A 247,854-nucleotide genomic window follows, 5' to 3' on the forward strand; every position below is an offset into this window, starting at 1 on the left:
GGCTCCCAGACCCTATCTGTGTCCCAAGAGCAGGGACCCGGCTAGAGAGCAGCATGCACCCCAACGCGCTGGATACCCCAAGCTGGGCAGTGGGTTCACCGAAAGTGGGCGGTGGGTTCATGGTTGGCATCCCCATCAGACATCAGCACTAACAGCATGCATCCAGCACCCAGCTCTGCTCAGCGAGCTGCACCCCAGGATACCAGCAGCATCCCCCCCCCTACCGCACAGCACAGGCACCCTGGGGGGCAAGGAGAGAATCCTGGATCAGACACCCCCAGCCAGCCCCACGGCACCCAGGTGGGGCTGGGGGATGCGGATGGGTGCTGGAGGACCAGGAGGGTGATGGGGAGATGCTCCCTGCGGGCTGCTGCACCGGCTGCAGAGGGGCCTGGACCCTGCCGGGCCCCGGCGCTCGCAGCACAGGGTGCCCCGCACGGGGGGTGCAGGCAGGGCAGGGCACGGCAGCACGGGGGTCCTGGCGGGGCAGGGCCCCCTCGTCCCCAGCCCACAGCACATCACCGCGGCCCCGCGGGGATGGAGCATCCCGGGAGCTTGGGGGGCCGCGGAAAGCGGGACCGGGAGGGGGTTGCCTGGTGCCCTGGCGGCAGAAGGCCTCGCTCCGCAGGGCAGAGGGAACCGCGATCTCCCCCTTCCAAGGGAGCCCCTGCCCGCGGCTCCGGCTCCAGACAATGGCGAGGGACCTGGGGCCGGGCCCAGCACCGGGGGCACCGCCGGGCCCTGCCCGCCGTGCGCGGATGCCCCGCTCCCCGCTCTCGGGCAGTGCCGGGGGCTCCCGGAGGCGGAAGGTCCCGGAGCTCGCACGTGCCGGCCGGCGCAGACAAAGCGGGGGCCGCGCCCCGGGCCGGTGCGGCGGCAGCGGAGGGCAGGTGCGGGAATCGGGGGCCGCGGGCCGGGCACACCGCCCCCCCCCCCGCCGCCCCGCTCGCCTTTGTGTGCCGGGGCTGCTGGCACCGCGGGCCCGGGGCGGCGGGAGGCGCAGCGCGGGGCGCGGCCGGTGATACCGGGCGGCTCCGTGCACAAAGGGCGGTGGCGACGGCGGGGACAAAGGGGCGGCGGCGGCGGCGGGCGCGCTCACCAGTCGGTGGGGCTGTCCTCGCCGATCACGTCCTGGTAGGAGGCGAGCAGCTCCAGGCGGTGCGCCGCGAAGCCGACGCCAGCCATGGCGGGGCCGGGATGCTGCCGGGGGGACCGGAGGGACCGGCCGCCTGCCCGCCTCCGAGACACTGCCGCAGCGGCCGGGCGGAGGGGCGAGCGGCGGGGAGGCTCCGCCCGCCGCCGCGCCCGGTCCTAGCGCCGCGAACGGCGGCCCCCCCATCTCCGCCCCCCCACCCCGGCCCCCGCCCCGGCCCCGCCGCGCCCCCGGGGCACCTCCGGGGCACACCGCGGGCCGCGCCGCCGGGCTCCGCACCTCGCCCCCGTGGGTGCGGGCAGCACCCACCCGCTCCGCGCTGCCCCCGCACACGGCTCGGCCCCGGGATCCTGCACCCCAAGCACCCGCAGCATGCGCTCTGCTCTGACCCCGCCGCCAGCGACTCTGAACCCGGGAGCTGCAGCGCGGCTCAGCTCCCCGCTGGACCCTGCAGCCCCGGTGCTTCTGCACCCTGGGCTCTCCTTCACCCTGGGGACTGGTGCCTTGTGCTACCCCTCCTGAGGACCCTTCAACCTGGGGGCCTCCTGCTCCTCTGCACCCCAGCCCCTCCTCTGCCCCATGTCCCCCCACCCGAGGGGCACCGGGAATTCTGTGCCCTCAGTTACCCTCTGCCCTTGTGCCCTGAGGTTTCCTCTCCAAGGATGTGGCACTGTGGGCTCTGTCCCATGGACCCGGCTATGCCCTCGCTCTGCACAGGGTATCAGTGGGCACAGCCATTGTGGGGGCCCTTTTGACACCCGCCTGCCAACCCCCCCCCCCCCCCCCCCCCCCCCCATCCCTGAGTACGATGGTGCCTTTTCCAGGAGGTTTTGCCTCCACATGAACCCACAAAGCTGCTTTTGCACGGACCTGGCAGGGCTCTGTGAGGGCTCCCAGGGAGTCTGCATGCTCCTGCCAGGGCAGGCAGCATTGTTCTTACCCCGCCGACCCCTGGCACTGCCCACATCCCAGCCCAGAGCTGTGCTGAAGGGGTCTCTGTGTTGGAGTGGCAGAGGGGAGTGTACAGGGACTGATCCCCACAATCTGGGGCCGATGCTGGTGTGGCACTTCCTGAACCAAGCCCTTTAGAGCTGCCTGTGGATGAGCCCCTCAAACTCGGTGGAATATGGGACAGGGTGCTACGGGCCCTGCCTGCACTGCCTGCTCCCCCCACACCCCGCTCGCACCAGCATCTCGGAGCCAGGCCGGGGCTGGAGCACGCCCTCGGAGGCTGCGGGAGTGTGTGAGCAGCTGTGGAGCAGCTGCCGGGGCCAGCGCAGGGGCCGGGGCTGCAGCAGGCACCCTGCAAGCAGCTCCGCTGCCATTGGGGTGGATGTGGTGGGACCCCAGCTTGGGACATGGTGGGAGCCCTGAGGCTGCTGCTGCCAGGCTTTGTTCTCAGAGCAGTGGCCGCAGCCCCTCCTCAGGCTCCACCTCCGTATCCCACCCGAGACCCTCCTTCCGCTGCCTGAGCACAAGCCTCTCGCATGGCGCACGGAGTTGGGGGGAAGAGCTGCTCTCGGCAATGCACAGAAGCACGTTGGGTGGTAGAGGTGTCATCAGTAGGGGCCAGCGGCAACAGGGCACCAAGAAGGGGCTGAGCCCCCAGTGAACGTGTGCCTTGCAGTAGCACAAAGGAGACCCAGGCTGTGGCCATGCTCTGCTCCAAGGTCAGGTACCCGGGGCTGAGCTGGCACAACCAGTTCCAGGGCCGTGCCACCCCAGAGGGCTCCGTCCCGCACGGCTGCTTCCCCTGCCCCTGCACTGCCCTCCGCTGTCCCGGCTGAGCCAACGTTGGCTCGCTGGCTGCTCACGTGAGGCCACCATCGCCTCACCTTCCCCTGCGCTTCCCCTGACCTTGGCTGCAGCCGGGACTCACGCTGGGGCCCTTACACAGCCCTGCTTGACCCGGCCCTGCCAGGCAGGCACCGGTTGTTTCTATTCCCTTTGCCAGCCACGTCCTGTTGCTCTTCGGTGTGACCGTTCCACTGCCCTACAGACCTCAGTGCAAGCACCCAGCTCAACCACCGCCTACCTCCATCCCTCCTGCTTCCCCCTCCCCACCTTGGATGAGGTTTTGCAGTCCTGCAGCTGGCACCGCAGCCACAGGCCAGCTCCGGGTGATGGGAGGGAGGCATTTGGCTTCCCACAGCCAGCTCCTGCCCTCAGCAGAACCTTCCAGTAGATTAGCCATTTTCCTTGCAATTGCTCATCACGGTAAGAGCTGCAGTCATTAATGACCGTTCCATCTGCCAAAGCGGAGCAGGAGGAGCAGCTCTTCCCCACACCCGCTGCCCTGAGCCCGTTCCAGCCGGAGGTGCCGGCTTGGCCTCGCACCCATCCTGTGGGACAGCAGCTGCATCCATGAGCAAGCGCTTGGCTGATCTATGCTGGAGCGCGCCAAGAGACGATGCACGTGGCCCACGCGTGCCCCCGCTTCCTGGTCCCTGAGCAGGACCCAAGGCCAGAGCACAGCAGGGACCAGGGGACACAACTGGGTAAAGCAGGGACCACCCTGCAGGGTCCAAACCCTGTCTCATCCTCCCTTGCTGCAGCTTTGCCCCCCAGTAATTACTGCCTCCATCAGCAGTCCTGTTTGCTATGAAGACCCAGGGACAAGCCCAGTGACGAGGAGTTCAGCCCACGCTGACCCAGGCAGAGGAGGTGGAATGCGAGGCCAGGATTTTCCCTGGAAAGCTGGAAGGAGCTGAGTCAGGCCCTGGGAGTGAGCAGGGCAAGGGCTGAACACAACCTTCCCAGCCGGCTGCGCCTCGCTCGGTGAAACCACAGGCCTTGACACAGGCGGCACTTGCACAGAAGTGTTTATTAAGGCACTAAAAGCACCGTGGCTACATCAGCAACAACCCGACTGGAGAGCGTGGGGTTGGGAGAGGCATTCACAGGCCCAGGACGGCAGTGGCAGAGCACTCTTTGGTAGGAAGCCATGCCCTGCGCCCCGGCACAGCCATAGTGGGGGTGCTGCCACACGCCAGCCGCAGCAGAGCCGTGGGCCTAGGTTGGGGGGACATAAGGCAGAGACCCCTGGCACAGAGCTGGGTTAGGCAGGAAGCCACCGCAGCAGTGTGTGGGGTGGGCAGGAGGTTGCTGCAGGCAGGAGCCCATAGGGGAGCGGGGCCAGGGCTCCAGCCCCACACACTGAGCACACAGCAGGGAAGATGGGAGAGAGTGTGGCAGGGGGCTGGTCCTCACCCAGTCAGGGATGTGCTTGGAGCATCCCTGCCCCAGTGCTGAGCTGCGAGGCAGCAGGGCCCCAGCCGAGCAAGGGAACAGCTCTGCTGTGCCAGACCCTCCCCCAGCTGCAGCCTCAGCAGGACCACAGCCACCACACTGCATGGCCGGGGGGCAGGAGATCCATGCAGCATCCCTGTCCCAGGGCTCCTAGGGCCAGTCAGGAGACACAGCTATAAGGGGCTCTGGACCCAGCACTGCCTTGGGCTGGAGCCGGGCCAGGAGCTGCCAGGAAAGAGGCAGGAGCAAGGGGAAAGGGTGAGGGCCCAGCCTGGCTCCCTGGGGACAGCAGGGGTAGGGTGAGAGGAGCATGCAGGGCCAGGGGCACATGTGGGCACAGCTGAACTCCCACCCCTCACACGTGGGAGAAAGCGTGGCTCTTGCAGAGCGGCTTGTCCTTCTTGGAGTAGAATGTCTTCCCTTCCAGGTTGGTCTGGCAGATCTGGGGAGAAGAGAACACAGGAGGTCAGGTCTGGGGGGCTGAAACAGCCCCTGGCTTCCCCCCATAGCCCAGAGCTCAGCACTGGTGTGGTGCAGATGGCAGAGGGCAGGGTTCTGAGCCACCAGCACAGGGCCAAATGGCGAAAGCCTTGCTGCATCAGGGACCCCCTGCTGCTGGTGTATCCCATGCATGGCACGACTACCAGGGAGAGCCACAGCCCCGCCAGCAGCCCAGGAAGGAGGCACATGGCTCACCGCACAGACGAAGCAAGTGTCATGCCAGCTGAACCCCAGCGCCTCCAGGAACCGGTCCCCAGCATCGATCTTGAAGTCGCAGCCGCGGCACTTAGTGCCAAACATCTTCTCATAGTCTGTGAGCAGAGGCAGAGCCCAGGTCAGTGTTCCCCAGCACTGCAGCCCCTCAGCCAGGGGAGCAGGGCTGCTGCACAGCCAGGATCCCACAGTCACAGCCTGGGGACAACCTGCTGCCAGCCCCAGGGGCATGATGACTGAGACACCCGGGAGAGATGCCTGTGCTGTGCAGGGTGCCCCAGGCGCACGGAGGAGGCAAACCTCATCTCCCAGGATGCAGCACTCGCCTTTGATGTACATCCTGCGTCATCACCATGGCAACACAGGAGCAATGGCACTACCCCCAGGAGCATCCCGGGAGGACTGGGATGGAGGGCTCAGGGCTGCGTGAGTGGGGTCCCTGTGTTCCCTGTGGCCTAGGGGAGCCCCGCAGTGCAGGACAGTTTGCCGTCACCACTGTGGGCAGCTGCTGAGCCCTGATGATGCCCCAGTGCCATGTAGGATGACACATGGGGTCCCCAGGTCCTACCTCTCTCGCAGTAGGGCTGTCCCTCCTCCATGTAGAAGGCACGGTTGCGGATGGGAGTTTTGCAGGCAGCGCACGTGAAGCACTGGACGTGCCAGGTCATCTTCAGTGCATGCATGACCTCCTGGAGAGGAGCCACCATCAGCCAGGGGCAGGACCACCCTGTGCCATGGGGAGTCCCATCCAAGGCAGAAAGGGACAAGGGATCCCATGGGATGGGATCAGGATGGGAAGAGAAGGAGCCCATAGGTGAGCAGGAATTAAAGATGGGAGGTGTGGGGCAGACTGAGGGATACTCACCCCTGTGATCTTCTTCTTGCACTTGGCGCAGGTGGGTGCGTAGCGCGTATCATAGCACTTGGGGCAGAAGATGGAGCCTTTCTCCTCAAAGAAGCCGCCTTCATCCAGCACCTTCCTGCACTGGCAGCAGGTGAACTCCTCGGGATGGTAATAATGTCCCAGCGCCACCAGGTAGCGTCCCCTGCAGCAGGACAGAGCCACATCAGCCATGCCGGGCTCAGGATGCTGCTGTGGTGGTGGTGGTGACCAGGGCTCACCTGATGACCTTGTTGCACTTATAGCAGAGCGGTGTGCGGCCAGGCCCTTCGGGGGCCTGCTGTGCTGCCTGCACGATGGAGCTGCGGTTCTGCATGGGGGTCGGGGTGGCCGGCTGGCTGTGCTTGCTCACCACCGTGCTGGTCTTGTCTGGGGCGTAGCGCTCCGCAAATGAGGGGTCCACAGCCCAGGGAGGGCGGCTGGCAGGGCCAGGGGTGGCGGTGGGGGTCCTGGGGGCTGCACACACACAGGGCTCCAGGACAGGGCTTCTGATCCCTCAGCAGCCCATTCCCAGCATCCATAGATGGGCAAGCAGCTTCCCCCGGCACCCACATCCCGCTCATCCCGAGACCACCGGAAAAGTTTTGCTCACCCAGTCCTGGCTCAGTCTTCATCCCTGCTCCCGGGGATGGGTCCGGCACGGAGACCTGGCTACAGAACAAGCAGTTAATCCAGCCTGCCCCACTCAACCCCACTGCTCAATGGGCCTGTGTGGGTACAAGCAGGACTCCCCCACCGGAACAAGCAGGTGGGAGCTGGCCAAGCCCATGTGCCCAGCCAGCAGCTGGTTTGGTGATGATGGGTACCAAGCCAAGCACTTTCAGCCCTGCGAAGACACAGTGTGCCCGGGGTCTCTGGCACCCATTGTGGTGCTCTGGGGAGCAATGGGAGGGTGCACAGGCCTGCTGGGGTCTCACATCAGCTCTGGGCTGCTCCAGAGTGACCAAGAACCCCAGGGACCACAGAGACCCTGGGTTCTCACTCACACATGATAGTCACCCCCAGCTCCACCAGGGTGCAGGGGGACTTGGACCTGACATGGAGTGGGGAGCACCAAGGCCCAGCTCTGGCACAGCTGGGGACAGGCAGGGCTCTGCCATCCCTGCCAGCTATGCAGGGCCAGGCTGGTCCTAGGAGGAACAAGGCCTGTGTCCCCCCAGGCTGCCAGCACTGGGCTGGGGAGCAGGCAGGGGAAGGCAGGGCCAGACAAGCACAACCCAGCCAAGAGGGGGGACAGGGACAGAGGCAGAGCCAGGGGCTCTGTGCCTCTCCAGAGCAAAGACAAGGAGACAGCTCCAAAACCAGGAGCATTCATTTGCAGCAGAGCAAACCAGACACAGCTGGGACACAGTGGTCACAGTGCCAGGGCAGGAAGCATCATAGAGGGGAAGAGAGAACAGGGGCATTGTGCAACACCCCTGCCCGGCACCCCGTAACACAGCCCCAGCTCCCTTCTCTGTCCTCACACAGGGAGAAGCAGGTGAAACTCATCCAGCTCTGCCCAACCACCCCACAGCCCATGCCAAGCTCACAGGATGTTACACCCCATGTGAAGGTGGTGCCCAAACATCACAACCACCCCAGTGAGGTTTTAACAGTGCCACAAGCTGCATTGGACCCTCTGTGTCTGGGGCATCATGGCACAGTTTGGCATCCCCAGCTTGGTGCCAGCAGCGCCCAGCAGGTCCTGTCTGGGACACACAGCCCCACAGCCGCCCTGTGCACTCCCCTTACCTGGGTTTTTTAACAAATACATCCTCATGATCCTCCACTGAGCACAGCAGGAGAGAAAGGAGGAAACAGAGTCAGTCTGCGGCCACCGAGGACCAGGCACAGCAGGAAGGAATAGGAAAGGCAGGAAAACTGCCCTCTGTTCCCACCATCCTCCTGCCCCAACACCCAGCCCTGCCCGGGCACGGGGCAGAGCACGGCCCCAGCCCAGCGGCACCACCACGAGCACACACAGAGCCCTGGGCAGCTCCCACTGGCTCACAGTGGCCACAACCAAAGCCCTGGTGCCACATCACCACACAGCCTGTCCCAGGCACTCTCTGTCCCGGCAAAGCCCAGCACCCCCAGGCAGCCCAACACTGCTGGGCCCTGAGGGAACTTACATCCATCAGTGCCCGTCAGCTGGGCCAGTTTGCGGAAGGAGCGGGACTGGGAGGTCCCGGTGCGGGGCTGCCAGTCCTCAGCATCCTCCATCAGCCGCAACTTCCCAGGGTCACACACGGGGCTCCTGGGGGGGTCCAGCGGCTCTGGGGGCTGCCTGCGAGTGACAGAGGCAGGCACTCAGCTGGCACTGTGCACGGACCCTGCCCGGCACTGCAGCACATGGCAGTGATACCAAAAGTGCCTTCAGAGACACCAAGTCCTTTGCCAGACCTTGGCACTTACCACCACATCTCCCCCGTGCCCCAGCCACCCCTATGGGTTTCCCTGCAGCATTAAAAACAACGGCGGTACAACAGTCAGTGTTTGACACATGGCTCAGTGCATCCCTCCCATATGCAGCCCCAGCCCCACAGAGGCACAAGCCCCACAGATGCCATCAGCATTCACTCATGACCCCTGCAGCTCCGCACAGGACGCTGTGCCCTAGGCACGTGTCTAGCACCTCCCAACACCAAGATGTTGCCAGTGCCACCAGCTGCCCCTACCCATTATGTCCAGGACACCTTGGTGCAGCTCAGCCTCCCCAGCTCAGTGCCAGCAGTGCCCAAGGGTCCTGCCCAGCACAGGGAGAACACACTCCAAGGACATCCCCATTGGAGAAGCCAGACTGGCCGGCGGGTGCCTGGGCAGGACCCCCCCCCGCAGGAAAGGTCGGATCAGTGGCTGCGTGCTGGAGGGGCCATCGTGTGGCGAGTGCAGGGCGGGCTCTGCAGCTCCATCAACAGCTCAGCTTTGGGAGAGTGAGAGGACAGACCGAATGTGAGGATGGAGTGGGAGGAGAGAACAAACAACAACAGGGCAAAGAGCTTCTGCAGTCACTGCAAGCAGTGAGTGGCTTACAGGAGTGAATGGCTCCTGCTGCTACCCTGGTGCACACTCCCCTTACCTGGGCTCTTTAACAAGCTCATCCTCATGATCCTCCACTGAGCACAGCAGGAAACAAAGTCAGTCTGCGGCCACCGAGGACCAGGCACAGCAGGAAGGAAAAGGAAAGGCAGGAAAACCGCCCTCTCCTCCCACCACCCTCCTGCCCCAAACCAGCCCTGCCTGGGCACGGGGCAGAGCACGGCCCCAGCCCAACCACTGTGAGCCAGCCCTGGGCAGTTCCCACCCAGCCCAGAGGGACAACGCGTGGCCTAAACCAACACCCGGGTGCCAGCCCTCACAACAGCCTGTGTCAGGCTCCAGCTGCCCCAGCACCCCCAGGCAGCCAGCACCAGGTCCTGTGTGAACTCACTGCTGTCAGCACCCGTCAGCTGGGCCAGTCTGCGGAAGGAGCGGGACTGGGAGGTCCCAGAGCTGGGCTGCCAGCTCTCAGCGTTCTCTACCTGCCGCAGCTTCCCAGGGTCACACACAGGGCTCTTGGGAGGCTCCAGCAGCTGCGGGGGCTGCCTGTGAGTGACAGAGGCAGGCACTCAGCCAGCACCACGGACCCTGCTTGGGCACAGGGCAGGGATGCCAAAATAGCCTTCGCAGATGCCAACCCCCCTGCTGCACCCTGGCACTTACCGCTGCTGCCCTGTGCCCCAGCCAGGCCCGTGGGCATCCCTGTGGCATCAGAAAAACGGCGGCACTATAGTCAGGGGTTGACCTACAGCTCAGTGCATCCCTCCCTATGCATCTGCAGCCCCACAAAGGTGCCATCAGCACTCACTCATGACCAGCCTTACAGCCACCTGCAGCCCTACAGGACACTGTGCCCCAGGCATGTGTCTAGCACCTCCCAGTGCCCCCAGCAAAGTGTTGCCAGTGCCACCAGCTGCCCCTACCCATTACATCCTCCTTGGTGCAGCTCAGCCTCCCCAGCTCAGTGCCAGCAGTGCCCAAGGTCCCTGCCCAGCACATCCAGCACAGGGAAGGTCTGGCTGGGGACAGCCTGGCAGGACCCTCCTAAGGTGATGGTCAGAGCAATAAGTGAATGCTGGCAACGCCTGCCACGTGGCTCTGCCAACAGTGCAGTTCTGGGGGAGGCAGAGAACAGAGGAGGATGAAAGAGAAAACCAGCAACAGGACAAAGAGCTTCCCCAGAGTCACTGCAAGCAGTGAGTGCAAACCAGCCGGGTGGGCTCAGCCCCAAGAGGGCACCATGGGGGTTCCTGCTGCTGTGCTGACACACACTCCCCTTACCTGGGCTCTTTAACAAGCTCATCCTCACGATCCTCCACTGGGCACAGCAGGAGAGAAAGGAGGAGACAGAGTTAGGCTCTGGCCACCGAGGACCAGACACAGCAGGACGGAAAACAAAAGGCAGGAAAACTGAGACCTCCTCCCACCACCCTCCTGCCCAGGCACAGGGCAGAGCACCCCCCAGCCCAGCGGCACCATCAGGAGCCCTCACACAGCCCCAGGCAACCCCCATGACTCAGGGGGACGTGGGGACACAGCCAACACAATGATGCCACGATGCAGCCTCTGCCAGGCTCCAGCTGCCCCAGCAAAGCCCAGCACCCCCAGGCAGCCAGCACCAGGTCCTGTGTGAACTCACTGCTGTCAGTGCCCGTCAGCCGGGCCAGTTTGCGGAAGGAGCGGGACTGGGAGGTCCCGGTGCGGGGCTGCCAGCTCTCAGAGTCCTCTACAAGCCGCAGCTTCCCAGGGTCACACACAGGGATACTGGGGGACTCCAGCGGCTGTGGGGGCTGCCTGCGAGTGACAGAGGCAGGTGCTCAGCCGGCACCGTGCATGGCCCTGCTTGGGCACAGGGCAGGGATCCCAAAACTGCCCTCACACACACTAACACCCACTCCAGACCCTCAGCACCAGCACATGCCACAGCCCCCTTTTGTCCCAGCCAGACTCACAGGCATCCCTGTGGCATCAGAAAAACGGCGGCAGAGCACTCAGTGACTGACCCATAGCTCAGTGCGTCCCTCCCATACACACCCCCAGCCCAACAGAGAAGCCAGCAGCTTTCATTCCTGACCAGCTCCACAGGAACGCTGGTGATATGCTCATCCCCATCTGTCCGTCTGCCTCACAACCCCACAGGATATTGTGCCCCAGGTCCAGGTACTTCCCAGCACCTCCCAATGCCTCCCCCCAGCAAGGTGTTGCCAGTGCCACCAGCCTCCTCCAGGTCTCATTTGCTCCAGAAGCAACGGTGCAGCTCAGCCTCCCCAGCTCAGTGCCAGCAGTGCCCATGGGTCCTGCCTGGCACACTGTGCTTGAGGACAGCCAGCCCTGCAGGTGGGTGCCCAGGCAGGACCCTGCTGAGGTGATGGTCAGATCGGTGGCTGAGCACTGGTGGTGCCCATCGTGCCATCGTGTGGCGAGTGCAGGGCAGGCTCTGCAGCTCCATCAAGAGCTCAGCTTAGGAAAAGCTAGAGAACAGAGATGGAACATGAGGATGGAGCCACAGGACAGGAGAGAAGAAACAAGGGGACAAAGAGCTTCCTCAGAGTCACTGCAAGCAGTGAGCGCAAACCAGCTGGTGGGCTCAGCCCTGAGTGGCACCATCAAGGCTCCTGCTGCTACCCTGGTGCACACTCCCCTTACCTGGGCTCTTTAACAAGCTCATCCTCATGGTCCTCCACTGAGCACAGCAGGAGAGAAAGGAGGAGAGAGTCACTCTGCAGCCACCGAGGACCAGGCACAGCAGGAAGGAAAAGGAAAGGCAGGAAAACTGCCCTCTCCTCCTGCTGCCCTCCTGCCCAACACCCAGCCCTGCCTGGGCATGGGGCACAGCATGGTCCCAGCCCAGTAGCACCACCACGAGCACACACAGAGCCCTGGGCAGCTCCCAGCGGCTCAGAGAGACCACACAGGGCCTAAGCCAACACTCGGTACCACAATACACCAGGTCATCTGGCTGCAGTGGCCCTGGCAAAGCTGGGCACCCCCAGGCTGCCAGCGCCAGCCCCTGAGGGAACTTACATCCATCAGTGCCCGTCAGCCGGGCCAGTTTGAGGAAGGAGCGGGACTGGGAGGTCCCAGAGCGGGGCTGACAGCTCTCAGCATCCTCTATCAGCCGCAACTTCATGGGGTCATATACAGGGGTGCTGGGGGGCTCCGGGGGCTGCCTGCGAGTGACAAAGTGGTCTGTCAAATCTGACAGATCCCCACAGCATCACCTCCCTGGGGCTGCCCCACACCTTCCCCAGGCCAGAACTGCAGCACATTAGTACCTGAGACCCCAGACATTGCCTGCTCCCCACATCCCCTACTCCTCCTCCATGTCAGGAGGGAACTGACCACCGTTCCTGGCATTGTAAGACTGGTCCCATGGGCCAGCAGTGGAAAGGACAGGGCAAGAATAAGCCAAGGTAAATAAATCACTGGCAGGGCAGCTGCATGAGAGCCCAATGAACACATATGGTGTCCATGGCAGTGATGCCTGCTTGGCTCTGGGCATGATACCCAGCACAGCTGACAGCCTTTGCCCAACTAAGACATGTCTTGGGGAGGAGGAAAGGGACCATGCATGAGAACACTCCAGGGCCCCAGCAGACAGGCAGTGCTTGCCATTCAGGCTAGGGGCAGCATGCTGCCAGGAGTGACACACGCCATGGGAAGAGCAGCACACACTGCCTGTCCCTGGCCTGCCAATAGCAGGGAAGAGGCATGCAGGGAGGACAGAAAGAGCAGGCAAAAGGCTTACTGACTTGTCAAGGCTCAGCACCTGTAGGGGAGAGGGAAACAGAAAGGGAGGAGAGAAAGAAAGAAAAAGGAAAGAGAAATTAGACCCGCAGCACCTGAGAAGTTCGCAGAGCTCACCTATGGCCTGCACCAGTTCCCCTACCCCAAGACTCATGCCCAGCTTGCCCAGGGCTGGGAGCACACTGGGGCACAGGGGCAGACACCAGCAGACCACAACATGCCTCCCTCAGTCCCCCCCAAACATGCCTGGGTGCCCAGGGCAGCCAGGGCTGCACCCCCCGCATTGCCCTGTCTCAGGGCACCACAGCAGCTCCTGGCAGGAGGGGCTGGGACCGGCAGCTGCCAGACACATGGCTGGGGAGCCTGGAAAGCCAGGAGCTTCTTCCCTGCAAGCAGGGCGAGGACAGCGCTGCGTGGGGTGTGAGGGCTTCACTGTGCCCAGCCTGTCCTGGCAGCCATGGGAGCCCATGGGAGCAGCAGGACATCCCGGGGCAGGCACTGGCTGGTGGCCACAGCGCAGCTGCCGCTTCTGTGCTGCCACAGATGCCAGTGAACGTCCTGCTGCAGCCACCATGCCGTGCCCTGCAGGACTCCCCACAGGCTTGACACGTCCCTGAGCGAGGGACCGGCACGTGCATGGCTGTGCGTGACAGTCCTGTTGTGCCACCTCAGCACCGGCCACCGGGGACCCCCAGCATGGGCACCGTTACCCGCTACCACCCTGGGGCCTGGCATGCAAGGCACAGCAGGGCCGGGCAGTGAGGTCCCCCCGATCCTTGGGGAGCAGGACAGACGGCAACGTACCCGTTGTGCTGGGGGGTGCAGGCGGGCGCCAGGGGCGCGTACGTCACGGGTTTCGTCACCAGCCCAGGCCGTGGGTTCGGAGGCGAGCCTGCCCCGAAGGGCCGGGCTGTTTTGTTGAGGGCGGTGCTGGGAGCGAAGTTATATTTCAGGGGTTCAGAGCAGGGGAGTGAGTCCTGAGCGAGACAAAACACACAGACACGGGCTCACACGTCAAGCAGCATGCAAGGGGCCAGGCAGCGCAGCAGGCAGGGAAGCCGGACAGCATGTGCACCGCAGGGTACTGGGCTCTGCCAGGCTGGCTCCTCGCTCTGCAGGTCACAAGCCTGACAGCTGTTGCAAAATTAGTAAGTGCCCAGACACTGGCTGCTGCAGGCAGCAGGGCAGAGCATGCACACACCCATCCAAACTGCCCCGCAGCACAAAGCTGAACGCATGCAGGTGGCTTCCATCCAGGAATCACCGGTCACCGGCCCCAGCCCTGCTCCCCGTGCCAGGGCACTGCCCAGCACTGGCAAACATGGGGCCCTTAGGCCATGAGCAACTGCCTGTCCTCCTCCCCTGCCCACACCCAGCACTGGCAGGGGCACAGGCAGGCAGCAGCCATGGCCTGGGTGCCCGCTGGACAGACCCTGCTCCCTCCGATCCCCTGCAGTGAAGCAGCTGGGGCTGCTCCTCCAGAGGGGAGTTTTCCAGCCCTTCAAACACACCCCGGTCCCCACAAACGCCTGCAGGCCCCAGGAGCAAAGTCCATTTGTCCATCTACACTCCGAAAGGATTCCCCTCCCCTGAAACCAGGCTGAGGTACCTCTGCAGCACCAGGAGCGACACGTACCTTCTGCGGCTTCCCCATGTGGTTCTGAGCTCTGCAAGAGAGAAGATGGAGAGACAGGTACTGGAACCAGCCCGGGCAGCACCAGGACACCGGTACCCCGAGGATGCAGCCCCCACCCAAGAGGAGCCATGGACTGCTGACATTGCCCCATGGCTCACAGGAGAGGGCTGGTGGCCAGGACAAGGCTCATCCAGCCAAGCAGAGCCCTTGGACTCATCCAGGGGCTGCCAGGCTCCGAGCAAGGAGCAGTGATGCCAGGAGACGGCACTGGGCACAGCGACTTTGCTCCATCCACACGAGGACCCACAAATCCCACCTGCTCAGTGTGAGGCTGAGCCTGTCCCCACAGGCGCGGATCCTGTTCTGGGCCTCGATGTGTGTCATGGAGCTGGTGCTCTCCCCGTCGATGTACAGCACCCAGTCGCCCACTCCCACACCAGCCTGCGCCGCCTTCCCACCCGGCGTCAGCTGAAAGACAGATGGAATTAAGGAGAGCCAGCATGGCTGATGTGGGCACACAGGGACACCCCATCCTCATGACAGTAGGGATCAGCTGGGTCCCAGCTAAGGACACCCATACAAGCCTGATGAGAGGGAAGTAGGGACCCACACATCACCCCCATTTCCCGGGGCACTGGCCCCTCCAGTCAGCACTGCCCCCCTGCCCTCTGGCACAGCTGGGGCCATGCCAGCACCCAGAGCCCAGTCCCCATGACACCGAACAGCAGAGCGGTGCTGGCTCAGCCCCGGCAGGAGGCCTGGCCGCCCCTCGGAGCCATCCGGCTGCGGGAAGCGAGCGCAGTGAGTCAGGACCCGCCGGACAGCCCACGCCTGGCTGCAAACCACAGGCACGTCCAGCTCACTGCCCGGGGCGAGCAGTGGGATGGGGGAGGCAGCCCCAGGCACCCGTCCCATTGCCTCCTGGTGCAGACGTTACCTCATTCCCACAGCGGGAGCACTCCCCAGGGCAGGGAGACACCGACCCGGACCCACACAGCTCCCTGAGGCCTCACCCCGCCGGGGCAGGCGGGAGCACGGCCATGGGATCCCCCGCACCGGGGATGTGCCTTGTCCCCAGCATGGCTCTGTGGCTCGGAGCTGCGCTGGGCCTGTGATGGGAAGCAGAGGCTGCCCTCCCCTCCCGTCGGGGATGCACAGCGGAAGGTGAGCAGGGCCCTGAGCACCGCACACAGCTCGCAGGCACTGACTGACAGACAGACAGACGTGGGTAGGCTGCAGCCATTCCTGCTCCTCCAGCACAGAAGAACTTGAGGCACTTGGACCCAGACCAAGTATTTCCTCAAGTCCTGTTCAACATGAACATAAAAGGAGCGAGCCAGATTCCCAGCGCTGTCAGAGGGCTGAGAAAACCCTGCGACGAGCCCCAGCCCCTCCTTGCCCATGCGTGGGGCCCGGTTCATCCCAGAGCTGTGCTCCCCTTCCACACGTCAGCACTGGTCCTCCACGTGAGCCCAAACCCCACAGCCAGGCTGGCTGCGGCCCGGCACTACCTGCATCCCACTGCCACCCCAGCGGTACATGGATACCTCCTCCTGTGTCCCTGTACCACCCAGCACCGCTCCTCCTGCCCAGCACCACAGGGTGCCCTGGGCATCAAGTGGCGCCGGCCGGCTCCCGGCCGCACCGCTGCAAGCCCCAGCTTGCTGCCCTGGAGGGCTGGGGAAGGCACGAGGTGACTGCGTAGGTTTGGAAGCAGGAGCGGGATCTGGGAGAGGTTTTCAGAGCTGTATGGGAAGGGGAGAGCTCACAGCTGCGTCACACACCGCGCCCAGCCTGGCTGGCATCGCCACGCTGCCCTTCCCGCTCCACGCGCCAGGAAACCCCTTCGGCAGGTGCCAGCTCAGGCAGGAGCCGTGGCAGTGCCAGCCCTCCTGCTTCCAGGGCTTCCTTCCTCCCCCTCCACCCAGCCAGCCCTTTGTTTCCCAGTGCCTCCATCACTGCACCCAGTGAGGTGCCCTTGGCTTGGGCACCCAGACAGAGCCTCACACAGCACTGAGGGGAATGAGGCACCTGCACTGGGACCAAGGAAGCATCCTCCAGCCTGTCCTGCTAGCAGCACCAAGGGTCTCTCCTCCACACAATATCCAGGCCACCAGACACAAGCCCTTACCCTGGCTCCACTACAGCAGCTCAAGACCTTGCAGGCTCTTGCAGCCTGCCTAGCCAAGGTGTCAGGGCCCCAGCAGAGCCCCTTACCATGCAAGAAATATGCAGAGGACCAGGGTGCCACCTCCTTTATGTGGCCACAGAGCTGAAGAAGCCTCGCAGCTCACCCAGCAGTGTCATGGTGATGGACACAGCCAAGAGCCAAAGCACACACCAGTGCTGCCTTCCCCGTGTGTTCCCCTGCCCCACAGAGCAGGGCCTCACTGCAGCCCTCAAAGCCAGGGCAGGACACTTCCTTCCAGCCTGCTCTAGCAGCCCTAGGCCTGGCAGTGCAGCCAGACCCTGCTCAAGGGAAGCAGTGACCAAGGACAGCAGCATGCTCTGGGCATGAGCTTTAGGGCTGGGGATGCCTCTGGGGTGCAGGGTCACCCCTTCCCATAAGGCAGAACCCACAACCCTCCCCACAGCACAGCCAAAGCTGGCTACATCCCCTGGGAACACGCTCCCTGCTCCTGCCTGCCCTGCCCAAGCCCCGAGGGCAGCACTGGACTGCTTGAACAGCAGGGATGTTGCTTCAGAGGCCCCTGCCCTGGGAGGCTCCTCCATCCAACCAGACCCTTTGTTAAGCCCTGGCTCGCAGCCAAGGGAAACATTTTTTAGTGCATAAACCCGCTGAAGCCGTCTCTGTGCTCAGCATCGTCCCTGTGCTCAGCATCGTCCCTGTGCTCAGCATCGTCTCTGTGCTCAGCATCGTCTCTGTGCTCAGCATCGTCCCTGTGCTCAGCATCGTCTCCGTGCTCAGCATCGTCTCTGTGCTCAGCATCGTCTCTGTGCTCAGCATCGTCCCTGTGCTCAGCATTGTCTCTGTGCTCAGCATCGTCCCTGTGCTCAGCATCGTCCCTGTGCTCAGCATCGTCTCTGTGCTCAGCATCGTCTCTGTGCTCAGCATCGTCTCTGTGCTCAGCATCGTCCCTGTGCTCAGCATCGTCTCTGTGCTCAGCATTGCTTTGCAGGCCCCGGGGCAGCGGCGCTGGCAGCTCCAGCCTCGCACAGAGCACTCGGGGTCTGTGTGGGTGCTGCAGAGACCCGTGTTCCTTGGGACAGGCACACGGTGCCAGGCTCGTGCCAGGGGCAGGCCCCGTGCAGCTCTCAGTGCCACGAGCGACGCGATCCTTGCAAAAGCATCATCGTGCCAGCAGCCTCAACGGCACGGGCAAGGCAGTCACATTCCAATGCTTATAAGGCAATTGTGTGGCCAGAGCCCCGGCCAGCACCCACCCTAGGGACCAGGCTGCTCAGGGACAAGGACACACACACAGCCAGGAGCCAGACATGGCCTGGGTGAGCACCACAGCGGGAGCAGTTCACATCAGGTACCTCAGCCACAACCAGCAGCACAGCGGCTCTTGCTCACGCTGCCAGAATTGGCTGGTTTTGTGAAGGCAGCCGTATCTCAGTGCAGGCACCAGCACAGGCTTCCTTCCCCCCATCCATTTCAGGGGCCAGCTCAGGTGCAGAGCTGGGAAGCACACAACAGAGTGGCAAAAGGGCACAGGCTGAGTCCTGGGACGCTGAGCCCAGCACTGGAGTGCAGACCGGAACGCTGGCCCCACAGTTCAGAGACATGAGAGCAGCTCCCCTCCCCCCTGCGGTGGGCAAGCTCAGGAAGGGGCCTCCTCGGTCCCCCCAAGCAGCAGAATGACTCTGCAGAGGCCGTGCAGCATTTCACATCTCTGCCCGGAACACCCCCGAGCCGGACTGCAGCTGATAAGGCACCAAGGAGGCTACATGGAGCCAAGCAGGGCAGGATGCAGCATTCCCAGGGCCCCAGCTCATCTACATCCCCCACATATCTCTGCCTCAGCCACCTGGATGCAGTCACCATGGCTTCCCAGCCCTGAGGCAGGAGGAAGGGTTGGTATCACTGGTCTTGGCTTCTCTTACCCTGGAGATGGAGAGTGGCATGCTAAAATCCTTCCCTCCCTGCAGCCTGAAGCCCCAGGGCGCTGGCCCATTCAGCATCACCTTGTAGGACTCCATGTCATCCATCTCTGCAAGGGAAGAGGGTGTGATCCTGGCATTAGAATACACAGGAAAAACGCAAGGAAAGCAAGCAAGAAAGGGGCCCGGTGCCTGACAAAACAGGACAGGAGACAGGTCATGTTTCCACCCTGACCATCCTACACTGTGGTTAGAGACGCACCCCAAATCTATCAGCATCTTCTCCAGCAGTGTCAGAGCCAAGACTAATGCTGACTAGTGCAAAGAGTGAGGCATAGCCCCGCTGGCACTCACAGTGGAGCACCCGCTGGCTTTGCCCTCCCTCACCCAAACCTGGCATGTGTTATCCCTTGCAGCATCCCAGAAACTCACGCTGCTGAAAGCCAAGACCGTTTCAGACCACGGAGAAGTGGGAGTGGGTAGGGAAGGATGGGAACCAGAAGTGTTTTTGCCGGGTGGCTGAGCAGCGGCAGCCCAGGAGCTGCGGGACAGCACCCGAGGCGCCTGGCAGAGCAGCGCTCCGGCAGCTGGCCCAGCACATGGTACCTGGGAGCGAGCCCATCTGTGCGCTCAGAGCCGGGGCTCGGCGGGCGGCAATCCCGGCGCTGCACTGCCTGCCAGGGCCACACTGACAGCTGTCAGCCGGCCAGGGCCCGGGCAGCCGCGGCCTCCGGACACCCCTCACCTGAACGGGCCCCCCGGCACCCTTCTCCTGCCGCTGCCAGCCGGGCTCAGGGGGGCCCACGCCCGGCCCGCCCCTCGCACCGGACGGCCGGGTGGCGGCGGAGGCCGCAGGGCTGGGGGCCAGCGTGCCCCGCTCCGCCGGCCCGGTGCGGGCTATATAAGGCGTGTAAGACGACACCAGCCCGCTCCCCGCTCGGGAGGGCCGGGAGAAGCTGCGTGTCAGGCATTCCCGGCGCCCGGCACCGAGAAAGCCCCGCCGAGGCGCCGGGACCGGGCAGGCAGCCCCTATCTCCCCTCGGGGCTGGGCCGGGGTCCCCAGCAGCCCCGGGATGGGCAATCCCTCCAGCTCCGGAGGAACCGCCGGGCTGGGCCTCCAGCCCTGCCCCCCGAGCCCCGCTCTGCAGCCCGCCCCACCGGGAACCCCTCCCCATCCCGGCCCACAGAGCCCCCTTCCCGAGGTCGGGGCCCCCGACCCTGCCCCACATGGGCCCGACCCCAACCAAACGCCTGCTCTCAGACCCAGGCCTTACCCCCGCACCCCTCCTGACCCCACTCCCCCCGCAGAGCACACGGACCCCAGCCCTGCCGCACGCACTCACCCGCGGCCGGGCGGGCCCCGGCGGGGCGGGGGCTCCGCAGCGGGGAGCGGAGGACACCGGCGGCCGCGGGACTCAAACTCGGGCACCGCCCCCGCTCCGCCCGGCCCCGCACTATATAGCGGCGAGGGGGGGGCGGAGCCTGCGATCGGCTTGACCAATCACCACGCGCGCCTGCCTGCCGGGGTGGGCACAGCGGCGCCCCCTGGCGGGGAGCTGCGGGCTGCCCCCCCCCCCCCCCGTTCCCGCAGCACCGACCCCGCCGCACCGATCCCGGCTCTGGCTGTTTATTGACCGCTCCGCGCCACCGAACCTCATCCAGGCCGGGATCAGGCCCAGTCCCGCGGGCCCGGGGTCTCCCGGCTCAGCAGCCGCACCAGCCGGGCCCGGAGGGTGCCCTGGGGCTTGTGCCCGGCGCGCCCCGACAGCGCCTCCTGCCCCCTCCGGGCCCAGCGCTGCTCAGGTTGCTGGGGGCTGCCCCGCGGGAGCTGGGTCAGGGCGGCCCGGTTGTCATAGAGGGGGGTGGCCTCGCTGCTGTGGCCCTCGGGGGCCTGCCGGCACTCCAGCTCCCACCGCCCTTCCTCCTCTTCCTCGGCCCTGGCTGGAGCCGGCTCCGCAGTGAAGATGTTCTCATAGAGATGCTCAGGGGGCGGCTTCCCCGCAGCCCAGGCCTCACTGCAGCCCGGCTGCCCTGCTGCAAAGTGGGGCTGCTGCTGGCCCCGTGCGATGGAGGCATAGACGATGGGGCCTGTGCCCTCTGGCTCAGCAGGAGAGAAGTGAAGAAGGCTGGCAGGGGCCTGGGATGGGGTCTGTGCCCCCCCAAGGGTGGGGCTGGGCTGCGGCTCCTCAGCCCCAGGGCTCCAGGACTTTGGCTCGAGGCCCTGTGTAGAGAGCTGGGGGTCTGTGGCACAGAAGAGCCGCGGGTCGGAGGTGTCCTTGCCCTGCTGCTGGCAGGCGATGGCAGCGGCAACAGCGTGGCAGAGCTCTGGGGCCCGAGGGGTGCTGAAGGTGAAGGTACCTTCACCAGAGTCACTGCGGCGGCCAGCCTCGAAGGAGAAGACAGTCTGTGGGATCAGAGGACAGGGTGAGGAGCTAGCATCTACCCTGAGAAGCCAGCAGCCCCAGGGAGGAAGGGGGGGACACCCACCTGATCCTGGCCAAACTTGCGGAGGAAGGGGTAGGGCCAGGTGAGCAGGGGCTGGCGGGACTGCAGGTCTTTCAGTGTCAGGCTCTGAGGAAGAACTGAGAGCAGGTAGTTCCCATGCAGGCCACAGCGGGCAGCCGCATCCGTCCAGACCACCAGCACCAGGAATTCAGTCACTACAGGAGCAGAGCAAGGCAGGGGTCAGCACCACAGCACTGAGCTGGAACCCACCCCAGCCCGATCCATCACTCCTGTACATACAGTCCTGCCAGGAGGAATAGAGGACATTCTCTTCCATGGGAACAGCGGGGCTGGGCTGGGTCCTGGCATTCCTCTGTGTCATCTCCTTTGTCCCCTGAAACAGAAGGATGTGAGCATGGCCCCTGGATTGCAGGAGCACAAGCACCCCTTGCTTGCCCATACAACCCAGAACCCCCATGTCACTAGAGCCAGGAGCAGCACAAGAGGTCCCAGCTATACTGGACCCCATGGTGGTACCTGGAAGGCCAGCTGGCAGAGCTGGGAGATCCACTCATCCCGCTGCTCAGCCGCCAGCACGTAGCTCTTCTCCGTGGTGGTGAGGCAGAAGGCAGCGGTGGCTTTGGGGCAGCTCTCTGTGCCCACTGGGCCCACGGAGACACAGTCAGAGAGGCGGATTACACGGCGGGCGCACTGCCGCAGCGAGGGCTTCTCCAGCGTCGTACCATCATCCCGCACATCGAACTTCTCCATGCGGGCAACACCGGAGGCGCTGGCAGCAAAGAGCTGGGCTCGCATCTTCCTCCAGGACCTCTGGGGCACGGGAAGGGCACGGGCAGGGAAAAACCAGTCAGCAATGAGCTGCCTGTTGTGTTCTCACAGTGCTCCATTCCATGTGGGGGCAGCAGTGGTTGGGAAGGGTGGAAAGGGCCAGGAGGGGGCACATGGGGGTCCTCAGCAAGCCAGGGCCAGTGCGGACCCCAGCGCTGCGGGGCAGGGCAGTCCCCAGGCTGGGGTGAGGGGAGCCTGGCTCGCTGCATGAGTCATGCTCACTCCTGAGCACCAGGTCCTGCTCTTTGTTCCCCGCTGCAAGTGCCGGCCTGCCACTGCTGCAGCTGAGCTCGGAGCTGTGCTCAGGACAGACCCTGATGCAAATTAAAGCCATTTTGAGCTGCTGAGGCTCCTGCTGGCAGCTTCACATCTGTGGAGCAGGGACAGGCCCTGCAGCCCACTTCCTCCCAGGGGAGGCTCTGCAGCACCAGCACCTTCCCAGCCTGTCATGGGATGGAGGGGGCGACTGCCCCCACATCACCTGAACAGCACCATGAGAGCCATCAGAGCCTCCACCCTGCACAAACCAGAGCAGCCAAGCATCCAAATTACCCACCACTGCCAGCCCCTGCCTCCTACATAGCAGGGCACCAGCCCCATGTGCACAGGGCCTGCCCGCTTCACTTCCAGGGTGAGCTATTGCTCAGCAGGGGGGTTCCAGCCCAGCACATCCACTGACACCCCAAGGGGCATGGCTGCCCTGCCATGGAAGAGAGGATGCTACCGATGGGCCTGCTTCACTAACACCCATCTCACACCTCTCTAGAGCTGGCTTGACCCTGCAGGGTCTCCCATCACATCACCCATCCCAAATCAAGAGGGCTGCAGCACTCAGGGCCCACCCCAAAGGCAGAGAGCAGCAGGCCCAGCCACAAAGGGTGCCCCATGAATGGCAGTGTCCCACCAGGACCAGGCTGATGGAGCGCTGCGCACAGAGCCACATCCCACACGCTGCCCTGGTGCCCTGTTCCCACACACACACTGCTTGCGCCTCGGTGACACACGTTTATTGTTTCATTGCCAATCACACGGTGACCAAGTGAGAAGAGGGACCCTGCATGCAGCATGAGCCCCTCGGCCACAGGACGAGCCCTGCTCTTGGAACTGCAGAGCCCTGGGACCCCCCCCCCAGGCAGCTCTGAGGGGTCTGGTTCCAGTCCCACTTCCCAGGCTACCGAGGGCCCAGCTCCAGGCCTGGCATCAAGACAGAGCAGGGCAAACCCTGTACCCAACCCCCAATCCACCTTTTACCTTTCCAAATTTGTAGTGCTGCACATAAAGGATCCCATCCTTCACAGGTCTCTCCATAGGCCCAGCACCGCCCTGGTACCCTGCACAAGGACTGGTGACTTGGGCTGGCAGCAGTGGAGAAAATGTGACTGCTGCAGCTGAAACTACTGCATGGGGCAGACTTCCTTCTCTCAGCAACTTCCCCTTTTTGGTGTGTGGGATGAGGGGCAGAGGCTGGGCCACAGGAGGTGTCTGTCTGTCCGCCCTCCCCTTTGCAGAAGGGCAGTAGCGCAGAACATGTGCAGGCAGAGCACAGGAAACACCACAGGGACCACCCAGCAGGATCAGGGCAATCTCTGCCTTACCCCAGGTACATCAGAGCATGTTTGAGGGGCACGGAAGAGCCACAGGCTGAAAATGGCCAAAAAATGGGAATGTTCCTGGAGAAATCGAGGGCCTTTGGGGAAGAGCGAGGTAAGACCCTGGCCATGGCACTGCAGGAGCTTGCAGAGGCAGCAGGCAGCCAGCCACAGACCAGTTACCCCTCCTGGGGCTTCTTCCTCCCCTCAGGCACCGCTACCTGCTTGCCCAACATTGCTGAGGTAAGGCTGACTTAACCCAACCATGATGTCATGGGCTGTTGCAGCACAGCTCCACAGCTCCTCCAGGGGCAGGAGCATTGTCAGGCTGAGCTGGCCAGCTACCTGGAAAAGGGGCATGGCAGAGCAGGACAGGCTCCTGGGCTTGCGAAAGGCAAGGGGGCAGCTGAGGCACCAAGGCTGAGTGAAAGCCAAAGCCCACGCAGTGGGGCACTGGGCAGAGGGCTCCCCAGGCTAGAAGTCCATAGAGCTGTGAGCCAGGTAGTCCTTGCGGCCGATGTTGCTGACTTGCTTGGTCTGCATCGCCTCCAGCTTGGGGCAGCCAGTGATGCGATGGCCCAGGCCACCACAGAAGGCGCAACCCCGCTCACCTGCAAGAGGAGTGACAAGGTCAGGGGGAGGTGTGCCGTGCCAGCAGAGTGGCCCTCCCTCCCAGAACATAGCAGAGGGGCTACAGCAGCAGCTCCCCTCCATGCCACAGCAGGGCAGGCAATGACAGCCCCAAGGCAGCAGGAATGGCCTAGGAGCTGGGGCCTGCCTGCAGCACAGGTCCCTCAGCCAGCCTGGAGTCTCTCACCTCTGATGTCCAGCATGGTCTCATCCCCGCAGTGCAGCACCTGGAGCACAGGTGGCACCTTCTGCTTCGCCTCCAGCAGCAGGGCCTTCAGGTCCATCAGCACCGACTCGTCTGGGGGCAGAGGCACAGATCAGACATAGCCCAGGCAGGGGAGGGCCCATTGTCTCACATCACCATCTCCCCTCCACAGGCCATCATGCCTTGTCCCTGCCTGCTCAGAACACCCCCTGCCGAGGCACTGGCAGCTCCAGCACCCAGCTGCTCCTCACAACCACAGCTCCCCCACTCCCCCATTTCTCACCACAGGCCTTGTTGATGAAGGTGGTGGCAATGCCTGTGTTGCCCGAACGGCCTGTACGCCCAATGCGGTGAACTGTGGAGAAAGAGACAGGATTGGGCCTGGGTGAATGTAATGTGACAGATTACCCCTGCCCGCAGCTGCTGCAGAGACAAGCACAGAGCCTTGCTGGCCTCTGTGCCCACCCCACTGCACCCTCCATGGTCCCAGGCCCCACCATAGTTCTCTATCTCCTCCGGCATGTCGTAGTTGATGACGTGCTGGATGGCCGGAAAATCCAAGCCCTTGGAAGCGACATCAGTGGCAACCAGGACATCCTTCTTCCCATCGCGGAAGGCCTCGATAGCTTTTGTTCGTTCTTCTTGATCTGCAAAGGCCCAGCAGAGAACATCAGCAAGGGCAGAGCTCCCAGGACTACCTATCACAGCAACCACTAACCTCAAAGCCCTTCCTCAGATCATCACAAACTGCTTCACACTGGTACCTCCCACGGCCACACACAACCCCAAGCAGGGCACACCACAACCTGGGCTTGCCCAACACCCTCACCAACCTTTTCCTCCATGGATGGCCACAGCTTCCACACCCTTGAGCAGCAGGTACTCATGGATTGCATCAACATCCGCCTTCTTCTCTGCAAAGATCAGCACCTGCAGCAGCACAGACATTATGGAAAAGCCACCTGGCACCAGCACAACCCCCCAGAAATCCATTGCCTTTCGCTGAGGGGAATACACAACAGTTCTGGGCCCAGGACCTGCTCCCATGTGGAGCACAGCTCACTCACATGCCAGCCCCCACATGGCAAAGTCCTGCAACATCATGCCCATGGCATGCCCCTACATCCCCACCGCCAGTTCCACTGCTGCTGTGGCAGCTGTGCTCATGCTGTCAGAGCAGCCAGAGTGCACTACTCACTGGTGGTGGGGTCTTCTGCAGGCACTCGAGGAGGTACACCATCTTGGCCTCCTCTTTCACATACTCCACCTCCTAAGAACAAGCACAGAGGTGAGTCAGTCAGCAAAGGAACTGCTATTGCTTGGTACCCCTTAACCTGTTGGGAAGGAGGGCTCTTTTTATAAGAGCATTTGATGATAGGACAAGGGGGGGATGGCTTTAAACTGAAAGGGTGGATTTAGATTAAATATTAGGAAGAAGTTCTTCACTATGAGGGTGGTGAGGCACTGGCACAGGTTGCTCAGAGAAGCTGTGGCTGCCCCATCCCTGGCAGTGTTCAAGGCCAGGCTGGATGGGGCTTGGAGCAACGTGTCTAGCGGAAGGTGTCCCTGCCTGTGGCAGGGGCTTGGAACTGGATGATCTTAAGGTCCCTGCCAACCCAAAGCAGTCTGTGATTCTGTGAACCCTGACTCCCTGGCAGGGAGAGGCATCAAGTGCCCTCACAGATATTGTTGGCCTCCCACACAGTCTGGAGGAGCACCCAACTACCTCACCTGCACAACATCCAGACTGGCAGCACCCGCTCGGCCCACATTAATGGTGATGGGCTTCACCAGGGCACTCTTGGCAAAGTTCTGGATCTTCTTGGGCATCGTGGCACTGAAGAGGAGGGTCTGCCGCTGGCCCTGCATGGGGAACACAGCGCGGTCAAGGATTTAGCATCTCCCAACCAAATGGGTTTGGGAATTCAGCTTCAGGGTGCTGGTATCATGCCAGCTCAGTACCTTGAAGTAGGAGAAGATGGTACGGATGTCCCCCTCAAAGCCCATATCAATCATCCTGTCAGCCTCATCCAAGGCCAAGTAACGGCAGATGTCCAGGCTCACCATCTTCTTCTGCAGCAGGTCCATCAGGCGGCCAGGGGTTGCCACCATCATGTGTACACCACTGTGAGACAAGAGAAGGCCATGGTCAGGCACTTGGGGATTCCTGCCCCATGCAGGACACATAGGGAATGTGGCACCTGCTGGGCACCTCACCTTTGCCCCCACACTTCCCTGAAGCCATCTACCTTGAGTGCCACCCCACAGTCCCCTACCAGGAAACAGAGCACAGCTCCAACGCCACAAACCCCTCTAGGTCTTACTGTTTGATCGTCTCCATCTGCTCCTTGACAGACATGCCCCCGATGCAGAGGGCGCAGCGCAGCGGGGGCAGCCCGTCCTCCTGCAGCAGGCGACAGTAGTACTCGATGATGCCATGGGTTTGCCGGGCCAGCTCCCGCTGCAGAGACACAACTCACTCATTCCTGCACCTCTGTGCAGGAAGGATCAGAGATGGCCACTGAATGTCAATCAAAGCTTCCTCCTGCTTGTCACCGCACCGCTGACACTCACCGAGGGACAGATGATGAGTCCGTAGGGTCCCTCTCGCTTGGAGAAGGGCAGCCTCTTCTCCTGCTCCAGGCAGAACATGATCACTGGCAAGGTGAACACCAAGGTCTTCCCAGAGCCAGTGAAGGCAATGCCAATCATATCCCTTCCTGAGAGGCTGGCAGAGAAATAGGGCCAATGGTGAGAAGCAGCATCACAGAACACCTTAAGCCTCTGGGGCTCAAGCAAGGTGACAGGGTGCATCTGCCAGGGAAGAGCTCCCTGTTCACACTGCTCCCCACTCTGAGACAGGCAGAGCACTCACATGGTGGGGATGCCTTGGATCTGTATGGGTGTTGGCTGCTGAATTCCCTTTTTCTTCAGGCCCCTCAGTATAGCTGTAACAGAACAAGGAAATGCACATTTGTTACAAGAAGTCTTCCCCTTCTTTCCTGCCTCATGTCCCAGTAGCAGCTCTTGCACCAGCAACTAAAACCCCTTGGAGAAAAGCCAAGTGACACAGCCACTCCTGGGAATTCAAGCTGTGACCCCACTAACACCAAGCATTAATCATAGAATAACAGACTGGTCTGGATAGGAAGGGACGTTAAGATCATCCAGTTCCAACCACTTGCCATGGGCAGAGACACCTCACACCAGACCATGTCGCCCAAGGCTCTGTCCAACTTTGAACACCACCAGGGACAGAGTATTTTACCACTTCTTGGGGTAACCTGTTCCAGCGCCTCACCACCCTCACAGTAAAGAACTTCTTCCCTCTATCTAACCTGAACTTCCTCTGTTTCAGTTCAAACCCATTATCCCTTGTCCTATTGCTGCAGTCCCTGATGAAGAGGCCCTCTCCATTCAACAGCTTCTCTCACTGATGTGCATTTCCCAGCACAAAGCTTCCCCTTGCCCTGTCTGAAGCTTCTCCCAGCCTACCTGCTGGGAACTTCATCTCCTTAAAGCTCTTGAGGGGGGGCGGGATCCCTTCCCCCTCCACCAGGATGTGGTACTTCTTGCGCACGCGGTCATGCCGGGCCTCCGACATGGCCAGGATGTAACGAGGTGCTCTCCAGCTGTGAGTGCAACAGAGGAAAGTCACGGTGTAGAATGAGCCTGACGCTCCTGAGCCTGTGGCCCAGGACCTGGGTTACAACATCCCACCAAGGAAAACAAGTAACCCCAAGGAGCACAGGAGCAGATCCAAGGCAGTTCCACCCATGAAGTATTTCCCCAAAGTCTCAGTAGAAAGTGCCAAGCTAACAGCTGAGAACAGCCTATGGATGGAACATGCCAAAATCTTTTGGATACATCTTGGTGACACTGCCTCAAGCAGCACTGGCTTTGTAGACTCCCCCAGTCTCTTCCTGTAGCTTAGTCACCTCCAAGATCAGAATATCCACCTCAAGTCTTCAAGTTTAACATAACTGTGCTTTAGCAAACCTTACTGTCTATAGAACAACATCCAAAGTGACTCAACAGCCTTTGATCTTACACTCAGCAGTAAGAAAAGCCAGTGGTTGCAAACCAGTGCTCTGCCTGTGAGGCTCTATGGCTGCTGGTTCTCTTCAGCTGCCAGGAGGCAGTGCTTTCAGAAAGACACATTCTGTACTCTGAAACACACCTGGTTTTAATTGGATCGTCATAGGTGATGCCCTTGGCCATCTCCTTCACTGACATCAAAGCTGCAAGAACAAAGCGGATGGGGTCAGTGCATCTCCAGATGCACTTAACCTCAGCACTGAGCTATCCAGGCAAAGACCACATCTGGATACAGAGGAGGGTAAGCAGCATCCCTGAAAGGCTCTTGGGCAGTGGAACAACAAGTGCTGCAGCCTGCCCTGTCCAAGGGCCTGCCAGGGCAAAGCTAAGCCAGGCAGCTGGATGCTGACTGAGGGGTTCTGTTGTGATTTCCTGTCCCACCCCTGGGTATAAACATCCCTGAGTGTTGCAAGGCAGGTAATGTCCCTACTGCTGCCTTGACAGCTCTGAGAGCTCCCACCGCTCACCTCGGCCCTCTGCCACACTCTCCAGGATCTTCTCTTCCTCCTTCAGCTGCTTTTCCTTGGCTGACTCCTTCCGAGCTGGGGAAGGGAGAGAGTCAGGGCAATGGTGAGGAGGTTTCACTCCCCTCTGGAAGCCACCCAGCCCAACTAGCAGCTGCTCCCCTACCTTCTGCCTTCTCCTTGAGGTGCTGGTGCTGGTCCAGCAGGCTGATGTTGGACTGCGGCCCCAGCGGGATGTCATCCTCGTCACCCCGCTGCTCGCTCCCGCTGTCCCGCTGCTCTTCCTCCGACACCACCTTCCTCCGCATCTGCAGCAGCTTCTGCAGCTGGAAGGAACCGGGCCGAGGCCGAGTGAGAACCCCGCGCTGGGCTGAGGGGGGACGCTCAGAGCCCTCCCCCACCAGCGCAGGGCCCCGTTACCATCTGCTGCTTCCGCTGCTTGACGGGCACGTAGGGCACGTAGTCGTCATCCTCCTCCCCGGACAGGTCGGACGTGTCCTCCGCCTCCTCCCGCTGTCTCTGTGGGGCAGACACGGGGTGAGGACGGCCCGGGAGGGTGCGGGTCCCCCCGGGGCCTCCCGCGCGGTCGGTCCCGGTCCCACCTTCCTGTCCACCGCCTCCATGGCGCCGCCTCCACGCAACAGCGGCGCTGCCCCGGATGTAAACACGCACACACACCCCCCAGCCGGAAGTAAGGAACCAGGCGCCGTTGCCTAGCAACCCCGGAGCGGACGGGTCGCCTCCGCGGCCACACCTCCAAGGAAGGCGCTGCCCGTCCCGTCCGTGCCCGTCCCGTCCGTGCCCGTCCCGTCCGTGCCCGTTCCCCCCCCGGCAGAAATCAGCAGACAGCGGGGTTTAAATAAAATAAAAAATTAAAAAGTTCTTTATTGGGGCCAGCACGGGTCCGTCCCGCAGCACAGGCACCGGGGGGACCCCGCGGGGGACAGCGGGTTGCAGGAGGAGGACAGGGATAGCCCCGGGGATCCCCGCGGGGCAGGAGAGCACCGGCAGCCTCCCCGCAGAGGAGGGGGCCCCGCCGCAGCGAGGCGGAGGGCACAGTGAGGAGAGGCAGCACCTCACTGGGCTGCACTGGAAGTGGTTTTCTTCAGGGTGAAGTTGGTCCAGTTCACCGCCACCTTCTGCCGTGTTTGCTTGGCCGAGTCCAGGCAGAACCTGGCAGGGACAGGAAGGACAGCCCTGGTCAGCCCCCAGCCCCTCTGCCCCACACCCCGAGCCGGGTTTGACCCCTCAGGGCTGCCCCTCACCTCTTGAAATACTCCACTTCTCTGTCGGTCTCATCCATCTCGGCCCCATCCAGGTCCTTGGGCAGGAACACGTCATCTGACAAGGCAGAGCGGCAGAGGGTCAGTGCAGGGGGCAGGGAAGGTGCCATCGGGAAGATGGCAGCAGAGAGCGGCATTCCCGGCACTCACCGATCGAGGTATTGGATTTCTCCACCTTGTTGCGGCTTTTCCTGCTCTTGCCCTTGGGCTGGGGGGAGCCCCCTAAGATGGGAGGCACTGGGAGTTGCCGGTCCCCAGTGCTCAATGCAGGCAGCTGCTGCTGCACTGGCTCTGGCAGCTCCACTTTGCCCTCTGCCCTCCGGTTTTTCCACTCGCTGTTTCTCTCCTTCTCCATCCTGCTGCCGCCCCAGGACTGCCCCTTGCCACTCTCGCTCTGCTCGGCACAGCTGCCCACCCGCTGCGGCTCTGAGGCACTGGCCTTGGAAGGGTGCTTGGTTCCCAGCACCTGCCCCTTCACACCAGGGCTCTCCAGCCGGGGCACTGCAGCCAGGCCCTCCCCTTTCTTTGCTGTCCCGTTCTGCCGCTTGTTCTTGCGCTGCCGGCTCGGTACCGGTTCTGGCGGCTCCAGCCCCTTGGGCTGTGATCCCTCCTTGGGTTCCGGGCTCAGGCCACTACCATCCACAGCAGAGTCCGCAGCCTTGGACTGCACCCAGATCATGCGGGAGAGGCTGGGCACAGCGCTGAGGCGCTTCACCACACCGTTCTCAGCTGCCGGGACTGGTGGCGGCTCCCCAGGCCCCTCGCCCCATCGGGGGCCCAGCTCACTCCGCAGCAGTGTGTGGCTCTTGGCAGGGCCCAGGCTGAGCGGGGCCAGGGCCAGGTCTATGTCCTGCAGGTCAGAGGAGCCATTGAGGTTGGAGAGCAGGTTCTTCTGCTCCAGAACAGCTGCCTTCTTGGGGAAGTCGTTGACATCCAGGTTGAGGTCATAGACGCTGAAGCTGGCTCGGATGGAGTCCTTGATGGTGTTCTTGATCTCCTGCAGCCGGCTGCTGAGGAAGCTGTTCACCCGCTCCAGCTCTAGCTCTGGCCACTCCAGCAGCTTCTCCTCAGCTGGCTCCCTCGCCTGGCTGGCTGCAGGGGTGCGCTCTGCCCGCTTCTGGGCCTCCGCCTCCAGCTGGGCTTTCTCCTTCTCCTGCAACATGGGTGCCATGAGCACTGGGTGGCCCAGACCCCAGGGCTAGCCGTTGTTAGAAAGCACACCTAAGGGCCAGTGCTCAGCATGGCCAGCCCCCATCTTCCAAAGCCCTCAAACTGCCATGTGCCCTTTGCAGTGCAACACCTGCCACACTGCACACAACACTGCTCGGGGCATGAGCGACCACAGCACAGGTGCCTCTCCCCACCACAGATCCACATTATTTGTCAGAGATGTGGCATACAGCAAGGTAGAAGAGCACAATCCAAAGCACACAGAAGGGCTGAGTCACCCTCTGCAGGATCAGAGGCAAGGGAAGGGGAAACCCTGCACAGAACCAAACACCACTGTCACACAGAACCAAACACCACTGTCACCTCAGGGGAGACAGCAGCAAAGGAGATGGAGATTGACAAAACAACGAATGTAAGGGAGAGACACGGGCACAGCCTTACTCTGACCTCCTTCCTGCAGCCTGCCCCAGGAAACGCTTCCCTCTTCCCATCCTCACCTTCTTCTTCTGCTTGTGCCGTGCTCGCTTGGCTGCCTTGGCACTGTTCAAGGGCTTGGGCTCTGTGCTGTTGATGTAGTCCAGTAGCTCGTCCACATTGCGGTGGTCCACAGCGGGCTCTCCCGAGCTGTTGTGCCCCAGTTTCTGTGGCAGCTCCTCTTTCCTCTTGGTGAGGCGTGAGCGCAGCTTCTCCCGGATCTCAGCATAGTTGCGGCTGGTGGGAGCAGCTGGGGGCTGCAGCAGGTGAGAGCCATCAGCTGGGCAGGCACACCAAGACAATCCCAGTTTCCCACAAGCCCCACACCAACCTCCCCAACCATCCCTGCCTCACAGGTCCCAGCAAGACAAGTCAGCACAGCCCCCATGGAACGTTCTTCCACCGTGAAGCCACAGGGTTTGGCTGGAGAAACCAAGATCCAGGGCTGAGCAGATGGCTGCAAGCTGGGACTGAGGGGACCATCACACTGATGATGATGATGATGGAAGCAAAGGGGGCATGCACACGCTGGCAGGAAGCAGCTGTGGCCAGACCTGCCCATCCCCGTGCTCACGGCACACAGGCTGTGTAACACCTCACTGCAGAGCAGAGCCCAAAGACTGGGGGTGGCTGCGGTCAGCCCCTCACTCACCGCGTTGTGGCCGAAGAACTCACAGTAGCAGCAGTCGCAGAACTTCCCATCTTTCTGGTTGGTGGAGGAGGAGGTGCAGGAACTGCGCTCGGAGCTGCTGTCCTCATCCTCCCCAAGTCCCTCATCTGCCTCACAGGGCTGCGGTGGGTGGCAGCTGGTACCATTTGGGAATTTGTGCCCTTTGCAAGAGGGGTCCCTGTGGAGGAGGGGAGAAGGGCAAGACATGAGCAGGAGCCAGGGGGTAACAAAAACTGGCCCACACGCTACTTGTGTAGGAACACCCCTCTCAGGGCAGCCCGTGCCAGAGCAGAAGGATTTGCAGGGCAAACCCCCTCCCCTGAATCCTCCTCTAGGGGGAGATGCCAGAGGAGCCCACGGCAAAAGACATCTGTAGCTCCTCGACCCCAGGGCCTCTGGCAGGCAGGAGGCTGGTGCACCAGAGCTCCAGAAATCAGTGTCCCTCTGCCAGGCCACAAGCTGTTTCCAGGGCAGGGAGCGGTACTCACTGGGGGCAGCAGGTAGCACAGGTGAGAAACGCTGGAACTGCATGCAGCTGCCAGACATCCCCACGGGCAGGCAGGCCCGGCTCCCACAGCCACAGACCACCCAGCTCAGACAGGGAGGCCAGGGCAAGGCCCACAGCACAACTCCTCCAGCTCCAGCTCGGGACCTGGCTGGCCCTCCACAGGGAGCACTTAATCAGCGGAGATAAACCAGCACCCGCTCTCTTCCAGGGCACAGGCAGCCCAAAGAGGGCCAGGGGAGCAGGCGAGCAGAACAAGACCACAGGCTTCATCTTCTTGAGGACTTTTGCTCAGTGCCACAGCTGCCCGACGGGTCTCACTGACAAAGGTCCTGTTGGCCAACAGCAGGTTGACCGGGCGGTTCCTTTTGGTCTTTTAGCTGGAGGAGGAGCAAGCACAGTCTCTTCTGCACCACAGTACTAAAGGACAACCGCAGGGAGAAGACAACGTGGGGAGAGAAAGAGCTGAACCCTCAATAGACCAGGGGTCTGCAGCAGCGGAACTGCCCTGCAAAGACAGTGGCTCTCCGCACCACCACACCAGAGCAGCCAGCCCCTCCGCAGGGAAAAGCACATCCATGGGCAGGGAGAAAAGGAGAGGCTGGAAGCAGACAGGGCTCCTCTACTCACCTGTTCGTGCTGGGCAGCTGGTGAGAGGCAGGAGGAGCGATGAGCGAAGTGCTACAGTGCCCATTGCAGGGATGAGTGCAGCCTGACAGCGGAGGCGGCATCTTCAGCAGCGGCACGTTGGCAGGGGGCAGGTGAGGGCTCTTGCACGACCCTGGGCTGTGCGAGACCGTGCCGGTGGGAGGGGACTCAGACACCAGCTTTGGGGCTGCTGCCTGCACGCTGGGTGCAGGGAAGAGCGCAGCCTGCTGGGAGGTGCCCAGCGGGACGTGGGGCGGGGAGCCAAAGGGCCCCGCATGGGCAGGTGTCTGCTTGGAGGGGATCAGCGCTGGTGGCTGGGAGGGGAGGCCCGTGGGACTGTTGGGAGGAGCAGTGAGGTCGGAGTGCTGATGGTGCTCTGAGGAGTGGAAGGCCTCACCTGCAGAGGGGCAGGAGGAGAGGCAGTCAGACACCAGCTATCCTGCACAGGCCACAGCCACATTCAGAGCCACCCACACTCTCCACAGGCTGCTTCTCCATGGGACAAACCGCTCCTCCCCCCAGGCAGCAGGATGCTTGGGCTAGAAGCCATCCCAGCTCACAAAGGGCCTCAGCAGCACCTTATTCCTCCCACATGAGTCAGCCCTGCCCCACGGACAGCATATCATGGGAAAGGTGCTGGGGCAGCGAGGGCTGTGTTGAGCAGTGGCACAGGAGGCCAAGGCAGGCTCTGCCCTGAGCATGTACCTGGCGGGGTGGCCCTCCGGCACATGCTTTTGAACTGCTTCGGCAGTGTCTTGCAGAAGTCAAGTGAGGTAGGCAGAGGCGAGCCTGGGGCAGCGCTGCTGGAGGTGGGGGAGGCTGCGTGGCTGTAGGGACAGGCCTTGAGCCCTGGTGCCACGGCCGGCGCCTGGCTGGTGCACTCCGGAGACACAGCAAGGCCGGGGTGCTTCTCGCCTGGAAGGAAAGTGGAGTTAGGGCTGGCTCCCAGCATCCTCTGTAAAGGCACCTGAGCATCCTGCTGGCACTGGCATCCAGAGGCCCAGCCTGCCTGCCCCTGCCCACAAGGAACCACCTAAGTTAAGGACTAGGCAGAAAGCTCTGCTCAACCCCACGGCTGGCTTCAACTCACCTAGTGCAGCAGGGGGGACCCCGAGGGGGCTGCCCTGCATGGCCCCGTTGGTGTGCTGTGAGTTCCAGAGGCCCGAGAGCTTGTGAGCAGACAAGAAAGAGCTGGGGTCCCAGTCCCCTGAGTTCCCGTGGCACGAGGAGGAAGAAGAGGAGGAGGAGGAGGAAGAGGAGTGGGAGCCACCCCCACAAGACTGCGACTTGCAGGATGTGTGGGATAACGAGACCTGGCAAGGAAAACAAAGAGTGAAGCAGCAGTGGACTGGGAGGGAAAGCCCTTGGCCCAGGGCACTGGCACCAAGACCCCCCCTACTGCCTGAAGACAGGGGCTCAACACGCAAGAGATGCTTCTGTCACTGTTTTGGGGGTGGCAAACTGCCCATCTGCCCAACAGCAACACAGCCTGGCTCCCAGGGCCCACACCAGCACAGTCATGCTATGCCAAGGGCCACACACCTGCTCTGTCCCCCCCTCAAACCATGCCAGAGTTAAACAAAACCGAGCAGGAGGGAGCTTCTCTTCCCCTGAGCTCCATGCATGAACAGGCAGGCATTTGCTCTGGCACATGCTGCCACTCCAGGGAGATAGCTTAGGGAACACGGGCACACGGCACAAAACACATTGGAGCACGGCTGGCAGAGAAGCACCTCTCCAGGCAGATAGCTCCAACCCAACACATGCTGCCAGACAAGCCTCCATGGCAGACTTTCCCCAAGGAGCCAGCAGCAGGAGCCCCAGGGAGTGCAGCATAGTACAGGGATGTCTGAGGTGCTCAGTTCTGAGTGAGGAGGGGACCTGCACACCCAGCCAGCTCCACAGGGTGGTCAGCACCACAGCCCCCCCTTCCCAACCCTGCTCACCGCCAGGGCCTGCTCCTGCACCGCCCGCCGTTCCTCCTCCTCCACGCTCTTCCGGCAGCTCTGGCAGATCCACAGTGGCATTTCTCCCAGGAGGTTCTGCACAAGCGTTGGCACAAAGTCCGGTGGCAGCCTCTCGCCAGGGGAAACCAGCCCATTGTGGGATGGCCCTCCCCAGTCCTTGCGCTCCCGGTGACAGAGCAAGCAGCACGTCTGCACTGACTGGTTAGTGGTGGGCAGCACCTGCAGAAGGATACACAGACCGTGAGTCACCCCAGGTATGATGCACCGCGTGGCAGGGCAGCAGGTCGGCGCAAGTGCAGGACAGATGAGGCAGCAAATGAGACCTTGATGCTGACACCAAACCAGAGAATTTCTTGTAGGCTACATGTGGAACTGCACCTTCTCCCACTGGAGGAGAGCAGCCTCAGGCTGCCCAGCTGCTGCCAGCCTGCCATGTGCCAGCCTGCAGCATTCTGGACCCTTGGGAAGATCACACTATGCTAAAGTACCAGCCTCACCACTAGGCAAGGCTGGGAAGCCCCTAGCAACTCCCACCATCACATCTGGTACAGTGGGACCGAGGGGACTCTCAGAGCAAAGCAAGACACACAGAAATTGCCACACAGGGATACAAGAGGGGCCTGCCAACCACAACCCCCCCTCCTTACCCATCACAGACCCCCTGCTGTGTTACCCAAGAGCCACAGGCCCTCCCTCCTGCCTCTTTGTTCTGTGCAGCCGGCAGCAGATGCACCGCGGTGGGTGCAGCCCCCGGTGCTCTCCCCGCTCTGGGCAGCAGCAGGAGCCGGGACACAGCCCTCGGGCTCGCCGGAGGCCTGACAGCCGTGACGAGCCCGGCGTGGCACGGGCGAGGGGCCCCCATTGTCTGCCTCCGCGGCGGGGCCCCACGACAATGAGCTGCACATTGAACTGCTGCTGCCAAACAGATGGCGTCTCCCAGGCTCAAGGTGAAGCAAAGGTCAGAGGCCAAGCAGAGCAGAGGGGGGGCACAGCTCCCTCTGCCCACCCGCAGGGTGGGGGGGCTCCCGGGGCCGCCCCGTGTCTCAGCGGGAGCGGACACAGCGCACGGCGGCAGAGAGCTCCGCGGGCCCCAGCCCGTCCAGCGCAGCCGGGCCCGGCCCCCGGCTCCCAGCCACGGCCCGGAGCAGGCAGCTGCAGCCGGGCAGTGAGAGGCGCCGGGAGCCCGCAGCCTGCGCCGCAGATGCTCAGCCACCTGCCGTGGGCAGGGCTGGACACTCCCGCAGGAAGGAGCGCTGGGAACACCCCCTGAAGCACGGCCACGCCACCCGAGCACAGGGCTCTGCCCTCCCCGGCGCACATGGGGCTCCTGAGCAAACCTGCTCACAGGGACGGAGTAAGGGGCACACAGCAGAGCCCTTTGCTCTCATGCTGCAGATCACTGCTGTCATGTCAGCAGAAGCACCATGCAATGGTGGGGCACAGGTTTCCTGGCTGATCCACCCTCCCCAGGAAAGTCTGAGCTCAGCTATCACTAACTGGTGGGAGAGATGAGCATCAGTGGGAGCCCCCAGCACCCCAGCATCTGCCAGAGGCACCCCAAGCTCCCACTGCAGCTCAACACATCCATAACCCATGGCCACGACCCAGCCCCACCGCCCAGCCCAATCCAGCCAAGGTCAGGCCCTGCCCACACAGCCAGTCCAGCCCCACACGTGCCCCAGGATGCTGTACAAAGTGGGTCCCGCATCTCAAGGCAGCCAATCCCCCCGGAGAAGGGCTCGGGCTTCACCTCCCACCTTCCCCACCCACATCAGCCCCCCCCCAGAGGTGCACCCCGGCTCCGCAGGGGCACCCCCACCCCCGAGGGTGCCGAGGACCCTCCAAAGCCGGGAGGCAGCAGTGCCCAAGGGTGGCGGTGCCTCAGCGATGCTCGGAGGCCGGGGTCGTGCAGGGATGGGGCAGGGCTCGGGGAGGGGGAGTGGAGAGGGCTCGGCTCTGGCCCAACCCCCGGATCCTGCCCCATTCCCCGTTCCCCACTGAACCCCGTTCCAAGACAGCCCCGCAGGACCTATCCCGGTACCTGAGCGGTGGCTCTGCCCGGCTCCCCGCTGCTGCCCGCCGCCACCACCACCTCAGGCAGGGCGGGCGGTTCCGGTGGAGGCGGCGGTGGCGGAGGAGGGGGAGGGGGACCGGCGTCGGAACCCCCCAGCCTCTCACGGCGCGGCCCGGAGCCGACACCCGCCGCCGCTGCCGCCGCCTTGTTCCGCCTGCGAGTCATGGCGAGCGTGGCCCGCCGCCCGCCGCAGCCAGGACAACAGCCAATATGGCGGCGCGGCCCGTCCGGCCCCTGCCCGGGGGAAAGGAGGGAGGGGGAGGCTCGGCGAGGTGAAGCCGCGGCCGCCATCTTGCGAGAGGGCAGCGGCGGCGGCGGCAGCGCGCCCCCTAGCGGGAGTGCGGGGGTAGTGGCGGCTCCGCGTCCCCCGTACCGCTCCCACGGGTCCTAAAGGGCGCCGGTGCCTTCGGGGGTACCCCAGCCACACACCCCTCTGGCTGTACCCCACTGAGCACCCCTGTCCCGGCCTTCCCCGTGCTGCAGTATCCCACAGTGCACGTGTGGGTTCCAGCCTCTCTGCTCCGTGTCCCCCTGTAACAGAGCTCTCTGTGCCCACCCGAGCACTGCAGCATCCTCAGCCCCACATACTGATGTGTGTTTGCAGCTCTCACGCACCCCAGTTCTGTCACACTGGTGCCCCTGGTGCAGTGTGGATGAGTAGCACACTGCACACTACCCCAGCTTTCCCACTGAAGGAAAACCCTATGACATATATGTGGGTTTCCTCTGCACCCCACCCCATGTAACGATGCTCTCCAGCTACCCTGTGTGCTCCTGGCTGTGTTCAGTGTCACGGCATCCATGGAATTGCGTGACTCCATCCAGGCAGGGCAAGCCCTTCACAGTGCACATCTCCTGGTCTCAGCACAGGGCTCCCCCTATGCAGTGCCATACAACCATGCAGTGCCATACAACCATGGAATGCCATGCAGCACCATGCCCGCTGTCCCCATTTCCATCTGCTACCTGATCACAGGCTACCTGGGGTCTGGTCCGCAGGGTGGACCCTAAAAAGAGTTGGGAACCAGCTCAACCCCTCACCTCCCTGACAGCTTTGGGACCACTCATCACCCCAAAACTCCCCATCGTGGCATGAGTCTGTATGAGGCCTTGCTCCATACTGCACCTCCTGTGACTGGAGCTGCCTTCCGATGGTGAGGCAGAGCACAGTGCTGGAGACACCGGGACATGTGGAGCACTTGGCTGCTGAAGAAAGCCCACTGTGCCCCCGGAACTGCCATGGCAGCACTGCCCACAGCAGAGGGACAGGCAGGGCTCCAGGTGCACTGTGCACCCACAACCGGCTCAGCCTGGGTGCCTCAGGGCCGCTGTGACTCAGGGACTTCCTCAAGCCAAGGTGGTGCCGCCGTGTTTATTCAATTGTCCTCGGCGGATATTTTACCCGTGAATCCACCCCATTAGGCTTTCAGCCATCTGAGTTATCAGCACCCACATCCTGTGGGCAGCAGTGTCAGGACTGTTGCGGCACAGGAGCAGCCTCCTCTGGCACAACCAGTGCATTTTCCTTTGCGCAGCATCCTGAGCATCTCTTGCGACCCCTCCATGGCCACTCGGCCCTTTCTGCTCCCACCTAGGGGCTGCTTTGCCCCCCTCCCACTGAAGCACCCTGCTTGGCACCCCCTCCCTACATAGACAAGCAGCAGAGAGGAGGCGGATACCTGCGGGTGACCCCAGCAGCCTGGGGATGCTCGGGGCTGCGGGGCCGCATCTCTGGGGTGTCCCGGTCTCTGAGAGGTTGGGCTCGGGGGCCCAGGGAACAGGGGAACCGGGAGGAAACTGAGGAGACCCTGGAGCGCGAGGGTAGCACTTGGGAATCGGAGCCAGCAACCGAGCCGGGAGCAGCCGGCAGGAGAACCCTGCCCGCCGCACTGGGGAACCGGCCCGTCGAGCGCCGGGAAAGCCCCGGGGTCCGCAGCGGACAGGACGGGGAGCGGTGGGGGCCGCTCCGCCGGCGCGTCCCGGTGCCGGGCGGACACCTCCGCGGTCCGCCCCCGGGCGGTGCCAGGTGCCGGCCCGCCCCGTCGGCGAGCGGCGGGCGCGGGGAGCCGGGCGGCGGCAGGAGCTGCGGAGCGCGCCATGCTGCCCGCCGCCCTCCGCCGCTGGCTCCGCCGGCCCAAGGTGAGCACGGGGGGGTCGTGCCCGGCCCGACCGCCGCCAGTCGGGGCTGCCCGGGGGGCTCCGCCGGCACCGGGCGCTGGGAAGGGGGGCGGGAGGGGAGAGGCGGCTGCTGGGACCCCCCTGAAGCGCAGCGGGAGGACCCAGCGGTGCCCAGCCCGGGGCTGGAGGTACGGCGGGAGGTGCGGGCGGCAGCGGGCAGGACCGGGAAGCTCAGCGCCCGTCCCGGCACCGCCCGTTCCCAGGGCAAGGAGATTTCCCCCTGTCCCGTCCATCCCTGCGGTCCCTCGGGGGTCTGTGGGAGCGATGGGGCGAGGAGCGCCCCTCCGGCCTGCCCGGTCTCCAGCGGGCTCCCCGCGGACCTTTCACCCGAGCCGGTGTTTACAGCCGCGCTCGGATCCGTGCCCACGCTGCCGGGATGCGGCCGAGCTTGTTCATCCTGCTCTGCCCTGGGGAAACTGAGGTACAGGTGGGTGGGGACCGCGGCGCTCCCCGAGAGGGCTGGGCCAGGGCCCCGGTCCAGATCGGCGCAGCCGGAGCTGCTGTCGGGGCCCCGTGTACCTGCCCGAGTGATCCTGAGGCTGCCCCACGGGGACAACCCCCCCCCAGTGTGGGAGCATGGGTGCTGGCTCAGCACCCGCAGCTGCGGGATGCTCCCACTATCACCTTTCTGCTCCCCCTTTAGCGCTCCGACCCCCGCCTGCTCTCCCAGTTCTTCTTTGCCGATGAGAGGGTAACACGGGTGGTGGCTGAGATCAACGGGCTGGATGCGGAGCTGGACCCGCAGCAATACCTGGTGCTCCTCAATCAGCTCCACCTCAGCCAGGTATGGGGCAGCCCATGCCGCGCTGTGACCCTGGGCCCTATGGTTGGCTGCAGGTGACATCCCTGCTCTCCCCAGGCTCACCTGCTGTCCGTGCTGGAGCAGATCATGGAGGAGTGCATCCCCACGCAGCGGCACAGCCGTGACTACCTGGTCAAGTTCCCTGAGGAGCTCTTGGTGGACAACTTGGGGAACCACATGCTCTTTGCTGCTGAGGTGAGTGCGGAGATGCTGTCCTGGGGCAGGTGATGGGGTCCAGCTCCCCCAGGCTGAACGGGGCACCCCACCAGGGGCAGACCCTGGGTGCAGGGACTGTGCTGCCCCAGGCACTGGCTTCTGACAGCCCCTGGTCCCAGCAGTGTCTCCTGGCTGGGACCTTTCTGGAGGTGGAGGAGGCAGATGGAGCTCACCTGCGGCCCCAGGCCAGGAACCTGCTGTGCAGCCTGGAGCTGGTGCGGACTGTGCTGCGGGAGCAGAGCCTGAGCCAGCCAGGCTCCTACCCGGAGCCCGTCCGCGCTGTGCTCGTGCAGTTCGACCGGCTCTTCGCAGAGTTTGAGTTGAGGTGGGGGCCAGGGTTGGGATGCTGAGGAGGGGGGGGCTGTGCTGGGGCTGGAGGAGCCTCACGGTCCCCCCATCTCTCCAGTTATGTGTCCTCACTGGTGGTGGTGAAGTCTCCCGACGAAATCTACAGGCAGCAAGAGATCATTGTGCTCTTCTGTGAGACAGTGGAGAGGTGAGGGGCACCCGGAGCCAGGCAGGCGTGGTAGGGACCCCAGCCCTGGGAATGGGTCTGTATCCTTGGGCTCAGCCCCACTGTAAGTGTGTAACCCCCCCCCAGAGCCCTACACCTGGGTTATCTGACCCAGGAGATGATTGATGGCTACGAACCACTGCTGATGTTCACCATCCCTCGCCTGGCCATTATCAGGTGGGTACAGCGCCCTGGAGAAGGAGGTATTAGGTGCTCCCTGCCCTATACTGGTCCCTTCTTTCCCATGGAAGTTGGGATCCTGGGCAAACCCTTGATGTGAGCTGGGCTCTGTCCCCTTGCAGTGGCCTCCTCATCTACCCTGATGGTCCCCTCAGCTTGGAGCGGAGCCCTGAACAGATGTCTCGGGTCTTCAGCCCCTTCTATAACCTCCTGAAGAAGATCAGGTACATGGTGGGGTGTGATGAGGGGCAGCAGTGGGGCAGTGACATGGGGCTAATGCCATCCCCTCACCACAGGGACCTGCTGCGGGTGTTGTCGGTGGAGGAGCTCTGCCTGCTGGAGAGGAGCCTTTGCACAGCTGAGCAGGAAGATCCCTGCAGTCCGGCCACCCCCCCAGCTTGGGGGGCAGCTGTGCCCCACGCAGACCCCCCTGCTCCCTGGGGTCTCCTGGATGTCCCAAGTGCCACCCCATCACCCCCTGCCTGCACAACACGGCTGGAACCCCCTGGTGCAGTGGACAACCCGGGCACTGACTGGTGGTGGGGGTGCGTTGTGGGAGGGAGCAGGGCCAAGGTGGCCGATCCCTGCCCTCTGAGACAGGGACTTTTCATGCCACCCCTTGGGTATTCATAACCGCCCTCCTGTGCAGCCCCCAGCCCCTAGGGACGGGGCTCAGTGCCAGCCCCGGTGCCCACTGCTCAGAGCTGCGCTCCCGCTACAGCAGCACCAAGGACATGCTGCACACCCTCTTCGTCTGCATCTCAGGTGAGTGACCTCCAAGCCAAGCCCCTCACCCAGAGCCCACTCCCAGCACCCTGACCCCCTCTCCTGGTGCAGGGGTGGCCGATCAGCTCCAGACCAACTTTGCCAGTGACCTGCGGAGCATCTTGAAAACAGTCTTCAAGATTGTGGCCTCGCAGGCAGAGCCCTCGGAAGAGCCAAGTGCCAGCCGTGAGTAACCCCAGGGACAGGAGGGACAGTGGCGGCTCCTCTCTGCCCTGCCCATAGCCCATCCCTGGTTAAGACCAGGCTGCAGCCCTGGGCATGGGGATGCTGCAGCCACAGTGACCAGCCCTGTTTTGGCTGGACCACCATAACCCTTTTCCCTGCAGAGAAAGAGGACAATGACCTGTGTGCAGCAGATGTGCCTCACGTGGCTGACTGTCCCCTGTGCTCCAGCCCCATGGAAGCTGCTGGGCTCCAGAGGGCAGGTGAGGGCTGCACGGAGTTCATGGCTGTGGGGCAGGGTCTGAGGCTAGGCTTGATCCTGCCCCATCCTGCATGGCGGGGGGTGCAGCTGCCCTGGGCAGTCTGGGCACACAGGGACAGTTGCTGTGTCCTGCTGGGGGCCAGCTTCAGAACGCTTGGGAGTGTGGGTCCAACAAAGGGAGCTGGGAGTGATCCTGGGGCAGTGACAGGGGCTGGGATCGGGGGTTTCACAGGTGTGTTTTCCCCGCAGGCACCCACCGCCGGCCTGAGTGGGTACCGGACAGCATGTGCAGCCAGTGCTCTGCCTGCCGCTCGCCCTTCACCCTGCTGCGCCGCCGGCACCACTGCCGCAGCTGCGGGAAGGTGGGAGGGAGCGGGGCTGGGGCACAGGGTCCCACGGGTGCCCAGCTCTGCTCAGCCTCACTCTGGCTCTCTCCCTGCAGATCTTCTGTGCCCGCTGCTCACCGCACACTGCTGCACTGCCACACTATGGCCAGCCCAAACCCGTGCGCGTGTGCATGCACTGCTACACTGTGCACCTCGTGCCTGCGGCCCGGAGCCGGTGAGACCCCCCGACCAGATCTGCATCCGCAGGACGACGCAGACGGGAGAAAGAGCTGCTCTGGGGCTGCTGGGCAGCAGCGTGACCCCACAGCTGCCTGGAGGGCATGGCGGCAGGACCCCCGTGCACGGCAGTGACACCCAGCCAGGGGTGGGCGCAGGCCCGCCTCACCTCGTGCTCCGTGGCCGCCGCCAGGCGCCTGCCCCAGCTGGAAACGTGCTTCGTGGTGGTGGTTTTTTTCTTGCAGGTGAACTTTGGCTGCCTCTGGGCTCGGGGCAGAGCCTCCCCCCTCCCCGGGGCCAGGCCTGAGACGGTGCAAACAGCCCTCACATGACAGCGGGTGCCCCGGGTCCGGGCCGGAGGCCGGCCCTCGCCCACGGGTGCGGCCGCTCCCATCCCCTCCCCACCGCCTCTGCCTGATGGGTTTAATAAAGAGATAAACCGCCGGATGGGTGCTGGAACGCGGCCGTTCCCGATGGGGTGGGGGGGGTGCAGCCGGCCTGGGGACACCTGTAGGTGCCGGGGGGGGTGGCAGGGAGCCGGGTGTGCCCCGAGTGGGCTGGGAGGGTCAGGGGGGCGCACACGGGGGCGCGCGCTCCCCGCCTGGCCCATGTGAACAATAACGCGTGACCGCGCACCGGCAACCCGCGCCCCCGGACCCGGGCGGGAGCGGACGCACCCTCGGAGGCGTGGCCTGGCGGTAGGGGGCGTGGTCTGGTGATAGGGGCGTGGCCTCCCCTCAGGGGGCGTGGTCTCGCACCGCCCCTCCCGCCGATTCAAATTTGAAGGACCCGCTTTCCCGCCCGAATTTGTTTCCCCGCCGGGCTGACGTCAGCTCCGCGGGGCGGCCAGCAGCCAATGAGCGCTCGTCTCGTGGCGCCGCGCCCGCTCCCCCCCCGCCATGGAGCCGGCGGCCACGAGCATCCAGGTGCTGCTGCAGGCAGCCGAGTTCCTGGAGCGGCGGGAGCGCGCCGCGGCCGGAGCGCGCTCCCCGCCGGGGCCGGCCGAGGCCGAGCACGGGTACGCCTCGCTCTGCCCCGCGCGGTCCCGCCGCGCCGTGGGCAGCGCCAGGTGAGCGCCGGGGACGGGAGGGACGAGGGGAGGTTGGCGGCCGGTGGAGCCGGGACTGACCCCGCGGGTTGTCCTGCAGGGCGGTGCACAACGCGCTGGAGAAGCACAGGTACCGCGGCGTGGGGGCGCGGTGGCGGGGCACTGGGCGGACGTGTCCGTGCTTCCCTTGCTGGGGGTGACCAGCGCATCATCGTCCACCCCGGCCGCAGGCGAGCACAGCTCCGGTGCTGCCTGGAGCGGCTGAAGCAGCAGGTGCCAGCGGGAGCAGGGCCGACCCGTCCCACCACACTGAGCCTCCTCCACCGAGCCCGGCTTCACATTCAGGTGAGCGGGATGGCCATGGTGCTGCTCAGGGCCCTGTACCTGGGCCCCGGCTGGAGGACCCTGAGTGGTGACAGGGCTGCCCAGCTCTGAACAGTGCTCACGGCTCACTGACTCCTGCAGAGGCTGGAGGAGCAGGAGCTCAGGGCACGGAAGGCCAAAGACCGGCTGCGGAACCGGCAGCGGAACCTGCAGCAGCGGCTGGAATGGTTGCTCTCACCCACTGGTGGGGAACGGGCACGGGCTGACAGTCTGGACTCGTCACAGCTCTCTGAGGCATCCGAGGAAGGTGAGTGAGAGAAGTGAGCGTGGGTAAGGAAGGGAAGGCCATTGGGAGCCTGACCTGGCCTCCCCTGGTACCCAGAGGATGTTGAGATAGAGGTGGAAGGCATGGCGTTCAGCGGGGACCTGCTGCCCAGCTTTGGCTCTGGGAGGGACCACAGCTACTCCAGCCCCTGCATCCCTGCATCCTGACGGCACCTGCTGCCTTCCCTGTGCTGCCTGCCTGCCTCCCCCCTGCCTGCTGCCACCGGACATGCAGGCTTCTCATGGCTGCCCGGGTAAGGGGCACCCAGTCTCGCCCCCACAGGTGGCTGCTAAGTGGCACTGGCCATGGTGCTGGGCACACAGGGCTGGTGCAGCACTGTGACACCCACTGTGCAGCGCAGTGCGCTCTAAGAGCAGCTGGAAGAGGTCCTGGCTGTGCCAGGGACACCCTCCTACTCCCCCACCATGAGGGCTGGGGGCTTCCTGGCAGGGGTGTGAAGCAGCCCTGCCCCCAGCAGACACTGCTATGGGAGGGCTCTGCCATCCCTGGAGAGCCAGGATGGGGAAACAAATGCATTAAGCAACCTGCCTTCACACCCCCCAACCACCCTCTCTTGTACATACCCCACACTATTCTAGTAAAGGCACTTGGTGAAACCACTGCCTGTGTCTTGCCTGTAAGCCCAGCAGCTGGACCCCCAGAGTGGAGGCAGCACTAGGCTCTGCTCTAACTAGGCCAGCCCCAGCCAAATCAGAGATGGGAGTTGATTCTTTAATGATAATTACATCTCAGAAAGGTTCTAACAGCAGCTGATTGTCAGACTGGTACAGTTTGTTTGAAAGTACAAAACCTAAGGAGGCTCCTATCTGTTCTGGTGCAGCCCGTGCCTGGCCCCTCACACGTACTGTTTCTTCTTGGTGGCTGCCTTGCTTGCCAGGTCCTTGGCTTTCTCTGTAGCAGCCAGAGCCGTCTCCTTGGCTTTCTCGGTCGCTTCCTTGGCTGTCTCCACCAGCGTTTTATTGGCTGGAGCTTCTCCTGTAATAGGGGAAGTTTTTAACCCAGCCCCAGCAGCTCCCGCCCTGCCCCGACTGATGCAAGCTAGACCGGCCCTGGCACGGCGACTTCCCCATGCGGGAGGGAAGATGAGCCCAGGGCTCCTGACCTGCGTGCGTCAGGGCACGTCTCAAAGGGGAACTGCAGCCACGTGACTGCTGCCACAGTTATGTCCCTTCCTGCCTGCACCCCAGCCCTGCAAGCACTGCTCTGCTCAGAGCAGGCTGTGCCAAGACATGGGGGCAAACACAAGGGACGGGGATTTCACTGTCAGATTAGTTCAAGTCATAACCTGCCCTTAGAATGGAGTGTTCCCAGTGTGATCTGTAACACCCAGAGACCCGTTCTGGTCAGCACCAACCTGCCTGTGAGTGCTCACCTTGCATTCTTGCTAGCACATATTCAAATCCCTTAGTGCTCTTGGTCACGTTGCTTTTGAACCTGGCCAGACCAAACTCCTGCAAGAACAATGTCAGTGAATTGCAGGCCTAGCTCCCTGGTCACACATAGCCCTGGGGCTTTTCTCCAGATCGATCAGTCCTAAACATCTGGTGGGTTCATGCCCACCTGCAGTAATAGTTCTGAGTGCCCCCAGAATTTATAAGGATGGGGGAAAAGAGGGGAATGGGTGGAGAAAACAGCACAAGGAAGGGGTAGAGTGGGGGAACAGCAGCTTTAAGGCCTCTCCAAAGAGGGTGTACCCAGCACTGCTCAAGCAGCTGGCAGCACTCACCTGGATGGCCCGCGAGACACCAAAAAGGCTGGAAGAGACCCAGGCTTCTCGCTTGACCTCGGTCCAGTTGCTGTTCTCAGGGTTCACCCGGTACACACAGCGCTCCTCCACCACCTGCATGAGACACAAGCGGCTGAGGGCACTGCCCAGCGCCTGCCACCAGGCTGCACCCCACCGGTGGTCACCTACCATGAGACGCGCATGGTTGATGTTCCAGGTGAACGTGGTCATGGTTCGGTTCTTGGGGTCCACGATAGAGTCCTCCAGGATGTAGACAGAGTGGGCGACGTTGGCTGGGAAGAAGCGCTCTGCCCAGCGCGGCATCCGGTTGGTCTTGGTGAGGAGCCGCCGGGAGAGCAGCTTGTGGTCCGGCGTCACCTCCCGGTGCACGATGTCTTCGGTCAGGACATGTTTGCTAATATGAGGAAGAAAACATCAGCCCATGCTCCCAGCCAGGAATGCCGCTGCCTGGGAGCCACCAGGCGCTGCAGGGTGCGGAGAAGAGCTGCGGTGTTAAGGGTGGACCAACTGCGCCTGGTGTAGGCCATGCATCCCACAGGAAAACGGGGTGTGCAGGCAGCAGCCCTGCTCCGTAGGGGGAAAGAAAGCTTTGGGAAGAGGGGACGCAGCACGGGGGACCCCGCGAAGGGGCCGAGGGGCAGCCCCGGGGGGCGGTGGAGGTCCGTCCCCGGCGCACCTGTAGGGGTTGGGGTATCGCTGCCAGAAGGCGGCGAACACCTGGTCCCAGGGCCCCTTGAGGACGCTCAGGCTGCCGCAGTACTTCCCCATGGGCCGCCGCTCAGGGCCGCGCCGCCGCGCCCGCTCCGCACCGCGCCTGCTGGGCGGCCGCCATGCGGCCCTGCGCCCGCCCCACCGCCGCCGCCGCCGTCGCGCACTTCCGGCCCCTCCGCCGCGCACTTCCTGCTCCCCCCACTTCCAGCTCGGCCCCGCCGCTTCCGCCGTGCCCCGGTGCCGGCCCCGCCCCGAGGATGAGCGGGCGGCGGGTGGACGCCAAGGTGGTGCTGCTGGGGCAGGAGGGCGTGGGCAAGAGCAGCCTGGTGGAGCGGTGCGCGCACCGCCGCTTCCGGACCGGGCCCTACCAGAACGTGAGGCACCGGCACGCGAGCGCGTCCCCGCGGGTCCCCACCGCGCGTCCCCGGGGTGGCGGCTGCCGCGGCCGCGCGTGGGTCCTGCCGCGCTCCCCGGGACACTTCCCCTGTGCGCCCGGGCCGCTGTCCCCGGTCCGATCCCCACCGCTCCTGTTTCTCTTGCAGACCATCGGGGCTGCCTTCGTGGCCAAGGTGATGTCTGTGGGGGACCAGACAGTGACCCTGGGGATCTGGGTAAGCGCGGGCAGTGCCGGCACCGGGAGCAGCTCCCGGGGCCACCGCTAGTGCCGCTCCGCTGGCACTGGGACCCGTAGCACCCCCCCCCCCCCCCCCCCCCCCCCCCCCCCCCCGCTGATCGCTCCCCTGTCACCCCTAGGACACGGCCGGCTCGGAGCGGTACGAGGCCATGAGCCGCATCTACTACCGCGGGGCGCGGGCTGCCATCGTCTGCTACGGTAAGGGCACGGTGCTGAGGGACGAGAGGAGCTGGTGGCTGCCGGGGTCCGGGCTGGGGGTCTCGGCAGGGGATGGCAGCTCCTGACGCTCTCCCCAGATCTCACCGACAGCGGCAGTTTCCAGCGCGCCAAGTTCTGGGTGAACGAGCTGCAGAACTGCGAGGAGGTAACGGCCGGGGCCGATCCCCGAGGGGCCGGGAGCCGGTGGCGTTGCCGCTGCCGCGTCCCTCCCGTCCGCCTGCCTGCCGCAGGGCTGCCGGATCTACCTGTGCGGTACCAAGAGCGACCTGCTGGAGGAGGACAGGAGGAAGCGCGGCGTCGACTTCCACGACGTGCAGGACTATGCTGACGGTACGGGCGGCTCTGCGCGGGGCAGCAGTGCCTGTGGCTGGGCAGTGGGTGAGCAATGGTGCTGCTGCCTCCGGCTGTGGGGTGCGAGGGACTCTGCCCTTGCCCTGGATCCGCAGCAGATCCGGGGGCTCCTGGCGCCAGGGCTCCCTGCGTGATGAGGCCCAGGGAGCTCCCTGGGCATGGCATGTCCTGACACGGGCAGGCATGCAGCCAGCTGGGATGAGGGCACAAGGGGACAGGAGCATGGAGCCCTGCCCTGGGTTCCTGCCAGCCCGACAGCAGCCGCTGTGCCCAAGGGGTGACTCTGGGGGGGAACCGAGCCTGCGGGGCCATGTTCTGCTCCTACAGCAGGGGCTAACCTGGGCCCTCGCTGCAGAGATCAAGGCCGAGCTTTTTGAGACCTCCAGCAAGACAGGACAGAGTGTGGGTGAGTTGCCTCTTGCTGCCAGCTGTAACCCCAGGCTCTGCCTGGCCAGGGGCTGCCCGCACCCATCCTGCTGGCACCCACCCTGCCCACTCTGCCCACAGATGAGCTGTTCCAGAAGGTGGCTGAGGACTACGTCCAGTTCACCGCCTTCCAGGTGATGACAGGTGAGCAGGCAGGACCCAGCCCTCACCGGGCACCCTCTCCCATGTGAGGGGGTGCACATGCCCCTGGGGAAGGGGCAAAGGACTAGTGCTGTGGGTCTGGCAGGGGCTTTCCTTGCCCTCCTCCTCCCTGTCACCACTGTGGCTCCATGCTGGGGGTTGTCCCATGGAGCTTGGGTGCCATTGTGGTGTCCAGATCCCTGCTCAGGCCAGGTTCGGCCTGTCCACCTAACAGCTGTGAGTGGCCTTTGGTGAACAGGCAGTCAGCATTGCTGGGCTGTGGGAGCAGCTCTCAGCTCTGCACCAGGCCTGTCCAGGCGTGCTCAGCACAGTGACGCCTCCATCCCCGCATTGTGCCATGGCCATGAGCCCTGCCAGGGCACCAAACCCCTCCCTTTGAGACCTGCCAGCTCCCTGATCAGGTCTGGCAGCTTTCAGGCTCCCGCATGGTGTGGACGTGCCTGCAGCCTGTGCCCCTGCTCTCTTCCAGAGGACAAGGGTGTCGACCTGGGCCACAGGAGCAGTTCCTACTTCTACAGCTGCTGCCACCACTGACACCTCCTGCCAGAAGGGAACCACTGCTGCCGCCTGGTGTGCGCTGGGCTCCGGTTTTTTACCTGCTGTATTTTAGCTGTACGGGTCTGTCTGCAATGTGGCAGCAGCCACACGGACTGCTCTGAGCAGCAGAGGCTGTGCTGTGGTGCTGGGACCTGCAGCCGGCATCACCGGGGGACCCTCTTCCTGCCACCTGGAACTGCAGGAGCCGCTTCCTCAAGTCACTGCTGGGGCCCGGCCGTGGCTGTTAACTTATTCTCTTGGAGATGCTGCCTGATTCTTTGCAGATTTATTTAAGCGTCTTCTCTTGAGATGTACGATGTAAATAAATGCATTGTGGTCTGAGGCAGTGCCAGGGCTCTCCCATCCCTGCTGGGCTCCCCCCACATCCCCCCATTCACCAAGACAAACCACAAGAAGACATCGAGAGTAAAGTTAAACTTTACTTTACAGTAATTTTTCTTCTATATACAAAGAATTACAGTACATGTTCTGGGAGCACCTGGGCAGGGCAACCCTCTTTTCATTTTAAGTTTCACATACACAGCCACCAGTCTAAGGGGAGCAAAATGAAAGTAATCAATGGTCCAAGACTCTCCCCTCTTCCCAAAATAAGATACATGCTGGAAATACGTAGGTCTCACCCGCTCTGGCATCCTTGCTTAGAACCGACCAACAAGTCCCAGCCACGGCTGGCTCCTGCCTCAAGCTGGGCACCTCAGTGCCCACTGCCCGTCCCTCCAAATGGAACCCTGCACGTGAAATCCCTCCCGCCGCCACCCCACGGGCAGCACACCTCAGAGGGGAGGAACGCACTGTGGGGCTGTTCACACCATGGCTCCCCACTCCTCCAAGCAAACCTGCTCACGGCTTCAGCACAACTTGTGCTGCTGCTACAGGTGACCCCTCCCCACATCCCTCTTCCCTGGAAGCCCCCAGCGTAGCCGGCTGCCAGGAGCCCAGTGAGCACCCGTGGCACTGGAGCTCAGATGGGGACATGAAGCCAGGCGCAGTATCCGACACAATCGGTGTCTGGAGGGGAGCAGGCTGGGGGGTGGTGAACCTGGCACCACGGTTAAAGAGGGCCAGGAGAGCTGCTGCTGAAAAGCTTCTGCCCATCACAGGGAGAGCTGCTCCCTGCCAACACATCTGACCTCCTCCCAGCCTCAGCACCAGCCGTGCTCCACCTTGAGCCTCCCGGTGCTGCTGCTTTGCTTTATAGCAAGTTCCCAGTGTCTAAAGAAAATCCACAAACCCCAGTTCTTTGAAGTCAACAACTTGGAAACATCAGAAAGAAAAAAAGAAACAAAACCCAATAAAAACCTGAAACCAGCTCAGTACCAAACAGACACAAAGAACATGCAGTTAGCGGATGCCTGCCTTGCTTCACGTGGCTCCACTGGCTCCCTCTGCCCACGGGGTCCACTGGCACACTGGTTTGAGTCTCAAAACCATCCTGAATTGAAGGAACCAAGTCACAACTCATCCTGTTTCTATCACATACACTGAAGCCCAGCCCCAGCTATTGGGATGGGATTCGATTGGTAAAGAAACCTCCACACTGTGGGCCTGAAGCCGAGTTCAGCCCTACTGCGCTGAGCTGCCCATGGTTTACAATAGCACCACAATAGCCCAAGTGCTTCGCCAAGGGCAAACTGATTAAAACTTTACCTTGAAATAGGACATAGCAACACCCATTTCTCAGATTTCCCTAGGAGGTAGATTCAGTGCCATTGGGGCTTCCACCCTGGAATTTCCACTTGGAAAATCCCACCCAGGGATTTCCACCTGGAGTAGGAATCTTGCCTTTTTCCCAGCTCCTGCTATGCGAGGACACTGCCACCCCCAGGCGAGACTCCTGCTGAAGCCAGACAAGCGGTGGCGTGGTCCCCAAGCTCCAGCATCCCACATCCTGAGCTCCAAGCACCCATCAGCCCGGCCGTGCTGCTGCAGGAGGCACGGCCTTGGCTGCACATGCTGCCACCAGCGTTACCACTATCGCAGGGGAGGGGTTAGCACAAAGCCCAGGCCCCCTCTGTACTCTCAGAGCAGCTGCAGGGTTTGCCACTTTGCTTTAACACTCACTGGCTGGCAAAGGCTGAAAAGCCTCATCAGTAATTTAGGGCAAAGCACATTACAAGCAGGTTACAATTATGGTTATTCCCAACACCAAGCAAAATCAGAAGTTAAGGCTGAAATGAAAAATAAATGGAAAGCATTGAAGGTCTGAGGTTTCTCACACAAACTCCCCCTGCCTTATCCCAACACTGGCTATGGTGTCAGGGAGGAGCAGTGCACATCCACAGCACGTTCACGTTAAACCTCTGCCGAGAAGCATCAGCATTAGAGCTGCTTTTTCTTCCTTTTATTCTGTGAAACTGAGCTGAAGCTCCTCTAGCACCCTCAGTCCACACCATTTCACCTCAGTCAGTTACTGTCCTTCAGATCCAACTATCCCAGCTCCGGAATTTCAACCACAGCCACTTTGAAAGCAAAGCCTCTGCCTGCAGGGGGTTTGACCCTGAATTAGTGCCTGCTCCCGCAGTACCACCCAGATACCTTGTGCATTGAAGTGAATCTGGTTCTTGTGAGGTTTATTTTGTTGAATACAAGGAGTTTTAACTTGAGAACAGCAATAAAGCAAGCTACCACGAACTAGGTGGTATCTGAAGATGTGCACGAGGGGACTATCCCTTACAGTGGTCTCTTTTCTGCTAGATTCACTTTACCTCTGGCTGGCAAGAGGCCCTCCTCCATCTCCAATGTTAGCTGGGACTCTCCTGCCCAGTGTGGAAATCCACTACTGTGGGTCCTGCTGTGTGATGGAGGCCACAGCCAGGGACCCCAGCCCTCTGCTCGGAGCAGGGGCAGTCAAGCTATATCCTGACAGCAGGGATGTTGACCAGCAGAGCAAACCCTTCATCTCCTTCAGAACCGGTAAAGTGGAGCCAGTCCTAAAGCAGGGATGAGCTCAAGAGCCTGTGAAGTTCCCTTGAGCCTTCCTGGGACAGCAGGGAAGAGGACAGAGCTCTGAGCAGAAATAATGACACCCTTGATTCTGCTTCCATAACTCTCCACAACCATGAATCAACACAAGAGTGACCTCACACACTTCGGGTGCAATTACCGCTGATAGTGGCCAAGTGATCAATCAGATCCCTCCAACACAGCAGAAAACCACCATGGCCTTGGTCATGAAGCTGTAGCAAAGCTGGCCTAGCCCAGGGCAAGGGCTCAGGGAAGCTGGAGCAGAGCTGCAGCAGTTCCTCTCCTGCAGGAGCAGTCTGCAGAGCACGTGTTAATCTGCTGTGTTCTTCTGCCTTAAAACCCCGTGATTCAAACTGGCTCAACTCTGAAGGCAGCGAAGTGCACAAATGAACCCAACTACTTCAAGTACAGACATCGCCCTCTCCTCCTCCAAGGAGCCACCAACAGCATGAATCACCTCAAGTGCTGCAGAAGCCCACATCTCCTTTGTGGGGGTTTTCTTGCCTAGAACTGTAGCTTGGCTCCTGCTCCCTGCTGCTGAAGGCAGGCAGGGCAGGGCTGGGCTGCTGGGACCCATCTCCATGTCTGGTCAGGCCCTGCTGAGGTGGCCCAGCACAGCCAGCCATTCCTAACAGCACCACTACTCTTGCAAGCCCTGGGTGCACCTGAAAAGCCCTCCTGATCTGACAGAGCATTGCCCAGAGGCCCAAGGAGGGTGAGGAGGTAAAGCAGCTCACTGGCTTCCCCCTGCAATGATGTTTCCAAATGCCAATTTTACTGAGCAACCTCCCAGCTACGCTGAAATCAACTTCCCGACAGTAGCCGAGAAGCAGTAAAAGCCCAAAACCTGGATGCACATGGAAAATGCAAGAAAGGAGACAAGAAGAGAGGTGGGGTACAGTGGGATGTGAGCAATAAGGCTGTGGGTTTGAAATGCCATGCAACGGTTCAATCCACATTCACTGTTCAGAACAAGCTTTTGGGGAAGAGCCTGCTGCGTGAAAGGCTGCTGCTGCCACGAACCTCACCCCAGGGCGAGCACACCACGGACAGAAGGGAGTTTTTCAAACCTGCACTGAAGAGAACGTCTCCATTTTACAGATTTAAAAAAGCCTGCACCAAAAATATTCACAGTTTATTATTTTTCATGGAACAAGGAACTGGTGAACACGTGACAATGCGAAGCGGAGGTGGACAGAGCAGTGCAGACACCCTTCTGGTTACAGCTACAGCTGGCTGGGCGGCTGGCATGGAGGTAACCCTACTGACACCATCTACATGACTAAGTCCAGCTCACGGGAAGGGCTATAAAGGAAAAGTCGAGGTTTATTTTCCTTCTCACACATGATAAATACTGAAGAGACCAAACATCAGCGCCTTTTTTTTTTTCTTTTTAAATTTTGTTTAAAAAAAATGAATGAATGCCCTTAGATTTCTCTTCTCTCTCTGAGGAGTCGTCCTGATTCCCTTTGTGCAGGAGTCACACAGGAACGCAAGCTGCTTGCGTTTCCCCAGTTTCAGCAGCAAGCAGGAACTGACCTGCCAGTCTTCCTGGAAAAAAACCCAACATCAAACAGGAAGTTTCCATAAGCCATAAAGCTGTTTGAAGTCACCAGCTATTCTACAAAGGATCTGAAATGATTTGGACTGGAGAAGAGATGCACCACAGCACTGGTAATGTCCTTTCATGCCCAGCACACCCGGGCTTTAACAGCAGGACATTCGTCTTGGGGTGCGTACATCAGGAAAGGAGAATGGATCTGGGTTTGTCTCGGCACAAGTGCCTGCCTCCCTTCATAGTAAACCACAAAGCTCGTGACCATCTGCTCTGGGAGCAGCAGGCACTTGCTAGCCAGGTGGGAACAAAGATCTGCTCCCATGTCAGAGGGAGAGGGTCAGCCTGGAGCTAGTGCTCCTCCTTCCACAGAGGGACCCGCAGATCAGCCTGGAAGGACAAGGATACACTGGAGCTGCACAAGGGTCTGGTGGTGGGCACGGAGATCCGCAGCTGCGGTGCCTGGATTGGCGGAGCTCAGGCAAGCCACAGAGGTAACGCATTGTGAGAGTGTGCTGGTCAGCAGCGCTTCCTTGGCCCAACACCAGCCCCATCCAGCCCGAGCAGCGCCACCAGGGAGGCCAAGTCCGTCCTCCTCCTGCCTGTGTGGGTGCTGGAAGTCGCAAGGTGCCGCTCTGCAGGTCCCTGGGACTCTACTGCTTGTCCCACGAGTACCACGGCCAAGTGAACTTCTGCTTCAATGCTTGAATGAATGAACAGCTTTCAGCAGGACTAGTCTGGACACCAGCCTGATGACCACCAGGTACTAAGCATCTTAACTGGAAAAGGGAGAAGAGGAAAGAAGAAAGCCAGCCAGCTGCTGGAGCCCACCGTGTTCCAGTGTGAGAACTATTCAGTTGGAAGGACACACACACGCACACACACACACGCACAAACACAGTCCAGTTAATTCAAGTCTCCTTTGGTTGTAGAAGAGTTAAACCAGAAGCTACCCAAGGGATGGTGTCGAGATGGGTCTTGATACAGCTACAGCACCCTTGCCTCCACACTGCGTAGCGAACAGTACAGGCTTCATTTGCAGCTCAGCAGCATGTCCTGCTGCTGCGAAGACCAGGTACGATGGGAACACGTCCTGAAAGCGTCTGGGGTAAGGGGAGAAAAGACTGCTCAGTCTGCTGGCTCATGGCGACAACACAAGTCAAGAAGAGACTGGATGGGAATCTGAAAGGGAGCACCACCACCCTGCCGTGGTGGTGCTTAGCACCTTGGGGAAACCCACTCTGCCCTGCTCTGCTATTGCTGCTTTACAGGTCACAATGTTTTCAAGTGCAGGAAACACTCCGTGTGTCCTGTGTTTAAGGATTAAGACACAGGGATGAAGAAACTGCCAGATGTCTTCTTCCAAGGTCTCTCTTTTCCCTGACCTCCTTAAAATTCTCTGTTGCTCAGGCGTGGCCATGTGCAGCTGTGTACAAAGGCGCCTGAATGGATACTGTCTATTGCTGGAGTAAACTGCACTGAGTGCAGCGAGCTCCTCTCCCGGCTCCACTGGAGATGACAACTGTCCATCAGTGAACCATGCACACAACACGTCCCGGTGAACACACGGACAAACCTCACAAAGCAACACCCTGCAGGGACAGAAACCTGGGCAGACGATGGATAAACCCCTTCTCTGTTGCTACAGAATCTAGCACGAGCATACACCCGACTGCTCACTGCCTGATCCTGAAACAGCTCCGCTCTCAGGGCAGCCTGACTCTCAATACAGGAAGAAGAGCAAGGCCCCTGGCTGTACCTGGGAACCTGCCTGTGAATCAGACTTGGAGCTTGAATACACTGCATCAGTAATGTGACCATTTCAATGGAACTGGAGATTTTTACCCAGAGTGGACTCTTTATTTCAGCTTTACCATTTGTAAAAGGAAGAGGAAAAGGTCACAGATGCTCTCTTCCTTTGGCTGGGCCACACTCAGACTTAAGAGAATGTCCTTGCTCGTGTCACGAGAGAATATGGATGGGATGTGCACGGGTTAGGGGCTGGGCTCAGGGAAGTGAATAAAAACAGAAGACCAAAATAATGATTCCCCCTCCCTAAACACTGAAAGACTGAAACCTGCCTCCCATATTCACCAACCTCACTTTGGCTCTGAGTTGGCCAACTCACGACAGACAGAATCCTGGTTACGGGCTAGCGCTGTGTTTTGTTCAGGCAAAGGGTCCTGCCCCCGAGGAGTCTGTGATTTTCCACTAAGCCAAGTAATCTGGTCAATAGTCTGAACGTTCGTGACAATCCACTGCATCTGCTCCTGGGGCACTGGTGCTTCCCTGGCTGGCCGAGGGGTCTGCTCAAACACACATAATCTCTCTGATGTCCAAGGGTTTTGCTCTGCTGGGGCTGAGGCCACTTCCCAGCTGGGTTGAAGGGTTGGCTCTGGTAGCTTCTCTGCTGTCCTGGGAGGCTGCTCTGCAGGCGTCAGGGCTTTTGCAGTGGGCCAGTGGGTTTGCTCATGCATCTGGAGTTTCTCTGTAGGCCAAGGTACCTGTCCAACATGCAGCACTGCCTTCCCAGCGGACCAAGAGATCTGCTCACCAGCTAACATAGTCCTCTCCTTCTGCTGGGGACTCAGCTCTACTGCTGGGGCTCCTCTCTCCTTCAGCTGAGCATTCTGGTCAACGGGCCGCAGAGCCTTCTCTGACAGCAGCAGCCTTGGAGCTGACACAGCCAGAGGCTTGTCCAAGACTTGAGGTCGAGGGGCCACGGCAGCAGCCAGCTTGTCCGACACCTGGGGCCACGGGGCTGTAAGAGTGAGAGACCTCTCCAAGGGCTGAGGCCGAGCCACCCCCGAGCCAAGAGCCTTCTCTGGAGGCAGGACCCGCAGGGCCCCGGTCTCGGCAGCCTTGTCTGCAGGCAGCGGCCGCAGCACCCCAGGGGTGAGTGCCTTCTGTGTGAGTGGGATGCGCAGGGCCCCTAAGCCAAGAGCCTTCTCCATGGGCAGGACGTGAGGTGACCGGGAGCCAGTGGCCTTCTCTGGAGGCAGGGGCCATGGTGCCACTAAGCTGGGAGCCTTCTCTGTGGGTAGGGTCCGTGACACACCCAAGGCAGGAGCCTTCTCTGGAGGCAGGGGACAGGATGCCTCAGAACTCGGAGCCTTCTCTGTGACTGGGACCCGCACTACCCCAGAGAAGGAAGCCTCTGTAGGCAGGAGCCGTGGAACAACCAATGCAGAAGCCTTCTCCATGGGCAGGATCCGTGAGACCACAGAGCCAGGGACTTTTTCAATGGGCAGAGGCCACAGCACTCCAGGAGCTGGAGCCATCTCCAATGCTGGCACCTGTGACACCACAGAGCTGGGAGCCTTTTCCACAGACTGAGTCTGCAGACCCTGGGCAGAAGCTTCGTCCAACAGCTGAATCTGCTCAGCCACAGGAGGCTCATCCACCGGCTGGCACTGCAGGGTCCCTGCTGTGGCAAGATGTCTGTCCGACAGTTGAGGATGCAGGCATTCAGCAGGGAACTCCTCCAGCAGCTCTGGCTGCTGGCTCCTGGTGTCAAGGAGAGACTTGTCTGGTAATGTCAAAACTCCAGGGGTGGCAGGAGGCTCATCTGACAGCTGGAGCTGCAGGGCACCAGCAGTAACCAGCGCCTCATCTGATGACTGAGGAGATCCTGGAGATGTGCTGGACAGATGAGGCTGTGAGGCATCACTGGAGGACTCATCCAGAGGCCAGAGCACCGCATTGGTGGGAGGTTTGTCAGGCTGCTGAGGCTTCAGTGCTAAGATGATGGGCTGCTTCTCTGACTGCAGCCTTAGGGACAGGGCAGCCTGGGGCTTGTCAGCTGGCTGCAAGCGGAGTGACAGGGTGGTGGGAGGTTTGTCTGAAGGCTGCAGCCGGAGTGACAGGGTGGTGGGGGGTTTGTTGGATGGCTTCAGCCTCAGTGACAAGGTGGTGGGGGGTTTATTTGATGGTGGCAGTCTCAGGGCCAGGGCAGCGGGTGGTTTGTCAGGTGGAGGCAGCTTGAGGGCCAGGGTGGTAGGGGGCTTGTTTGACGGCTGCAGCCTCAGGGCGAGGGTGGTGGGGGGTTTGTCTGATGATGGCAGCCTTAGCGCTAAGGTAGCAGGGGGCTTTTCTGGTGACTGCAGTCTGAGGGCCACAGACTGAGGGAGGCTGTCCAGCGGCTGAATGCTCAGGTCTGTGTCTGCAGGTGGCTGCTCCGGTGGCTGGGTTTCCTCATCATTAGTCAGGTCTTCTATGGGAGGCACAAACTCACGAATTTCTCCTGGCTCTAAAGGGTTAGGACCACAGGGATCATGCTCTGTGCAGCTTAAACGTCCATCCAGCTTGGAGATAAAGAGCATGCCTTCCCGGTGCTGCTTGCAGAAGGACCTGGGGCACATCTCGCAAAAGGAAGCTGCTTCCTTACTACACACATCACACTGATGCCACGGGCACTCCCATTTTCCTGCAGCACAGAAGAAAGAAAAAGATACCTTAGGACTGGCACAATGGGAAGAGACAAGACCATAGGCAAAGGCAGTTAAGGGAGAGTGGAAACACCCCTGTAATACTCCCATACATATCTACATGTCCTCCTCAGTTTCTGCCATAGCTCCCAGGTTTGATGGGCAGTTAATGGGAACCTGCATCTTCAGCAGCAACAAGCAACAAGATACTCCTGACAAACACAAGCCATGCCATTGAAGACCAAAAGCCCATCTGGCTCCAGCATGACACTAACCAATTCAGGTGCCTAAAGAAGAGTAGACACTGCCCAGCTTGCCTGGTTCTGTGTCTCTGATTTCCACAGCCAGCAACAGTGGTATCTGTACAGTACACCCAATGGACTTTTTAAAATAGATGTGTCAGGTTCATCTAAGTCTTTGTTATTCTGTGTCAATGACCTCCCTTCCTGTTTATCAGAAAGAAGTAGTGAGGGCAGTGATCTCAAGGGAATAAGTTTCTGTTGTACCCAAGGCATCTTCCTTAATCTCTGTGTATAGCCAGACTAAACTTGCTTCTTAATACAAAGCCGAGCTTTTCTCTAAGGATCTCCATGTTCACACTGAATCCCTTCACTACCATTATCAACACCATCACAGAGGTAAAAAACAACATTACACTTCAGAGACTGCTGCTTTTTAAACTTGTAGATGACCTCACTGCTTCAGCCCTTGCTTTCCCAGCCAAGGCTGCTGCTGTCTCTACCAAATGCTTCTCACCAGTTCACAGACACAAGGAACAGTGAAACCATTTGCACCCAGGGTACAGGATGCCGAGTTCCTGACCTCTCCCCATAGGACCAGTGTAGCTGCCTCTCTAAATACACCTCCTGCCCCCATGCTCCTCCATGCCCACCCACCTCCCTGCCCTGCAGTGAAGCACAGCTCCTAGGGAGCAGCCCTCACATAGGCAAATGCTCAGAGCACAAGTGATGGAGGGCTGCTGTAGCACCAGCCTGGCCAGAGCACTTCCCAGCCTCCCTTGAACCAAGCCCATTCATCTGTGGCTTTGGCTACCAGCATTTTCCAGGGGGGCTGGAAGGGAGCAGGACTGCAGCATGGCACTGAGCAGCTGTGTGCATCTCTCAATGCACTTGTGCAACACCAGCTTTCCACTCCCCTCTTATGCTGATTTTCCCCCAGGGCTGAAGACAACATGCAGCATGTTCTTCCTCTCCTTTGAAGCCTGTCCAAGGCTTCTGTTTCAGTCCCAAAATAGGTACATCGCTTTTCTATGCCTCTTCCAATTTTTCAGCACTTTTCAGAGCAGGGATGTTTAACACTACAGATGGTTTACCCCTTCCAGGCTCATGGTGCTGGAGCACAGACTGTTACTGCTCCCTCCACACACCATCAACATCCCACAGAGCCACTCTCAACACTCACTTTGGCCACTGGAGAGACTCTGGGACTATTATTATAGAGGTCATTTGTAAGGATGGAAAAGTAAAATCAAAAGCTGCCAGTATACTGCAGGAAAGATAAATCCTATCAAACCACTTTAATGGTCTTTGACAGGATAAAAGGCCTAATGAATAATCGGCCTCTCCAGAGACAGCCAGGAGCTCTTGGAAGTAAGATCACACAATTAGTAACATGCAAACAAGCAGGAAATTCCAATTACTCCACAGCAATGCCCCTGGCAGAGGAAACATTTGCAAGAAAAAGTGCTGAACCTTTCATGTCCTGCACAATACTCTAAGGAGCAGGCTATGAAAGTCACAGCCCAGGAGTAAAATGCTTACATCTGACTGAAAAGTTACTCTCAAAAACCCAGGTATTAATGATCTCCTGGCAAACTGAGGAGGCATTTCCAGTGACAGCCTGCAGGAATCTATTTTAGTCTGTATTTGAATTTACATTTCTGGAAGCAGAACAGCAAAGACTCTTGCAGAAATAGGTAGGTAACAACAGGACTGTGAAGGACTGCAGATACATGGCTAGATAGGATCAGGATTTAAACTGGACAGATGCTCTTGCACCAGGAAAAGAGCAATCAAATAAAGACTAATGCAAAGCAGCACTGCAGGAGGAAGAAATGAAGTATGTGAAAAGCAATCAGCATAAGGACTCGAGGATGAAAGGGCAAATCACAGATGTCACAAACATTAAGTTATTTTTGCAAAACAAATCTCATTTCCTGAGAATTCTTCTGTAAAACACAAACCATGTTACTCTCTTCTGCTGGGCTTAGCAAAGCCTTGGCTGCGATGCTGCTAAAAACCAAGTCACCAGCTCTAAAAATGTGTAGGCAAGTGGGACACAGTCCAGAGCAGACCAAGAACAGTAAAACAGGAGCTGCAAGGAGAGGCTGTGTTTGTTTAAGCTGGAAAATGACTAAGGAGATCACAGTCTTCCAGTATGTAAAAAACTGGATACTGGAGAGCTGGCAAACATTTCTTTGTTCAAATGAGGCTATTAGGAGAAACTTTTCAAATGGAAAGCAAGAGAAAGGATGGATTCTCCTCTACTGGGGACTTTTAAGCATGGCAAAACCTGCCAGGATGTTACAGAGCCCTGTTTTAGCACACAAAAATAAACAGGAAGGTGATACTCAGGGCTCCCTCACCTGGACTGTTGACACTCCATAGGAATAACCTGCACTCCCATTGGGTTTCACAGCGTTTGCTCAATGAACAACCCAAGCTCTTCCATAGAAATGCCTTATTCTCCCCCAGACTTAACACACAACATAATTTCTGTCAGCTACAAAATACTCTACTAGCCCTTCTACACCTCATGCCAAGTTACAGCTAGAGATGCTGAACACCCAGTTCTCGCTCCCTGTTTTGCAGTGACTCTCCTGGCAGTTACTTCCAGAGCTCGCTCAGCTCCATGTTTCTCAGCCTGCCTCCAATGTGTTCAGAAACACTGCACAGAGCTGCACATGGAGCTTCTAATTAATGACAGTGCTTTCAGTACTGAATCAGATTTACAGCCCCCTAAACAAATTATTTTAACCCAGTTGCTTGTATTAACCGAATTTATTATCTTAGCAAAAGCTCCTAAATTAGGGTTGATGAGTTACTGTACCTAAAAACTTGTCATCTAGTATTGTTTATATTCTTATCATTTAATTCTTTAGGAACTTGATGCTCTATCAGCTTTCGCATCCTCCTGGCCTGGCAGGCATCAGGCTAACTGGCCTACCAAGACTCAGGTCAGACTTTGTCACTTTTTGAGCACTGCTAAACCTGAACACTCATTAAAGGTCACGAACTCCTTTAGTAACCTATCAGTGAACTCAAAGCTGGTTTATCACTCATACACAGAGCCCATTTCTTTGTCTGTACCCAACCAGAAGTACTTTTGGAATATTTTTTTTCTTTTTATTTCAAATTTCTGCCCCCATTTCACCACAAACTAGGATATGCTTTGATACTGTTTCTTTGCTATGAACTCATGGCTCTTCAGACATCTAGCACATTCTTCTGTGACTCCTAGTTTCCACCAGTGCTTTTCCTTACACCATTCAACTCACTCAATTGCTTCAACTTTGGGAAAATAGCCAATTTAAGGAACCAGGATCTCAACTATCATTGGGACTGTGCTTTGCCAGGCCCCAAGGATGGGGTCTGCTCACAGGTATAATTTTTTCAGGCAAGAACCAGCTGCCCCTTGAGCAACTAATTCACATTTTTGCAGTCACACTGGCGTGAAAACCAGGGCTGTATCATATGGACCACGTAAGAAAGATTTCTCTAAACTTTTGAGATGCTGTGAAGTGAGTGCAAGGTGATGAGCAGGGCCAGGGACACTGAATCAATGCCACGACCCAAGCAAAGCCTAGCCATGAGGAGCACTGACCTGCAGGTCTCTTGGTCAGGTTGAGGCAGTCTGCATGGTACACCTTGGGGCAGCCTGGCTTCTTACAAGAAACCAGTTGCCCTCCGTCCCCACAGCTGAAACACTCGTCCTCTCGCTCCTTCATCACCTCTGCCTGCGACCTGCGCTTCATCTGTGGCCGTCTCTTTAGCTTCTTGGACTTTTCCTCATTGAGGTTGGGCTGGCTCTGTGGGTGAGACAATGTCAGTTAATGCAGGTTTCTGCCCCTTCCATCTGCTCCCTTCCTGCTATGGTGGAGGAAACTGCAAACCCTGCAAATAAAAATCCCACTGCTTGCTGTACCTGAAACGTATATAGTATCTCTATGTGCTTCTTAGTATTTGGCAACCAATCTACTACAGCAAATCATTCTCTTTAAGAGCCTGGAAACCCTGCACCAAAGCCTGGTTAAACATGGTATATATACAATTAGCAACAGCAGAACGAGGAGCCAGGGGCTGCCTGATGTCACTGAGCTTGTGTCACCTTTCACATGCTTTGTGCTCTAAAAGCAGTCATGCCTCCTTGCATCCGTGACTTAAAGAGTTTCTCCGAGGTCTTCCTGCACTTCTTGACATTCCTCATTCCTCTTCCCATTTTCAGTCTGCATTTATCTTTGATCAGTTTAGACCTGTATTTTTCTCATGTCAGTGCTGCTCTTTTCCAGCCAGTTTTTCCTCTCTCCCTGAAGTAACCACAGGGATGTACTCTCCTCATAAACCAAAGTTACAGTCTGCACCCTCAGTCTTCCTAATGGCTTTTCTCTACCCCAGTGAATTTATTTCTCCCCAACACACTACTTCAGATGATGCCTCACATGTCGTGTCCAATGACATCAACACTTCTCCAAAACAGGAATTCTCTCCCAAAGCACTGCCACCATTTGCCTTTTTCACAACTACATCATAACAGCAGCTCAGTCCTGCAGCAGCTGAACTGCTTCAACAGCTTCTTCTCCACTACTGCTCGTGACCATGGCAGATTTGCTTCTATTACCCTCCAGCTGTGCACTCTGTACTCCGGTGTGCCGAACCTCTGAACTCCAGCCCATTCCCAGTTATACTCAGTTACTCCTTTGTAACTGCCCCATCCTCTCCAACACCCTTGTATTACAGTTGTATTGCCATGGTTCCAAAAACTGTTACAGGTAGTAATGAAATAACCACAACTGGTCCCCAGATTGGCATATAAATAGTTTAAGTGCTCTCTTCTCTGGCCTAAGCCTTCCTCAAAGGCTGCCTTTCCCTTCAGACCAGCTCCTCAGACCACTCCTAACCTCCTTAACAGAGATTCTCTCCAGGCTAAGTCTCTCACTGTACCAAGCACTCTGCAAAGATGATGCTAATTGTCCCCAATCAGTGACCTTATCAAAGCACTATCCATTCAGTTTATCTAAACAGATATGAACTATATTTTATGTCATTTTCCACATATCTATGTCCAAATAATGGGTTCTTGGCACAAAACATCTGTGTGCTGACACCTACAAGGCGATTTTTGCATCCTTTGTTTTGCATAAACATTGGATACTATTTTCATTGCTCTCATATGAAGACTAAACCCCAAACCAACAAAACATTTAAAAGCCTTTGCCTGCAGACATACTATTTCATAATTGGGCAACAGTGGTTACCCAGCTGTCCTGCCACTAGGGAGTTACAGCTCTGGATTGTTTCCTTCCCCTCTACCTGTGGATATTTCTCCTTCCAAACCACCATTCACACTGACAATGGGGACCAGTAAAGCCTTTCTTATCACTGAAAATGCAGCCAGTGAAATCACTCCACCTATTATCAGCATCTAGTACCGCGGCTACTTAACTACAAAGAGAACAAGAAAAACCTTTCACAGCTAATTTGAATGTCTAAGGCAAGGTCTAACAGCTGGACCAAGCGATTCACACTTCAATACAATAGACTTCCAAGCATTCTTCCCCAGTCCTAGTTAGCAAGGTCACTTTGAAGACTGAGCTACACCATAATCTTGTCTTGCTGTATCTTCAGGAAGCTTAAAAATGCATCTATTGTAGGAGGAATTTGAAAAAAGAAAAGAACCAACACCCACCACCCCCAGGGTACTGTTTTCTTGGGCATTGTTTCTTAGCCCATCTCATCAAGGCAGAGTGAGTCGCCTCAGGCATCACAATGGAACATTAATGCCAGCTAAAGGGCACCTTTCTCTGATTTCCATCCTGCAACCTGCAATTTCAGGGTAAAAATGACAATCAAACCATGTATAACACAGGAGCAGCACAAAATCAATTGAACTTGAAATCTCAACCCCCAAAAAAGGAACCAAGTCCATCAGCTGTGCAATTCAGCGCATCCAGCAACTTCTTAACACATCAATTATTTATATTTTTTTATCATAAGTTAATTTTTCTGCAGAACAAAGTTCTCTGGAGAATTCACAAAACCTTCTGTATATATTAACAGGGCTTTTAACCCTTAACTGTGGGTAAGCCACCAGTATCCACATACCAGAGCAGAGGGATTACAGACTGATTTGGTGAAGCTCTTAAAACAATCCAACAGCTGAGACACGGATTTTGCTGGTGACAGCTGGAAACTCGGCCAACTGCTCCTGTAATTTCCTTTTCCCAGTGAGAAGCAGCTCACACAAGGAGGTAACTGAAATCAATTCCTGTCACTGCAACACTGCAGTTACAAAATTAAGCTCTCAAAAGCCAGTGGGTTCTAAAAACTAGTGATTTTTCTACTACATATATGGCAAATTTCTTATGCCTGTCTGATGTGTAAATTTCGGCTGCTTAATTAATAGAAGGAAGAAAACCGAAGTTTCTTATTGCAGCAAAGATGGTGATGTAGAATAAAGCACCTCCAGTCTGAAGGAATGCAAGTTTGCTGGCCTTTCATGCATGCTCACAATTTACTCAGGCCTTTACTTTGGGAAATGGGCTGAGTTGTGGTTTCCTGGTTATCCGAAGGAAGTCCTTCCCATGCCTGTCCTTTGCTCCTCTAGTGCCACGGAAATTGCCATGATAATAAGCAGAAAATTCTGAAAAAAAATCTTTTATTTACTCTTTTGGTGTCAAATACAATTTCCTTTCATTATTTCTAGCAATTCTAATAACTGAGGTCTAAGATCTGTTCTCTCATGGAAACTTGAATATTCAGCTCATTTCAAGCACTGTCCTCATGGCCACATTGTTACCCTTCCTAAGATCTCTGCAACAAATGATGCACATCTATGAGAAAAGGTGATGAGAAAGAACAAAAGCTGAAAGGAGACATCATACCTTTGGCCGTACTCCTAGGAAGCCACTGCAATTTGGGGCACCACATTTACAAACGGTTTTTCCGTTTCCCAAACACTCCAGATTGTAGTTGAAAGTCAGCTCAGTCCCTGGCACAAAAGCAGATCAAAACCAAGTAAATTGTAATGAGCTATGGGACAGAATGGCTCACTGCTGAAATAAAAGCACTTTTGAAATACAATGCCACAAATGACTGTCACAAATACACAAGGATACCAACTATTCATCTCCCATAGATCTGTGTGGATTGAAAGTTCAGTGCAACCCCATGCTCCTACCATGTGCTACAACTAAAACAGGCATTCCACCCCACCCTGTAGCATGCTTGGTTCCAGTTCTCAGCCCTGTAAATCAGAACTAGGAACCTATACTTATACCACGGATGTGTTTCACTATGTCAGCACTGGTATTAAGACTCATGAACGCTGATATGAAAACAAAAATTAACCATGTTCCCAGGGAGCTACAAACCCTCCCCTTCCAGAAACACTCCCACGCTTTAACTGCAGGTACTGCCAGAACAAGGTTTCTTACCAGCTTTGATATTTACAATTGCGAAGAGCCCGACCCTCGTGTCGCCATTCACACACCACTTCTGAGTCTCACAGTTTGGCTGGCAGCAATGGTTCATGAACCGAGCGTAATTGCCCTTTGGCCCAGCATCAATGATTCGATCCTGGAATGGGAAGAAAGAAAATTCAGAAACACACAGTTAATAAACTGCTATTTGTTGCTCAGACCATTGCAGCCCAGTTTATATATCAAAAATGGATTAACTAGTACTGAAACACGTGACATCAGAGGCATCTGATGATGCTCATGAAGCATCCGAGTTCATGCATGTGTTTTAACCGAGTGTAAGTGACAGGTGTCGCTGTGCTGCCTGGAAAAAACAACAGACATCCAACCGGTTTCCACACACACTGGCAGATCACAGAGCGAAACAGTCTCCTGCACAGCTTCATCTTCCTTTTCCAAGATACAAGAGCTCCTGATCAGCCAGGGAAGTCCTGCTGCTGCTTTGTGGGAAGCTAACTCTCCCTGCGGCGACAGTACTGGATAATCACTAAGCTTCTAAGGCAGCACTTGTGGTTCCAGACCCCAACTTCTGCTTCAAATGAAATAGCAGTTCCTATTTCTTGTAGGTCAATGTATAAAATAGGAACAGTACGCAATGTGTGAGGTACACTTCTCTACAGCATACTACCACTTTGTTAGTCTGTATTGGAGAGGAGAGGGCAGCTGCAATTAAGATTTGCTTTTGATACAATAAGACAGATATTATTACTTGGTTTTGCCACTACTCCCACCCATCAGACAAACAAGAACAAGATATGGTCTGTGAATTTCCAGCAAGAAGAGGGAAGAGCCAGAAAGCAGTCACACTGTTATCCTGTCCCACACCTGACAGTTTCTTCCTGTGCTTGCTTTCATGGTCTTCCTCTGATCTTCACAAGGTTGAGTGACAAAACCATGGAAAGCATCTGACAAGTACTTACCTCTGAAAGCCAGGAGCTCACACCAACAACCTGGCTTCCAGGACCCACTGAGGCGTCTGTGGGTGTAACAAACTCCACAGCTTTACTTAAGTCAGCAAGACCTGGGATCTGAACTTGAAGGTTTCACTGTGCCTGGTACTTCGTGTATCTGAAGGCTGATGCCTTTTCTAGCACACACCAGCCCAGGTCTGGACTCTACAGAGTTCAGCTGCTGGGAAGCATCTTGAAGATACCAAATTCTTAACACCAATTTTACTTGCTGGAGAAGACCACTCTTGTGCCTTTCTTGCTATCATTTTACTTCTATAAATTATCCTGGCAAAAACAAACAAAAAATCCCTTTACATACCTTATCCAGTGTCAACATGTAGAAATTGGTGATGTCATGCTCCTGAGCATAGCGGATTCGAGCTCGGCACTCCTCCTCATCAATCAGCTCCCCAACATACTCATTAACAAATTCACCCTGCCAGAGAGGAAACAACAAGCTGGTAAGACGAGACAAATTCCCTCCAGGATGAAGGGACATTCACCTTTGTTCTAAAACTTAGTTCCTGTTTCCTTTGTGGAAACCTTCTCATAAAAATATCTCCATGTGCTCTGCAGCCAGTTTGACCTATAATCTTCACTAAGAGCCCTGAATCATACATCCCTTTCATATACTCAAGAAGTAACTTGAAATAATTTAAACAACAGCCATCTTTGTGCTGTGGAAAGAATTACTGTTCAGGGACAGTGCAGAAGTAAACCACAAAACCAGCTCTTTGCTGCAAAGCTCAAAGCACTGCAAAACCACATTCCAGCATGAAACAATACCCCTTTGGGGACCAACCATACCAAGCAGCATGATGCATTGAGAACAACTGCTCCTGCAGTGGATCCATGGAGTTCCCTGCACTGAAGTACTACAGAGACCATACTCCAGCCATCGAAGGGAATGTCAGTTCTGCTGCAGTGGGGCTAATAGGTGTCTCTATTAAATGAGTTTTGCTGTTTCCAGATTGTTTGCTGAAAGCAAAACATAACTTCCAGGCACATGGAACAGCAGAGACCCTTTAACCTATATCACATTGGGCAGCAAAGCCTTAACAGGACAGACTCACATTTCTCCTGCGATCAACCTCTCCCCCATAGCACACTGTCCTACTCCTTTTTCAGACATTCTTCTCCTACTACGCTATTTGTCCTGTTTCACATCACCCCTTTCTAGCTTTGGGGTTCTCTTTTGCTTTAACATTTTTCCTTTTCATTCAGCACAGATGTGTGTCCACAGAACTACTATTCTTCGGATTTTAAAATTAAATGCAAATGTTGTAGCTGGAGGTATCAGTTTCAGCAATAACAACAGCCATCTCCAAGACATTACCCTTTTTTAAGAGCCAAGCCCCGATTTTGGTTTCTGATACAAGATTCTTATGCTGGAAAAGCCTGGCTATTCAAGAATAGGAGAGGCATAATCAGTGTTCCCCATTTGGAAACCCTGAGCACAGTCTTAGGCCAGTGTTTTGGTGTACTCAAAGCCCGTTGTCCATACAAGCAGACAGATCGAGCAATCGTCTTTCTTACCATATGGGATAACAACATGCAAACCATTTTCTTGGTTATCTGAGCCAAAACATTCTTGTCAAGACTGGGAAAGTTAAACTCGTCCATTACTTAAATAGCATTCTATGGCAAGAAGTCATCTTCGAATTATGGAAGTCATAAATTTTTCCAATCTATTGAAACCAGTGCTGAATAAGAGAGAAGGAGCAAGAGAAAACTACATGCAGAAACAGATAAGGTACCTTTCTGATGTCTGTTTTGGCTTGTAAGCCCCAGCCTCGTGCCAGTGTGCGGAAAATCTGTACCTCAGGATACTGTCGCTTGGAGAAGCACTGGTTCTGGCAGCGCTCCCCAGCAGGGCACACCAGGGGGTGGCATTCATAGAGCAACATGCGGTTGATACACTCAGAGTCCAGGCCACATGGGTTTTCATCTGTCGGTTTGCAGTTGCAACGTGGTATCTCAGACAGGTCTGCAGTGAAGATCTGCACCTTACCCACCGGCCGGTTCACCTTGAACACACATGAAGGATGTCAGCTCGCAAGAACAACAGTAACCCTGCTAGTCACTTCTACACCCAACCTTTGTCCACAAGCTGACAAGCTGCAGTGTGAGTTAGTTACAGCAAGGGGCAACAAGACACAAGTACAGATGTGCTTCTGGGCACACTATTTCAAGAGGTATGGGGTTAGAAGGAAGAGCTAAGGAGGCTGCAGGTCCCCCATGAGCACCACTGCAGTGTGTGTTCTGTGACCCCGGAGGGGATGGAGGCTGCCAAGCGTCCCCCTCACATCATCTCTGTGTCTACATCCAACTCAAGTGGCCCAGCACTCTTGCTGGCTGCGTATCATACCTGTGATCAACACCAAAAACATTTTCCATGTGAAACAGCACCTTTCCTGGCTGACATGCACTGAGCCCTTTTCCTCAGCCTTGCCTTACAGCCCTGTTTAACCCATTACCTTCAAGCTGGTTTGTGCTCTCAGCTACCACTATCAGAACCAGGCTGTTATGCCCACGACAGAGTTCAGGGTGCCTACCTATGCACCAGGCCACAAGCAGTCAGCTTCCTGGCCCACTGTCTTGCACACAGAAATAAAGAGAAACCAGCCAAGGCTGGGGTTGGAAGGCACAGAGAGGAGCTCAGAGTTAAGGCAAGGAGCTCTCTAAAAACTGTTCCAGAAGAAAGCAGAGTGCAGCACCAGCTGGAGAAGTGACTGGCATGTCTGTGGCATGAGCAGGGTCCTTTGGTTTTGGTTAAAGGCAGCAAACACTGAAAAGTGGGTAAGAGTCTGTACTTTGCAGAGACACTGAAGAAAAGCTCCTCGCAATCCCACTGGCTTCCTCTCCTCTCTCAGAACACAAAAGGAGGGGATCACTTAGCACAACTATTCCAGCCCCCACATTATTTACCTAATTCTACCCACAGAGCAAGGTTTCTATGCTGGCAGCCTGCCTGAGGCTGGCCTGCCCTGGATCCTCCTTCTCTGTTTAAAAGCAAACCCTGCAGAAACCCCTAGTTAACCTCTTCAGCATAGTCTCCACTTCCTCCTAGTACTGCCTCCCACCTTCCTTGTCACTCTTGTGTTCTCCTCTGGTGCTTTCCATCTCTTACTCAGTGACAACACTCACAGGTGCTTTCCATCTCTTAGTGATGACACTCGGACGACTGGGTCAGTCCAGACAGCAGTGTCCTTGCTGGCTCTGGCACTGCCACTCCAAGTAACCACACAAGTGGTCAGCACACACAGGTGTCCAGCAGGCCTGCCTTACTCCTCCTCTGAGGCCCTGCTAGTTCCAAACCAGCTCCAAAACAGGGCAATGCTTGGACTAGCCACAACGCTGATGTGATGAAGGATCCCAAGTGTATTTTGCAGCAGACTCTCATGTCTCTTTGGAATGAACTCCCAGGTGCTGATCTCCTTAGAAGGCCAGGACAGGAGCAGTCACAGCTAGCTCTGGCTATTCCACCCTGAAACCCTCCCCAGTCCACCGTATGCTTCTGCAAACTGCTTTGTTTTCACAGAGACAAAGAGCTTGCACTCACGAGAGCTGCCATGGCTAATAACCATGACAGTTATTATTTATATTGAAAGGGTATTTCAAAGGCTCAAAACTGCTTCCAAAGCTCCTTTGTGCTTTGGCCACAGACAAGCTTAAAAATACCTTTAATGAGAAACTGTATTTCCTCCACTGAAGCTGCTTGGCCAATATTGCTGCCACAGCATTACTGTTCTTTACACTGTACAGTAACTCATGCAGGATACATCTGCCTGCCTAGAAGTCCTAGCTAGACATAAAAAACACCAGCAGTCAGTAAAGCTTTCATAGTTTGCACATAAAAAAAGGGAAGGAGCTGACAGAGGCAATGGAAAAAAAGAACACAGTCCTGAGCCACCAGGTGTCTGATCAGTTTGGACTCACACCTCAAGCACATACACCTGCCTGGCCCCAGTCTTCCTCTCAAATCATCTCCATCCTACAGAACTTCAATTGCTGCTCTAGATCTACCATAAAATACTGCCCGAACATGCAGAGTTCCCCCAAAACTCAGCAAAATGGTTGATATGATATTCCAGAAGGTACATTAGCCTTAGTATTACTGTCCAGTCACCAACTCATACAGAAAGGGACACAGAACAGTAGCAGGGATGAAACAAGATACTGTGAGCTACCATCTTCCACACAGCTCTGCTCTACTGCACCCTGACCATCGCTTGTCCTGGGATGCTCACCTTGCCATCAGCAGCACACAGCACTTAAACATACTGTGTGTTACTAGCACTCTCCCCTAAGTTTTCAAGGTAGAGACATTTCTTCAGACCACACCACTGACAAGGGACAGCACAGAGATGTCCACATCTGTTCCAGTAAATCAGAGTACCTCTCTTACTAGCCTCCAGCTTCTATACAGCACTGCGTATACACGAATCCTTTCTGTGAAGGATGACTGAAGATGCCAAGAGGATCACACTGATTTTTAAATGCAGCCAAATGCCCTAACAGTAGCAACATTTCTGTATGCCTGTAAATCACCTGCACCAACAGCTCAAGACTTCTCTTCCACACCTGCCCCCCCTACCCACCCTCACCTTGATGTGTTTGTACGGAGGCGGTTTCTTGTCGTTCTTTTTGTCTTCCTGAAGCTGTCTCAGTTCTTTCTGTGCCTTCAACTCTTCAAATCTTACTGCAGCTTCCTGAAGAGCTATGTGAGAGAGCAGGCTGTGTTATGAAAAAACTCTCCCTGTTCACAGGGAGCTGGGCCAGTGTCCACCCAGTGCTTCCAGCTCCACAAGCAAACCTCCCTGGCTGTGTACTTCAGAGGTAGAGGTTCACCAGCCAGTGCAGTCACAAGAGTTACAGTAAGGGACCTGCCCATGGATGATGAAGCATCCAAACTGTCAGGCAGGTGCATTCACAACTCCCAAGTGCATTTTTATATACAGATAATGATTGTATGTGACACAGGGAAGCTGACAAAGCAGCAGCTCACTCAGATTTAGAGTGGCTATGTCAGAGCTGGAGAAGTATTCAAGATCTGCACACCTTTCTCCCTCTCTGGGAGTCAGACCAATGAACATCCTGAGTGCACTGGATGACAGATAAACAGCAGCTCATTCTACAAATTTAACTTTACTTTAGCTCTAAGAAAATTTCTCTGTTCCAAGAAAACCACTTCTGCAAATGGGAATGAAGAGAAAAAGAGCATGCACCTCCCTGGACAAAGACAAGTTACCTTTCTTGTATATGCCATCCACGCCCTTTCCCATCTTGTCTTTGCTGCTCACATCACCTTCCATGTAAGGGAACACACGGGCCTGGTGAGTCCACAGGTAATCCTTGGAGCCGAAGAACAGCACAGGGAATTCACCGATGTCATGTTTCATCTTCTGGATGTTGACAGGAATTGTCCTAGGATGGCAGATCTCAGCTGGCCACCACCTGCAACACAGGGAAGGGCTGATGAAATAGCTGACTCCCAGCTTCCAACCAGCTCTGAAGTACACTAGTTCAGGGACACATGGGGAAAAAGTGTGTGAGGGCTACCAGTGTGACTAGTGGGAGACAAGAGGCTGCTGGAGGAGAAGAGTACGCATTTTACCAGCCACTACTTGAATGCAAAAAAGCCAGAGGCTGCTGCACTGTACCCTGCAGAGAGGAGCAGCTTCTCACCTCAAGCAGCACTGCATGAAGAAGGGATGGGAACAACTCTGTTCTACCTTCACCTACCTGTAGCGCCCAACTTTCACCCAGACTACTTCCTTGTAGTGTGGCTTTTTGCCTGCCTTGCAATCATTACAATACCAGCTTCCCTCTGGCATCTCAATGTTTAGACACTCACGGTGGAACGCAGCCGGGCACGACTCACAGCATAAGAGGCTGCCCCCTGCAAAGAAAAGGAGGAGGATTTCATCAGTCACTGTGCAGAAGCCCTGGGCTCCACACTTCCAGAGAGACACAGCTGAGAAAACGGCATGATGCTCTTCTGCACACCCTTTTCAAAAGTTGTGCCCTACTCATGCTGCAAGAAGAATCCTTCTGAGGATCCAGAAAAAGTCCTAGCCTTAAACTGGGCTTAAATGGGAACTCATAGGAAAGTAATTTGTTCTTTGCAGATCTCACTGGCACACTCTGAATGGTCAAAGCTTCTGCCTCTCTAATAGCTTCTTGTACAGGCATTCCCTGGTGAGGGGGCCCAGCACAGACCATCTCACCTTCCGAGCAGACAAAGCACCAGCTGACGTTGACGTGCTCGTGGTTGCGGCAGCCCCGTCGTGCAGTGAAGTGGTTGGGACAGATGATGCTGTTGGAGGCGAGCACCACGGAGCCAGCAGCAAGGCAGAAGTCATTGGAGTGGTAAGCAACGGGACACCGCACGCAGCGCATCAGGCGGCCTAGGACCAGAACACGTTGGGAGCACACTGAGCCTCTAAAGGACAATCATTTCCTGTTTCTGGCCAAAACCAGCCTCTATTGATACCTACGCTCAAAACGATCAACTGTAGTGTGAAAAGGAAACTGACCTTTCTTACTGCCTGTCCATGACATCCTCACTAGATTCTTAAGTTATTTAACAAAATATAAATAGAACTAGGAATATCCTCTCTATTTGTATATAACATATATAAAATCGTTATTATTTAGAAATGAAAAACTTCCTGCATGCTATGCAGATACAGTTCAAGAGTTCACAGACTGGGACTGCTTCCTATCATACACAAATAATTAGTAAATCAGCTCAGACAGTAATTACAGAGGAGGTGTTCCAAGTACTTGGCTGCACACAATGAAACCAAACTGCGCAGCTTCTGGAAACATCAGCACTTGCCTTTCCACTTTATCAGATTTTACACTGAAACTCCAAAATGGAGAATTCAGAATTGCCCACAGGCCTAATTTAACCCAAGGGTTTTGAGAGCCTGTTTTCAGTTCCTCACAGAAAACCATAAAACAAGAGATGGGAGGAAAGGGGTAAATTTGACCACTGAGAAGCAGCAGCCAGAAGAACACAATGTGAATGTTCAGCGGGGAAGCTGTCAGCTCTGAGCTTTAGGCCTGTGCTGTCTTCTACACCAGATACTGGTATGTGGTGAAAAAAATCCCCCCAGACACCTTTAACACATACCCTGAGGATAAAAATTGAGCTGGTTTTCTTGTCACTCATCTTAAGATACCACGGATTTAAAAGAAGGCAGCTTGAGAAGCAGATACACAAGACAAACACAAAAGAGTTCTGTATTTAATTATGTGAGATAAAGGTCAAGACTCTGCTGCCAACAGCTCAAACAAATGTTTGCCTGAGAGGCTCAACCCAAAGGTGTCACTACAAGACAAGAGTCTGCACTGTAAGAAAAGGAGAACTACAACAATATCATAGTTTTTTACTACATTGTTGTGTCATTGTCTCCATAGACAGTGCTGCTAAGCAGGCACCATTTGCAGCATCAGCACAGTGAAAAGTAGACAGAAGAAACATGAGAGTGTCAGTACAGCTCCGGAGACCTATTCAAAAAGCCAAAGGCAATGTGGCACCATTGGACGTGCAGGCATCCAGGCGTCTGGACAGAGGAGAACATTTTAGTGCCATGTCTGACCATCAGGAGTGCTGATGAGCAGCAACCTCACACACTAACACTTCCCTTTCCGCTCCCCTGGGAGAAGCTCTTCCTCCCTACAGCAAAGCACTGTGTCAAGGACAGAAAATCCACTTAAAGAGCTAGTAGACCTGATATGAAACAAAGAAAAGGCTTCTGACCGCATTCCCTAGAACATCCTCCAAGATTCTGGTACCTTTAGATGCAGAGATGTTTGTTGGGTTAGCAGCATGACAAGTCATGCAGATGTGCAGGGAGCATCGGAAGCCCTTGTTCTGCGTGACTGTAGGTGGGTACTTCTGTATACAGGCTTCATGGTAGTACTTCCCACAGAGGGGCAGCAAGCACCGTTTTACATCTTCCCCACAGCTCTTGCACACAAAGCAGGTATGGACCCCTGGAGAAAGAGCAGCAGACATAACATCAGTTACACAAAAGGACTAAATGAAGATCTGACACTTCCACCAGGCTACATATTAGCACAGCACAACTTTCTAACTGGCTGTACCTATTCCAAAGCACAGGTCTCTGCAGCAGGTTCACTTTGCCTGCAGCTGCAACAGAAATCCAAATCAAATAAAAGTATTATTCTAGCTGTGATATCAGCCAAGGGAACATTAAGAAGAAAACCAAAACCTGACAACCCTACTTAAGACATTCCCACCTTTCCAGCTTGCTCCAGAGTCATCCTCCACACCAGTCCTCTCTCCTTAGTCCCAGCTAAAAATTTCTCCTGCTCTTTCCCAGGATTTCATGAATCCTGGACATTGATTCACTTCTTCACACCCCACATGTCTGAATCAACAGTAAGACCAATTAACTAGAAAATAATTATCCAACATCAAGCCAATAATCAGAGGACTGAAAGCTAGCTGGTGGCTCTACTGCAGGTACAATATTATGGCAAAGGAAGCACCAGCAAGCACCCCGTCCTGTACTCACAAAAGCTGCCCTACCTGTGGAACACTCATTGCAGATGAATTTGCCCTTTGGCATCTCGGAGAGCCCAAGGCACTGCAGGTGGAAAGCACCACAGCACTGTGCCTCACACAGCAACAGCTCCCCTGGCTTCTCGCAGATCTGCAGAGAAAAAAGCACAATGTCAGCTCTGAGCAGCCGCCTTCCCAACTCATCCCACACAGCAGCAACCCATGTGCTGGCCAGCAGGGACCAGAAAAAAAGCTAAGCTTTCCTCATATCAGTTCAGGTGGTTTGTGCACCACCACTGCCATTTGCCATCCAGTTCTCGCTACCATGCATCGGCTAAAATGAATCCTATGTCGGTCACATCTCCCTAAAAATCTGTGAACTTCAGCGGGAGGGGAGTAAATTGCAGAGAAAAGGCTCAATTCAGAGAATAAAGAGTTGGCTAATTCTACAAAAGCACCTTGAGGCTACCTGGGCTTATCTGGACCAGATAAGGCCAAGCATGTTCCAGAACTTGCACAAACCCACTTTAGAGGGGTAAAGTTTCAAAGAGATTTTTTCAAGGACACTACCTGACACACATTCTCCTTGAGAGCTGCTCCTCCTCCACGCTCCCCCTGCATCTTTTTAGATGAAGGCACGCCATGGTCGTTCTCTGACCCCTCTTCATTTCCCTCTTTGGGGCTGGCAGCAGTCCCATGAACTGATGTCTCCCCCTTTAAAAAGAAATTCAGAGTCAGGGATATCGGTGGGCCCTGTCCACTTGGAAATCACAAATTCAGCCATTAAGCACATAACAGAGGTTTGGCAGTTGGTCTGTGTGTTACCCACCCTGGAGAGGACATCCCCCATACAGTTCCACCAAAAGACAAGAAAGGAAAGAACTCTTAAATTACTACAACATTAAAAAAACACACACTCAACACAATTAGTTTTCTGTGTGTAACCCCCCTCTGAGAAAAGAGTCATGGCTGAGAGAAAAAGGTATTGCCCTGCATAGGAACAAATGAGGCAGGCTGGGATAGTTTGAAGCATCCTGCATGCACTGGAAATACAAATGAAAAGCTTTCTTTATTGCAGCTGGCACCCAGCAAATGAGCCAGACATTCCCCCACTTCATCTCTGTATGTTTTACCTCCATGTAAAACATAGGCACAGAAGTACTTAAGTGCCTGTGTTAGCAAGAACCAGATGGTCAACACCAAAGTGAACAGTGCAGCAGAGCCCTCACACCACCATCCTGCCTGTGACTCTTTCATAAGCATCTGTCCTGTATGAGAATCACAGTGCTGACTGTAATATCTACAAGTGAAAGAGCATCCTGCTGGGAAGATGGGTTTCCAAAGATAAAGGCCAACCTCACCCTCATGGGCCAAGTCAATAGGCATCTCAAGGTCAAAGAACACCTTACTATGTGTTCATAGGACCTGCCCAGACACTGCTAGCTGAAGGAGAGAAACAGATATCCTAGAGTTACTACAAAATACTGCAACCGTGCCTTCTGCTTCCTAAGGACAGGCAATCGAGCTAAGAAGCACAATTCCACCAACTTCCAGGCCCCTCTGGTACAGTTTAGGCAACACATCAGTATGTGTTGCCTCGTATGCCTTAAGGGCCATTGATGCTGCACCAAAGGGATGCCTTTAGCCAAGTGCTTTGAGCAAGAACATTTTAAGGACTCTGCCATTTTTTCAATACCCAGCTCACTGCAGTTAGCTGAGTGATCTCAGTGTGCAGCTGCCAGGTCCTCCCTGGGTCACCACCAAGCCATACCGCCTGTCTGTTGCACAACTGAAAGACCTTGTGAGGAATTCAAAGAGCTGCAGGAGCAGCAGCCACAACTCTCATACTTTTCAAGCCTGCTTGGTGGCAGATATTCAGCTAACCATTATGAGGGAATTTTGCACCATTTTCCGTATGGGAAAGCATCAGTCTGAGTTGTGGTGCTACTAAAGCTTGTAAGGTAAACTGAATGCCCTCTAAATGCATTATTATCTTGCGAAAAATAAGGACATAAGGATCTCCCAAAGTTTAAAGATGGAAGAACCTGGAGCTGGTATTCTAGTCAGATAAAGATGCCTCCTTTGCCTGGTGCTTTATTTTGTTACGTGGTTTTGCTTGTTTTCCCTGAACAAAGTGGTATGTTTTATTTGGGGATATTTTAAAGCCATGTGAGCTCTGTGGAACACTGATGCTCAGGTGCACTGGCAGTATCTTAAAGCACACAATACAAAGAGAAATGTTATAAATTGCCTTTATTGAGCACAAAAAGAGCAAAGTCCCAGCTACGAACTACTGCCAGTCCAACATCCCATACAGTGTACAGCCTTTCATCTCACAGTCTCACTGGAAGGCTGGCAGTGATGCAGCCTGTGGAATATTGATAATGAGCACATACGCTGCTACCACCCTGCCACACAGCCCTGGCAAAGGGAAACGTCTCTATGGCATTGGTAAGAAGGTCATCTAAAACCACAACAGCCACCTTTGCCTCTATACACAATAGCATCTTCTCAAGCTAACTGCTATGGTACTTCTGCTCTTGCAGCTCTATTTCTGCTAGGAATTATGAGGTCTGCTGCAAGGCAATCCTCTGGCCCAAACACTTGCTTTGGCTCCTGGAATGCTGCACCAGCCACTGGTGCTCCAAGGACTGGTTACAGCTCAGGTACTCCTATTCCTACATAGGTGCTCCCTCTTCCGCTCAGCTCAGCAGTGACCTCAGGGTTGCAGGGGTCACTGTAATGAAGAACAAGAGCAGGGTTAATCAGCTACTGGAATGGGCGAACAACGTCAGCTACAGCTTCTGCTTATGTTGGGGCCCTGCTGTTACAGATACAAAGTGGTATCATCCCTCTCATGGTCCCCAAGGTCCCTGTCAGGTCAGGCAGGGTGCTGGTAAACAAGCACCACCCGTCCTGTGGTCAGTAGCAATGGCTTCCTGCTGTAGCTAGGTTTAAAAACAGTGTTTTGGAAGCAGGACATACACACACAGAGATTTGCTACAGACTGAGGTATGAGGGATTTAGAACTGGTTCATCTTTCCATCCTTCCAGCCGCTTCCTACCACGGCTGTTAGGACACCTTGGTTTGAACCCTGATAACTACATTTCACATGTCAATGTAATGGGAAACTAAAATGCATCTAATAGACATACAACAGCAACTCCCTTTTCAGATCTGAAAGGATTTGCCAGCAGCAATGCTGCCTTAACAACTGGGCCCACACTTCTCGGTGTGGCACAGCATGCTCTAGCCCTGCTCTTTCAGCCTAAACCCATCCTCTGGTTCTGCAAACAGCTGGCCAGTCTGCATGATTCACAGGCCAGGATCGTAGCCTCAATGCTCCCAGAACTGTATACAGAAGGGAACATCAGAGCTAGACAGGATGGGCAAGGCCAGACACTTGTGCTTTGTGAACAGGGAGAAGTGGATTGCCATCCAAAGCCATCACTCAAAAGACCTGTCACACTGCTCCCCTTCCTTCCTCTACCCAGCGTAAGTACTGCAAAACTACATACCTCCTACAGAGGGCACGTTTCTTATCCTGGGTCTTCTTTCAGAGCTATGTCTTGCTGCTGTATCTGGCACATCCTCAAAATGCCTGTTCTTTGACACAGCCTGACCTTGGCTCACAACCTTGACAATCATTTCAACAGCATTTTCCACTCCCTTCTCTGTCTCTTGCTGCCCTGATGTTGTAAAACTTGCACTCCTGGTTCCACAGACAAGCAAGGAGAGAAAGCTGCTTAGTTCAGCCCAGGTGGACGTGCTTTCCTATGCCCTTTTTTCCTCTGAGAGCAGGTGGATCCAAGGCTTCACTGTGCTGCATCATCAGATTGCATATATTTCTTCTAGCACCACTGTTCAGCACAAAGTGGAGTTCATTGTCTGGTGCGTGGAAAGCCACTTAACAGAGCAGCTTGGTCCAAATTCCACATGGAAGCACAATTGTGTCTCCACAGCACCCCAGTACTCACCAGTACCCATGCACTCACCTAAGCCAAGGGGTGAACACTCACCACAGTGGCTCAAGAGACAACCACAGAGAAATGGATGCTGGCAAAAGGTTCCAAACATTGCCTTTTATTTCTGGCATGGTATTCAACACAGATATCTAAGGCTGGAGGCAGTTAAGACTCCCTGGGCTTCCCCTGCAGTGAGTGGTGGGTGCAGGATTCAGAGCCATGACCTAGCTACTTTGCAGCTCTGCATCTTCCTTATAAAAGATTCAGAGAATGTGTTCTCTCTTAGTGGATACCTAACAGCAGACAGTGTTAACTGCCCCCTCCAAGCACTGGCAAAGACATTTGTACAAGCTTCTTTGACACAATTCCAGATGAGCATACTTCAACAAGAGCACTAACACCATCACAGGAAGGCTTGCAGAGCCCAGGGGTACTACCCCATTTTATCAACCCCAACAGAAACAACCTCTTCAGAAAGCAGTAGCAGCAGGGTGGTTGGCATATCTTTAAGGGGCGTGAGGTTTGTGCTCTCCTGGAAGCTGTATTACAACAACAAATAGAACAATATGTCTATAATTGGCTCCTGAAATACATACTGACTATCCTGACAGAACAGCCTGCTCCTGAACCTGGGCCACTGGAAGTGAGAAGTGATGGCGAGAGGCCCACAGGTGTCCTGCCTCTCCCAGGAAAAGTCTTGCTTCCCCTACAACTGGCTCATTCCTAAAAGGCAAAACGTGCTTGTCAGAGATATTTGTATGCCAACTCTACTGAGATGCAGTAAAAGGGAGTCACCCCATTTATCCCCTTCTGCTAGATGGCAGAATGTAATCAGAAGCTTCTGTGAGCAGTCACAGACAGGTCTATCCACCCCCTCCAATGTGCTCCTCCTTAGCTCACCCTGCCATGCAGGTACAAGCAGAAGGAGGGGTGGAAGCCTAGGGCTTGTGCATCATACTGGTGTGGGAAAGATTCCCACCACCAGCACCAGAGAAGACTTTTACAGCAGTTAGACCTTCTGAGGTGCAAAGCAAGATGCTAGGCTAACCCTGGCTCCACCAGAACAGAACACACTCTCTCCAGGAGAATCAGCTGAGCAGCAGCTTAAAAACTGAGCCCAAGTTAAGCGGTCATCACAAAATAGCTACTGAATCAAATTGGTATCTTCAGCTTCAATCCCAACTCATGCAAGTACATCAGCGGGATAACTCCCAACAGACACACCACCCAGACAAAGATGCACTGGCCTAGGCTCTGCAAAGTGCCCTGTGAAGTAGCAGACAGGTTACAGAGATGACAGTGTGTAGGAAGAGACAACAGTACCTCAGAGTGTGGGGTCTCCCCCTGCCCCTCCTCATTTCTCTCCTTCTTGGAATGCATTGCAGTAGAGGTATGGCGCTGTCTCTTCCGCTTCCGCTGCTTCTCCAAGAGTTTTTCAGAAGCTGGGATGCAATGGAAAAAAAACAGTCAAGGAAAATGCAGAAATTATTCCCTGGCTGCAGGTGCCACTGACAAGTCTGACACTCTTTTTGAGAGCTTCAGGCTGCCCTCTCTCCTGTGACCATCAGAGGACCACGAATTCACACTGGTTTTAGCTTCTTTTTCTAAGCTGCTGAACAGTATCAGTGACTCCTGAGGCAGCCCCCAGCAGGAAAGAAGAAACACTACCAACACAAAGCTTACACGAAGCTAATCAAACACTGGTAACTACCTCCTCCCACATGTCACCAACAGTCTTCACTTACCTTCTCCCAGCTCTGACAAGTGGGCTGGTGAGTAGAGTTCAGAGCTCTCGCTCTCTGAGAGGCCAGTACCCTGCAAGTACATAACAGAGTCAAGTCACCAGATGCAAATCAGAGATGCAGGTTCCTCAGCCATTCAAAGCCCTTATGAACAACTGCAACATGTAACTTATGGCTCAGATCACAAAATCATCAGTGATTAGAGACTTTACAAGAAAACATTTGTTTAGTGTGTGCGATAGATCCCACATGGAAAAGTCAGCCTCTGGGCAGGGAGAGGAATGCTGAGTCTCCTGTGTATTGTGCTCCCAAGCATCATCCACGTTTCCTGGACTCTCCCAGGAAGGCTGCTAACACCCTGTAAACTGCTGGGAAGAGAGAATCTCTGCTGGTTTTACATTTTTATGGAGCTTAAGACTGAAATACACCAGCCTCTGCATTACTGTAACCATGATAACTGTATTAAGGCTGTGCCACACAGAGAGAAAAAGGAGGAAAACAGCTATTATCAACCTTGGAAACACCAGCCACAAGTCTTACACAGGTACTCCACCTGAAATCCTTCTTGTAAGTTACTTTTTTTTCCAAACCATGTCACTGAATATTAAGTGTTTAGTGGAGAAAAGCAGGATTTTCTTTTAAAATCTGCACCAAGCACTGTATGCTACATGTAATACACCTAGAGCCTCTATCCGGCTACAAGCTCTGCACTTACGTACCACTCACCAGCTCATCTGAGAAGGTAACAAAAAAAACACTGTTCAGAGGAAATCTGATGGAAAGGGACAAAGCCTTAAGTTCAAGCTCAAGCTGCACCACAACGTAACAGTGACAGAAAGCCTCTGTGCAGAACATTTCTGCTCACACCTTCCCAGACAGCATCCAGATGACTCCTTTTCCATATAAATTAACGAAGAGAAACTATTTTACAGTCAAGACTACCCCATCCCCAGTACAAGTGGGAAGGGGCAGGGAACACCTCTATGTTCAGCAAATTTCTTCATCATAACACACCAACCAGCACCTTTGGGAAGGGTGGACCTTTGCTCTTGGGCCACAGCCAACAAAAAAACCACAGCCCATTGCACTGTGTCTCATTCAGCAGGGTCTGCTGTCCAGGCTTGTTTTCTATCTGGTTTACAAAAGAGCTGGAAGGAAAGTACCTTCTTTGGGGGAGTCCACTCCTCCTTCTTTGGCATAAAGGTAGTGTCCAAATCATTGGATTCCAAGAGCTTTTTAGTGGGCTTCCTCTGACGCTTGCTTTCGAAGTTTCCTGAAATGAAACTCTTCACATCAGATAAACACGGGTTTTCTTACCTTCAGATTAAACCATTAACCAAGTATCAGCTAACACTTCAAAACAATTGGCTTCACCCTGTCTTTGTGACCATAAGCTTCTTGGGCAGAGATGCCAATCACCTGTTTCTGTACAACTTCCAGAGAAACAGACCTCAGTCTGCCATGACCTTCAGGCATACCTCAATATGCAATACGAAAATCCACCCACAGAAGAGTCAATGCCAGCAAGTAACCCATCCTGGCAGCACAATTCAGACCACGATTTCCAATTCACTTTGATCTGGCATAAACCAGTCCTACCACTGACAAATCAGCCCTGCCTCCACTCCCACGCTACTCACACCAGGATTCATGCTGCACATAGTAAACAGGCTAAAGGACACGTTCCTGGTTAGAAGTATCTGGGAAAAAACACCTCAAACAACTTAGCTGTAACCTGCACCATTTCTTACTCAAGCTTTTTGCTGGCACTCAGAAGGTAACAAATTGCTAGACCTAGGCTCATCCACACTGATTTTGGCAACAGTATAGACTTAGAACAACCAACAAAAATGAAGCTATGAGTGCAAGACACTCCCCAGAAAACAGCCTGCTACCCATCCCACCCTGTTCATCTGCTTGCTTTATCAGCCTTGGCTGTGTCCTTTCCATGACAATGCTTATGCATCGGACACCTGATGGAGAGAACATCATGGCATCATTCTCAAAGCAAGACTCTGCCAACACAGAGCTTGGGCTCCATGTGCCCCAGACAAGAGGGAAGTTTTCTGAGTCACGCAGCCTCTGCACACTGGATGTCTGTTCCCACTACTGCACCCTGTACTGTTCTCCTGCACCTCCAGCCTGAGGTTCACATTCCCAGTTTGTCTTCCTTTAATCCTCTGCAACTTTCCATTTCCATCTGACAGCCACAAGCACCCCAAAGGCGATCCCTCCCCCCTCAAACTAACAGGCAGACCTCCCCGTGACTGTATCTTTCTGCTTGGTTTAATGTTTCTGACTGACCACAGGCCCTTTAGAACATGAACAGTGCTTCCTCCAAGTTAGCATAGCCAGGGCTTTAACTCTGGACATGCCTTTAGATGCTATCAGAGAACGAATGCACTGCAAAGTAGACCCCAATACTGACTCTCCTGGAATAGGGAAAAGCCCATCAGACCACACTCACTCTTTGTATACTGTGCCTTACTAAAAGCCAAGGCCCTGGCTTGCTGCTACCACAAGTCTCCAATAATTTCTACAGCAATTTTTCCTAGAAAGAAAGGAAAAATGTCTTCCAGAAAAAAAATGGTCTTCCAGAGGGATTTCTGTGCCACCGTTCCTGGAGTTCATCAGGAGAACAAAATGTCAGCCCATGAGATCTGCAGATTAGACTGCACATAAACCTCAGCACATTCATCCAAATGTTTTAACAGCAGCAAGAGACCTTCAAGCTAAAGAAGTGCCACTGTTTGTATGGAAAGGACTCGGAGAAGGAGCTGTGACTTTCTTCTTTTGGACAAAGCAGTATTCCCTGTCAGGACCTAAGGAAGACACGCTACAGAAAGCTATAAGAGTAAGTGTAATCATGCAGCTCCCTGGGCCACCCACTGCACTTGCCCTCTCACCCATTCTAGTACCAGCAGTGGTCATGAATGCAGCAAAGCAAAACCAAATGAACTGATCAACACCTACGAACCTTTTCACACTGACTGAAGCAACAATTTCTGCTGAACTTGTGATATTACTCATCTGTGGGAGCAGAATCACACCACCTCCCCCTTACCTGATTTCACGAATCTCTCTTCTGCATCTGGAGAAGCAGAAACTTCAGAAGCATCTGAGGAACACAGCACCAGCTCCAGAGATTCTGAAGGTCCTTCTAGAAGTTGATCAGTGGGATTAGTGGAGTGGGATCCTAGTTCTGATAAGGAGCACTCTGCTTCAAGGATGGGAGGGGACTCTTTGGTTGAAGATGGAGTTGAAACCAAAGGACTGGGCCCCCGCTGGGTAGCTCTGTCAGGACTGCACTGTGCAGGAAGACCTCCTTCAAACTCAGACCTCACCACAGAGTTCACCTAGCATAGTGAAACACGTTGGTGAAAACATTCCTCCTGCACAGCACCACACATAGCAAGAACACTCAGCCAGCAAGAATGCATCAAAAGCACACAAACCAGAGTCCCAGAGCAATAACCATGAAGGGCACTTTGGCCTTCACCCACCTTTTGCGCTTGCTCCTGGCCCTTCTTTGATTTTTTCTTGGGTGCAAATAAGTGATCATATTCTTCTGCATATTCCAGAAGCCGTTTACTTGGCTTTCTAAGGCGTTTCCTCTCTGAATGTACTAAGAAAAAGGAAAGCAGCTTCAAGACTTTGTTTCTGAGATGATCATAAGACAAAATGATCCTCATGATCTCTAAATACTCGTTGTCTCTGCCCTCCCTTCCAGGGGATCCATGTGGGAAGAACCCTGGTACTGGTTTCACTTGATACAGCCTTATAATTTTTGAGCTTTCTATTTTCCACAACCCTGAGATGGCAGGTGGGATTTTTAATGACCTAAGGGACTTCACACCGTTCAGATAAGAAAGCAAAAAACAGGTATCCGAGAGGCTCCTGGTATTTCACCCACCATCTCCCTAAACAAACTACATCCAACCTTCTTGCAGGACTTTTACCGAAACCTAAGACCATTAGCAACCCAAGACTCATCATGTTCCTTTGCTGTTAACCCAAACTCCTTTGTTAACCCAAACTTAGAGCAGGGACACAGGAAAGCACTGTTTTCCCATCCCACAGTTCAGTCACTACTTTCACTCGTAACACATGAGCCTAACTCCTTCCCTTCCCCTCCTCCTTTATATACTAGAAGAGGCTTGTATTCCCCATCTGCTGCTGCCAGCCCAGTTATTGCCTTTGCTTCCCAACAATAGATTCCTCAATGAGATCAGGGAGCAAACAGTCCTTGCCAGCAATTGAAAGCTCTTCAGGGCTCTCGCATCTGAATTTACACAATGATGCACCACTGCAAAGGAAAACCAGTAGCAGGTATTTATTTCCTCAACACAAACCTAACCACCCATGCTGCACCATGTCAACAACCCAGCACACAGCAAGCTCCAGAAAGAGAGCCCCGATGCTCTATGTCACTGCTACTCAGCAAGCTGCAAAAGAAAGATGATGCAAATTTATGTCTTTTCCTCACATCCTGAAATACCTCTGACTTTCCTTCTGTTTTCTATTGTCAAAAGATTTCTTCTACTCACAAAAACATTTGTGGTCTCTCCTGGAAGTTTAGGAACAAACAGTAAATATTCTCTTTGCTTCTTTTCACATGTAGGAGGTGTGGCTTTTTCATCTTTAAAACAGAAGGATTTTATACCAAAGCATTCCAGTGTAACACTTCAGAACAGGGATGTTGGCCGAGAGTGCTACACTTTATTGTGGCTTTGTGGTTAAACAAGCACGTAGAAGTCAAACTTGGCCAAAAGAGAAGGAACAACCTTCTCAAACACAGCTATTTTCAACCTCTATTAACGCTCTGCACAGGTAGCTGGGTGAAATACACATTTCACATAACACAACTATAGGATGAGGATCCTCACTGGGAAACTATTTGGAGCCCTGCAGCCATGCAGCAGAGCACACTGCACTGCGCCAGGAGGGCTGGCTTAGCTGCCTTTTTCTCCCAAAGCAAGTCATGTACAAGAATCCCAAGTACAGTCTGACAGGCACTGCCAGATCACACACCTGACAGAACCATTAGTTATAAAAATGGTTGACATCAGTGAATTTGACCAAATTTTCACTTCTGCCTGATTTGCACTAAATCATACTGCAAATTTTGTACCAAAAATATGCCAAATGTCACTATTCAGCTATGATGATGAAGTCATAGTTTGAGCTTAGTGGAAATTAGACAGTTGTAACTGCAATCTGTTGCGATTTCTTACACTGACACTCTGCCTGCTGCAGACAAGGATTAGCCACGTCTTCTCAAAGCACTGGCAGAGTAAGTGTCTTCTGTAAGCTGCAGTTAGTCTGACTTCCAGCATTGTTCTCTCTACTATGTAACTGACCTTGTCTGATAGAAAAGGAAGACTGGTTTCCACAAACAGGCTTTTCACAGCATTAGAGATTTACTCACTCCCACCAGCACACTGGGGATGTTACCACAGTCCAGACAGCTCCTCACACATCTCCAGTGCCTCCCTATGGCACATGTGTATTGGTAAGTTTCAGATGTGCTTCAAGGCTCATGTGCTATTTGGAGCAGGGAATTAGGTTGCACTGCAGCTGATCTGCCACTTCTGCAAGCAAACCCAAGCCCTCACTGTCACTGCATCCCTTCATGCAGCACCAGGACAGCTCTGTGCTGATCTCCACCAATGCCACCTTACCCAAGAGCCTGCTCCTTCCTCTCCTAACATTACTACTTCTTAGCAGTTCTTCTCTGTCTCTCTCTGAAGACATGCATCTTCACCTCATACAGCAACATTCCAGGGAACCTTCAATAATGAAACCACCATGAAGCTATGAGAGCCTGGCTGCATCTTGGTGCAAATGAGGAACTCACTCCCTTCAGTGGGCTGTGACACTCCTGTGGCAGAGCCCTGACAGCCCCACAGCAATGTGCATCCTCTCACCTGCTCTGTGAAGATTTAAATTCATAAGACCACACAGCCACAGCAGGCAGGGAATGATTAAACTGGTCATGACTTCAAACCAGAATTTCTACCCCATGTGTTACACCCTATGGGCTCATTTTCTGTGCTTGCTGTGACTTGCCTTGGGCAGGTTGTACAACTGCTATGCCAGCAGCTGCCTTTTCCACACCAAAATAGAGGTGCAGGCAACCTCCTACAACCACTAATAGCAAAATGCACACACCAAAATGTGCACTGAGGGAACACCTAAGTGACAGAAAGCACACAGGTTCAAAATCCCATCAAGTCGTATTAATTCATGCTATTACAACCAGATTAGAGCCATTTAGTTTAGTGAAATCTATATAAAATATTCATCTTATTCTTGTTCTGCTGCACCTGTTCCTTGCACACACACACACCCGTTGGCATTTTGTTTGTTTTGAGGGTCATCATCAGAAGCCTCCTCCTTCCTAGGTCATTTCCCTTCTGCCTTCTGCCTGCCTCCAGCCCAGCCTCCCTGAAACTTTCCCTTCTTCTTCCATTCTCCAGTCAGGCAGCCACACCAGAGCTGTGAAGTAGGCAATTTGCAGGGCTCCCCAATTCATTATTAGCAGATAAAATTCCACACTAAAACACCAAAAATCCTACAAAACAAACCAGTCAGAGCAGCCACTGAGGCTGTTTCCCAACACTTTCTAGCACTGACCTATCAGCTAACACCAAGCACATGATTCTAAGGAACACGTTATAAACATATAAACTTAAAAGAAATCCCAAATCTGGAGGGATGCTTATTTCACCTTGCACTGTGGAGGAACTAATAATTTGTAATGTACTTAAGCTTTCTGATGGAAATAAGCTAAGCAAAATCCCATAATTGCTCTGCCTTCTTCGTTCTCCGTGCTTACAGAGAACCCCAAACCAACATACCACTCTTTCTTCTGCTCAGAAAATGTTCATCTCCAAACAGTCCCAAGTTCCATAACTTATGCTTTAAATGAGAAAGTATTAAATGTATACAAATACACACTCTGGTGCAAGTCCAGCTCCCTTACCTTGTGCAGAGAATTCAGACTGGGGAGCAAAGTTGCCAAGCTCTGTTTCTGAGTCCATCACACTGTTGTTTGGCTTACCACATACATTCAAACGTTTCTCAGCTAAGTCTAAATGATTCTTACAGTCCTGATCTGCAAGGTCTCCCTCAAGCACCTTTGTATGAGGGGAATGCCTACGAACCAAGCACTCATTTCCCTTCCGTGAAAAGCCACGAGAATTCAGGCCAAAGGCACTCTCCAAGTTTCCTTGTTCCCTAGATCTACTGGTGTGCTTATTAGATCTAGCACTGCTTTGGTTAAAACGCTGCCATCGCTTTTTGGGTGCTACGTGATTTACATCATTAGACTCATCACCAAGAGAGCTCTCACTATTTGCCTCTGAATCCAAGTCTGGACTCTCCCCATTTGCAGTAGAAATGCAGCTCTCAATATTTCTACCAGCTTCAGGTCTCCTTCCAATACGACCTAAATTGTCATCAGATAAACAGGCAGAGTCTTCATCAGTTGAATGTTCTGTTAAACCAATAGACTCTGTTGACTGTTTCCTCTCAGTATCTTCTGCTCCATTACCTAGAGGACTGGTAACCGAACCGTGAACGTGGAATGCACGTTCTCCTGAACCTCTGGATAACCGACTTAGTAACTTACTTGGCCCTCCTGGTTTTAAGTCCTTTCTGTTTGAAACCGTTTTATCGCCAAGCTTTGATGACTGCTTAGATTTTGAACAGTTGCGTTTGGACACACAATTGGTGCCTTTTGTCCCCGAAACAGCAGTACTCGTGGGCTCCCTTTTACCAGCACCAATCCCCGTCAACTTGGTTGGAGGATTGCGTGAAAATGAGGAGTTGCTTAGAGCGGAGTTTGGATTTACTGTTTCCTGGACACAATCTCCATTTTTTTCAATTTTATATGAGGGACCTACAATAGACAAGGACTTCAGACCACTCGCAGAATTGCTTCCAGAACCATCAGCTGTGCTGGTATTTCGAAATGGAACTATATTTTGACCAGTCATCAGTTGCTGCTCTTTTGTCTTACTGTCATGCATATCCTTCAACATCATTAACAAGGTGCTGAATTTGTAATCTGGCTCAATAGGCAAACGACCATGACCAGAGGCAGAAGAGAAAAGTAAAGGTACTGAGGCCTTTGGAGTGCCAGAGTCACTGGCATCATCGTTCATGGACCGGTAAGACAGCTCCTTCAGCTCTGACAAGACGTGTTTTACCACGGCTGTTTCTATTTCAGCAGAATCCCTGGGTTTCTCATGCGTGTTGTTTAACAGTTTCTGAGCATCAACTTTTCCACCACTCTGAAGAGAATCTCTCTGAAGGCCAGAGAAACCTTTGGTATCAGAAGAGCAGCGATTCACACCACCCTCCTCTTCTGCAAGAGGAGGCTCCAACTCAGCAACCTTTTCTTTATGTTTGCATTTTATACTCCTGATTCGGGACAGTTTCGTGCTTTTCGGTTTTAAGATTGCTTGATTTTCAACAGCAGGCCAGGAGCTGTCCTTGGAAACACTTTGGGGAGTAGTGTGCTTGTTTGCTGGGGAAAGATTGTCATTTCTCGCATCTGAAGAGCACTCAAGAGCTGTCAATGACATCTCAGCATCAGAGAAGCCCACTTCAAGCTCCCCATCTGCAAATTCAGCATCAAGTCTGCTGATTACTGAACCTCCCAGAGATTTGCGGTCTCTGTACGACTTCTTCCTGGCCCTTCTGTTGCTCTTCTGAGAAAGATACATGGAAAGCTTGATGTTTCCACTTGACGTCATAGGAAATTCCTTCTCCATCTTATCTGAAGAATCACTAACTTCAAGAGCACTAGAAGCTCTCTCTGAACTTTGGTCCATGGTATCTACGTCACTGTTCCCACCATCTGAGAGGGAAGAGGATGAATCAGACTCAGTTTGCTTTTTCTCAATACCAGCATCAGATGCAGAATAGTGTATCTGTAATTTGGAACTGCACAAAATGCCCAGGGAACTCTTTTCCCTCTCCAAAGATGCACTTGAAAACAAATCTCCTTGGAGATTGTTCTTCAGAGCATCACTTTTACGATTCTCATAGTCCGGTTTCAAAGCAGTCTTTTCAAAACGTCTTTCTCCAAAGGAGGAAAGCAAATTATTCTCCCTGGTGCTACTGGAGCCTGTTAAACTGTTGGCAATCCGGCGAAGCTCATGAGACGCATGTTTGTCTGGTAGGTCCCCAATCATCATGTTTCGAACTAAGCTGTCTGTTGTTTTCTCTTTGAGTTCTCCAGCAGATCCTTCCCCTCTTGCACCACTCTTTTTTACTCTAGTCCTTTTTCTGCTGTCAGAGCTTTTTTTCATGTGTGGCTTAATGTGCAATTTTCCTTTTTCCCTGGCTGGGTGTCTGGAGTCTAAAGTCAAGGACTTAAAACAGCCATTGAGCTGCCTGTCACCTTCCGCTCCAGGGCCATTGGTATAATATTCCAACTGCACTTCCTTCTCGCTGTCCAGCTCACTGGAGTTCTGGCTGGACTTCTGATCTTCTGGCCCTCCAAGAAGAATGTCTTCTGCCTGTCCAACACTGCTCTCCCATTTAGCCATAAATCTTTGAGGAACCTTCAAATTAGAGGAGACAAAAAGAGAAAGAAAACCAATTTGAGTGCGTAAGCAACAAGATAAAAGTGAGATCAAGGTACACAAGGCACAGAACAGAGTGACAGCCCTGCATTTTGCATCTTTAAGACAATCACATGGATTCCCAGCCTATGCCTTGCAGACACAGAAAATACTGCTCCTGCACAAGCATCCTGCACTCCTGCTGAGCCTAAGAAAAATCCCTGTGCATTTCCAAACCAGCAAAAAGGTCCCTGCAAGCCAGATGTCCTGGCATCCCAGCACACCCTGAACACAACAGCCTGCAAAGAGGAATGCGTATGGTATGGATCCCTGGCACAGAAACACAAAGCAACAGCCAACAAGCTTCTCAAGGCAAATGCACCATAATTTTCCCCAGAACACTGGAGCAGACATCTTTGCTTTGCTCGTTCTTGATTGTGCCTGCACCCCTTGAACTCAGCGCACTCTATCTTCCCTCTCCATCAACTCACCCTGGTACAAACACAAGATCTACACACAGAGTCAAAATGTGCTCTTATCAAATTCAAGATGTCCATTACTGAGAAGTCTCCCAGCTTTAACTCTTTACCTTTTAGTATAGAATAAAAAGCATTCTGCATACTCTACAAGAATTTCCGCTAATACGAAACCAGCAAGAAACTTGTTTCTTGTTTATATGTGTAGGTTTTGGCTGCACAACAGCAAATCAAAGGCTTCACAACTGCTCCCAAAATCAAAACCAATTCCAAGGCATGAGGAACAGCCCAGATTTCTGACACTTTTCCTTAAAAAAAAAACAAACCCACACCAACAAAATTGCATCTTGGCAAATTAAAAATGTTTTATGGAGCCTGATAGCAAACCAAGCCAAAACCTCTCAGCTTTGTATCAGATCCTGGCTTCCAGGAATGCAAACTTGCACATTATGCAAACATTTGATTACTGCAGCCACAGACATGACCGTATACTTATAGGCTGAGATTCGAGCCATGCAGCACTTATAGTACTAGAAAAGTTACTTGAGAGCATGTAACTAGTTGATAGAGGGCTGGGAATGAAAGGAGAAAAGTCCTTAAAGAAGATACTGAACATGCCCTTGGAAAAGGAAAACCAAATGAGAACATTATACCCAGGGACTCACATCTGCAAGAGCACATTTAATCTGATGGGTTTGCACTGATGCAGGTCATACATCTCTTGGAAAAAGATAAAAACAAACCAGACAACACTGCCTAATTTGCCTATTTGCTCTCTTTCAGTAATGCTGGAACCTTACTGGCAAACCACTTCCCAAGTCAAACTGTAAGTCCTAACAGGTTTCTATAAAGAGAATTACTGAAGCAGGGCTAAAAACCCTTCTGCTTTATCTCAGTCAGTGATCTAGTGAAGCATGCAACTCCACCTCTGCTTCACATCAGCCAAAAGAGGCTGCCAGACAGCATAGGAAGTTATTTAGAAGCGTGCTGTAATAGACATCAGGAGAGGGCTGCGCTGCTTAACATATCTCGCCAGCAGAGACCTGACTCCTCCTGTCTGGGGCAGTAAGAGCAGCAAGTCACACCTCCATATAAAAGAGTGCCTAGAAACTCCTGGCAGCTTATGAACTTTGGTCATTGTAATGATGCTAAGAACCACTTCCCTGGCTGTGATGCTGCAGTCACTGCCACAGAAGAAAGCTGCTGAAATGCTGCTCCTGGCATCAAGGAATAATCTGTACTGTGCAGATTCAAAGCATCAAAAACATAGTAAACAGATCTTTCACCTTATGTTTGTAGCCTTTTTCCTTCTGCTTTCCTCTTCTCCGAAGAACAGGCAGCTCTTCGAATTGATGTCTTCCTTCAAAGAGGACAATAGCTTTCCCAGCAACCCAGGTTTTCTCTGAAGGCTCTCCTAAGGCATCCACGTAGTACTCTCGGTACGGTCTCCGATTGGAAACTATTGAGAAATTTAACAGAAATAACCCCTTGCAAATGACAGAATAAAGACACACAAAGAATCACAAAAAGCAGTAATTTGACAGTTTTCATCCACTTTTTGCTTCCTAACATTCCCACATGAATGTGAATTCTGGGGATTTCTACTCTGAGCTAAGGGACACCCCTTTGATCTCTGTTGTCTATGGTCTGTGTTACCACTGTCCATTTCCAAGTTGTGCTTCTGTTTCTTATAATCAATTGATTAACAGTTTTAAGATGGCTCATCTCCCCAGAGCAAAGGCTTGGCTGCAAAATATTGCCAAACTACCCAAATATTCTTTTGCCCGAGACACACAACAGATCAGGCAGGACGTTGCTTTGTTGCTACTCCCTGATTAATGATTAAACAGCCCAGTCTACTTGACCATTGACCAACACCCAGAAATTACATCCTTCTGGATAGGATTTACTCATACAGGTTGAACCTCCCCCACCACAATATATCCCTTTTTGTTCAATGCTTTGTTACCAAACACACTGTTATTTAGGACATAAAATATTAACAGCTGTATTTCAGTACACACATACGTACACACACTCTCCAAGGACTAGGTGCACCGTGACAAAATGTTAGTTTCAATGTGTACCTCCACACAAAACTCAATCATAAGGGCACAACTGAAGATTTGACAAAGGTGTTTTCTGTCTGAAAATGCTGAACTGACATGGTACAGGAAGAGCTGAACCAGTACTGGGTGTGCTGATGAAACAGGACAGGTTAAAAGCACTAGAATAGAGCACACAAGGCTTGAACAAGAGATACATAAACTTCTGCCTGCATTTCACTGCACTGTGTGCTTCACATTCTCCTGGGAACACCTTCACCCTCTGAACATGTACCCTACATTTCACAGACCATTGGTTTATGCTGCCTCTTCCAGGATTTCCAGCACAACACATCAGCCTGGCCTTTAGTGATTGCTGACACCAAGATTCTGGACAAGACCACTGAGAGGATGATAAATAATGACCAGGGCAACATCAAACCAAGGGCAAAGATGACAGGCTTCATTTGTCCCATTCCCAGAATTGGAACTCAAGCTCCTAAGCCTGCACCTTCCAGCTCCAAAAAATCTTCAGTCAAGAGCTTGCTGAGAAAAGGCAAGCTGCTTTAAAGGAAACCCCATGCCTCAAACCCAAGGGAAGAGGTTTTTGCACAAATGATGAGTTTGAAGTGACCTGTCTTGTTTTGACAGGCTTGTTCCCTTGGCAACAGCAGAGCCAAGGCAGTGGGACTGTGCTTCCTACCCAGCAGCTCCCCCTGCCCAAAACCATCAGAGTTCAGCTCTGCCATCTCAGCATCAGGGAGGGGAGACAAGCACATTGCATACAGCCACCACTGGAAAATGCAATTTTCTCCAGAGCCCCATTGGTTTGAACAAGGATAAAACACAATGGGAGAGTCCATCCTGTAGCTGGAGATCAAACCTTGCAGGAATGTGTTAATAGCATGCTTCTTCCCTGAAAAATTCCTTTATTAGAAATCCTCATACACAGGCTGAGAGAGGATTAATGAACAGCTATATACATTAAATCCTGCCCAAAACTTCGTGGGGAGAGATGAGGGGAGCAAATATACATCTGGCTTATCTTCCAGAAACATTTTTGACAGGAATTTGAGAGCTTGAAAGGGACTATTTAAAATAGCAAATTCAGTATTATCCAAAATCTGGATAAATGGGAAGATGAATTAAAACCAAGGCAACTGCAGCAACCAGTCCTGGGCATGACATGAGCACAACGCTGGAAAAATCTACATCATGTCTCTACAGAAATAGCAGAGGGCTCTGAGCTGATGGCTACTTGGAAAAAAGTCTACTTGCTCTTAGCACTTGGTTCTTAGTGCTGACAAGGACCACAAGAACTGGAGAGAAACACATCAATGAGTGGCAACCTCACCAGTCTAGGGGCAGACAGCACTGGTCAAGGGGTTTCAGTTGCCCACAGAACAAAAAGAACACGAAGGGGAATCCAGGAACACGTAAACAAGCCTTTCCATGTGTGGTAGTCTCCCCATGGCAGGCTGTATGAGCCTAAAAGCAATACAAACAACCACTTCCCTGCTGTTCTCTCCATCACTAATCTACACTTCTCTGCCTTGAACTTGTTAAGACACTCTTCCTTCCTGGCATTCATGCACACACAGCTCTGCCTCATTTCTCCCATCCCTTCCACTCAGCCAGCTCTCAGCCTGACACACTATGCCCTAAACTTTCACACATGTGGCTCCGTCTCCAGGTTTTCCTTATATTTCCAGCCCCTTGCTTCCTTGTGCCAAACAAGACCAAAAATATTTCACTTCCTCACACATGTTCCCCATCACACCTTCAGGCATTCAGCAGCTACACTGTGCTATCCCACACCCTGCTTCTCAGCCTCTCCAGCCTCCCATTCTCCAGCCTAGCCACTGCATCCTCACACACTCCAGGCACTTCAGCTCTCCCTCTCCACCTGTTGGGCATCTCTGTCCTCACCTCTCTGATCCACCTCCTTTTCTCTGCATCCTTTTCTTGAGAGGCTGTTCTTTCTTCTGCACTGCCTTAAGCTCTGCCCAGCTACCCTGGGAAGAAAAGTCTACATGTCCAACAGCTATCCATGCCACTTCCATCAGCCTCAGCCCCACCTTCCTCCTGTCTCCTCCCAGATTTAGGTCTACTTTTTAGATTCATGTCTTCCACAGAAAAGTCTATTTCTTCATACCTTAAAAAAGCATTTCTGGCCCTTGAAATTTAATTTAAAACTGCAGCACCCTGCCATAAACAACACCTCCACTTTGTGGTCTGAGCAGATACAGTACCTTTCATTTTTGAGTGACAGTCCAGCACTGGGTCATGACAAATTGTGCATGGCCACCATGGGCGCCTGTTGAACTTGGCCCAAACAAGATCCCCAACTTCATACTTCACTGGAGTAGATTTCTTCTTGGCTTGGATCTTTGGGGAAAAACCAGAACACAAGAAATCACTAAAGCTCCAGATGCTTTCAGAGAGATCTGCCTCCCCCCCTGGGTGCCAATTACATTGGGCCACCAGACACATTTACATTAAAAAGCAAGTCCTGATTTTCCTTAGTGGTTTCTACACCTTCCAAAACACAATGGTTCTCCCCATCCTCCTCAAAGAACAAAACAAACCTGCTTTTTTGTTAAGCTTCAATAAGGAACACGACCTCTGGTAAATGACTGAGCTCAACCTTCACACACTGGAGCAGGTAAATATTTGGAGCAAGACTTTAAAGCCCCCCCTTACTTTACTAACACCAATTTCATTCAAAGCAAAGCAAAGTTCATTTCAAAGGTTGCAATGTACAGTAAAAGTAGAGTAAGAGACAATTAAATATTCCTGACTGGAAGAAGGTGATGAGAACAGCAAAGTAAGTATTAATCAATTTAAAGGAGAGAGAAAGTTGGTATATACAAGCTAATAACTGCCGTGCTCCTCTGATGTACTCCAGAAAAAGCTTCACCACAAACTGTTTGAAACCCAAGGCCAGTACAATGAGAAAAAAACCTCTTATGCTGTAATTTTGGGTTTATATTAGCAGAATTGCCATTGCTCTGCCCCAAAGCTGCACAGCAGGAGAAAGGCAGCCCAACAGCAGTCATCCCACCTCTAGGAGACAGACAGACACACAGACTGTGCCTGTCTCTCAAACCCACTCACAAGGATCAGCTCTGCAGAGACAGTCACACAGGTGAGAGCCTCCCAGGGCTGTGCAGCCATCACAAGAATGTCAGAATCTTTCAACATACAAATCCTAACGCAGCTTAATGTCATTTCTGTCTCGCTGCGGAAGAGTGGAGAGCAGATCCCGTGCTGTTTGCTGAGCACACAGCTCCTTGGCTGGATGCTGCACTACCAGCAGGACCTCTGCCAAGAAGAGGATTGAGGAGCTTACTGATGTTGTGACTAATCGAGCCAAGATGGGGTACAATAGGTTTCCACAGGATACAGGATTCCCTGTGCCCAGCTGTGAAGTATCTGCCTGTTTACCAGCACCAGACAACATGTCCCAGCTGGGTTCAGCATTTTAAGAGCTCTAAGAATTGCTGCAGGTACTACTCTTGCCAATAAGCATCAGCAATATGCTCCTCATTAAAGCTGTCATAGCCCAAATGCCGCACCTTCTCACTTTGCTTCTCCATCCTGCTCACCACCTTTCCTGTGGCACATCTCTTGCAATTCACAGTTCAACATCCTAGCAACTAAAACACAACAGACCTCTCCAATAAAATGTGTATTCAGCTTCAGGTTGAGTTTTATGGGTCTTCTTCATGTGGTTAAAGAAAATACAAAAGTATAAACTCCTGTTACATGAAAAAGCAGGTAATGATGTTACAGACTACACTGCTGGAATTCTTTTCACTCAGCCATCAAAAGCCACACAATAACTTATTGCTAAGCAGGATCTCAGGAATGGGGAAACTGAAGAGAAGGCTCCAGGGAGACCTCAGAGCAGCTTCCAAACCTAAAGGGGCTACAAGAAAGCTGGAGAGGGTCTTGTGACAAAGGCCTGCAGGGTCAGGACAAAGGGAATGGCTTTAACCTTCCAGAGGGGATACTGAGATGAGCTCTTAGGCAGAAGCTGTTCCCTGGGAGGGTGCTGAGGCGCTGGCACAGGGTGCCCAGAGAAGCTGTGGCTGCCCCATCCCTGGCAGTGCTCAAGGCCAGGTTGGACACAGGGGCTTGGAGTAACCTGCTCCAATGGAAGGTGTCCCTACCCATGGCAGGGGTGGAACTGGAGGAGCTTTAAGGTCCCTTCAACCCAAACCATTCTATAAAGGAACACTGGGAAGGGGGGCTGCAGCCCCTCACTTTGCCATCACCCTGCTGCAGCCTCCACAGCACCACAGACACAAGTTTTCTGGAACAAAACCATGCATCCCTGAGCATGGGAACCAGGTGTTGCCTCTGCTGCTGCTTTTAAAATGCAGATGTACTTTCAGATGCAACACTTCCCTCCCCCCCCCCCTTTTAAGGCCCTTTTACAGCTTCTGTTCTTCCTGCAAAAATGCCTTTTAAAACATGTTTTCCAACTCCAGGCTTTAAGGGGCTCACGTCTGTTATATCTGATTCTCTCAAATGCAGTGCATAGTAGCTTTGCCAAAACCATTCACACTGACCCCACCAGAGTGACACCACCAGTCCTGCCCAGAGGCAAGTCTGCATCTAAATCAACTCTTTATCACCCTCCAATACCCCACACACAGGGGCTTGATGAAAACCTGGCTTTCAGGAAACTATTCAGACAATGCTTAAACAGTCACCTCCTCCCCAGCAGTCACTGCTATTCTCATTCCTCACCAGTCTGCAATCTTTTCCCTGGCACCAGCAGTCAGACTCATCATTACCCACCACAAAGGCCCCACCAGTGGGTCACAGAGCCAGATGAGGAAGCATCATGTTCCCATGTCCAAGGAGAGTCTTGTCACAGGATGCGCTGCAGCAGGTCACTGCCTTGCACTGTTCTCTCCCCAAATCCCACCACCTGGCCAGAGAGGCCTTTACATTTCCAGAGGGGGGATGGGGGAAATACCCTAAGAGTTTTAGAATTTGTAACATTAACATAAAAAAACCGACTAGCAGAACAACAGCAGCAGTTATTAGCATATCCAGGTACAGTAAGTCTTCAAACTGTGCTCCATGATGCCAGAATTACAACCCCCAAAGCATGTGTTTCTTGTGTCAGATTACAAGAAATTTAATTCCTATTACAATTAACATTTATCGTGCCAAGATCAAACTGCTAATACAGCCCAATGGCCAAAACCTCAGCCCTGCAGTAATGGCAGCTTTCTTGTGAGCTAGGGAAAGGCCCAGGGTTTCTAAACAATGAACTTCAGACATAGCTGCTACATATGGTCCGAGTACTGTTTCGCTACAGAGCATGGAAACCATCACGTGTTCAAATAACAAGAAAACTTGTGAACCATTGCATACCAGGTAGGTATCGTGTCCTACCTGCAGTGAAGAGGTGCTGAATTCAAAGCAGGTTACAGGTCTGGACTAGTGAGGAAGGGAAAGGCAGTGCTCCCTGGCTGAGCAAGGCAACACCACAGGTTTTGTGGTTTTGTATTGTGAGACATTCCCCTAAAGGGAGTCAGTATTGTCTACTGTTATCAATTGTTTGGCAATTATTTGCTCAGATAGGACAAGCTGCAGACTACATGCTAGACAATACAAAGTATTTCAGATGACTGTGCTATTTTTGGAGAGAACAAGAATGTACTTTGAGGACATTTTTAATCAAAGAGTCTCCACCACTGCAACCGAATCACAACTGACCACAGAGAAGAGGTCACAAGCCAAGGCTCCGCATCAGGACAACACACACACTTCCACCTTGAAAGTCACCTCCTGAACTTGTACTGTGCCAAACCACCATTCTGCAGTTCACTGGGTGAAAATACCAGAAGCAGGTGCTCAGCTTCATGAGGAACTTCATGAGGAAGGAGGCTGACAGAAACCAAGTACCTGTGCCCTCCTGAACTTCTCATCGTGAGGCAAGTATGAAGCGTATCATGCAAGGAAAGCTTATATTTCTAAGTAATTTTACTGTTATATTATAAATACATACTGTCAGACCTTGGCTGTCTCTCACCAATCTTCCTTTTAAAATAATCACATAATTAGACAGTGACAAAAATAATGCTTATCCAGTAACCATCCTTGGCTACATCACTTGAAGTGCTGCTCAACCCATTAATCTTCCTGGAAGATGTAGTACAAAGCACAAGTCCACACAAATACACGTATATGCCGACTGCCATAGGGTGCACTCTTCCTGCAGCACTGATCATCTCTGTGTAACCAAAGCCGCACCACCATCTCCAGCACAGCATGGCACAGATCCAGACATTCTACCTGCCCCAGCACAACTGGGATGCTACCACCTTGCCAGAGCCACATTAAGACCAAACTACAAGCAAAGAGGCAGATAGAGATACATATATATTACAGGCCAACATTTTCAGCATCACATACCCAAAGAGCCCTGCTGTCCAGAGTCCAAGCAGTAAGCTGCAGCCATTGTAGCCCTGCACACCTGAAATTCAGACCTGCTTTGGAAAGCCAGCATGTAAATGTGTGGTCAAAATATCCCCATTATATTTTATTCCTGACAATTATAAACACGACATTATTCAGTGAAGAAAGGGACAGAACATACTTTAGGAGAGAGTATGCAAAAGAGATTGTGTGAGAAGAAGGAAGAAAAGCAAGAAGGAAGCTGCTTCCCCCCAAGAATAATGAAGGCAGATCCTGCCAAGCCTGGTTTCGGCAAGTGGGCAGAATCAAAGCCAAGGAAGACAACAAGAGGAGGCGGCCACATCCAAGCAGTAATTAAACAATATGGCATAATCAACAACACTAATAGCCTGTTCTGCTGAGCATGGCAGGCACCTGCCCAGGGCCCTGCAGCAGCAGCACAGGGTATCTCCTGCACAGATCTCACCACACTGGTAGCTGCAGGTAAATCACACCCTGCACAGGCACCCATCAGCTGCCAGAAGGCCCTGCCTCATGAGCTTCCTGTGCTCTTCTCAAACCTCCCCACTCCTGGGGAAGGCAACTCCTGTGCAGCCCACCAACAAACAAGCTTGTAACTTGATTACAAACAAGCAGTTAGAACTGGGAGCCTGATGAGGGTCAGGTCACCACCTTATCCACTATCAGCTTTTTTTTTTTTCCTTAAAAGTTCAAAGATCACTTTTTTCCTGAAGAGGATGAGTTGGAAAGGAGTTCACCCCATTCCCATGAACCGCCAACCCATCCCCAGATATGGCTGAACTGTCTAAAGATCAACAGCTCTTTGTACCCAGGGTGGTGGTACATTAAAATACCTAACAAAGCAAACTTGAGGGAGAGGTGACACTTGAAGGCATCTGGATTAACCTGGGCCTAGAAGTCCATTTAAAGTAATACCTACTAATACAACCAACCACAGGGCTGGTGTCACATGCTGGGATGCACCACTCCAGCTCCTGCGCTTTCACCATCACACAACAGGTTATTCACCCTCTGCTTGTATGCTTGGTAATGGAAACTTTACAGAGAGAGGCTTCAATGCTGAGCCTGCAGTCTGCAGGCAGAGCAGCACCCTCTGCGCTCCACTGTGAGAAAACCTAGGAATAAATCCCTGCACAGGGAAAGAGGCAAAGACAACTGGAGTATGTAGGCAAAAAACCAGAACACCCAAACCACAATACCTGCACAGTGTATCTGCTGAAACCATCACTGCTCCGCACCAGCATAGTAATCATACCACACTCCACAGCAAGCTTCAAGACAAACACAGGAGTCAGAGAAGTCTGCTGGCATGGCAGCCAGCACTGCTGGGGACAGAGGAGACACGATCTTTGTCCCCCACTGCTCCCATCTTCCTTTGGCTTCAGCACTGCAGCAAAAAGTAAACAGGCGTCTGACCTACATTAGTGACTGAAGAACAGTGCCTCTTATCTGGGACCATTATCACACCAAAGTGTTAAATACTCACTAATTAAATATTCACCAGCAAAAAACACAACAGAGATTATGATACAAGCCAAGTGTCTGTTATCTACATGCTTGCGGATATTTGTTGTCTTTGGCTAGTTTTTAGTACCCTTTTCCAGGCTGTGGCAGCTACTCATGCAATGAGTGCTAGGTATGAACCACTGTAAAAGATAGAAAGCCGATGGCACTGCGTCAGGTAATTCCCACATCCTGAAGCATTTCTATCAAGTTCAGGGGTTATGAATGTATGTATTTTAAATAAGGAACATAAGGATGGGAGAACACCAAGCCTCAGGCACCAAGATAACTGATTAACAGCATCCCTGGTTCACTTTCTTAATGGAGATCATATTCTTTATGGAATGAACAGCAGTGCAACAGAAAGCTTTACTTTAGCATCCTAATAACCAGAAATACACCTGACCGAAGGCTTGAAGAAGGCAGAAGGAGGAGGTGGGGGAGAAGGGGTATGATCTTACCCAGATCCCCAGCAGAGAGAAATCCAGACACACAAACATACAGATTTCAAACCACTGTCAGGAGCCTGAAGCAGGGGGAAGACGCTCACACTTGCTTATCTGCATACATTTTAAACAAGACACCAAGTTCTCTTTACATCTGGCTCTCCCAGTCAGCAGTAACTGTTTCAGAACTGCAGGTATTACCAGGCCTTTGCCAAGTATCACACAGAACAAATATCAAAAGTAACTTCTTGTATCTGAGTACTAACCAAAAAAGCCCAAACTGAAACAAAGTCAACAGATCTGGTTTGTGCTTTTCTAAGTCATCAGACTGTACACAAGCAACACATCTGAACACAACATTTGTTTTCAGAAATTAAGTTTCTAAATCCATAAAATGAAACCCAGATTCAAACTGTGTAAAATGAAACTTGGCTATTCTGATTTATGGATGTAAATCACACCCATTACAGCTTAAGCTGTAATCAGAATGAAGCAGTACCACTGAACAGCAGGTACATGCAGCGCAGAGCATATCCTGTATTAGAACCTCAACAGCTAAAAATTAGCAGTTTGGGCTGTATTAAATGTGTACCTGCTAATGCTTGCTTGTTGCTTGGTTTGGTTGTTGTTAGGGCTTTTTGTTTGGTTCCTTTGCTTGTTTATTTTAATTCTGTGGGTTTCTCTGAAAGCAACAAACATTTAACCTGGGCTTGCAAATGTAACCTTCTGGGGAAACTGTGATCTGTCCACAGCAGAAGGCAGTACAACCACACTCTGTTAGTCCAAATGCAAAGGTGACGCTTGCCTCAAAACCAGGCAATATTAGCATGTCAATCTCCCACCCAGTTGAATCATTCTTCCAAACCAAACAAACGTTTACAAATGTTCTGGTCACATCAAAATAAATTTTAACTGCAAACATTTGCATTTACAATTTCAACTACTTTTGCTGCATCCCTACCAGCACTGAAATCAGAATTTCTGGTCAATAGCAGTGTAATAAGCTCAACCTGGTTTCATTTATTTACTTCTTAGAGCCATACCCTGAGGCAGGTTTGTGCTTCAGTCATCAGGTCCTGCAAACTTATGCTCCAGAGAGGCTTTAGCCTTTATGTTGCGAATCCAGCTTCATGCACACACTGGGAGAGGACAGGCAGCTAAAATTAAAGAGGAATCTGACTTGGTTCACTGCTGCTATTTAGAAATCTGTGGGCAGCAGTAAGCCTAAACAGGTGCTTGGGAAAACCAACAACAAAGAAACATCAGGGCAAACAGGAACTATTAAAAGGGCAATAACCACCCTGGCTCCCGCCCTCCACGCATTAGGCAACAGGCAGGTTTCTATCTTCCACCAGCAGTGGGAGGGAAAATCAGGAGCACACTCCTCTAAAAGGAGAGGAACATGGAAGCTTCAAGCAGGGCTCAGGGCAAGAGCCTCGATGCATGCTCAGCACCAGAGGCCCTGCTGGAGCTGAAAAAAAAATGCAGTGTGCAGAGGGGCTACTGGGCAAGAAATTTGCTGTCCTTAAAGAATACCAACCAAAGGGCACCTCAGCCTTTGGGCAGCAGGCAACGGACGCTGTGATGGACTGCTCTACCCAACGCGACACTTCTGGTTTCTCACACACACAAGTCAAATTACACATGTCTGAAAATGAAAAGTGAGTCCCCAAAGCATTAGTTCTGATGAGTGTCTGAGTGAATACCAAGCTACACTGCTGGTTTAGTACCTATCAAACCAGGTGGGGGGTTTCTGAAGACCACAGTAGTGTGAAAGTGCTGCCTCCAGCAGAGCTGTCTGATACTGTACATAACCTACAGAGCAAGTTCCCTGACAGTGCTCCCAAACACCGCCCTTCCCAATGCCATGTACATCACAAGTGCTGCCCCTTCCACCTGCAGACTTGCTGCCTCACACAGAGCCTCTGCAGCAACTCAGCCCCAAAGGGGCAGCAGGCAGATTTTGCTGGCTGCAAGACAAGCCATTCATTTGTGGATGTGGATGGCATACATTTGCCATAGCTACAACCAAACAAGGCATTGACCCGAGTGGTCAACTTGGTACAAACCTGGTGCTCAGGCTATGCTGGAGACAGAAGTGAAGGTGCCCAGTCAGGGCCACCTTGTCCTCAAGTACTACAAGAGTCAGCATGTCAACTGTAACAAGTGCTTTTCCATCGTTCAATAATACCAAAGCACACTGCTGAAATGCCTCCTGGCTTCATCAATGCTGTTTGACACACAGGAGAATGGATGCACACCAAGCCCATCTTTATCTCTGCTTCACATTTAATCACTGCTGCAAAGCTACTGCCAGCAGCCATGCTGGAACCAGGTTTCTAATTGAACAAGGCCAGAGAACTTCAGCTGGCACCTGCTGGGGTGTATGCCGAGCACATAGAGGAGCTCACATCAGCCAAAGCAAGGCCCGTGATTGCACCCAGCACTGCACCAGCAGAACATGCAGCTCCCCATCTTCCACTGCCTCTGCACAGCACAGCTCTGCAGCACTGCCAGACCCATGGTGCTACCACTCAGCTCCCTGGCTGCACCTACCTCCTGGGAGGAAAACAGCACGTTCCCACGGGATTCCAACCACACACCTATGCTCTGCACATGCCTTTTGTAACACTCCTACCAACATCCTATTCATGCACCACCACAAACACTGCAGCTTCGCAGAGGCCCTACAATCCCCAGCCACAACTGCAGGGATTATGCTCCAGCATCTCCAAACCTAAACCACACAGCACACATTACCTGCACATGACTCACTTCTGGGCAGGCTGAGCCAAGGATTGCTCTTTGCAGCCCACAGGGCAGCACTGGTGACTGCTCAGCCCTGTCCACCAGAACACAAACCAAACAAGCCAAAAACACAAAAGCACACCCGAAAAGCCCTAAACTGTATTAGCACCGAGCTGTTTCTTCGATGTCACCTCACCTTGCAGTTCCTCCCATCACCAGCTTGACCTTAACCAGTAACATCACACGTCAAAACACGCAAAAGCAGGAGATAAAACTTTCAGTAACTATTTCAGCAAAGCAAACTACAGCTTTTATCAAGCATTCCTGCAAGAGGCAATAGCAGCAAGCCAGGCAGGGGAGGGCAGCCCTGCCTGCTCCAGCAACACAAATGTCAACAGTACATTTGACTCAACACAAAACTCACACAGGTCAGACACTACAACATTTGCAATGTGTTCTGTAACTACCAGTCTGCAAACTCATGGTCACAGAACAATACTTCTGATGTCATGAAATTATATGAAAGGAAGCATGGCTATTGTTGACAGGTCTAAAATCACAAGAGTCTGCACCTGGGAAGCGTTTAGGGGTCCACAAATCAACAGAGGTTGAAAACTGCTGCTCTAATTGAAAGCAGACCCTCATACAGACCTCTTCCACCCATTAACTTGGAAATCCTGGCAATGCCTTAACCACCATAAAGGGTTTAACTCCCATTTTACTGAGTGAAGACTGCCTTGCACAGCACATACGGCCCTGTGCAGACAGAACAAAATATAGGTCATATTCTTTGGTATTAAACATGGTGTTAAACTCCCAGGCAAGCTTGTGAGGATATAGTTTTTCTTTAGGTGTTTCTATTACCTGTGCCTTTCTAAATGCCAGAGCAAGTAACTGTGGGTGGGAGGGGAAATACTATATACAAGCAGATGTCAGTCATGGGTAAGAAAAACCTAAGCATATTCTAAGCAACTAGACTGGAAGTTGATCATCACCCATAACACTGATTTTTGGGTTAAGAACTTGTCTTTTTAATAAGTCCTGTCTTAATTATAACTCAGAAAATGTCATTTTTCTTTCCTTGGGGCTCAAGTACTCTCTTAACAGTCAGAGTTGACCCCTCTGCAGCAACCTCCAGATTTGTTAACATGAATTAAGGAAAACAAACAGAAAACCAACTTAATAATGGTTACACATCACAGTTCAAACCCACTTGTGGAAACAAGGTGCAGTGAGGTGCAAGGAGAAGTTGCTATACTGCAAGAGGCCATCAACAAATCCATGTCATGTAAAGCACCAGGATGTTGCACTGAAGCTAATCATCACTGCTCCAGCATCAAACTGAGCCACAACTGCTGAGAAGAAGCTGTAAGGGCAGAACCAGAATCACCACACACTCAACAAGGTAAGATTTGTTAGAGGAAAAAATGGTCCAAGTTCTGGGAGATGAACTTGTAACCAGCAAGTTGATCCAGAGACAGCAGAGGTAGCAGGCCCCGAGAGGCAGCATGCATCCTAAAAAAGCACCTATAAAAGCTGATTTTCTTGCTACTGACAGCTGTTTTCTTCCAGCAAGAGTAGCAGGCAATGTACTAAGCACATCACACTACAGAGCACAACTTCGCTGCTGAACAGCTGAGCGAAGTCTATACTACTCTAACAGTCTTCACTGGAGACTTAAAATATTTATGACTGCGGACAGTATGTTAACCAAGACATTGCTTAAACAGAGCCTTTATTATTCCAACTTTAAAACTAAGTTTTAAATATAGACAGCAGAAAAACATAGACGTTTCTGCCATTATAGTCAGCAAAACCTCACCTTCAGGGCTGTCCAATCAGCAAGGAAACAACTCTGGTTTTGCTATTTGCACACAGACAATGTTCAGCTTTGGAGAGCTGCACAGTCCCATATGAACTGTGATCGATCATTCACATTTCACAGCACATGACACATAGCCAGAACATCCATATTTACTAGAGAAACCACCTTATTTTCTCTAACATCACCTACGGGAACAGGCATTTTGCACCTAATCAGCAATACAAGATTAGAGAACAAACAGAAATGAAAGAAGGAAAGAAGAACAATTACAGCCAAATGCTAGAATAAATACTTCCAGGATCCAGTCTGCTGTGCAGGAGAGCTCCAGATCCTACTCTGTGCAAAAAAACCCTGCTGTCACTCAAAGGCAGCTGCTCCTCCTTTCACCTAGGGAACATTGTCCTGCTGTGACAGCATCTTAACACCCACTGCTCACACCACCACCACTGCAAGGAAGAGGCAGTGCAGTGCCATCAAAGCAAGAAAGCACCACAAACTCATTAAGGACCTCAAAAACTTATGGTTGAGCAGTAACAGCCCAGACAGTGCCATAACCATGGAAATATCCATTCTTCTGGACCTCCACCCCAGCTGAAGTCCTTTTTGAGTAAGTTTAGAGCTGTATGAGACATGAATGCGCTTCATTAGAGGGGCCCAGTGGATGCCAGCAGCCACAGCCGGGGGAGATCCAGCTCTGTGCTCACAGCATGTATCTGTGGCAAAGAGAGGTGTTTGCAAGATGGGACACACAGGGACAGCAGTGCTCCTAGAGCCTGTTCTCACCAGGTGCACAGAGAGGGAGACCATGTCCACAGAAGTGTAGACAGCCAAATGGGATTGATCTCTGCACCAGGAAGATGTCAACTGACCAAGGAAATTTATGTTCCATTCTCAAACAAACCACTGCCATGCCTATTGTGTCTCAGGGATATAATATTATCAGTAGTTAGTTACACCTCGAATCAGTCTGTAGTAGGAGACTCTTTCAGAACCGCTTGCAGGAGTAGCACACATCACGTGGCACTGGTTCCTTCATTTTATTTTTAGCAAAGAGAGAAATGGCACTACACATCTCAGTTGATAAACAGAGCCTGAGTAACTCTCACAGAGGGACACATACTCTTTATAAAGAGAGTATTCTCTCCACAGCTGCAGACTGCGAAGGAACTCAAGTTCATCATGGCTTAATTGTACGCTTAAAGAGAGGACTTTGCTGGCCTTCAATGCTTTTAACACGTTGCATACGGTGTGCTTCTGGTAAAGTAAAAACCTTCCAGTAGCCCTACACATATGCCTTACTCATTCCTTACATCCAGCCACTGGTAGCAGCCATCCTTAGTGATGAAAGATGTGGTTCTGGATTTCCCTGTACCTCATTTCATCACTGCCATTACTTGAATATCACACTCCGACAGTGTGGAGCTGGACAAGGAAACAGTATGAGAAGAATGAAAAGCAACATTGAGCGAGTGCCACATGCAAGCTCTGCACATCCTGCAGCCTGAATCCATCAGCATCCCATGGAAAAAACAGCTTATGAACGTTTAACTGGGATCATACACTGCAGAACATGCACGCACTAAGAGTGGCACAGAGGTACTTGAATCCAACAACTCTCCGATTCTGAGTGTTCAACTTTGCAAGCCAAATGACTCTAACATGCTTTGTGGGTAGCAATTAAAAACCAACAAACTGACAAAGCAGAAGTCAAATAATAAAGCACCAAAAAATTACATTAAAAAAGCAAAATTTCATCATGTACATTCTGTCAGAGACACATCCACCTCCCACTACACAGCAACTCAGTTCAAGCAAGACCTATGTCACTCAGACCCTATGTGGCTGCACCTACCCTCCCCAGTGCTGGAGACTGGGCCCAGTTCTCCCTCTTAACTCCACATAATGCTGCCCAGGACTTCTTTAACTCATAAAGGCCAGGAAAGCACTAAAGAGAAGCTCATGTCAAGATGGTAAAAAACAGAGAGATTAAAAAACAGCCTCCTGTTTCAATTTAAATGGCAATAACCCAAAACACATGCACAAGGAAGTAAGCTAGCAGCTGCCAGCAGTTGCTGCACCATCACTTCTGGAGCAGAAACAAGACCCAAGAACCACTGCTGTAAGTTTCTTCTCTCCAACACAAAATCTGTCAGTGGCTGCTGGGAGCATAGGGAGCTTCAATCAACTTAAGATTAACTTGTCAAGATTAACTTGACACTTAATATAGCTTCACTTCAGAATATGCACATCACTCTTTACAACTGAATGTTGTCTGAGCAACCTCTTCCCCGTTTGGGGCAACATTTGAGTACAGGATGCCAAGGACTATTGACAAATCCCCATGCAAAACAATACCTGCCACCCAGAGGCACTACTTAAATGCTGAACTTTGCATCCCACTAAGGACTAAACCCAAAAGATAGCCCTTCAGATGGAAGCCCTCCTGACGTGTTAGAAATCAGCATTTTCAAAGCCAATTCACAATGACCTAGTGAAAAATTCAAAGCCTGCAAGGGGCAGACAGAGAGGTCCATGCAGAAAAGTTTGAGCAGCAGCTAAGCTTCAAGAATAAAGACTGAGAAAGTCTCTCTGTAAGGTGGAGGAGCCCCATCATCACGCTGATAAAGGTGATTACCTGTAACAGTAGCCCAGCTGTGACAAACCACCCTAAATACATCAGTGCAGAACACCCAGGGGCTTGTGGTTCTTGTTTCAGGATGTTCTCTTAAGTTTTAGCAGGCTCTCAAAGTTGGTTCCAGTTACCCAAACACAAATGAGGCTGGAATTAAATGCTGATATCCATAGGGGATCTCAGGAGTGAACCTGGTTATTTCCAGTTTCTGTGTCATGTTCAACAATTAAAAGACTTAAATGTCACACTGGTAACTTGGCAGAGAGAAAAATCCCTTTCTCTTCCCATCCCACAAGCAGAGGGCTAAAACGAAGGACCACTCAGACAACCAGCACTTACTAAAGGAAGAATTCAACACTTGAGAAGGGCACTAGGCTGCCTAAAAAAAACGCTGTTCTTTGTATTTTCTTCTGAATACAGCTATGCTTTTAAGTCACCATCACAATTCAGCGACACTAATGTACTACAGCACACAGGAAGGCGGTTTTATGGAAAAGTCAATCCCTTGATGCATATTCAAATAAGAGGCTCAATCACTAAGACAGTTTTGTCACCGTACAAGCTGCAGTTCTGTGAAGCACGTTGTAAAGCCACTGATAGCAAAGGCAAGTGTTGTGAAAGTACCTCTGCTCGCTTCTGTTTACAAAGTGAGACCCTCCCACAACCGCATCACTGAGCACATGTCTGCTGAAAGATCCCCGCTCTGCTCTGCAAAACAAAGCTAAGTGTGTGCACAAACCTCAGCCCAACAGCAGCCTCTTACCCCTACTCAAAACTGAGTATCCACAAGAATGATTCTTCCCAAGGAACATTCAAGAAGATCCACAAGCCAGAGCTGAGCCTCACAAATTAAGCCGCTGTCAGCACCTTCCTGAAATCTCCCCTTCCCTGTGACAAGTGCTCCCCTCCTCCAGAGCACACAGCAGGAACACTGCATGTTCCCAAACACACCCAGGTGAAAGCAAATATTCCTCCACAAGTGCTGCAGGCACTAGTAAGCATCTGTCCAGCATCAGCAGCTCTACTGAAATTAAAGGGAGCAAGATGGTTTTGGTGTCAGTGCTGTCACATGTGTTGATTTTCACACCCTGTATTAAGTAATGCTTAACACCCAGAGCATCCTCCAGTAAGGAACCTTAAATGTGCCAAAACATAGCTAAGAAATACATACACAACTAATAACAAAAAAAACCCAAAAAGACACTTAAAAGCTGCAAGAAATATACATACGTATCTGCAAATAATAACTCTGAAAACGACCCAGAAATAATACTTCCGTTCAAAACCGCATTTTACAACAAAGTTGAATGCAGCTACCTCAGAACTCCAAAAGTTCAACCAGTTTTGCTTCTTATTAAGCATATCAGAAAACAAACTAAAGGAATTTGTGAGCCTAGAGAAGAGAGGGAAAAAACAGAAGCCAAACTAGCAGGAGGGTTTCCCGGCCGTGGTCTGTCAGGCCGTGACACGGCCCCTCCCTGGCCACCGCCGAAGCCTCACAGCTTGGGTACCTCCAGCCAGGCCAGACAAAGAGCCGTCTGACAGCGGCACAGCGGAGCGGGCAGGAGAGGGAAAGCGCTGCTCCTGCCCTGCTTATCTGCAGTGCGAGCAAAGGAAAGGAAAAAAAACCTTGTAATGGGGGAAAAACTCGACGGAACTTGGCGGCGATCCGCTGCTGTGCGGCGCGGTGATGATGGCTCTTATTCCTGAGGGGAAAAGAGGCCGCGGAAGGTGCTGGGCAGGGCCCGCTGACAGCTGCCCCGCTGGCCCCGCAGGGCTGCGGCCACGGCGCCTCGGCAGGGTCCCCTCGGCAAGATGGCTGCCCCGCGCTCGAGGGTGCCGGCTGCGAGGGCGCCCGGCCCGGCCCTGCCGCACCGCGCCTCGCCGGCCTCCGCCGCAAAATGGCAGCGGCCACGGCCCCCCGCCCGGCGCCCCCTTCCCCCCGCCGGTACTTACGAGCTGAAGGGCCGCGGCGGAAGACTCCGGCTTCTCCCCGGGGCCGCCGTCCGGCACCGTAATCGGCACCAGCTCGACCGGCTGCAAGAGTGGCGGCGGAGGGCTTCCGGGGCCCTGCTGCGGCCCGGAGCGGCCTCGGCTCCGGGAGACGGGCTCGGCCGCCTCCTCCTCCTCCGCGTCCACCTCCTCTTCTTCGTCGTAGTCCTCGTCGTCGTCGTCGTCTTCGTCCTCCTCCTCCGGCGTCTCAGGGTCCTCCTCCTCCGCCTCCTCTCCGCCGTCGTCCCGCAGGAGCAGAGGGAAGGCGAAGGCCCCGCGGGGCGCCTCGGCCGCAGGTCCGGGTCCGTCGACGCCGGCCGCCGGGTCCTGCGCAGCGGGGAGGCGGGGTGGTGGCGAGCCGGGGTCGGGCAGGGCCTCAGCACCGTCGGCAGCGCCGCCGAGGTACTCGGCGTTGATCATGGAGGCCAGGTCCTGCAGCCGGCGCAGAGGGATGTAGCAGGACGAGGGATCTTGGCCGTACACGGGCTTGGCGGCCGCCAGCTGCATGGCGGGCGGCTCGGGGCCGCCCTTGGCCTCGGCTGCCGCCAGCGAGGTGCCGAAGGGGACGAGGCAGCTGCGGCGGCTCACTTCGCAGGCCTGCTCCATGCCGGGCCGAGGGCATCCACCTGCGGGCACAGCACAATGGGGTCAGCACTGCCGCCACTGCCGCAAAATGGCAGCCGCGCCCGGGGGCCCTCTGCGCTCCGCCGGCCCCTCGCGGGCCGACGCCGTCGCCTCAGCGCTAGGCCACAGGCCTCGGCCCTCCGCCCGGCACAGGCACGACACGACTCCGGCTGGCTTCTGGCCCGGCCGCCTCTCCCTGGCAGCTGCCGCTCACCTGCGGCCGCCGCGGCCGGCTCGCCGCCTGCCCGCGGTGCGGGCCGAGAAGGAGACGCGCCGACCCGGCCGGGCCAGGCCCCGCCAGCGCCGCTCCGCCGCCTCCCTCCTCCTCCCTCCCCCGCATGCGCGCGCCCGACGCCGCCATCCCGCCGGCGCGCGCGACCCGCGCTTGCGCGCGCCCCCCCACGCCCGCTCTTGGGGTTCGGCGGTGGCCAATCAGCGCGCGCCCGCGCGAGCTCCCCCCATCCCCTTACTTCCCCCCCCCCATCCACGGGCGTCCCCCCTTACTCCCCCCCCGCACCCGCCACCACCCCGGGGTACACACACTCAGTGCTGCCCCCCCCCCGGTGTGCCCCGCCGGGCCCGCTCCCCCCTGCGCACCGGACACACCGGCTCGGCCTCGCGCACATGGCGGCACACCCGGCCCCGCACCCTCGGGCCCGTTACCCCCATCTCAAGCACTGGTGGAGGCACCGGGCCTCCGGGACGGGACGGACGGGCAGTGCCTCACCTGCGGGCCCCGGTGCCCCGCGGGCCGCTGCCCTCCCCCCCCTCCGTTTCCCCTCCCGGTCGGCCGCGGGGCCGGTAGACAGGCCGCGGGCCTGCGAGCGCCAACAAAATGGAGTCGCCAGGCCCTGCGCCCCGGCGGGGCACGGGGCGGCTGCTGCCCAGCGGCACGGACCGCCGGTGTTGCCTCGCTCCCGGTCCCTGTCGCAGCGGGCAGCTATCGGGGCGGGGGTCGCGGGCCGCCGCCCTCCCCCGCCGGGCTCGGGTTACCCCCTGCCATTGTCCGCCGGGCCCGGCGCCCCGGCCGCTCTCCCCCCGCCGCCCACCCGCGGGTCGGGCCGTCGCCCACCGCGGGGCCCGCTGTGCCGGGCCGTGCTGTTGCCGAGCCTCGCCCGCCGGGAAGCGGCGCCCGGGTGCCCGCGGCCTGGTTTGTCCTCGCCGGGGCTCCGCCGCTCCCGGACAGCGAGCGCCGCGCTCCCGCCCTCTCTCCCTCCGCCGAGCGGCGCGCCGCCGGCCCCGCGCCCGCCCGCTCCGCCGGGCCGGGCCGCCATCGGCGCCCACCGTCTCTTCCTCGGCTGGCCGGCGGCCCCGCGGCGGCGGCTCCGTCGCTACCTCCAGATGGGGGCCGGGGTCTCCGCCGCCAGCCGCGCGGGTCCGGGCGCCGCACCACGCCGCCGCCGCACCGGCACGGCTGGGCAGGCACGGGGCGGGGGCGGCCGGGCGGGGGGCAGCGGCCGGGGCAGCGCAGGGATGTGGCACCGGGGCGGTGCTGCCCGGGCTGCGCGGGGGGCAGGGCAGGGCCCGGCTGCCCCCCGGGGTGCCGGGCGGGGAGCTGGGTGCAGCCGCGGGGCTCGGCTCGGCGCTGCGCTGCCCGGGCGGACCCGATCCCCCCGCCCGCCGCTGCTCTTTGTTCCCCCCCACTAACACCACGATCGGGACGTGCGGGAGCCCCTGACCGTGCTGCCACCGCCTTCCCCACGCCGGGCAGGGGCCCCGGTCAGCCTCTGAGCACACTGCGGGCGGCAGCACCTGCTGCCCGGCACTCGCAGCCCGGACGGGTGCTGCCTTCCGCCCCAAAAACACCGTTCTGGAGTGCTTGCGGGTTGGCATCCCAGCGGGCCTGAAGGATCCGACCCGCGGGCATCCCCGTGCCCTGCCTGTGCCTTGACTGCACACATTGGCAGCTCCTCCTAGGGCTTCCGGCTTCTCCCTTTGTACCTGCCCTACCTGCAACTGGCCATGGAGCAGCCATTCTCCACCAGCATGTGCCCCAGAGGGGCTATACCAAAGTCCACAACCCCATTGTCTCTCCACTGCATTCCGCCACCCCACAGACACTGCCATGCTCAGTCTCAGAACATGGCGTGATGCAACGTGAAGCTCCATGGTCAGAGGTTTTGCTCATTACACTTTTCTACCTCCAGGGTCCCAGCCCAGACCTCAACCAGTGGTACCCAACCCACCATGGGCCATCTTGCCCAGTGCCCATGCGCTGCAGCGACACGGAATTGCAATGGCTCTGTGCCAAGTGCTGCACAAGCTCCACACCAAGGCCTAGCATCCATGCAGCCTTATTCCCCATGCCTGCTATGGCCGGGGTCCCACTGTTTATGCCTAAGCAGGTAAAACCTTGGGCACAGCCCGTCTCTCTGGGATGTACTCCAGCTCCAGCAGCCGCACCCCGGCACACCCAGGCCAGGGCCCGGCAGCCAACTTTCCCCCGTTCTCTCCGGAGCAACCTGCCACGCACGTTTCCGCCACGTTCCCAAAATAAAGCTAATAGTTTATTTATAACTCCCCTGGGGGTGGGCAGGGCTGTGCACAGGGCCGGAGCACCCCATGGTGTGCTGCCTCCCCACAGCCTGGCACCCCAGACCCAGTGAGTCAGGACTGCCCTGCCGAGAGGCTCAGGACTGTCTCAGAGCAGTGGAGCTGCATCCTGGGTCTGACCGTCACTGCTGTCCTCACCATGTTCATGTGTCCCCCTCTGGTGCTGGCTGAGTGAGGAGAGCCAGGGCCAGCAGCAGGGCACATCCTGACCTGGGCCTGGTGCTCCCTACATGTCCTCCCCCAGAGGCTAAGCCCTCCGCTCCTGGACCCATGGCACAGCACAGACCCACAGGCACCGGTGGGCAGGGTTGTACCGCTCGGGCTGTGGTGACTGGGTGGCTCAGACAGCCCCAGACATGTCCATATCCCTGCCAGCAGTGCCTCAGTGGTGCCCAGTGCTGATTCCATCACAGCTCCCCACCACCCACAGTTACTGGTGCAGGGAGGAGCAGGATGATGGTGGCTGTGTGCCCTCAGATGGTGCCCTCAGATGCACTCCCCTTCTCCCCTGGCCTCCCTCCCCGCGCCATGGCCAGCACCAGCAGGAAGGGCCCTTCCGGCCAGGAGCAAGCGAATGGCATCCCGGCTACGCTCCCACCCGGATGTGCGGCACTGCGGCAGCATGGGCCGGCCCTGCCGCCATGGCGCAGCGCTTTGTGTGCGGCTCTGGGGGTGTCCTCACTGTGAGGGACCCGCTGCCCGGTGCTGCCTGCGAACCACCCCCGGCCGCGGTAGCCGAGCCCCCCGGCCCGGTCCGGCCTCAGAGCGCGGCGGGGCCTGCGGAGCTGGACGGGGTCACCGCGGAGCCGCGCGGTGCTGCGGGCTCCCTCTGGAGGCCCCGGTCGCTGCGAACAGCCCGGCCCCGGGCCCCTCGTTCCCCGCCGGGCGCACAGCAGCCGATGCACAGCCCCGGCTCCCACCACGGCCGCTCGCCACCGCCGCAGCGAGGCACAGGGAGCGAGTGCGGCCCCGCAGCGAGGCACAGGGAGCGAGGCCCCGCAGCGAGGCACAGGGAGCGAGCGCGGCCCCGTAGCGAGGCAGAGGGAGCGCGGCCCCGTAGCGAGGCAGAGGGAGCGCGGCCCCGCAGCGAGGCACAGGGAGCGCGGCCCCGCAGCGGGCTCTCCCGCTCGGTCTCCCCAGTTCAATGGGGGAGCCCAGAGTCCAGCGCAGGGGGAGCTGCTGCGCACGGGGCCGTGGGCAGGCGGCCCTCACTGCGGGCGGCCCTCGGCAGGTGCTCGGCGCTGCGGGAGGATGGCGGCGGAGGGGAGCCGGGGGCAGCGCCAGGCCGGGGACCCCGCACAAAGCACAGGGGAGCGGGCGGAAGCCGTTGCCTTGGCACTGGAGCACAGCCGGAGCGTGGATGAAAGGGTTAAAAAGCCGGGGCGGGCAGGGGGGGGCTGCCCCGGCCGCGGAGAGGAAGGAAGCAGAGGAGGAGAGGAGAACATCCTGCCCGAGGGCTCGCCGAGGCCCCTTTCCCCCAGGAAGCGGCTTGCGGGGCTTGAAACCACTGGGGATGGAACCGCGGGGCTTAGCCCGGCTCTGTGCCGGCAGCACCGTCTGTGCAGGCAGGAAGAGCTGTCGGCATCTGCCGGCAGAGGCAGCCCTGAGTTTTTCACAGCTGGGCCGATGTGCCTGGCTTCCCAGATCCTCCACCATGAAACCTCCGTGCCCTGCTCCTCCCATAGCCCCCCCGAACCTTGGAGGGGCAGCCCCACAATACACACGGGAAGTGGGTGAGAGGCAGGACCTCCGCCACAAGCTGCTGGGGCAGGAACCTTCACTGCTGAGCTCCTCTGCCCTGCATGGAAGAGCCATCACTGAGCTGTGGTCAGCTGGAGACCTGTCCCTGCCGCAGGCATGTGCGGCATAGGGATAGTCCCCGAGGGATCGAGGTCCAGGGTGCCCAGCTGTGTGCTGGAGCTGCTCTCAGACCCTTCCCTGCTCCCAGCCTTCAAACACATGGCAGCCCCCATCTCCAGCTGAGGGGGTTACAGGGCCCCAGCCCTGCGCCACGAGGCCGAGCCTTTGCTGGGCTTTGCTCCATCCACTCAAGGTAAATCCAGGCTCACCAGGCTCCTGTGCTCATTGGGTGCCCTTCCTATGCTGGTTCCTATCACCCGAAGTGGGTACAAGCAGGATCCACACCAGGACATGGTGCAGCCCTGCAGTCTGGATCCTCTGCACACACTGCTCCGCTCCCAGCTCCATCGTTGAGGTTGATGAGTGGGGAGCAGAGCCAGGATACATCCCCGTGCCGCACACCGTTACCAAGCCCAGTCTGTCAGCGCTCCAGCACAGTCCCAGCCAGGGCTGGGCCGCCGCGCAGGACACTGTCACCAGCTCAAGCCTCCACGGGGTGGGGGGGCCGCCGGTCCCATTGCAGCGCGTCTGAGCAGAGCTGCTGCCGCTGGCCAGGAGATGGGGCTCGCAGCCCTGCTTCCCCCGCCGCCGCTGCCGTGAGAGCTGGGCTGGTGCAGCCTGGGGAAGAGAAAGCTCCGCAAGGACCTTAGGGCAGCTCCACGTTCCTGAAGGGGCCAACAAGAAACCTGGAAAGGGACATTTTACAAGGGCAAGTAGTGATAGGACAAGGAGGAATGGCTTTAAACTGGGAGAGAGAAGATTTAGGTCATCATTAAGAAGAAATTCTTCCCTGTGAGGGTGCTGAGGCTGCCCCATCCCTGGCAGTGTTCAAGGCCAGGTTGGACACGGGCTTGGAGCAACCTGCTCTAGTGGAAGGTGTCCCTGCCCGTGGCAGAGGGGCTAGAACTGGATGACCTTTGAGGTCACTTTCAACCCAACCCAGTCCAATATGCTGGCATGTGCATTTATGGGCATGGGAGAGTGTGCACAGGGGCTTGTACATGGATGGGGGTGTTTGTGCAGACATGGAGGTGTGTTGGATGTTGGTGCCTGGGTGTGCGGTGTCCAGGGATGCAGGAACTGCTGGCATTGGGATTTGGTGGGAGAGGGCGGCCCCTGCCCCAGCCACTGCCTGGGAAGCAGCACAGGTTGCCCCCAAGTGTGGGCACCCACCGGCCCCCTTTCCATGCCTGCTGACCCATGGGGTCCTTTCTCTCATCTGTTGCATGGGCACCAGTGGTGTACTTTGGGCACAGGGACACAGAGCAGTGGGTAGGGCGGGCAGGAGCAGGCAGAGGGGCAGTGCCAGGTCAGGAATCTGTTGCTTTTCAAACCCCCCAGCCTCATCCCTACCTGCCCGCGGCAGAGGCTTTCTGCATCTCACAAAAGCCAGATTCTCCCCGGAGATAAAATCCCCTCGCCTTTGTTTTGGGGAGAAAGACAACAGCAGCTCCCCCCACCCCCAACAGAGTCGTTAAGTGAAGGCATCTCCAGGCCAGGGGCTCGGAGCCACATCCCGGGGCTGGAATGAGGAACAATCCGGTTTCCTGCCACCCCTCGGGTGCTGTCTCCCTCTGGGCTCAGCATTCCACTCAGGATCAGAGCCATATCCATCAGGACTCAGCATCCCCCCAAGGACTATAGCATCTCCCCCAGGACTCAGCATCTCCCTCAGGACCACAGCATCCTCCCAGGAATGACAGCATCCCACAGGGACCGCAGCATTCTGCTGCTGTATAGGGGGGTAGCTGGGAAATTCCCAGCCCCACTAACACCCCACATCCCATAGGGAAGACACACAGCCCCCCAGGGCTGGGGCAGGCAGGGTGCAGGGGCAGCAGGGTGCTGTGGGCATGGCCAGGCCAGGAGTGATGCCAGGGCACGGGGGCTGGCAGTGGTGGTGGTGGGGAACTGTGGGGGGAGTGTAGTGGCAGTGGTGTGTGGGAACGCTGCCTCAGGAAACCAGCGGGATTTACTGGCCTACACACTAAATCCCCCTCACAAAAGGGGCCTGTTTGTGCGGACAGGATGCTGGTGGCTCAGCCACACTTGTTTGGCCAGCAGAGCCTGGCGGATTAAGGACAATTGGTTCAGCCCTGACAGAAAATACCAGGAATGTTAAACAATAAAAACCACCTCCAGTTGTCGTGGGGCTGCGGGACGCCCTGGGCTGCCTCCTTGCCCTGGCCCTGGCCGCCCTGTGCCCACAGCCCCTCAGCAACCGCTGCTGCAGCAATGCGGGATGCACTGGTGCCTGGGGATGGGTTGATGAACAGCTCCTGGTGCCTGGGTGGGCACAGTGCTGGGCACCATCAGGACCCCAAAAGCATCTCTGGGCTGAGCTGCTGTGGGATGGGCTGGGGCAACAAGGCACTGCCTGCACCCATGCCATGCTCAACAAGTGAGCAGAGAAGCAGCAAGGCCATGGCAGTGGGTGGCACATCCCCATTTACCATGTCCCCTTGTATCCTCCACCTGGCACAAAGGATTGATGAACTCACCTCGGCCTTACCCTTTGAAATCAGCTCTGGCCCCGTTTTCCAGGGAAAGGGCAACACCCAGCAAGCAAGAGCAGTGCAAACCTTGCCCAGCACGGGGCACTGCCAGGCACCCACACTGCCCCAAGCCTGCAGACCCCAGCTTGGAATGAGGTGGGGGCAAACTGAGCCCCCTCCCCGTGCACCCATTTGTGTCCACCCCTGGTGCTGGCCTGTGGGCAGGCTGGGCAGTTTGCCCTCCACCGTGTGAATGCCCCATTCAGGGGCTGTGCAAAATGCATTGGTTCTGGCACATTAGCGGACAGCTGGGATCCTTCCCGGGCAAGGCAGGTTTCACTTCTGCCTCTGCCTGCTGTGCTGGAGCTGGGGCTCATCCCAGGAGAGAGCAGGGCTGGGGATGCAGGCTGCAAGCATGCCACAGGGGTTGGGGTCCCTAAAGCAGCCCTGCAAGGGGCTGTGACAAGGAGGGGACCCCAGGACAGCTCTAAGAACTGCCAGGCTCCCCAGCACATGCGAGGTGCTGCACCCATGGCTGAACCAAGCCCTGCACAAGGGCAACCACAAGCAGCATCCTGAAAGCCCAGACCCCAGCGCCATCACAGCAGTGGGCAGGACCGAGGGACCCCCTTCCAGCTGTCCTCGGCCCCAATCCTGCCCCACAGCTCCTGCCACCCCCCTCCTCTCGGGCCAGCTTGGGGCAAGTCATGCTGCAGAGCCAGCTTTAGGCTGGGGGTGCTGTGAGTGCAGCTGGGAGCTGGAGGAGGAAACAAGATCCTGGAGCTAACGGCCGGCAAAGCCTGGCCCTAGATGAAACCCTAGACCCGGAGCAGGCTGGCAGGAGGGGGTGAGACAGCTGCAGCCCTCCCTGCCAGCGCTCTGGGCACCGCGGCTGAGGGGGATGCACAAAGCAGGCACCAGAGAGCAGGGCCTGGGGCTGCAGCCCCTCAGCTCGTGTTCCCAGGGGTGCAGGACTCCAGGGAGGCCACGCACCATAACTCACTCCTATCTGGAGCCCTGGGGCTGGTGCATGCAGGGGGGTGCGGGGTTCCCCAGGCACGGGGCTGGGCCCCAGAGCGCTTTCCCAGCCTGGGAGCCCGCGGCAGTTGTGGGATCGGTTTCAGGGCGATGGTGGTAGCGCAGTTCACGGTGGCTTAGCACAGCAGCAGCTAATGGGGAACAGATGCGAGGGTGCTTTGTGCCGGAGTGAGTGGGAGCAGGGACATTGCTTCCTGCACCTGTGGCACTGCCTCTTCGTCCCCCAGCAGCACCCACAGGGCCCTGAGCCCCCGTCCCACCGTTCCAAGCTCAGCTGAGTCCTTCAGCCCCAGGAGCAGCCCAGAAACTGCACCGGGGTCTATTCAACAAAAATAATTTATCAGGTCAGTATTTCACGTACATAAATATTCATCTCTGTGGCTATGTACAGACGCAGCAGGAGCCCGGCAGGCAGCGGGCTCCGGCCCACAGACACTTCCACTGAAGCCAAAGCCCAACTCCCTGGGTGATGCCATGGGCATCCCAGGCAGTGCCCACCCTGCAGAGGCTCTGGCTCCCACTGCCCTGCAATGCCAGGCAGGTCTCAGCCAGGACTGAGGGCTTGGTGCTGAAATGGAGCCCAGACAGTAGGACAACATGCCCTGGTGCTGCAGCTTGGGGGCTTACCTGCCCATTGCTCACACCTGACAAAGCAGGGAGCCTGTGGGAACCTGGCCCCGCTCCCTGCGAGGGACTTGGTTTAAACCACGACAGGCAGCCTCAGCATCACCCTTCCCTGCCCACCCTTAAGTCCTCACGCTGGGGTAGGAGAAGAGGCGTGGAGCCAGTGGCAGTGGGTCGTGAGTGAAGACAGAGTCATCAGAGGAGCAGGAGCTGGCGGTGTCCTCGCAGGAGGGTGAGTACTGCTCAAAGGGCATGGAGAGATCCAGGTACTGCAGGGAGAGACAGTAGCATCAGCACCGGTGCTGTCAGTGCCCATGCTGCCCACGACACCCCCAGGCACTCACCTCCTCCGAAACGGCTGCCAGGATCTTGTCCAGCCCCTCCACGAGCTGCTTGAAGGTGGGGCGCTGCGAGGGCACGGCGTGCCAGCACTCCCGCATCAGCATGTACCTGCGGGGTGAGGGCACGTTAGCAGGGTCTCACTGCAGCCCCTGCCCCCCCTGCCTGGGTGGCACTCACAGCTCGTGGGTGCAGTTGGATGGCCGGTCCATGCGGTGCCCCTCCTTCAGCAGCTTGAAGAGCTCCTCAACAGGGATGCCAGGGTAGGGGGAGCCCCCCAGCGTGAAGATCTCCCACATCAAGATCCCAAAGGACCACCTGGAATCACACATGGCAAAGTGGGGTCAGTCACATCCTAGGACTTCTCTGATCCCAGCTCACCCTCCTGCACCCTGCATGAGAGCAAGGAAGAGAGAAGATGGCATCAGCCCTGGTGAGGATGTGCCCCATGATTGCTGTGCTCATGGAGTACCCCTGAACCACTCATGGGGACCCTCCAGTACTTGCACAACCCCACAGTGCTGCTCTGACCCCCACAGGCAGCATCTCCACCCCACACCCAATAGCACCCTCAGCCCCAGGACTCACACATCGCTTTGGTGGGTGTAGACACGGTCAAACAGGGCCTCGGGTGCCATCCACTTCACTGGCAGGCGACCCTATGAGAGCAAACCCCCTGCTCAGCCCTGACTGGAGGTCCCTGTATCCCTCACCCCTCACTCAGAGCCCCCACTCACATTACTGGTTTTCTTGTAGTAGTCAATGTCGTGGACATCCCTGGCTAAGCCAAAGTCAGCGATTTTCATCACGCTCTCTGCTGTGACCAGCACGTTGCGGGCAGCCAGGTCTCGGTGGATGCACTGCCAGGGAGAACATCACCCACAGAGGGGGTGAGATGGTGGCTCCAGCTCCGTGCCACCCAGAAGGTGGGTCAGGCTTTAAGCCCCACATTTTTGCAGTTAACTGCCCACAGCTTTGCTGGATGTAGCTGGGAGGTTCTGGGCAACCCAGGGGAAGGGGCTGGGCTCCTTCTCCATGGGGACAGTGGGTTCAGCAGGGATACACAGGTTCTCCATCACTACCATGGCTCCCCAAGGCTGTGCTGAGCACAAGCAGTCCCCGTGCCAGTCCTACCCGTTTGGACTCCAGGTACTCCATGCCACGGGCAACCTGGTAGACACACGAGACCAGGTCCTTGAAGGAGAGCTGCTCCTCGGGCATCACAGCCATGTCAAAAGTGTAGTCAGGCATTGGGGGGCGGCGGGCACGGAGGTACTCGCGCAGGTTGCCCTTGGCAGCAAACTCCACAATCACGTACAGAGGACCTGCAAGGGTGTCCACTCCATTCACCCCCTGCCCTGTCCCACCACAGCATCCTGCCTGCTACTGAACCCAACAGCCCCCATTCCCCGCTCCATTTCTATGCCCTGCCTGAGCCCTGCCTGCAGAGCCCCCTCACCATCCTGTGTGCAAACTCCCAGGAGGTTGATGATGTTCTTGTGCTTGTCCATGAGCTTCATCATCTCCATCTCAGATATGAGATCAGCCAGGTCCTTGTCAGTGGCATTGTCTGGGGAAGAAGGGCTGTGTCACCATGCCAGCAGGGTGGCACCACAGCCTGGCACTGCTGCCCCTCCCTGCCTGGGACACTGGACGAGGAGCTGTTACCTTTCAGCATTTTGACAGCCACGGTAACAGCTCTGTCTGGCCGGTCTCTGTCGATGCCGTAGGCCTCTGCCCGCACCACCTGGCCAAAGCAGCCTTCACCCAGGGGCTTGCCCAGCACCAGCCTGGCAGGGACAGGCAGAACCATGAGGGACCACAGGGATGGCTCTGCTTCCCCACAGGGCTGCACCTCTCCATCCAAGCTGGATCCCAGCACACCAGGGTACAGTGGTGCTGAGGTGCCCAGAGATGGCCAGAAACCTCACCGTCCATCACCCATGTGCTGCCGTCCCCAGCCCCAGCCCCAAACCTGCCCCCACACAGCACCGTACTTGTCTCGGGGGAACTCCCACTTGGCATCGAGGGGCAGGTCCAGCTCCATGACCCCAGCCAGCATCGGGGCACAGCTGGAGGAGAGGCGGGTGACGCGCATCAGGGATGTACTGGACTTCCCAGAGGAGCTGGAGTCCAGGGAGAACTGCAAAGAGAGCCCAAGGGACCTCAGCTCCAGAGACCCTCACCTGGAGCCATGGGGCAAGGGAGCTGCAGGAAGCAATAAGGAAGCAGCCCTGCGGCTGGCAGCAAGATAAGGTGCCACACAGTGAAACCAGTCAGTCGCCAAGGTCCCCCCCCTCAGGGCTCCAGCTCAGCACCAACCTGTCGGATGAGTGGGAATTTGGAGAGCTTATGGACTGCCATGGGCTCCAGGGGCTGCTTGCTTGACTGAGTCTGCATCCGGCACAGCACTACGATGATGATAGCCATGGCCACGGCCAGCGAGCCCGAGGTGTAGATGATGATGTCCGTGTATTTGGTCTCAGGGGCTTCAGCTTCCCGCACCAGCTCCTCTTCTGGAGGTTGTGAATCAGTCGAACTGAGCCACAGTTCTGTGTACCAGGGGTCTCAGCTCCCACACCAGAACCCTCACCCCTACCTGGCAGCACAGTGAGCCAGGCAGACTGGTAGGAGAGGCCAATGGAGTTCCCTGCCAGGCAGGTGTACTCGCCAGCATCCTCCACAGAGACATTGCGCAGGTACAGCACCTCCACCTCGGAGCTGTTGATGTCTGCTGTCTGACAGGGAGAGGGATGGATGGTCAGCATCCCTCCTCCACAGGGGCTCTGTGCAGCCCCATCACCACTTTAGGGTGGGTATCTGGGACCTGGGTGCTTCCAGCCCTTGTTACCTTGAGCACTTGCACATAGGGGACCCCGTCAGGACCGTAGCTGCTGCCATTCACCTCAATGTGCTTCAGCCACTGGATGTGAGGCTGGGCATCACTATAGACCTTGCAGAAGAACTCCACATCGCTGCCCACCAGAGCTGTGGTGTTGGCGGGCAGCCCAGCCTGCAAGATGGGCCTGTGCGGGGACCTCTCTGTGCACAAAGCAGAGCAGCATCACCAACACAGTGGCCCAGAGAAGGGCTCCTTTCTCCCTCTCTCTAAACCCACAATGAAGCCGCAGAGAGCCCTTCCCCAGCCCCAAAGCAGACCCATGCAGACCAAAGCCTGGTCCCCATCCCCATGTCTGTTGGGTACAAGGGATGCCAGTAGAGAGGCTCCTCTGCCCCCTTTCCCATGATCCCAACCCCTCTGACAGGCATGGGGGAAGCAGGGAGCCAGAACAAGCACCACAGTGAGGAGCACTCACCCAGCACGTCCAGGAGGTAGCTGTAGTGGATGCTGCCAAACCTGTTCTCCACCAGGCAAGTGTAGTTGCCGCGGTCAGAGGGCACCACGCTCTCCATCACCAGGCTCCAGTGCTGGTGCCGGAGCTGCAGAGGGGGGAGGTAAGGTGGGAGATGTGATGGGGGAGTCAGGTCCAGGAGGGGAGGCTGCAGAGGTGGGACCTGTCCCTTACCCGGATGCCCCCAATGCGGTGCTCCCCCCGGAACTCGCGGCCATTCTTGAACCAGCGGATGCTGGGGCTGGGGCTGCCCGAGGCCGGGCATCGAAACTTCACAGTGTTCCCTGCAGGCACCGCGTACAGTTTCTTGTCCATCCGGTGTGGGTGAGTCCAGTAAGGAGCTGGGGGGACATGGGAGGTACATCAGGAGGGGGTCAAGGGGCAGCATGGAGGCTGCCAGAGCTGCTCCCAGCTGCTCACGCTGTGAGCAGGAGACAGCAGTGCCCCAACTGCTGATCTTTCCTGGGGTGGCACTGACCTCTGTGCACATAGACGGGCTCCTCCTTTCCATCTCTGTGAGGACCATCCCCATCACTATCTTCATCATCATCACCTGACGCCAGGGAGTCTGCAAAGGAAAATGGGTTGGGAGGGACAACCCTGCCTGCAGGGCTGGGTGGGCAGTGGCTGCCGCTGCCCTGAGGGGAGCTGGGCGCTGCCGAGGCTCCTACCCACTACGGAGATGGTGAAGTTGCGCAGGATCTCTCCTGTCCCCCGTGCCCGGCATACATAGAGCCCTGAGTCCTCGTAGGAAACCTCCAAGATCTCCAGCAGGCTCTGCTGGAGACGGATGCGGCCTCCCGAGGTGAGTGGCCGGGACTCCTTGTACCAGACCACACTGGCACTGCTCTGGTTGGCATCACAGTACAGCTTCAACACATTGCCCGGGTCCAGCAGGAGATGTTCCTCTTCTGACTCCAGCAACGGGCTCTCAAATAGCTCTGCAGAGACGCCGTGAGTGCCCACCCCGGTGAGCACCCCTCCCTAGCAGGACCCCATCCCAGTGTGGAGAACACATGGTACAACAGAGCCCATGCCCAGCTGGAGGGAGCCGAGGGCTGGACTCTGCCCTGGGGCGCAGGGACATGGCTTCCCCAGCGGCAAGTCCCGGTCCAAGGCCACACATGCCACCGTCCTTCTGCAGGGGCCACTCCCAGCAGTGCAAGGGTGTTCGAGCCCATCCTGCCTCACCCGAGGGCACCAAACCCGGCCAGCCACCACTGGAACTTCACATGCCCCAGGCACGGATGGGATCCCCCCCTTCCCCGCCTGGTTGGGCCCGGTAATGCTGAGGCTTGAACGTGGTGTCCTGCCTGGTGATGGCCAGCCCCAGCAGCATGCACATGGAGGGCAGAAACGACCCAACCACCAGAACAGCAATACCCAACACAGTCCAGCTGCTGCATGCAGGGGTCTGGGGGCATACACGTGTATCCCCAGCCCTCCGCATGGCCATTACAGGTGGGATGTGGCATAGCTGGCCCTTTGGTGCCCTGGGACATATCCTCCTGTATCCACCACCGAGAGGCAGGGACCATCCAAGACATTTGCACTCTCCACCACGCCATGCACAACCGCCACAGCCCACAGCGTTCACACCATCCTGCTCTGCTGCGGGTCCACGGAGCGAGCTGAGCCCCCGCAGCGCAGCCACAGCCTGTTCAGAGCCACCCTGCCCCTGCCAGCCTCCACACCTCCTCTCCCGGTGATGGAGATGCGGACCCCCCGTGCCGGACCCCAGCCGGATGGATGCCTCCAGCTCCCGCCAGATCAGCCAAGCAGTCGGAGCCATGGCGCTTGCACCAGCACCCCCAAGGGCTCGCTGCCCAGCCGGGGACAGCATCCAGAAAGCAAAACCCCCCTGCAGCGTCCCAAACCCCGTTCCCGTTTCGCAGCCGTACCTGGCTCCATCGCCCTGCCCCGAGCAGCAGCCGCCAGCAGCAGCCCCACCAGGACCTGCGAGAGGGGCCGCATCTTCCAGGCCCCTCCGGCGCGGCGGCTCCCACCCTGCGGGACAGGCGGGACCCGGGTGAGCGGAGCCGGGAGAGCAGGGACCCGGCGGCGGGGAGCAGGGAGCTGGTCTCGGGGCACTGTGGGGCGGGGTCCCCGGGGCACGGCGACGGAGGGGGAGCAGAGCACGGGGGACCGTGGGCACGGGGAGACAGATCCCTACCAGCACCAACCCCCGCGACGGCTCCGGGTGGAAGGGTCCCGGCTGGGGGTAAGGAACCAACTCCTGGCCAGAGGTGAGGCGGGCGCGGGGTGGGGGCCGGGGAGAGGGGTCCCAGTGCGGGATGCGGGGAGGAGTGTCCCGAGGGCGAGGGTCGCGGCGTTACCGGCAGTGACGGATCCCTCGGCGGAGCCGCCGCGCAGCGCGGGGAGGGCCCGGGCAAAGTCCGGGGGCCGGCGGGCTCAGCGCCACCGTGCCCCACACCGCGGCCCCATGGCGGGCAGGGCTCGGGGCTGCTGCTGCTGCTGCTGCTGCTGCTGCTGCTGCTGCCGCTGCTGCTGCTGCTGCTGCTGCTGCTGCTGCTGCTGCTGCTGCCGCTGCTGCTGCTGCCGCTGCTGCGGGCTCCGGGCTCGCTCCGGCCCCGTTGTGCCGCCGCTGCGCCGGGCGCGGGCACTTTGTAGGGGCGGGCTCGGGTTACAGCAGCCCCGCCCGGAGCGCTGGAGGGGTGGGGGGAGAGGGAGCGGGGGGGGGGGGCACCGGTCCCGAGCCGCGGCTGCTGCCGCCGGCCCCGCTCTGCCGGCTCCTTCGCGAGCCGACCCAGCGCCGGGATGGGGGGGGCGGCACCGGGCACCCCCCGGTCCCTGCCAGCACCGAGAGCGGCCTCTGCGCACCCCCCGGCACGGCCCCGCCTCCTCAGCATTGCCCGCGGGTGGGGAACTGCAGGGGGCTGAAAACCCCCGGGGCTGCTCCCCCATCACCCCCCCGTGCAGACCCCACATGTCGGGTCCCCAGGTCGGGAGCAGCACATCAGGACAAAGCCGCTTCCATCCCCTTTTCCCTCCGTGGCACCCAGGGAGCACCCAGGGGATGCCATGGGCTCCACGGCAGCAATGCCCACCCGGCGGGCAGCCCTGGCCTGGGTGATGGCGTTGCTGGGTGCCCATCAGCTCCCTCGCTAATTGTGCTGCAATTAGTTGTAGCGTTATCGCTGCTGGTGCCATAAAGTGGCTGTGACCCTCATTAGGAGCCCATAACCAAGCATCGTAAAAACACGGCCAGGCTGCAAGCCAGGGTTGGAGTGCCCCTAATCCGACCCATAAACACTTTGCCTTCACTTTCCCCATGCTGCTGCCTGCACTGGGGCAGGCAGACCCCAGTATGCCCAGGCCCCGCTGCCCACTGGCCTACACCTGGGCACTGGAGGAGCCTGGCCTCAGGCCCTCAGAACCAACACGGTCCCCAGGCACACCTTCCCATGAGCATCCTGCTGCCAGCAAGAGGGGACTGAGGGTGCCCACAGTACACGGGCTGGATCTGGCCCCAGAGTCACTATCCCTTGCTGCCATCACCCTCTGCTTCGCCATCTTCCTTCTTTCCAGCAAAACCTGCTGGGGCCGTGATGAGTTTCACACACAGCCTTGCCCATGCTCAGCATGGATCCTGAGGTCATGTGAGCAGGGTGTGGGTATCACTGTCACCCCTCACCCCAGACAGCCCTGCCAAGGGGGCCAGGGCCCAGCCTTGTCCATGTGAAACCAGCAGCTTCCACCATGATACGGCTTCCCTGCAGGGGCTGATAGGTACTGTGGTACCCCATTAGCACCTAACACCCCATGCTGCCACCTCGGGGTGCTGGTCCCCACCCCGTGGTGCTGTCCCCCCCGGGGCGCAGGGGCACCAGGAGGAGCCGGGGGCCGGCAGCCCCCAGCAGCTGTTCATTCCTGTGAAGCGACGAGAACATCAATTTCACGGCGCAGCGGCCGCCCCTGCAGAGCTGCAGCGTGCCGGAAGCACACAAAAATGTTGGGTTCAGCTCAACTCGAACCGAAACCAAATTAAAACCAGAGAGAAGGGGTTTGTTCCCAGCACTGGGAATGCCGGGAGAGAGCTGGGACTCAGGGGAGCCTGTGGGAGCCACCATATGGGATGGGCATGGAGAGAACCCTCCTACCCCAGCGGTGGGTACAGTGCTGGCTGCAGCAGGGCATGGGCACCGCTGCTGGCGCCTCAGCCCATGTCACACCAAGGGCCAAGGTGATGCTGGCACAGGCTGGGCCATGGCAGGGCTGTGCCATGGGCTGCTGGGAACCGGTCGCTTCCCTGCTGTGGGGCAGCGCAGGGCCGGGCTTTGCCTGCCTGGCTTGATTTATAACAGCAACTGACAGCAAACAAAAAGCCCTTCATGGCAGCGCAGCCCCATCGCCTGCCACCCGCTGCCGGCAGCACTGCCACGGCCTCTGCCACGCCAGCAGCTCAACAAGCGGGGATTGTGCCAGCACTGGCACCCTGCTGTGGTGCACCCCTGCCATAGCACCCTCCCTTGCTGTTCCTGCTCCCCCAGCCCCGCAGGCTGCTCCCATCAGCTGTGGTACCACAAAGGACACGTGTTCCCACAGCCACTGAGCCACAGAAGGCTGGAGCGTGTCCCCAGGGCCCCACAGATGGGGCAGTGAGTGGAGTGGCACTGTGCAGATGGGGCCGGGGCCTTGCTCTGCCCCATGGCCAACTGGCCAGACCCTCACCTCGCTTACATGCCCAGGGCCCCGCAGCAGCGAGCACGCACGAGGGGCTGGGCGCCGGCACGCTGGGGCTCCATCCTCCCGCCCCTGCCCCTTCCCCCAGGCAGTAAATCATCCCTGCTCCCCTCATGAAAGGCCCGTGTATGCGCTGCCGGCTCAGGGAGCCTGCCTGGTGCCAACAATATTGCTCTTGGAAGGCAGCCGGGGCTGCGGGAACACAGCCACCCCTTGTGCCCGGCCCCAGCGCTCGCCGCCACTCCCGCTGCGGTGGCACCTGTGGCACAGTGGCTCCTGGGGGGGCCGGAGCCCGGGGGGCTCTTTCCTCCTGGAAGTTTCTCTTGGCCTGCCCTGAACGGCTGTTGTTTGGGGCTCCCTGTACCCCGTACACGCACAGAGCCCGGGGACTGAGGCTGAGCTCACTCATGCCACATGCTGGGGAGATGTGAACCCCTCAGCATGGAGGGGTCAGGGCAGCCCCAGAACACACGGCTCCATCCAGCCCTGCAGGCCTTGACACATGGTGGCTTCTGGTCCTGGCCACAACCTGCTGTCCTCCTGTCAGCAGGGACCTGCGGGGGCAGGCAGGATGCTCTGCAGGGTCCAGGTCCTGCTCTGGAGGAGAGCACCAGGGCCTGGGGCAGTGCTCAGTGCTCACTCCCTGGTCTCTCTTGCCTGCCCATCCTTATCTCCAGCAGGGAGGGATCAATGGAGCAGCCCGGCCCGGTTAAGGTTTAACCAGGCAGAACTTGGCGAACACGAATCTGCTGCTTCCTCTGGGGAGCCAAGAACGTGGGGCCTGGCACCCGGGCTGCCGGACAGGGACACCAGGGACCCTGGCTCTGGCCAAGCCCCAGCACAGCACAAGAGCACTCACAGATCTGGGTGCTGAAGGCTGTGCTGAGAGCACATGGGCTGGGGCTGGGCTGGCACTGCCATGCCTTATCCCTGCTACAGCCCTGCTGCCCCTGCCCATCCTGGTTTTCATGGGAAGCACTGGTTCTGCAGCTGGCACAGGGAATGGGGTGCATGAAGCCAGGATGGACACTGTTCCCCTTGGGGATGTGGCACATTCCATACACTGGGCTGAGCACCACAGTCGAGCAAGCCAAGCAAGCAAGCAGGAGGTTTTGCCAGCCAGTCCTATCCCTCTTGTGGCACTGGGGCTCTTCCCTGGAATGATGCGCCCATAGCAGAGGGCTGTGAGGCAGGAATGGGGCTACCCCTCTGCTCCCAGCCCCTAATCGCAAGCAGGCGCCGAGCCCTGCCTCCACATCTGCACCTGATTTACTTGCTGGAGCCAGCGGGGCCACGAGGGATGGCAGCGGCTGGGGCTGCGGCCGGGGCTGAGGCAGGACCCGGGGGAGCAGCGGCTCCTCGGCCAGGCAGGCTCCATGGAGCTGGCTGCGGCACGGGCAGAGGCCGGCAGCGCTTCCATTGGGACGTGGCTGGCGGTGGCTCTGTGCCCTGCGCGGTGCCTGCCAGCCTGGAGGCGCTGGGACTGGGGCCGGCGCAGGAGGTACAGCCCCAGCTCGGCGAGGTGCTGCTTGCAGAGGCCCCAGCGGGGAGGAGCGGGACTGGACAGCCCTGGCCACAGCCAGGCAGGGCATGGGGCTGACAGCTCACCAGCTCTGGGGACAAGGGCCACGCTCCATCCTCAGCCTCTCCCAGCATGGGGGATGGCTCTGGTCCCACAGCAAGGCTCCCGTTCCTGTCCCATCCATTCCTGGGGATACCCATGGGTGTTGGGGTCCCTTCAAGAGCCATCCAGCAGCAGGATGGTGGGAGGTGTCCCTGCCTATTGGCAGGAAGGTTGGATCTAGATGATCGTAAGGTCCTTTCCAACCCTGACTATTCTATGATTCTAGGTTGGGCAGCCATCAGTGGGGACACCAGTGACTTTGCCACACACCTGGTCTGTGTGCTTGGAGCACAGGGATGGGGCTGGCGTGGACCCACCATGGGCATTGCAGCCACCAGCATGGCTGGCAGGGGCTCCTGGTTGTAGCTGCCCTAGCACAGGGGCTTGCCAGCCACCCTGCTGCTGGCAACGAGGACATGCCAGGGGTACAGGCAGCACCATCAACGGCACCTGTCCCAGTGAGCGCCTGCACACATGGAAGGGCTGGGAGGTGTCAGACATGCCACAGCCCTGCAGCAAGGAGGGGAAGGGGTCAGCGAGGGACAGGCTGGCAGCAGCTGGCATGCTGCCCATCCCTCCCAGCACTACACACACTGCTGATGGCAGTGCCGCCCACGGTGCCAGCACAAGGCCCTGCACTGCTCCTGGGGACACTGGTCCCATGTACTCTTGCCTCCCAAGCCTGCCCATGGAGCAAGCTGCCCTCAAACAGGACAGCAGCAGAGCATTGTGTGTTTGCCATCACACTGCTCTGGCAGCACAGAACAGCCCAGCATCGGTCACGGATGTTTTCGGCATAAGCTGCACAACAGCTTGCACAAGTGCCAGCAGCCTCCCAGCCCAGACTGTCTCGCCTTTCCCTTGGTGACTGTGGTGTGCCCAAGGCCTCAGGACTTGCCAGAGCAGCACAGAGGAAGGCACTTACTGCCTTGGTCTGGACCTCAGGGTGCCACAGGATGACAGCAGGGCCTGGAGGGCAGATGGGAACACAAGCTTCCCGCCCCTCCCAAATATTTTAAAGGTGTCTGCATCCTGTTCTTCACTTTGAAGTATGGCAAAATCCCAGGAAGGGCTCTAGCAGAGAGACAGCACCCAAAAGTAGTAATAAACACTCTATTTGGAGAGCTTCACCTTAGGGAAACAGCAGATACATAAACACTGTGTACAGGGGAAGGCAAAGCTGTCAGTACACAGACAGGAGTGACACACCGGACTGGGCAGTGCTGGAAATGGGTCCCTCTTGGTGTCGATGCACAGCACTTCTAGTGGGCACCTGCCCTGGTACAGCAGGATGAGAGCAAAGCAGCAGAGTTCGGAGCTGGAGGCCATCCAGGGCTATCAGGCACACAGTTTCCTTCAGGTCATCACAATTTTCTACTCGCTGATCAGCTTGCAAGGTTTAAAAGGACTCCCCTCTGTAGCAGGAGATTAAGGTCACGCCTCAGCAGCAGAGCAAGCCCGGAAAACATTAGGAAGGCGAACCCAGACCAGCAGGAGCCTGTCCTAAGGGAAGATGGCAGATTCTGTGCAGGGTAAAGGAAAACAAAGCTCATGCACAGCCTGGAGTGGGGAAGGGAAGGCAGGCACTCCAAGCACTGGGATTAGCAAACAGCTCACTCTCTCCTTACTTAACCTGACCAGCGGATTTGGGAAGTGCCTCTCCAGCGCGGCTCAGCTGCTCCCCTGGCACACAACCTGTGAGCTGAGGGCCCAGAGGGTCCTCCAGCAGCTGCTGGGGCCAGGCAGGAGGCAGCAGCCTGGCTCACCCACCCTGGCATGCTGGGACATGGGATGCTTGACTCAAGAGCACTGGCACTGAACATGAGGGCACCCCACCACCTGGACTCTTGCGGTGGGCTAGCACAGAACAGGCAATACCTTAGTTTAAAGCAAAGCATCTAAAGAACTCATCCAAAACACACAGCAGGTCTCAGGTGCTGCCCTTCCTTCAGGGGCCTTTTCTAACAGATCTTGTACATTAGCACCATGAAGAGACCATCAGTCTTAATTTCTGGGTTTGAAATACAGAGCACCCCTTTTCTGGGACGGTAGAAATGTGTAAGAACTTTTGAGGAGAGCTGGGCAAGTAGTGTCTAATGAAGGACTAACTAAGGCAGGTTTACCAGATTGTGGATGAATTGACTACGTTATACTACAGTCTTCTGCTGCATCTAGATTTATTCTCTCTTTTCCCTTAAAACCCTCCTTCCCCAGAGTGTTTTGGTAGCAGCAGGGAAAATGCTGTACTTCCATGCAGAACCCAACAGAATTAAGAGATGAACCCACCCTGCTCTACCTTCCTCTGCTGACTGCATTCAGACCTTGGAGATCTCCACCACTGCCAAGTTTGGCTGAGTTTAAGTTGCAGGGGGTAAAGACACACACCGTGAATGATCACATACACCTGTTTCCATAGGAAACCAGGCTGAACAGTTACTTCCTTCCACGTGGAAACCCTTGGAGCAGAAGGCTGGGGTAAGCCAGAAGCTCTCACCTTTCTCACAGCCCTGCGCTCCCACCAGCAGCAGTTTACACACTAGAAGTTGTTACTACATGTGAGACAGACCCAAATAACCCAGCTCCAGAACCAGTGGCTGCAAAAGGCTCTGATGGCAATCAGTGACACATGGAACCCTGCACACAAACCTGACTGGAGGAGTTTCGGAAGGAGACGCCACACTGGTTATTTCCTACTTTAACCTATACAAAACCAAGCAGCCTGCACCGTGTCCCATCTATGCTGCTCGCTACGGTCTAGAGGAGCTCTCCTCCAGCAAAAGCCACCTCTGAGCACGGGATGCTGCCCTCCAGGTGCAGGAATCCATTATTTGCTCTGGTGAGGGAGGAGGTGGCCACCACCAGCCTGTTGCCAAACCCTCCTTTGACCAGGTACACACTTCCTCTCACATCGCACCCACCTTCACAGGAAGCAATTACACAATGAAAACTACTCTAAGGGAGTGAAGTATTTGTTGTCTAGCAAGTCTCTTCCAGCTGGATCCTTTTTCTGACAGATTCAGTCCCCGTTCTGCTCAACGGGTGCATACAGGAGGGTAGGGCTTTGCTTATCCAGAGGGATAATGAAACCATTGTGGGCTGGCAAAGGATGTGCGTTCTTGGGCCACCAACAACTCCAAGAACAGTGCTGCAACTTGCTCTAGAAGTCTTGGCTGAAATAACTGTAGCCTCCTGGGGCAGTTGACTCTTCCCGGACATACTGCTGGGGCTGGAATGGTCCAACAACCGACACTGCTCCTGGCATCCTGGACATCGAAGGGAGCGAAAGCAAGAGAAGGGAAAAAAAGAGACAATGTCAGAAGTGCTCTGAAACCTGCCAGCTGCAATCACTGCTCAGCAGGCATGGCTGTCAGTGGAGCAACAGCCTACTGCAGCCAAGTAAACAACTTGCCAGAAACAGCTTCCAAGTGCATCCTTGCCCTCTGTGTCTGTGTGTAAACAGACACCTTTAACATGGCAGAATTAGCTAGTGCACAGCTCGAGGACTGTTATGGAGCTTCCATTACAGAGTGAGTGTCCTGCCTCTCTTCTGGCTGCAGGAACTGGCCTGCAGCAGGACTGAAAGCTGGATCCAGAAACAGTGTTCTGAAAGGGAGTTGTGTGGCTGCAGAAACTCAGACAACATCCATGTCCTTAAAGGGAACATTTATATATGTGTATGTGTGTGTGTTGGGAACATCCTCAGTGGCATCTGTCTAGAATGGGATACTTGCTATTCACTGATCCAGTTGTGCCATTCAAGAGCCAAAACTTGCCTGGGCTGACAGATGGAGCATGTGTCTTCCAAACGACTACTCCAGAGGGCCAAGGAAGCATGGAGCTTTTATTCCACAGACAGGCAACAAAAGATCCCAGTTTTCCTCTTGTCCTCTCTGGGAAATTTGGCTAGGAGTCTGTTCTCGCTTCTGGTACGATTTTCCCAATACCACTTCCTTCTACGCTCCTCTCTAAGCAATCCAAGCTCATTACTGAGCCTCTTTCAGCAAATGCTTTGAAATTAGAGATCTGAACTTTGACAGTGTCCAGAACAAGTATTTTTTGTATTAATCATCTGGCAGCCTAATTTTTCTTTTTTTATTAATCATGCATGCAAGGATGCCATTATTTAACTCACCAACTGTGACAGCAAGCTCAGGAACATAGGCTTGGTTCCGACTACGTGCCAAATTTTAAGATGAGCAACCCCAAGAGAGATTAGAATGGCAAAAAGATCCCCCCTGAGCCAGGCTTTAATTAAATTAAAGCCTCAGTTGTTACAGAAACCGTGTTTAATGGGTGTCAGGCTGGACACATTCCCTGCAAAGGTGCACACTGTGCTGAGCTACCAAGAACAAAAATCAACTACAGGGCCCTTCTACTTCAGCAGCATCGCAGAGCTGTCTGCAGAGGGAGCTGCTGAAGTGAACCGGCTTCAGGACAAACAGCACAAGCTTGCACAAACCCTGCCGGTCTGCTTACAAGTCAGCTGGAAATATGCACTGAAAACTGCATTTTAAGTTATATTTAAGCCACTGATTTGAACAGCGAGGCTGGAAACACTCTTAGACAAGAGGGTTACTTACTGATTCTTGTGTTTGAAGCCACTGATGTGAGCTTGGTACTGCTCTATGGAGTTCAGTACTATGTTACATGTGCTGCAGGGGTATCCCTTCCCAGCTGAAACAGACAGCAGTATTAGCACACACAGCTAGCCAACAACTTGGTGCTCGAGTTAGAAACAAGTGAGATAATCAATCACCTGATGTGTTAAACTGCTAAACAAAGACAAAGAGCAAATCAAGAGCCTGACTAGATGGGGAGGTCACTGAATCCCATTACCCCACCTCACCGTCAGTCACTGTGAGAGAATCCCTAAGCCACAAATGCTTTCCTGGTCAGAACATGGATTTGTTTATCTATAAAAGCAAAGACACATTTCCTACAAACACTTTAGAGTATCAGACACAGTAAAAGTCTCAGCATTACACCAACTCTGATGATACACTGCAACAACATTTATCTCCCAAATTCCCACTCGTTGTGACCTGTACATCTCATAAACAGAAAAGGAGGAAGATAATTTGTAAGCTTGTAGTGTTTCAATAAAAACAAGCAGCCAGAGATTACACACAATGTCCAGCTCCACAGTGCAGCATTCTGCTAAGCCTTGCTCAGGTGCCAACTGAGAATATTAAGCTCTCTCCTCAAGCAGTTTGGTTACACTCAGAGTATCAGTTAACTGCCAAAAAAAAAGAAGGTTTCCAACAATAGTAGTACCAGACAGATCAATGGTTTTGTGTAACATGACAACTCCAGCTGGAATTAAAGTTCAGGAGGTCACAGATACCAACCAGGCAAGCATGGCAGCAAGCTCAGCACAGGAGTCTGTAACAGGGGAAAATCCTGGCAGCTGTCCTCAAGACATTAAGTGCTCCTGTATTTGGGCTCGCTGGGGAAGGGCTCTTGCCTGTCTTGCAAGTAAAACAGTTCCTTAAGGTAAAAGAGCAGACTCACCCCAGGGGTGCAGAGCAGCATAATCACTGAGTGAGAAGCACAGCACAGGATGTAGCAGACATTTCCCTACTTGTCTGCTACACCTCAGGAAGGTTTGAGACTCTAGTGAGGCATCCAGCTCTCAAAACAGAGATGGACTTGGGCAGGAAAGGCCAGAGGAGCTGTTACAGCCCTCATGTCTGCTGCCCTGCACGATCGAGTCAGGATCTCTCTGTTGTGAACCTGGCAAACAACAGTGTGCACAGAGTTGTCTAAACTGTCCCCCTGCACCCCAAACAGGCAGTTCCTAGCGGAGCTTTAAGCAGACAAATACCTTGGTGTTGCACTGCAAAGAACACATCTTTACCTGCTGCCAGACAGGCCCCAGCAGAGAGGAGTTTAGGGACAGGCATAGCTGTTAGGACACAGAGATGGGCAGAGAGAGCAGAACACCTCTAACTGCAGCCCATCACATCCAAACAGCCCCTGACTCCAAAATCTCTCCTGAATGGCCCAAGCTCCATGGGAGCTGCATCCTCAAGTACTGGGGCTCTACTGGTGCTTGATGGGACACATCCATCAGGCAGGTGAGGACACTGCCCACCTGCCCAGGCTGCGGCTCTGCCACCGTCAGCACCTGACTCACGCTGACTGGAACCATTCATCAGAGCTCACTAATTAGGTAAAGAGCAGATGGGTACTGCTGGAGAGCGAGCACCTTCCATCTCCCACATGACTACATGAGGTGGGAAGGAATATTACTTGGATAATTGAGCCTCATTTCTCATAAGTGCTACCGGTATCTAAAGGTGGCCTGAAAAGAATTAGAATAATTAATCTTCTGCTTGTGTGGGTTTTTACAACAGAGAACAAAGCCCTCAAAGAAGATTTAAAGATGATTTGTCTGCTTATTATTTACTTCAAGCCTCCAGCAGGTACTAGACTTCTTGGCCCAACAGAAGGCTGCTGGGAGAAACAAGGGAGTTTACTGTGAGCTCCTAATGCTTTTACTGGACTCTAAGGGCCTTCATTGTGTAGAAGTGCTCATAAGCAGCAGATCATAAACCAAATGAGTTTTAGCTGTCTGCCTAAAGTTCCTCCTTAATAGCTCTTTCTTATTTTTTCCCCCACATTCCTGCTTGCTGCAGAGAGAGTTGCATTAGTTCATCAGATGAAGTGCCCACACAGAGGCAGAAAAGCATCCAGGGAGAAATCTCTCTGGCTTTCATGTGCTTTGAAGCAGCAGGTGCAGTTAAACCTATTTCTTCCATCCTTCCTAAGTCCTCTCCAAAGATGTTTTTTGAAGCATCAAATGCCACTTTTATCTCTCCATTTTGGACGCAATCACCTAGCTGGAAACAGCACTGGCCAAAATCCCTGGATTATCCGAACAAAAAATAAAAAGGACACATCCCTGATTAGACAACATTGCAAAATACAGTGCAAAGCTTGTCATGAATAGCTACAATCTAAAACCTCTCCTGCTGCCAGGGGGTTAGAACATCAACCAAATCAATCTTAGGGCATATAATCAAGATCCTCATCATAAGCAATTCTCCCCTGCTCCCTCCACACAGACTCTCATCCAAAGACCTGTCAGACACATACTGCTGCTCTCCAGCTATTCGGCTATTTATTCCCTGCCTGCTGAGAACTCACCCATGAAGGACGATGCCGATGCATCAGGGGTTCGGCCATAGTGTGCCATCAGCTTGTGTTTGGTCTCTTGCTTTCTGTGCTTCTTGCCTACATAATGCTGTTTTGCCATAAGGGGGTTGTTGAAAGTGGCATGGCAGAGGCTACAGAACTTGTCTGGGTCAGTAATGTCCTTGTTCTCTTCGTTAGAAGACGCAGTAGAGGTGGGGAGTGTGGCAGGATGTTTCAGTGGGGGCACTGCTTCTGTAGGGTGAATCCAAGCTCCTGGTCAGTCACAGAACTCAGAGGTAAAGAACAGTCACATTATTTCCCTAAAACCCACATTAAAAAAAAATAGCCCACTGTACCTAAAACCCAAACCCAGACAGAGAATGTAAGACATCTAGATATATTCACCTCTTCCCTTAACACTGCAAAACTGAATGGTGTGTGGTAAGACAAGAGTAGGTCAGGAAAACATCTAGGGTCAAAAAAAACCCAACAGATTTGCATATTTCTCCTTAACACAAGCATGACTATATTCAAGAAACCCTCAATATGAAGGAGCTTTCACCTTCTCTTACCACCACCCAGCTAGAATACAGGTACCAGTAACTGTGTAACAAAGACAAGAATGTTTTGGGAAACATGGTGCAGCTGCAGGACTTGATCCTGAACCACAAGGAGTCTTGCCTGAGAAATAGCATGAATGGGCCAGGTCTGGCATGGAGAAGCAGCCCTTCTGTCTGATGGAGAAACCTGCACCCTCTCATTACGAGGTGACAAAGACCTGAGCAAGGAATCTTCTAAGGATCAGAGAGCTCCACTCATGCCAAAATGGAAGGTATGCACCAGGCTGCTCATGTACATCCTTCCCTTCCTGAAGGCTCTGCTCATTCCCATGGGCCACCCTGACCCCAGAGGTGGCTTCGCTGTGCAACACAAAGCAAAGCCATGAAGACACCCTGGGACAGCATCTGCCTGGAAGATCCCAGCTCAGAGCTAGCACAAGCTGCTACCCTCAGGTGCACTCAAAGGCTGTGCTCTTTCTCCATCCTGAGCAGCTACAGCACCCCAAGCTCTTGGCTGACTTCCTGCCCTGGACAGCTGGTCTCCCCCCCAACCCTCTGGGCTCTGCTGTCTGAGGCACACAGGCAGCTGCACTGGGTCAGCCCCGAGGTCTGCCTGGACTGTCTCACATCACGAGAGCAGCCAGCGGTAGGTGCCGTGGGAAAAACACAAGGTCAGGACAAGCACATACTGATGTTTCCAGTTACACTCTCCCAGTCCCCAGCTATCTGCAGCTCACAAACTCTTGAACTCCAGAGGCTCCATCTTTGTAGCTGAGCAGCCCTGATGAGTTTGCTGTATCCAAGTTTCACCCATTATTTCAGTCCCTGTAAGCTTTTAGTGAGCACTGTAAGCTGTGACAAACATTTCTACACACAGGGATGGGTACAACACTACCACAAGCTGCATTTCTCCTAAAAAAAGCAACACAAAACAACACACAAGGTTCTGCCAATGCCAGCCCACCAAACAGGCTTCTGAGAGGCCAAGTTTCTGGCTTGCTCTGCTTCACAGTAAAGAGTGCACACATCCTCACAAGAGCTTACACTTGAGGACCAATGAACCTCTTGACTTTCATATGGCTTGAACAGCCTCTCAGTACAATCTGCAGGTGCTGCAGACAGTCATACCTTCCAGTCTGGGGGACTGCTGCTTCATGTTCTTGGCATGAGTCTTGCCCAAGTAATGAGATGTTGCCACTGCTGGCGAGGAGAAGGTCATGTTGCAGATGGGACAACACTTGTTCCTGTCTTCCCCGTTGCTGCCTTCTTGCTTGCTATCCTGTGCACACAGAACCGCAGAGGGGCTGAGGTTGGGAGGGATCTCTGCAGGTCACCTCATCCAACCTTCTTGTGCTAAGAAGAAACACTAAGGTTTGGGGGCCTAAATAAACAAGGTAATTGGAGACACCCGTGTTAAGTTAAAGAAGCACGACTGAGCAGGATGGATTAAGGATAAGGTTAATTTTGTGTCTGCTAGAATTGGAACAGGCAGCCTTTTACTCTGTGAGGTGTGAACTGAGCAACACAAACACCGCTATCAGCTGGGTCATCTGCAACACGATGCCGGCCGAGCAGGCAGCAGCAGTCATTTCTAAGCCTAACACTATGTGAGAAGGCATCTGCTTTTATTCCACCCCCTACCCCCCCTGGCCTGCAAATGTTGGGGAGTTAGGGATTAAAGCTGAAGCAATCATAGAAGTAGAATCTGTTTCCCAAATGAGTCACGGGGCAGACAGATGGCCAAGTGGAACGTGGTGCCTTTACTGACCGACAGGCTCCAGATACTGGCCAAGGAAACCTATATAAGTATAAACCAGATAGCTCAGGAATGAGAGTCCCAGTCAGCGGTCAACCCAACGTGCTCTCGTGATAGTAAAGGTTATGCAATGACACTCCTGACAAGCTGCTGCTCCCATTCAGCTCTTCCCTGCCCTTTTGAGCAAGACTATCAATAAAAGGCAACATGTGTTTGTTTAGTTGGGGAAACATACTCGCAGAAGCTATTTAAATGGGAAGGGCAGCAAGAACTGTGCTCTCTAGAACAAGGCCCAGCAACACACCTACCATCAAGCTCTCCACTTATCACAGGTTCCTTTCCAAGAGTGTTTTCATACTCATAAGAGGGTTTGGGCTGGAAAGGACCTCAAAGCTCATCCAGTTCCAACCCTCCTGCCACGGGCAGGGACACCTTCCACTAGAGCAGCTTGCTCCAAGCCCCATCCAGCTTGGCCTTGAACACTGCCAGGGATGGGGCAGCTACAGCTTCTCTGGACACCATTTGCCAGTGCCTCAGCACCCTCACAGAGTAGAACTTCTGCCTAAAATCTCACCTAAATCCACCCTATAAAAGTGCCAGGGCCGCACAAGAGCCTCTAGCCCAGCAGGTCCCACGTATTTCAGCTCTATCCCCTCACCTGCTTCGCATCCAGCTTCATCTTCTTACCGGGGCCGCGCTCCTCCCCGCCGTGGATGGACAGGTACCGCCTCACCTTGTTGGCGTGCTTCTTGCTCTGCGGAAAGCAGACAGAGAGCGGCCCGCCCGCTGCTCAGCGCCCCGCGGTGCCCGGCGGCGGCAGGCGGCGGCCCCCGCTCCCTACCTGGTAGTGAGCCAGCCTCTGGGACTCGGAGATGAGCAGCGCGCTGCACACCTTGCACTGCGCCTCCGTGAAGATGTGCCCGTTCTCCCGGATCAGGCGCTCCACTGCGGGACACACACACACACCGCGCCCAGCCAGGCCGTCAGCAGCCCGGGCAGGCCGCACACCGCCAACCCCACCGCCTCGTTCCCCGGCTCCTCACCCGCCTCCTTGCCCACCGGCAGCCCCGCGGCGTCCCCGTTGCTACCCGCCCCGTCCGCCATCGCCGCCACCACCGCCTCCCGCAGCTCTCGCGAGAACAGCCAGCTCCCTGCACTTAGCAACAGCGGGGGGTCCTCCCGCGAGACTGTGGGGGGGAGGCGGCAGAGGCCATGTTGGTTATGGGCAGGGTGGCCGGGGCCGACGGCACCCCGCCTGTGCGGGCGGGTCAGCGGAGCAGCCGGTTGCTGCGGTGACGGTGGCTTGTGAGGCACTCAGGTTTCGGAGATTGAGGGCTGAAGGTGCTCCTCGCCACCGTGCTGGCCCCGTCCCTGGAAACCAGCCCCCACAGCCCTGTCTGCGGCACCCAGTACCGGGATGAGGAAATGGCGGCAGCCCCGGCACGTCCCTGCACACCCCGGGACAAGGGGCCGCGATCCCCGTCCGCGCCGGTCCCACCACCTGCCCGCCAGCAGCATGGCGCCTCCCGCTTCACCGCCGCGGCGGCCACGTGACGTAGCGCGAAGCTGCCGCTGCCATATTGGGTGAGGGCAATGAGGCCTCCGCCGCCAACTTGAGCTCGGGTGAGGGACCCGCCGACCGGGGCCGGCGCGGTGGGGTGGCCCGGCGAGGGCTGGGCGCCGGCCCGCGGGAGGCCCGGTCCCGGTGAGTACCTGTGCCCTGCGGGGCCTGCCGCTCCGCGCCGGGCCCGCTGCCCCGGGGCTCGCCTGGGGCCCATCCGCCGCGGGGCTCCCGCGGCCGGGCGCCGATCCCCTCTCCCCGCTCGGGGCCTTCTCTTCCCCCGGGGCCGTGCCCTGTCCCTTTCCCGTGGCGCTGCTCCGGGTCTGACCCCCGAGGCACACCCATGGCCTCCGTCCCGGTGCTCGGGGACCGGCCACCAGCGACAGCCTTTCCCTGGAGGGGACACCCGGTATCATTCCCCTCGGGGGCTGCTCCCAGGCCTTTGCCCTGGAAGGGTCCCTGGTTTTGCGCCCCTTCCTCTGGGGACATTCTGGGACCCCTCATGGGGCTCTACCCTCGGGAGGGCTCCCCAGACCCGACCCCCCGGCTCTGCCCTGGCCACATCCCCTGCTACATCCCCCATGTTCGGCGCTGTGGGCGGCTCTCTGCCCCCCCTGCCCCTCCTGGGGTAGCCCCAGCATGCTCCTTGTGGCTGATCCCCTTCTTCCGAACTGATCCCCCATCCTGTCTGGGATCTCCCATGCTTCCTCTTTAGGGTGATGCTTGTTGAGTAGCCCCGACCCTGTCCTTGTCAGCCTCCGTGCAGAGCCCTCCATGCCCAAAAGCAGCAGGTTGGGGACTTGAGGACCTCAGGTGGGTGCTGGGGAGAGGGCTGCTCTCCCCCTGCCATGCAGGGCCTGCCCTTGGAGGAGGAGAGGTGCTGTGTGCGGGACTCACTTTGGGCAGTTTGTATCTCCTGAGAGCTCAGTGGCATTTGCAGATGGACCCGTGTGGCCTTTGTAGTCCCTTCTTGTGAAGACCCAGCTCTATAAAGGGATAAATCCTGTAAACAACTCCTCTCCCCCAGGCGCATTGAGCCCTTATATCTTGCTGGTTGCAGAGCGTCAGCTGGGTGCTGCGTGACGGGTTGAGCTGGGGGTCCGGGGATGATATTTGAATTGAGGGATGTGGTGCTGACCTGCCTGAGCATGGAGCCTCCTCTTCCTGAGGTGGGGGGAGTTGTTTACAAAGCGACAGCCTGTGTCTCCAACGGCTCAGGAACTCATCCGGGGATGAGAGTCATTCATTTTTGGCTTCATTTTCAAGCATTTTTCAAGCTGTCACAGCTTGGCAGGTCTGTAGCTGCAGTGTCAAGATTTAGAATTATTCTGTCGGTAATTGCTTTCTGATTCATCAAAATGATAGATGAGAGGGGAAAATGACAAATAATCACAAGTTGGGGATCTTCAAGGATATCCCTAAAAATGTGCCTGGAGAAGCGTGGCATGTGCGAGTCCCTTGTCAGGAGGTCACCTTTGCTGTCAGCTTTTACAAAGACGTTCTGTTGAAATTCAGAGTTGGAAAAAACCTGGATAACTGCAAAAAGATTTTGTGAGCAAAGCTGCAAAGGTGGTTTTAGATAACCCAGTCTGGTTTTGCTGAGCCTGAAAGCAGGTGTCATCACCTTGGGTACAAGCAACTGTCCTTTCCCAGGGTGCTAAAAGCAAAATGCAGGTTAACTTCCCTACCTGAAGAGGGGGGGGGGTGCTCTGATGCATGTTTTCTTCCCTCAGCTGTACCAGCTTGTCTAATAAAAGCTATTATCTCGCTCTCCTACTCATAGCCTCAGACTAGCGCAGCTACAAGTGATCTCTTATTTGTCTTGTTCCCTTAGTTACATTTACAGAAACTCTTTGCCACAAGTCCCTTCGTTTTCAGCAGTGTTGTGGGAGTTGTGTGGTTACATCTCTTACATCTCTTTTTTTTCCCTCCCTTCCCTTTAAATGTTGAAGGTAGGTGACTCATCAAAACTCCAGCTGATATTTCTCAGTGATCTCTTATTTAGCTTGATAGTGCATGAAGCTGAAGATGCATCGTGGAGTCAGAGGAGAGCTGGTGATACCAGCATGGATTTTAAAAACAAGGCAGCATGGCACATGCTTTTGTTTTGGTGGTGAAGAGGTTTCCAGGCTGGCGCTTCAAAACCAGGGTGAGCCTGTGTGGGCTCATGCACCGGAGGCACAGGCCTCGCTCCCCATCACTGTGCTAAACCGTCTGTGTAGGTGGTTTCCTCCTGATAAAGGAGTGTTCCCCTCTGCCACAGACACCCTCTGTGGGGCAGGTCTCAGCAGTGTGGGGTGAGGCTCAGCTCATCTCTCTGGGCACAGGGCAAAGAGGCCATTTGGAGCAAAAGATAAAAAATGGATGAAGTGTAATGAGGATATTCCAACAGGAGCCGAGTTGGGCCCGGCTGGAGCAGAGCAGCTTTGTTTAGCAAGAGCCATTGTTCTTTTGAAAGCAGCACTTGTTTTATTTGCCTTTCCTAAACAGAGAAACGTTTGTGGACTGCAGTGGTCCTTGCAGTCGTTTCTGGTGCTGTGCATGCCATTTGTACAGTATTCCATCTTCAGAGGGCTCAACAAGCCTTCAGTGCAGATCGTGACTCACCAGGATAATCATCTTTTGTCTCTAGGCATGTGTGTGCATGTGTTTGCCGAGGAAGGGAGGCTGAGGGGCTACAAGAGCTTCTGGACGCTGCAGATAGTAGGGAGGGAATGTGTGCATTCCTCTCTCAGCCTCACCTTGCTGCCTCGGACTGTAGGTGGAGCAGTGCACTGCTCTTCCTGGCGCTGATGGGGATTCTGAGCTTCTCCATTAGCATTTCAACACAAAGCGGCTGTTTGCAATTTTGTGGTGTTACAGAGAAGGGTTTGGCTCTATATTGGGTAACCTAGGGTCCTTTTTGTATCTTCTCCTACTCTTATTTTAGATCTAAGCGGCACATTTGAGCTATTTCAGGGATCTTGAAGGAAGGCAGAATGAGCCTGTGGAAGGACACTGGTCTGGGAACCAGCCAAGCTGACTTACATTCCCAGCTCTGCTGTTCTCTGGTGTGTAACACGAGGGGCTTGTTGCTTAACCACTCCACACATGTTGAATTCTAACTTCAACAGAGCTGATCGTGCTCAGCCTGCTTTGCGAGCCTCTTCTACATCACAGTCCAGGAAGCGCCAAATGTTGTTGTCGGGTTGTTTGGCGAACAGCAAACACAGAAGGGAAAGAAAGGGTGGTTTCACTGTGTGTGCTGTCCCGCTGCTCTCCTTCACCGAGATCTCTTCCTGATCCTCTCGTCTGAGTCCTTTTGATCGCAGCAGCTAACACTTGCTGTGCATCTCTCTCCAGCAGTCTGGGCTGGCAAGGAAAGGAGACACTGAAGTGCTAGCTTGCATTGTGTGGGCACCTGCCCTCAATTGTGCTGCTCATAGAGCACTCAGGTTTGCACTAATAATGCTCAGCAGGTTCCTCGCTGCTTGTCAAGTGCCTTCTCTAATACAAATGGTTTGGGCATGTCTGTGCAGAGGACTTCCGGAGCCTGATGCTCATTGAGAAATCCAGGCTGCAACATAAACCTTTTGTTTTATTTCCAACCTGCCTACTGCCATCGCCTGCATTTTCCCTTTTTGTAGTGCTGATGCAGCCTTCCTCTGAGCTGCTGTGCTGACAGCAAAACAGCTTCCTTTGAAGAACGTGCCTTTCCCCCTTGTTTTGTTGAATATAAAAGCTGACAAATGGCTCTGCTGTGGTGGCTTCTTGTTCTGGCACACAGATTCCAGCTTGATCCGCAGCCACAGCCTGGTTTGTTCTGCACCAGAATAATGAAGGTGTGGGGCTGAGAAGGGGATGTTTGGGATTGTGTTGAAGGGCAGCAGACCTGCTGTGAAGCAGTGCTTTGGAGGAGTTTGCTGATGAGTTTTAAGAAGAAAGCCTCATTACTCTGGAGTGAGGGCATTCAGAGTGGCTTCTGTGTTGCTGTTCCCCTGAAACTCCTTTTTAGCAATCAGCTGTAATAAAGAATTCTTAACTAGATGAGTGGTGATTTGTACATGTGGCTCCCAGTAACACTAAATCCACCATGCTTTGTAATAAAGGTTCTGATGCCTGCAGCATTTTGACTAAAAATAGTGGGGAAAAAAAAAAGGATGGCTGTTAGGGGAAATCTAAATCAGAAGGAAACAAATGGCTTTTAATCCTTCCCTCTCTTTCAGAGTGAAGGATGCCGAGGAGGAAGAAGCCCACAGAGGGCCTGGACTCTCGAGGCCAGGATGGGGAGGAAGAGGAGGAAGATAAGAGGAACTCAGCCAACACCAAGAAGAAGCGCAGCTTTGTGGATGCATTCATTGTTATATCTGACAGCGATGGAGAGGTCAGTGATCACCTTGTGCTGGCCAGAGCCTGTGCCGGGGCCTGCTGTGGCTGGAGAGAGCCCGAGCACCCCACACTGTCTGTGCTGGGGTCAGGCTTTGTGCAGGGGTTATTGTGCCGTTCCTTTTCTTATATACGAGATGAATCAAATCCTGTTTGACTAGGAAATGAATGGTGTGCTTCGTGAGGGTGAGTTATGAGTCTGGGATTTGATAACCAAATCCTCTCAGAACTGAATTTGAAACGTAATTTCAAAGTAACCTTTCCTCAATCCCTTTACAAATCTTTTTTTCATAATTTTTATTTGATTGATTTCCAGCTAAACCGTAGAAACATGATTCTGTATTATGTGCAAATAGATAAGAAAATGATTCAGAACATGGGCTTGTGAGTAGCTCAGGCACAGCTGGTGTCAGGCAAACTGATCCTGAATTACAGAAGCCTGAGTTTTTAACCCACTTCCATAGGATGTAGAGGTGAATTGCGGTGTGGGAATGCCTCACTGAGACATAAAGGCTCAGATCCCCGATCCCTCGTTGCAAACATCAGCCTTACCCTAGAAGATTGAAATGTCTGTGTCTGTCACATTGGCGCTGGGTTGAGTGCAGGAACTCCTGCTTGGGGGAAACCCAGAGCTTGCAAATCTGTCCTCAACTGGCTGAGGTACACGGGAGGAAACTATTAGAATCAGGTTTTTGTGTATGACTGTCGAGGCTCTGCTCTGTCTTGCTGGTGTTTGGGGATCCTAATCTGCTTTTTGCAATTCCACCATTTTCAGAAGCATTTCAGTTTACTCTCAAGCTGCAGATTTTAAATCAAGTCCCTTTCGCTCCCACATCTGCAGCATGCTCCTCTACAATAAGGCGATTATCATGTGAGGAGGGGAAAAGTACCAGAAATAAACAGTAAGAAGCTGTAGGGCAAATGATACTGGATGTTTTTTCTTCACATTGTCTGAGTTCTTTCCCATTGGGAAATTCCCTGAAAGAAATGGAACATATGGCAGTAATAGTTCAGTGGGGTTAAACCCTTAGCTCTGCAATATGCTAAGTTAACTTCAGATGTCTGCTGCATCACTGGCCTTTATTGTGAAACCTATAAGGAAAAAAGAAATCAGCAGCTATAAGAGCTGCTGCAGTACATAAAAGATCAGGACCTGTTATTGTCTGCAATTATTCATCTCAATGTGCACGTATCTGAGAAAGGGGAAGCAAATGTCTCTTAAAAGACATCTATAAAAAGGTTAGGCTCCTGACTGTTGTGTAAGTTTGTCTATAAACAATAAATTCTGATGGCATAATCGGTCATATTACAGAAAAGGATATGCTCAGAGAGGCCGTTAAAGAGCCAATTAGGTTCTGTATAAGTGACAACAGTTCAGTCAGTTGAATGAGTGGATTTATTCAGTTCAGTCTCTTTCTGTGAGTCATCAGCTTCCAGATCCGGTGCCACAGTCTCTTGTCGTGTTGTTTTCTGCAAAATCAAACCCAAAAATGTGATTTACTTGGGATCTCAAAAAAATAACTGTCTGGCTTCTGTAACTGTCTCAGCTTTTCAGTGTACATCAAGTTGAATTTCAGTTTCAAACCTTGCAACTGTTGTTCTTGCTCTAGTAAGACCTTGTTATGTGTTCAAAAAGAGGTGTGGGAAGCTCAGATCAATAGCAATTTTAGAGAACAATACATTCTCAATTAATCTTGCATCTGTTAGAACATGGTTCCTTATGAATCAAAAGCTACAAGGACAATTTGGGCATCATTGATTCGATGGCTTTCTTCCTTGGCAGTCTCTTGGCAGGTATCTATAGAACAAGTCCCTAGTTCTGCTTCCAGACCAGCAGATCTTGTAGCAGCTGCACCTGGAAAGCCTCCAGCTTCTCACTTTTGATGATCTTTGGCAGACTGCCTCTCCCAGGAATTTTTCAGTCATGCTGGATTATCAAGCTCATCCATGGGGTTTTTTTTTTGCCAAGTTTCCTTTCTTTGCTCATGTCTATGCTGTGGCATTCGCAGAGCTGCATCAGAAGGAAGTTTTCTGGATGTGGAGCTTTCTGATCTCTGCTATATATAATCCTGGGTTTGGGGAATGCTTCTCTTTTTTTTTGGGAAGGGTCAGACAAAATAAGAACAGTCTCTCAGGCTCTGTGGAAACAAGAGATTACCTTCTCTGTGCAGGCTGTGCCTGTGAAAATGCAGACGTGACGAATGAGCAAAGTGGCTCCTGTCTCCCCTGACTGATCAGTCCTGCAGGGAATCAGTTGCCCATGCCAGAATCCAGGTGGTCATTCACAAATTGACAATATTTCAAACAGTGCTCAACAATGTTCTCTCCAAGCGTAGCAACTCCTGGGCTGCTCACGAGCTTCCTGCGTGAACTGGGCTGCTTTATAGAGACTCTTTGACCTCCAAGGTGTTTTAAAGCCATGTATGAAAGATGATTGTCAGCCAGCAGAGGCCCCGTAGCTGTGCTAATGTCTTTGACCCTAACCCAAAATGCTGCTGATCTGCTGTGGGACTCTTTTTCCTTGGGTAGATCCTTTGTGAGCTTTGAGAGTACCTGCCTTTGCTCATGGAGTCTGCATGAAGTCTCACAGGCTCTTTCTGCCAGATTCATCAGCTCTGCCAGCCCCTGGGGAGCATATGACAAGACTCCATGGTGATGGCGCCATCTATTTCTGTATGGTATCCATGGCCCCTCTTCCCTTTGGTGTGGAACATTCCTTTGCTTGATTATGTCTGTGTTTGGAGATATTCTCACTCTGGATACATAGCAGCATGTGTTGATGTTCCAGATCAGATGTTGGTTTTGGTAGAAAGAGGGAGGTGTGTTTGGACATGGGTTAGGGTTAGCCACTGCCCTGTCCTGTTCTCCATTAACTGTGGCAGAGAACACTTGTCTCAGGACCAGGCATGGCCTGAGGGATGCCTTGCTATGGAGAATATCATGGAATCACAGAGTTGTTTGGTTTGTGCTCATCCATTTCCAACCTCATGCCATGGGCAGGGACACCTTCCACTAGAGCAGGTTGCTCCAAGCCCCTGTGTCCAACCTGGCCTTGAACACAGCCAGGGATGAGGCAGCCACAGCTTCTCTGGGCACCCTGTGCCAGCGCCTCAGCACCCTCATAGTGAAGATGGTGCTGGCAGCGTCACATGAGGGTGGCAGTGCCCTCCTCACACCCTTGGCAATCTGAGTGAAGCAGAGCCACGTGGGGGTATCACTACAACACCCTCCTGTCCTCAGGGGCTCTGCTGTGGTACCAAGGGACTCCAGTTCCCAGAGGAGAACGCAATCTGAGTGTGCTGTGCTGTACCTTTTCTTCAGAAATCAGGTTTGTCTGAATCCAGGCTCCTCACAGCCTGGTGAAAGCTGTTTTTCCTGCAGAGGCCTCCCTCCTGTGTGTCAGGAGCTACACGTCTGGCACAAGCCCCGTTGTGTCTGTTGTTCAAGTCTCCACTTCCAGCAGGTTTGTTCTAATGAGCTGAAAGACAGCAGAGCTGAAACAGATTCTGAGCTGAAGTCAGAGACTAATAAAGTAGGGTGTGATATTAATTTCGGCAGCAGCAGCCTTGGCTAGAGCCAAACGTGGCACTTCCAACATCTAATTGGCTTTTAAAAATAAATTAGTCTGGTTTTCATCTGTGTATTTCCCATGCAGGACGTGTGGTGTTTGGCTGTGCCCTATTGCTAGATGGTCCCAACTGCTACTGAGCAGTAAAACTACCCAGACCTTTTGACTTTGCAGCCTGCACTGTTAGCTATGGAGATGTTCTTCTGTAACTTTTCCTTCCCTGAGTCAGTGGAAGCTGATTTCTGTGGTTTATGATGTGGATTGGAGGGAGCAGGATGTGGGAGGCTGGCTACTGGCTTCCATTTACGGGCTTCTAGAAGCAAGTGGAGCTCTATCTGTTTCTGCTGGCAGCATCAGGTTCTCTTAAGTATGTGCAAAAGCATTTTTAAAATGGGAATTTGATTCCCTGCTGTCTGGTGAAACCAAGCAGGGTAAAAAAACCCCAAGGAAGAATAGTGGCTGCCTTCCACTAAACGTGCAGGGGACTTTGGAAACCTGTCTTTTTCTTCATCTGTGTACAATGCTGACAGTGGAATTGCTCATCGGAGAGCATCATAAATTAAACTGCAGAGCCTGATACACAGGAAGAGAATTTGGATTCCTTCTGGCCATTACGCTTTAAACTGATGGCAGAGGAGGGGAGACGCTCTCCAGGCTGGCACTGGGCAGAGGTGCACAGCCCCTACCTCGCCTCCGCTTAGAATAATTAGTTTCCCTTGGAAGTTGTGTGTTGGAGATGACCTTGGAACTAAGAGTATTGGCTGCAGTTTGGGAATATTTTAATTGATTAAGATTATTTTTGGACTAGTGATCTTATTAGAAAGGCAGTTGGTTGAGTGGCCCCCTGAGTTCCTATTATCCTTGTAGAGAGATGAGCATTAAAAAGGTTGGGTCAGAAGGAGCAAGCCCTGTTGTCTTCTCTGAATTTTCTGGGCCCCTTCTGTTTCTTCCATCCATGCTTGCATTTATGCAGAGCACTCTGGGGCCTGCGGGGCTCTCTCCCAGCAGAGGTACAAACAGCCATAAATCCTAATTAAAAGGTATGTTTTATTTTCTGGGTTTAAAAATAAAGAAGATTTAAGAATTCTTGGAATTGAGATGTGTGTGTATATTTTGGTCCATCAGGATTAATTGGATTTGCTTCAGCGCTTCACTGTGCTGGAGCTGTTTGGTAGAATGCTGCCGAGCAATTTAAACATCTTTCTCAAATGTATGAGGTTCATACAGCACGTGTCCTGCAATAATTTTGCACTTGCTGCTGTTGGAAATGAGGTTCTTCAGGACCCAGCACTGAGGCACGGCCTTGGCTGTGTGGTGGAGCCAGGTAGCCTGCCTGCCACCAGGCACAGCGTTCTCCTCCGAAGCCCTGGAGCTGTTTGAGCCCCATCTTGTTCTGTGGTGCATGTTGTAATCGTGTGTGTTTGTGCACAGGGCAGGCCCTGGCAGCCATGGAAAGTTTGGTGTGCTCGTAAATCACATCCGTGCCCTGGAGGAGAGCTGCAGATGAGAGTGTCAGGGTTGACCTTCTGGCAAGTGCAAGAGTGATGAGGGGAAGATTGATGCCCAGAGAAGAGCTGGGGATTTACAGAGCCTAGGATTAAGTTGCCCCTGTCTTAAGCTGCAGTAGGTTTAGCGCTGTTAGTCAGGGCTTTGGGGGACAGCAGGAGAGCTGTTGCTGAACTCTCTCCAGCATATAATCCTAGCATAATCCTGGTGCAACCCCACAGATCATTCCACACTCCCTTAGGTGTGAGCTACCCACAAGCCCCACCATGAGGCTGCCACTGCAGGGCAGTTTGGAGCAGGAAAACCTGTGCCTTACGGAAAACATGCAGGGCCCTGGGGGAGACAGGATTTCACCTGCTGTGTGTGAGCATCCATCTTCTAGCAAGAGAGAATCTGGCTGTGAGGCAGCCTTTTGGAGACAGCAAATTTTAGACACAGGGTACCAAAACCAGGCTGGGTGAGGAAGAGAAGGATTCAGTCAAAGGAAAAACACTTGGGTGCAAGCATGAATATGTGCGTGTGGACTTGCCAAGCATGATTGCTACCTTGTTGTGAGCTGATTCTTAAATTGATGGAAGTGAGGAATGGTGTAGGTATTGGGGCATGTAGAAGCTGTAATGTATTAGGCTTTCAGGAAACCGCTTGATAGTATGTCTTACAAAATCTTAGTTGGATAAATAATTCAATTTGGTCTAGATAGTAACATTGTTGGATTGAAATCCTGCTAAAAGACTGTGAGCAAAGGCTGGTGATGAACAGAAGAGAGGCTTGTTTCAGGGAGATGTAAAGCTGAGGCCAAGAGAATCAATATTAGGTCTGTGTGTCTTTTAACATCCTCATTAGTGATCTGTAAGAGGGAGCAAGTGGTGTACATACATTAATAAAATCTACAGATAACATTAAACTGGAGAGGGCTGGAACAAAACTCAGCATAGAGGACTACTAAAGGACTTCACAGGTTCAGAAACACAGGCAATGGGCAGCAGAAATTGATGACACTTGATAATAGGCAATGTATCCGCTTGCATTAAAGTAGCCCCAGCCACATGCCCCATCTGGAAGCCCTGTCCTGGCACAGGAGGTGGCATGAGGCACAAGCGTGTGGCCAGTTTGCAGGAGTCTCACGGAGAACAAAACCAGCTCAGATGGAGATGAATGAAGCCCTGTTCTGGCCACGCATGGGTCTCTGCCTGCAACACTGGGTTTGATTCTAATTCTACGTGATATAGAGAGTCAAATTGGAAGAGGTCCAGTGTCAGCCCTTGGTAATGTGTATGCCCTCACTTAAGCTGTTAGGACAGCAACTTGCATAAATGTCTGTCATTTCAGCTTGTGACCATTCTTGTGGCAATCCATGAATCCATGTGCTTAAAGCAGCAGGCACTGAGGTTGTTCATTGGGGTATTTTTCCAGGAGGCCTTGAGACTTCAGGTTTCCGGAGTACTCAAGCTTCAAAAATTAAACACTTGTGGCAAATACAATGAGAGGATAGCAGGAGGAATAAATACAGCTGGCTCTCCTGCCCTCAGGGTCCCCCAAAATGGCTAGGGTTCTAGTTTCGGTCACCTGGAATTGTCTGGGCAGAGTACTAGAAGCTACATGGCAGGAAACAGCCACAGCTTAGGGGTGTGTGATGTTCGGATATAGAAAGGTTTTGCTTTTCTGTTTTGAGTGCTGACAAATACCAATATTTTAGCAAGGCCAAATGAATTCTCTGTAAAATCATGGGCAGCAGGTGCAGTGCATGGTGGTGACTGGCATGAAGTCTATTGTCTCTCCTACTTCTCTGTTTATGTCAGTCTGTAACTCTTTTTGCTCGTTATGCTTATCACACAGCTTTTAATAGTTACAGAATGTGCTTGAATTATGTTTGAAATTCAAATTTCACACAAATAGAGGCTTGTTCTTGAACCAGTGTTTGTGTCTGAGTCGTGGGGGGGAGGGAGCTGGTAGTATTTCTTACATGCTGTATGCACTCACCATGGTTTTTTCCATTACAGCAGGAGTCAAAGGAGGAGAGTGGATTGCAAAAGAAGAGAACAAAACAGCAGCTGGAGAGAACGAAGTTTGCTGCTAAAAGAAAAATTGCACGTAGGTCTCGAGTGGGGCTGGGGAAGTAGACTGATGCTGAGCAGCTTCTGCTGTTCGTGTTAGAGATTATTTCCTTTGCAGAAAGGCTGTGATGTGGTGGGGGAAGCACAGATCCTGGAGAAGACCCTTCTCAGGGGTGAAATTTGCCTTTCTGAGTAGACGCTGTGGCTTGTTGTCTCCCCAAGCACAGACTGGTGCACTTCCAAAATAAGTGTGCGAGGGTGTTGGTTCCTCACCGGGTTTCAAACTCGATTGAAGATGATCTGAAAGCACTGTCAGTCACAAACTCCCTTCCTGTTCAGGCCCCTTTGCTGCTGTCTTTCCCTGAAACATCACGGATGCTCTGACCTGGCAATCGCAGCTCAGGGAAGATCTGAGTCGCAGTTGACAGTTCTCTGAAATCATGGGCTCGTAGGCAGCCGGAGAAGCCAGCAGCATTGGGCAACACAAGGAAGGGTGTTAAGAACAAGAGATTTGCTTTATGTCATGTTGCTGTTATATAAAGTGTTGGTGCACCCACATCAACAGTGCTGTGTGCAGTTCTGGTCTCTCCATCTCAAGGACGTGGTGGTGCTCCAGAGAATGGCAGCCCGTGCCATAAAGAGGATGGAGCAGCTGCTTTATGAGGAGAGACTGGAAAGCCTGGGGCTTTCTGTTAAGAGAGGAAGGTGGGATCAAAGTTCACATCAGGAAGGCAATGCCTTAGCTGAACACAGAGCTGTTTACCAGCTCCTACAGCCAGGGTGCAGCCAGTGGAAATAGCAGGAGATACATAGGTTTGAAATGGGTGAGGGAAAGTAATGCTTCACACAGCATGTAGTGAACTCCTGGAAGTTTTTGTCATAAGAGGTTGTGAAGGGGTCAGCATCAGCAACTTTAATAAGGGATTAAATGCATTCATGGACAATAGGTCGATAAATAGATGCCAAAGGAATCAGGCTGGGCTGTTCCTGCTCATTCTGCAAGCAGCATTTCTGAATGCTGGGGTTTTACAAGCAGAAGGGACCACTGAGCCAGGTCTGTACAGCACCACTTGTTGTAACAGTCAGGCAGCTGGACATCACTCTATCCCAATGGATCCGTGCTCATGTTCTTGCACTCCACAAGGCAGCCATCCACCTAGCGTGTTAAATTCAGAACGTTTTAAAGTGGGAGAGATGCTGTCTCCTGCAAAACCCAAAGCAATCACTGAACAAAATGGAGCACGCCAGCCAGTGCTCCACAGGCAGCAGCAGTTGGGCTTGTCAGTCCTCACAGGGCCTGTGTGAATTAAATTGTTTTTAATAGAGGCCTAAGGCCATAGCAGGAAACAGCCTGGCTCTTTGTGGGAGCTGAAACCCACTGTGCGTGTCCTGGGTTGAACAAGTAAGATAGCAAAGGCAGAGATGGGGAGAGATTGAGTTCTTTAGTTTGTTTTCTTCTTTTTCTCCCAAAAGAAACAGAATACCAAATAAACACTGAACCCCCCCCCCCCTTAGAGATGCTGTTAAAATGTGACCAAACATATGGTGCTAAGAACAGGGAGTTGCTGAAGTTGGATGTCCTCATCGCATCGTTGAGTGTGCTGATGCTGTGTTGAAGGTGTTTGGTGTGCTCCAGAAAACCCACAGGAAACAGGGACAGCTCTCCAGCCATTGTGTAATGAGGAGTTTTGCTGCATTTCTAGAAGTTGAAATTATTGGTAATAGTTTTTCTCTTCCTGGGGCAAAAACTGCCTTTTTTAATTCGTTTTGTGTGTGTCTCCTTGAAGCGGAGGAGTTTGGGGGCGTCTGGTGCCACTCGGTCGGAGGGAGGTCTTTTGTTTGAGTGCGTGTGATGGTGGGTCTATTCTCTCGTTTATTGGAAGCTATAATTAGACTTTTGGTGTTTGCTTTTAGGCAAATTAAGATTTGAAGTAGTAATTATTTTTTCCCAATGTCTTTAAATAAATTCTTTGAATTGCGAGGCGAATTGGTCTTTTGTGAAGATCTGGAGCTTCTGGGTAGAGCACAATCTTTCTCCTCAAAACTGGAACATTTCAGCTACTCGTAGGCTCTGGTTATAAAGCATATCCTCCCTTTTTTGCTTTGTTGTGGTTTTATTCATTTTAACCTAAAGCCATAACTTAAATATATCTGTGACGTTTCATCCTGACAGGATAAATGGAAATACAAAACTTAAAGAAGTCTCTCTTTCTTTATCCAGAGGAAGCCAGAGCGTTAAAGCACATTTGAATGTTTTTATTGTAATTGCACTTTGGATATGTGGAAATACTGAGATCCTGCATCTCTGTTATCTTTGAGTAAATCTCTTACTAGTAAGTGCTAGAACTCCAACTAGTAGGGTTTTGCATCTAATTCACTTTGCAAACGTCAAGCTGGAACATAAATCGCTTAGCAAATTGCCATATTAGCATTTAAAAAGGTTCTGAAATGGTTTAATTTGTTTAGGGCTGCAGTAGCTTTGAAACAGTTCTCCCTGACCCCTCCTTCCCATCTGTGGGTCTCTTGGATGCCCTGGTCCCGGGAGAGGCGCTGGGATTTCCTGCTGCTTTGGCATGGATGTGCGGAGAGTGGATTTTGGAGTGTGAGACGCAGAATTCCCAGCCGGAGGTGCTGGCGTTTCCCTACCCAGCAGCGGGAGCGATGTGTTGAGCATAATGGAGCGTGTCTGTCCAGATGGAGAGGGGTCGTTCCTCCCAAGGGCTGCGGAGCCCTGGCCCCGCCGTGTGCCTCGGGAGCGCTCCAGTGCTCTGTTTGCATACACTGGTCGGTCGGGGGTAACGCAGCACTCTGGGTTTCTAATCATGGTAAATTATGGCCAGTGCAATCAACATCAGGTTTAATAAAATACACGGTGCTGAGAAAGGATCAGATGTGGAGCACAAAATCCCATCGGCTCCACAGCGCTCAGCTTAAAGCAGGTCAAGTCTCCTGGAAGGCATGGGCAGCGCTGCTCTTTGCTCTCCCCACCGTATTGCCAGGTGGATTTAAACTCGAGATTTCCACATCTCAGGAGCACCTACTCAACTGGAACATGCACTAAGTGCATCTTGTTTGTCACTGGTTTCTTTGCCAGAGGCAGCATTTGTCTGGCACATTCCTTGTCTCCAGAGGGGAAATTGCTGTGCCAGGGAGGGAGAAGAAAACAAAATGTACAGTAGTAACTCGCCAAAAAAATGTTTCTTTTTATTAAGCTTCATGGATGTTGATAGTCTGAACTGATGAACACTCAGCCCTCTGTTTTCATTTAAGCACGTGGAAAGTCTTGTGTTGTAGGGCACTGATCACGTGAATCTGTTTTCTTGCACATGGCAGAGTTTGAAGGGTCTGGCATGATTGCTGTGATGGTTTGGGCAGGGAAACAAATCAGCTGAATGCTGGGGAGGTGTTTGGTATCGTGGAAACACAGTGTATTACTGCTGTTCTTGGGGACAGGAGCCTTCTTCATACACTGAACTGTCGTGTGCTTTCCATTAAAGGATGCTGCTTTTTTCCTGCCCTGGTCCCTCCTGGCTGTAACATCACAGAATGACTTTGTCCAAGGACAAAAGAGCCCCATGAGCCCTGAGTGCACTGCATTCTGCCTTCACTTCAATCTCTTTCTCTAAAAATTAAGAAATTAACCCCCCACACCAAAGCCCCAACCTACAGCTAAGTGCTGATTTAGTAGGACACATAAAGGAATCGGAACAGTCCAAAAATGCTTCAAATCCTGCTTGACTGGGGGAGAGCCAGCCTGCCATTAGCAAAGAGCTGGGGGAAGGGCAAAGCAGAGCCTGCTGCTGTGTTGATGCACCTCAATGCAGTAGTGCTGTGGTGCACAGGCTCTGCTCAGACCAGTGCAATCCCAGGCTGCTTCAAGGGAGGCTGCGCTGCTGTGTTTTGGGAGCAGCTGGTAGGAAGAGGATGGGTTAGAAAATGGGAGCCTGCAACTTCAGAATGCATTTTTATCCAGGGAAACGTCTGTGCCTGAAATGGGCTGCAGCGGAGGCATGTTTTGTGCTTGGGCGGCCTTCCTGTTCAAATCGTGTGTCTTAAAGATCTGGTGGCCCGTCAGCAGCAAGCCTCTTGCTTCATGCATGAGATGGTGCGTGCAGGATTCTGCCTGAAGGAGGGAGCGGGTTCTGAAAGAAATCTGTCAATTTGTCTCGAGTGAGAAGATTTATTTTTCAGCTCCTGAGAGTGCTGTTGAGTTGTTTTCCAAGCTGCACTCCATTCTGCAGGCATTATATATTTTAAGCATAGTGGAAGCATTGGGTTGGATCTGAGTAAATAAGTGTTTTCCAAAGTAACGAACTGCTTTGTTTCTAAATAGCCAGTCTCAGCTTCTGGTTTGCTCTTGACTGTTTCAGGAAGACTTTTCTGCTGAAATAGCAGTTACAAATGTAGGAAACCTGTTCCCCATGCATGACTGGCTTAGTGATGCAGTGGAGTGATGATGTGAGCAGAAGGGGGATGTATGCATGTGAAAGATCCTCCATAATACCACTGAACAAGGAACATTATCCTCCACTGAGCTTTCCACCTGCGGCTCGGGGTGGATAACGTGCAGCTCTTTCTCTCTCGGGTAGGTCTCCTGTGGTATTGCAGGTATCTGTGTGTGAGAAGGCAGTGAGATGTGCTTTTTGGCTGCTAAAAAAGTGTATTAAAGAAGATGTGTTCTTCAGCCTGCCTTGCTGCTGAGCCTGCCCGATGGAAAAAAGAGCACGCTTTGGAAATCTGTCCTTTTCCTCTCCTTGAACACATGTTCTGCAGCTGTAGAATGCATTGTTTGATGAGGGCAAATCAAATATTCCATTGCAGTTAATATAACCAGGTAGTCGGAGCTTAGATTGCTGTAGAGACCCTATCTGCAGATCCTGACTTGGGTTATCTTTTTCATTTAGTGTTGCCTGCTCTGGTTTTGGTGACACCTTTTCAGAAGAGCTGGGGCTTAGATGTTTTGCTCTGGGGAGGTGGGACCCTTGAACATTTCTCCCAACATGCAGGGTATATGTTGGCTGTTTGCATACACCTGCAGCTGTGAATTGACATTTTCCTATTCTTCTGCTGTAGAGATGACTGAAGAGGAACAGTTTGCACTGGCCCTGAAAATGAGTGAGCAAGAAGCCAGAAAAATGAACTGTCAGGAAGAGGAAGAGGAGGAGCTCTTGAGGAAGGCCATTGCTGAGAGCCTTAGTGTAAGTGTGCTTCTGTGAAGAGGCTTACTAGGGTTCTTCAGCTTGTGCTTTGTGTGCTTGCTTTGCCACACTGCACAAAACAAGGTTTTCGTGGGGGCCTAGATATTTCTAGCGTGAGCTGGAACTGTAGCATTTGCAGAGTAGTTTTGTAGCATTCCTAGTGAGTGTGGCATATGAAGTCAAGCCTTACCTGTACCCTATTTTGGGGTACAGGGTTGTGATCAGGATGCAGGGTCTGCAGTCCAGCCCTTGGTGTGCTTTGCTGATAGAGTACATGCCTTTTGGAGAATCAACCTTTTGTTTTTCAGAGCTGTCAGTCCTCGGACTACTCTGATGCAACCCCTCAGTTGTGTGCAGAAGGCCAAAGCCAGCCTGACAAGAAGGAAGGCTCTGAGATCCTGGGAGGTCTGGTGCTTTGCCCTGACACCCCTCGCTCCGAGTGCAGCTCCCACTCACAGAGCACCAGAGCTGATGGGAATGGACAGATGGATGTCGCCCGGAGCCCCCTGGTAGTGTTGAAGAGGTTAAGCCAGGAAATTGTTGAAAGCTCACTAGTATCCAGCATAATCGTGTCTCCGGGGAAGGACCAGCCTGTGACAAGGTCAAGTGAAAAGCTTTCCTCACCAGCAAAAAGTGATTCTAGTAACACATTACCCAGCACTCTCAGAGAGGACCTCATCTCTCTGAGTCCCACCTTTGGGAGGGTGACTTCAGGCTCCCGGCGACTGACACCTCAGAGACTGTTCATGAGCTCCTCCAGCTCTTCTGGAACAACAGGCTACGAACCAAAAGAGCAGCCCCTGCCTTGCACTGGCCATTCTGTGGGAGAAGCTAGTGCTGGGAGCTCAGCCACACTCTCGAAGAGTGGGACTGCAGAACAGTGTGGCAGCCCCAGGGGGAGCAGTGGGGGAACAGGTACCAAACACAGCTCACAGCCCAGGCATGCCACCAAAGTCTGTGTTTCCATAGAGCAAGCAGAGCAGAATGAGGTGCCTGACAGTACCCCTGAGCTTTGTGTGATGAATGCAGTAGAGGAGAAGCAGAGGCAGGAGGAGGCTAGAGACACAGTGCACTACTACTGGGGCATCCCCTTCTGCCCCAAAGGGGTGGACCCCAACCAGTACACCAAAGTCATCTTGTGTCAGCTGGAGGTTTACCAGAAGAGCCTGAAGCAGGCTCAGAGGCAGCTACTGCATAAGAAGGAGTTTGGTAACCCAGTTGTGCCTGGTCCTTCCTTGAGCAGAAATGAGCTTGGGAAAGAAGAGCAGATAAGCAGGGAGAATGGGGTTGCTGATGATACAGAAGATGGAGATCCAGATGGGCAGAAGGAGTCTGAGAGCATGACCTGGCTTCTGCCTTCAAAGAGGAGGGAGGCAGAGAGTCCAGGGCACAGCATGGAAGAAGAGACCTCCACTTCCGATGATGAACCAACCACCAGCTACTGCCAGGTAAGAGCTTCACCACTGAGCAGATGTTGAACATTCCTGCACTTCTGTCCATTTTAGGCTTCAGTCCCTTCTGCAAAGCAGGCATTGCTGTTTAATGCTCCCCTTAAACACAGGGACTTCCTTCCTTAGCCACACAGCTTACTGTGAAAGAGAGGGGAAGTGTCGAGGCTGATGCCCAGCTCACAAATGGCAGGGGCCATCGTGCAGCCTGGCAGTTGTCCATTAATGCACCACTGAGACAAAGACTTGCAGCTGAGTTGTCCCTCTCCAAAGGGTGTAGCCTGGCAGTGCGTCAGGAAGGGTAGGGAGCACAGAGATGATGCTGACCACCACCAGTTCTGGCAAAACAGCTTATAAACCCATGGCCATGTGTTTTCCTTCACAGACAGAAACGTGCCTTTTGTCCTTGCAGTGCAGCTTTTCCTTTTTGCACCTACATGCTCATCTGTGTCCGTCTGTGCTTCACCCTTGTGAGAGCTCTTTTCCCTCGTGGCCCTGCAGTTGTGGCCAGCAAGGCTCTGCCTGCTCACAGGCATCTTCTGCCTGCCCTGGGTGATCTGTCACTGCAGCCGTGCTCATTGTCCTTGTTGTGGGGTTGGGCACCTTCTCCTCAGCTCGCTTGTTGGGGCTGCTAGACGCTAGGTGTCAGCCTCTGTCTCCATCAGGGCTCTTGTTGGAGCGGAAGGCAGCTTTCTGTCATTACTAAGTTTAAACAGATTGCTAGTCAGATGAAGTATTTATTACTGCTGTATTTTAGGTTTGTGTCAGCCTTTTCCAACCCTCATTTTTCATAATGACTTCACTCCCGGATCATTGTATAACTTTATTTTCTCTGTGACTGAAGCCTCAGCTCTGTTGTTCCTGTTTTCAAGTGTATTTGATCATTTACCCTGGTGTTAGAAAGATACTTAACTTGTTTTGTGATATTTATATTCTGTCTTGTAATATTGAGCACTTAGGAAAAACGTCATGTCTGCATTTTCGGGTTGCAGAAAAAGAGCAGAGCAGCCTGTGCTGAAATGTGACTTTTCGTGACAGTGCTTTGGCTTGGGTTTAGCAGACAGAGATTTAAGCAAGCCTTAGAGGTGACCTGCAGAGGAAAGAAACTGACTTGTGCCTCTTTTCGTTTATGTAGGATAGATACAAAAGACCTGAAAGGTTCTTCAGGCAAACTGCTTGCTTTAATTCCTTGGCTTTTCCTGTGGAAATGGGAGGTGTTATTAATCTGGAAGATTGGGGTGACTGCAGGTCTGTGGAGGTGTATGCTGAAGCCCTTGGAGAGCTGCAGCAGCTGGGAAGCGCATGAACTCTTAATCAGTATTGAAAATTGTGGGGTATTTTCTTTTTCTATTATCCGTTTCATGCTAATATCTAATTAAGACTTGGGGAGAAAAGAGGGTTTAGTGGCACTGAGTGGGAACTTGTAATGCACTCATCCTGACCACAAGAGCTCAAAGAGCTGTGATGTGTCTGTAGGTGCAGCCTTTCTGTTATGTTTAAGGTGGAAAAAATAAGGAAGGGGGAAGGGAAGCAGACTTCAGCATTCCAACCCCTGCCCAAGCCCCTTGCCAGTCTTCTATTTACTTGAGAAGAAATAATTTTCAAATGCCCTTTCATCTGCCTTATCACACCCAGCTTGAGAGGCTGCTCCTTTCTCTCGCCCCTCTGTGCAGTCGCACACTGAGGCCAGTGCAGGTGATTTACTTGCAGGATCAATATGTTTGATGTTTGCTTCTGCCTCGTCTCCATTTTTTTCCCTTCTATCAAATACAATTCCAGTGGCAGTGACAAAGGAGGGGCTCAGAGCAGTTATGTCCCTGCTGTGCTGCATCGCTCACAGACCCTGCCGCCTGTGCTGCCCTGGGGCTCCCCAGTGCCCCTGGCAGTGCCCCTGGGGCTGCTTTGCTGATGGGGCTGCGGATTTTAGGCTGGGGATTCAAAGCCGTCCTTGAAAAACCTTCCTGCTGTGTCTTGTATCAGTGAAGTGGAGGTGCAAGGGATGTGCTTGAAGGGGGCTGCCTGTACCTCTGCTTTGAAACCCTCACCTGGAGTGGGCAGAGACCTTCCACCCTAGCAGTGCCCAACTGCTGTGACAGGGATGTCTGCACAGAGCCAATGCTCTTGTCAGGACATCTGATAGCCTGGGAACCTGCACTAGCAAACCTCAGTGCTAATAGAATAAGTTATTTCATAACCTTTCAAATTAGGTATGAGGACACCTGGTCTTTCAAAGATTCGGAGGGAAAAGACTCCATTCTGGAGAGTTAGTCTGATGACCTGAATTAGTGAATTCATGTCATGTCTTATATGTAGTAGGAGAACCAGAAGCTTGGCCCAGTATTCATGACCAGATCAGAGGTATTAAAATATGCACAGTTCAGGAAAAAAGAGAAATAAAAATAAAAGAGGAGGTGTGGTATTTTATGTTAATGATGAGGTAGGTTGTGAAGAAGTGCAGAACAGTGTAGATAAAACAGAATATTTTGGGGCTTAGAGTCACTTTAGGGAAATCTGACAGGAGGCTTTGTTTTGGGGCTTGCTGGGGAAGTGCATCAGCCATACAGGAGTGGAGCTGATTGAAGTTGAAACCTGTGGTAGAAATCAAACTCGGAGAGTTTAATAGACTCGAGGAAGGGGGAGGAAAACCCCTTGAGTTGCTTTGAGAACTAGCATGAGAAATTGCAGGTCTGACAGCAAGGACTGCTAATAAACCGTTGTAATTCCATCTGATTAGAGAATGGCAAGTGTAACATGTACGCTGGAGAAGAAGAAAGGGAGCTGGGTAATGACTGGCATGTTAGCCTGACCTCGGCACTGCATAAGGCTTTTGAACAAATTTTAAAGGAAAGAATAAGTCGTAGAGCTAAATGAAAAATGGGATAAATGCACAGGGATTTACCAGCTGTAGATTGTGCAGGTTAATCTGTTCCCTCTCTTTGATGGGACAGCTGATTCCCAGGCAGGAAAAATGCCACAGATGTTATCGACACAAGATTTCTGAGAAGGACTTCTCATGCTCAGACATAGGCTGTACCAGTTGATCAGGTCACCCTGGGTCAGGCAAATACATTTTAAACTGGAGGAGGCGAGGGCTGCTGGGGAGCTGAGGGAGTGTGAGGGGATACTGCAATCCATGGGTTGCCTAGCTCAGTACAAATGGAGATGGAGAAGAGCTGTGGCTGCTGCTTACAGATGCATCAGGATAGGTGCTAGGAACAGGCAGAGGGTGTGGAAAGTACTGAGCAACATTGGATGGGCATGGAATGTCCAGGAACATATCTGGACAGCAGGGCAACAAAAAGAACTGCCAGGTGTTATCTCAGGGAGCTGTGGGAACACCTTACTAAAAGGAGTGATGGAGGAGAAGAGCTGCCTGCTTCAGGATGGATACTTGGCCATTTACAGAAGGAAGTCCATGGTGGACTGGGTGTGATGTCAGGGACAGAACCTGATGACCCAGCAGATCCTGGTTAGCCATGTACATTGCTTGCATAACACCAGAATGTTCCTTTCCAGGCTTCCCAGGCGCTCCCTGCAGACGATGCACGTGAGGAAGGGGAGCCCATGCAAGTCGCACAGAGGTGAGGACGGTGATTCCAGAGTGTGGGGCTCACGGGCTCACTCTGGTGAAGGGGCCCTACCACTGTCCCTGCAATGTTTTGGGGTGCAGTGTCACTGGGGCTCACTGCAGGCCTTGCTGGAAAAGCTGTTTGCTGTCGAGTATTCCTGGAAATCCATGGATCTGGAGCAGTGTGGGAGAGAGGTGGGACACAACTGAGGAGATCAGTTGCCCTTATTACTTTATAAAACATGCAAGGTGCATCCTCGTACAGGTAGGAGGACTTGATCCTTGCCCTCTGAAGCTAATGTGACATGGTGCCCTAAAGCTGTGGAGGTGGGGAGGTGAGCTGAAGGTGAGTTATAGCGATGCCATCACGTGGTCTGCCTGGGAGGGCTCATAGGCAGCACGGTGGAGGGTTTACTGGATTTCTGTGTGTATTTTTATGTTCTTGCCTTACTGCTGAAGAGGAAAGAAGGGAGGAGGAAGCCAGACGGCACTGCCTATCAGCCAAAGATAGAGTGCAGTGCTCCAGAAAAGCCACTTCAGCAGATGACAGGTGTGGGACAAGTCAACATGATTTTCTTCAGATTTAAGCCTACTCCTCTTTTCCGTTTTTTCCTTCTCCTTCCTGTGGGATGCAATTCTGCAGCGAAGGCTGTGGGAGAAGAAGGGCAAATGGGAGAAGATTCAAGGAGCAAGTTACAAGAGAGGCCAGATAATGTCATGTTTTTGATTTGCTGGGTTTTATAATTTAAACCTGCTGTGGAACAGAACTGCCACCTCTCCTCTGATCTAACAGCATTTGGCCTGAGCAGTTAATATCAATATGCAGAGTATGAAAATCCCGCTTGCTTGCACCTTTCTAACAAGCTTAAAGCTCTCCTTGGGGAGCAGGAGGGACCTGCTGCTGCCATTGCTGCTGAGGATGATGAGTCTGTGACAGCCAGGCTCTGAGCTCCTGTGCTTGCGTGGAAGGCACTGAGGTGTGTGCTCTGCAGCGCTGCCCTCTCCTTAAGGAAGAAGAGCCCAGGGCTGTATATGGGAAGAGAGGGAGCTCTTCCATTTGGTGTGGGGTTAGTTCGGGACATTCCCCAAGCTTCCCAGGAGCTCCTGGCTGCCCCTCTTGGGGCCTGAGCACAGCTGGGTGCTGCGGCCCCTCTGTCAGCAGCTGGCACATCTGCAGCAAGGCAAGAAATGGCTGCAGTCTTTGCAGTTTTGTGCACATTAAGTGTTGCCATCTGGCTCTTGGTAATTTGCCAGCACAGCCCTCTCTCGGGTGAGGCTCGGGCACCCCAACCAGCTGCCCTCAGCAGCACTTCACAGCAGCACACGGCTCGGAGCTGTCTGGAGCTAGTGAAGCAGTTTAGGAAGCGGAGCAGTGGGAAGAAGCTGCTTTGCTTTCTGTGGGCTGCTCTGCCTGATTGTTTTACACTTTGTGTGGAGCAGGGTACATTGGGGTTTTAATAAATGATTATAGGCTTTGTTACCAGGAGATAGTTGGTGTAGCAAGAAATGTGGTTTGACTTCAAATTGATTAGCCCATTTTATAAATGTCATAGCAAGTTGTTTTGTGTGACTTCTTTTGAAGTGAGCCCTGATGTTCGACACGGAGTAAAACACACTCGGCCTGGATTCATAACAAATGCTCTGAGATGCTTTATTTAGAGAGAAAGGCCACTTGAGATTTCCTATCGGAATTTTGTTATTTATCATAAATCAGCAGTGGCTGTTCTCTGCTCTCCAAGGCCTGTGGTTGAGCTTAATAAATTTTCTGTTTGTCAGTATGGGGATTCATGTTTTTAAAGTGTGTTCTTGCATACTTGATCAGACTCCTCAGAGAGGCACGCGAGGCGCGGCGCGTGTCAGCATGGGTGCCAGACTTACTCAGCAGTGCCTGCTTGTTCCAGAAAGCCATTGAGCAGTGTTGGGAGGGAGAGGAGAAAAGGAGGAATCCGAAGGTCAGAACGGGAGGAGCAGTAGCTGGTGCTGCCTGGAGGAACCGCCACACTAATGCTGTTAGGGCTTTGCTGCAGGGAAGCCCTGCCTTTTGTTGTGTCCGTGCTGCTTCTGGCTGCTGTGCACAGTGATAAGGGAGAAAATTAGCAGTGTGAGGAGGGAGAGGGTAGCGTGGGATAAAGCAACTCTGTGTCTTTTCTCTCTGGGGATTTCCTTCCCTAGATAGGAAGAAGCACATTGCTGATACCTGCACAGCTCCCAAATCTGCCAAGAGTAGAAAAAATCGAGAGTCCCACACTTGTGAGCAGATATTTTTGCTCCATTGACATGTGATAGTGGCCCTTTGTGCCTTTTTGTCAAGGGCTTCTAGAAGATAAAAATGTTCCCTTTGGGTGTTTTGCTTAGGACAGCTTTTTATACCCATATTTTGCTGTTAGCCTGGTCTGACTATCCTATTTCTGGCCATCAGATATTGACTGCTTGGAAATTATGGCATCATCTGTTGTCCTGAGCTGCGTGAGGCAGGCTGGTGTGGCTGTCACACCTACTGGATTGGAGACTGATATTGTATTTGTATTTTGAACAGCATCTCTGTGTTGACTCCACTTGGCAGTAAAAGGAGCCCAGATGCTGCCACAGAAAACTCTGCTGAAGAAGAGATCTCTGTCTGCCCAGGTAAGAGGCACTTGAAAATGCTCTGAACTTTGCACTGAAAGTTCCACAGTTTTAAAATTCAGAGGAAAGAAGAAAACCAGGTTATTCCAACAGAGATTTGTTTCCCAGTCTTGTTTGTCAGGGCTGAAATTATTCAGGTACTTTAATTCGATTCCTTGGTTTTGGACCCATTTCCTCAAAGATGGTTCTGTGACCAGAGATTGCTGAGGACTTGCTGCTGAAGAGACACCAGGATGTCAATGGATACAGAGGGATCACTCAAACCAAGGTATCAGGAGTGGTCTCTTCAGTGCAATCAAGATTTTCAGTGTCAAAATGTGTAAAGTGTGAGAGCTGAAATATTTTTTGTCTTAAATTATTGCATTAATGAAAAGTGTTTGGGACCAACAAGTTTTTCTTCCTTGCTCTGACCTACCATGTTTGAGGTTTTCCAGTTTAGGGTTTTCAGTGAGAACATTCATGAAGAGCCCATTCCTGTTCCCGAGCAGCTAGAGAGACAGGGATAGTGGTGGTGCTTGGAGGCAGATTTTGTTGCTAAGGAAGACGTGGAGGTCTAAAGGAGGTGTGACTGCGAGGCAGGCTGCAGAAGGGAAGCTCTGCTTGTCTCGATGTGAGAGCTCTATTCTTGCTTTGTCTCTGTCCCAGCAAATATCCCACACAGCTTCCCTGTGTCTAGTCTCACTCCCCATGAAGCCGCAAAGCTGAGGTGGCTTTGCCCTCACACCAGTGTGCTGTGACTAACCCCTCATCCAGCTGTGTTGTTGCACATTGTCTGATAACGTCGGTGGCAAGTCTAAAAAAGATGTTTTGAAGCTGTGAAAGCGCTGTAAAGAAATGGGCTGAGTTACATCCACAAGTGAGGAGGTGGTTTGGGGGCTGCAGACCTGCACTGACGTGGAGGTGTTTTTCTGCAGAGACCCAGACGAGTCCACAGGAAGCTCTTGAGGTGGAGGGAGAAGAGCTCTGCTCAGGCTCTGGAGATGCACCTATGCAGGTAAAAGGCATAGAAGCTGGGGAAGGGTCCTGTTTCCAGTCCTGCCTCGAGACCTTGATTCAGCAGAGCTGTGCTGGTGTTTCCCCTTGGGCAGCCGGGAGCTTTGATTTTTTGCTGTTGGGATCCTGACAAACAGTTGCCTCTTCGCTTTTTCTCCACTGCTTTGTAATTCCAGTCCCTTTTGGCTGGGGGCCGTTTGCAGCTGCTTCTGGAGCCTTTCAGTCTTGTAGCTGGAGAGAGTTGTTTTAAATCCCAGCTTGTTCTTTTACACCACACACACTGCTGTGCTGGAGGATGCCATCAGTGGGGGTGGCAGTGCTGGTGCTTGCCCATGCTCAGAAATAATAGTGCTGTGATGGACAGCGATGCAAAGGGACCCCAGGAGCTGTGAGGGGAGTCCTACAACACCTCAGTCACTTGTACTGTGATGTGCTTTTCCCTGTTACAGGTATCTGAACTTTAGTGTTCTCCACGCACCATTTCAAAGAGGCTGATAAAGGAGAGGTTCACTCAGAGACTGGGCTGCGATGTAGATGACATTGAAGTGCTGAGGGCTGGTGGTGGTTTTGCAGTCCAGGCAGAATGACCTGAGCCCGGGACTGTTACTTTCTGTGCAGGAACAGTTCACAGGGAGTCCTGGCAGGACCATCCTCATACCTCAGATGCAGATGTGCACTGTGTGGATCCTTTCCCTGTTGTCACACCTGCACAGCAATTGCTTCGCAGCTGCCGCTGTGCCGATGTCTGACTTTAGTTCCTGCTTCTGATAAAACTCCCTTTGTCTATTAATTTAGAGAGCGATATCAGAGGGGTTGCCAAGTACTCCTCTGGCGCAGGGTACATGAATACAGAGTCGTACAGCTCTCAACAAGAGGACTTATTTGTGGAAAGCTCATTCTGGGAGTCTGCAGCTTGTACAGTGCGTCTGCAGCGCTGATGTCTCATAGTTGTGGGTCTCTTAATAAACCAACTTCTGCTCTCGTGTGCCTTTCATTCTGTAGGTTTCTCCAAGCACTGTTTTGTCAATTAGAGACTGCAGCAGTGGGAGGTGGCGGGTTTGTGCAGAGCTGGGCAGCCACAGAAGCATGTTCATGACCATTCGGCTGTGGCCAGGACACTGCCCTGTGCCTTGTGCTTTGCAGAGGGTGTCTGGGTCTCACACCCCTGCCTCGACAGTAGGTGATCAGCACAGCGTTGGGAGCGATGCTGTGGGTCTTCCTAGGGATCGTTTGACAGCATTATCATTGGCAGGAGGTATTATTCCAGCCCTCCAGGAAGACAGCAGAAACAGCTACAGTGCATCAGCAGTTAGCATGGAGTGAGCACAGACCGCAGGGTCTGACTTCTTCCTAACATATGCTGAGCCAGGACACAGGAGTCTTCTTGTTGAGCTCAGCCTCTAGCATTGCTCTTGGCTCACTGTTGGCTGGAAGTGCTATGTCTTGTAAGCAATTTCTACTAAAGAGGAGAGGCAACAATCTCAGCCTCTGACAGGGGTAGTTGGTTCTGCAGTTGAGGTTTTCCAGACTGTTACAGCACTGTTTTGTACAAGCAGTTTTGGGACCGTGGTGTCTTTTGTTACAGAATGTTGCATTTCCATTTAAAATTAGTAATTTACCACCAAATGTAGGCGGGCAGGGTGTGCAGAATCAGAGATCTCCTAGGATTGCTTTAGAAATGGCAGCTAGAAGGAGCAGTGCCTGCTGCTTTTCCCGTCATGTTCTTTCTGTGTGTTGCCTGACAAGGATAATGCAGGTTTGATCTGATCATTCATATCTGACACATCGTGTTTTTTATGACTCCTCTGTGTGATGCCCCACGGTGAGGACTTTGCAAGATGTAGGGACACTGAGATGTGAAAGTATGAGTGCTAATGCTGTAAGAGATGTACTTCAGCAGCCTGTGTTCAGCTGGAAGAACTCATGTGGCAGCTCCTCTGCAGAAATCCAGGGCAAAGAGCCTCCCTGGAAATGAGAGAGGTGTTCCAGGAGCTCGATGCTGTGGCCTTTCAGCTGGTGTCTGGGAGAAAGGCATTTTGTGGGTTGGATTCTTATTTTGAGGCCCAGTCCTGCAATTCTTGGCATAGCTGCTCTGTGCCAACAAACCACCTTCCTTCCCTTTAAGACATAAAAATCAGGATCAGACCCTCATTTGGAAAGGCAAGTAATAAACTGAGTAATGTGACAAAGCACTTTGGTGGCACTGAGCATCTTGGCTGACCCCAATTACTGCTTCCCTGAAATTATACCATTGGAGAGAAGCAGACAGCAGTTTTGCTGCACACTGTCTACATGTCACTGCTTAGCCCTAACAGAAAACTCTCCTGTATTGTTCTCCTATAGGTTTCTTCTATGTGGTTAATATTTAAATAACTTTAAAATCACTGCAGGGAGGGAAGGGTTCTTTCTTAAATGGGGAGAAGTCTTGTAGCATGCCTGACTAGGCAGAGATCTAGTTATGAGTGAGATGGCAGCAGTCTGCTGCGCCTTAGGAACATCAGTAGCATAGGGAGCAGGCTGTATCTCTGCGGGTGGGTAGTGAAGCACCTCTGCAGCTGTGTAACCAGTGCAGAAAGAGAGAGTATTGGTGAGTGGTAACAGCACCCAGAGAACAAACATGGGCTGTCACTTTGCCCTGATGAAAAGCTACTGCTAATAAGTCTTTGTGACATGGGTTTTTAATAGTGTTGCCTCTCTCCTTGATGTGCGTCCCCTCTGATGACTGCTCCAGCCACCTCCTCTAGAGAGGAGGAGCTTCCCAGTGATCACTCCAGACTCCCTAAGAGCACATGCTTTCATCCTGGGGAAAGTTGTGTTCCCAGACAGTGCTGCCTGTGTAGCGTGGACCATGTCCAGAAGCTGATGAGCACAACTCCGGTGTTGAACTCTTGCCTTGCCCCATGAATTTTCCATCAGTTTCGCTTCTGAGCTTTCCTGACTAATGGAAGCTTTGCCATTTTTCCGTGGTAGTACAGGTGATGTTTGCCTTAAATGGTGTGCATGGCTGTGCAGGGAGGCTTCACTGTGGTTCAGAAGGACACATTGCCTTTGGAAGAAGAATTAGTTATTAGTGCTGCACAGTTTACTCAGCCAGTGGTGTTATTTCTGACCAGTGTATGATGAGGGAAGAATAAAACTTTCCAAGGAAAACTGAGTCTGTGGGAGGGTGGCTCCCAGACACCATGGAGCTCTGCACCTGGGGAAGAGAAAGAGAAATGGCACAATTAACTGTCTGCCTAATTATTTCTTCTTTAGGCTGGTGGAGATGAAGACACTGACAAGAGCATGGCTGAGCACAGTCCTGCCACTGCTGACCGTGTGTTGTGCCCCATGTGCGATCAAGGCTTTCCCTCTGCAGAGATCGAGCCACATGCCATGTACTGCAACGGTGTCGTGGGACAGGAGGCTGGCAAGGACAGCCCAGGTCTGCCAAGAGAGTTGCTCTTTGTGTTTGTCCACTTCCCTGTTACTTGCAGCCAGATGCTGCAGTCTTGTCCCTCTCAGGATATTTGGTGCATGGCCTGGCATGGAGGGAGGTTGTTCACTCTGGCTTGTTCCATCTCCAAGCTGGCCAGTAGAGTGTTATCAGAGGTTCTTGTGTTTCCAGTGTCTCCTGCACAGAGACATCTCTCTGGTTGACTTCGTAATTCATCACATTATTAGTCCCTTGGAAAGTGTACAAGCAGAATATAACCACAGGTTCTAGCCCTGGATGCTTCAGGCAGTAGGGTAGATGTCATAGGACATATCTATTGTCTGTTCTGTTGAGGACCTGCAGAGAGTCTGCCCGCGGTAGAAAATGGCAGCTCCTGAGCCACATGGGTGAGCATCCTCCAGGGCTCTTGAGAAAGGAGAGTGTTTTGCACCACTCCAAGCACGGCCTGTGCTCTGCAGTGAGTCTGACATTTGTGTGTGCAAAAATGGCTTGTTCAGCTGCAAGAGATTGCAGAAAAGTTTCCCTCCTGTTCCTCTAAAATTGCAGAATGATAGCTATCGATCTGGGAGCTTGGATTTTTCTCCTTCATGTGAAGTGAGGCATAGAAGCACAGTCAGAATGCCTATATTAATCCTCTTCAGTCTTCTCTGTATCAGTTTTCCATAGCCAACCTTTGTAGAGCTTAAGTGAACAAACAACACCGGTTGGTTATCAACATACTCAATAAGTTATGTTTTAGCTGCTGCTTGAAATGTAAAGTCTATGTTAGCACAATGTCACGTAATATCAAAGCAATAGCTTGTAATAAGATTAACTTTTTAGGTTGTGAATATATAATTTTCAGTTACACACTGGGTTATTAAATGCAACCTGAATCTGTGATGTTTAAGCAATTTGAGCGAATCAGAGCTAGTACCAAGAACTGTAACTTCTGCTTTCCTCTAGCAGGAAGAAGTTTCACCATGTAATCTTAATGCAGAGTTGATGTAGTTTTAAAATATGAGGTTCCTGTTATACTAAATCTGTTGGGATATGACATAGGTCCTGTCAAGATAACAGGAGCCAGAGTGGTGGCTGATACTGCTTGATGCTTAGTTTTGGTGGGGAGTTCTCTCTGCAGGCACAAACCAGCTGCTAATGCAAGCGTTCAGCTCTAGCAGATCACAAATTATCACAGTTCCTCTCCCATCCTCAACACCGATAAAGGTTTTATCTGTGCTAGAAAATTGAGCTGAATTTTTAGTATGCCTTTTAGCAGGAATGTCTTTGGCCCTGTGGTAATCGGGTCACTGGTGTGGCTGGACTGAGTATATCCATTGATCCTGGGGAATCCTCACTGTGATCAGGAAAAGGCTTTGAATTCTATGGCAGTGTGAGGGAATTTGTTCTTTCCTTTGGTGCTGGTTTTCCACAGGACAGAGTTCAAGGCTGGCCTTTCCACTCTGCTTCCAGACTGGTCTCCTTGGGGATGTTTGTAAGGGTAGTTAATTTGGAATTGCTACTCTGCTGTTCTGGCTTGTGTGGAACAGTCTACCCATAGGAAAACCAGCCTGAAATAAAAGAGATTTTGGTCTGTAACAATGGCTCTAAGCAGAGTGATGGTTTGGGGACAAAATCACAGTGATTTGGGTTTTTTATTGCCAGTTATTCTAATATTTTCTCTGTAGACACCAGGCTTTATTAGCCATACCAGTCTGTGATGCCAGTGCTGTTTACACCAAGGCTGTCTGCAGGACATTTGGCTTCCTGGACCTGGAGCACGATGTAATATGGGTCACAATCCTGCCTGGCTTGTGGGGCACCTCACTCCACTTCCAAGTGCCTGTACAAAGGCAACAGTCATGCAAAGAGGTCTCAGCTGATGGGCTGGTCAGCAGGGTTTGAGTTCAATAGGCAGGGTTGATGTTCAGCTCGGAGCAGAGGCCAGAGAGTAGCTTGGCACAGCTGTGAAGGTACAAAAGGACTCTGCTTCCAGCGCTGTTAACTTGGCATCCATCACTAGCACAAAATCCATAGGAAAAGCTAATGCATGGGGAGAAAAAAGAGGTGGGAGAGTTGTCTTCTGAAGCAAATGCCAGCTCCTGTGTGGGTCCAGAAGCTGTTCTCTGCTGCTGCAGCGCTATGTGGTCTTGGCTGGCTGCTGGTGCCTTGAGAGCACAGCAACAGCCTTGTGTGAGAGAAGAATCAAAATTCTGCCCTCTAAGCCATGTCCTGATGTTAAGGAAAGATGGCTTCAGTTTGCCTTTGGTGCACTGGGTCAGGGGTGCCTGGTCTGTCTTTGGATTTACTGATTGGATTTAGTCCTGATGTCTCTAGAACTGCAGATTGTGCAGTCCTACAGACTACAGCTGTCAGTGGGCTTTGTTTTATGGTTACAGAAGGATGGGTCCTTGCTGGTTTTACTTCTCTTCATCCCTCTTGTAACCATGCACCAAAGTCTTTCAGTGTTACCTGTCAGGAGGCCAGCTCAGCCGGGCTGATATTTAAGGACAGGTTTTCAAATGAGGTAGCTGGGCAAGATGAGTCGGAGTTGTTTCCCTCACATATGTACATGGTGGCCCTGGCCAGATGCCCAGAGCACCACATACCTGGGCAGGATGAAAGTCTGATCATGGATTTCCATTTTCCTGTGGTCTGAGTAAACAACAAAGAGGAGCCTGCTGTTGTACCAGGCTAGGGGAGGTTCGGGTCACAGGTTTCCAGCTCAGTGACTGGTGCTAATTCCAAGTGAAGGAGCGGAGCCATGGAAGCACGGTGCCAGCTTGCTCTTCCTGCGTGCACTTACTGAAGGGCTCGCTTGTGTGACATGGGAGTGCTGGAGTCACTGCATCTGCTGCTGTTGCCAAGCAGGAATCTGCTGGTCACAGTCTGGAAATGAGTCTTGGCTGGTACTGAGTATAGCAAATAGTCTTGAGCTTTGTGACATGCTCTATTCCTCTTGCCCTTCATCTGCGTGCTCCCAACCTCTTAGTTCCCAAGTGATCCCAGGAAAATGAACATTTGGTATATCCCTTCCTCCCAAAGCGTCAAGCGCAACCTGGTGTCAGTCTTCAGCAGCAGCACTGGTGCTGTTGAAAAGCTCCTGACATCAATAGAAGTGGCACTGACACAGCAGAAAGAGTAACAGAAGGGGTGCAGAAGAAGGCTTCACTTCTGAGAGGGGACAAGATGCCGGTGGGCCTGTGTGTGATAGGATCCTGCACAGAAAGTGGAGCGGCTGGTGGTGGCAGTGAGGAGGAACCTGCTGGGTCAACCAGAATTGCCAAGCCAGGGAGAAGGTTGTTCTTGAGCTACAGAGTGTGTTTGACCCAGCGAAGAGCATCGCACCCGGGAGAGTTATAAGGCTTCTGTCACACAGTGGGTCTGTGGGGAGGATTTTCCCCATGGTGTGTCTTCTCCAGTGTTCTGAAGACTCTTCTTGCAGCGAGCACCATGTTTTGTGAGGGGTTATGCCTTGCCACTCAGCCTCATTCTCTCTCCTGTGCCTCTGCTTCCAGCAGCACAGCTGGGGGGCTTCCCATGGGCAGCTGCAGAGCTGGGCCCAGACATCTCTGATGGGGCCATTATGCCAGATGTGTTCACTGCTTTTGGAAGGAGCTAGAACTGATTAGCACCTGAGCTGGTGCATGAGGCTCCCGAGGCTGTGTTAAACGAACATTAACAAGTGCACGCTGATTTGGAGAGTGGCTCTCACCACGCTGTCAAACGCACATATGGGTTGGGCTGTTGGGAGGTTGGAGTGGCCTGGGGGGTGGCTGCTGTTATCAGTCCTCCATGTCAGGCTGCCACTTCAAATCTGGGCCAGGCCAAGTCAAAGAGAAATGTCCGCTTCAGTGCCTGTGAGAAATGAGCTCTTGGTATCGGTCATCGCCTACAAGACAATACCCACGTCCAAGGAAGCCCTCGAGCTTCGTTCTTCAGCGTGGATATCTCCCGTCAGCCCCAACAGCTCCTGAGCATCCCGCAGTGCATTTGCTCGTTGTGGCTGCAGATCAGTGATTGTTCCTAAGGGATAGGCCACGTTGTATCAGCATCATGGATAGATATTAGGATTGTCTAACACTGGAAATGAGGTTTTCCTAAAACTCTGAAGGATTCCCTTTGTTCTCTGCAAAATCTTGTGTGTTCCTTTATGACAGGTAATATGCCAGCAATAAGAGGTTTGTCATGCCTATACCTTTGATTCAGACCTTTCTCCTAATGAGAGTATGGGAAGCAATGTTACTGGGCTGTAAAATAGCTCCCTGCATTGTCCCCTTAGCCAGTTTGCCCAAGAGTACTTACTGTGACAGCTGTTTTGGAGCTGGAGTTCTAAATGTCCCTGGTGAGGCAGGCTAAGCTATCTGATATGTTCCCTGAGGATCTTTGCTGGTGGCATGTCAACAGGAATACGCTGAGAGGAATTCAACTGAAAGAGACAACACTCTGGCGTGCTCCCTGCAGATGGCTGGAGAGCAGGTTTGGGAAGGCTGCTGGGGCTTGCTGAAGGAACAGAAATTGTTGGTCCCATCATCATGCTGGTTGGCCAGGATCTTGCTAGCTACCCACATGTGCTGGCACTGACCTTTTCCTTCTCAGCACTGCTGATGCTTAGCCCTGGTAGAGATCTTCATCCAGAGGATCCACAGAGCTCTACACAGACAATAGATCACCCCCAGTTCACATGGGTGAGTGCAGGGTGATTGTTGTAACCTTCCTTTTCCAGCATGAGCTCTTCCTACCACACCTGCAGAAGGGTCTTGAGCCTCTGCACAGCCCCTCTCAGCTCTCCTTACCTAGCTGCCAGTTACCACGCTCCCTCCTGCAGCAGGCAGGGTGCTCAGTTTGGCAGGGCCAGGGTTGTGCTGCTGGAGCAGCTGTGTAGCTCTCCTCCCGGGCTGTTGCACTGCTGCAGTCAGCTTTAAAATGACTGTAAACTACATATTGTTGATCCAGCTGCTTCTGGCAGAAGACAAGTTACAGTGTGAAATGGCTCCTGGCTCCCAGGAGGAAGTATAAGGGGGATACTTCTGCAGTATCCCTCCTTTAAAAAGGAGAATTGGCCAGCTACCTCTTGTGCAGGAAAAGGACCCTGCCTGTCCTGGTGCAGTATTTCTTTGCCTCTACCATCACTTCTGCTGCAGCTTTGAGTGGAAGTGATTGTAACTTGTTGCATTCAGGCATGGTGTAGGGGTGATTTTGGGGTGGATGGCAGGTAACCAGCTCTCCCTGTTTCTCTTCCAGTGCTCACCCGGCATCAGAGAGAGGCAAGAAGTAAAGCAGCCAGCAGTGATGGCAGTCAGTCGTCCTTAGACATTGACAAGTAAGTAGGTATGCTTGCCTCTCCAAGACTGTTTCTGTGCTTCCACTCTAGCTTGCCTGTGGATGTCTTTATTCCTGTAGAAATGCTGGCCGTTGGCTTTACAGCAATGCTTCCCTAAGATATTGCCTTCCCTCATTGCCTCTGTTGTAGTGTGGCTATATTTAAACCAAAGCAAGAGGAATTTGCTGTTCTCAGATTATTTATTTTTGCACTGATTTCCCTTCAGCCCAATCCATGTCGGGTCAGGGGTACACGATCTCTGGCCATGGCTTAGGGGGAGCTGTGTAGCTAAAATGGTGCTAACTCAGCCAGTTTCTAATGGGAGATTTGAGCTTGGTAACCCTGGGACAAGAAGGGGCTAGGACAGGAAGGCTGTCAATATGGCACCTGTAGTGATATTCTTAATTAAATTAGACTTTCAGAATAGCAGTGGCTTTGTTTAATGTCTTTCCATGCAGCCCCTCCTCCTGCCACCCACACAAAGCATCATAAGAGAGGATCTGACAGTAAGATCCCTGCTATGGAAGCAATTTTGCTGTTACAAACAGTGGATGGCAACATCACTAATGGAATTAGGCTAATTATAGAGAGGACAGCTTCTGTTTAGACACATTATCTGGGTAATCAGCACTGACTGGAAAGAAAATACAGGAAAAGTACTGCAGAGTTTTGCTTGATGGGGGCTCTCCAAAAGCATTTTAGAGCCTGGGGTGAGTTTTACTATGAGAGCACTGCTCATCAAACTGAACACAATGCTGCTGGGGCTGGTCCCTGGGGATTTGTCTCTTCTTGGAGATGGTCCATTCCTGAATAGCTCCGTGGCTGGATACTCCCTTCCTGAAGAGCCAGTGCCTTCTGCATGGTTCAGTCCGTGCCGAGAGCCAGTGTGGAAGCGAGTAGCTGTGTAAACCCATGCCTGACCCTCATCTCCTTTCAGCCAGGATAATTTTGTTCCCAGGCATACTCAGGAAGGGAGGACAGGGATGTCCTGCATGAGCTTGGGCATCTTCTACACAAATGAATGTTTTTGAGGAACACACTGTGCCAGCCCCCCAGCAGGAGTGAGTGCTCTGCATTCCTCTCCCAGCGTGGCATGATGTAAAATGGAGACAGTGCAGAGAAAGACTTGATTTACTAGTCAGACAAGTTCATCCAGCCCTGGTAAAATGTCTCTCTGATTTAACACACTTGGTTTGCTTTTCAGGCAGAATTTAACTCCCCTTTGCAAAGCCCTTGCACTTCATTTCTGTGGATTTTGACAGGGTGCTTTATGTCTGGGGAGAAATCAGCAGTGTTTGAGATAGTTAGATGAGCAGATTTGATTACTGTCCCGCTGCTGCAGCAGCAGGATACAGAGGAACAGGCAGGGAAAACTGATAATCACTCAGTCTTTGCGATTGGTGCCGGCCTGACCCCACTGGGAGAGTTCTGATCTGGTGACATGTCTTCTCTGTGGTGCGGCCTGGAGGAGGAAAGTCACTGCTGGTGGCTGGGAGCCCAGTGCAGGGTGAATCCTAATGTGGTGCTCTGTCCTTTCCTGCCTGGCAGGTGTGAGAAGTGCTACCTCTGTAAGTCACTGGTGCCACTGCTGCAGTATCAGAGGCATGTGGACAGCTGCCTTCAGGCTGCTAGGCAAGCTCAGGGAACCAGGAGGCTGCGAAGAGCCAAGGTGAGGGGCGACCCTGCAGACCATCTCCTTTGCTTTGTGCTGGGTTTGGGGCTGGGTTGGCAGCAGGAGCTGTTTCCCTGGTTGATGGGATGAGCTGACCTGGTGTAGGATTGCCTGTCTCTGTGGGCTGCTGTGGCCAGACAACTCGTTGCCCTCCTTCCCACGACACTCTGTGAGAGCATGGACCTGTCCCAGGGGTGAGCTAATCCGGCAGAGCTGCCAGTAACCTCTCCAGCAGGCAGACAGCCAGCACTGTCCCGCTGCCAGACAGCACGCCTCAGTCTTGCAGGCTTCCTCAGCTGAATATAGATGGAGGGCAGTGTCAGGGTGACAAGCATATCTGACTTGATCCACAAGCCCTTTCCCATGGGGAAGGCTTCAGAGCCAGAGCAGGGGGAACCACTCGGTGCCGAGAGCAAACTGTAGCATCCCAGGGGGAAACGTGGAGGTGTGTGGGATGTGCCTCTAGAGGAGGTGGGAGGCAGGAGTACGGGTAGCAGCTTGTTCACAGTCCTTCATCAGGTGTTGGTCCCCACCGTGTTGTTCTGCTTTGGTGATCCCAATGGAGCACAGAGAGGGTCCTTCCAAGCCTTCCTGCTGGTTCCTGTGGGCAAAGCCCCAGTTCCACAGCTTTGCCTGCGCTCAGAAATGTGATTCTCAGCATGAAGATGCAACATGATGTCTTAGTTTCATATAATCCCTTAAATCCATCACAGGCCTCAGCCCTCTGGGGATTCACATGCAAATGATGAGATTTCTGGTGGATGATTTTGGCTGGGATACAGCCAAGTGCTGTGGTTCAGAGTACTGCAGGGCACGGCTGCTCCTGCATGTGACCAGTTCTGTGGGGGGTGTTTGGCTCTGTCCCTGTGCCCCACAGCCAACTGGTGTGTGGGGTCCTGCACACAGGCACGGGCACAGGGTATGGGGAAAAGTGCTGGAGCTGGGTGGCCATTTGGGACAGCTCAGCAAGGCTCTGTTTCCTCTAGCCCTGCCTGTCCCAAGGTGGGAGCTCATCAGGGGAGCAGGTCATGCTGGGCATGGGCTGGGCTGTTAGAAAGCTTCCTAGTGGCATTGTTGGCCTTGCAGGTTCCTGCCACAGCACGTTTTGGGGTGCTTTGCAGCCCCAACCCTGAAGCCAGGATGCCAGTACCTTCTAGAGCATTGCTGGAGTCAGGGAGCAGCCAGGCCAAGTGGTCTTCTCTTAGCCTGCATGACCAGAGCAGCTGCATCTTGCCAGGGACTGAGAGGAAGCACAAGATGCCACAAGTTCCTCTTCTGGCTGGTCCCTGTAGGAATGCCCTTTCCTCCAGCACCAAGCCCCTTTGCACTTGGATGGAGCAGGATGGAGCCTTGGAGCGCAGTGCTGGGGATGTGCCCAAGCCACGGCAGAGCCGCTGGTGCTCACATTCCTGTGACAGCCCTGTGCTCACTGGCTGGGATTGGGGGTGGCTTCCTACACCCGGGCCTCCCTCCTTACCATGCTCTGCTTTATTATCTGCCTTTGGTTGCCTTTGATCAGGCTGAGATTGGAGCAGTGCCCTTCCCATTGGTGACTAGCTGTGCTCAGCTGGAAGCCCTGGAAATGCAGCATTCCCTCTTGTACCCAACTGGACCCCATGGGCTGGGGGAACATGTGGCCACGGGGCCACCCTGTCTTTGGGGTTCCCTTGTGGCAGCTCTGTGACTGTTTCTCTCTCCTTGGCAGGACGTTGGAAGACAGGAGAGGGGACTCCTCAGGATGCTGGAGCTCTCAGAGAGCAAGTCTGCAGGTGGGAAGCTGCTCCCTGTGCCTGGCTGGCTCAGGGCTGCCCTTTCCTAGCTCTCCCTGTTAGGTCCCGCTCAGCCTGGACTGTGCTGTGACAGCAAATTTCTTTTGAAGGGGTCTGTAATTCCTGAGCAGAGCATGAGGCTGGGGCTTAGCTGATTGTCAGCAGCACCCAACTGGCTGCACACATCCCTGCCTCTGCCCACTGGACCGGTGCCAGCACCCAGAGCCTTCGCAGGGCTAGGGCTGTGTTCTGAGCACCAAGAGAAGTCCAGCTTCTGCAGGGGGTGGCAGGGTGCTGCTGTCCCTGCCTGCACACTCGTGCTTCCCTCCATGGATCCAAGCACAAGAGGAGAGGAGCAGGGGGAAATGCTCTCAGCAGCACCCTCCTCCCTTGCCCATGGCTCACGGCAGAGGGCAGCCAGGCAGGGCTGACATGTGCTCTTGTTGCAGGTGCTGATGCGGGGACCCCCCTCTCTGGACTAGAAGACCAACAGTCTGCTCCTGCTCGCCCAGCCAGAGCCAGGGGGCCGGTGGGGAACAGCCCCAGCTCACTTCAGCACCTTCCCTTCACTATCTCCCCTGTGAAATCCAGCATCTCCTCAGACGCCACAGACTGCATGGTAGACTTGGAGCCGCACGCGGCTCTTCGCCTGGGCAGCCAGCAGCAGACCAAAGGCTGCCGCCGGAGGAAGCACAAGTTCTGAGGCCACCGTGGGCAGCAGGTCCCCTCCATGGCACTGGGCCCCTGTTCTAGCGCAGCCTCGTCCTCCCACCCCCCCTTTTCTATGTTTTGTACGACCTGTGCAGGGAGCGCTGGGTGGAGCAGTGACTGTGTGGTTTATAGGTGCCTGTGCAGCTTTGCTCTCTGTTAAAGAAATGGAAATATATTTATGTATGTTTTTATGAAACTGCAGCAACACCGAGGAGCTGTGCTGTCTTTCTCTGGGGAAATGGGAGGCACTGGAGGGAGGAGAGGAGGAACGGCACACTGTGCATCCAAAATCATGCTGCCACAGCCTGGCCCTGGGCTCTGGGGGGGTGCTGTGAGCTCAGGGCCCTCCTGAGAAAGGGGCTGCAGTGCTCTGTGGGGACGGGCACTGTGGGGAAAGGACAACTCTGTGCCAGCTGCCTGCTGCAGCCAGTGTGACAGTGGTGTCCCAGTGTCCTTGGTGGCTTCTCTGGCCGCTGTGTGCCTGGAGCCCCGCTGCCTGGGGGGAGGATGGAGCCTGGACTGGGCTGTGCTGTCCCCTGTTCCCCAGGAGCACTTTTGCCCTGCTGTAGAGCCCCTTGCTAGGAACCAGGTGGATGTCTCGGTATTGTGCTGCTTCATTAACGCGGGGCCAATTAAAGCTGGGATCTGAACTCGGCACTGACGGCAGCCGAGGCACAGCCTCGGGGAGCGGGACCGGCCCGTGCTGCGGGGGGAGCCGCCCGTTGACCGCGGCAGGGCGAGCGGCTCTGCGGGCCGGCCAATGAGGGGCCGGGGCGCCCGACGGTGCCGTTCCCGTAGCCAGGGCAACGGCGGCGGCGTCGGTTAACGGTACCGCCGGGTCCCCTCCGCCGGCCGTCGGCCATGGGCAGCCCGGAGCGGCGCGGAGCTGCGGCCAGGCCTTCATGGAGCTCGCAGGAGCAGAGCATCGCTGCGCGCAGCCTCCCGCGGCGGGCCCTGGGCTCCATGGACCAAGGCAGACCGCCCGTGCATCGGTGAGGGGCTCCGGCGGCCGAGCGGCTGGGAGTGGGGAAGCCGCGTTCGGGGCCGGGGATGGGGCGCAGCAGGTTCCCCTTCTGCCGTCCGGGCGGGGCACACACCGGCCTCTGGCCTCCTGCAGGTTGAGCAGACAGGCGGGCAGGGTGAGGTAGGGGCAGCCCCTTTAATCCCCTGGCCTCCCATCGGCGTCGTGGGACACCATTGCCTCCTCTCCCTCCGGCTGCCGGGTCACAGCTGTGATAGAAACTGCAAAGCAACGATGCTGTTGAGACTATGACCCTGCAGAGCTGGGCCACGGAGGGGAAGTGGGAGGCAGAGTCCGGGATGGGCCCCAAAATCCTGCTCGGGACTGGGCAGGCCAGAGCCCTGTCCCCCTGCGGGCTGGGGCTCCGTCTGTGACACCAGCTCCCTCCACACAGGCCCTCACTGAGCCAACAGCCAGGCCAGCGCAGCAATACTGCCGGCTCCCCGGTAAGGCCCATCCCTGCCTCGTGCCCAGCAAGAGGCATCCCCTGCCCTGCAGACCTGCCCTGAGGTCCAGGCTCATTGCCCCCAGGTACAGACAGCCCTGCGAGCACTCACCGTCCCACTGGAGACGCTGCAGGTGCTGAAGGGCCACATGATGCAGGACATGCGCAAGGGGCTGAGCCGCCAGATGCATGAGCAGGCCACCATGCAGATGCTGCCCACCTTCATCTGCTCCATGCCCGATGGCACTGGTAAGGCAGCCTGTCCTGGTGATGGGCCGCTTTGCTACCTACAGCTCCACATGCCTCCTGGGACTTGTCTCTGGGGTGCTGGGGAGGGTGCACTGGTCTCTGGTCCATGCACTGCCCTTACACTGCCTCTGCCAGTCCCCGGTGCAGTACCAGAGGCCAGGAGTTGGTTCTCTTGTCTCCTGTGGTGGTCTGAGGCTCTCAGGAGCCTCCCCCATGGGTGGGTGACTGTCCCTGGGATAGGTTAAGGGCAGATTATAGGGGGTCTGCCCCAGCAAAGGTCTTTGCCTGACATCATCTGTGCTCCCCCATAGAGAAGGGTGACTTCCTGGTGGTGGAGCTGTGCCAGAACTATGTCCGGACCCTCTGTGTAACCCTCTTGGGTGACGGGAACCAGAGACCTCAAGTGATGTACAAGATCTTTGACATACCGATGAACATCATGCAGGGCAAGGGGGAAGCGGTATGAGGAGGCCATGGCACAGCGTGGCCGGTGCTGGGCTGCCCAGCACCATGGCGGCTCAGCAGGGCTCCGGGGCTGCCTCCCGCAGCCTGGGTGCTGGGTAAGGGGTGCAGCCTGTCACCCCTGGCCATGCCTTTGCAGCTCTTTAGCTTCATTGCAAAATGCTTGCACCAGTTCCTGGCTGGCTTCAGCAGCCTCCAGCGTCGCTTCCCCTTGGGCTTTGTCTTCCCCTTCAGCTGCAAGCAGACGCGACTGGACAAGGTGGGTGCGATAACCCTGACCTGGGTCTGCCGCTGCCTCCTGCCCAGCACATCAGTGGTGCTGGAGGCCAACAGCTCAGCCGTGTGCTCTCCACAGGCAGAACTCATCTCCTGGTCCAAGGGCTTCAAGTGCACTGGTGTGGAGGGAAAGGATGTTGTGCAGTTGCTGCAGACAGCCATCAACAAGGAAGAGGTAGGGGGCCATGATGTGAGGGGGCCTCACTGGGGGCTGCCCCCATGGAGGGGCTAATGATGCTTTCTCTTTGCTCCTGGCCAGCTTTACGTGGATGTTGTTGCTGTGATGAATGATACTGTGGGCACCATGATGACCTCCAACGAGGATGATAAGGCCTGTGAGATTGCCATCATTGCAGGTGAGCAGTGGGCATCCCCTATGACAGGGAGTGGTACTGAGGGAGGGGGTGCACCAGTGCTCACCTCCATCACTCCCCACAGACGTGGGCACCAACAGCTGCTTCATGGCTGAGGCACAACTGGTTGAGATGGTAGAGGAGATCAGCGGGAGGATGTGTGTTAACACCGAGTGGGGCTGCTTCGGGGACGATACCACCCTGAGTGGCATCGTGACCGTCTACGACCAGCGCGTGGACAAGGAATCCTCCAACCCCGGGAAGAAGAGGTGCTGCCACCCCCCAGTGAGGGCAGGGTCCCCAGGGCTCCTTGTCCATCCCTGGGCATATCAGGCCCCCATAACAGGAGTGCATGGCCCCCTGAGCTGCTCCTGGATGCTTTCAAGGGGGTCAAGAGGTGCCAGGTGTGGCACAACTGACCCCCAAGCTGTCTGCACGCAGATTTGAGAAGCTGGTGAGCAGCTTCTATCTGGGGGAGATTGTCCGGCATGTGCTGATCTCCCTGGCTGATGAGAAAGCGATCTTCATTGGGAGCAATGCTGGCATCCTGAGGAGCAAGGATGTGCTCAAGACCCATCAGATCCTGGAGATCATCAAGTGAGTATCTGGGGACCAGGAGCTGCTCTGGCTGGGAGGACAGGCGGGTGATGGGGAGGACATAACCAGCACGGTGTCCTCCCTTGCAGCCATGAGGATGGCATGGGCACGACAAGGAGCACACTGGAGTCTCTGGGACTGCGGCCGAGCGAGCGGGATTGCTGCCGGGTGCAGCAGGTGTGCCGGGTGGTGGTGAGCCGTGCTGCCGCGCTCTGCGCCGCGGGGCTGGCTGCCATCCTCACACACATGTGCCAGAGCCGGGAGCTGGAGCAGCTCTCTGTCAATGTTGGGGTGGAAGGCGAGTTGTACCGAGACCACACCAGGTGAGGAGGGACACGGGGCTCCCACCCCAGTGGGATGCTTCACACCCGGCCTTTGCCATCCTCTTCTTCCTCTGGCAGGTTTGGGGAGATCCTGCAGAGCGTGGCGGGGCTGCTGGCCCCGGAGTGCACGATCACCCTCCTGCCCTCGGTGGATGGGACCGGGCGCGGGGCAGCCATCGTGACGGCAGTGGCTTTGCGCCTGGCGGAGCAGCGCCGGAAGGTAGATTGGCTGCTGTCCCCACTGCGGCTCAGCCACTCTGACCTGCAGCGCGTCCAGGCACTCATGAGGCAGGAGATGGAGCTGGGGCTGGGCAAGGAGACCAATGCCAGATCCTCTGTTTGCATGCTGCCCACCTATGTCCGTGCCACACCTGATGGCACCGGTGAGGGCCGGGGGCCTGGGGAAGGGGGTGCAAGGCGGCTGTGGCCCTGCTGATGCCCTGTGCTGGTGCCCTGCAGAGCGAGGTGAATTCCTGGCGCTGGACCTGGGGGGAACCAACTTCCGGGTGCTGGTGGTGCGTGTGGCGGAGGACAGCATCCGCATAGCCAGCGAGATCTATATCATCCCAACCTCCATCGTGCAGGGCACTGGTGTGGCGGTGAGGCTGAGAATCTGTGCCAAGGAGAGGGCAAGGGGGTGGGAATTGCCTCCCCCCTCACTGCCCATGGGCCTGGGATGAGGCCGGGAAAGCCCCTGTGCCATCACCCCAGCCTGGGCCCTGCCGACCATGGCTCCTCTCCACAGCTCTTCAACCACATCATTGAGTGCATCATGGACTTCCAGCTGAAGCAGGACCTGATGGAGCAAATTCTGCCACTTGGCTTCACCTTCTCCTTCCCCTGCCAGCAGCTGGGCTTGGATAAGGTGAGGGGATGGCTCCAGACCCTGAGGATGGGGAGGGCCCCAGGGTGCAAGGTAGCTGCCTAGTGCCTGCTCCTACCTCCCTTGCAGGCAGTGCTGCTAAACTGGACCAAAGGCTTCAACGCTTCAGGCTGTGTGGGGAAGGACGTGGTCCAGCTGCTGCGGGATGCTGCCCAGCGCAAAGAGGTAGGGAAGAGCTTGGGTACAGTCGTCTGTCCCCAGGGTGTCACCGTGCACCCAGGCAGTGCCACTAAGCCACATATGTCCCTATCTCTGGTTTGGCAGAACTTTGCACTGAATGTGGTAGCCGTTGTCAACGACACAGTGGGAACCATGATGTCCTGTGGCTATGAAGACCCTAAATGTGAAATCGGCCTCATCGTAGGTGAGGAGCATTGCTGCACTCAGGGGTCTCCCATCCCCTCATCAACACCCCAGCCCATGTGGCATGGCCACAGGGTGCCAAGCAGCACTGCAGGGCCGTGGTGGGGGTGACACCAGCACGGGGTCTGCAGGGACAGGGACCAATGCCTGCTACATGGAGGAAATGCGGAACGTGGGCACTGTGGAGGGGAATGATGGCCGCATGTGCATCAACATGGAATGGGGGGCCTTTGGGGACAACGGCTGCCTGGACCACATCTTCACCACATTCGACCGGCTGGTGGATGAGAAAAGCATCAACCCGGGCAAGCAGAGGTGGGTGAAGGCCCTGGGGCACACCCAGGGGGTTGCTGTGCTCAGCTAAGGCTGTGCCTCGGGTAGGTTCGAGAAGCTCATCAGTGGCATGTACCTGGGTGAGATTGTGCGCTACATCCTGCTGGCAATGGTGGAGAAACAGGTTCTGTTCCATGGGAAGCCCTGCACCAAGCTCCAGACCAAGGACATCTTCAAGACCAGGTTCCTCTCCACCATCGAGATGTGAGTGCTGGGCTTCAGTAGGTTCCCTCAGCCCAGGGTGGGAGGGTGCGAAGCCAGAGCCCAGGGAGGAGGGCCACACTGCATTGCTGTGGCACATGCAGGTGATGCCATCTCCTGCCTGTGGGATGGGAATAGTGATGGGGACAGTGGTGCTAACGGTGCCACTGGTCCCGGGCAGCGATGGGCTGGGCCTGCGAAAGGTACTGGCCATCCTGCGGGACCTGGATCTGCATGCCACCTTTGAGGACAGTGTGCTGGTGCGGGAGGTGTGCCAGACCGTGTCCCTGCGGGCAGCCCAGCTCTGCGCTGCTGGCATGGCTGCTGTGGTGGAGAAGATGCGGGAGAACCGGGGCCTGGACCAGCTGGTTGTCACCGTCGGGGTGGACGGAACCTTGTACAAGATGCACCCACAGTGAGTGGGGCCGGGGGTGGCGGCACCCTCCGGGGACCCTTGCCTTACAGCAGGGGTGTGGGGGAACATGGGGTGCATGGCCTGGGGGGCACCAGCCTTCACCATTCCCTCCTGTGCCCTTCAGCTTCTCCCAGAACCTCCAGCAGACGCTGCAGGTCCTGGCACCCAAGTGCACCGTCACCTTCCTGCAGTCGGAGGATGGCTCGGGGAAAGGAGCTGCGCTCGTGGCAGCCGTGGCCTGCCGTGAAGCCAGGCCTTAGGGCCAGCCACCATTGCCAGCGCCATCACCCCAATAAAGTGCTTTTCTCCACCCCTCTGCCTCCTGGGGGCTGACAGGGAGGGCCTGGGGGCAGGGCACAGTGGGCACAGCCCCACGTAGCAATATATATCGAATTTATTTACATTCAGGTCCGGCAGCCCCCCCGCCCGCGGCACCGCTATGTACATAAGGCCAAGTGTAAATACTTGAATGCACTTAATACAGAATTAAAAAAACGGTCTTTACACAACACGGCACGGGGCCCCACACGCAGACAGCACGAACGGCACCGCACGCTCGACGCACACCCAGTGCCCCCCGGCCCCCCACCATGGGGCTGTGGGATGCCCAGGGCTGCAGCACTGGGGGGGCCTGACTGCCGTGGGACACGGGCGTCCCTGTCTCACAAAGGGACTGGGCAGCCCTCGCCGAGGGCTGTGGGGCAGCGGGAGCCTGGGGGCCGGCCGGGGCCCCCGCTGCCCCATGGCGGTGGTCCCCCAGGAGCGGGTTGCGCCTCCATCCCTGCCACGCTCAGCACTCGGCCTCGGAGACGGCGAAGAGGGCACTGTCCTGCTTGCCCACCTCAGCCACGGCGGCAGCCAGCTGAGAGAGGTTGCCATTGGGGAAGTGCCGCGCTTCCCACAGGTTGAGGATCATGGCTGTGGGGCTGGGCTTTGAGGCGAAGAAGCTGAGATGGCTGGGGGGGGGGAGAAGAGAGGACCATGTCAGGGAAGAGGAGTTGCTCTGCATCCCAGGACCAGCCCCATGCTGGCCTCGCATTGGACACCATCCCACTTCTAAGGTCCTGCAGCATTCCAGCATCCATAGGTGCAGGATGAGCCCAGAAATCCCCCATCCACCATGATACCTCATCCCCAGCACTGTCCCCTTCCCAAACCAACCTGTCGAGGTTGAGCTTCTGGGCCAGCATCCTCCAATCAGCTCCTCGGGTGCCCGGCGGGTCCAGGCTGCTGATGATCTTCTGGCGGATGAGGAAGGGGATCTTGAAGGCACTGGGGCCCACGAGGGCCGGGGCGCCCACCTCGCTGTCAGGGACCAGCCAGTCCGAAAACCTCGTGTCCTAGGGCAGAGCACCAGGGGGGTGATATGAGCCCATCCTGGGGTCACCCCCAGGAGCCCCCCAGCCCTGTCCTCACCTTGGCGATGTTGAAGTTGACGGTGAAGCTCTGCCCATCACCCTCCACCTGCCAGACCCAGATCTTGCAGGCCAGCTCACAGGTGCTGGGGCTCAGGCGCTCCAGGGTGAAGGTGCAGTGCAGGAAGGGCTGCAGCCCGCTCCAGATGTGATAGAAAGGGATCTCCTGTGTGGGATGATGGTGGGAAGGAGTCAGAATCGCAGACACTGTCCCCATCCCCAGTTGCCAGCCGGGTTCCCCACCTGGTAACTGGCGAGCAGCTTGCTCTTCCAGAGGGAGCTGGGCATGTCGTGGATGGAGAGGCGCAGGTTGTGGTAGCTGTCCTTGAAGTGCAGCACCCGGGGAGCTCCGATCAGCTGCCCCCCCAGCTGCTTCTCCAGCTGGATCACCTCCTGCCGGCACAGCAGCGGTCAGGCAGCAGATGCTGCACCCTGGGAGCACATCCCTCGCTCTGAGCCGGGATGTGGGAGGGTTACATGGGACCCCTGGTACCTTGAGGGTGTCCTGGGTGTCGCTGAGGCAGTAAACACGGATGTTGTACTCGAGCGAGGGGCACGCGGCCGGCGCGAACAGGACCAGCTTGAGGCGCTTGGAGGCCGCCATGCTGAGGGACTCCCCAACCAGGGCAAAGCGCCCCAGCTGCTCCGTGAAGATGTAGCAGGCCTGCGCTTCCAGCTGGCAGTAGTACAGCTCCGTGCACGGCTCAGCGCCCAGCTGCAGCACGTCCTGCAGCACCCACAGACACGCACACGGCCATGGGCATCTCCCCTCCAGCACCCCCAGAACCCCCATGCCCGGCAGACACTCACCTCCCACGTGCCCTCACACGACTGCTTCTTCAGCCGGATGCTCCAGTTCTCGGCGCTGGCCTCCACGCAGTGACCCATGGCCAGGATGGCCGGGCGTGTGAGGAGCACCCCGGGCGGGCCGCAGCTGACGATGGGGCTCAGCAGTGTCTGGCAGCCGGCGAGGGGCAGCCTGTACCATAGGGGCAGATGAAGCAGGGATGTCCCAGCCCAGCAGCCCTGTGCCCTGGCAGCCCCAGCACCTACCTCACCTCCTCCTGCTTGTGCAGGGTCAGGTAGACCTCGTAGATCTTCCCCCGTGGGATGGCATCAGGTGGGATGAGCAGGCTGATCCCTGGTGGTGGGGTGCAGACAGGGATGAGCCCATAGGGACCCACCTGTGCCAGGTGATGCTCTGGCACCCTGCTCCCGCCCCCCCCTACCTGTGTTGGGGATCATGAGCCGCCCCCCCAGGAAGTTGAAGGTGCCGTAGGCCATGTTGTTGGTGCCGCGGGGTAGGGAGCGGAAGTAGCTCTGTGTGGAGAGCCGGGCCACGAAGTCGGCGCCTTCGGCAGCGGGTGAGCTGTGGTGCAGCGTGTGCCGCCCGGCACCCAGCGGGCTCAGCAGGTGCCCGTTGGGCAGCTGGAGCTTGGCTGGGCCATCCTGGCGTGGGCACAGCGAGCCCTGGTAGGTCATGGTGGTGGTGCTGAGGTCGGGCTGGATGGTGAGCAGGCTGGGGTTGTCTGCGGCACAAAGCGAGGGACGGTGGCACAGGGTATGGGGGGGATAGGTTGAGGACCCAGATCCTGAGGGACACCATGTCCTGGCATGGGTGCACAGCCCCTCCCTGGAGCCCTCACTCACCGGCCTTGCTGGGCTTGATGCTGACGGGCTGGAAGCCAGCGGTGAGGATGGAGGAGTCAGCCACATCAGAGTCCAGGCCGCCCTTCTTGCGGCAGTACACCAGCACCCCCACCAGCAGCAGCAGCACCAGGCACACGGCCACGGCCACCAGCCCCACGTACAGTGCCACGTCCTCGGCACCAGAGGCAGCTGTGGTGGGGTACGGCATCAGCACCCACCTGCACCCCCATCCCCTATCCCAGGGGACAGCCCCACTGCCCCTGCCGCACTCACCATGGCTGCAGAGTTCGGAGGTGCAGTTGCGGGTGTCCAGCTCGGGGCCGTGGCAATCCCGGCCCCCGTTGCGCGGCGCTGGCTCCGAGCACTCCCGGCTGCGCCAGTGGGTGCACTCGGCCCCGCACACCGACCACTTGCTCCACTCTGACCAGGCGCCATCCACTGCGGGCACAGCCGGGGGTCAGCGCCCCACTGCCATCCCCTCCCCTGCCCCGGGGCTGGCAGACACGGACACACGGGGGTGTGAGGACGAGACAGCCGGGGCGGGGGGACAGGGACCGCGCTGGGTGCAGCAGGGAGTGCAGCATCGGCATGGGGGGGGCGGTGGCGATGCCCCGGGCAGGCGGGTACCTGGACAGAGGGTGGTGCAGGCGGTTTTCTGCACGTTTTGGCCCTCACAGAAAGCCCCCCCGTTGAGGGGCGTGGGATTGGTGCACGTCCGGCTCCGCTTCTGCCAGCCCCGTCCACAGCTGGTGCTGCAGCCCGACCACTGCGTCCATGTTGACCAGCCGCCGTTCACTGGGTGGAGAGGGACCCGTCAGCGCCCCACCGGTATGGGGGACACGGGGAGGGACAGGACGGGGAGGGTGACACTGGGGCAGCACAGTGTGGACAGGCACGGTGGGGCCGTACCATAGACAGTGATGGCGGCGGATGCACTGCGGCGACGGGCCACGATGTTTTTGGCCACGCAGGTGTAGTTGGCGGTGTCGGCCAGGCGGGCCTGCCGCAGCACCAGGCTGTGCTCTGGTGTCACATAGACGTTGGCGTCCAGCGCCGGGTCCACCAGCTCCTCATTGCGCAGCCACTCCACCTGTGGGCCATGAGGACATCACTGGGTCACCCCCTCGGTGTCCCCGTGGGGAAGGGGCACCCTGAGCCACATCCTGCCCTGCCAGAGTGTGGGGGCTCACCTCAGCCGGGGGGATGCCCTCGGGAGGGCGGCATGGCAGCACTATGCCCTGCTCGATGGAGACCTCCCTGGCAGTTGGCTCCTGCTCAAAGTTCTTGCGTAGATCTGGGGAGGCACAGGGGTGAAGTGGGGGAACTGGGGCCAGCCCCACACCCCATCCAGGCACCCACAGACACTCACAGGCGATGCGCACGAAGGCCTTCTGGCTCTTGGTGGTACCGGAGGAGCTCCAGGCCACGCACTGGCACCAGTACTCCTCCAGCCCAAAGATCTTCTCCACTTGCTGGCGGGTGACCTCGATGCGCACCTCCATCACTGGCAGCCCTAACACCAGTGGGCAGCAGGTCAGCACCAACACACTGGGAGGGATCCCCATGAACCCAAACCCATGCAAACCCTCCCACATCCCCATGACCAGGGCTGCTTTCATCCCTTGCGCAGATGCTCACCGGTGCCACGGTCAGTGCTGTGCTGCATGACGTGGTCACCCTGGTGCACCCACTCGCCGTTGCACTTGAAGTAGATCTGGGTGGCGGGGGTGGCGCGGCAGGCCAGGCTCACTGCCTTGTTCTTCACGATGTAGACGTCCTCCGGCTCCAGCTGGAAGTACGGCAGCAGGTCCGGGGATGCGCCGGACACCGGGTTGGCCACGGTCGCGCTTTGCTGAGCACCTGCAGGGAGATGGGGGCTTGGACACCTCCAGTGTGCCCAGGCTGGGTGATCACCCATACCAGTGTGTCCCTGTGCCTCACCACTGTCCCCCCCTTGCTGCCATGCGGCAGCCCCCTCCTGTCCCTGACATCCATCAGGGAGAGCAGCAGCACAGTGGTTGCGCCCGCTGAACCCGCACTGATCCCTCATGTCCACACTTAGCGCTAATGAAAAGGAAATGTAGTGTGACCAACAAGGGCCATCGCTCACGCCTCCCAGGGCACCCGCTGCACTGCTCCCCGGCACACTGCAAGGTGCAGGCCAGGGGCCGCATCCTGCCCCAGGTGCTCTGGAGTGGCACAAGGATGTGGAGTGAGTGAGTGGAGAGGTGCATGGCCCATGCCCTGGGGACACTGGAACCCACCTGGGAGTGGGCACAGGCATGGCACATGGGGGCTGACTGTCCCCTGTGCTTCTGGGCTGCACACACATCCCTCGGGGCATTAGGCATCCCCCAACTTTGCTTGGGGCTGTGGGTGCTATGCAGCAGTGGCCAGAAGCGCTGGGGACATGGCAGGTGGCACAGACCCACAGTGCCCACATCTCCAGCCCATTCATGGCTGGGTGCCGCTGCTCCCTCACCCCGCTGGTGCTGCTGCCCAAAGAGTTAATAAAGCAGGGCCCTAAATAAGCATTTGATTAACAAACGATAAAATAGCGATTGTGTCACTGAATGAAGCTGTAATTGCTGCTGCTAATTGGCTGGTTAGGATTTAATAAGCAATTAAATGGGATGGAATGCGCAGTAATTAAGTGCCTTCGTTTGGCAACCACTTGCCCACGGGACCCCCACTGCCCATGGTGCCCACCTAGGCTGGCTCCCTCTTGCACAACAGACTTGGGGCCATGGAACAACCTGGGCCCTGGCTGAGCACCCCAGTGCTCCCAGCAGCCGGATCAGGCTCCTCGGAGCCAGGGAGCGGGTGCCGAGTGAGCCACCGCGGTGCCCGCCGGGACGGGCAAGGTGCGGCAGCTAATTTACGCGGGGAAGATAAACGGCAACCATAATGCGCTGGTTATTACCCCATCAGCACTTTTACAATGTCGCTGGCAATTAATTTAATTAAAACCCCTGTCGGGGATACAGACATTTCATATTTCACTGGTTTAACGACCCCCCCAGATGCAGCCCGGGGCCGGCCCGGGGGTCACGGCGCGGACAGGCACTGCAGTCTCCAGCGCGGTGCAGGTGCTGCGGCACAGCTCAGTGCATCACCCGTGGCTCTCACTGCTGTGCCTCCCACTCAGGCATCCCTGGGTGTCCACGCTAGTGTGTGGGGCTCCACACTGTGCCAGCCAGGGGCTGAGATGGGAAAAGACAATCCAATTTATCCATTAAGTACCAGGTTTGCCACTGCACAGCGCTGCGGCTGCCTCCCACTCGGGCATGCTGGGTGAACGTGAACGGGGGAGCAATGCTGGGGACTGGCCTTGTAATCACACATGAAATGAGTACAGCAGTCGCTGAGCTGTGTGTCTATCACCATGGAAGCGTGGGGTCCAGCAGTGATGGGGGGGGAGGTAGGATGTTCATCGAGTCCCCCAGCACCCACTCAACCACGGACTGAGGGGTCTTTTGGGTAAAGTGGGACCACAGGCAATGAAGCTGGAGACATGAGGTAAGCATCAGGGGTGGGGGGCTGCCAGGTACCCCCACAGATGCCATCCTGCTGCTGGGCACTGTGTGGGTCACTGTGGGGCTCCACACTGTGGTGTGGTGATGGCATAGCTGGGAGGCTGGAGCTGGTCTGGAGCCCCGATGAGGGAGTGGAAGGGCTGTGGTCTGAGTGCTCCATGCACTACAGGCACCTGATCCATGATGGGTACCCCATCCATGACAGAGACTCCATCCATGGTGGGCAGCCCATGCACCGTGGGCACTGTGTGCACAATCGGCACCCCATGCACCTTGTAGCCACCCCATGAGGCACAGCTATGCCAACCACCACATGCTGCAGGCACCCCAACCCCCAAAAGTGCCCCTGTTTCTGCAGGCCCTGCTATGCACTGTGGACACCCCATGGCTTGCGGTCCCCCCACACACCATGGCCACCACATGCAGTGTGGGCACCCCCCACACCGCAGACGCCCCACGCAGCGTGGGCACCCGGAAACGTGGGCAGCGGCCCCCCACGTGTGCTGGCTCCCGCATCGGCCTCGCACTCACCTGCTGCTGCGTTGCCATGGAAACAGGCAAGATGCTTATGTCACCTTGGCAAAGGGAACCGGGAACTTCGGCGGGGATAGGGGACAGGGACCGGGGGGGTGGCAATGCGCTGGGTTCCACTCAGCCCCAGGACCCCTCGTCGTAGGAGGGGCACAGTCTGGCCGGGGGCTCTTGCAGCAGCTGAAGGGCTAACTGGGAGTGCGGTTTGCTCCAGGGCTGATAAATCACAGCCGGTAAAGCCAGTGCATTAAGCAGGGCTTTATCATCAATTATTGCTTGCCCACATGGGCTAATGAGGGCACCGCCAGCCCTGCCGAAGGAGCAGGGTGTTTGGGCTGGGTGCAGGGCTGCAGCACCCACCTCGGGATGCGGAAGGGGATGGGGACACCCTGTAGTGGTCTCTAAGTACTCCCCTTCACCCCAGTACTGCCGGCCCCCCAACAGCTCCCAGTCTCCCTCCCCATGCACAGAACACCCCTGCTCCCTGTGCCCCACAGCTGCTGCCATCCCAGGTGGCCACCAGCCCCTCACTGCAGCACCTGGGTCCCCCAGCATCAGAAACACCAGGTGTACTGGTGTTACTGGGCAGGGAGATACTGCAGGACACTGCACTGCCTAGCGGGGCACTGCCGGACCCACTAGGCAGCAGCCTGGTCCCTCTCACGGGGCTGATCCTGCCCGTGGTGCGGGTGCCACAGTCCCGGCAGTGCTGAGAGCAGCACGCTGGCACCTCGGTGCCTGCCGCGAGGAGACACCGGGAAGGTCAGCGTGTTCTTGGCGAGCAGAGGCTGCCCGCGGGCGGCTGCGGCATTGCCAGCACCAGCACCAGCACACCAGTGTGTGCCCGCTCAGGAGGGAGCCGCAGCTGCTCTGTCACGGCTCGGCTCTGCCCGAATGCTGCTGCCCAGCCGAGCCCAGCACACTGTCCATCCCCAGCCTCCCCCTGCCTCATGCCGGTCACCTCGGGGGTCCCTACAGTGGGGCTGGGACCTCGATGCCAGCACGTGCCTCCATGGCTGCGCCCCCTCCTGCAGATCCCCCCGAATCCCTGTGGGATTTGCAGCCGGTAGGTTCAATCCCGGCTGGCAGCTCATCCATCGCACCCTCGCCAGACCTGGCACACCATTAACATGAAAGATTTCCTTGCACTTCCCAGTGCCCGGCCTGTGCTCCTGGCAGCAGGTAATTACAGCAGTAATTGCTGCTGATTGTCATGGCCTAAATGAGGGCAGGGTGGGTGTCAGGGGGAGGGCAGAGGATGCGTGGCTGTTCCCAGGGCAGCTGGGGGTGCCAGCCCTGCCTGCCGAGGAGTCCCTGCTGCTGCAGAGCATAGAGAAAGGGAGCTGGCACACTCACTGCAATCATAAAGCTTGTCTGAGGCTTTGTGCTGGCCACCATCCTGCCAGGAGAGGCTGGCTCTGAGCCATAATGAGCCGGTGCTGCCCCCGGGAGACCCCCAAACAGGGGGCACAGCATTGCCTTGCACTACTCAGCTGCCTGTGGCTGCCCCAACACTCAACTGGAGCATCTGAGCATAGGTAAAGGCTCCAACGGCACCCACCTTCCCACCCCACGCAGCCCCACGGTGACACCAGGTGGGTGCCAGTGCCAGCCCCAGCTGGGCAGGGAGCCAGCGGGGTCGGATGCCAGCGCCGGGCAGCAGGGCCTGGCTCCCGGCCAGTCTGGCGCGTGGTGAGCACTGGGGACGACGTGATGATGGGCACAGCGTGCCAATGCATCCCCCGTGTCCAACAGCCACAGTGCCCCCACGTGTTCCGGGGCCATGCCCCCAATTTCCCACTGTGTGCCCTGAAGCAGGGTGCTGTCCTGGCCTCTGTGTGTCTGCCCCACATGTGCCAGCTCCATGGCCATGGCAGAGGCTGGGTAGGGGCGGTGGGGCTGGTGGGTGCTGGTCCCCCAGCAAGCACATGGCAGCGTCTGGGTGCTGATTAAGCGAGTGCTCATTATGAATGAATTAGTCGGGCGGGCTTGCATGACAATGGAGCTGCCTAATTACGGATCTGAGCTGATACCGCTCTCCCCATTGCATGCAATTAGCATGTGTTGGAGCAGGCAGGGCTCCCTGCACCCTGTGCCCTCACCCTGCCTCAGTGCCCCAGCCATCCCCACACAATCCTGTGCCCAGGGCCTGGAGACAACGGTGCCAGCAAAGGGGTAACACCCCATGCACAGGGACCAGCTCTGCCTGCCTGGGGGGTACTGGCTCCAGCACCCAGTTCTGGGCACCCTTTCCCAGGCACCCATGGAATAGGACCCCTCTCAGCACTATAGAACACACAGAGCCCGGTTCTGCATCAGTCCTGGGTGCCTGCTGAGCTCCACAGCCCCCCAGACCCAGCCTGCCCACAGGGCCGTGCAAGCCATGCCAGCCCATCAGCAGCACTGCACAGGGAGAGGGTCCTGTCCTGGCCCCAGATCACTGGGGTACGGGGGCACCCCCAGCCCAGCCTGGCAGTGGGATGGGATGGGGGGTATATGACTGGCCCAGGCCTGCGTGCTGGGGTCCTGAACCCAGGGAGCTGAGTGGTTTCCTGTCTCTCCTTTAACTGACAGAGAAGAGCAAATGCTCCCTCCGAGCCCTGGCCCCACTGAGAGGAGTGTCAAGGTGACCCTCAGCCCCGTATCCCTGCTGGAGCAGGGATGCGAGATGGTTGGGGTGATGGGAAGGCCCCTCCAGCCACACAACTGTCCTGGGTGCTGAGGTCCAGCCCTGCAGCCTCTTCCCCTCCTACCCATGGATGCACACAGCGGTGACAGCAGCCTCAGCGAGGGCTGGCTGGAGGGGGACCCAAGACTCCAATCCTGTGAGCAGGAGCCCCAGGAAGGGCAGGGTTTGTGGGGGCCAGGGTAAACTGTGATCTGCCTGACACCCATCTGGGAGCAGCACCCATAAAGCAGGCAGGCAGCAGGGCCAAGGGGTACTTGACAACTGGTTGAGGATGGGGTCCCAGTGTGGCCAGCCTGCAGCCAGCCCACCTCAGCCTGCCCACAGGCAGACACACAGTACACGGAGCAGTAATGGTGCTGACACTGAGGGTGCAGGAAATGCACAGCACACGATCCCCTTGCCATCATCCCTCAGACACTGGCACCATTCCCAGTGTAGCCCTGGGCACTGCTGTCCACTCAGGTGGGACAAGCATCAGCTTTACCCATGGCTGTGGGGTTCTGTGGTGGCTCTCAGGGTGCCCAGCCCCTGCCAGCACCACCTGCACCCCGATCACCTCCTGCGGGCACCTGCCAGGCCCCCGCCAGGCCCCCCACGGTTTGGTGTAGTGCCAGCCCTGTGTGGCACTGGGCCAGAACAAACAGCCCTGGGCAGGCTGCGTCTGCCGCGTGCTCGCACTGACAGCCGGCACAGCAGCTTCCCAGCCACGCAGCAAGTGCCAGAGCTGCCCATCACCCTCTGCCCTCCTGCTTGTCTGCACAGGCACCATTGTCCAGCCAGGCACAGGGTGTGGGGTGCTGGTGGATGCAGTGACCTGGGTGCCAGGCTATGGGGCACCAGGCTGTGGGTACAGTGACTGGGGGCTGCCTGCTGGAGCCTGAGGGTCCCCAGCAGTGCGGTGAAGCTGGTGGCAGAGCAGTGAGAGCAGAGCACATGGACCCAGCCAGAAGAACTGCAGCAGGAGCTAGTGTGGGGGCAAGGGGCAATCCTAGAGGCAGGAGATGCTCTAGGGCCTTCCCCCTGGTATCTGGCAGCACTGCCCTTCTACCCGTGCCCACCCTCTAGCGCAGCAGTCAAGAGGGGCAGCCACTGAGTCTCGGGTGCTCAACCTGCTTTGCTGCCCATGGGTGAGCCTCAGCTCTCACTACCGTTCCCCTACGGGCACCGGCAGCAGAGCAGGCAGCAGAGCAGGCAGCAGAGCAGGCAGCCCACACAGGGGATGTTGCTCCACAGCTGCAGGCAGGGGCCCTGTGCCTGGACAGCCAGGATCCCCTGTGCCCAACCTGTGCATCAGTGCCTCCAGAAGCAGAGGTCCCTGCCATGCCGTGCCGTGCCATACCAGGCTGGAGCAGCACCCGCTGTGCAGAGGCCCAAGCCTTGGCACGTCCGTGCCGAGCAGCGGCCGCGCCGGTGGCTGGGCTCAGTCTCGCCGCGGCCACTGTGAGCTGCCTGCCAAGCGATGGGAACCAGCTCCCGCACAGCACTGCCCCGAACCGCGCTGGCACCGCCAGGCCCCTCCACACCTCCCGCCGCAGAGCCAGTGTGGGATGATGTGATGCACCCCACGTCCCGCTGCCCCCCAGCTCCATCCATCCCCACGGCCCCTCGAGTGCCATGGAGACAGCAGCGCTTCATGCTGGGGGTCGGTACCCGCAGCACCCTCCATGTGGGGGGGTGCCCACCCACCGCGCCGGCTCTGCAGTGTCCCCCTGCAGACGGGGCCATGCTGGGAGCCCTGGGCGAGAGGACCCCACGGGTGCCCGGACGGGAAAAACGGGTGCAGGGAGCATGGGGGACGCAGCCCCCCTGGGTGCCCGCCCGGCGCACCGAGGCCAGGCACCCAAGCCATCTCCGGTGCTGAAAGACGGGGTGTCCCCACCAGGACCCCCGCAGAGCGCGCGTCCAGCCCCGCGCAACTCCCCGCCCCCAGCCTGGTCCTTTGTCTGCAGCCGCCACTTCCAGGCTGCCGTGACACCTGCCCGCAGCCGCCAGCCCCGGGCACCCTCCGCACCCCCGGTCCCCTGCCCGGCAGCCGGTGCCGCTCAGCCCCGGGGGTCCGGCCAAAGAGCTCCCCCAGCCGCCGGGTCCTGCCCGATGAGGGGGAACGGGGGGCAGCCGGGCTCCGGACCGTCCGCTTCTGCAGCAGCACCGACGCAGCCCCGTAAACCCCCCACGCAACGGCCATCCCCGCGACGTGACAGCAGCTCTCCAGAGTATCCCGTCACCACAGTCCCCCGTGTCCCGGGCAGGTGATGGGACGGAAGGCACACCGTGCCGCGGGCAGGGATGCTGTGCCTGGGGCAGAGTCCCCGTGCGTGGGGCTGGAACCCCATCCGCGGAGCAGCTCCGCTATGGACACCCGTGCCCGGGGCTGGCAGGGCCCCGGGGGAGCGGAGCCTTCCCGGCGAGGCGGCGAGCGCCAGCCACGCCAGTGCGGGCAGCGTCCGCGACCCAGCGTCGGCTGGGCACGGGTGTGCGGCCGTCCGTGGGCACGGGGAGGGCGGCGGTACCTGCCGTGGGACAGGGGCACGCCCCCAGCCCTGGAGGGCACCCCGCGGACCCCCCGGCCCCCCACAGCCGACCGGGCACCCCGCACAGAGAACGACCCTCGGGAGGGCACCGGCTGCCCGCAGGACGCCCGCCGCCGCCGCCGCTCCCCGGGTGACCTTGTCCAGCGCTCGGTGCCCGTCTCCCCCCGCACTCCCACCCTCCCAGTCCCGCCCGGATCCCGGTGCCCGCGGGGGGCGCGCGGTGACTCACCGGCGGCGGCGAGGAGGGCAGCGGCGAGCAGGGCACCGAGCGGCCCCGGCGCGGCGGTGGTGGCGGCGGCGGCGGCGGGGGCCCGGCGGCGGCGCGGCCGCGCACCCATGGCGCGCCCCGCGGAGCGCTGCGGGGCGAGGGAGCAGGGCGGGCCGCGCTCCGCGGTGCCCTCAGCGGGCCATGGCGCCACCGGCCCCCGCCACCGCCACCGGCCCGGCCCCGCCGCTGCTGCCGCCCGCCGCCGCGCCGCTCCGCTCCGCCCGGGCGCCGCCAATGCGGGGCGGCGAGCGCGGACCCGCCCGCGGAAGGGACGGCGCAACAGCTGGGCGCGCCCCCGCCGCCGCCCCCCGCCCCGCACCGCCGGCACCGCACCCCCCCCCCGCCTGCATCTCCCATCCGCATCCCGGCCCGGGCAGGCGCGGGGGGGGCCGCAGCCCTGGTTCGCTTCCCCTGGGCGAGGTGCCACCCCCACGGCACGGCAGCATCCCCGGGACATCCCCCCGGGACGGCACTCCCCACACACCCGCTGTGCCCCTCATCCCTGCTGCAGACCTACGCCAAGTGATGCCCAGAGATCTCCCAGCCCAGCCTGGCACCTCACGGATGGGTGCAGGGGGGACTCCAGGAGAAGGGAGTCCTGCCTGCTCCCTGCCCAGCCACCACAGCTCATGCTGGGCAATGTCACGAGAACGAGACCACCATCTTGGTGGGACCGTATGCCACCCGCAGGGACCCACCTCACCGACCCACGCGTGGCCCTGTCCCCAAAGTGCCCTATATGCAGCCCCTTCCCTCCCAGCACCACCCATGCACCCGGCCAAGGTACCATCACAGCAGTCAGACCACAGTTATGGGCATAGGGTGAAAGGGGTGAGGCTGCACCGGGGTACCTGAGAGACTCCTGGCCCCCTGTGGGAGCCAGAGCCCATGCCAATAGTGCTGAGCAGCTCTCTGTCCCCAGCAGCAGGGACCAGGCAGGGCAGGGCTGGGCAGAGGCTCCCAGTACCACGCAGAGATAATTTCATTAGCAGCTGCAGGAACAATTAACAACTGCTCTGATGCCTTCAAGAGCTGAAGCGGGTGCGAAGCCAGCACGGCTCTCCTGGGTGGCACCGGCTGTGCTGCGGACTTCATCCGCCCCAGTGCAGTACTGGCAGTGCCAGGCAGAACCAAGGCCACAGCAGAACAGCCCCGGAGTGAGCCAGAGCCATCTTCCACCATCACACCCCTGCCAGGGGCCTCCTGTACCAATATGCCTGTGCACTGGCCATGTGGGCAGGCAGGGCAGTGCACGTGCATGGTACCCATGGGTACCTGCTCCCATCCCACCATGTTGCCCCAGGCACATCCTGCACGGATACTGGTGGGAGCCCAGCCAGGAGAGGGGACCCCCAGCCCGTCGTGGGCAGAGCCGTGGTGCAATGCTCAACACCCTCCTTCAGGCTGGCTCCTTATTACTGATGGCATTTGCATGGAAACAGGATGTTTCTACTCCTCGCGGCTCCATCTGCTCCCGCTGAAGTCACTGCGCTGCACATGAGCTCCCGGGGGGCTGCCATGGGAACCAGGGTGAGCTCCCCTGCAGCGCCAGGACCCCCAGCCCCGCACCCCCTGCCAGGCAGGAGTACCCGGTTCGGATGGCACCTGTGCAGGGCACCCAGCACAGTGCCTCCCTGGCCAGCACAGTGGGGAGAGGGCTCAGGACCCCAGTGAGGTGCCAGCCCCATCTACTCCTTGTGCTGCTCTCCCGGGATGGTTTCCAGCTCCCGCTGCACCGGTGGTGCCAGCAACAACACTCCCACCGCGCAGGTACTGAGGTCCCAGTGCTGCCTGGTCCTGCCTTGGCTTCATCCACCTCCCTTGCCATGTGCTCCTCATGCGTGGTGCCACACAGGTTCCATGTCAAGGCCACTCTGCTTCACCCAGCATGTCCCTCCTGCACCATGGGCTGGCATGGCCAGGCTGTCTGTGGGGAAGCGACAGCGTGCACTGACGAATTAATAGAATTTAATTAATACAGATTGGGGAGATCACTTTCAATTCTGTTTGCTCTGCCTCTTGCTGAGGAGGAGATGAGGGGATGGATGAGCTGGATCTTGCTCCACAGCTGCCAGAGCCCTGAGCCCTGCTGCCAAGAGTTTGTGCCAACCTGGCTTGTGCCCGTGAGGGCACCCAGCACCCCTGACCACCATCCAGGGGAGCATTAGGGGCCACAGCATGTGGGGAGTCACAGGATCTAGGAACTTCAAGTAGAGGAACTCAGTGCCTGGACAGCCCAGTTCCCCCAGTGCAGTATGCTCAGTGCTTGGGTTTCCCATGACTGCCGGAGCCCCGGGGGGATGCCAGAAGTGCTGGCCCCACTGGGTGCTGTAAATGGATTATTGCTCAGCTAATTAAGATGGAATTAAAAATTAATTCTCCTCTCCAGCACTCCGTGGTCACGGCTCAGCCGTGTGCTACAGCCATTGTGCCAGGGCTTCCTCCTGGGAGGGACTGGATTGGGGTGGAGATGGAGGGAGGGCATTACCAGCGAGTGATGGTACCTGGCTCTGTGGGCTGTGGCTGCCACCTCCCTATGGACATCACCTTGGCACTGTCCCCTGCTCACCATGAACTCTGGGTGCCGTATCCAGCCAGGGCAGCCAAGGCAGGTCGCATCCACCATCCCGTTCCATTCCTGACCTCCTGCCCAGCCCCGTCAGCCATGGTCAAGGCCAGCCCGGAGATTTTCTAAACTCCCATCAAATATTTAAATAGATATTTGAGCTCATGTATAATGGATCACCCGCGTGCTGCCTCCCCATCCATTTGTGGTGTTTAAGGAAGTTGAATATTAAACACCATTGTATTAGCAAAACCGCCGTCTGCTTAATTGAGTTACAAACGGGGAAGGTGCTGACGAATAAACAATGCATAATGCATGGCCCCACAAGCAGGATGTGTCCTGGCCCCTGGCGCCAGGCATGGACCGGGCTGTGTGTGGTGCTGGGCACAGGAGGGTACTGGTGGGGAGCAGAAACTGGGGCTGCTGATGTCCACAGCAGAGCCAAGGGTGTGAGGAGCATGTGTGACATGCAAGGCACATGTGCCAGAGCATGGCACAGCATGGGACAGCATGGCATGGGGCATCCCATGCCTCATCCTGCACAGGGATACTTGGAAACAGAGGCAGTGAGAACAACCTCAGCCACATGAGGAACAGGAAGATTGTGACAACAAAAAGTAAATAAATATGGATGTTGAGGACCTAATTCTGATAAGAGGATTTTAAAAATTAGCCATTTGCAAGAGCAGATTAATGTGTGTGATGCCAGGGGCAGGACAGGCTCCATTAAGATGTATGGCAAAGCCCATCCCAGCACAGCCCACTCGTCACAGCCCTCAGCACCCACAGAGCTGCTCCCTGCTGTGTAAGGAGATGGATTTTCTGCTGCCATGGGGTGACTGGAGGGGCTGGGGCTCAGTGTGATGCCACCCTGCACACACAGTGCCACAGTGCCAGAACCTCACCAGACAGGAGTGGCAGTGCTGGATGGGTGGGCACAGAGGTGGCACATGGCATGGGGTCTTCAAGGGTGGGCCTGGCACCCCCAGCCCAGGCATGGGGTGGCTGCACCAGTGGCAGTGTGGGGCTGGGACGGGGGGAGTGGGGTGGACAGGCAGCGAAGCCACTTGCCTGTACATCCCAGCCAGTGCACATCATACCCAGGCAGGGTGCTCCGGGCTGAAGCTGGTGCTGATGCTCCCCCGCAGCACTGTGGGTGCTGGGGCACCTTCATGTACCCCGAGCTGAGCAGGGGCAGGAGGCTGATGGGACTCCCAGGGGCTTTTCGCATCCTCTGACTGGGATTTTCTACCCAGGCAGCCAAGCAGAAATCTCATTACAGCCCTGCACCAAGGCAGCGTCCCTGTCCCCATCCCTGTCCCCATATCTGGCTGGGGCAGACACGGCTGCGAGCACCGGAGGGTGTCCTATACATGGGCAGGTTTGGGGGCTGAAAGTGGCCACGCGTGGGGCAAGGGCGATGAGCTCACACGCAGGGCAGGGTGCAGGCAGCCCCGGCACCCTGGTGCCCAGAGCTCCTGCAGCAGCAGCAGCAGCCAATTAATTAGCAGGGCGGTGGGAGAGCCGGCGGAGCTGCACGGGATCGATGGAAGCATCGACCGGCCGGGAAGCACCAGCCCTCCCTGCCAGGGACGTGGGGCTGAGCAGGGATAGGGATAGGGAGCCTGGCAGGGAGCCTGGCAGCCCCGCGGCTGGGCGCTGGCCTGGGAGTGGCTGTGGGCTTCAGCATCACCAGCCCCTCGTGAGGGGACACCAAGGTGCACAGGGTCAGGAGGGAAAGGACAGGCACTGGTGGCACTGCCCATTGTCTCCTCTGTGCCCCACAAGTCCTGGGGCTGGCAGCAGCTCCTTCCGAGCCTGAAGAGTCTCTGCCATGCTGGGAGGATGTGGGGGTGCTAATGGAGCCCCCCCCTTTTCCTGCCTGCCTCCCTCAAGTGGGAAGCGCAAGCCTGTCCCTGCGGAGTAGGAGAGTGCTCAGCCGTGTTGCAGAGCCTTGTTGCCATCCAGATGAGAAGTGACAGCAAGGGACCCTTTTCAGGTACACATTCTCACTATATAGGGCAGGAGATGCTGTCCTCCACTCCCCCTTCTCTGCTACTGGCACTGGGGATGGCCCTGCAGGCACTTAACCCCTTCCCTCCCTGCAGTCCCCCCCATGCAAACCCCACTGTGCAAAGCTTCTCTGCAACCACCCCCTGTTCAACACAGCTGTAGGAGAACAGCCCAGAACAGGGAGACAGCACCAGCACTGCCATGCTTGCCTGCCCCATGCTGCAGGGACAGGATAGGGCAGGCAGCGCCTGAGGCCACATGCAAGACCCACGGGTGCAGCCCCTCTGTGCCCTGCCAGGTGCAGAAGACCAAGAACAGAGGAGTCCATGGGCCCCTCACCTCCCACATCTCCCGCACCCGCGGCTGTCTCCAGGGAGGTTGTCATGGGAACGGTGGGTTGTAGGTACCCCTCACTCTGGGTACCCTTCCCTGCCTGCCATGGTGATTCCAGATGGAAAGAGAGCTCAGGGTCTTGTATGGTGGGTATGGAGGGTGTGGGGTACCTCCGAGGGTCCTATCTGCCCAGAAATGTTGGTGGTACTCAGGGGTGGAGGTCTCCTGCTTGCCCAGGTGCCCCCTTCCGGGTCCCAGAGCATCCCTTTGGCCACAGTACGGGTGATGGGGCAGGGAGATGGGTGCAGGCACTGAAGGAACAGCCGTGGCACAGTCCCAGCACCCGCAGCCGCGCTGCCTGCCCACTCCCACGGTGAGCCAGCGCTGCCTGTTCTTCCCGGCCCACACACTCTGCCATGGAGCCAGCTCCTTCCCCAGTTACTTGGGGGGATTTTAACCCTGCAGCACCCACTGGTTCCAATGAAATGGGTGCCTGCACCCATCCTGGCACCGGGTGCATGTCAGGGGCAAGATCTGTCCTTGCTGCTGGAGCCGTCGGAATTGGTGGTGCAGGAAGAGGCCGTGCTGGCAGCCTGCAGAGCTAGGCATGGGCTGCCCGCCAGCTGCCGGCAAGGTGACCCTGCACCGCACACAGGAGAGGGGGACATGCATCCCCTCCTGTGCCATGCTGCTGTCCCCATCCCTGCTCTGCCCCACAGCAACCCTGGCCCACACCCCCCATCCCTGCTCTGCCCCACATCAACCTGACCTCTCTTTCCTGCCGCACCACACTCTGGTCCCTCCCATCCCCATCCTTGCTGGCCTCCCTGTCTCCAGTGCCCCTCGCCCCCCCCACAGCCCTGCCGCATGTCTGCTGCCATCTGCCTCTCCCTTTTGATTAGTATTAATTTTTAATTATTATTATTGACAGGGCTGCCAGCTCGGCTGCCAGCTGGGACATCTGCCCGGCCTGAGACAGGCTGGGGCAGCCCTGCCCCTGCTGTGCTCACTGGGTGCTCCTGGCAACCACTGCACCCAAGCAGGGGTCCCCGAGCTGCGCAACCTCCCAGCACCCTTCATCCTGCAGGCAGGGACCCAGGGGTGCGGGAGCTGAGGATAGAAGCCATTGTGTCCCCAAAGGGTAGGTTGCAGGTGGGCACTGCCGGTCCCCCAGCCTGTCTGTGCTGCAGGGCTGCCAGGAGCCCATAAAGCCATAGAGATAAATGGCTCCTATTACTTTTCCAATCAAATGAAATCCCACCGCGGCTGCATGCGAATGGCAGTGAACTGCAGCAGCACGCAGCAGCCTCTGCCAACACCCCCCAGGTAACCTTAGCCTCCCCACATGGTGGGGCACAGAGCACGCTATGGGCACTGCCCCCTTGCACCCAGCGTGGTGGTGAGGGGACAAGGACAGAGTGGCTGGGGTGGGATTCAGCATCAGAGCCAGGTGGGAGGCTATGGGGGGAACATGGTAGGCAGGGGAGTGGGTTGAAGGGGCAGAGGGACGGCAGCCTCTGGCCCTCACTCACTTCACGCTGCCACTGATGGTGACGGTCACAGAGGCCATTAACCGTGCATTGGATCCCATGCATCCCTCACTCCTCCATCAATCCCTCCAGCTTCAGCCCTGCTAGCCCCACAGCCTGTGCCCCACACGTGGTTCCTGCCTGCCTCTCACCTTGGGCAGTGAGGGGCAGCTCTGTCACCCCACCGCAAGCAGGACAGGGCGCAGGGTACCCCACTGCAGGCAGGGCGGGCAGGAGGTGCCCCACTGCAGGCAGGGCAGGCTGCCAGCCCTGCCGTGCCGGAGACGGCCAAGGCCGGGCGAGCGGCACCATCGCGTGGCGAGGGGCCGGCAGTGCAGGCAGAGCCCGTGCTGCCGGTGCGGGCACGGTGCGGGAGGAGCACACCGCAGTCTTCAGCCGGATCCGCGGCTCCTCTCCCCCGCGCAGGCAGCCCCAGCCTGGGGGTGTTGGATGCTGAACCCCCCTCCCTGCCCTGGGGCAGCGCTGCCGGCAGCGGCACAGCCTGGTTGTCCTGCAGGGGAGGCAGCAGGGTCCTGTCCCCGTCCTACCAGCGCAGAGGAGCAGCCCAGGGGCAGCACGTGATGCAAGGACATGGGGACACAGCCTGGCACACAGCACGGACGTGCCTCCCCCGCTGCACTTGCAGAGATGCTGTCAAGACTCTGCCCATCTGTGGGACCAGCCCTCTGCAGCCCCAAGCGCAGGCAGCAGCCCCGGGAGCCAGCAGGGCAGCACTGAGCCAGCACAGGCACAGCTCAGCGTTAGGGCCGAGTGGCTCCAGCTCTGGGCACACCGAAGGCAGGGATGGGCTGGATGTGCTGCCCAGGACAGGGTGCAATCAGGGCTGAGCTGAAGCTGCCGGGAGGAGGTTCCTCCTGGAGATCTGCAGTGAGGGCAGAAGCACATCCGGCACTGTCAGGAGGGGAGCAGGCAGCTCCACCTCAAGAATCTGGGTAGGCATGGGGGAAGGACAGGCCCTACAATCAAAACCAAAACGAAACATTAAAGAACAGAGCACGGATTGGGCTGGAGCAAGGGGGTGGCCTTCTACAGCCAGGACCAGGACAGCCAGGAAGGACAGCAGAGGACATGGGTCAGGGAAAGGAGGAGCCAAACTTACAGGGCTCAACGGCTGTGAACCTGCAGGTCTGACACCAATAAACCCTTGGGAAATAAATAAGCTTCATATCATCTATGCTGCAAGTGCCTACGAGAGGGGAGGTGGGCAAACACAGCCCAAGGTGGGCAGCATGGGGACCATGCTGTGCTGCAGCCCTGACATTGACCCTGCAGGGAGCTGCTGTGCCCAAGCAGGCAAAGCTGTGTCCTACCTCTGTGAAGCTCTTGGGGGAGATGAAGGCCAGCAAGCAAGATGAGCTGAGGCAGAGGAGCTGAGCTCTGGTACCCCCCTCCCACATCCACGTGCACAGGGCAGTGAGCTGTGCCCGTGCCTTAACCAGGCAAGGATGGCATCCACTGTCCTTCCAGGAACTATCCAGGGTCTCCAAGAGCAAAGGGACACCCTTGCAGCCCCAGGGAGAGGGGCGCTGGGGGAGGCGGGGATCACACAGCACCCAAACCCACAGTGATGCCTGGGTGATGGCAGCTCTGTGCTCCTGGATGTGCTCACTCAGCAAGCAGATACAGTATACAGCAACACATCATCTGCCTCCCAGCAGACACCCCACTCCCAAGCAAGAGCCACCCCAGCATGCCAGAGCCCTGGACACAGAGACCGTGCTTATCTGCAGCCATTCATTGTGGGATTGGACAAGGGATCCCATGCACAATGCCCCACTCCCCCTGTGGTCACACCACAAACTTGGTCTTGGTGAGGGAGCTGCTCTTGGTGGCTGTGTCTGCATGGGCCTGGTACCCAATGGCCACCTTCTGTGACAGGCCCAGGTGCTCCTTGTAGACACGCCTGGAAGAGGGAAGGGGATGCATGAAAGGGCAGCATCACTTTTCCCATCAGCTCCCTGCTGAGGGACCCCACTCTCCCCAGACCCACCCCACCCCATGGACCTGCATTACCCGATGTGGATGACCCCTTCCCGGTTCTCTGCTTCCCGGGTCCAGATGGCAATCTTGTCCCCCTTGGCACGGATGTTGATGACGGCCCCACACACCTCATCACTGTAATCATCAAACATCTCCCCGATGAGGCACATCAGCTGCCAGCAGGAGAATGAAGCCCAGGACAGTCCCCATTAGGGTCTGGTGCTGGGACAGCAGAAACGCCACTGCTAGGACCCCACAGAGAGCTGAGCGGGGCCACACTCACCGTCTCCAGCCAGAAACGGTCCAGCTCAGTGTGCCGCTGCTGCTTGGCCAGGGTGATGAGCCAGCGCCCGCCACACTTGTTCTGGCTGTCCTCCCACATGGGCTCGATGCTGTCCTAGGGATGGGCAAGGGGATGACTGGGTGCACCAAGCACCCAGCCAGGCTTCCCCTTCCACCCTATGGCCGTGGTGGCCTGCCAGCCCCACTGGTGCTCAGTGTGCCCCATAACACTGGGTGCTGCAGGGGGGCTCTCAGAGGGGACTGCAGCAGAGGGGATGTTGTACCTTAAAGAGGGAGTAGTCACAGCCAGATGAGAGCTTGCTGGCAGGCTGGATGTGGCTGTACAGCCTGAATGGGACAGAGACAAGACACAGAAGCAGGTGACAAGAGGTGCCTCAGTGGCCCCCAGCATAGTCCTCTGGCCCAGCCACCCTACCCAGGGTTTCTCCAGAGGAGACACATTGCCCACCCGTGGGACACTCACGCCCAGAAGTCCTCCACAGTGCTGAACTTGGTGATGAGGCGCAGGTTTTCCTGCCACATCTTGCTCTTGTCGTTCTTGAAGAACCACAGTGCCCACCTGGGCAGGGAGTGGACATGGGGAGAGCGTGTCAGCCATGCTGGACACCACTGCAGCCCCAGCATCACGCTGGGAGGAGCTGCCTGTAGCCAGGCCCCTCCATACCTGTTCTGCAGGGGGTGCTTGCCCAGGCTCTCTACCAGGAGCAGCTCCTGATGCTGAGACCTCTTCCGACGCTGCTCCTCTTGCCTGCGCTGGGGAAGGAGGGACAGCATCAGAAGCCACATGGTCACCATCACACCATAACACGGACCCACAGGGAGAACCCCGGGGGGGCAGCAGGGCTGCCTGGCCCAGCCCGCAGGGAACACTCACCTGCTCCCCGGCAGCCATCGTGCCCAGCACAGGCTCCCCCCCAGCAGCCGCCGGCTCTTAAGTGAACACAGGAGGGTGGGATGAGGCAGCCCCAGCTGCAGCTGGTGGGGCGGAAGGGAGGTGTGGGGGGGAGGCAGACAAGCCCCTCCTGTGAGGCAGGGAACTGAGGGGATGCTCATAGGGCAGGGCACTGGGGGATGGAGGTCAGGGTGAGATGGAATAAAGATGGGGGGAAGGATGGGGTAAAGTGTGGACAGTGTGGGGTGGGCTCGAGATGGCGTATCTTGAGTTAGGGCAGGATGGTCCGCAGACAGGGTGGGGTAGTGTCAGGATGAGGGGTGGGGATGGGATGGGGAGGATGGGAAGAGGACATGATGAGGAGGGGATGGGGTCAGGATGGAATGGGGGACAGGAATGGTGTAGAGAGAGGGTAGAACGTGGAGGTGATGGGGTGAGGACAGGATGGGACAGGGACAGCCTATAGAGTGGATGGGATCAGGACCGGGAGGAGAAGGGAGAGGGAGGGGGTGGGATGGGGACGGGACACGATGGGGACCAGGACAGAATAGCGTGGGGGCAGCGCGGGATGGGATCAGGACGGGTGGGAACGGGGAGCAAGTGCGATGTGATGTGACCGTCCCACAGTGCCGAGCCGTGGGCGAGAGGAGCCCGTGCGGGGCGGGGGCAGCCGGGATCGCCTCGGCTGGGCTCGGCTCAGCCCGGAGCCGCGCGGTCCCCCCCGCGCAGCGCAGCGCAGCGCGGCCCCGGCACAGCCGCACTGAGCCCGCCCCGCCGCAGCCCGGCCCGGCTCGGCCCGGCCCGTCCGTCCCCACCGACAGAGAGCCAGGTCTGGCGGGCGGCGGGACCGGGGCAGGGGCGGGCGGCGGGGCCGGGGGTCCGGGATGCGCGGGGATGCGCAGGGCGGGCGGGAGCGGGGCCGGGCCGGGGCGGGGTGAAGCCGTGCGGCCTCTCCCCGCAGAGCCGCCATGGAGGTGTTCATGAAGGGCTTGTCCAAGGCCAAAGAGGGGGTGGTCGCCGCCGCCGAGAAGACCAAGCAGGGGGTGGCCGAGGCTGCCGAGAAGACCAAGGAAGGGGTCCTCTATGTCGGTAAGGGCCGGCTCGGCCTTCCTGCCCCCTGCCTGCCCCCTGCCCAGCCCCCTGCCAGCCCCCCGGCTAATCCCTGCCCATCGCTGCTTGCATGCTCCTGCCCTGCATGTTCCTGCCGGTCCCCTCTGCCTGCCCTTGCCGGATCCTGCGTTTGCCCTTGCGTTCTCCTGCTCATTCCCCGCCATCCCACTGTCACTGGCCGCGCTCCCCCCATCACGGCCGGCCTGCGGCGGGGTGTCCCGGGGCAGGAGCCGGTGCCCGCAGTGCCCTGCCCACAGGGCGGGTGCAGGCAGGAGGTTGGGCCCCGCGGGCAGGGGCAGTGTCAGGGCTGGTCCCCAGGCTTGAGGGGATGGGACCCGCGGGAACCCATCCTGGTTCCCGGTGGTGTGAGCCCAAGGGCCCCGTGGCTCTTCACCGATGATGCTCTGGGGCTGAGTGCAGAGGGACCGTGGTGGAGGTGGTGAACCCTGTGCTGGGATGTCCCCACATTGGAGCAAGGGGCTGTGAACACGTTTGTCCCCCTTGAAGAGGCCGTGTCCTGGAGCACATCCCACACCACGGCTCTGCCGGCATCTCCCCTGCATCCCGCCGGCGGCTGTGGGAAGTCCGTCTGTGCTGCCCCTTGGGGCTAGGGTCTGACCGGGGCCGAATCCTCGAAGCCATGGCTGGCGGGGAGGAGGCAGCTCGGAGCAGGCAGTGTGCCCGCTGTGCTGATGGGCTTCTCGGCAGGGAGCTGAGGCCGCGCTGCCTGCGGCGGAAGCAGAGCGCAGCGCTCTGACTCCGTCCCGCTCCAGAGGGCACCAGCTCTGCGGGAGGACTGAGGCCCCGGAGCGGTTCCCTGGGCGGTGGTGAGTGCTTGCCCTGGGGTGTGTGCTGTGGAAGAGCCCAGTAGCTTCAGGAGCACCCTGAGGATTCATCCTGCAGAAGCTGTCCAGCCCCTGCCTTTCCCCCTCACAGACACCTGCTCCCATCCCGCGGGATGTCCTGCCATCTGTGGGCTGTGTCACTCCACCTGAACGGAGCACGGCAGGGTGGCATGGCCAGAAGCAGTGCCCAGCCCTGGGCTGCTCTGGCTCTGAGCTTCCCTTGCCGTGCTGGCCCCAGCTCTGGGTATGGATCCCAGCTCCAGTGGGAGGCTTTGCTCAGCAGCACAGCTGGTGTGCACCCTGCCTGGCTGCCCTGGCACAGCGTTGGGCCCCATTCTGCCCCAGGCCAGGCTCCTGCCGGGATGAGGGAAGCCTTGCAGGGAGCTATGCGGGTGCTCAGGTCCTGGCTGCCCTGGAGCAGGGCAGGATGCAGCCCCAGCTCAAAGAGCCCTACCAGCATCCCAGGCACGGCACATGGCAGAGTCCAGCTGCGGCACCTCTAACCCTGTCTCTGTCTCTTTCTGCCCCCAGGGAGTAAAACCCAAGGCGTGGTGCAAGGTGTCACCTCAGGTATGGTCCCCTCTGCATCCCCACCATGGTATCCCTCTGGCCCCAAGAGTGTGGCTGTGCTGACAGGATCAGAGGCTAATTAAGGGGCTGATGTCACCCAGCTAAAGCCTCTTGTATAACAGGGCCCGCAAGGAAGGATTTGCAGCAGCTCCTCACACTCCCTGCCCAGCTGCAGAGCAGTGTCCTTGCCCCCTCCCCTCCCCAGCACCAGGCTAAAGATGTGGGGAGGGTCTGATCCTGCCAGCAGTTCTCCACCAGCCCTCCAAGGCGTTGCTGGGCATGGAGCTGCATCTGGAGCCCTCTCCCTGGCCTGGGGGGGGACACTGACAGGCACCCCCGACTCTTGTAGTGGCTGAGAAAGCAAAGGAGCAGGCGTCCCAGCTGGGTGAAGCAGCATTCTCTGGCGCTGGCAACATTGCAGCAGCCACCGGGCTGGTGAAGAAGGAGGAATTCCCTGCGGACCTGAAGGTGAGTGAGACCTCCAGGCTACTGCCATGCCCATGGGGATGCTGCCATGTCCCCAGGCTCAATGGGGAGCCCTTTGGCTGTTCCCCAGCCCTGCGGGAGGGCCCCTAAGGTCCAGGGCACTGAGGCAACACTGCCCCGAGCATGCTGCTGCGGACGTGTGTGTGTGCGGGCTCCTGCATGGCGCTGGTCGTGCGGGGCCCGCGGAGCATTGCTCCAGCGGCTGCGAGGTGACCTGACAGCTGCGGGAGCGGAGGGGCGGGCAGGGACATTTCGCCACCCCCACGAGCTGTCGGCTTCCAGCTTAGCCCAAAATAGCATCAGCTGAAGAAATGAGGCCAGCGCCGCTGCACGGGGGGGATCAGCTGCCCGCCCTTCCCTCCTGCCAGCCCCGGGGAGGGGTTACCCAGCACCGCCCTCACTGCCAGGGATGCAGGATGCTCCCAGCACCTGGGAGCCACATGGTGCCAGCACCCATTGCCTGCTGGGGAATGAGCCTGGGAGCAGTTCAGGGACAAGCACACTATGGCCCCCTGCCTATCCCCTCCCAGCTAGGTGGGCTGGTGGGTGCTCACTGGGCCCCACTGGTGACCCCCATGTGGAGCCCTCAGTATCCCAGTTGTGTTGCTGGTCAGTGCCAGGAGCAGGGAGGGTGGGTGTGGTGTGGGGCTCTGTGTGTGTGTGCCTGACCCCCGGTTTGCCCCCAGGCAGAGGAAGTGGCCCAGGAGGCTGTTGAGGAGCCGCTGGTCGAGCCACTGCTGGAGCCAGAGGGGGAGAACTACGAGGATCCCCCGCAGGTGAGGGGACAGGGCACAGGGCACCACAGAGAGCACACGGTGCCAAGTGCTCATTGTGCCAGTGACCATCCCTGTCTGGAGCAAAGCCAGGAGCCCGCCTGCTCCGAGGTAGCTGCAGCACTGCAGCCTCGTGGGCAGGCCGGTGTGGGTCTGGCTGGGACAGGGGCTCTAGGAGCTCTCTCAAGGGCTCTTTCTTTCCCCACAGGAGGAATACCAGGAATATGAGCCAGAGGCATAATGGATCCCCATCCTCGCCTCTTCCACCAGCAGCACAATGAACTGGCGGTAGCCCCTTGCTCCTCCCCAGCCGGCCCTGGCCGGTGCCTCCGTGCCGAGGAGGAGCAGGGGTGCCTCTGCCCTGTTCACTCACAAGTTCTTCCTCCAGTTCCGTTCCAAGGGACAGTGTCCGTGTCTCTGTATTGTGTCTAGCAGTGATAAACCCCCGCTGTGTCCAAGCCCCCAAGCCCTGGCACATCCCTGAGCCATGGGCACTGCCCGCAGGGGCTGGTGTGTGTGTGTGAGTGTGTGCATGTAGCCCGGGTTTATCGCTCTGTATCCCTCCCAGCGCCATAAACCCTGGCTGCATCCCGGCGTGTCTGTGTCTGTACAAAGCATGTTTACCTGCTCGCAGGCTGCTGTACATTTGGCTTGCACGCATGTCCCTGTGGTTCTGCTCTGGTCATCGTGGAACTATTTTTTTTTACATATATATATATATCTATCTCTATGGGTAGACGGGTCTTTTGCCTCTGTGAACCCCTGGTGCCCAAGCCTGTTCCCCAGCCTGCTGGGTGGTGATGGTGCCCACGCCCTCCCTGAGGTCCTGTAGTGCCGACGCTGTGTTGTGCCGTGGCATGGTTATCCCTCTGCTCCTGTCGCTGGATGTGCAGTACGAGGGCAGCTGCCAGTGACACAGCTGCCCTCGTGTCCGTGAATAAAGCCAACTCTTGTCTGTAAGCTTGGTTGTGGGTTCCAAGGGGAGAGGGGTGATTTGGGGAATCAAAATTCCACTTTTGAGAAGAGGAATGAGGGGCTGGGGCAGACTAACTGACCCCTTCCTGCTGGAGGAGTGGGCAGGACTGGGTTCTTGTGAGGATAAGCTGTCTTCCTGTCTGCTTGCTGGTGTGTGAGCAGCAGGTCACTGTGCCCTGAGCCACCAGCCATGCTTCTGGTGCAGGCAGTGTCCCCATGTCACCTGCCTGTGTGTTCTCTACAGTGCTTTGTGTCTGCAGGTGAATGCAGGCAGCCTTCTGGGCTGGACCCCAAGCTGGGATAAGGCTAGACACATCCTGGTTCCTTCCCAGGACGCTGGCTGTGCTGGCAGAGGGGACCAGGTGCTGGGTGCAAGCTTCCCCCAGCTCCCCCTTCTGCAGGATGTGATGGTGTTTGTAAGGATCCTCCTGGAAGGCACCTTGATCCTGTGTCAGAAGTGCAGAGCAAAGGGGAGCCTCTCCTCTGCTGCCCCACCTTCCTATGTGACCCTGCTCCCCTCAGGGGGCTGGCACCTGGAGCTGCAGTGTGACCATGTCAAGGGCAGGTGAGTGCCACACACCAAGTGATATCCACCTCAGGGGCTCCTGTGCCCACTCCAGAGCATGGTCCTTGCTCCTTCAGCTCCCCAGGGTAAGGCCACCAACCCAGCGCGCATCCTCTGCCAGCCTCCACTCCACACCTGCAGTGCTGGGGTGAGGCTGCTCTGATCTCTCCACCACGAATATCCCCAGATTAAATCCCCAACTTGTGCTGCTCACCAGCTTTGCCAGCCAAGAGGGAAGCTGCAGCAGTCAGCAGAGCCACACAACAGGTTTGCTGACGCCTGCAAATCCCCGCGCTGGCTGCGCTCCGCATGGTTGCGCCAGTTGCAGCAGTGCTTGCAGCATCCACCCTGCGTTATTAAATGGACCAAGCAGCTGTTCCCGGGGCTGGCTGTGCCATGGGCTATCCCCTCTCTTGGGGCTCATTGCATGTTTAACTTCCCTTATCCAGTTCTGCCAGCCAGGGGCAAGCAGACACAAACCAGCACCAGCTTGGCTTCTTCCAGTGCCCAGGAGGCTGAAAAGGGGCTGGGGCAGAGGGAGAAGCCCAGGAGAGCTGAGAGCCAGGCAGCAGGGAGATGCTTGAAGCAACCATTTACAGAGACCAGGGTGTCCCCTCTGTGCAGCACAGTGTCCTGGGCATCCCTGTGCAGCAGGACTGTGACCCTCACTGTGCACTGGCAGGGATGCGTGTGCCAGCCCTGATGGGCGCTGTGTCAGCAGGTGAAGTCAGGCTCATCAATACACGGTGAGCACCTTCTTCAGGGCACACAGGCAGCAGTTCTCTGGTCCAGGCCCAGGTTGTACCTTGCAGCCATTTGCTAGAGAGAGGAGAGCTGTGAGGATGATGAGTGCTGAGAGGGTCTGGGGACAAGGCAGGGCAGAGGACCCAGTGAGCACCCAAGAGGGAGAGGGTCACCCCTGCACCAAGTGACCAAGGGGCTGTTCTGTAAGACCTGGAATCATCTACAAGTGGGTCTGGAGATGCTCTCCCACTGCTGCCCCACAGCACTCCCCTGGGGACAAACCCTGTACCCATGGGTGGGCTCCACACACACTGCTCGTACTGCTGAGCACCGCAGGCACCTCCCTGAGGGGTGGCACAAGACACCCCCACCCAGCACTGCATCCCCCAGCTCACCCAGGCAACCCTGAAAATGGGGCACGTTGGTCTGGGGGAACAGAGAGAGGGACAGGAGCCCAGCAGCAACAAGGGACACTGCCAATCGTGAGGCTTTACCCACAGGGTGGGTGCAGCCACCACCAGGCCTTGTGCTGACCTGGCAGCAGTGGTGATGGGGTGCTGCAGGTGAGCACTCCTCAAATACATCCCAGAGCCTCGGCAGCAAGGCAAGGGGCCCAAGAGCAGGGATGAGTAAGGTGAAGAGCCCTTGGTGATACCTTGGCTACCTATGGTGTAGCCAACCTACAATGGAGTAGGCCAATCCTGAATACATGATGTGCTTCTCTGAGGCAGACTGAGGGGGAGAAGTTTTGTCTCCTTTGTGGGAGAGGCTGGAGATTGGGTCCCCCAAACCCAGTTATCAAACACAGCCCCTCTGCTTGGCACAGGATCATCACAGGTTGTTCGAGCTTGGCTTGCCACCTCTGCAGCTGGTTCCACCACATTGCTTGGCTCCCATGTGGCTCCCTGCAGCACCCAGCAGCACTCTTAGATGGTAGGGCTGTACCTCCACACACAGCATCTCCACCCCATCCTCTTCATCAATAGGATGATAGCAAGGGAGACAGGAATGCCTGGGAATGAGAAACAAGTGATCCAAGGGAACCCTCCATGGCTATAGGCACTTACAGTTACACTGGCCTGGATCTCTGGGGATAGGATGATGAGAATCTCCCCTCTGGCCTTGCCAGGCCACTGCTCCAGGCTATGCTGAACTGACTGCAAGACATGGTAGCTGTATTCCTGCTTGTGCTTGAAACTGAGGAGGCCACAGCTAATGTAGTTCAGGTTCTTCAGACACTCAAAGAAGGATACGGTCACACCACCTGCATTAACATGTATGTCCTGTCAAGGGCAGTTCATGCTTCAGATTTGCTGCTTAGGGCATCCCCAAGGCCCATGACAGATCCGGGGGTCTCTCTTCCTCTGCCTTGGGTCCCTCCCCATAACTTTGGTCTCTGCCATCAGGAACAGTCCTGAGGTTACCTGAAGAGGAGACTGAGGGGTGACCTCATCAGTGTTTACAAATATGTAAAGGGTGGGTGTCAGGATGATGGAGCTAGGCTTTTTTTTTCAGTGATATCCACTGATAGGACAAGGGGCAATGGGTGTAAACTGGAGCACAGGAGGTTCCATATTAACATCAGGAAGAACTTCTTTACTGTGAGAGTGACAGAGCACTGGAACAGGTTGCCCAGGGGGGTTGTGGAGTCTCCTATGTTGGAGGTATTCCAGGCCCGCCTGGATAAGTTCCTGTGTGATGTACTCAAGGTTACCCTGCTCTTGCAGGGGGGTTGGACTAGATGATCTTTCGAGGTCCCTTCCAACCCTTGGGATTCTGTGATTATGTTACTCGGATGGCCAGTTCCTAGAGCTATGATGGCTTTCAGAAGGGAAACCAGCATCTGAGATGTGCTTAGGAGCTAGGGCAAGGCAGGCTGATGGAAACAGCACCATCAACACCACCCAGAGCCTGGCAGAGCCCAGCTGGGTCCACACTGGTGCAGTTGATAACACTAAATGGCCCTCATAGCCATGAGCACGTCACTTCCTTGTGCATGTGGGAATGGACATACTGGGATCACCAGGATGTTTCTTTGCAGGAATATATCATGTGCTGCTGGTGTAGTGGGGCCATTGGCAGCTTCTGCAATGATCTGAGAGCACAGGCAGAGCAGAGGTGAGACAGGTGGAAGAAATGAAAGAAGAAATCAGTGCCAGGCTGCTCTCCCTGCTGCTGGGACACCCCCACATCACCACCACCTCTCAGGCCACTTCTGGTGGCAGGGGTCTGCGTGCTCTCCCCATCAGAGCTGCTCAGGATGAGCAGAAGCTCAGACCTGATGTTTCACACAGGATGATTAAAGGCTCAGGCTGCAAAAGGCCTTGGCTGTGGCAGAGTCCCAGGTGCCAGCGTGCCATGTCCTTTTAGGCCCTAGAGCTCACAGTGAAGGGAGGAAGCTGGCACTTGTAGCATTCCCCTGCTTTGCTCACTCTTATCTGCTGACTGTGGTTTTCAGTGTCAACACCGTGACACCCTTCGAAGGTATCATCTCCTCTGCCCTGCGGGGAAAGTCTGATAGAGCAATGAAGGCTGAGGCTGCCAGAAGAACCAGCCAGGTCAATCCTAGCTCACTGCCAGCAAAGGAAAGGGCTTGGGCTTTCCTGCTCCCCTAAGTGATGTGACCTGCCACCTCTGCCTCACACTCTCTCCCTCTGGCAGAGCAAGATGAATTGTCACTGCAGTGATGCAACACCTCCCTGGGGTGCTGCATGCCAAAAGCCGAAGTATGGCTGTGCTGCTGTCACTCACACACTGAGGCAGGGCCTCCTGGGACTGGTCTGTACCTTTGCTTGCACCCAGGATACATTCTCCCTCCTGAGCTGCTTCTCAATAGCGGCAGGGATGGGGATGTCACAGGGCACTTTCAGGATGCTGCCATCACAGGGCTCTGTTTTTGGGAAGCCAGCTATGGTGCCGTGGCCCTGGAATGAGAAAAGGGAGTCTTGCTGGGCCAACCCTGGCAGTGTTGGGCACTGACCTCAGAGCTGAGCTCTGCAGGAGATAAAGGGCAGCCTCCTTCTCCGTGGGCACGTCAGAGGGAGGCACTGACCAGCACTCCTTAAGAACAGGGGCTGGGTTGCCTGGGCTCAAATCACCCTCTTACAGTCTTCTAGCTCCTTTGGGTCAATCCCTCTGGCGTTGTAAACAGCTCCATCTCTCTCCCTAGCACAGATGCAGCGGGCTCCATACTCATTCAGGTACTTCATGGTGTACAGCCTCACATTGCCAAAGTTCTGCTGGGGAAAGGGAAGCCGTGGGGGCACTGACCTGCTGCCCTGGTAACAGTCCCCTCTCAGGAGCCTGAGCTGAGAAGCACAAATAAGAACCCTGACCTAGTAGTTCTTGGTGAGTGTTTTGGCTGGATGGAGACCAGGACCTGGCAGGACAGAGATCTCCTTGGTTAGTTAGAGGGTTGTGAAAAGCAGAATGCTTGAGATAAGGGCCTTCAGCTCAACCTGTTTTCCTCCCCTCTGAGCTGTGATGTTCCAAGCCCAGCATGCCTTCAGCTTCTAAGAACCAATCTCGATAGAAAACAGATCCAGTGAGAAACACAGCCCCTCAGTGGGCACCACGCAGCATACAGGCACAGCCTGAGCAATGCTGCTGCCCCTCACGCTGAGGGGTGCGACCTGCTGCCACGGCACCGGCACAGGGCAGGGCCGGGGGGAGCTCAGCTCTTCTACGGGGAACAGATGGGTTTGTACTGTCCGCAGCAGGGCGCCTGCCAGCTTAGTACAGCTCTGAAAAGCTCCACTGGTTCCTGAGGCTGCAAAATACACCGAAACACTACACACAGTGAGCAGCCTTCTCATTCGCTGCTGCATCAGCGAAGCAGAAGGATGTGCGGAAAGGACAGGGCTCGGCAATGGCAGAGCACGCCCCATACACCTCCGGGTGCTGCCCCGGTTCAACGCCTGTTCCCCGCGGCAGCTGTGTCAGGGAGAGAGGCTCGGAGGAAGCAGAGCGCTGGCAGCGGGCAGGGCTTCGGGGTGCGCTCTCCGCGTTAATTCTCCCCTGCAGAGAGCAGTGGGCTCTGCAGAAACCGCGCAGAGCGGGCAGTGATGGGGCAGCAGCTCCTGGGGCTACAGCAGGGGGAAGCACCGCACCGCGGCTGTGAGCAGGGCCAGGGCTGCGGGGAAGGGAATGTCCTTCCTGGGAGGAGAGGGGAAAACGCCGGGCTGGCACCCTCAGCGTCCCGCCGAGCTCCCAGGCTGCTGGGCAAGGCAAGGTCCAGACCCACAGAGCAGCCACAAGCAGGAACTTTGTAGCATCACGGCTTGTCGTGGCTGGTTTGGAGGTGACAGAAGTCACTGGAGTTGGTCGGCTGTTGCCATCCAGCCTGGCAGAGCTCACTGTGTCCTGCCACCTCTCCGCTCTGCCTGCTGCACAGGCACAGCTTCCATTTTATGAGCATATTCAGGCGGGATGTCTGCAGGAAAACCCTGGGAATGATGGTGCAGAGTGAACAGTGCAGCACCCCTGCATTGCTGGTTCAAGTCCCTAAGAGATCAATCGGCTCTTGAAACTGATCCACACACAGCAGGTCTGAAATACTCAAATGAGAGTTGCTTAAATGAGTGCCAGCTGCCACAGGGTGAGGAAAGAGTGCGGAAATTATGTCCAGAGAGCAATGCAGGTGCTGAGACTGAAAGGAAAGGCAGAATGGTCCTGAGGAATGTCCTCTTCAAAGCTGTAGCTGGGCTGAACACTCACCTGCAGCATGAAAGGCTTGCCAGGGAAGGTGGGTCTCAGGCTGATGCAGTCCATGTAGTCAGTATTGGTGAGGCAGTTCTCAATGCCAGGCAGGACCCCATGCCCGGTGGCTGAGCATCACCCATGGATGCTTCCTGGCTGATGGGCTTTCTTGTCACACTCACCTGGGCATTGATGTCTTGTGAGGACAGGAGGGGTGGAGAGAAGGTTAAGGCCTCACCTGGTGCAAGACCTCTAGAGGGGACTTCCCCAAGCCTCAGCTTCCCTCACACTGCCCTAAAATTCAGCTACACCTGAAGCAACTCACTGGCACAGACCTTTGGGCACAAATCCTTGCAGTGCCCATAGCATCCTTGGCTCCAAACCAGCAGTGTGGGAGCTTACCCCATACCCCAGTGTGTATGTGTAGGTGTCAGCTATCCAGGACATCTCCCGCTGCCCAGTGTGGGCATCGAGGGCCAGCACATCAATCCCAGGTAGAAAAATCTATCAAATCCTGCCTTTGCGATTCAGCTGCTCCGCTCCAGCCAATGGCCTGTGTACAGCCAGGTGATTTCCATGGCTGGTCATGGCCCTGGGCACACCAAGGAATCCCCTGCCCATACCCTGACGCTGTCCATACCCCAGAGTCTTCCCAGCTTCCCTCAGGCATGAACAGCTTTGGCTTTTGCAGAGTCTTTGCCTTGTCCCTTCCCAGTACTTCAAGTAAAGACAGCAGGTAAAGGTCTGCCCTGTGACCAGCATCCACTGAGCTATCCATCACACACTAAGGTGGGAGAAACCTCCACTCCTCCCTGTGACTGCACAGGAGTGGGAATGGAGAATAGCACCCTGGTGAGACCCTGCCCAGCAGTAGGGAGGCAGCCTGGGCCAGCTCTGTTGTGCTTGGTGACGCAGGAGGCTCCCTCTGCTCCAAACCCACAGCGCAGGCAGAGGAAAGCAGTGCACAGACAGCAGAGCATCAGGGCAGTGAGCACTGCTGACAGCCTCTGTGCCTGCCCAGCCAGGCAGCCGCTGCCCACTCCGCTGCCTGCAAACCACCCTCTGCTTGCAGAACTGGGACAAATCCCTCACCTATAATTCCCTTCTTGGCCGTTTCTACAGTGAAATGCGTTGTTATTATCTCCAGCTCATGTTCCTGTGTGGGAACAGCAAAACAACAAAACACTGTTGTTATTACAGGCCCCAAGAAAAATCACAGAGCTGCGTTCTGCTCTGTCCTGCCTGTACAGTGCTCACCCTGACGTCCCCAGGGAGGTAATTCACAGTGTCAGAGGAGCCTGGGCTCAAAAAGAACTGTGTGAACTCGTGGTCCCTTTGCTCGCTGCCCTTCCAACCCCTCTTGTTTTGCATCTTCCCCCAGTGGAAAGTGGGCAGCAGCAGGAGTGTCCCTGCTCCTTCTGCACATCTCTGCCCAGATGCACTGACCCATAAACCAGAGTTCACAGCCCCCTCCCCTCCCCAAGCTGCTTTTCACAGTCACTGGGTGAGTGTTACTACAAACATCTCCCCCGGCTTGTGAGAGAGCATCGCTGTGATAGGCACAGAGAGGGAGGGCTGTGGAATTGGACTGTGAGTAACAGGCTGTCAGCGGGGGAAGGAGTGAGCTCACCGAGCATTTCCTTGGATCGATTCTCACACCATCATGGCACCACCAAAAGGGACATCTGGAAAAGACCGGGTGAGGCAGACAGATGTTCTCTGCCAGCTCCCCAGCAGAGGAGGTGACTGTGGCAATCAGGACCCTGCTGGTGAACTCAGACAGGAGGACGCTGCTTCCCCATGCCACACACAGTTCCCCCCTCAACACCACACACACACGGCCCCTGCAGAGCAGAGCTGAAGGCAGGATGGGATACAGACCCTGAGCCTGCTACAACCACCAGCCAGAGCTGAATCCATGACAACCCAGGCACAGAGACTGCTTCTGAGAAGCACAGTGCTTGATGCTCCCTGATTAACACGAACACCCTGGACTGCCAGTGGCATATTCTGCAGCCGCAGCAAGCCGTGCCCTCACACATCCGTGCCCAGAGGAACATCCTGCACTTCCAGAGCACTTCTGATTTTCAAAGCATCTAATGAGCTTTTCTGACTCACTGTACTACAGCCCCATCCCATGCCCAGGTCCTCATGTGCTTCATGTTCCCTTTGTATTTACCCACTATGGTGCATTTGTATGTCATTAATGCAGCCAGGGCTTTTACTTCATCCACACCGACTGAGCTGCTGAAATGAACCCCTGGGAGAGGAGAGAAAAGTGAAGAGTCCCTGCCTTTTCACCACAAATGGCACAGTGGCACTGTAGGAAAGGCTTTGACTCTTCTGAAATAGCAGCATCTAGTCACAATAGGTGATCAGCAATCATTCAGCTAGACCCATTCCTCCAGACCACCATGGAACAGAAAGCTGGTTCCTACCAGCCATCCCAAAGACACAGACTGTTGCTGTGGTGAGCATCTCAAATGGTTCAGGCTGAGGGCGAGGGGATGTGGGGCTGAGAACCCTCAGGCTCAGAACAGGCCCTGAGATGTGCTTGGGGCAGCAAGTTTATGGTGTTTAGGATGAGGAGTCAAACACACACAGGGGTGGGCACCATGCTGCTGTTGTGCTCCAGTGTCAGCACTGGGCTGACAAAACCACCTCCCCCATGCACCCCTCATCCTTCTGCGGGGTGTACCCAAGGATGGCATCCTCCTGTGCACCACTGAACACATCCCAACCACCACCGTGTAAGCACAGGGACCCCGCTGCTGGCAGAGCCCCATGCACAGGGCTGGGTGGGGATGGAAGGGCTCAGTCCATGCTCCCCACCTCACCCCCTTTGCAGGGCAGGCAGTGCTGGCTGTGCTGAACCCACCATCCCTGCACCATCTCCCAGGTGCTGCAGTCCCTGTGCAGGGGGAAGGACACCTCCAGCAGAAGCCGCAGCACCCGATGGTCTCCAGCACCGCGCACCCAGAGCACCCTCCCAGGGAGACCTGAAGAAGGTCTCCACTGTGGCCAGCAGCCCCAGGGTGCCAGGGCCGCCCCCTGCCCTCCCACCATGCTCCAGCCCCGTGCCCACACCGCCATGGTGACCTCAGCACCAGCGACCGCAGCAGGCACACGGCATGGCACTGAGGGCACGCTCTGCAGCAAACAGCTCTCTGATTGGCTGATCCGAGCCCGGATGGCCGTGAGGGGGCGCTGTGGAGAATGGAATGGGCAGGGTGGGGCCATGGGTCCATGGGGATGTGGGGCTGTGGGGTTTCAGGGGTGTCCACCCTCCGGAGCCTGGTGCAGCCCTATACTGCCATCCCAGCACTGGGGGCTCTGCCTCCCGGTGCCCCCATCCCTTCTTGTGCCCCCTGGGGCCATGTCCCTGCCTGCACCTGCGGCTCTGCCTGCGCCTGGGCATGCAGGGCGATGTGCTCATCATGGTGTCCCAGCCGCAGTGCCCTCCCACCCCACAGGGATGTGTTAGGTTGACCCCAGCCACAGGCTGTGCTTTGGGGCACCCAGGGCAGCAGGTGCCGGCAGGGATCAGTTTTCCCCCCAACACCTCTGTGACAAGGTGCTGTGAAGGCTGTGCTGTCTTCAGGTTGCTTTAGGATCTCCCAAACATCCCTGCCACCCCAGAGCACTCTCAGCTCTGGGCACACCAAAGGTTCTTCTGCAGCACAACCCATCCTGGGGAGGGGAGCCAGGGGGGCAGCGTGGCTGCGGTCAGTCAGTGATGGGAGCCCAGTGCCCGGAGGCATCCCCTCAGCTCCCATTTGCCAGCACCCGGAACCCGGCCTCCCTGCCCGCAGACACCACGGGCAGTCACAGGAAGCCCATCAGCTCCGCACCAGAGGAGCTCGTTCCCCGGCCAAACCCCGGTCACCGCCAGGTACCGGTGAGCCGGGCGGTGCTGAGCCGAGCCGGGCAGAGCTGGGCGCTGGGTGCACGTCGCTGCCTGCTCCGGCGTGTGCGGTGCCGGCGGCGGTGGGGGAGCCGGGCGCGTTCACGTGGCGCTGCCCGTGCGGCGTGGGAGGTGGGCCGCGGCGGCGAGGGAGGGGGCTGCCGTGCTACCTGCGCCCGCTGCGCCGAGGCAGAACGCGCTTGTCAGGCAGCGCCTGGCTCTTCGCGAGTGCGTTGCCAAGGCAATGGGGACCATCTTACTCATCCTCCTCGCTATTGTTCTCCTGCCAGCCTCGAGGTGCCCGGGTGGGAAGAGGAGGAGGAGGAGGCATCCGGCCTGGGATGAAGGCTGCCGGAGGGGACGGGAGGGTGCTCCCCATGACCCGCGCTGGCCACTGGGACATGGTGTGCTCCGGAATGCCGATGGGGATGGGGAGAGCGGCTGCCAGCAGAGCTGAGAGTGGCAGTGGAAGGAAATGTCAGCAGGATGTGGTCCCAGAGCCCCCTGCCCTGAGGCTAGGTCCCAGCCAGGGAAAGGGGACATTCTGGTCCCCTCCTCTGCCAGCACTTGATCCTGCCCGCAGTGTCCCTTGTTCCCTCAGGGTGTGTGCCCAGGGCTAGGTCTGAGCCCACACGGGACAGCACGGGATGTGAAGCCCTACCTGTCTCTCACCCTGTGCTCCCCCAACCCTGCAGGTGGACAACTGGGACCAGTCATTGCTGCGGGACTGAGACCATGGGTTCACAAAAACCATGAGGGGGGAACACACTGATGTGTACAGGGAAGCACCCTCACACCAGACACCCATGGGATGCCTGGTGGTGACATGGGGGTGCCCCACTCTGCCCCAGGGTTGAGGGAAGAGGCAAAGCTTTTTATTTCCATATCCTGCTTTCCTATTTTTAGCCTTCGTCTTTTGTTCCAGCCTGGCTGTTTACTGGAAGGAGCATTTCCAACCTCCCTTGTCTCCAAGCAACCAGGTGTGCCAGCTCCCATCACCCAGCCTCACCCTATAGATCTATATCTATAGGTAGATATAGGGTAGGGGGATGCTAACGGTAATACCAAGATGAGAGAACCCTGTCTCGGGGTTAACATTAGCACACCACACCCCCCCCCCCCCCCCCGACCCTATAAATCTATAGCTCTTGCTCCATTGTTGACATCCCCAGGTCAGGGAGGAAATCCTATAAGGGGATGTGGGCATATATAGAGGGGTTGGATGACCGGGGAGGCAGCTGGGGAGTTTTGGGGGGATACTGGGGGGCTTTTGGAAGGATGCCAGGGGGGTTGGGGCGATGCTGGAGGGCTTGGGGGGATGCAGAGATGAGGCGAGGCGAGCAGGCCGCCTTCCCCCCGCAGCGGGAGTGCGTGGGAAGGAGTTAGACAAAGCCTGAGCCTGGGAGCAGAGGCAGCGCTGCCGGGAGGGAGACGGGGACGATCTCCCCTCCCCGTCCTCTCCCACCCCTGGGTGAGGGGTGCGCGGGAGCCCACCTCTGTCACACCACGGTGACACGTTGTCCCCGTCCCTCGGGCTGGCTGGGGTACAACACCCCCTCCCTCTCCCCCCCTCCCCGTGATGCCTGGGAGGGAAGCATCCGTCTCCATCACCAGGTAGGAGGGGGACTGGACTCGGTGTCACTGTCACTGTCACCCCCATCCGCAGGACCCCCTAAGGGTTGAGGACCCCTTGCCCGTGCCTGTGCTGAACAGGTACTCTGCTGTGCCCGGGTGCACCGGGGTGACCGGGTCGATGATGCTGGGGGATACCAGGGGGTGATGGGGTCTCCCCGGGCGGGCAGGGGGGGTGACACCCATGACAACGAGGGGAGGGGGGTGTGTACTGGGCCTCCCCCCTCCCGCAGCAGCGGGTCCTCCCTCGCCTCCCCACCGTTGCCCGGGGGCTCCGGGGCGGGCGGCAGCCGGGGGGAGCGGCCCGGGGCGCGGTACCGCCCCCGCCGCCGCCGCCCCACGCATGCTCGCCGCTGCCGCCACCGCGCCGGAGCCGAGCCGAGCGGAACGAGACGGGACGGGACGGGACGGGACGGGACCAGCCGCCGCCGCAGGTAACGACGGCCTCGGGGCGCACGTGGCGGGGCCGGTCTCGCTCCCGATCCCTGTGCTACCGCCGTCTCCCGGCCGGCACCGGCTTCCCCAGGGACGGGCGGCGGGGCCGGGGGTGTTGGGGGGGGGGGGTGTCGGGTTCCCCCTGTCCGGTGCTGCCGCTGGAGCCGGTTTGTCCGGGGCTCGCCCGGGGAACCGGGGCGTGCCCACGCGTGTCCGTGCGTGCGGGTGTGCCCGTGGCCATGTGCTGGCGTGTGCGTGCCTGTGCGTGTGCACACGCGTGTTTGTGCGTGTGCACACGCGTGTGCGGGGCCTCGCAGCCCCTCCGTGGAGCAGCGGCACCGGGTCGGGGCACCCACAGCCCGCCGGTATGGAGGGTGCTGTCAGAGCAGGTCGGGGTGCGCGGTGGCACGAACCACGGCTATGGAGGGTGCTGCGTGGGGAGACAGAGTCGGGGGGTCACTGCCTCCGGGCCCCGGTGCTGCTGGGGGGGAGTCGGTGCCAGCCTGGTCCCTGCTCCTGCCATGTCCCCTGGGGGGATTTGCTCTGCTCTGCCCTCTCGGGACCCAGAGTGACCGTGGCCAGGACTCGTGTGCTCCCAGCTCCGGAGGGAGTCACTGGCATTGGCAGAGCTGGGGGCTCCTGCTACGCGGCTGTCCTGGGGGCTGAGCGGCCACGGCCGGGAGATTGGTGCACCCTCAGCTTGGGGTGTCGGTGCTGAGCTGGGGGTTCCTGTGCCTGGGAGATACACATCACTCGCAGCTCTGGGAATGCTGGTACCAGTGAGGGGAGGGAAAGGCTTGGGCTGCTCTGTGCCCTCGCTGTGCGCTGCAGCCCCCTCAGTCCCTGTGCCCAGTTTGCTGTCACCCCATGCTGTGCCCAGCTTCCCACTGATAAGTGGGGGGTGCCGAGCCCCCCCAGGCTCTCAGCCTGGTGCCCAGGGCCACGCTCCAGCTGCCACTCTCTCTGCAGCGGTGCCTGTGCCATATCCCCCTGCTCTGGAAGGCACAGCAGTGCCTGGATCCTGCTCCCGGTCACATTCTGACTGTGCTGAGGGAAGGTTGGCTTTTATGGTAGGCAACCAACACAATTCCTCCCTTCCCGTGGGGCTGGGTACTGGGTGCCACCACATAGGCTGTGCCAGTGGAAGCTGCAGGCAGCTGCCCAACCTGTTGTCATGGATGGCATGGAGAAAAACAGTTGGCAGCCGAGGGGAGCTGGGGTCCATGCGCTGCTCCCTCCTCACTGCCCCATCCCTCTCTCTTGCAGACCCACAGCGGGAATAGCATGGGAGAAGCGTTTTCCAGGCATGGGCAGCGTTAAGGAGCCCGAGGGGCTGCGGCTGCTGAGCTGCCAGGCTGGGGCCGAGGACGCCTGTGAGCCCAGTGCCAGCTCCCCTGGTTGCCCACCAGTGCGTGAGTGCCTGCCTGGCTCCGGTTGTGCTGCGGGGGGGCATGCTGTGAGGACCTGCTGTGCGGCCACACCGGGGGCCCAGAGCACCATGGCCAGCACAGTAGTGGAGAAGGTGCCGTCGCCGACAGGACCAGCTCCCAGCACGCTTCTCCGGGACACCGGCACAGAGCCAAGTGTGGCAGCAGCGACAGGGAGCTGCGGGGGACCAAGTGGCACTGCCCCAGCCTGTGGCCCTGCAGGGATGGGGGTCGCCAGCACCCAGAAGAACACGGCCTCCGTGCCCCCCCTGCCCGAGCCCTGCCTCAAGGCACCCAGCAAGGATGTGGGGAGTGCGCCAGCTCCTGCCAAACACGTGGCATTCGCAGAGCCTGCTATGGCTGCTGGAGCAGCATCGGAGCTTCCAAGCCAGGGGCAGCCCCAGGGTATCACAGGGACATCCCTGGGTGCTGTACCCCAGCCAAGGGGTGGTGAAGCTCCCAAGAATCCCCAGGGGGGCACAGCAGACCCTCCTGGCACCAGCACTGCGGGGAGCAAGGGCAAAAGTGAGTCAAGGTCAAACCCCATTACCCCAGGCCAGGGCAGAGCTGAGGAGAGCCCAGCCCGGCGTGCGGACGCTGGGAGCAGCCAGCAGCCCCAGCAAAGCAAGCTGCTCTGCGAGTCCTACTCCTTTGAGGTGACCCCACCGCAGGATGCTGGGACGCAGGACATGGGGACACAAGTGGACAACCGAGCATCCCTGGTGTCAGTGGCCTTGAGTCCCATGAGCCCCCCAGGTGGAGCTGCTGCCTTCACTTTCCCCAAGAGGGAGCTGGGCTCTGCTGCTGCCCCATGCCTGGAGCCCTCCAAGAAGGATGCGGAGATGCAGGTGTCCATGCCTGTGGAGACCCGCTCCGTGGCCACTGGCCCCATGACACCAGTGGCCAAGTCCCCGCAGGCCTCGTATCCCGAGGTGCATGTGAAGGGGACGGTGGTGGAGGAGACTCCGGAGCCCATCCGGGAAGTGAGCTGGGACGAGAAGGGGATGACATGGGAGGTGTATGGGGCCTCCATGGAGGTGGAGGTGCTGGGCATGGCCATCCAGAAGCACCTGGAGAAGCAGATCGAGGAGAGGCAGGTGGTGGTACCCGCGCAGAGCACCCGCACCGGCTCCGTCAAGGGAGACCCCCGCAAAGGCGAGGAGCCCAAGAGGCAGCCCAGTGTCTTTCGGGCTCTGCTGCAGAACGTCCGGCGGCCCCGGTGCTGCTCCCGCACCGGCCCCGCCATGGAGTGAGTTGCTGCTGCTGGGGTGGGGGTGTCATGGGGCTTCTTGTGGGAGGTGAGGGGGGGTCCCTGCCCTGGCATCCTGAGACACCTGCTGCCAGTGTGCAGAGCTCCTGGGGCAGGAGGTGATGGAGCACTGCATGCTGGGGCAAGGCATCTCCTTTGCTGGGGGTCCCCTTCCAGCCTGGTGTCCCCCCACCGAGCTAGCCCCATGAAGGTACCCTGGGATATGATTCTGGTGCCCTGTCTCTGTGCTTCGTGGCGTCTGTCAGCATGAAGAAGCACATGGCTTCTTCCAGCCAGAGGCATCTGCCCATGGCACAGGTCTGGAGAGGGCTCAGGGTGGGCATGGGCAGGGTGCTGCTGGCTCCCCTGAGCTCTGGCCTCACTCACATCCCAGGCAGCAGCATCGCTCCCCATGCTGGAGAGTTGCTGGTGCATTCCTGTGCCACTGCTTTGCCTGCCCAGGGCTCAGCCACACTCAGACCAGCCCATGGCCATACACATGCAGCTCCCTGTGGCTGCCCATCCAGCCCTGTGCATCCCAGCCACAGCCCCATCCTCTGCCCCACTGTGTGCTGTGGGTGCTCTGGAGCTGGAAGGACGTAGGCACATGGGACATTGGGACTGAAATGGGAGAGACTGGGACCAACCATGACTAATGGAGAGCTGTTCATCCCCATCACTGTGGCTGGAGGCACTTGAGGAGTCTGTCCCCATGGCCCCCAGCTCCCCCTGCCTGGGGCCTGCCCAGATCACATCCTCACCAGGGCTGGTAGTGGGGATGGGACCTGCCCTGCTGCCGGGGCCATCCAGCTGCTCCAGTGCAGGGGAGGCCCCATGTGCCTGGGACATGGGTGCACATCCCCGTGAGGTCCCTCCAGCTCTCCTCCAACAGCAGCCAGGGATGCAGTGGTCTCAAAGCGCTGCCACTTTTTACAGCTGGGGTTTTAGAGGGTGGGTGGGAAGGGGCTTTTCTTGAACCGTGTTTGCATTTTTGGAGCTTTTTAAGAGACTCTTGGAGCCGTGTGTGTCCCACCTGGAGCCGCTTCCTCCCCAGGGTCCTGCGGGGCTGACACCCTCTTTTCAAACACTTTTCCTACATTGCTGGATTGCGTCCGGAGCAACGGGTGGGGTGCAGGGTGTGAGCATCCCCCCAGCCGGCTGCACCGTGGCATCCAGCCATGATGTGGGTCCTGACCCTGTGTAGAGGAGCAGCCCCACAATGCCACAGTGAGGACGGCCAGCACCTGATGGGCAGGAAGCTGCTAACAGGGGGTGCTTGAGGGGCTGCACCATCCCCTTTGGGCAGAGGTGTACGAGGGCTTGAGGTGCTGGGATCACCAGTGCAGCCACTTCTCTCTAAGGGGCAAGTCTTGCCCCACACCCCAGATCCCTTTTGGGCATCCTGGGCTTGTTTTGGGCCTGCGGGGCTGTTTCTGCTCTGGGGGGGCTGTGAAGGACTCGCTGAAGCACCAGCGAGCAGCCAGTGCCTGCTCTGTGCCATGGCACTCACTGGACCCGGTTCTGCTCAGTGCCTTGGGCTGCGGGATCAGTGCTATGGCCACACAGGGACCACCAGGAGCCCTGCGGCATCCCCCTGCCCCAGGCTGTTCCCCACCTCCAGCCCCTCACTGCCGAGCTGCGGCTTCATCACCCATGTTGTTCTTTTTTCCTCTTCATTTCTTTTTGGGGGCTGGGGGGAGGAAGGGGTGGGGGGACCAATGTGTCAATGTGGATGTTGGGTAATAAAACCTTGCACAAACCTCTGCGCGGGGCTGCCTGCGCCTCCCTCCCCAAGGGCTGAGCTGGGACAGTGGGGCAGCCCAGGGAAGGGTCCTGGGGACAAGAAGCCAGGACAAGCCCCATGGTGGCACTCACCTTCCCTCTTCATGCCAGGAGAGATGACCCCCGAGCTGGCTGAGCACCCCAGCAGGCATTCTGATGGGCACAGGACACTGTGACTGCTGCGGGACAGGTTTATTGCCAGCCTCTGAACACAACATCACCAGCACAGCTGCCTGAGTCCTGCTCTGGCCCAGCTGCACCCCAGATGCCTGCTCACAAGTCCGTGGTGGTGAAGGTGGTGTTGATGTACGCTGTTTTGCTGGGCTGGTCCAGGTTCAGGGCAGCCACCAGCACCTCCTTGTCAGAGGGGTCTGTCAGCTCCACTTTGCCCTCCTGTGGGAGGAGAGTGTGGTCAGAGGGGGTGGGGACAGAGTCCCGGGGCAGGGACACTTTCCCATCTTCCCAGGAAGTGAGGGCTGTCAAGGGGATGAAGAGGAAGGGACATGAGGGGTCCAGGAGCTTGAGGAGCCAGCAGAGAGGAGGAGACATGGGGTGCTATGGCAGGACTCCCTGCTGGGCACCAGTAGCGATTTTCATGCTCACCTTGGCCTTGAGTTTCTCGTCCCCAGGTGCATTTACTGTGTTTTCATCCAGGGAATTCATGCTGTGGAGAGTGGAGGGTGGGCGTTAGCAGAGAGCACAGGCACTGGTGGAGTGGGGACACAGGTGATGGCCCCGTGGCCTTTGGGACCTGCCTGCAGAGCTCACCTGGCCACAGAACTGGAGTCCTCATGGAAGCCCAGGTCATGTGAGGGATCGAGCGAGAGGTTCAGCATGGGGTTGGCCCTGGCCAGGGATAGGTGGCAGGTGAGTGAGCGTCCCACGGGGCAACCTGGGACAGCTGTGTCCCCAGGGCAGCAGGGGTGTGCAGCGAGCCTTGCAGCCCCTGGCTGTGGGAACATGCTGCAGGAGCTCCACACTCACCCCTCTGCATTGTACTGGTTGGTCCCAGGGATGCCAGGACCCTGCTGCACCGTGGCAGGGCTGAGCATTGTGGCTGCCTTCAGAGCCTTCATTGCATTCAGCTTCCTCTTGTAGCTGCAAATCCAGGGACAGGGTGGGTGAGAGGGGCAGGGGTAGCTGGGCCCTGGGATGGGGTGGGCAGGAGGGGGATGGAGGGCAGGGATGAGTCTGGGGGTGCTGGTGAGGATGAGGGTGGTGAGGGGAGGCAGGAGGGGGTGCGGGTGGTACGGTACCTCCTAGAGGTGAGAACCAAGACCAGGGTCATGATGAGGATGAAGAGGAGCAGGAATGCTGCCAGCCCTGCGATGACACCAATCAGCTCTGTCTCCCTGGTGGACTTCACCGCCTCCCCGGGGCCCTGGTGCAGAGTAGGGGTGAGGGCACAGCCCTGGTCAGCAGAACCAACCCCCATCCTCAGGAGGGGTTGGTGCCCTCTCCCTGTGCTCCTCGCCCAGCCCCACTCACAATGATGGCCAGGCCCAGGTTGACCAGCTCAGCCAGGATCAGTGGGTCAGACTGTATGAGCCTGCCAAGGAAAGAGGAGATAGAAGTGAATGGTCCAGTCAGGGTGTGCAGCGGTGCCTGCGTGTGGCCCTTGCCCCGGCACACACATGCTCAGCTGGTTGACGTCCAGGGCAGTGCCATTGCTGTAGACGAAGTACGCCTCCATCACTGACTTGGCTACCACCCTGCAGGAGCAAAGAGATGGGGTGAGTGGGACGCAGGGTGACACCCCTCACCCCAGTGTCCCCTTCCCCATTGCCTGCAGGGCCCCACTCACTGGGAGGAGCGGGTGTCCTCCATGCTCTTGATTGCTGCCACGTACACTCCTGCCTTGGTCACGGCGGTCAGGGCCCTAGGGACAGGGGGGATGGAGGGAGGCTGGGCTGGGCATCCTGCTCCACTCATGGGCATGGGAAGCAGCTCAGCCCATGCAGCCCCTGGCTGCAGTGGGGACAGCCTGCATGTTCATGTCCCCCACTGCACAGCCACCACCCCAGCCTCCCCAGCCTGGCCTGGCTCCCCTTACGCTCTGATGCTTTGGATGTTAGTCTGGATTTCATCCACCGTTGTCACAAACTGGAGGCGAATGCGGTAGCTCTGATCCACCGTGAAGATCTGCACATGGAGCACAGGGGTGAGTGTGGCTGGGCAGGGTGCGGGGTGTCCCCAGACAGGGAGATCAGGGGTGACACTCACAGTCAGCACAGTCTGCACTCTGTGCACTGGTGCCTCATTGTCCTGAGCCTCCACTGTCACCTGGTACTGCCCCTTCAGTGAGCCATCAAGGTTGCTGGCCACCCTGTGGGGACAGGGACATCGACAATCACACTGGACTGCACAGGATGCCCCCAGAATGTCCCCATCATCCCCCAGGCTCCACCCTGCCCAGGGCAGGAACCCAGGATGGCTTTGTCCCCTCTCCAGCCTGCACTGGCCCTGCCTGCACCTCTGCTTTGCTGCACCCTTCCCAGCCCAGCCCAGCCCAGCCCCACTGCCTCACTGGATGCTCCCAATGTAGATGTCCTTCTCAGTCGTTGTCACCACCCTGAAGAGGTTCTCAAAGGGTCGGCTGACCCCGTTGTCCTCCACAAGCACAACACTGATGATGGAGAAGCTGATGGTTCCCCCCTGCCCCGAGTCAGCGTCTGTGGCCTGCAGGGACACGGAGTGACAGGAGCACAGATAGGAATGGCCAGCACCTGCCCACAGTGGGGATGGGTGAGCCCAACAGACACACACAGATCCTCACCCTCACAACAGCCACTTGCAGGTCCACAGGGGAGATTTCAGGGACAACCACTGCCAAGGAAAGACAGACAGATGGTGTGTTCACCCTGGTGTGCAGCCAGGCTTGCTGCAGACCCCATGCCCCACAGCCCCAGGCCTCAGCAGAGCTCTAAGCATACCCCTGCTGCCCTAAGCCCCACAGCCTTCATGGAAAGCATTGAATAACCCCTGCACCTCTCTCAGCCCTGCTTCCCTGCTGGGAGAAGGTCCATGCTGCTGGGTAGTGTGTCGGGGCATGTGTGGGTGCAGGGAGGAGACCACAGGATGCACCAAGCCCAGCTGCTCACCAAAGGTCTCTGTGACAGGCAGGAAGACTGGTGCATTGTCATTCACATCGGTGATGAGGGTTCTCAGGGTTTCTGCAATATCCCAAAAGCAGAACTCTGGTCACCAACAGAGCAGCCCTGCAGCACCCCCCTCTGCTTCTGTGGCAGCCCCATCCTCCCAGCAGACTCCAGTCCAAAAGAGCTGGGGACACCCTCTCTCCGTTGCCAAACCACCTAGCTGCCACCCTGCTCCCCATACTTGGGAGGTGGGAGAGGCAGGTCCCAGCAGCCACCATGCTCAGTGGTGGTGGAAGGAGCGGGCAGTGGGGGCTGTTACCGTTCTGGCTGTAGCGGTTGCCTTTCTCAGTGTACAGGTCTTCAGCCCGCAGTGTGAGCACCACCGTGTCACACAGCTCGTAGTCGATGTCAGAGCTGTTCACCAGCACGGAGCCGTTGGGTGCCAGCAGGAACCAGTTCCAGCACACATCCCCAGCACTGCCCCCATCCTTGAAGCAGCTGACTGCCAGCTCCTCGAAGACCAGCGAGTGGTTGGTGTCTGGGTCAGAGGCGACCAGTGTGACCACCAGCCCCTGCTGCGTGCCATTCTCGCTCACGTGAATGTCCTGCGAGACCGGATGGATGGTGGGGGGCTCGTCATTGACATCTAGGATGTGGATCACCACTGGGACGCTGGCATTGTCCCCCACATCGTATGCGGCCGTGTTCTCGGCCACCACCACCAAGGAGAAGAACTTCTCTTGCAGGGTGTCATAGTCCAGGGACATGTCGGGGTCTACAGTCAGCTGCCCCACATAGTGCCCTGCTTTCAGGCGGGATGAGCGGATCAAGAAGTTGCTAGAGCCACTGCTCCTCTCAAGCAGGAAGGAGATGCGGGAATTGATCTCTGTCCGGTCGGCATCTGTGGCCTCCACCTCACCCACTAGGGCCCCTGCAGGTGGAGACAGACATTCAGTGGCCAGCAGACACACACTCTGGGCCACCACTGGTCCCACAGTCCTGGCCACACAACTTCTACCTGGAGAATCTTCAAACACTGAGAACTCATAGGACTGATTGAGGAACACGGGAGCATTGTCGTTCACATCCTGCAGGAGACAAAGCCATGGTTGTAGCTGCTCCAGGGTCCCCCATAGCAGGCTGGGGACGGGAGCATGGACACTTGCCCACTCCTGCCTCCCTGCATCAACTATTCCCTGCTCCTCCACAGAGAGGGGACACAGTGCCTCTGCCATGGCCAGGGATCCCACATCCCCTCCCTGCCCATCCATCCCAGCTCCAAGCCCCAGCCTGCCCCAGTGTGTCCCTGCTTGTGCCCAGGACTCACCCCCACAGTGATGGTGACGTTCACCAAGGTGCTGAGCTGCGGCACGCCATGGTCATACACCTCCACTGTCACCACCATCTGCCCCCGCTCATTTTCCAAGGCCTCACGATCCAGCGGCTCCTTGCTGTGCATCTCACCTGTGGCTGCATCTATGGTGAAGTTGTCGCTGAATGGTCCCGGTAAGATCTTGAAGCCCACTTCGCTGTTGGGGTTGCCAGGCTCATCATTGTCAATGGCCTGAAAAGGTCAGCAGGTGGAACATGGCTGTTGGCACCTCGGGGACAGTCCCTGCTCCTCTCCAACAGCCACCCATCACCTCTGTCTGTGCACACCTGGATCTGTGTACTGATGTTCAGCCCCTCTTCCACAGAGATGAAGTAGGAGCCAATGACTATGGGTGGATTGTCGTTGTCATCCAGCACAGTGATCTCCAACACCGTGGTGCCCACCAGGTTGCCCCCATCCTTGGCCTGGAGGTTTGCATAGTAGATGGAACGAGTCTCCCGGTCCAGCAAGCTCCCATTCCGCACCAGGATTGCCCCGGTCGTGGCATTAACCATGAAGGTGTTTCGGCTACGGCATACACAGAGACATTACTGGGGCTCAGGCCACTTGCCAGAACAGTGCCCTGGTTGTGGCTGGCTGGCTGTGCCCCTACGTACATGCTCTCTGGGAGCAGCTGGTAGGTGATCTGGCCCAGGACTCCGCTGTCTGGATCGTAGGCCTGAAAGAGAGAAGGAAGCATCTGCCTCAGCCACCAGAGCAGTGGTGAATATGGGGTGCCAACCATGGGCAGTGAGCACCCTAAAAACACAGAGAGAGACCAGTGCCCTCAATGCAAGCTGCACTAGTGGGGCCAGGCATGCTCAGCACCCTGCTCGGGGGATGTAAGCTCTGTCCACTCCCTGCCCAGTGCCTGACCGTGATGTTTGGGGAGATGATGGTGCCATCAGGGCTGTTCTCCATCACACTCAGGTTGTAGATGCTCTGGGGGAACTCAGGGATGTGATCGTTGCTGTCAATGAGGTTGATGGTCACAGTGGCTGTGGAGCAGCAGTCTGTGGGGTTCCCTGTGTCATTAGCAACAATCTGCAGGACAGAGAAGGGTCAGTGTCTCATATGGGTCCCTGAGCATGGGAAAGAGACATGTCACACTCCAGCCCAACTCCCCTTGCACTAAAGAAGCTGTCAGGGCAGAGTCATGCTCTGCTTTGTCTTTTGAACCCTGCAGGAGAAGAGCCGTGTCCTTGCTGCACCCTGGCCTATGCAAGGAGAAAGAACTGTCCCCAGGGTGAGCCAGCCCTGTGGGTCTCACCTGCACCACCATGACATGGCTTATCTCATAGTCCACAGCGGCTGGGTCTTGCACCAGGATCTGGACCTCCCCTGTGCCCATGATATTTGTGGGGGAGACAGTGAAGGCATCGGCATCTGGACCTTGCAGGTACAGCTTGTAATTGCTGTTGATGCCCTGCAGGGGAGAGACACACAGGAGTGAGGGTGCACAAACTCCTGCACCCCAGCCCAGGCTCCTGGACTGGCTCCCACCTTGTCTGGGTCATGGGCAACGATGTTGAGGTTGGACACGGGCAGTCTGGAGGAGGAGTGTTCTATGATGGTGCCTGTGAAGTTGCTCTGGGCATCAGTGGAGAAGTTGCAGCTCAGGAGGGAGCAGTTGTAGAACTGGGGCTTATTGTCATTGACATCGATCACCGTGACTGTCACCAGGGTGGTGGCCTGGGCCACCTTGCCGTAGATGTCCAGGTTCTTCTCACGTGCCTAGGCAGGAAGAGACAAAGGGTTGGAGGGGCCCAGGCAGAGCAAGAGGATGGGATTCCCCTTGCTGCCTCTTACTCACCCTGACTTCCAGCAGCACTTCCTCACTTGGTAGCTGCTCACGGTCCAGGGGCGCACTCACAGTGATGGTGCCCGTTGTGGCATTGATAGCAAAGGGGATGCTGGTATCTATGGCAAGGGGACAGCAGGAACCTGCTTACAGCCACTAGGAAATACAGGCCTGACCTCTCTCTGCCAGGAAGGGCAGGCTGGCAGTGCCTGGGAGTCCAGAACTATTCCCTGTGGTGAACTTTGTTTCCTGATCCCCCACCTTCCCCATCCTACCCTGCCACTGCTTATCCCCTGCCCATCCTGCCCTACCCCATCACTCACTGGTGATGCTGTAGAAGATTTCATCATTCACCCCTGTGTCTCTGTCCATGGCAGTGACGGTCAGCACACTGGTGCCCTGCAGGGACATGGCCATCAGGGCAGGACCTGTGATGTCTCCAGCCATCCTTATGCTTGGTGGCCCTGGACACATGCCACTGCAGCCAGCAGGCTCCTTACCAAGTCACAGTTTTCAGGCACAGAGCCAGAATAGGGCTCATTGAGGAACCGTGGGTCCAGGTTGGGCATGTCAATGATGGTCACGGACAGGTAGGCTGAGCTGTTCTGGAAGACCATCACGTTGTGCAGCAGCCCCCCACCATCCTGGGGACCAGAGCACAGTTAGTCCTATGGCCCCCTTACCTGGCAGCTCCTCACCCTCAGCCTGGCTGCTCCGCACCTTGGCGAGGATCTTGATCTGGTAGAAGGTGTTCCTGGCATAGTCCAGTGAGCCATTGAGCACCACATTCCCATTGGGCCGGACATAGAAGAGCCAGTAATTCTTTGCATTGTCTGGGATCACCTGAGCAGGGGACATCCCTCTGTGTCACCAAGGCAGGGAGCAGAGGTGCCCCAGCAGAGATGGAGGCTCAGCCCCCATCCTTCTGCCAGCCTTGGCCCCTACATCTTCAGCTTGCAATTGATCAGCACCTTGCACCCACTGCCCAGAGGGTGCAGAACCAGCCCTCCTGACCCAACACACCTCTCCCCAGAGCTGTGCCTGGCCAGGTCACCCAGCACCTCTGCTCCATGGGGATGGCATGGGATACAGCACGCCCCACTCTGCAATGTGCTGTGCTTACCTCCTCGATGCTGTAGCTGACTTTGGAGGCATTTCCAGTGTCACTGTCATTGGCAAACACGGTGTAGATGACGGTGTCCAATGCTGTGTTCTGGGCACACAGTGGGGTGGTGGTGGCATTGCACAGGAGAGCACAGGGGATGAGATCAGGGATGGTGGTACTGAGCCTGGCCCTGCCAGCCCTGCTCTGGGGTGCTCTGGCCCCACAGGGCTCCAGGGGCTGCCCATGGCCGTGGGACACTCAGGGGTGAGCTGCTGCCTTTGCTCATATGGGGCAGAAGCTGGATCCTCCCCTGCCACCTTCCCTGGTTGCTGGAGACCCCTCCAACAGTCAGTCCCTCATCCCATCTGCACCCTGATCTGCCCCACCCTGGCCTGGCCTGAGCCAGGCACTCCCTGATCAGAAACTCAGCACAAGGGCAGAGTCCCAGACAGGCATCGACGTCTTGGGCTGGGATGGAGTGTTGTGTGCTTTGCCCCATGCCCAGGCACAACATCATACTTGGGTGTGGGTTTGCCTGTTCCCTGCACACTGGTGCCCTGCTGCCAGCACTCCCCTGCCACAGGAGTCACCCAGCACCCCTGCCCTGCTGCCTGGGGAGGCTGAGGTCCCAAGGAAGTACCTCAGGAATGGAGGCTTCATATGGCAAGTACTGGAACACCGGAGCGTTGTCGTTACAGTCGTCAACGATGATGGTGAGTTTTCTGGAGACCTATCAAGTGTCAGGGAGGGCATGGGATGGGTGCAGGAGATGGCACCCAGCACCCACTCTGGCTCCAAAGCCAGCAGCATCAACCACCCCTGGCCAAAGCCCACCTCAGCCCTTTCCCCACCAACTCTTTTCAACAGCCCCACTGAGACCCTGCTCCCATCCCCATCACCTACTGCAGCCCCCAGCCTGTGCCCCAGCACTCACTGCATTGTTTATCCCATCAGACACTTCGACGGTGATGGTGAGCTTGGCCTTGACCTGGGGGACACAAAGCAGGATGTGGCCAGGGCCAGGAGGAGCTCAGTCCTTGGACAATGGAGCCCTAACACCCTGCCACCCATCACTCCTCAGTGGGATGCTGCTCCCAGGCAGCTCTTCCCCTGGAGCTGGTCTTTGAGGCCAGGGAATGACCCATAGGAACTGCCATGAGCAGTTCTCCCACAGGACTCTGCCTCCATCCCTGTCACCCCAGACCCCCCAGCTTAGTCTCTGCCCTTACCTCACGGTCCAGGGAGTTTTTCAGTGTCACAATGCCTGTCTGAGCATTGACAGAGAAGTAGAAGGCATCCTCCCCACTGATGCTGTAGGTGAGTGGGTCCCCGTCTATGTCAATAGCTGTCAGCTGGAAAGCCTTCTGGCCTGGGGGCACAGGCAGGGTCAGCCTCTGCTCAAGGACAGTCAGCCACTCCTCTTGCACCCCAGGACCTCCCCAAGACTGCTCCACTCACCCAGCTCCAGATCCTCGGACACATGGACGATAGTCATGTTGAAGAAGGGGACTGTGTTGCCTGAAACTACAAGCAGGAGGTGTGCTGAGCAACCACCTCTGTGCCCCGCTCTTCCTGCACCCCGCACCCCCATGTCCACCTAGCTCCAGCTCCAGCTCCCAGCTGCAGTTTGGGTCTCCAGAGAAGGCAAGGGACACCCACAACCTCTCACCTTCTTCATGCTCATCCCACACCTCCCACCTCCAGACCATGCTTGTCCTCCAGCTGCAGCACCCATGCTGGATGCTATCCCCACTGCCCTCTGCCCACTCTGACTTGTCCTCGGGTAGCAAGGTTGCCAATGACTCTCCAAGGTGCCAGTGGGGTGGTCAGCTGTTCTGGGGGTCCCAGCTGCCCTCAGAGAATTCATAACAAGTGCTGGGGGCTGAAAGCGCTTCTAACACCTTCCATCGGCCCATGCCACCCACTGAGCAAAGTCCTCACCTGCTGCCAGGAGAAAGGGAAGCACCACCAGCGATCGCCATCCCATCCTGCCAGCAAGCCTGCAGGCACACACCAGAGAATGATTGTCCGGGGCTGAGTGTCCCTGCTCCCACCAGGAGCCCCCAGCCCCACCCGAGGAGAGGCCACTGGGGCAGGAGGGACTCTGCTGGGGCTGTCACCTCTGCTGAACCAGGCTGGTGAGCAAGCACCAGGCTCCACGCTGTACCCGTGGGCACAGGCTTCTTGAGGACATGGCATGCGGGGGACAGGGTTGGTCTCCAGGTGCTTAGAGCCCACGAGAAATCTGTGACACCACCGTGGTGTCCCCCTCCTTGTGCCATGGGTACCACTGCCAACAGGTACCCCCACTGACAGGTACCCCCATCTCCCACCACGATGGACTACAGCACCCGTGGGGAGCCGGGCCCAGGCTGACATCTCTTACCTGTGGCCCCGTCACTGGGGATGCTGCCGGCCGGGCTGCTCTGCGCTCGCTCTGCTCTGACACTGACAGAGACCTTTGCCTCCTGCAGTAAACGAGTTCAGCAATTATTAACTGCAATTAAGGGGCGAGAAAACTCTCTCACCTCTCTTATTGTTTGTGCTCACTTTCAGTTCCTACCCAGTCCACCCCCATGCTCTCTCCCCAGCCCCAGCCTCCCAGGTAGGGTGCCATCCCCCGGGATTCAGCCATCCCAATCTTCACTGATGGGACTCTCCCTCCCAGGAGGAATAAAGAGCCTGTGGGGATGTGGAGGGATCCTGAACCACCCCAGGGGACTGGAGAGGGGCTGGGGCAATGCCCTGCATCCCCTGGGCTGGGGACACTGGGGTCTCACCAGGACGAGGGGTGGGCACCAACCCAGTGGTGCAGCTCCTGGGGTGAGTTCCTGGAGCCCTCTGCACCCCCCTGCCACCTGCTCCCCTCTCTGGGGGCTCGGCCCAGCCTCCCTGACCTACTTTGGACCCGCTGGGGACAAGGGCGAATTGTGCAGCTCCACTCAGGCAGAAGAGGGCTGGGATGTGTGTGTGGGGGGAGCACAGACATCCCTGGGCCTGTGGGACCCCCACCTCCATCACCCTGGTCCCCAAACCCCTATTCCCTGGGGAACCCGCTGGGTCTGGATGCCCAGGAAGCTCTGTGATCCCCCCCAGACACCCTGCATGCTCCGAGGCCCCCATCTGATCTCACTGCTGGATCAGAGACCCCCCAGAGAAAGGGTACAGAGAAAGGAGCCAGCCTGGCACCCTGTGCCAGCAAACCCCTCTGGGACTGGTCCAGGATCTCCCAGCCCGTGCAAAGGCTGCCCTGGGACACCCCACAGATACCCCATGGGCTGCTGGGGATCCCCCTGGAGCCCCTCAGGGCTGTCCCACAAGGACAAGGGAGGTCCCTGAGCCTCCTGGTGGTGGCGCTGGACCCCCTGCCCATTGCCCCCACCTGTCCCAGGGTACCCCCATGGGCTGTCCCGGGACATCTTCCCCACCATGGCCTGGCCTGGACCGGTTTGGCTCTACACTTCTCGGCATGGCATGGTATGACTCGGCTCAGCACAGCTTGGCCTGGCACGGCTTGGCTCAGCATGGCTCATCTTGGCATAGCATGGCACAGCTCATCTCAGCATGGCATGGCTTGGTTCAGCACGGCTCGGCACAACTCACCTCACCTCAGCACGGCACGGCACGGTCTGGCACGGCTCGACCTGTCTTGGCTCGGCCTGGCCTGGCACAGCTCATGTTGGCTCGGCTCAGCTCGGTTGGGCACGGCTCTGCTCTTTGGTTGCGCTGCCGCTCGGAGCATTACGGCCTGGCGGTTCGGGTGGCGCCGCTCTTGGCCGCAGCACGGCGGAGCGGGGCGGGCCCCCATCGGCGCGGCCGGTTCCATCGGGGCGGCGGGCGCGGGGGCGCCATGAGGCGGGGCTGAGGCCGGGCTGAGGCCGGAGCGGGAGCGGCACCGGGACGGACACCGAGCCCGGCGGGCCCGGCCGCCGCGCCATGCGAGCGGGCTGAGCGGCGGGCAGGGCCGCGGCAGGCACCGAGCGGCCCGCGGACGCCGAGGGAAGCGCCTCCGGTAGGTTCGGGGCGAGGCGGCGGCCGCAGGCCCGGGCTGCGCGCGGCAGGGCCGGTGCACCGGGAAATAGGGGGCAGGCAGGGCCTGGGGCTTGCGGGAGGAGCCGGGTAGAGCTGGTGCGGGCGGGTGGGGAGCCCGAGCCCGGTGCACCGGAGGAGGGCAGCGGGCAGGGGCCGGTGAGAGGGGGGCGGATGCTCGAGCCTGCGAAGCCCGCTGCTGCGGGCGGAGGAGCGAGTGGGGCCCGGTGCGCGGCAGGCTCCGGTGCGGAGGCTCGGAGGGGGCGGATGGCTGGGGCAGGCGGGGCCCGGTGCGCCGGGGCCTAGCGCAGCGCCCGGTGTTCGGGGGGTGATGGCTGAGTGGGGCACCAGGGCCGTAAAGGGCAGCCGGGCCCGGTGCACCGGCAGCCGCACGGCGGTGGGAGGAGTCCCCGGTTCTCGGGGAGCCCCTTCTGGGAGGCGGCTGCCTGGGACATCGGGCAGGGCGGCGGAACCGGAGCCCTGCAGCCCCTCGGGGCCTTGCCAGCAGAGCGGGGCTTGCCCCGGCCGTAGCCGCATTTCGGGGGCTCCCGCGTTCCCCGGCCGGGCCTGAGCCAGTGGCTCTGGCCGAGACTGGTTCTGCGGCCCCGGGTGCCCCGTCCGCAGGTGCCGGACGCCCAGGCCCCCCTGCCTGCCCGGGCTCGGTGAACAGGGCCGGGCTCGGGGCGAGACCCCTGAGTGCGGGAGGGGAAGTGGCGAAACTCTGCAGGAAGCTGTACAAGGGGAAGAGGTAGGACAGGGGTGAGCCCCGAGGGACAGTGGTGGGGGTGGTACCGAGGCCAAGGGACAGGAGGGACCCTTGTGTGGGGCCGCAGCAGCTGGGTTCTGCAGAGGGTGCATAGGGCCGGGCTGTGGGCAGCTGAGGTGTGCTCCAGGGTTTGCTTTCCTGAGCAGAGGTTGAGCCCGGCGGGCAGCCTGCGGCCAGGCTGGTGCTGTCCCTCCAGGTGGGGACAGTCCCTCTTCCCACGAGTGTGGTTTTGTGATGGCATCTCGGCCACAAGCTCTGCATGGCCCCGTGCTCCAGCACAGCTGCTGTGCGTGTCTGCAGCTCTGGAGCGTGTCCCTGTGCTCCCCTCCTCACTGTCCTGGGTCCCTGCCTCGCTCGGTCCCTTTGCCACCTGCACCCACTCCTGCTCTGCTCTGGGCTCGGGCTCCCCAGGCCCTGACTGCTGCCCTGGGGAGATGTGCAGGGCAGAGCACAGGGGAACAGGTCAGTCCCCGGGCCCGGAGCCCCAGAGCAGCAGCAGGCTCCGGCCGTGGCGGCGGTCGGAGGGGAGCTGTGTCTGATGTCACTGCGGTGCATGGTGGGTAATTATGCACGTTGCAATGAAAATAATAAGGCCGGCTCCATAGTGGTGTCTAAAAATACTGCTAATGCAGAGCGCCTGCTGGGTGCCTTTGTTTGTCACCTATGGGTGCGTGCTTCGAGGCTGGCCCGGCAGTGGGAGCCGTGCTCTGTGGTGTCACATCCCTGGGGCAGTGGGTTTGGTTTAGAAGGTGAACTGTGGTCCCTCAGCACTCCTCTGCGCCCCTCCGCTTTGGACTGTAGAGATGGGGCAGGTATTGCCACTGGAGGTGAGGTGGGAGCCACTTGGATGTGATTGAGAGGCCCTGCTGTCACCCCCCTGCACGCTGCCATGCACAGAGTTGCAGGGGGTGGTGTGGCTTTGTCCTCCCCCCTCCTAGCTTGGAGCTGGGTGCTCTGGCTGGTGGCTAATTCCTGCATCATAGCAGTGATGCTGGAATGGTACCGGTGGGTTGGTCTAGATGAGGGTTCAGGCCCAGATCTTGTAGTCTGTCACTGGCATTATGGGACTGCCCCCACGAAGTGTCCTGGCACCAGCAGGACAGGGATCTTGCCCTTTCTGTCTGAGCACACGTGGGAGGGAGGGATGTGTGTAGCAGAGGGAGTTGGTGTGAGGGTGCTGACCCAGTGTGCTGAGCTCCACTCTGCGGGCAGGCAGGCGCTCTGCCCGGCTGCTGCCTGTGCAGCTCTCGCTGCTGCTGTGGTCCCTCCATCTGCTGCCAGGAGCTGGAAGCTCCCCGCTGCAGCAGAGGGAGAGCCTTGCAGGGGTGGTGAGAGCCATCTGGAGTCCCGGCTGCTACAGCCACCGACCTGGCACACTGGCGGGGACAAGGCAGTGTGTGGCAGGGCAGCAGTGGAGAGCTGGGAAGGGTGCTGGAAGTGGTGAGTGTGCGTTTGGCAGTGGGGAGTTGGAATGGTGGTGAATGCTCTGGGTTCCCAGGTGATGCTTGTAGAGGGGCTGCAAGAGCTGAGCCTTGTCCCTCCTCACCATGGAGTGAGTGGAGAGGTGTCTCCCAGCCCACGTGCTGCCTTACCCTTAGGGTCATGGCTGTGTTTTTGGACTTCATGCTGGGCCCTCCTTTTACCTGAGGGGAAGCATCACCACTGCCTCAGCTCTTGCCAAGTGCTAAATCTGACCTCTGAAGCCACCACACATGGCAGCAGTGTTCTCTGGAACAGTGAAACGCGCTGTCCCTACCTGCTGTGCTGTGTGGGTCCCCTCTGGTGCGTGAGGAACAAAGGGCGAGGAGAGGAGACTTTGTGAGTCCCCATTGATTCGCGTGGTGGAAGCTGCCCGCTGTGTGTTTGCGTCTGCCTGCCTGGGACCGGGGCTCTGCGAGGGGCATTGATCAAGCTGTAAAACCCAGAGCCAGCTAATGAAATAGGGACTATAGATTTTTATTTTAAATGGAAGAGAGTTTAGGGGAGATTTAATTATCCCTGGTTTATGGACCCGTTAGAAGAATGAAATAGCAGCTGGCAGGTAGGGCCCATGCTTCAGCTCCTAGCACTTCCAGGTGTCTGCAGGGCTGGTGAAGTCTTGTCAGCCCAGAGCCACGGTGGGGAGTGAAGTCACTGGGAGCAGAGCAGCATGGGGTGAAGCCCTGCTTGTCCTGCCAGGTGTCCCTGTGTCCCCAGTGCTCATATAGCAGAGGGGCTGGCACTGGGGAGGTGGGCTCCCAGCTGAGCAGAGGCTGCTGCAGGAAGAGCTCTCCTCATCCCTAGAGCTTGGTGTGGGCCTTGTGCTGATGGATGTTGCTGTGTCCAGGAGCCCCGTGCTCACTGGGCTGTCTCCATCCAGGTGTGCTTTCCCCGGGGCTGTGGGCACTGAGCTCTTGGTCCCGCGCAGAGCGTGTGGGGTTTGTGAATGAGGACTGCAGAGCTGGGATTCACTGGGCTCTGCTGTGTGTTGGACACAAGCTCTAACACTCTCACTCCAGCACTCCTACCGTATGCATCCACTTCACTGTCATGTGAGGCCGCAGGGCATGGCTGGGGAGGTGGTGCTGGGGTTGGCAGGAGAGTGTGGAGCTTTTAGATGCTTTTGGGTTTTGATCTCTGAATTGAGGAGCTGGTCCATGGCATTTTCCCACCATCCCTCGGCTCCCTGCTTGGGGGGAGCTGGAGAAACATGGTTTGACAGCAGCCCAGTGCAGGGGAATGCCAAGTCAGCCAAGGGGTCTGCATATAGTCCATGGGGTGTCAGCCTGATGCATCCAGAGGCTGCTGAAACATTGAAGAAGCTGCTGGTACTCTCCCAGAGCCCTCTGACATTGGTGTGGCAGGAATGTGGGAGAGCCAGCCCCTGAGCCCTGTGGTCACAGAGCTGCATGAGAATGTTGTGTGGCTCCAGGTCGGTTCTGGAGGGGAGCAGTGCGAGTCCATGCTGTCAGCTCACAGGGGTGCTGGGGGTAGCCAGCCTGCCCGCTCTCTGGGCAGCAGATTCACCCCAGGGCACTTACCCTTTCCAGCTCTGTGCATGGCAGAGGGTAAGGTGAGCAGTGTCCTCAGCAAACAGCACTCATGACAGGCCTCGGGAATACTATTTTCTGGCTGCAGCCTGATCCCTGGAGACCTGGCCTCGCTGGCTGTGGAGATGTGGCTGTGGGCTTTCCTTGGCTACCCTGGGAAGCAGAACAAGGGATTTCAGCTCAACCATTGCCTGCAGTTGTGTGTGTTAGCAGCTGCTTCCTCGCAGGTGAGCCTGTGTGGTGGTGACAAGGGCTCCAGCACCTCTTGCTGTCACCTCCGGGAAGGGAGGGCTCATGCTCTGGTCCTTCCCCTCAGCCTGACAGTGCTGAGCCGTGGTCCCCTCAGGCAGGTTGTCTTTTCCCTGCTGTGCTGCTGGAGCTCTCTGGCTGCGTTTGCATTCTGAGCTGTCTTGGTTGCTTTTCTGTCCATGCCTGTGCTTTGGGGAAGTGGTGAACAATAAAGATCTGCCGTGGAGAGCTGTAGCAGAGGTCAGCCAGCTCCTGTGCCCCAGGCTGCTCTGCTGTCACTGCACAGTTGCGCTTTGTGCACAGGGGCTGTCAGCTTGGAAGTCATGTTTTTGCTCTTAAAACCATCCCTAAGCACTGGTGTGGGGTTCTCTGTGAGTGATGTACTTGGGAGGTATTGCAGCCAGCCTCCTTCATTCTTAAGGCTGTGGTCACTGCCTGTTTCAGTGCATCTGGTAAGCAGCCTGTTGGTAGATTTCATATTAAGGACAAAAGAGCGTAAATGGTTGCTGAAAATCAGGAATTTCTCTGAGCTCCTCTCTGAGAATACTCATTGCAGGTTGTTGGTGTCCCTGCAGGCTTCATAAAATGCAAACCAAAACACCCAGCCCAAGTTCCTGACTGTCACTGGCGCTTCCAAGAGAAGCTTTGTGTTGCTGAGCAGGAACGAGATTGCTCCTCACTGTCCACCAACTTCTGGCTCTGCTGTAGCCTTTCCCTGGAGCCACCACTCCAGCCATTGCTGCTCTGCCTGAGCCCAGCCTGCAGAGCAGTGGGGAAGGTGTCTGCAGCCCAGCCCCTCCTGCCCTCGCTGCTCGCTTGGCAGGTGCCAACACGGTTCACAGCATGTGGAGAGTGGGCTGGACTCAGAGGGATGCCTGTGGAGAGGTGGCAGGTGAGCTTGGGACATCCAGGGATGCTGGGTGGGGAGAGGGAAGGGGCTAAATCCCTGCTGCCTGGGCCGGCTGTGCTCAAGGAGAGATTTAGGTCTGTTTTAGGAAAGAGGTGTATGAAAGGAGAACTAAAACATGAAGGTCAAAGGAGGATGAAGTCCTGAACTGCGGTGTCTTGTGGTAGGAAGGAAGGGGAGGACCAGGGAGGCTGCCCAGGCAACAGGTTGGGGACAGATGTGGCAGCATTTGCTTTTTCCCTCCCCACCCACATGCAGCCGAGTTGTGGAACCGACTGCTGCAGGATGCTGGGATAGATGGAGGTGAGCATGGTTCATGCACTGTTACAGGGACAGAAGAGTCCATCCAGGAGAGCAGGGGATATGACCCATTGCTTGATGCCACTTAGCTACAGAGGGACCTGAGCTGGGCCTGGCTGCTGCACTGGCAGCCTTCTGGTCATGCTATTCAGGTAGTGCTAGTGTTTCTAGGGCAAACAAAGGAAGGTGGAGATACCTCTGCAGATTATTTACCCTGTCTTGAGGAAATGAAGGCTTGTGCAAGCTTAGTGTTTGTGAGTCTTCTCCTTTCTGCTTTGAACTTGATGTATGGTGTCAGGTGTGGTATGTGTCTCAAAGGGCTTGGCTTGCTATACTTTTTGGCTCTTGTGGAGGAAGATGCTGCTAGTTCTCCCTCTGCAGTGCAGCTCAGCCATGCTATTAGACATCAGAGAATCCACGTGGGAGAGATCGACAGGAAACTGGGCGTTATCAGTTCCGCTGCCTGTGCAGCTACTCGCTCCTCATGTCAGCATCCTCCACGTGTGTGTGGCTGGAGGCGTTTGATGGGAGTGCTGTCAGCCCGGGGGTGGCAGTGGGAGGCGTGTGATCGCGGCAGAGGCGTCCTGCCTCGGCTGCTTGGGGCTGTGCGGCGCAGGGAGGGAGCACCTCACCCCCCCCCCCCCCGCTTCACCCTGTGCTACCTGCCGATGCTGTGGTGTCCCTTGGACCCTGGTGCTTGTGTTGGGCCTTGGGTAAAGCGGGGACATTTCTTCTGCTCTCCCCTGCAGCCTTCTGGGTTCTTGGTGCTGCTTGCTTCCCACTTGTTTTCAAGGCATTGGGGAGGGGGGAGGAGGTTCTAGGGCCTCTTGCTCTCCCTGGACTTGTGAAAAGGCTGGGGAGAACATGGAGATGAGCTGTGGCATGCTGGGTGTTGGGGAGAGGTTGGTGCAGAGCATACCTTCAGTGAGAGCCGTACTCACACCACTCGAATCACCCCAGCTAATCCTGTGACAGACCTGACCTATATATGGGGCAGGGGAGGCGACATGTCTGTGGCAGCAGATGGTGTCTTAAAGAGCCTGGGCTCGGGGAGGCTTCGATCCTGCTGGCCCCTGGCTCTCGTGAGGGAAAGGATGGGCTGCCCGTTGGCTGCAGAGCAGCCGAGTTCAGCTTGAGCAGCCCTTGCAAGTCAAGAGCTTTCTAAGGCTGTCTGGCATGGGGGGGTTCTGCTCACTTGGGGTGTCACAGGTTTTGGTAGCTGGGCTGGGGACCCCTTGTGCTGGTCTAGAAGCACTGACCAGTGCTGCGGTGTTGGTGTGGCATCACGTGGGCTCCTCACACAGCTCTTCCAGCCAGAGATCCCAGACCTGGGGCAGTGTCATGCTGGGGACTGTTCCCAAGAGCATGTGAGCTGACACTTCCCACAAGCTGTAGCCCTGTGGCTGGATGTGTGGTGCCCCATCCTCACTGGCAAGGCAGGCTCAGCATGGCCGCACGTGGTGTGGCTGGACCTGCCTGGCTTTGCCACTGGGACTGTGCAGCCTGCCTGGGTAGGGAGCACAAGGAGGTGCTCCATTGATGGCTTCTCCCACTGCCATCCTGAAGCCATCAATAGCTGCTGGCTGTGGGGGAGCTGGTGTTGCTGGAGTAGGTCTGGAAGGAGTGTCTGCTCAGGCATCCACCATCTATGGCCTCTGCCTGCTGATGGTGCCCTGCTCAGGATCAGACCATGTCCTGGTAGCCTTGCAAAGGTGCAGTGCTTGCCTCTGCCCACTAATAGTGACAAGGTTAAAGTGCAGAGTGCTCTTTTCCTACTCTTCCCTCTAATCCCAGGCTCTTGAAGCAAAGAGGCTGTAGTGATGCAGACATTCAGGGTGATTGTTCAGGTCTGGGCTGATAATTGAGTCCTTTGACTGTTTTCGCCTATGGTGCACAGGGCTCTGGACCCCATCATAGGGTCTGCATGATATCCTGGCATGCTGCTTCTCTGTCCTGCGTGACCCTACCCGTGGGACAGAAGCAGTTGGCTGTGGTACTGTCCACAATCGTGGCAGATAGAGCTGGGTGAGGAGGTGGGAACTGATGAACTGGCCTTGAGAGGGGCCTGG

The 247,854-nt window shown here is 56.4% G+C and overlaps 19 protein-coding genes and 1 pseudogene across 29 annotated transcripts in view; 7 read left to right on the forward strand and 13 right to left on the reverse strand.

Moving 5' to 3' along the window:
• DBN1 (drebrin 1) overlaps positions 1–1,270 on the reverse strand; it is a 10,742-nt gene extending 9,472 nt beyond the window's left edge. The window contains 1 exon segment of the mRNA XM_034067189.1: positions 1,100–1,270. Within this exon segment, the coding sequence (XP_033923080.1) occupies positions 1,100–1,185 (86 nt within the window). The 5' untranslated portion in view covers positions 1,186–1,270.
• Positions 1,271–3,958: 2,688 nt separating this feature from the next.
• PDLIM7 (PDZ and LIM domain 7) lies at positions 3,959–19,927 on the reverse strand. The gene is made up of 17 exons (XM_034066961.1): positions 19,833–19,927; positions 18,493–18,599; positions 14,738–14,889; positions 14,422–14,452; positions 13,653–13,762; positions 10,531–10,832; positions 10,320–10,356; positions 9,430–9,584; positions 9,079–9,115; positions 8,132–8,286; positions 7,752–7,788; positions 6,610–6,668; positions 6,239–6,473; positions 5,982–6,162; positions 5,685–5,805; positions 5,099–5,214; positions 3,959–4,844 (listed from the first exon to the last, which is right to left on the reverse strand). Exons 2-17 carry the CDS (start codon positions 18,595–18,597, stop codon positions 4,758–4,760), a joined length of 1,920 nt encoding a protein of 639 aa, XP_033922852.1. The 5' UTR covers positions 18,598–18,599; positions 19,833–19,927; the 3' UTR covers positions 3,959–4,757.
• Positions 19,928–20,129: 202 nt separating this feature from the next.
• DOK3 (docking protein 3) lies at positions 20,130–23,091 on the reverse strand. The gene is made up of 5 exons (XM_005147390.3): positions 23,035–23,091; positions 21,472–21,765; positions 21,235–21,328; positions 20,977–21,149; positions 20,130–20,893 (listed from the first exon to the last, which is right to left on the reverse strand). The coding sequence occupies exons 1-5, from the start codon at positions 23,089–23,091 to the stop codon at positions 20,159–20,161; spliced, it is 1,353 nt and encodes a 450-aa protein (XP_005147447.2). The 3' UTR covers positions 20,130–20,158.
• Positions 22,774–29,435, reverse strand: DDX41 (DEAD-box helicase 41). Its single transcript, XM_005147328.3, has 17 exons — positions 29,372–29,435; positions 29,190–29,288; positions 28,936–29,095; positions 28,773–28,847; positions 28,388–28,448; positions 27,703–27,839; positions 27,083–27,155; positions 26,782–26,935; positions 26,532–26,668; positions 26,170–26,332; positions 25,939–26,070; positions 25,406–25,477; positions 25,041–25,137; positions 24,705–24,854; positions 24,491–24,562; positions 24,190–24,300; positions 22,774–23,983 (listed from the first exon to the last, which is right to left on the reverse strand). Exons 1-17 carry the CDS (start codon positions 29,390–29,392, stop codon positions 23,847–23,849), a joined length of 1,851 nt encoding a protein of 616 aa, XP_005147385.1. The 5' UTR covers positions 29,393–29,435; the 3' UTR covers positions 22,774–23,846.
• Positions 29,436–29,623: 188 nt separating this feature from the next.
• Positions 29,624–37,851, reverse strand: FAM193B (family with sequence similarity 193 member B). The gene is made up of 10 exons (XM_034067083.1): positions 37,528–37,851; positions 35,466–35,705; positions 34,610–34,832; positions 34,225–34,434; positions 33,502–33,916; positions 32,349–32,544; positions 31,720–31,953; positions 30,203–31,205; positions 30,035–30,110; positions 29,624–29,942 (listed from the first exon to the last, which is right to left on the reverse strand). Exons 1-10 carry the CDS (start codon positions 37,849–37,851, stop codon positions 29,846–29,848), a joined length of 3,018 nt encoding a protein of 1,005 aa, XP_033922974.1. The 3' UTR covers positions 29,624–29,845.
• Positions 37,852–39,612: 1,761 nt separating this feature from the next.
• On the forward strand, positions 39,613–43,667 carry LOC101868925 (lateral signaling target protein 2 homolog). Of its 4 annotated transcripts, none has more exons than XM_034067234.1 (13): positions 39,613–39,699; positions 40,382–40,522; positions 40,598–40,735; positions 40,876–41,081; positions 41,163–41,252; positions 41,358–41,447; positions 41,573–41,674; positions 41,747–41,995; positions 42,100–42,215; positions 42,288–42,401; positions 42,563–42,661; positions 42,910–43,022; positions 43,103–43,667. In XM_034067234.1, exons 1-13 carry the CDS (start codon positions 39,658–39,660, stop codon positions 43,223–43,225), a joined length of 1,623 nt encoding a protein of 540 aa, XP_033923125.1. In that variant the 5' UTR covers positions 39,613–39,657; the 3' UTR covers positions 43,226–43,667. The 4 variants fall into 4 exon arrangements, with proteins under 4 accessions (XP_033923125.1, XP_033923122.1, XP_033923124.1 ...); XM_034067231.1 differs by lacking the exon at positions 39,613–39,699 and adding an exon at positions 39,818–40,165; XM_034067233.1 differs by lacking the exon at positions 39,613–39,699 and adding an exon at positions 39,818–40,159.
• Positions 43,668–44,122: 455 nt separating this feature from the next.
• MXD3 (MAX dimerization protein 3) lies at positions 44,123–45,537 on the forward strand. Its single transcript, XM_034066834.1, has 5 exons — positions 44,123–44,292; positions 44,372–44,401; positions 44,502–44,616; positions 44,737–44,902; positions 44,978–45,537. Exons 1-5 carry the CDS (start codon positions 44,123–44,125, stop codon positions 45,085–45,087), a joined length of 591 nt encoding a protein of 196 aa, XP_033922725.1. The 3' UTR covers positions 45,088–45,537.
• Positions 45,538–45,631: 94 nt separating this feature from the next.
• PRELID1 (PRELI domain containing 1) lies at positions 45,632–47,578 on the reverse strand. The gene is made up of 5 exons (XM_031047373.2): positions 47,365–47,578; positions 46,857–47,082; positions 46,668–46,781; positions 46,314–46,392; positions 45,632–45,916 (listed from the first exon to the last, which is right to left on the reverse strand). Exons 1-5 carry the CDS (start codon positions 47,454–47,456, stop codon positions 45,777–45,779), a joined length of 651 nt encoding a protein of 216 aa, XP_030903233.2. The 5' UTR covers positions 47,457–47,578; the 3' UTR covers positions 45,632–45,776.
• Positions 47,579–47,615: 37 nt separating this feature from the next.
• RAB24 (RAB24, member RAS oncogene family) lies at positions 47,616–50,070 on the forward strand. The gene is made up of 8 exons (XM_034066891.1): positions 47,616–47,773; positions 47,942–48,010; positions 48,153–48,231; positions 48,330–48,397; positions 48,483–48,582; positions 48,959–49,009; positions 49,111–49,173; positions 49,661–50,070. Exons 1-8 carry the CDS (start codon positions 47,657–47,659, stop codon positions 49,723–49,725), a joined length of 612 nt encoding a protein of 203 aa, XP_033922782.1. The 5' UTR covers positions 47,616–47,656; the 3' UTR covers positions 49,726–50,070.
• Positions 50,071–50,148: 78 nt separating this feature from the next.
• NSD1 (nuclear receptor binding SET domain protein 1) lies at positions 50,149–112,228 on the reverse strand. 3 transcript variants are annotated; one of them, XM_034066888.1, is made up of 23 exons: positions 112,152–112,228; positions 111,278–111,939; positions 95,958–96,093; positions 92,947–93,119; positions 88,595–91,184; positions 85,113–85,234; positions 84,674–84,965; positions 82,773–82,882; positions 81,613–81,682; positions 81,191–81,309; positions 76,472–76,615; positions 75,929–76,052; positions 75,169–75,369; positions 73,593–73,772; positions 73,108–73,264; positions 72,614–72,819; positions 71,970–72,082; positions 69,120–69,389; positions 67,682–67,798; positions 66,368–66,509; positions 65,816–65,922; positions 62,539–62,743; positions 50,149–58,694 (listed from the first exon to the last, which is right to left on the reverse strand). In XM_034066888.1, the coding sequence occupies exons 2-23, from the start codon at positions 111,917–111,919 to the stop codon at positions 56,368–56,370; spliced, it is 8,547 nt and encodes a 2,848-aa protein (XP_033922779.1). In that variant the 5' UTR covers positions 111,920–111,939; positions 112,152–112,228; the 3' UTR covers positions 50,149–56,367. The 3 variants fall into 3 exon arrangements, with proteins under 3 accessions (XP_033922779.1, XP_033922780.1, XP_033922781.1); XM_034066889.1 differs by lacking the exon at positions 112,152–112,228 and having other exon boundaries at positions 50,149–55,371; positions 56,367–58,694; positions 111,278–112,062; XM_034066890.1 differs by lacking the exon at positions 112,152–112,228 and having other exon boundaries at positions 89,243–91,184; positions 111,278–112,060.
• Positions 112,229–120,201: 7,973 nt separating this feature from the next.
• Positions 120,202–126,654, reverse strand: FGFR4 (fibroblast growth factor receptor 4). 2 transcript variants are annotated; one of them, XM_034067034.1, is made up of 18 exons: positions 126,536–126,654; positions 126,101–126,206; positions 124,871–125,140; positions 124,678–124,767; positions 124,374–124,540; positions 124,164–124,287; positions 123,698–123,888; positions 123,446–123,584; positions 123,169–123,362; positions 122,844–122,989; positions 122,515–122,636; positions 122,306–122,416; positions 121,981–122,171; positions 121,584–121,706; positions 121,435–121,505; positions 121,027–121,164; positions 120,852–120,957; positions 120,202–120,776 (listed from the first exon to the last, which is right to left on the reverse strand). In XM_034067034.1, the coding sequence occupies exons 2-18, from the start codon at positions 126,171–126,173 to the stop codon at positions 120,630–120,632; spliced, it is 2,403 nt and encodes an 800-aa protein (XP_033922925.1). In that variant the 5' UTR covers positions 126,174–126,206; positions 126,536–126,654; the 3' UTR covers positions 120,202–120,629. The 2 variants fall into 2 exon arrangements, with proteins under 2 accessions (XP_033922925.1, XP_033922926.1); XM_034067035.1 differs by lacking the exon at positions 124,871–125,140.
• Positions 126,655–131,626: 4,972 nt separating this feature from the next.
• Positions 131,627–141,100, reverse strand: ZNF346 (zinc finger protein 346). The gene is made up of 7 exons (XM_034067065.1): positions 141,024–141,100; positions 140,822–140,925; positions 140,639–140,734; positions 139,353–139,503; positions 137,677–137,916; positions 135,108–135,201; positions 131,627–133,790 (listed from the first exon to the last, which is right to left on the reverse strand). The coding sequence occupies exons 1-7, from the start codon at positions 141,082–141,084 to the stop codon at positions 133,685–133,687; spliced, it is 852 nt and encodes a 283-aa protein (XP_033922956.1). The 5' UTR covers positions 141,085–141,100; the 3' UTR covers positions 131,627–133,684.
• Positions 141,101–141,568: 468 nt separating this feature from the next.
• Positions 141,569–179,963, forward strand: UIMC1 (ubiquitin interaction motif containing 1). Of its 5 annotated transcripts, XM_034066681.1 has the most exons (14): positions 141,575–141,685; positions 142,257–142,354; positions 145,747–145,904; positions 152,981–153,071; positions 158,108–158,232; positions 158,541–159,680; positions 163,197–163,261; positions 165,785–165,873; positions 166,788–166,867; positions 170,122–170,290; positions 175,526–175,604; positions 177,153–177,273; positions 178,982–179,045; positions 179,495–179,963. In XM_034066681.1, the coding sequence occupies exons 3-14, from the start codon at positions 145,755–145,757 to the stop codon at positions 179,746–179,748; spliced, it is 2,427 nt and encodes an 808-aa protein (XP_033922572.1). In that variant the 5' UTR covers positions 141,575–141,685; positions 142,257–142,354; positions 145,747–145,754; the 3' UTR covers positions 179,749–179,963. The 5 variants fall into 5 exon arrangements, with proteins under 5 accessions (XP_033922571.1, XP_033922573.1, XP_033922574.1 ...); XM_034066680.1 differs by lacking the exon at positions 142,257–142,354 and having other exon boundaries at positions 141,569–141,685; XM_034066682.1 differs by lacking the exon at positions 142,257–142,354 and having other exon boundaries at positions 141,569–141,685; positions 152,984–153,071.
• A 654-nt stretch (positions 179,964–180,617) lies between these two features.
• On the forward strand, positions 180,618–185,937 carry HK3 (hexokinase 3). The gene is made up of 19 exons (XM_034066963.1): positions 180,618–180,748; positions 181,172–181,223; positions 181,309–181,471; positions 181,783–181,931; positions 182,073–182,192; positions 182,289–182,384; positions 182,469–182,565; positions 182,648–182,831; positions 183,004–183,159; positions 183,249–183,482; positions 183,561–183,865; positions 183,942–184,081; positions 184,228–184,347; positions 184,435–184,530; positions 184,630–184,729; positions 184,860–185,043; positions 185,110–185,265; positions 185,444–185,677; positions 185,802–185,937. The coding sequence occupies exons 1-19, from the start codon at positions 180,618–180,620 to the stop codon at positions 185,935–185,937; spliced, it is 2,853 nt and encodes a 950-aa protein (XP_033922854.1).
• A 175-nt stretch (positions 185,938–186,112) lies between these two features.
• Positions 186,113–198,367, reverse strand: UNC5A (unc-5 netrin receptor A). The gene is made up of 16 exons (XM_034067041.1): positions 198,259–198,367; positions 190,381–190,602; positions 190,112–190,255; positions 189,933–190,036; positions 189,652–189,832; positions 189,370–189,537; positions 189,016–189,180; positions 188,743–188,931; positions 188,322–188,621; positions 188,146–188,233; positions 187,903–188,071; positions 187,586–187,819; positions 187,336–187,485; positions 187,094–187,258; positions 186,839–187,017; positions 186,113–186,633 (listed from the first exon to the last, which is right to left on the reverse strand). Exons 1-16 carry the CDS (start codon positions 198,365–198,367, stop codon positions 186,468–186,470), a joined length of 2,733 nt encoding a protein of 910 aa, XP_033922932.1. The 3' UTR covers positions 186,113–186,467.
• Positions 198,368–206,547: 8,180 nt separating this feature from the next.
• EIF4E1B (eukaryotic translation initiation factor 4E family member 1B) lies at positions 206,548–207,934 on the reverse strand. The gene is made up of 7 exons (XM_005147381.3): positions 207,917–207,934; positions 207,707–207,795; positions 207,506–207,601; positions 207,306–207,369; positions 207,023–207,136; positions 206,773–206,912; positions 206,548–206,662 (listed from the first exon to the last, which is right to left on the reverse strand). Exons 1-7 carry the CDS (start codon positions 207,932–207,934, stop codon positions 206,548–206,550), a joined length of 636 nt encoding a protein of 211 aa, XP_005147438.3.
• Positions 207,935–208,626: 692 nt separating this feature from the next.
• On the forward strand, positions 208,627–212,678 carry SNCB (synuclein beta). The gene is made up of 6 exons (XM_034066870.1): positions 208,627–208,763; positions 208,896–209,023; positions 210,421–210,459; positions 210,809–210,927; positions 211,632–211,721; positions 211,927–212,678. Exons 2-6 carry the CDS (start codon positions 208,903–208,905, stop codon positions 211,957–211,959), a joined length of 402 nt encoding a protein of 133 aa, XP_033922761.1. The 5' UTR covers positions 208,627–208,763; positions 208,896–208,902; the 3' UTR covers positions 211,960–212,678.
• Positions 212,679–214,017: 1,339 nt separating this feature from the next.
• On the reverse strand, positions 214,018–221,793 carry LOC101881749 (glutamate dehydrogenase 2, mitochondrial-like; annotated as a pseudogene).
• Positions 221,794–224,040: 2,247 nt separating this feature from the next.
• On the forward strand, positions 224,041–228,283 carry GPRIN1 (G protein regulated inducer of neurite outgrowth 1). Its single transcript, XM_013128570.3, has 2 exons — positions 224,041–224,218; positions 225,938–228,283. The coding sequence occupies exons 1-2, from the start codon at positions 224,184–224,186 to the stop codon at positions 227,349–227,351; spliced, it is 1,449 nt and encodes a 482-aa protein (XP_012984024.2). The 5' UTR covers positions 224,041–224,183; the 3' UTR covers positions 227,352–228,283.
• A 1,039-nt stretch (positions 228,284–229,322) lies between these two features.
• On the reverse strand, positions 229,323–238,492 carry CDHR2 (cadherin related family member 2). The gene is made up of 31 exons (XM_034066860.1): positions 238,447–238,492; positions 237,964–238,029; positions 237,735–237,874; positions 237,440–237,493; positions 237,146–237,235; positions 236,524–236,613; positions 236,121–236,243; positions 235,901–236,044; positions 235,724–235,799; positions 235,413–235,519; positions 235,103–235,333; positions 234,870–235,025; positions 234,476–234,643; positions 234,217–234,278; positions 233,887–234,127; positions 233,555–233,791; positions 233,246–233,315; positions 232,547–233,158; positions 232,231–232,302; positions 231,906–231,955; positions 231,657–231,808; positions 231,353–231,455; positions 231,183–231,271; positions 230,934–231,008; positions 230,764–230,841; positions 230,618–230,678; positions 230,386–230,510; positions 230,114–230,227; positions 229,898–229,975; positions 229,733–229,793; positions 229,323–229,522 (listed from the first exon to the last, which is right to left on the reverse strand). The coding sequence occupies exons 1-31, from the start codon at positions 238,490–238,492 to the stop codon at positions 229,403–229,405; spliced, it is 3,891 nt and encodes a 1,296-aa protein (XP_033922751.1). The 3' UTR covers positions 229,323–229,402.
• Between the last annotated feature and the right edge of the window lie 9,362 nt (positions 238,493–247,854).

This window comes from Melopsittacus undulatus, chromosome 10 (genome assembly GCF_012275295.1).
Source record: "Melopsittacus undulatus isolate bMelUnd1 chromosome 10, bMelUnd1.mat.Z, whole genome shotgun sequence".
Classification (NCBI taxonomy): domain Eukaryota; kingdom Metazoa; phylum Chordata; class Aves; order Psittaciformes; family Psittaculidae; genus Melopsittacus; species Melopsittacus undulatus.

Coding starts and splice junctions, on each gene's coding strand:
- DDX41 (XM_005147328.3), bottom strand. CDS start 29,392: ATGGAGGCGGTGGACAGGAAG. Junction 24,855..25,040: donor GGCCATCCATGGAGGAAAAG/GTTGGTGAGGGT, acceptor GGGCCTTTGCAG/ATCAAGAAGAACGAACAAAA. Junction 24,563..24,704: donor GGAGGAGATAGAGAACTATG/GTGGGGCCTGGG, acceptor CTTTCTCCACAG/TTCACCGCATTGGGCGTACA.
- FAM193B (XM_034067083.1), bottom strand. CDS start 37,851: ATGGCGGCCGCGGCTTCACCTCGCCGAGCCTCCCCCTCCCTCCTTTCC. Junction 34,833..35,465: donor TGCAGGAGCAGGCCCTGGCG/GTGAGCAGGGTT, acceptor TTTCCTTGCCAG/GTCTCGTTATCCCACACATC. Junction 30,111..30,202: donor GAAATCCAATACCTCGATCG/GTGAGTGCCGGG, acceptor CTGCCTTGTCAG/ATGACGTGTTCCTGCCCAAG.
- RAB24 (XM_034066891.1), top strand. CDS start 47,657: ATGAGCGGGCGGCGGGTGGACGCCAAGGTGGTGCTGCTGGGGCAGGAG. Junction 48,398..48,482: donor AGCTGCAGAACTGCGAGGAG/GTAACGGCCGGG, acceptor TGCCTGCCGCAG/GGCTGCCGGATCTACCTGTG. Junction 49,010..49,110: donor CAAGACAGGACAGAGTGTGG/GTGAGTTGCCTC, acceptor CTCTGCCCACAG/ATGAGCTGTTCCAGAAGGTG.
- MXD3 (XM_034066834.1), top strand. CDS start 44,123: ATGGAGCCGGCGGCCACGAGCATCCAGGTGCTGCTGCAGGCAGCCGAG. Junction 44,617..44,736: donor GAGCCCGGCTTCACATTCAG/GTGAGCGGGATG, acceptor TGACTCCTGCAG/AGGCTGGAGGAGCAGGAGCT. Junction 44,903..44,977: donor CTCTGAGGCATCCGAGGAAG/GTGAGTGAGAGA, acceptor CCTGGTACCCAG/AGGATGTTGAGATAGAGGTG.
- UNC5A (XM_034067041.1), bottom strand. CDS start 198,367: ATGGGTGCGCGGCCGCGCCGCCGCCGGGCCCCCGCCGCCGCCGCCGCC. Junction 189,833..189,932: donor AGGGCATCCCCCCGGCTGAG/GTGAGCCCCCAC, acceptor CATGGCCCACAG/GTGGAGTGGCTGCGCAATGA. Junction 188,072..188,145: donor CACAAGCAGGAGGAGGTGAG/GTAGGTGCTGGG, acceptor CCTATGGTACAG/GCTGCCCCTCGCCGGCTGCC.
- SNCB (XM_034066870.1), top strand. CDS start 208,903: ATGGAGGTGTTCATGAAGGGCTTGTCCAAGGCCAAAGAGGGGGTGGTC. Junction 209,024..210,420: donor GGAAGGGGTCCTCTATGTCG/GTAAGGGCCGGC, acceptor TTCTGCCCCCAG/GGAGTAAAACCCAAGGCGTG. Junction 210,460..210,808: donor GGTGCAAGGTGTCACCTCAG/GTATGGTCCCCT, acceptor CGACTCTTGTAG/TGGCTGAGAAAGCAAAGGAG.
- PDLIM7 (XM_034066961.1), bottom strand. CDS start 18,597: ATGGATGACATGGAGTCCTACAAGGTGATGCTGAATGGGCCAGCGCCC. Junction 10,357..10,530: donor TGGGGGTTGCCTGGGGCTGT/GTGAGGGCTCCT, acceptor TGCTGTGCCCAG/TGGAGGATCGTGAGGATGAG. Junction 6,669..7,751: donor GTATTTGTTAAAAAACCCAG/GTAAGGGGAGTG, acceptor CTTGTTCTGTAG/CCAGGTCTCCGTGCCGGACC.
- DOK3 (XM_005147390.3), bottom strand. CDS start 23,091: ATGGAGAGACCTGTGAAGGATGGGATCCTTTATGTGCAGCACTACAAA. Junction 21,766..23,034: donor AGCACTACAAATTTGGAAAG/GTAAAAGGTGGA, acceptor CCCGTGCCCCAG/AGGTCCTGGAGGAAGATGCG. Junction 21,329..21,471: donor TCTGCCAGCTGGCCTTCCAG/GTACCACCATGG, acceptor CTTCTGTTTCAG/GGGACAAAGGAGATGACACA.
- CDHR2 (XM_034066860.1), bottom strand. CDS start 238,492: ATGGGATGGCGATCGCTGGTGGTGCTTCCCTTTCTCCTGGCAGCAG. Junction 235,520..235,723: donor AATCTTCTACAGCATCACCA/GTGAGTGATGGG, acceptor CCCTTGCCATAG/ATACCAGCATCCCCTTTGCT. Junction 235,026..235,102: donor TTGCCCATGACCCAGACAAG/GTGGGAGCCAGT, acceptor TCTCCCCTGCAG/GGCATCAACAGCAATTACAA.
- ZNF346 (XM_034067065.1), bottom strand. CDS start 141,084: ATGGCGGACGGGGCGGGTAGCAACGGGGACGCCGCGGGGCTGCCGGTG. Junction 135,202..137,676: donor ATCGGCATCGTCCTTCATGG/GTGAGTTCTCAG, acceptor TGTCTGTTTCAG/CTGGGAAGGGATACCCCTGC. Junction 133,791..135,107: donor GGCTTCAAACACAAGAATCA/GTAAGTAACCCT, acceptor TTCGATGTCCAG/GATGCCAGGAGCAGTGTCGG.
- HK3 (XM_034066963.1), top strand. CDS start 180,618: ATGGGCAGCCCGGAGCGGCGCGGAGCTGCGGCCAGGCCTTCATGGAGC. Junction 184,348..184,434: donor AGCAGCTGGGCTTGGATAAG/GTGAGGGGATGG, acceptor CCTCCCTTGCAG/GCAGTGCTGCTAAACTGGAC. Junction 185,266..185,443: donor TTCCTCTCCACCATCGAGAT/GTGAGTGCTGGG, acceptor GGTCCCGGGCAG/CGATGGGCTGGGCCTGCGAA.
- UIMC1 (XM_034066680.1), top strand. CDS start 145,755: ATGCCGAGGAGGAAGAAGCCCACAGAGGGCCTGGACTCTCGAGGCCAG. Junction 145,905..152,980: donor TATCTGACAGCGATGGAGAG/GTCAGTGATCAC, acceptor TTTCCATTACAG/CAGGAGTCAAAGGAGGAGAG. Junction 158,233..158,540: donor CCATTGCTGAGAGCCTTAGT/GTAAGTGTGCTT, acceptor TTTGTTTTTCAG/AGCTGTCAGTCCTCGGACTA.
- PRELID1 (XM_031047373.2), bottom strand. CDS start 47,456: ATGGGGAAGTACTGCGGCAGCCTGAGCGTCCTCAAGGGGCCCTGGGAC. Junction 46,393..46,667: donor GTGTCTCGCGGGCCATCCAG/GTGAGTGCTGCC, acceptor TTGTTCTTGCAG/GAGTTTGGTCTGGCCAGGTT. Junction 45,917..46,313: donor TGTGCTAGCAAGAATGCAAG/GTGAGCACTCAC, acceptor CCCCTATTACAG/GAGAAGCTCCAGCCAATAAA.
- EIF4E1B (XM_005147381.3), bottom strand. Junction 207,602..207,706: donor AAGCACCCCCTGCAGAACAG/GTATGGAGGGGC, acceptor CTCCCTGCCCAG/GTGGGCACTGTGGTTCTTCA. Junction 207,137..207,305: donor GTGACTACTCCCTCTTTAAG/GTACAACATCCC, acceptor GCCCATCCCTAG/GACAGCATCGAGCCCATGTG.
- LOC101868925 (XM_034067231.1), top strand. CDS start 40,115: ATGCGGCCGAGCTTGTTCATCCTGCTCTGCCCTGGGGAAACTGAGGTA. Junction 41,253..41,357: donor TTCTGTGAGACAGTGGAGAG/GTGAGGGGCACC, acceptor ACCCCCCCCCAG/AGCCCTACACCTGGGTTATC. Junction 41,448..41,572: donor CCTCGCCTGGCCATTATCAG/GTGGGTACAGCG, acceptor GTCCCCTTGCAG/TGGCCTCCTCATCTACCCTG.
- NSD1 (XM_034066888.1), bottom strand. CDS start 111,919: ATGGAGCAGGCCTGCGAAGTGAGCCGCCGCAGCTGCCTCGTCCCCTTC. Junction 96,094..111,277: donor CCGCCGCGGCCCTTCAGCTC/GTAAGTACCGGC, acceptor TTTTCCCCAAAG/ATCCAAGCCAAGAAGAAATC. Junction 67,799..69,119: donor CCAAAACAGACATCAGAAAG/GTACCTTATCTG, acceptor CCTCTCTGGCAG/GGTGAATTTGTTAATGAGTA.
- GPRIN1 (XM_013128570.3), top strand. CDS start 224,184: ATGCCTGGGAGGGAAGCATCCGTCTCCATCACCAG. Junction 224,219..225,937: donor GCATCCGTCTCCATCACCAG/GTAGGAGGGGGA, acceptor TCTCTCTTGCAG/ACCCACAGCGGGAATAGCAT.
- FGFR4 (XM_034067034.1), bottom strand. CDS start 126,173: ATGCGGCCCCTCTCGCAGGTCCTGGTGGGGCTGCTGCTGGCGGCTGCT. Junction 125,141..126,100: donor GGGCAGGGCGATGGAGCCAG/GTACGGCTGCGA, acceptor GCGTCTCTGCAG/AGCTATTTGAGAGCCCGTTG. Junction 122,172..122,305: donor GGGAGTTTGCACACAGGATG/GTGAGGGGGCTC, acceptor ACACCCTTGCAG/GTCCTCTGTACGTGATTGTG.